At 42.5% G+C, this 251907-nt stretch overlaps 10 protein-coding genes, 3 long non-coding RNA genes and 8 other non-coding genes across 29 annotated transcripts; 4 read left to right on the top strand and 17 right to left on the bottom strand.

Annotated features, from left to right (window-relative positions):
• Window positions 1-4265: 4265 nt before the first annotated feature.
• LOC109199636 (uncharacterized) lies at window positions 4266-5088 on the bottom strand. The gene is made up of 2 exons (XR_003221788.1): window positions 4654-5088; window positions 4266-4518 (listed from the first exon to the last, which is right to left on the bottom strand). It is a non-coding gene; the product is annotated as an uncharacterized LOC109199636 (long non-coding RNA).
• A 1296-nt stretch (window positions 5089-6384) lies between these two features.
• LOC109194190 (uncharacterized) lies at window positions 6385-9315 on the top strand. Its single transcript, XR_001223544.3, has 5 exons — window positions 6385-6502; window positions 6917-7095; window positions 7707-7881; window positions 8369-8583; window positions 9027-9315. It is a non-coding gene; the product is annotated as an uncharacterized LOC109194190 (long non-coding RNA).
• A 1282-nt stretch (window positions 9316-10597) lies between these two features.
• On the bottom strand, window positions 10598-14626 carry LOC100701246 (uncharacterized). Of its 2 annotated transcripts, XM_019354971.2 has the most exons (4): window positions 14212-14253; window positions 13455-13565; window positions 11671-11941; window positions 10598-11560 (listed from the first exon to the last, which is right to left on the bottom strand). In XM_019354971.2, the coding sequence occupies exons 1-4, from the start codon at window positions 14244-14246 to the stop codon at window positions 11366-11368; spliced, it is 612 nt and encodes a 203-aa protein (XP_019210516.1). In that variant the 5' UTR covers window positions 14247-14253; the 3' UTR covers window positions 10598-11365. The 2 variants fall into 2 exon arrangements, 1 of the variants encoding a protein (XP_019210516.1); XR_002059959.2 differs by lacking the exons at window positions 10598-11560; window positions 11671-11941; window positions 13455-13565 and adding exons at window positions 13638-13703; window positions 14487-14626 and having other exon boundaries at window positions 14212-14359.
• Window positions 14627-30177: 15551 nt separating this feature from the next.
• LOC109199638 (uncharacterized) lies at window positions 30178-32289 on the bottom strand. The gene is made up of 2 exons (XR_002059957.2): window positions 32073-32289; window positions 30178-30728 (listed from the first exon to the last, which is right to left on the bottom strand). It is a non-coding gene; the product is annotated as an uncharacterized LOC109199638 (long non-coding RNA).
• Window positions 32290-40952: 8663 nt separating this feature from the next.
• ezh2 (enhancer of zeste 2 polycomb repressive complex 2 subunit) lies at window positions 40953-60955 on the top strand. 4 transcript variants are annotated; one of them, XM_019354972.2, is made up of 20 exons: window positions 40953-41371; window positions 45359-45506; window positions 45724-45847; window positions 46549-46677; window positions 46766-46885; window positions 47023-47143; window positions 48492-48671; window positions 48853-48982; window positions 51274-51437; window positions 52470-52567; window positions 52651-52894; window positions 54380-54546; window positions 54657-54792; window positions 55261-55386; window positions 55467-55645; window positions 55747-55842; window positions 56256-56337; window positions 56508-56588; window positions 56664-56748; window positions 57475-60955. In XM_019354972.2, the coding sequence occupies exons 3-20, from the start codon at window positions 45731-45733 to the stop codon at window positions 57533-57535; spliced, it is 2316 nt and encodes a 771-aa protein (XP_019210517.1). In that variant the 5' UTR covers window positions 40953-41371; window positions 45359-45506; window positions 45724-45730; the 3' UTR covers window positions 57536-60955. The 4 variants fall into 4 exon arrangements, with proteins under 4 accessions (XP_019210517.1, XP_005465098.1, XP_003459527.1 ...); XM_005465041.4 differs by lacking the exon at window positions 45359-45506 and having other exon boundaries at window positions 40954-41371; XM_003459479.5 differs by lacking the exon at window positions 45359-45506 and having other exon boundaries at window positions 40955-41371; window positions 48853-48958.
• A 5061-nt stretch (window positions 60956-66016) lies between these two features.
• LOC100699353 (cullin-1) lies at window positions 66017-89608 on the bottom strand. The gene is made up of 22 exons (XM_003459470.5): window positions 89422-89608; window positions 78363-78782; window positions 75960-76134; window positions 75699-75866; window positions 75392-75442; window positions 75210-75300; window positions 74306-74469; window positions 74012-74174; window positions 73558-73688; window positions 73096-73203; window positions 72883-72989; window positions 71263-71311; window positions 71042-71173; window positions 70821-70938; window positions 70572-70648; window positions 69618-69736; window positions 69014-69119; window positions 68878-68925; window positions 68676-68758; window positions 68470-68575; window positions 67570-67683; window positions 66017-67484 (listed from the first exon to the last, which is right to left on the bottom strand). Exons 2-22 carry the CDS (start codon window positions 78500-78502, stop codon window positions 67404-67406), a joined length of 2331 nt encoding a protein of 776 aa, XP_003459518.1. The 5' UTR covers window positions 78503-78782; window positions 89422-89608; the 3' UTR covers window positions 66017-67403.
• A 4131-nt stretch (window positions 89609-93739) lies between these two features.
• zgc:194621 (uncharacterized) lies at window positions 93740-100086 on the bottom strand. Its single transcript, XM_005465047.4, has 5 exons — window positions 99451-100086; window positions 95768-95826; window positions 95591-95674; window positions 95434-95510; window positions 93740-94396 (listed from the first exon to the last, which is right to left on the bottom strand). Exons 1-5 carry the CDS (start codon window positions 99819-99821, stop codon window positions 94352-94354), a joined length of 636 nt encoding a protein of 211 aa, XP_005465104.1. The 5' UTR covers window positions 99822-100086; the 3' UTR covers window positions 93740-94351.
• Window positions 100087-102291: 2205 nt separating this feature from the next.
• On the top strand, window positions 102292-135006 carry LOC100701790 (polyhomeotic homolog 3). 4 transcript variants are annotated; one of them, XM_025910179.1, is made up of 13 exons: window positions 102292-102478; window positions 102573-102662; window positions 115963-116587; window positions 119382-119534; window positions 122135-122236; window positions 123283-123538; window positions 125007-126104; window positions 126622-126956; window positions 127348-127513; window positions 130196-130307; window positions 130545-130665; window positions 132065-132368; window positions 134178-135006. In XM_025910179.1, exons 3-13 carry the CDS (start codon window positions 115982-115984, stop codon window positions 134330-134332), a joined length of 3408 nt encoding a protein of 1135 aa, XP_025765964.1. In that variant the 5' UTR covers window positions 102292-102478; window positions 102573-102662; window positions 115963-115981; the 3' UTR covers window positions 134333-135006. The 4 variants fall into 4 exon arrangements, with proteins under 4 accessions (XP_025765964.1, XP_005465101.1, XP_005465103.1 ...); XM_005465044.4 differs by lacking the exons at window positions 102292-102478; window positions 102573-102662 and adding an exon at window positions 105109-105656; XM_005465045.4 differs by lacking the exons at window positions 102292-102478; window positions 102573-102662 and adding an exon at window positions 105111-105656 and having other exon boundaries at window positions 123283-123490.
• A 4727-nt stretch (window positions 135007-139733) lies between these two features.
• cldn11b (claudin 11b) lies at window positions 139734-145545 on the top strand. Its single transcript, XM_003459471.5, has 3 exons — window positions 139734-140503; window positions 142534-142698; window positions 144022-145545. The coding sequence occupies exons 1-3, from the start codon at window positions 140278-140280 to the stop codon at window positions 144279-144281; spliced, it is 651 nt and encodes a 216-aa protein (XP_003459519.1). The 5' UTR covers window positions 139734-140277; the 3' UTR covers window positions 144282-145545.
• Window positions 145546-145665: 120 nt separating this feature from the next.
• slc7a14b (solute carrier family 7 member 14b) lies at window positions 145666-155744 on the bottom strand. Its single transcript, XM_025910458.1, has 9 exons — window positions 155611-155744; window positions 155294-155342; window positions 153695-154146; window positions 153364-153600; window positions 152958-153175; window positions 152159-152305; window positions 149306-149514; window positions 148465-149228; window positions 145666-147938 (listed from the first exon to the last, which is right to left on the bottom strand). Exons 3-9 carry the CDS (start codon window positions 153993-153995, stop codon window positions 147547-147549), a joined length of 2268 nt encoding a protein of 755 aa, XP_025766243.1. The 5' UTR covers window positions 153996-154146; window positions 155294-155342; window positions 155611-155744; the 3' UTR covers window positions 145666-147546.
• On the bottom strand, window positions 149952-150023 carry trnaa-ugc (transfer RNA alanine (anticodon UGC)). Its single transcript has one exon. It is a non-coding gene; the product is annotated as a tRNA-Ala (tRNA).
• trnaa-cgc (transfer RNA alanine (anticodon CGC)) lies at window positions 150653-150724 on the bottom strand. Its single transcript has one exon. It is a non-coding gene; the product is annotated as a tRNA-Ala (tRNA).
• Window positions 151624-151695, bottom strand: trnaa-ugc (transfer RNA alanine (anticodon UGC)). Its single transcript has one exon. It is a non-coding gene; the product is annotated as a tRNA-Ala (tRNA).
• trnaa-cgc (transfer RNA alanine (anticodon CGC)) lies at window positions 151894-151965 on the bottom strand. Its single transcript has one exon. It is a non-coding gene; the product is annotated as a tRNA-Ala (tRNA).
• A 536-nt stretch (window positions 155745-156280) lies between the features above and the next one.
• Window positions 156281-156352, bottom strand: trnat-ugu (transfer RNA threonine (anticodon UGU)). The gene has a single exon. It is a non-coding gene; the product is annotated as a tRNA-Thr (tRNA).
• Window positions 156353-157823: 1471 nt separating this feature from the next.
• On the bottom strand, window positions 157824-157895 carry trnaa-ugc (transfer RNA alanine (anticodon UGC)). The gene has a single exon. It is a non-coding gene; the product is annotated as a tRNA-Ala (tRNA).
• A 1875-nt stretch (window positions 157896-159770) lies between these two features.
• trnaa-cgc (transfer RNA alanine (anticodon CGC)) lies at window positions 159771-159842 on the bottom strand. Its single transcript has one exon. It is a non-coding gene; the product is annotated as a tRNA-Ala (tRNA).
• Window positions 159843-160261: 419 nt separating this feature from the next.
• On the bottom strand, window positions 160262-160333 carry trnaa-ugc (transfer RNA alanine (anticodon UGC)). The gene has a single exon. It is a non-coding gene; the product is annotated as a tRNA-Ala (tRNA).
• A 5666-nt stretch (window positions 160334-165999) lies between these two features.
• rpl22l1 (ribosomal protein L22-like 1) lies at window positions 166000-168079 on the bottom strand. Its single transcript, XM_003459472.4, has 4 exons — window positions 167980-168079; window positions 166605-166718; window positions 166280-166401; window positions 166000-166200 (listed from the first exon to the last, which is right to left on the bottom strand). The coding sequence occupies exons 1-4, from the start codon at window positions 167986-167988 to the stop codon at window positions 166056-166058; spliced, it is 390 nt and encodes a 129-aa protein (XP_003459520.1). The 5' UTR covers window positions 167989-168079; the 3' UTR covers window positions 166000-166055.
• A 5858-nt stretch (window positions 168080-173937) lies between these two features.
• On the bottom strand, window positions 173938-181667 carry eif5a (eukaryotic translation initiation factor 5A). Of its 2 annotated transcripts, none has more exons than XM_003459473.5 (5): window positions 181568-181667; window positions 179287-179474; window positions 177371-177475; window positions 175507-175638; window positions 173938-175140 (listed from the first exon to the last, which is right to left on the bottom strand). In XM_003459473.5, exons 2-5 carry the CDS (start codon window positions 179452-179454, stop codon window positions 175075-175077), a joined length of 471 nt encoding a protein of 156 aa, XP_003459521.1. In that variant the 5' UTR covers window positions 179455-179474; window positions 181568-181667; the 3' UTR covers window positions 173938-175074. The 2 variants fall into 2 exon arrangements, with proteins under 2 accessions (XP_003459521.1, XP_005465105.1); XM_005465048.4 differs by having other exon boundaries at window positions 174994-175140; window positions 181478-181575.
• Window positions 181668-186089: 4422 nt separating this feature from the next.
• Window positions 186090-245725, bottom strand: tnikb (TRAF2 and NCK interacting kinase b). The gene is given in 35 exon segments (XM_025910457.1): window positions 186090-189131; window positions 189216-189355; window positions 192480-192639; window positions 194185-194334; window positions 194520-194620; window positions 194784-194918; window positions 195070-195213; window positions 195308-195484; window positions 195997-196105; window positions 197816-197930; window positions 199083-199264; window positions 202518-202541; window positions 202740-202816; window positions 203894-204009; window positions 204104-204210; window positions 204899-204954; window positions 204957-205019; window positions 205022-205136; window positions 206983-207099; window positions 210522-210821; window positions 212164-212361; window positions 216533-216619; window positions 218579-218695; window positions 219006-219204; window positions 219935-220001; window positions 220113-220288; window positions 220453-220531; window positions 221027-221081; window positions 222807-222937; window positions 223101-223191; window positions 223632-223742; window positions 223930-224055; window positions 224158-224214; window positions 239969-240034; window positions 244409-245725. Coding segments are annotated over 35 exon segments (4140 nt in total). The 5' UTR covers window positions 244517-245725; the 3' UTR covers window positions 186090-189047.
• Window positions 245726-251907: the final 6182 nt, after the last annotated feature.

The raw sequence follows: 251907 nt of genomic DNA, 5'->3' as shown, positions 1-251907 counted from the left end.
TGTCAGAGGACATCCCGGGCCAATAGCAACGCTGCCTGACCAGTTCAGTGGTACGCTCAATACCTTGGTGCCCATGGTCCTGGTGCAGTTGCCTCAAGGTCTCAGGCTTCAGAGCCTCTGGAAGAACAAGTTGGAGGGCTTCCTCACCTCCACCCGGACGCAAAATACGGCGATAAAGGATGCCATCCTTCTCCACCAGACGATCCCACTGACACAGCAGAACCATGACTGGTTTGGGGAGCTGACTCCTTTCCTCCGAAGAGGGCGGGGACTGCCTCCTCCAGTATACCAAGAAATCCTTGAGGAGGGGATCAGCCTCCTGCAAAGCACGAATATCCCCTGGAGAATGAGACGGAAAGGCCCCAATCTCCGACTGAGTAACAGCGGGCAGCACTGCTGGACACGGAGCCTGCTGAAGCGAAGTGGGGATGGGAGTCCCAAGCAACACGCCCTCGGCCAGGCTGGAGCTCGTCTCATACTGTCGGGAGAGAGCATCAGCATTCCTATTACTGCGGCCTGAGCGATACTTAATCTCAAAGTCGAATGCCGCCAGCTGGGAGGCCCACCTCTGCTCGGTGGCACCCAGCTTAGCTGAAGAGAGGTAACTGAGTGGATTGTTATCAGTGTAAACCACGCACTTGTGCCCCAGCAAGTACTCCCGAAACTTCTCGGCCATGGCCCACTTGAGCGCAAGAAACTCCAGCTTCATAGAGCTGTAATTGTCCATATTGCGCTCATGGGGCCGGAGACCTCGACTGGCATAAGCCACTGGCCGAACAACACCCTCTACTTCTTGGGAGAGGACTGCACCCAAGCCACTGTGACTGGCGTCAATCTCCAATATGAATGGACGTGTGAAATCAGCATATGCCAGCACAGGGGCAGACACAAGTTTGGCTTTCAGGGCCTCAAAACTCTCCTCACACTGAGGTGTCCAGATAGCACTCAAACTCTGTCCCGAGCCCTTCTTTGTCTTGGTGCCAGCCAATTTAGCCACCACTTGATGCAGGGGAGCCGCCAATGTGGCAAACCCCTCCACAAAGCGCCGATAATAGCTGGCGAAACCCAAAAAGGATCGCAACTCTGACACGGAACAAGGACACTGCCACTTGGCTACTGCGTCAACCTTGGCTGGATCGGTGGAGACGCCCTCACACGAGATGACATGACCCAAGTAGTTGACCTTTGGCTGGAAAAAGGTACACTTTTCTAACTTAGCCTTAAGCCCCTCTTGCTGCAGCCTTTTCATCACCATCTCTAGCCGTTGCAGATGCTGAGAAACGGATGAGGAAAACACAATGATGTCGTCCAGGTACAGCAGTAGCGACTGACACTGCTGATCCCCGAACATCCGCTGCATTAGGCGCTGAAAAGTACCAGGAGCATTGCACAGCCCGAATGGCATTCGATTCCATTCGAACAGGCCAAACGGTGTGCAAAAAGCGGTCTTAGGCTTATCCTGCTCAGAGACTGGCACCTGGTGGTACCCGCTGGCCAGATCGATGGTAGAAAACCAGCGTGCGCCAGCAAGGGCATCCAGACTTTCCTCGATGCGAGGTAAAGGGAAGGCGTCCTTCCTCGTTTTGCTATTCAGCAAACGGTAGTCAACGCACAGACGGAGGCTTCCATCCTTCTTGCGGACCAACACGATGGGAGAAGCATAAGGACTGCTACTCTCCCGAATTACCTGGGCCTCCAATAGCTGATTGATATGGGCCCTGACGGCCTCATAATCAGAAGGAGGAATCCGCCTATACCTCTGCCGGACGGGTACGTCATCCAGCAGAGGTATGTCGTGTGAAATGAGGTTTGTGCAGCCCAAGTCTCCCTCATGAGTGGAGAAAACAGAGCGGTACTTCTGCAAAAGTAACCGTACCTCATGTTGCTCTGACTCAGTGAGAGCAGACAGGTCAATCGCATCCACCATGTCTTGAGCAGGGCTGCTGGTTGTATGGGAGGAAACTGTAATGGGAAAAGAGCGTTCCTCGCTAACACCAGCAGGGAGGCTAACAACAGTAGCTTGGCTTATCACTCCTAAATGGGTCCGTGGGTGGAGGACAGCTTCAGCTGTTCCCACATTAGTGACTGGAACATAGGCAACACCCTTATCCACCTGGACCAAACATGGAGAGGCCAGCAACCCAACTGGCAGCCCGGACTCAGGAGGCTCGAAAAGCACAGACTGGCCTGACAACTGCTGTGAACAAGTGGTGGCCACCAGCTGCATGACACCACCAGGTATCCGCACGGCCCGCGGGCCCTGTACCTTGACGGTACCAACACGGTCCTCTGGGCTTGGGCTGCAGACTGGTGACACTGATGTAAGGCCTCCAAAACTGGTCTCGGTGCCTGTGACACAGAAGGAGAATTAAACAAGGAGCCACCGAAAGCCCCAAACAGCTCTTGATAACAGCGACGGATGACATTCATTCCTAAAATACCAGGAACAGAGGGCGTGGCACCAGGAGGGTCCTTCACTATGAGGATCCCACAAGAGGGCATTTCCTTGCCACACAGGAGTACACTGAGCTTCAAATAGCCAATGTAAGGAATGGCCAACCCATTGGCAGCCCGAAGCTGTAACCAATGGCATGACTGAAGGCGTTCTTGTCCCCAAGGGGCAAAATGCATCAAAAAGAAGCTCTCTGTAATGGTGGAAACCATGGAACCAGTATCCACCAAACAAGGGACAGTCACCCCACTAATCAGCACATCCATCTTTGGACACGATGAAATTAACCTGCCAATCCTATCTTTCTGTGAGCCAGTGAACTCCCCACCTGAACTGTGGCTCTGCAGCTCAGAGGGTTTTAGTTTTCCGACTGGGTAGCGGAAAGGTGATTACCAACTGCCGTACGAGGAGGGCCTGAATCAGAACCTGCTCTGGTGCGGTGTGAAACCCGCTCCCCAGTGCACTCCCTAGCAAAGTGTCCTGGCTGCTGACACCGGCGACAAATCACCGAGCCAGCCCGTGGAGGCCGAACACCTCTTCGGGGGTTCTGTAAAGAAACCACTGTCTCAGTGAGCTGATTTAGCTGCTCTTGTTGGCGCTTTAGGAGTTCCTTTAACTCACGCCACTCGGACTCAGGCGTACCAACAGGAGTGAACCTAGGGCTAGTGTGCACCCCACACTGGAAACCGTACGCTGATGGATGAGAATAGTCACGATCGTGAACACCGCCTGAAAACCCTTCTCTTTCCCATCTAGTCGCTTCCCCGCGCACCTCTAACAAGGTGGCAGTAGGCACACGGCGAACATATTGTTTAAGCTCTCTGCGGAGAGCACTGTCAGCAACATGTTCTACGAACTGGTCTCGGAGCAACACCTCTGCATTACGCATACCATCAGGTGCACTTTGTTTCACTTGCTCCATCAGAGCCATTAGCGCTAAGGAAAACTCCTGCAAAGTCTCTCCCTCCCGCTGTCTCCTCGAAAAGAAAGCCTGCTGCAGAGTGACATAGGACTGCGCATTACCATACAGTTCCTTTAGAATGGTCAACACGCGAGCAGGATCTCCTCGCTCTGAATTAGGGCGAAATTTGATCTCCTCCCTTGCTTCTCCCTCTAAATGGTCAAAAATAAAGAATGCTTGATCAGCAACAGACAGGTGCCGGGCACGCATGCACGCTTGAACCTCTTCGACCCATTCAGATATATTGATGCCCGTTCTGCCATTAAACATGGGACATTTACGGTCCCTAGGCACCACCACCAAACGCTCTGTAACAGCGGCTTGGCTACCAACATTTGGTATGCAACCAGCTGGTGCGAAGGAGGCCGACGCGGCACCACCACCAGACTCCAGCACAGCGCCTCTATCCCGGCGCAATTGCTCATTATCTGCTTTTAACTGTGCTACCAAGTCTCTAAGTTGCTGCAATTCTTCCTCCATAATAAATTTTAGACCAAAACAGGGAAAATTAAATCAGCAAGGTGCTAAAATCCTATTACTCTTCCTCCTAAACCTGGATACTGCTGTCTTGTCTATAATCACACTTAAAAAAAATAGAGCCTTCAAACAGGTAAACTATGCTCTCTACAAAAATAAAACTATTTACAAAACCAAACATCTACCTCAAATGTGCATCCTGTCGACCAACGCCAAGTATGTGACCAAGTGGTCGGCGGGGTTATAAAAGAAATAATAAAATGACAACGCCACCTAGGGGAATTTCACCCCCAGGAAATATATTTAAGAAAAATAGATAAAAAAGAATAAAAGGAGGCCGCACAGATTCAAGGATGCACACTGAGGCAGGTTGGCTCCAATATTAAAACAGTTTTATTTATAGTAAAAATAAATAAAATATTTAGAAACCAAGATGTAGCGTCATTGTTGACAGTGTCCTAAAGTGAAAATAAAACAAACATGGAACTTGGACTTACCAGCAGCCGTGGACCCAAAAGAAAATCACACAAAACGAAAATCACTGCAGCCCACCCGGTGCTGTACAAAAGAAAGTGTGAAAACGACCCACCACCTAAGGTCCCAGGGCCACTGGTACGTCCTCCGTTCACTAAAAGAAAACACAGAAAAATATGTTAAAAGAATAAAAGGACACTGAGCGTCAGGCTCGCTACAGATGATACAAAGAACTAAAACACACTTTAATAGCTTTAATAAAAGAAACCACACACACACACACACACACACACAGGAAGGCTTGTGCCCCGCGGGTCCACTCGTACTGGTAGTAATGGTCCCAGCCTCAATCGCGAGCTGGTCTGGCTCCCCACAGGCTAAGACCAGCAACGGGGGCAATTTAAAATCCCCGGCACGACACTCAGGCAAAGAATGGCTTCAGCCCGATCACAGAAGCGTGGGCACACGCCACAGTTCAGAAATAAAATAAAATAAAACCAGGCGAACCAGGAAATGGTAGGCCTACTTAATAAAACAAGATAAGACACGATAAAACAATTCAAAACCAGACAAGACAAGACAAGACAAGACAAGACAAGACAAGACAAGACAAGACAAGACAAGACAAGACAGCAGGCTCCACTGAGGAGGAGCCCTCACAACAACGGCTAGGCAGGTGTCTTGATTCTTCACTTAAGGCTGTGTGAGTTGCCACGGAGGTGAAGGCAGCAATCACGCCCCCAGGACCGGAGGCGCTATACTCTCACTGGTGGAGGATCACACAAGCACCTCTCTCCGCAACGCCGGAACAAAACAACCTGCCGCGCTGTGGCAGGCCGCAAAAACTATTACAATACATTCCAATACTGAGAGGGAATCTGAGGTTAGCAAGAGCATACCTGTGGCTGTCATATGATCTACTCTTGCCGATCAGTCCGTCGCAGAGTGCCAGCATTTACTACTGCTTTGTGCTGAATGCATGGGAGGAATAGTTCAGAGAAGCACAGGCTTTGCTTTATACCTGATGCCAGCCTGCAATCAACATGCAGGTGGGTTCCCAATTGACCTAGTTTTGCAGTGAGAGCGAGCGCAGGAGAGAGCGAGAGCAGTAGAGCGGGCGAGCGAGAGAGAGAAAAGAAAGGCGAGTAGCCCATCCGGCTACATTAGCATAACATAAACAGTGAAGCTGGAGGACGAACGCTAACACTTTTCCACTTATAAAAGTTAACGTTAAGGTTCCTGATAGTTAGAGACAAATGCAATCGCATGGCAGGATGCTGTAAACGGACCAAACTTCAGTCAGGAGAACAACTGAGATAATCCATCCACAATATGAGGTTAGTCATTAATATACTGCAACAACATGGGAATAGAGCAGCTGTGATAGAATACAGCATTAATGAATCAATGGTACAGAAGTGGAGGAAGCAAGAAGAATGAGTTGAATAAAGTTTGATTTATCTGACTGCTTTGTTTCGCTTAATGTGCCTTATAATCCCGTGCACCTTATGGTCCGAAAAATATGTACTGCACACTACAGTTTAATGTTGCAAAGCACCTCTTTTTAACTTCAGTGGATATTATACATGGTTATGCTCAGGATATGTCAGCCCATTTCTACTGGAAATGCCTTTTGGTTAAACTTTCAGCAAAGAATTTGCATTTGCACTGTTAAATTTTTATATAGCTTTAATGCACATAAAAACCAGCTTCTTGTTTAAGTGCAAATAAATGGAAGGTTGTCTTTTTGCGCTAGTAATGTTGTGGAGTTGTATTTTGTCTCGCATCAATTATATCGTCAGTTATATCGTTATCGCAAATTTTCAAATATATATCGTGATATATATTTTTGGCCATATCGCCCTGCTCTACCCTGCAGGCCTTCAGACGTCGACGTTTCAATCCTGCAGCCAGATTGGATGTTGTTTTTGTGTTTACTTATACAAGTGTGCTGCCTTAGCAGCTTCATTATAGCCTATAACAACAAGAAGTGCTCCATTCTGAAAAAACATCTGAAGGTGCAGTACATGGTGGTGGTGCCACAAGAGAGTATGTGAGGTTGCTGATGAAGGCCATTCATCAGTCTAACATATTTGAAGGACCGGAGAAAGACAAGAGATTGACCCTCGACACTCATGGTACACCAATAAATTAATTTATTTATTTATTTTTGTAAATAACATTTTAATTTAACAATTAATTATTTATGCTTTGGTTATGTTTGATAGTGACACCTCACAGGAAAGCTAAAATGATCTTTGAAATTTATTTGATTTCAACTTTCTTTTCTATCTGTTATACATTTTGCTCTGTGTCACTTTGGGAATTGATGAGCAATTTTTATTTCTATGTTCACCTGTTTTCCTACGCATAAATTCAAACATATTTTGGGGGATAAACTGTCATCACCAGATTACAAAAAAAATCGACTTGCATCTCAATAGGGATAAATACTTGACATATCTGACCAGACAAGAGAAATAAGATTGAATTTTCTGTGTGTGATGTCACATTTAAAGTTTGATATTTTATCAATGTTATTCCTTTTACAGCCTTGGAGGGGAAACTGTATACACAGATCGCGCGAATGATATCTGTGTGTGTAATCCATGGAGCTGTGGCACCTAATTTCTTTTCAGACAGATTATTCAATCAAATGTGTGGGAAACCTAGCCTTCCTGCAACCTTGGAAGAAGTGGGTGATTTCACCTTTAAGGAAAAGCTTTTGGAGGTGAGTCCTAAATTATGTGTTCAGGAGTAGGGTTTGTAATTTAAAGTATAACTGCCTCTCTGAAACTTCTGAAATCTATAAAAAAAAATTATCATTTGCAACTAACAAAACATTCAAAGCATTTTCATAATCAGGGGTAGACACAAGTGGTCCGCAGGTGCGCATTCGCTGTCCAAATAAAAGACGAGCACCAGATAAGAAGTTGCAACACGCGTTTGCGTACATATAAAAGGCACTGTTTTTGTCCACTAGAGTTGGATTTTCGCGGCATATTCTGCACCACATCTCTGTGCGTTCGTGTTTTTTTTTTTTAAAGCCAGCTCACCTCCTGCAACCACTTTTTTGAGAATTTTTTTGCGTTTCGGACTCCTTCTGACATTTCTTTGGAGGTGGAGGAACACCAAAGTAATTGCTTAAAGGAGCTTCTTCGACATCTTTACAAGTTATAAACAACTGTCTGTCCTCCTCCCAAAAATATTATGTATGCAAATGCGGATTGCAACTTCTTATCTGGTGCGCATCTTTTATTTGGACAGCGAATGCGCACCTGCGGACCACTTATGTGCACCCCTTTTCATAATTACTAAGCATTTTTTTGATTACTGTTAAAGATTAAGAACGCAACAACTGTTGAAGATGCGAAAGCGGCCATAGAGAAGGCAGAGGACAGTCTTGCCATTGTTGGGGCCTGGAGAAACATCACAACACTGAGACAGAGAGGGATGCCCTGGTGCAGTCCGCTGTTGACTTCTTCGTTGAGGGCAGATTAAATGTGGCTTTGCAACAGTAAGTATTACGGTTTTTCTCAATCGCTTTGACATTGTTCCCCACAGCAGGAATGAAAATATATTATTTATACAATCTGTGCAGATAATTAAGAGGCCGATAGGCCAGTCACACTAAATACAATTTGGCACACTGTATTTGTTATTCCTGTTCAGAAGTTGAAAAGGTTGGTTGGAAAGTCTCTTACTTATTTGATAACTGCATTAAGTGTTTTGAAAATTGTATACGTTTTTGTTGTTCAAATTTAGATGATGAGGATGCAAACCTGAGGGGGTAGGGCTAAATAAGTATATACTTCTGCCTACTCTTTTCAAACAACTGCATGGAAAGATTTTATGAAATGTATATTTTTGAAATAAAAATGAACTGAACTGAAAATTCATGTTCTGATGTGGGAATTATGGCAAAGTGATCGAGAAAAACTAAAAATACATTTTTGGACAGATTGGACTGGTGTCATTTTCTCATGTAAAATTGATGTGTTCAGATTCACAGAGGGCTTCAACACCCTAGGCCTCCTCCAGGATATTAGGGCACACCCTGATTTATTCCGAAATCTGTTTGTGGAGGATGTGGAACCTTTGAAAGCTGCTGATCTCTCAGCAGTATTTCAAGTCAACTTTTCAACACCAGGAACACATAAAAGAGAGATCGAAAGCCAGACGATATGCTTCTGGAGAGACTGGCTCATTGATGTAGAAGGTACAATAAATTAGTATGATATGGTCTGTTCTGTAAGATACTGTGCATGACTTTGTGCACCCGCAATTTTAGGCCGCAAATTATCATGACTATGATGCTGTCATTGATAGTCAGTTTTAGGAATAGAAGAGAAAAGCCAATACATTATGTTTAGTTGTAGTCTGAAATTTTTTTTCAAATACCTAACTGTAACAGAACCATGGCAGACCCAACCATGTTTCCATGCTTTTCAGCATCTTTCTTTATTCACTCTTGGCTGCTAATCACTGCTGTCTCACACACACACACAGAGCTGCAGCTTTCCAGTTTGCAGCTGAACAATTCGCCAACAACAACAAACGAATGACAGGACCCAGAACACATTTTATTCTGGGAGGGGTGATTGTGGATGCCGCTCAGACCACGCACCGCCACACTAACACTCAACTGTTCATTTATTTTAGATGGAGAATGTCCTGGAATTTGTTTCTGGATCCTCTTCAGTACCCCCAAATGGCTTTCTTATGCAGCCCACAATCGAGATTCTTCCAGAGAATACATGTAACATTGTTTTGAAATTGCCAGTGCACAAAGATTATGAATCATTTAAAGCACAAATGTGCAATGCTATACTTTGGGCACCAACATTTGGCGTGGCATAGATGGACACCATTTACATTGTCCATTTTGAATACTTCACAGTGCAGATTTTGAGTTATTGCTTATAACTATTTTATGTTTCATATAGCACTATTATGAAAGCTATGACTGTAAGATTAAAAGTAATAGTTCAACACTGAAATTCAATACTTTTTTGTTGTTGAAGGTTTAAAGTTTTATAGACAGGTATCAACAGAAAGTAGAAGTAAAAAAATCAAGACCTACATAACCAGCCTTTTTTGTAGTCAGGAATAATGTGTTGTCAGGACAGTGGTTGTCCAGTTAGTATTGAAGTGACCTTTTCTGTTTTAGTTTATGAAAGTCAGAACATGGTGTATTTAAACTGTCATTGCATCCCATGCTGTTTGTGCTTGAATGCACCGTGTCTTTGTATGTTAGTTCTTTACCATGTAAAATATTTAACTCTTTCAAAATGTATTCTCAAAGCCAACAAGCTTTGTTGTTGTTAAAGGTGTATTCCTTCATTGGAAACATCCAATTGCTGTTCAAAAGTGCTAAATTCATCTGATGTAATGGAAACTACTTGAAAATTCCTGTTATGCATCTTGACATAATTCTCAAAAGGTTGTACACAGCATCACAGTGTTCTTTGACACATTTCAGTGTTGCTATTTGGATAGTTATTTATTGTTCAAACCTATTTTAAATCCATGGAAATAAAACATTTTTTGGGATAATTACAACTGTCTTGACTGTCTTTTTTCACTCCAATAAGTCATCAGGAGTCAGAGCAGAACTTCTATAGAAAATTGCATCATGAGGATGATGATGGTCAACAACTGAAGTTATCCAAGTATTACCATTAAAGCTTTTAAAAAAAATACATATGGATATCTGAAACAGTTGTCATTGTTTGTCATTCTTGAAATTTGCTGCTTATTTTGAGCCTTTGTTCAAATTAAATCAGGCTTCTATGAATTTTTAAGACAGTCATAAAATCTCAAAAAAGTTTAAAGACTGCTCAGACTAAAAGGAGTAGGTTACTCAGAAAAATGGAAATGGCATTTAAAGATGGCAAACTGACCTACAGAGGTGTGGTTCTTATAGATCAGGGGTCTCAAACTTAAATGACCCGTTGGCAACTGCTGGCACTGTCATTGCACTGTAGGGGCAACTTCAACTAATACAAAATATTAATTAATGTATAAGAATACAAAACTGCAAACATGAACGCAGATTATGTTTTGTCACTCTTAATTAAATGAAGCCTTTAATTGAACTACCAGATAAACAAATTGTTACTCTCTTTCTTGTAAGCCATGTGTGTGCACTTCTGCTATCATGTTGTTAGTATTTAACTAATAAAAATGCAGATATAAGTGTACACTTTAGTTTTTGACTCCTGGTTTAAATACTGTTTAATCTACAAAGAACCGTCTCACATAAGTAACATAGACAACCCCTAAACATGTTTGTACTCTCTGCTCATATTGTGAGCATATTCATATGAAATCATTACTTACTTTGGAACTAACTTATTTTAATATTGAATTATATTACTTCATGTAAATATACAGACTGCCAATAGGGTGACGTGGACTGCAAATGGCCCCTGGGCTGCAAGTTTGAAACACCTGTTATGAACCATTAGTGCCAAAATCATTTTATTTCACTGGCTACATACAAACTGATCATATGAGCCATATACCAGCAATAATACAACAATAGAAAGAAAGAAAGATATTAAACTACAAATTATTTAAGTTTAGGTTCTTGTGAAGGACAACAAGTAGATTTAGAAAGCATGTGAGTTTATGTGAAAATGTAATTCAGAATTTGTTTTAGAACACTTAGCAATAGAAGCTTGAAATAAAAAAAGTTAATGTCATTGTAAAAATAAAATATGTACAGCAATACGTCAAAGACATCTGGCAGAGAAAAATAGATTTTTCCTAAACGAGATGGGGTCTTGCACACAGACAGGAGAACTTCATTTTGATACATGAAATAGCAAATATTGAAAAGTTAGAGACTTTCATGGCTTTGCTGAAAAACAAAAATGCTGTGTGACTGAATTGTTAATATGACCCAACATTTTCAAACACTTATTAGTAAATTCATGATGTTTTCCATTTCTTTAATGCAGGAAAAACCTCCTTGCTTTGATGCACGTGCTGGTGAATCACCTGTCCATCATTTCTCTGAGAAGGGAAACAGTCTTAATGTAAACTTGCAATGTCTCTGTCAGTAGTACATTTGAATTCGGAAGTGTTGCCAGTTCTGCTGCCGACAGGGCACGGGGAAGCTCCAACTCTGGGACATAAACTTGATCTGACACAGGTGGCCCTCTCCAGTTGTTTACACAGTCTTGAGCTGCCTGTAAACCGGTATCATTTAATGTTAATTGTAAAATATATTTTATGGTACCGTCTTAAGGTTACACATTTAAAATAAATCACAGGCACTCTAGTCATTGAAAACCATTACCTGACACAAATGCGCTGTACTTCCATCTCTTTCTCTGCTCAGCCACAGCTGAACAGGAGATTGTTTCCACGCTGATCTCAGTGAGTGGTTGTTCCATGCTCTCAGAAACTGTTGCAGATGTGACTGGATGTGTGGCATGTAACACCTGTGCAATGCATATAGGTCTGTGTCCTTCTCTGGACTGAGCCATCCCTCAGCTTCAAGGCGAAGAAAAGTGGTGCTGAAGAGATCAAGGACGTTGTGAAATACATCTCTCCATAGTCGCTCAATTCTAAAACCATAAGAACAGTTAATTAAAAATCCCTGAAACTACTTATTTAATATAATAAAAGACTTTAAAACTGTGGCTTTACATATAAACTGTGGAGTATATATAATTGAGCTATAACTTCGACATTTCAAGATCCCTATCACGAAGTGGTCAACACAGCTATTCAAAGGCTGTTTTCTTGTATTTGTGTCAGTGTATCCGGTCGTTCAGTCTGACGTCACTAGCCGTGTCTGGGCCTAAACTCCGCTGCAGGTCCATATATCAAACGATCACTGTGGCATTACTGAGAGTTGAAAAACTGTCTAAAGTCTTTCATCTTTAATAAAATGATCAGCGTTCTTCTCTACCAGGTGTAACAATTGAGTTTAACATCCAGGCATCCATGAAAATGGAATTTATGACATTTAACGGCATTAGAAGTTAGCAGGAAGTTAGCTCGCTAGCTTCCATCTAAATACAATATAGCATGTCCTGACTGCGGGGTTTTGGAAAAAAATTCAAACGTACAGCTCTGCTATAACTTCCAACATAAATGAAGACAGAAAACTAAACAGCAGTGACGTTTGTAGGGTTACTGAAGTTTGGCTAGCTGGTATATAATGATGTGCTATGTGACCGCTAGCGACACAGCTATGTTAGCATAACATAAACAAGCTAACTTTTTTTCCACTCGATAAAAGTTAACGTGAGTGTTCTCGGTGGTCAGGAACAAATGTAATCGCATGGCAGGATGCTGTAAAAGGACCAAACTTCAGCCAGGAGAACAACTGAGATAATCCATCCACAATACGAGGTTAGTCATTCATATACTGCTGCATGGGCTGTGCTGTAGTTACATCGTAAGGTTTTAAAAACTGAGCTTAAATAAATGATTAGCAGTAATAAAAGCCGAGGGAGGTCAACAGTGATCACTGACTGTTTTAGGAGCTTTTTGAGATTAAATAGAAGAAAATACAAAACATTAAACATGTTAACAACACAAAAGCCATATTAAACGCAGACTACTTTAGGCCCGCAAGTAGGATTCGTCACGTCATCACTGAACAACCGGATACTTGTACATTAACCACTGCATTGGACACTAATGTGTCACTCCATATCCAATTCAAAAGTCAAAAGGTATGTTGTCAACATAAGTGGACATGTAAAACAGTCTATGAAAATTACATGTTTAAAGTCATGAAGTTGAATTTTTTTTCAATGCCTAAAGATGAATAAAAAGTACTTAAGGCAAAAAATACTGATTGACATTTTCATAATTCATGCATAAAAGGGTTAAGGTAAGGTAACATATACATGCATTTGAAAACAACACCCAAAAAAGGCACTACAATTCAAAGATTTTGTTAATCTTTGGATATATGAAGTTTCTGTGTTAATCTAAAACATGTTGTAATGTATGATTTTTTATAATGTGTCAAGATTAAAAATATATAATTAATCATTGCATAACATTTTTTTTCAGTGGCTTTATAATATATTACATCAAGTATTCTAACATATAGTCAATCACCTCTGATTGTGGACACTTCTTCCAGCAATGTGGGACCTCCTGTTGAGCCCACAGTGGGCCACCATAAAGCGTGCCACCAGAATGTTTTCCCCTCCTTTGTCTGAACGGACTCTAGAGGGGATACCATAATGCTGTACTGCAGTCATGAAACTCTCCAGGACAGTTTGGGCTCTGTTGTTGATTGTAGCAGTGAGGTAAACAATGAGTCTGGAAAATCCATCAATGCCACCATGCACAACAACTCTCCATCTGCAAAAATAAAAATACTGTAACTTGATCAGACCTTACAGAGAGAATGTAATTCTTGAAATGCAAAAAATAAACAGAAGTTGCTGAGAATGTCAGCTCTTATAAATTCCCTATACATCTTAAGGATTCAGAAAACCCTACATATCCAAAAAGGATTCTGAATGATTTAACCAACTGATTAAGTCAATGAAAGAAAAATGCTTAATTTTAAATGAATACACATATCATATCAGCTTGTTGATTATGGGGACCCATGTTTTGTAATAGCTATACCAGTGGCATTTGAACAACGTAGGTTTCACACAGGATAAGAAGTTTACAAACAAGCAGGAGTCCTTAATGGAAAAGCTTGCACTTCATTTTCTGCTTAATTTTTTTTTCAGTTCTTCAAAACAACTAATAACAGAGAAGAAAATCCACATTACATGAACTCCCACTTACTATATACACATAGATTTTAGGATTTCACTGCTTTTAACATTTTTTTTAAGTCTTTAAAATGTTCTACCTTATAAGCTTATGGTTGCCGTCAATATGCCACATGCTGTTTGGAGCAGGAACAAAGTAATGCTGTCGCCGTGTGGTTTGCAGTGAGAACCTGCACATCTGTATGCCCTGAGGATCCACACGTCTTAATGATGCCAACACTCTTCTCCCTATGAAGAGAGAGAAACAGTTATAATTCACTTTAAAAGTTAAACAATTAACATAATCGATTTGCATGCTAATATATAGAATGTTACTACTGTTGATGTTTGACAAAACTATACCAATTCATCATACTTGTAACAAAGATTTTTCTTGATCTTAAGTGACCCAGTATCATCTTATATCCAGTGTTGGGATGGTGGTGATGGATATCAGAGACAATAACATCCAAGTCTTCATCACTGATTCTGTTGTCCAAGTCCTTGCGTCTGAGTACACAGAAAATTACATGTTATCAGAACTGCAGCTTTAAATACGGAATAAAAAACAAAATAGATACTAAATAGACTGCACAGAGATTATTCTGACTATAGTTTCAGGGGACATAACTAAATATGACATAAGTATATAAAATACAAAGTCAGGCAAACCCCATCTTGTGTAAGGTGTGTATCACCTTACAGTGTAGCTCCTTAAGACCGTGGGACAAACATTTAGCTATAAACTGGTTAAACTGCACTTTGTTACACTTAATCAGCAACAGTAATATTGTTTACAAGTGAAACGTACCACATGGACCAAATCAACTACATACTAATGTATCCAAACCATTATGTGGTCCTCCATAAACCATCCCCTTCCCATCAGTAGAAAACGTAGTTTATAAATGCAAAATGTAGCTTTCAACATTATACTTCGTTATGCTGGGCTCACACTGTGCGATTTTTTCAGTCGCGCGATTCAGCTCCTGCTCAAACTGTACGATTGACTCGCAGGGGTTAGAAGTTCACAGGTCACGATGCAGGGTCTCACACTATACGTCCCGATGCTCTGATGCGACCTGAGTGCTCACACTGTGCGTCCATAAAAATTAAGGTTATAACAGAAATTCTGTCGCTCGCTCTCCCTCTCTGTCTCTCACTCACACAGACACGCACACCACCATCAACTTTGCTAAATTGCTAATGAAAAACATTGATCAGGCTGCTGTGATTGAGCAGCAATGTAGATCCAACTATTTTCACGGTTGTTGAGGTCGTGATAATTTTGTGAGGCCACATCGAAAAGGCTCAGGTGAGCTTGCCATAGTTCTTGTTACGGGTTCAAAATTGAGGACGAGAGTAAAACAATGATGGTCCAGAAGAGGTCAATCAAACAATTGATTTTAATGAATACACGCAGCGTGGGGAGACGTACACTGGAAACCATCAGTTGTAAATCCCCGACCAAAAATACACTTCAGATTGCTTTTATAACATCAGGGTATTATGACGCCCCTTCTTGCGTTTACAAGCACATAATTTGCATGTACAGAACATTCATGTATTTTAAGAATTAAATGCAAACACAGAGGTTCCTCGTTCTGGCATCCTCTTCCGAATATGGTGATGATCTCAGGCCTTTGAGGTCACCATGGACTGGACATCCTTCTGTCACCTGTAACTAGGCAAACTCAAATACCACAAGAAGCTGAATACATTCAGGCCTTTGCTCAGCTACTATTTTACTGTAACAATATACTCAGCATATGAGTTTTGATATATATGTATTTAACTCAATCATTTTAAAGTAGTTATAACTGCACCTGTAATAAACATGTTAATATTTGATTATGATAACCCCTATAATATAAATTATAGCATAATGCCAGCAGCTTCAATAAATGCTTTGATGAAATGATAATTAATGCAATGATAAGATGATGGTTATGTAAAATAATCCCTGTAATTCTACATTTCCCTCTCTTGACCTCTTGTCCACAAGAGGTCACTATACTGTGTCTTGTGTCACTGCTCGACCCACTCTGTCACCTCTAGATCCATTAATGGCACCATGGGCGCCGAAACCACCATTCCCACGTCCACTGTGTCGCTCTTACCCTCTCTAGCCGCCCCCTGACTCGGCAAATCAGACAATAACCTCCTGTCCTCTAGGTGGTCTAGTAATAAACACCAGCCCCCACTTGAAAACACTTCATGCTTAAGTGATCTCCGCTCCTCTTCTGGGTCCCTCTCTAGTGGAAACCTTCTCCTGTAAGGGATAGAAAACAAACAGCCTCTCTCTGCTACACCTTACTAACCTACTTTGTTCATCTAAGGTTCCTGTCATTATTCATAGTTGGTTCACAATATCATGTTCTGGGCTCTATCCATTATATTAACTTTATTTAATCTCAATACTCTCTATGTGTGTGAGCAACGCTTTCAGTTTTCTTAAACACACCCCGAGTAAAATATACACCATCCCCATGTCAGCCTAAATCTCCGCTAGAAAGCACACTTCAAAATTTTCTATCAGGATTTACGCCTCTTTTGGCTTCAAGCATATACATAACATGCAAACGTTACTGTTAATGGCAGTTAGACAAGTTTCTACAACATTTTGTTTCACCCGGCTCAGTAGTTGCTAAGCAGAAACAAAGCAACATGTGTCCCACCTTTACCCTGTAAAATAAATCTATATCATGTTTGTGTCTGTAAGCATATTTTGCATTCATTCATTACACTCCACGCCATCCCTGCAAGTTAGGAGCTGTAAAGTTAAAAGCTACATAAAGTCCAGGCCTTTGGCCTGGCCTATATTTAAATCATGTGTGTTTGTAAGCGTGCATGCAATTAACCTGCTATGTTCTCATCTTCCCTCAACATGTATCACCTGGACACTCTCACCAGTGAAGCTTAAAACCCTCTTGGATAGAACATCAACTCTAAACAAGCACAGATATGCATTGTGTATAAAATGAACTCAACCTGTAAATAGAGACGTCACTGTTATGACAAACATATTCAATACTATTAAAATAATACTGTACAACATGTTATTAATGCAATCATCATAAGGCAGATTATATGATAGCAATAAAAGAATCTCTAAATCCCAACAGGTCCTGCTTTTAAATCTTCCCTGACTTTCCCTTCAAGTTCTGCTTTCTTAGTACAATCATGAGGTTCTCCTGATCCCATTAAATCTGCCATATTGATTCCTTCATGTGTAAATGTCAGATTTGGAGCTTTTTTTTTTTATTTAATCATCTTCCGGGGGTGAGAGACCTCTGCACAGCTCAGACGCCAGTTGCAAGAGCTCTCTAACATTAGAATCATCAGCTGTGACTTATATGGTGTTATTTTGGTACTTTACACGTCACACAGTCTTGAACGTTGTTTATATGGGGAGTTCCTCTTTTTGTGTCTATATCTATTAATATGCCTTGTGCACTAAAGCTTCCTGTTTTTCAGTCTGGCTGAGCACTTGTTTTTCAGTAAAAACTGGCCTCTACAAGCCTTCATTATTAAAGTACATAAAACAAGATAATGAGCAGATACACATTAAAAATATTTCATATATACAGAGAAAAACCCAACAATCTTGTGACCCCCTACTGAGCAAGCACCTCGGCAACAGTGGGAAGAAAAAACTCCCTTTTAACAGGAATAAACCTCCGGCAGAACCATGCTCAGGTACGGGCAGCCATCTGCTGCGACCGCTTGGCGTCAGCTAACAGAGACTTCTTTCAACAGAGAGACCTAATATTTAATAATCCACATTTCACTATTTTGTTCTTCGGTTCAGATTTGGATTCTGTATTGTTCTTTATTTGTTATTATTTATATTTAGATTGTTTATTGCTAATCTTGGTTTGTTGTTGTCTGTTTGGGAGCTGACATAGTCTCTATGGATAAGCTTCTTTTGGTGGGGTAGCCTCAGGAGAGAAGCTCCAGAGAGGCATTTTCCATGTTAAACACTAAAATATAACAAAAGAGATCTCCTCAACGTGTTGCATATTTTCAATATTTCCTTATTATTTTGTCATAAAATAAATCAACCAAATAACTTAAGCTGTGTGACAGCACCTTGCGTTTACGCCGGGCTGTGAGCTGCCCTGAATCTACTTGCTACACCCCCCTTTCACCCAATTTAATTTCTCAATCTTAGTTTAAGCTATTCCTGACCTTCTCCTTCTCTCATCTGATCATCTCAAGTACGTCCTGTACCAAATTTGCTTCCTCTTTTCAAGTCCCACATTTAATTACAAGCTCTAACACATTTGCCCTATATGGCTGTCTCGACGTGTTTCCTGTCAACTTAACAGAGTTATTCTCAGAACTCAGAGCTGAGGTTCCCCTTTCCTAAGTCTGTATGTTCTACAAGAGAGCAAGTCGGTAAACAAGTTTATCATCACAAAGGTTGTTAGGTAAAGGTCACGTAGACATTTGCTTAGTAACCCTAAAACAGCACATTTCATGTAGCTAATCGCATATATATACAATTTTCCTTTGACATATCTGTATGTGCACGCCTAAATTATAACCTCTTATTCTAGAAATCAAAAATAACCCAAATGTCATCGAGTAATCCTAAAACCCCTTTCAAATTAAACCTTAAATCCTATAACTCCCCCCTTTTTGTGACACATCTCATGTGTTGCAAACTCAAAATCCTTCACTCAGGTTAGGGAATTAAAAGAAAAGGTTAGTCATATCATATTAGGTATACATGCTCCGGACCTTCAAACCTGTTTTTAAGGAATGAAATCAAATTAATCATCATGTCAAATCTTTTCTTGGCTCCATCCACAGCCTGCATCCTTGGAACATCCTAGAAACAAAAACCTGTGTGTTAACCAGAACTTCACATTTCATACTCAGTTTCCCCACTTATGATCCAACCTGTGTTATAAAAGAAAACGTAAAACAGAACAGTTATCAGTCATGTGTCCAACCTTAGTCCAGTCTTTATCTCAGTGTCCAGTCGGTCCAACCTATGGTCTGCCTGGTCCGTCCATTCACCTGTCCATTTCCACACATTCACTCACACGCATTAACATCAGGTATTGGTAGACTTCCACACAAATAATCAGATTTTCCACTTTCCGTAAACTCAGTTTATTTATATAATCATTTATTTTCTTTTTACTTGTTTCTAGGAAAATAATTCTTTGTACTTTTGGACTGGATTGGCTCGCTGCAATCCTTTTAGACAGGGACTCACAATCTGATCAGATCCCCACACGTGGCCTCTTTCCTTCGCCCATTGTAATCTGGAAAAGGTCACCTTATTTTTTGTTTTCCTGAGACTATTGTCGGCGCCGTTATTCATTGTTTTCTTTTGCAGGCCTGCTTAGAACAAAATGAGAAAAAAGAGAGAGCTGAGTATTAGCTCATCAAAGTACAAAACAAAATCACCTGACAGGTTTTTCTTTCTAAGTGCACTGTTACAAACCCCCCTTAAACATGTCCATGTTTATTAAAACTCCCTCTTTAAAAATAAAACAACAACCTCAAAAATCTTCAACAATCTGAAATTTCACCCATTCAACACACTGAAAACCTCGTAAAAAGCTTCACCGTTTTGTACACAATATCCCCTTTTAAGCACTTTACCAAACTCAGATTCAGCCTAACACCTTATAACAATGTGTCAACACTAATTTATAAACCTCTTAATCAAATTTCCACCTCTTAACAATCTACCCCTCCTTTAAGGCCTCAATCACACACACACAGCAAGGTCCTCTGTCCACATTCACACGAGCTCTCGAACTTTTTGCATACTCAGCCATATCTCAACAATTTAACTTGGCAAGAGAAATACTTTTTTAAACCCCATGCCATTATTCAATTATTTTCATTTTCCTTCTATACTAATCACTTGTTTTGATCACTCAGTGCAAAAGCACTGCTAAGTCACTCTTTTTAAACTACTTTAATCGCTTTTTCGTATAACTGATTTCCTTGTCATCTAACTTCTTTTGAGTTTTTCCTCAACGCTTCTTTATCCAAGTGTATTTTATTCAACATCCACACCATTTTAACACTCCTGAAATTAGCCACCTTATTTAATTACATATGTTTGTATTCGTAGCCAGGTTTTAATCGCATTAATCTTCATGAGCTTATCTTTATAAGGTTAGTGCATTTTCTGTTTGTATGTGTAATTTTATCAATGTTTCTTTGTGATCCCTGTGATCTTGTAAATGTTTCTTTTGCAGTGTTTCAGACTCCTCTTGACAGGGTGTGTTTTCTGTCTTTGGCTCATCACTGGTCATTGTTAACGACCTTTCCCCTATGCCTTTGCGCAGCGGCTTTACCTTTTAGTCCCATCTCCTCCAGTGACTCCAGGCTCACTTAGGGACTTAGCGAGCAATCGTGACTGTGCCTGCCTTAGGTTGTCCCAGGGTATCGAGGTGGGATCTTACCCGTCATGGGCTATCCAGCCTTCCATGCTCACCTGATACGGGGGCCAACTGGGCAAGGGTGTTATCAGGCCTAGGGGACACACTGGTTTTGTAAATTAAAGGAGTGTAAACTGCTTTCTTTATTTCATGTGTGTATTAACTTTCCAACAATAATGTCACATGTAACAGTTTGTGTACGTGCGTTTTCAATTCATTAATGTAATTATTAGTTCATGTATTTATTTTCCTCGGTATGTCCCTTTTCTAAAACCTGTAATTAATGTCATTTTATTACTTTTAGTTAAGCATGCATTCGCTTCATCTTCTCATAATTTAACTCGTCTGTCTATTTAGTTTTACTAAGTCTTGGTCTAAAAACAATACACCCTCTTCTCACACAGACTTTTAAGTATACTAATTTTGCATTTGTCAGTTTTTTTTTTGTTTTTTTTTGTTTTTTTACTTTTTTTACTTTTTTTTTTTTTTTTACTTCATTCACACAATCCTTTCATAATCGTCTCACACACACTGCTTGTTTACAATCAGGAAGGGGAAGTAGACAACCCTCAGTAACTGCGTCTGTCCTCTTAAAAGAGAAGAGAAATAAACACATATGGGACAATTCTCCCTATATTAGACAAAATGTGACCTTTACTGTCCGTTTCTAAGACATGTTCTTCTCTACACACGACTTTTGGCCTCCAGAGCATAAAACTTTGAACACAATCTTTTACTTTACCAGAACTAGTGCTTTACCAGAACCCTCATACATACAATAAGACAGCTATCTGTGCAATTCTTTCTTTGACAAAGTTGTAGTTTGTATTTTCTCACTGAGTTGTATATAGTTTTGGTATTCTTATTTTATTCTATTGTATACATCATTCTGTTCTATTTTATTTTATGGCATTCCAGTGTTTTCTGATTTCTACTGCATAACTTTGCGCTTTTGCTTTAACAAAAGAAATTTCCCACCTGTGGGGCTGACACAGGTCATCTTTATCTTTAACTAGCCCAAATGAAATTCTAGTCCAATGCACACATGTGTTGCGTTTAAAATTAAAAGAGGAAGTAACTCACCCCTAACAACTTTATGTGTGTGTCAATGTCTGTGTCACTTTAAATTAAAAAGGTGAACACATATGTGGTGAGTCCCCCTCAATTTACACAAAATATGACATTAAATATCTTTTCTAATTCCTGTTCTTCTTTAAACACCATGAATGACCTCCAGGTCATAACCTTTGGACTTATAACTCTAATATAGGTCCACACAGGGCACCAAGCACAGAGAAAATTCAACTTCAGTGCTTCAAAATTCTCCTCAAAATTCAGAAACTGTTTCTGTCCTTTATCCATATCAACATAATTGTGACTCCCCATTTACAACTTGTTCTTCACTTGTGTCACAACACCTCTAGTAATATCATCAGAATTACTTCAACATGGTAAACATTGATTTTTCTCTTACAATCAACTTACCATTAAAACTCAAGATCGCCGCTGACTCGATTCTCTGAAATCCTGAGTCAGTTAAACACCTTGCTCATCTCACGGTGTTTTTTTTCTCAGACTCCCTCGTCTGAGCTCACTATTTTTACCCTGGCATCTCCACCAAAATGTTATGATATCTTCATAGACCCAAAAGTAAGCATATTATTTCCCTAGTCAAAAGTCAAACCGTTCCTCACACAGTAATTTTTAATCTAACAGCCTTTGTGTTTTGAAACTAAAAAGAGGAAGGAACAGCGCCCAATTTAAACTGCGCATGTTGTCACTCAACAACACGCACACAGAAAATTTAACTGTATATATTATCTCAAACAGAAACAAAACCCATCTAAAAATCCTAAAACATCTTACTTCGACACCAAAAGAGACATCACTTACAGACATATGTATTAATGAAATTATTTCAAAGTCAATTTCATTTCTCAGAACCCAAATAACGGTCCTAAGTATCAACAGTTTATGTATCCTATCTCAAAACCCAGCAAAAAGTCATACAGTCATGGCAAGAAATAAAAACTTTACTTACAGTATTGTAATAAACAAAACCAGCATCTTAAATACAGGCATTCAGCAATGTGTAACACTCTCTATGAACTTCCTAAAACTCTAGGGACCTCGCAGCTGCCTCATTTGCATTTTCACACACACTCCGTCTAAAAATGGCCTCAGCACTTCAGCTCAGTGCTGGGTCAGACTCCTTTTGATACCAAACCTCTTACTTTATATTACACAGATACACAGACGTCTTATAATTACAATAACAACAATTATCAGGCCTGAAATTGCACAACCTACAGAATTTTGACAAATTTAAATTAACCCTCCAAGGGACAAACTCCAAGTTTTTTATTGTCAATTACCCAGTATCAGGTCCAACCTGTCTCTGGTCTAATCTCTAAAATCCCTAACTCAATTTAAAAGCGTCCAACGCCCAAGCTCCAAGCTTTACTACCCAAAAAAGTGCAAATACCGTTCCAAACGGTAAACTGATCCAATCAGTAGCTATTTTGGACCGTCCTCAGTTGTCCACGATTGCCAATCGGACTATCCCTTCCCAAGGAATTCACGACCGTCGCCAGTAAATTTAGAGCGTCACCTCCGAACAATGCACTTCTTAGCAGTCCAACTGCCGTTCTACAGAAATTTACCTTAATTTAAAACAACCATCATAACTTCACATTAAGTATATGACTGAAGCCGGTCCAACCGTCTCACCAATTAAAATGACCAATTACCTATTATTAAATTCACTCTGCAGTCCAACTGCTTTAAATACACTTATTCTCTTTACTCTTTACTTGTTTTCAACGTTTCATTATCATTACTTCAACTTCACTTCTCATGAGATTTTCACCAAAATCAAAACAGACCCTTACCAGTAATTTCAGTGAGTAGACTTTTAATTTCGTCATAACCAATCCGGCACTATTTGGAAATAATTCAACAGGTAGTGCCTTACCTTTGAATAAGCCGGCTTATGTCCACTCACTTCGACCACTGACTCGTGTCTGCTCGTTCGAGCGCCTCGGACCCTCTCGGTCTCAACCTCCAACTCTCTCTACTCAACCCTCGGCCAATGCACCAAATGTTACGGGTTCGAAATTGAGGACGAGAGTAAAACAATGATGGTCCAGAAGAGGTCAATCAAACAATTGATTTTAATGAATACACGCAGCGTGGGGAGACGTACACTGGAAACCATCAGTTGTAAATCCCCGACCAAAAATACACTTCAGATTGCTTTTATAACATCAGGGTATTATGACGCCCCTTCTTGCGTTTACAAGCACATAATTTGCATGTACAGAACATTCATGTATTTTAAGAATTAAATGCAAACACAGAGGTTCCTCGTTCTGGCATCCTCTTCCGAATATGGTGATGATCTCAGGCCTTTGAGGTCACCATGGACTGGACATCCTTCTGTCACCTGTAACTAGGCAAACTCAAATACCACAAGAAGCTGAATACATTCAGGCCTTTGCTCAGCTACTATTTTACTGTAACAATATACTCAGCATATGAGTTTTGATATATATATTTAACTCAATCATTTTAAAGTAGTTATAACTGCACCTGTAATAAACATGTTAATATTTGATTATGATAACCCCTATAATATAAATTATAGCATAATGCCAGCAGCTTCAATAAACGCTTTGATGAAATGATAATTAATGCAATGATAAGATGATGGTTATGTAAAATAATCCCTGTAATTCTACATTCTACAAGTTGTGCCTCCATCGTTTGTGTCCAGATCACACGCTGCACTGCCGTGCTGCGCCATCTTTTTCGCTGACATTTGTGTTTGCGCGTGCGCAGTGTGAGAAGCTGCGGTGACACCCTCACGACCAAGCGATTGATGATCGGGAGCTGGTCGTGAGGTGTTAATCGCTTCTCGTTACCCTACGTACACTACACGATGCACGACGCACGACGAAGGACAAAATTGGGCCGATCGACAAAACGGTCGCACGACTCAAAAATCGGCTCAAAATGGGCCAAAAATCGCACAGTGTGAGCCCGGCATTAGCTGGAGTAGTGTGGTCAAAGCATAGTTAAAATCAACAGAAACAGTGCCTTTTACATAGTCAGCTAATAAAATTAGAGCCTCTATTGTACTTCTCCATCGATCGTTTCTACAGGTTTCTTCCGTCATATCTGTTTACACACTAACTTCTTCTCCACTGTGGCGCCTAAAGTGTGCGCATAACAGTGAATAAAGCGGGCAGCTCACTGACCAATTAGAGAGCTCCTGACATCCCACAGTGTGGCTAATTTGAATAGCCTCGAGGAAGTTGTTAATCGAAGAGCTAATCCAGCAGCTAATCCAGAAACTAATCCCGGAGCGAACAGGAAAGGGAAATGGATTTTGAACTGCAGTTTATTAAATTGCATTTCAAAAATGTTTTTTGAAATGCAATTGGAAAAAGGATTTTGAAATGCAGTTTATTAAATTGGAATTCAAAAATCAATTTACAAATGCAGAATATTTTGTACAATTCATTATTTAAGCACAGAAATTTTTATTTCGATGCGCGTGGCTCTTGTGGTCCTCCATATCATTGAGTTCAGACTGTGCTGAAGAATAAAGTTGGTCATACCAAGTTTAGACTATCAAACTCATTTTAAAAAGTCTGTGTTCTTTTCATGTGTCCATGTTTGTCTCAGTATGTTTCAATAAAAAGTCACACATATTTCCCATTATCCCAGCAAAACATAAAGAAGTGCAGGGCAGCTTGAGACATTTGCACAGTAGTGTTGTTAAAGCTATTCCTGTTGCAGCACAAAAATGCAAAATTAATTTAAATATGTACATGTTAATATTTTATTTCATACCTTTTTCTTTTAAAAATAAATATACTCGTGGCTTTCTCTGCCACTGCCTTCTTTAACTCAGAGGCCTTTGAAGACATGAAAGCTCAGTTATGTGTCGTTGACTCTCTTGAAGTCTTTTTTACATTCGAGTCTGGAACCAAACACGTGTTGAGGCGCAGGATCAGCTGCACAGTCAGACACTGTAAACTGAATTTGTATCACCATCTGCTGGACATTTGATGTACCTGACTCCACAGGCAAATGAGTCTTTGTTGTAGCTGCATCTGTTTAATCTATTGCATTCTGTCATTAAAACTTTATTGATTTAAACAAAAAAAAAAAGTCCTAATCTGGAAAGAAAGAACTTAAATAAGCATAAAAAGGAAACATGTAAAATGAAGGGTTTGTCTCTTATGTTTGCTCTTATTCTTGTTATTATTTTCATTTTAATAAAATCTCCTTGCTAATCTTTTCTTATGGCTCTGTTTATGTGTATATTTTGCGTCCTTGTTTTAGTCAGTTCCGCTTTTGTTTTGAAACATCTTTAGTTGTTAATCAGACCAGGAGTGACATGTTTAGCCGCATGTTCTCCTTAAATTGCTGGCTGTCTGAGTGGTGTCCCAGAAACGATGTGGGCTTCATAGATAATTGGCAAACCTTCTGGAGGAAACCTGGTCTTGTTAGGAGAGACGGCATCCATCCCACTTTGGATGGAGCAGCTCTCATTTCTAGAAATATGGATGAATTTATTAAAGCCCCCAAAATATGACTATCCAGAGTTGGGACCAGGAAGCAGAGTTGCAGTCTTACACGCCTCTCCGCAGCTTCTCTCCTCCTGCTACCCCTCCAAAAACCCATCTCCATAGAGACTGTGTCAGCTCCCAAAATGACAAAAAACAAACCAAAAACCAGCAATAAACAACTTAAACATAAAAAATCAAAAATAAAGAACAATACAGTATCCACATCTGAACCAATGAGTAAAACAGTGAAATGTGGATTATTAAATATTAGGTCTCTCTCCTCCAAGTCTCTGTTAGTACATGACTTAATAATTGATCAACAAATCGATTTACTCTGCCTTACAGAAACCTGGTTGCAGCAGGATGAGTATGTTAGTTTAAATGAATCAACATCCCCGAGTCATTCTAACTACCAGAAACCTCGAAGCACAGGCCGAGGGGGCGGTGTGGCAGCAATTTTTCACACCAGCCTATTAATCAACCAAAGACCCAGACAGACTTTTAATTCATTTGAAAGCCTGATGCTTAGCCTCGTCCACCCCAGCTGTAAAACTCAGAAACCAGTCTTACTTGTTATCATCTATCGTCCACCTGGGCCTTACACAGAGTTTCTCTCTGATTTCTCAGACTTTTTATCTGATTTAGTGCTCAGCTCAGATAAAATAATTATTGTGGGTGATTTTAACATCCATGTAGATGCTAAAAATGACAGCCTCAACATGGCATGTAATCTGTTGATCTTTCTGAGTTAACTTCAATAATTACTTCCTCCAAACCATCAACGTGTCTTTTAGACCCCATTCCTAAAAACTCCTCAAAGAGGTCCTGCCATTAATTAATTCTTCAATCTTAAATATGACCAACCTATCTCTAATAATCGGCTATGTACCACAGGCCTTCAAGCTGGCTGTAGTTAAACCTTTACTCAAAAAGCCATCTCTAGACCCAGCTGTCTTAGCTAATTATAGGCCAATCTCCAACCTTCCTTTCATATCAAACATCCTTGAAAGAGTAGTTGTCAAACAGCTAACAGATCATCTGCAGAGGAATGGCTTATTTGAAGAGTTTCAGTCAGGTTTCAGAGCTCATCACAGCACAGAAACAGCTTTAGTGAAGGTTACAAATGATCTTCTTATGGCCTCTGACAGTGGACTCATCTCTGTGCTTGTCCTGCTAGACCTCAGTGCTGCGTTCGATACTGTTGACCATAATATCCTATTAGAGCGATTAGAACATGCTGTAGGTATTACAGGTACTGCACTGCAGTGGTTTAAATCATATCTATCTAATAGACTCCAGTTTGTACATGTAAATGGAGAGTCCTCTTCACACACTAAGGTCAGTTATGGTGTTCCACAGGGTTCAGTGCTAGGACCAATTCTATTTACATTATACATGCTTCCCTTAGGCAGCATCATTAGAAGACAGCATAAATTTTCACTGCTGTGCAGATGACACGCAGCTCTATCTATCCATGAAGCCAGGTAACACACACCAATTAGTTAAACTGCAGGAATGTCTTAAAGACATAAAGACCTGGATGGCCGCTAACTTTCTGCTTCTTAATTCAGATAAAACTGAGGTTATTGTACTTGGCCCTGAAAACCTTAGAAATATGGTATCTAAGCAGATTCTTACTCTGGATGGCATTACCTTGGCCTCCTGTAACACTGTGAGGAACCTTGGAGTCATTTTTGACCAGGACATGTCCTTCAACGCACATATTAAACAAATATGTAAGACTGCTTTCTTCCATTTGCGCAACATCTCTAAAATTAGAAATATCCTGTCTCAGAGTGACGCTGAAAAACTAGTTCATGCATTTATTACTTCCAGGCTGGACTACTGTAATTCTTTATTATCTGTGGAACCAGCTTCCAGTTTGGATTCGGGAGACAGACACTATCTCTACTTTCAAGATTAGGCTTCAAACTTTCCTTTTTGCTAAAGCATATAGTTAGGGCTGGACCAGGTGACCCTGAATCCTCCCTTAGTTATGCTGCAATAGGGCTTTGGAGCGTGATATCACGGGGGTGGGCATGGAAAGGATTTTGGCCCGATCCGCCATTTTGGGGGTCTAGCGCAAGTGAAAAGGGAGCAAAGGCACACACAACAGCCACGGTTCGTATTTGCTGTGTGGTCGGCTGCAATGTGTGATCGCACGACCGGCAAGAGAATAAGCTTGAAAAGGGTTTATCTTTTCATTCTTTCCCAACCTGGAAGCAACATGAGGCAGCTCGTGTATCGATGTTACCAAACGAAGGCGTCTAGCCTGGATAGCAGCTGTGAGACGAGCTGATATCCAGTTCTCTTCCATCTTCAAATATCTGTTGGTGCTCCAGACATTTTCATTCCGGTAAGTTCTAAATATGTTCGTATCACTCTTTATAGCCTATTAGTTTTATTTTCGATGCGCTCTGAGGTCATAGCAAATTAGAACAAACATCCTACTGAGTGATTTTGCAGAACTACCTTCTCTTTATAGAGTTTCTAATTATTTGGCATTATTGCAGCAAACTAGCCTATGAAATGGATGAAACACATCGTGACTGGGTTCCAGCGCTACACAAGGGACCTGCTTCAAACATACCACCATGCCAATCAGATTACTTCTTCCATGTGAGGGTGAAGAGGTGACCCTTCTGGATAAGATGGTGAAAGTTTGCTGCATTTGTTGAACAGTATTATAGTAAAACCAGGGAAAATGAAACTTGCTCCTGTTAAATATTCTTAAGTCTTTTGCTGTATAAATAGTGGTATTTACTTTTTTTTTCAAAAGATACAGTAAATAATGTTAGTAGTGGGTGATATCATGTAAACACTGTCATGATTTTATGTAAACATTTTGTCATTTGTAAACTATAAATGACGTGGATTCTACATTGTAACTGATGTGATGTTCTATAAAGTGGTTTTAATAATAAAAAAAGGCAAAAATTAGTTTGTTTCTTTATTCAACTTTTGAACAGTGGGACTCAGTCAGTACATATTCAGTAAATGCAAATTATTTACATGGCAGTGCACTACAGGCATAAATCTAGACCCCTAGATAAAACATTATGGCATTATAGCAGTGACAACTCCTCCACAGTAGCAGGTGGGATTTTTCTTTTTTGAGGACGGCTCCTTTTACCTTTCAATACGGATGGTCTGTTTATGTTTTGATCAAGAGCCTTTTTTTGGGCAGCTGAAGAGGAGAAGTCTATCTTATGGCCAACCACTGGCTGTATCTTGGTCACATAACCCAGCAAAACCCAGTATGGAGGTTCATCTGTAACAGGCCTTGTGCCACAGATCCGCACTGTTGCTCCTACATTAAACAGAAGAGCAGCAACATGGCTGCAGGTCTCCACGACTCCGGCCATACAGGTGCAGTGGGCGGCTTCAACCTTCCCTGTGATGCTCACAGTGACCCATGGCTGCAATGCTGGTTCATTCAGTCTTTGAGAGTGCAGCACCTGAAACACACACAGACAAAGTTAATTTAAAGACAAGAACTATGAGCCAAGGCCGACATAAATGTGTTTTATCTACTTTATCATAAATGTAACAGTGTTTAGAAAGTTAGCACATACATGTAATTTTTCATTTCTTTATGCATCCATCTATAGAATGCTGCATTTTATAGGGTAAATCTGCCTGTTCTCTGTCAGAAACCTGCCTGCAGAAAATGAACCTAAAGTATGTAATGCAAGGATGTCATCACTTTAGAGATGGAGAAAGCATAAAGTGACAATTATGAATCACTTAATATGATAAGGAGATTCTGCAGGTCATTAATCAATGTATAAAACTAAAATAAAATGTATTTTTAGTGACACAAGATATACATCTTGCTTCAATATTTGTAATTAGAATTATTTATAATAAATATGAATAAATTATTGCAATTTCTTTAACCATATGTGGTGTCGCGAAAATGAGATAACCGGGGACGGTTACTAAAGTAGTGACAACGCCACCTGGGGGAGGGCGCTACAACCCCAGGAAAGATTTCTCTAGCCAATGAGAAGATTGCACTGGCTACCAAAGCCCACAGACTCGTTATTTAAAGGCAGAGGTGAGACAAAGAAAGTTTATAATTCAAAAGTTTATTTAGAGGAACTACTAAAACATAACTAAAAGATTAAAAAGGCACCTAGGGTAGCAGGGGTAAGAGAGTAAAATAATTAAAACACTTTATTACCGAACAATGATTAAAACGACATACTCCCTACCACAATGCTACACTAAAACAAGCACAATATGTTAAAAGAGGCAACTAGACAAAATGGTGGAGACCGGCCACTTGAGGAGGCAACCTACAGGGAGGAGTGCCCAAGGGTGCCACCAATTACTCACCCGTGTGATTTCACAGCAAACCTCACTCACACTAAACTCTAAATGGTGCAATCTGCCTATGCCCGGTGTGTACACTCGCATGCATCGGGGAGGGGATTCCACCTCACGTGCCTAGCCTCTAAACAAGCGGCCGCACCTCCACTAAAGCAATAAAAGAAAAGATAAAACGTTAAACAATCAATAAAAGATCTACATAAAACCACATCCCAAATCACTATACGTTATAAAAGTAGTGCATAACAAACAAAACAGCATCTGGCAAGACAGCAGCAGTCTAATGCACACCTGCAACAAGAGAGGTAGTGATGGGTCCTGCAACACTGACGCACCGACGCTTGTATCAAGCTCACCTAGCGATGCCTGTATCGGTGAGTGCGTCGCTTTAAGAAAAAGTCACGTGATCGATACAGCAGCTGTATCGCTCATTGCTAACGCACCAAACTGTGTTTAAAAGGTACCGCATCCGCATCTGCCAACGGAATGAGTCGCCACCAAAAACCCCCCACAAAATTACTCTCGCAAAGATAAATAAATAAATACACATCTCTCTATAATAAAATGGAGCCTGAAAGAAAAAGAAATGTTTCTGCTGTGTGGGATCATTTTGATCTTTTAACTGCAAATAAGGTAATAGTTTGTCTGTCTTTGTTTCAGTGTAATCTATCAGAATAGGAAAAACAGCAATGTGACTTGAAGTGTAAATTTTTTATTTCATTTTATGCAGGTCAAATGTCGCATCTGTTCTGCTTTCTTACACAAACAAAAGCACCTCCTCCGTGTTTAGGCATTACAGAGCCAAACATGAAAATGAGGAGACAAACTCACCGAGAATGAACACTGGTAGGCCTATATAGACACTGAACAGCTTTATCATCATTTTTTTTTATTAATATGTATTTTATTATTTTCAAATCAAGCATCTAGGAAGACTGCTCTGGACCAGGCAGTCCTGAATTTTATTATAAAGGACTGCCAACCCCTTAGTATTGTGGAGAGTGTCGAAGAGAAACATTCCAAGATCAGAGGATCCTTTAACGTACTGGGGGAATAGGAAGACATCTTATCAGAACCTTTTCCACCTGGCTTTACAGCTTTTGTGTACCCCAGCTTCATCTGTCCCTGTGAGTTTTCCAAAGCTGGGGAAATGGTGTCAAAAAAAACCCCCCGCAATAGACTGAATGCAAAAACATTGGATAAACCTATTTTTCTGAATAGAAATTTATAATAAACTGAGTCAAATGGGTAATATTACATTCACAATACTTTCATTTTAATTTTCACTTAATGTCATTCACAATATATTTTAAAGATGTCTACAATATTTGCAATATAAAAGATATAAAATGATTCCATGGAAAGTACAATACCTTACAGTGTACAAGTACGACTAGGTCATTGAATCAGTGTCTGTTGTGAGTCTCAAGTAAGTTGCCTGCAATGATATTTAAGGTCCAGCAGGTGTCAGTATGGAGCAAAACAGCAAAACTGTGTCGACACAGTGTCGATACAGTTTGGGGAATGTGCTGAAACGCTTCACGAGGCCCCATCTACCCATCACTAAAGAGAGGGAAACAGTAGTCAGAGTCCACCCTACTATGCCACAGTATGATAAACAAAAGTCGCACTTACCACTCTCTAAGGGCAACTGAGTAGCTTTCCTTAAGAGATATGTGGAGCTCAACTGCCTAGTGCTGCAGCCACCTTAGATTGCCAAGACTGCCAAATGCCTTCTCTCAGTAGTGAAGCGCAGCTGTTTCTTATAGCCAGGTAATTGTCGGCTGAAAGGTGTGGATGTCAGTGGTGCGTTTAGGGACATCATGTAACATCCTAACCCAAAATCTACTTCACTACACATAGAGAATAACTAAATCCTTCAGGACAATGTCACATCAATGCACTGAACTCACTATGTTATCCCTCTAACAGCCTCCACATGTTCTCACTGTAATTTCACCCTCATGAATGAATTTATGCTGCACTAATCTGAATGTTTGCAGGGAAATCAAACGCATTTTACTCGCAGTACTCGAGCTGACTTACCTTTGTTTGAATGACGAGTTGTACGCGCTGACTCCACAGACAAGGTACGAAAATATGTCAGGCTACGTCAGTAGCGGTTGGTCTTCAGGGTTTCTACTCCACCGCTGTGTTTCATACGGGTCCACATTTCCAATGCACGCGATTTTCTGCAGGTACCGCCGCTTCGCCTCTGGACGCAATCGGTCTCTATACAGTCCATTCTCTTTTGAGCTGCTTTTAAGCATCTTGTCGTTTGTTTTGATTCGTAGACCCCGAAAATGGTGCCGCGCTCCCATAATGCATTGCGGCGTGACGTCAACTCCAAAGCCCTATAGACGTAGGCTGCCGGGGATTCCCATGATGCATTGAGTTTTTCCTTTCCAGTCACCTTTCTCACTCACTATGTGTTAATAGACCTCTCTGCATTGAATCATATCTGTTATTAACCTCTGTCTCTCTTCCACAGCATGTCTTTATCCTGTTTTCCTTCTTTCACCCCAACCAATCACAGCAGATGGCCCCGCCCCTCCCTGAGCCTGGTTGTGCCGGAGGTTTCTTCCTGTTAAAAGGGAGTTTTTCCTTCCCACTGTCGCCAAAGTGCTTGCTCATAGGGGGTCATATGATTGTTGGGTTTTTCTCTGTATTTATTATTGTGCTATCTACTGTACAATATAAGGCGCCTTGAGGCAACTTTTGTTGTGATTTGGCGCTATATAAATAAAATTGAATTGAATTGAATTGAATTGAATTTGTTTAGCTTCACACAGGGCTGGACTGGGACAAAAAATCGGCCCGGGCATTTTGACTGGAGACCGGCCCACCAGAGAGATTGAAAATGTGACGTCATTCAGGGGTAAAACTGCAAAGGATTCTGGGAACTTGAGGCAAGAGGCACGCAGGCTTTCAATTGAACTCAGTTACACAGCGATGTCAAAGGAGTTTGCAAAGAAAAGCGTCTGGACTTCTTTGAGTTGCTTGAAGACGTCTGACCTCAGGAATTCACATGACAAGGTGCGGCCAGGTTTCACAATGAGCTCACCCGAAACCCTGGCTGATTAGGTACCACACCCGCTTTCACACCTTGGCGCATGTGATTAGAGGATCACCAGGGGGTCCTTTGTCCCTCTTTGGGGGGATACTCCCACTAGGTTTAAATCTGGGACTCTCGGCCATTTGACCTTAGAACTGAAGAAGCTTCTCGGATGAGAGGTGAAACGTCTTCAAGCAACTCAAAGAAGTCCAGACGCTTTTCTTTGCAAACTCCTTTGACTACGATGACCTGGATGACTGAGAACCTTCACAGACACGTTACACAGCGATAAAAAGAAACACAAAAAATGGCAAGAAGCTGTTGTATTATTAACTGCAATAGCCGGTCGCATGACAGCCACGGGAAGCCGACGGGTAAAGAGATCGTTTTTTTATCGGCTGTCGTTGAAGAGAAATTTTTTAAGCCATGTTTCCAAAGTAAGAGCCTGGATATACCAAATATAACGTCTCAGAACACTCCAGCTCATGTTAGTCTGCTCCAAGCATTCCCACAAAGGTCAGTGTTTTGTAGTAGTCAAAGGAGTTTGCAAAGAAAGGCGTCTGGACTTCTTTAAGTTGCTTGAAGACGTTTCACCTCTCATCCGAGAAGCTTCTTCAGTTCTAAGGTCAAATGGCCGAGAGTCCCAGATTTAAACCCAGTGGGAGTATCCCCCCAAGGAGGGACAAAGGACCCCCTGGTGATCCTCTAATCACATGCGCCAAGGTGTGAAAGTGGGTGTGGGACCTAATCAGTCAGGGTTTCGGGTGAGCTCACTGTGAAACCTGGCCCCACCTTGTCATGTGAATTCCTGAGGTCAGATGGCCCAGGATGTGAGTGGGCATTAAGGCGTCTGGGGAGGGAACTCAAAACTGGATTATAGATGGCAGACAGTTGGTGTCGTAAACCACCGCCTCTGTTCAAAGATGGTCGCTCACAGTGGACATAGATGGCCTCTTTCACTCCTCTTTCAAACCATCTGTCCTCTCTGTCCAATATGTGAACATTGGCATCCTTGAAAGAGTGACCTTTATCCTTAAGATGCAGATGGACTGCTGAGTCTTGTCCTGTGGAGGTGGCTCTTCTATGTTGTGCCATACGCTTGTGAAGTGGCTGTTTGGTCTCTCCAATGTAGAGGTGATATTTGAGGCGGTCAATGATTTTGTCCTTTTCAAGGTCTTGAAGGCAAGCTATAACTTTCTTTTTGTAGCTGCTTGTGGGGTCTCGTTTTAAAGCTTCGTAGGTGTTGTTGTCACTGAGGAGAGTAGTGATCTTTGTGTGATAATCTGTTGTGTTCAGGACCACAGTGCACCTTCCCTTCAGGACTGTGGTCCTGAACACAACAGATCCTTTGAAAGAGCTCTTGGCTCTTTCAAAGGAGGAGCACCCAGCCACTGGTACAGATATGTAGATGACACCTGGGTCAAAATCAAAAGACAAGAAGTGGAATCCTTCACTGCGCACATTAACGCCGTGGATAAAAACATCAAGTTCACCAGGGAAGACACAAAGGATAACTGTTTGCCTTTCCTGGACTGCGCTGTGCACCTTGAAGAGAATGGCAACCTCAACATTGAAGTTTACCGGAAGCCCACACACACGGACCAGTACCTCCTCTTTGACTCCCATCACCCTCTGGAACACAAACTTGGAGTAATTAGGACCCTACACCACCGGGCAGAACATGTTCCCTCTAAGCCTGAAGGGAAGAAGAAGGAACACACACATGTAAAGGAAGCACTGAAAACATGCGGTTATCCTAACTGGGCGTTCATAAAGTCAGCAAAGATGCACAGAAAAGAAGATCAGACACCAGCGAGGGAGGATAAGAAAGACAGACGCAACAACATTGTCATCCCCTATGTAGCCGGTGTATCAGAGAAACTCAGGAGAGTTTTCTCCAAGCACGACATCCCAGTGTACTTCAGACCCAGCAACACACTCAGACAGAAACTGGTTCACCCGAAAGACAAAACTCCAAAACACAGACTGAACAACGTGGTGTATGCTGTACAGTGCAGCGAGGAATGCCCAGACCTCTACATTGGAGAGACCAAACAGCCACTTCACAAGCGTATGGCACAACATAGAAGAGCCACCTCCACAGGACAAGACTCAGCAGTTCATCTGCATCTTAAGGACAAAGGTCACTCTTTCGAGGATGCCAATGTTCACATTTTGGACAGAGAGGACCAGTGTTGGTCAAGTTACTTGAAAAAAGTAATCAGTTACTAATTACTGATTACTTCCCCCAAAAAGTAATCCCGTTTCTTTACTGATTACTTATTTTCAAAAGTAATCAATTACTTAGTTACTTAGTTACTTTTTAAAAACACGATTTACAACCTGAATAGGTGATAAAGCGATAGATCTTTCAGCCCAATTCTACTTTTTCTGCATAATTCATCATACAAAATGTAATCAAATGGAAAAGTCTCTTTTTAAAACTTGTTTTATTAGTTTTAATCTTTTAACTTTATGCATCAAGCAAAAATTAAATTATATGCAACATTCTCTGACTGGAAGAAATTTGTTTAACATTTAAACCTATTTTCTGCACATTCCAGCACATAAAATAAAATATTTTTTTATGTTTACACTCACTCTTTCAAATAGATGAAAGTAAAACACAGCAGAAAATAAATAAAATCAAAGACTAGCGGTCCTGTTGCTCTATTTTCACCTGTAAAGCAGGACTGGGGTAGGCGGAGGTTGTTTACCCTGGTGCAGGTGTGCCGCGGCGGTCAGTGGAAGAATCCGCGAGTTTCTCTGTGAATTTCACATTACGTCGTAGTACACTCGGTGCTTGCTTGGAAGTTTAGGGGTTTTTTCGCTGTAAAAAGAAGTTTTCTTCCCACGCACAACGGACACTAATGTTTTTGTCACTTTTTATGGAATCAAACTCAAAATAAGGTCAGTACTTCCACGCTTTAAACGCTGCATGCTACACTCTGTCCCGCACTCCATATATTATGATCTGCAGACAGCTGTTGTCACGAACGTCGCACTCGCTTACGTCACTGTCATGAGACGTTCTCGCAAAAAATCACGGTTTTAGTAACGCAGTAACGCAGCGTTCCTACGTGAAAGTAACGGTAATCTAATTACCGTTTTTGCAATAGTAATCCCTTACATTACTCGTTACTTGAAAAAAGTAATCAGATTACAGTAACGCGTTACAAGTAACGCGTTACTGCCCATCTCTGGAGAGGACAGATGGTTTGAAAGAGGAGTGAAAGAGGCCATCTATGTCCACTGTGAGCGACCATCTTTGAACAGAGGCGGTGGTTTACGACACCAACTGTCTGCCATCTATAATCCAGTTTTGAGTTCCCTCCCCAGACGCCTTAACGCCCACTCACATCCTGGGCCATCTGACCTCAGGAATTCACATGACAAGGTGGGGCCAGGTTTCACAATGAGCTCACCCGAAACCCTGGCTGATTAGGTCCCACACCCACTTTCACACCTTGGCGCATGTGATTAGAGGATCACCAGGGGGTCCTTTGTCCCTCCTTGGGGGGATACTCCCACTGGGTTTAAATCTGGGACTCTCGGCCATTTGACCTTAGAACTGAAGAAGCTTCTCGGATGAGAGGTGAAACGTCTTCAAGCAACTTAAAGAAGTCCAGACGCTTTTCTTTGCAAACTCCTTTGACTACGATGACCTGGATGACTGAGAACCTTCACAGACATGTTTTGTAGTAGTTAATATGTCATTTTTCTTAACATAATTGGTGATATAGGTTACAAGCAAGTCTGGCGCTGAACAGAAATTGTCGCGCTGCTCCTTTATTTATTGTGCATAAATAGTGAATTGTCCTGACAGAATATTGCGTTTCGCTTCTGTTATTACCACGGTATATTGACAAAAACATATACTTTTATTCACAGGATAAAACAGTTGTTTTGTATCACTAATTGTCCAGTGCGATTACAACATACAATATTATTGTCACTGCTACATTTCTGTAATGCGTACCAGAAATTATTTCCACTACTAATTAATTACCGTTGAGCTCAAAGGTTATATTAATAAACGGTTAACGAATGTGTATTTATGACGACGATTTGTGAGACTGGTAAACTTACCTTTGTTTTTACGATGGTCTTGTGTTCTACACAGTGCATTTCAAGGTCCTGTACCCATCCGTCGGTAAACTGTACCTGGGCTTGTTGCAGTGACCTGAAGTTACTAAAAACTTCATGAGTGTATGCACTCACTCCAAGAACCGTATAATTATAAATCTGAGCGTGGTGAAAGTTGGGCAGCACACTGACGTCTTTTGTCCACTCTGTGTGCTTGTAAGGGTCTGACCCTTTCACTCCTTTGATTTTTTCCTCGTATCTTTTCTTTGCCTTTTCATCGAGTCTGTCTTTGTACGGTCCGGCATTATTCTCCTTAGTTTTGTACATTCCTTTTGTGTGCGGCAAAGAAAAACCAAGAATGTATTGGAACCGGAGAATGAACGTTTTGCGGTGCTGCAAATGCTTGCATTTGATGCGGTACTTGGATCGTTTTGCCTCGAGTTCCCGGCATGCATTGCGCGAAAGTCACGTGATCTGTCAATCGCTATAGGAAAAACCTTAAATTAAGACCAAGAACCCTAGAGGTGAGACATGATCATTAATTAATATTAAAATTAATAAATGACAGATTTAGTGATATTTTCATAAACACCTCCTTTCCTTTTTTTGTTCTCCATTTTCTTTAGTTCGTCTATAAGATTGCTAAACAAGGGGGAGGGTGCATCCGGCCTCCTCGGCTGTAATTGGTCCAGCCCAGAGTCGATCATGACCAATTGGCCAATCCAACACCTTTCATTATATATACCCTTCCTAAAAAAAAAATTTAAAAAAAAAATCCATCGGCCCATAAAAACAAGAAATCGCCAGCGGCCCACCGGGCAAATGCCCGGTATGCCCGATGGCCAGTCCAGCTATGGCTTCATACCTTTATATGTAAATATGTTCTCACACAAATAAATAATATGTTATTATTAAATATGTTTAATAACATAAATATGTTCTCTGTATAAAGAGCTAACATCTCCAAAATGTCAGCAGTAGTTAGTCATTACAAGAAGTGTTTTTGAGCTAAAAATCAAGAATGTGGGATACTGTTTGTCGGTGATTTGGAGAGCCCAGCGCTGCTCTTGACGCAGGGGAAACTAATTCTGTCGAGGAGACCTTCCTTGGCATTTATGCAGGTGAAACCAGAGGGAAGACATGCTTCTTCATATTTTCTAGTCTTTGGCTTGCAAGGAAGTTTGTTTGGAAACATGTTTGGCGATGCTTCATCTCCTGCTTTGTGTTTGTGTGGAAGCCCCGTCAAAAAAAAACCTGACCATTATGCTAGTAGTGTCCAAGAGTTCTTTTTTCTTTTCATTTTTTTTTTATACCGCACTCCCCTGCAATGGCTCTGCGCCCCCCACTTTGGGAACCTCTGTGCTGACCAATAAATAAATATAATATCTTTTTATAGGATGTTTATACACTCAGATTCTTTCACTACCTGCTCACTAACAGTAACAACACTATCAGTAGCAGCATAATCGGTTTTCAGGAAAATCACAAAAGTCTTTCTCCACTGAAAACAAAACAAAAAAATATTTGGACCTTTGAGAATCTAGAGTCTTATTTTTATAGATAAGTTAACGGAATTTAAACAAAAGCCTGGCAGATGGAGCTGCACCACCGTGACCACCAGAGGGAGCTGTTGTGAGATCCCACACAGATGAACATTAGAACAAACTGTCCTGTCAGTAAAGAGAACACTGGAGCACCTTACCAGTTATAAAGCAGCATGCTCCATTTCCCACTTTTTAGGGATTTTCTTCCCAACTTTTTTTCAGAAACAGTGCAAAACAAATACAAATAGCTGATGCATTATTGTCCCTCTCATGGTCTTATTTCTAATCCTGTTCAGTCTAAATGAAATTAATAACATCTTCAGCTCGGCCTCCTTTCTTTTTGTCACTGCCATCATCCCCCACATCATCACAGGTCTCGCTGTCATCTTATAAACCTTCCCTTTCACTCTTGATGCTCTTCTTCTGTCACAAATCACCCCTGACATTCTTCTCCACCCACTCCACTCTGCCTGCATCTCTTCTTCACCTCTCTTGTGCATTGTCTGTTGCTTTGGATGGTTGACCCCAGGTATTTAAAGTTGCCCATGTCACTATAACACACAGATCACCATTGTTTTGTTGCCCTCATACATGTTCTGCACCACATTCATATACTTCTCTGCCACTCCTGACTTCAGCACGCACCATTACATTTCCTCTCTTCCTCCCTTCCTTCTCTATACTTCTCCATCACTCTCAAAGCAAACATCACATCTGTAGTGCTCTTTCTCAGCATGAAGTCATGCTGCTGCTCATTGATCACCACCTGTCTTCTTATTCTAGTATCATCAACGTTCCATTTCTTCATGGTATGGCTCAACAACATTATCCCTCTGTGGTTGCTACAGCTCTGCACATCAACCTTCTTCTTAAAAACAATACAAGTACATTTTTTCTCCATACCTCAGGTATCCTCTCATTCTCTCCAGGATTGTGTTAAACCATCTAGTTAAAAAAAAAGTCCACCACCCTCTCTCCTACACATTTCCATCAGGTATGTCATCTGGACGACCTTTGCACTCTTCATCCACTCTGTTTACCAGGTCACCTAACCTATTAGTATTCCAGTCTGCTTTCCTCATCTCCCTCCCTAGTATTATTAAAAGTAATGTATAACGTATTTAAAAATCAATGCATTAAAACATTCTTATAAATTTTATATACATTTTTTGTACTACTCTTAAAGATTTGGAATGATACATAATTGTTTTGTAATGATGCTTTTAATCTGTCTGCTGTGTTTTCTGTTTCCGCTGGCAGTGAATGCATCATGCGGACATTTTCGAAGCGTCATCCAATCGCTGCTTGGAGGGGCGTGGCTTAATAAACTTAGAGACCCTTGCCCTTGCTGGTTGTGGCACTGTAGTCTCTCATTCATTCAATAAACCCGTTCAGCCTTCATGTTTTCATGTTTCCTTGTTCTGGACACACTGAGACGCTCACACACCTGCTGAAGCCTGAGCTGTTCTGCACGAGACGACGCGCTGTCTGTCGCCTCTCCTCTGCCCTTAAATCCGTCGAAAACCTTTTTTATATAAGTGTTTTAGTTTAGCCCCACGGCTGTGACAGCTGTTATACGTCAGAGACACCGCTTTGATTTCAAATGTGATGCATAAATATTATTAACTTAACTGTCAAATTGTGTATTTGCATATTTTGGTTTTTATTCCGTTGACAGGAGAGAACAAAGAGAAGCTGTCCACATGTCCCCGCTACAGGGCCCCCAGCTCAGCTCCAAATTTCATTGGCTACACGTTTATATCATTCGACCTATCGCGTAGGACTCACTGAGGAAACACTAACATCGGGTTCTGTGATTGGCCTAGACGTTTGGCGCCTCTTGAATCCGCCGCAGCCGTAGTGGGCGGTGAGGCGGAGGAGCAGTTTGAACAGAGTCGCTGTTGCTTAGGCGGAAACATTAAAATCCAAATAACTTTTTACAAGCAGGCTGACACCAAACGGTGCGACTGTCCCTCATAGACGCACAGCTTCTGTGTCCTAACCAGCCTTGGAGCGAAGGAGCCGGTTTGAGTTATTTTATTTGCCGGCTCTGGGTGCGTGAAGCCGGGTGTCGCGCGAACTCGGTCGCTCCCTCCTCCTGAGTTAAACTGCTAGCTAGCCACCGAGCTAACGTTACAGCTAGCCGTAATACGGAGCGAGCTAATCTGCAGCACAAAGGACGACTTTGCCCGTGTTTGTCGCATCGATCCGGATCGCTCCGTTGGATGAGGCCAGAGGCTCGGGTGGAGGTGAGAGAAGCTGTCAGTGTCCGTGGCTGTGTTCACGGGGCTTTTGTTGTGGGCTGCTCTTTGTGCTCTTGGGCGCCTCAATCTTTGTTAACTCGCCAACTGTTAGCTAGCTCGCCGGGGTACCGTGCCAATTCTTGTATCCCCGTAAATATTGACTAGCTTATAAAGAAGCCGTCGTCTTTTTTTTTTTTTAAATCACTCGGAGGAGGGTAATGATTCCGATGGATCCACCGTCCACTCGTGTTTTGGGACCTTTGTGAGCCTGTTTCTGAGCTAAGGGGAAGCACATTTTGAGGGGAGCCAAACTTGGCACGACATCCGCAAGCTATCGTTAGCTCGAAGCTAGCTCACAGAAAAAGGCTGGTACAGTTTTTTGATGTATAATTTTTAGTACCTCTCATTTAATTTTCTTTCTTTTTTTGTTCAAGCTTTTGAGGGTTTTATTGTGAAACTGGGGCTGAAGGTGGTGTTAAAAGTGAGTGTCACCTTAAGTTAGGAGATTGTCACATTGATAAAAGTAAAAAAGCTTCCCTCTTGTTTGCCTAGAAGCCTTGCGGGGGCGATATTCAACCACTTCCCTCACTATAAAACTCATAACATCGCCTAGATCAGAAGAATAGAAGTTTGTGCTGCTGACACATGACAGGAAGCTCGAGTTTCACCTGTTAGTCAGAAGTCATCTTGAGAGTCATGTGGCAGGTTTTGGGTAGAGCCCGACCTGTGCTGCTGGGTTTGTGAGGGGAGACAAGCTTGTTAGCTTGGTAGGATGGTGGGGTTATTGTGCTGTTTATTTGTAGGTGACAGTGGCTGCTGTTCATCCACAGACTGTACATAAAAGAATGATATACAGTACTGTGATAAATTAACTCCCCCCTTCACAATTTCTTATTTTTTTCCATTTGTCATAGTTACTTATTTCAGATTGTCAATACATTTTTATTGTTAGACAAAAGATAACCTGAGTAAATAGAAAATGCATTTTGTAAATGAATAATAATAATGATAATGATTTAATTTATTAAGAGAAATAAATCTATACAAACCAAGCTGGTCCCTTGTGGAAAAAAAGTAATTGCCCACTAAACCTAAAAACTTGATCTGCAACTCTTGAAGGTCAAATGTTTGCAGTGATTTATTTAAGTCAGGACTTTGACTAGGCCTCTCCAAAACATGCATTTTGGGTTTTTTGAACCATTCATCATCATCATCGTTAATTTGTATAGCACTTTAAAAACACACCCGGTAGACCAAAGTGCTGAACAATACAACAATAAATAATAATAATATAGAAACTTGGCAAGACAATAAAATTAATAAAAATGTCAGTCACCCACAGAGTTAAAAGCCAGAGAATAAAAATAGGTCTTCAATCTGGACTTAAAAACCGGCACTGATGTAGCCTGTCTAATGTGAAGAGGAAGATTGCTCCAAAGCAATGGGCCACAGCAGAGAACGCCCAGAGGTGGACTTGCTGGTGTGTTGGATCATTGTTCTGCTGCATAAACTAAGTGCCCTTCTCCTCCAGGATTTTCTGATAGAGAGCAGAATTTATGATACCATTAATTATGGCAAGTTGTCCAGGTCCTAAAGCAGCCCCAGACCATCATTAATACTGCCACCTTGTTTGAATATTGATAAGATGTTCTTTTGATGATGTGCCGTTAGTTTGATGACAGATGTAACAGGAATCAAAGTTCTGCTTTTGTCTCATCGGTCCACAGAATATTTTCATGAATTCTGAGCTCACCAGAGACAAGTGAGGCCTGCAGTTCTTTAGATGATGTTCTGTTTTGTTTTTGTTTTTTTTCCTGTGACAACCTGGATGAGCTGCCAAGTAATTTGGAGTAATTGTGGTAGGCCATGCACTCCTGGGAAAGTTCACTGCTGTTCCAAGTTTTCTCCATTTGTGGATAATGGCTCTTACTGTTTTCGTGAGTCCCAAAGAATTAGAAATTTGTATTCCTTTCCAGACTGGTAGATGTCAGTGACTTTGTTTTGCAGCTGTGTCTCTAGACTGTAGCGTGATGTGTTGCTTTTGGAGATCTTTAGCCTACTTTACTTTGACAAACAGGTTCTGTTTAAGTGATTTCTTGACTCAACAGGTCTGGGAGTATTCAGGTTTGGGTGTGGCTAGTGAAAGTGATTGGGACTTTCCAAAAAATGTGATTATTCCCAGTTTGTTCATGACTTAAAAGTGGGGGCAGTTACTTTTTCTGTTCTGAGGTCAGGTAATATGAAATTTGAAATTATTTTTGTAAAACACAGAGTTCACATTCTCTGGAACAAAAAGGAGAGGAAGCATTCAGTTTGTCATCAGTTCAAAGTCTGCTTCCATGATGATGTGGGGGTCCACTCGTGCCTATGAAACTAGAAATATGAACGCTGAGCCCGGTGCTGAAGTGGCCTGCCTGCAGTCCAGACCTTTCTCACCATAATTCATGCTCAACATTTGGAGGATAATGAGCCAAACAACACAACCAAGACCATCCAGACCTGTTGAGCAGCTAGAATCCTTTGACAGGAATAGGAAAACATTCCTCTCCAGAAAGTCCAGCAGCTGCTCTCCTCAATTCTCAGATATTTGCTGGCTGATTAGAAAATAGTTTTATAGCATTGTTGGTGATTTTTTTTCTTCCCTCACATCTGTACAGGAAAACCAAGCACAGTTCACCAATCCCGGTATATCCGTACTAGGGTTGGGCGATATGTAAAAATTTTCCAATCGTCAGTCCAACAATCTCTGATGGGCGATATATTCGCGCATGCGTACACTTTTTGATGGGTGGGGCAATGTAATCATGCAGGAACTGATTTGTGCGTTTACAACACAGAATACAACGCGGCTTGAACGCGGTCATCACAATTACAATTTTTAACACTCTCAACCCATCTGGAGCGCAGAACGAACAAAATTGGGACAAACTGCCGAAATGTGTTGATGGGGACATTTCAGGGATTTTGACTCAGTCTGGGATCCAGATGGGTTAATTGTTAAGCGCGTTAGTCATGATGACAGCGTGTTAGCACTGACAGCGCAAAAAATATAAAGTCGCCATTTTGGGATTTCTTTGGCTTTAAACAGATGAAAGAGGTAAACCTAAGGATGTAACCAAAGCGGTGTGCTGCAGACGTATAGTGTGAGCAAAGTACTCAAGCACGACTAACTTGCATGAGCATGTACGTGTCCACCATCCGGCTGCGTATGCGGCTATCACCAGCTTCTGCAGCTCCATCAACAAGCATTTGGGCACACTCTGATTAGGGGGGGATTTGCTCGCAGATGAAAGAGGGTGCTGTTAAAACGGCGCTATTATTTATTTATTTATTTATTGTTTTCCTGTTGACTGCTTGTACTAGCTTCATCATTATTAGCAAACTTACTCATGGGCAAATAAATAAATAAATGGCCCTTGTAAAAACTTGGATCTGGTGCCCACTGAGGCTGAGCCTATCGTCAATAGTCGATATATTCGTCCAATCGTCCAACTCTAATCCGTACTGGATTAAATTGACTCAGTGACAGTCTTTCTCCATTTTGTGCACAAATCCAACCCTTAAATAAGGTTATAATTACCTGTTTTAGGGAGTCACTGGTTATATGCATTACTGAGACGGTGCCTAATAATCTGTCCACGTTTTAAATACTAATAGGACACAGCAGTGAGTTTACTGTATGAACATCCCAGCACATTTAACTTGTCCAAAAGGGCTTCAGTTTATCTCTGTTTTTATTTTCTGTGCTGTGAAGGCCGGTGAAATGTGCCAGGCCAGTTCAGTCATACACATCTCCATGACGGCCGTCTGCCACGTCTAATCTAAAGTGTGAGGTTTGAGTCAGAGACTCAGTTACTGACTGACTGCTGGGCAGCAGATGGATCGACAGACGACTGCTGTCATTCACACACAGTCATTAAAAGAAAGGATGAGAACGAGGACTTGGCAGAGGAGGTGCGAGGAAGTAATCCACCTGTGCTTGAATCTCTCCAGGGTTGAATGGTGACGTGAGATTGAACAGAAGGGATCTGAATGTTGGCAGAGAGGTTTCAGACGTTTGATTTGCAGCCTATCATTTTTACATCAGCTGTTGAAAGAAAGGAAAATCAGGCAGAGGTTGGCTCTGATCGTTGGACTTGAGGTGAAGTTTATTATCTTAACAAATGTATGATTGGTTTGCGTGTCTGGGGGCACCAGATCCAAGTTTGGGTTGTGCCAAGAGGAACATTTTATTCCTAAATTACTAAATTATATAGATAAAGTGTTTTGGCCCTACAGTCCAGTCAAGAAAAGTGTGAAAATGTGAAACATGAAGGTGTCGTGTTCAGGATCCCTAATATCTTCCTGTCTGGCTGCAGGTGAATCATGGTGCTGACTGGGAAGCGTTCGGAGAAAGGCCCCGCCTGCTGGAAGAGGAGGGTAAAGTCTGAGTACATGAGGCTTCGGCAGCTGAAACGCTTCAGACGGGCCGACGAGGTCAAGGTTTGTTTACGCACTCACACACAGACACACACGCACAGCAGCGTTCATGCTGCAGCTATTAAGAGAAGTTGGGTTAGGGTCTGTTTGACTATACTTTTTTTTTTTTTTTTTTTAAGAGCACTAGCTGAGGTTGTTTTGCCGTTTTGGGTTAAAGAACAGATTTATTTATATACCCAAAGTTTTTAATCATGAAAGTGGAAACAGGAAGTGTCCCACGGTGTTTGGGCCGGTGATTGCTTTGACTGATTAGACCAGCCGGGGCTGTAAACTTTGTGATTGGGTCTCTGAGAGTTGTCCTATAAATGCTGTTAAAATGGAGAAGAGATGGTTATCAGGAGTCTGATGGATGACGGTGCTTTTGTCTCACTACGTAATGTTTTCAGTACTTCAAGTTGTTTTCACAGCAGCAGTTTCTCACAGATTTAGGTCTCGTTAGTTGTGGGTTAGTGGGGTTATGGCAGCGCTCCTGCAACTTCTTTCTGTCAGAAATTAAAATTAAAGCTGATCCAAATGAAAGTTTACATAACTAAAGGTCCATATAAAGGCTTCAGCACATGCTGTTTATTTGCTAAAATGGTCACCTGGCTCACCTGCACAGGTACGATCTCTGCGTGTGGTAACACTGAGGGAGAGTGAAGCTGACAAATAAGACTCTGTGTTTTGTTCTGTGCATTGATATAAATTTCCTTTAACTCTCGCAGAGCATGTTCAACAGCAACCGTCAGAAAATCATGGAGCGAACTGACATTTTGAACCAGGAGTGGAAAACCCGGCGAATCCAGCCCGTTCACATCATGACGTCGGTCAGCTCCTTACGAGGGACTCGAGAGGTGAGCGGTTGATACTGATATCAAAAATAAAAATACTCTGAAGGCTCTGAGGGAGGTGTCCTGACTGTAACGCACGGTTCCTCTGCAGTGCACCGTGGAGAGCGGCTTCTCTGAGTTCCCTCGACAGGTCATCCCCCTGAAGACTCTGAACGCCGTGGCCTCGGTCCCGGTCATGTACTCCTGGTCGCCGCTACAGCAAAACTTCATGGTGCGTACAAAGCTTTAAAAGCTGCATTTTGTAAACAGCTGAGATTGGGTATCAGTACAGTATACTACAGTCACAGGTGATTGAGACAGTTTTAACTAAAGCTGTGTGTGACGTTTGTTCTGGGTTTCCTCCTGCAGGTGGAGGATGAGACGGTGCTCCATAACATTCCCTACATGGGAGACGAGATCCTCGACCAGGACGGGACTTTCATTGAAGAGCTCATCAAGAACTATGATGGCAAAGTCCATGGAGACAGAGGTGAGGGTCAGTGGGGATGGGAGCAAATGGTTTGAGAGCCAAAATAGTAATTAATGAAACTTCACCTTCAGTCTGAAGGCAGCAAAAACAGTTACTGAAATGTGACCAATAAGCTGATGGATCAAAGCGCTTTGTTTGTGGATCTTAATGTAAAGAGCAGAAAAATGGTTTAAAAATGACTGTTTTGTCAAACTTTTTGTGCAAACAAAGAACAAGACAATCATTTCAAGTCGTACATGAACACAGTAGCCTCTAACTATTTTTTATTTTGTGTTGTGATTGCATTTTTTGACTGCTCATTTGCAGGATCTAGACCTAGCATGGCAACAGGAAAAACAATTTGAAATGTAGGAGTGTCTCCTCTCTGTTAGCATATACGCTGCTTCCATAAACATATCGGTCATTTCGTTGAAGTATGCAAAGTGTCTGTCAGGATGGATGTTTGGCTTCTGGAGCCTTGTTAGCATTAGCCACCTTCTTCCTGAGAGCTCGACCTGCTGGAACCATACGATGGATTTTTCTGGCAATACTTTTCATTTCTTCAGGTAGTTGGTCATCTGTACCATGTGTTAGCTGTGGTTTGTTAAACTGCATACACAGACGATGGATTTTTTTTCCTTTCTTCCTTTTCGTAGCAACTCATTTCCCTATGGAAATGAGTTGCTACCAAGAATTGGTGCAGAAAATAACTATTTTATCCATAACATTTTGTGCCACTGCTCTGAGGAACAAAGTTTTTTTGCATGTTTTGGAATCAACATTTTAGTTTGGATTCAGACTCGAAACAAATGTGCTGCTCAGAGTTTTCTGTTAAGCAAAACTGAATTCAGGAAGTCTAGTTTGCGTAATTAACTTTTTCCACAATTACATACTGTAATCAGTTTTGGTTGTTTTCCATTATGATTGAGTATCACTTAATGTGACAGATCGTTATAGCAACGCAGCTGAAAGTCCTGTGCTGCTCGGTGCTTGCATGGCTTCTAGTCAAACTCAGGCTCCTGTGTGTGGGCGTGCTCTAAAGTTTCTGAAAGTGAGATTTCTGAGTATTTGGGATAAAAAAAACTAGCAGAGATTAAAAGTTTTATCAAAACTCTGCACAGCAGTTTGTAATGTGAGAGCTGATGCAGCACAGCTGTTTACTGTCCTCCCTCAACATCTGAGAAAAACTGTAAAACCAGGAATGTGAACATGCTCATGTGGTTGGTCAGTACGGTGTCTCATCAGGAAAACAGTGGGATGAATACTTGCGTTGTATGTTTGTTTGTTCTACAGTGTCGTCTCAGTAGAAAGAGAAACGGCTCCTCTGCTGCTCTGTAAAACTGTTTATCCTGTGTGTTGTGTTTTGCAGAGTGTGGCTTCATCAACGACGAGATCTTCGTGGAGTTGGTCAACGCTCTGGCACAGTACAGTGACAACGAGGATGATGACGAGGAGGAAGAGCAGGACTTTAAAGTGGACAAGATGGACATGTGTGATGGCAAAGAGCACCCAGAGGACCCCCGCAAGGACGGGCTTGTTAACAATGAGAGTAAGTCCTGAGATGTTGGAGATGTACTGCAGTTAGAAACGTGTAATAACCAATGAAGGTGAATGAAGACATGTTTGATCTGCAGTAAGGGGGTGGCATTCAGGGGGAAGCTACACTCTGGTCCAGCTCACACTGACAGTTTTGTGTCCTGATGGAAAGCGTGTGTGTGTGTTGTCTCCAGGCCGAACCAACAATGACACCAGCAAGAAGTTTCCCTCTGACAAGATTTTTGAGGCCATCTCCTCCATGTTCCCCGACAAGGGCTCCCCCGAGGAGCTCAAAGAAAAGTCAGTGGGTTTGTTTGTGTGCAAGTGAGTCAGTGCTGTGACGATAACAGAAGAACTCATTCTAATATGTGTAATGAAAGAAGGTCAAAGAATTTATCCATAAACATAAAAAGTACCTGATTTCAAGTTGGTCTCCTCTCGAGAGATTTCAGGAAGTCCTGTTTTGGCGCTTTGGTCAAATGGGACGAGGCGATGATCTTAAAGGAAGTATCACAGCAGGTGATCTCACTGGTGTTTGGAACTCAAAGTCCAGTTAGTTTGAGTGCTGCATGTTGTGTCACTGGAGAAGATGAATCCAGTCATTGCTCAGATGGACTCAGGCGTGATGTTGTCGTAGTGTGGTTGTTAATTTTGCCAGAACGTCAGATGTGTGCTTCCTACAGCCACGGCTGTCTCATGTGTGAGCTAAAGAGGACACACACACAGAGATGAGTGCTAATGTTGAGACAAACTGATGATGGCGTGCATCATTAAGGGCGACACAACATCAGGACAGGTCTGATTTTAGACTGTTTATGTCATGGAAGCCTTTCAGGACCACTTTGATTCATTCTGTAAATACACACACACAGACAATAATGATCTGCTTCGGTTTTTTTCTCAAGATTTTAAATCAGCAATACTGATGTTAATCAGGATGATCCAGTATTTAAAATAACTGTTTAGCTGATGGTCTGTTCCATATTTTCTGTTTGTTTACTTGATTGTTGTTTATTTACTGTTCATGCCTGAGCAAACAGACTTTTTAATTATAAAAAGATTAACCTGTTCTTAAGTGTTTAAAGTGTTGATTACAAAATATAAAATATATACAAAATATAAGAGCAGCTGTTAGTCTTATATGTACTTTAAAGTATTTGTACAATACTAAACTGCAGATTTGACTTAATTTCAATTTAATACTTCAAGACCTACCACAGAACCAAGTCCACCAGAGCTTATATTATATTTTTACATGCTGTAGTGTCATTTGTGGGAGTATTTCAACTTGCTATACCTCAGTACAACCATTATAATGAAATTTTAATAATATGGTTGCACTAAGTCCACAGCAACTACAAAAATAGCCAAAAAGTGCAATAAACTACAAAAAATTGAAAATCATTTTTACTTTTTTTTTTTTTTAACACATATTTCTTGTTAGAGAAAATGTTGCAATGCAAATGCAAAAAAGTTGTACAAAATAGTTTCCAACCACAGGAAATGTATTTTGAGTGTCTTCATAGTTTTATTTTTGAGATGCACCAATTTTTATATACTGCAGGAAAAGGGAAATTTAATGTAATAAGGCAAATTTGCAAAAAAAAAAAAAAAAACGCAGCATGTGCATCAAAATAAACTATTTCCAGAAATGTAATTTGCATTCTAAGCATCCCAGAAACTATACAGAAAATCACCAGTATAGGCCTGAAGGGGAAAAACTACGTTTCCCACAAAATATGATGTCACTTCCGGTTTTGGCAGGTTTATGACAGACATCAGATAGTTTGTGCTGATGTCTTTTCCAATGTGGGAAGTGCTGTTAACAGCTGATCAGATCAGCAAAGCGTGTTTCTGGAATATTATGTTTTTGTTGATGCAAATGCTTTTTACGCAATTTTTGCAAAGCTATATGTGGAAGGGAACTGTGACCTAGGACAAGCTGATGGCATAAGTTGTAAGTACAACTCCTCCGGTTTCATATGCAAAACCATTATTACGTTAATTTGGATCAGTTCATAAATATAAAATCATTTTTCAGACTTCATAAAGAGAAACACGTGAACCTCATGCATGTGTTAACTGTAACATTGGTGCACAGACTGGAGTCAGTTTCTGTTGTTTTGACCCACTTGGTACTAAACCAGAATATTTAGTGGATGCAGTTTGACTCACAGCTCCTCTGTTGTTGTGACAGCAAATCTCACAAAGTGTGTGTGTGTGTTGTACTGCATTCATCGGTGTCTCTGCAGAGCTGTGGAGTACTGTAATAAACTTAATATCAAGATCTGTTCATGTTAAATGTTATAGGAGGAGACTGGTGGACAGTTTAAATCTGCTGTTGTTTTTTTATGGATTTATATCTTTAACCTCACAGACTTTAGTTCTTGTGGGTGTGACTCTCTTAAATCCATTGTTACACAACACCAGGTGTTTCCTGTTTACGTTCAGGTCTCTGTTGTGAGACGGTGTTACAGCTCAGAGCAGCTTTACAGTAACAAACTGATGAGGATGTTTTAACCTGATAAATCAGTGACGCGTGCGTGTTTGTCTCACTGCGTTCATCTGACTTGAAATATATTTGATCTCCCTCGTGTACGTGTTTGTATTCTCAGGTACAAGGAGCTGACTGAGCAGCAGCTGCCCGGCGCTCTGCCGCCCGAATGCACGCCGAACATCGACGGTCCGAACGCTCGCTCCGTGCAGCGCGAGCAGAGCCTGCACTCCTTCCACACTCTGTTCTGCAGACGATGCTTCAAATACGACTGCTTCCTCCACCGTTAGTACACAATAAATACACTTCACAACAGTTCCTGGTTATACAAGCTGGACTGCTACCTCAGAGATCTGTTTAACTGTCACTGTGTGATGTACTCACTGAAGTGGTCACATCAGCCGGCAGAGTGACGTTAGGCGTTATTTATCACATCTGCAGGTCACCTTCCATCAGTACTCCTCAAACTTTCTCTGATATGTTCCCATCTGAAAACCAAGAAGTTCACTCTGTTCCCCAAAAGTTATCAAACATTATCTTTGGAGTTTTAATGAAATAAAAACTTTACATAACTCATAGTCCAGCCAGCCGACACGACGCCTCTAAACTGTGCAGTGAGGTCGACATTTCTTATTTTATTTATTTAAACTTGATTTTAGTCTGTGCTGTTTTCATAGTTTGAAGTGTTTACTTGTCACATATTTTTTGATGGTTTCAGTATCGGTTTTATTATTATCATTATTTTTATTAGGAGTAATAAAAATAATATGATGATGGATATTATTTGCTATCAAATTAATAGAAAAATTACCAAACCTATAGTAACTGCTCACAGACCAAATGTAAGAGGTTGAAAGTCTTTTTCCTTTAGTCATATAAAATATTCCTTTAGACATTTAGTTTTAAGTTTAGTCCTGTTTTAAGAATCTTGGGTATAAAAATGGCCCCGAGCTTCCCCGAAGCTTCACATTAAAAATCTGACAGTACTAAAATAACATGTGGTAATGATTCCTTTAGTTTGATCGTGTTAGTAAAGTAAATAATAAAACATCACATCCTAAAAAGCATCAGACTCTGCTCGACTCTGTGCTGATGTTATAAACACTGCTCGACACGTCATGTGATCGACGCTGAAACACAAGCAGCTTTTTTTGATATTGGCACAAACCTGAGTTTGTTTTTGTTGGCAGTGACAGGCATCATATAAAATCTTTAAAGGTCAGAGTCTTTGATTGTTTGAAAGATGAGGCTCCGGCACAGTTTTAAGAGGCTGTAAGCGGCTCCTAGAAGCACTCATCTGTCTCGTGTCTCTTTTAGCTTTCCATGCAACTCCGAACACGTACAAGCGGAAGAACTTGGAGAACCTGGTGGACAAAACCCCGTGTGGCGTTGACTGCTACATGGACCTGGTGCAGGCGAGTCACCGCTTTTCTTTTTAGCTGAAACAGAATCTACAAAGTTATAAAATATATTAACACTGTTCCTGTTGCTTCCTCAGGATGGCGTGATGAGGGAGTACGCCACAGGCGTGGGAACCGAGAGGGCAAAGACGCCCTCCAAGCGTAACGGGGGCCGGCGCCGCGGTCGGCTGCCCAACAGCAACAGTAACAGCCGGCCCAGCACCCCCACGGTGTCCTCTGAAACCAAAGACACGGACAGCGACCGCGAGGGCAGCAAAGAGGACGAGCGAGACAACGACAAAGACGACGAGGACAAGAAGGACGAGACCACCAGCAGCTCAGGTGCAGACCGGCGGTTATTACAGAGGGTAGAAGTTTTATGATAACAGGGTTACAGACGTCCGTCTGCAGAGTCTCTGTTTGTCCATCAAACCTAACAGGAACGTTTCTGCCTGGGTTCAGAGCAGCGATGACCTCAGAGATTAGAGTCAATGAATCTGCTGCATCAGCAGTTCTGTTTATTTTCATGAAGTTATTAATAACCTGACATCACATCTCCTCCCTCGCCGTCATAATTACAGCTCTGATGGGACATTTAGAGTTTCTGTTCATGTCCCTTATTGTCCTTATTTAGACCTTTGAAAGAATTGACAGCAGAATTCAACCTCTAACACTCAAGCACACAGAGACAGCAGACTCCATCCAGAGAACCTCAAACTTGATCTCTCAGGAATTCTTTTTCCTGGGAAGTTAAAGTTATTTCCTCTGAGGAGGCCGATTCCCAAACAGCAGGCACATTCATTTGATACTAATTTAGGACTTTGGATAAATAAAAACCACCAGCTGGAGTGATCTCTGTTTCTGAGCCCCTTTTAAACAAAGACTGTAACATTGCTTCTTCATCAAGACTTTAAAACTGTGATTAGACCAGACTGTAGAAGAGATCCTCGTGCTCCTGTGGAGCTCTTTGAGTCGAGCATCTCTTCATCCGTGCAGTAACCTGCACCGTGCCTGCGGTTCACTGATGAGAGGCTGAACGCTGGAGCGATGCTCTTGTTACCAGCTGGGTCTTCCCCTCTGCATGCAGCCCCCTTGTTGTGGGACGTTTGTTTGACAGCACAGATCACAGATGATTGTTTGCACTTCAAAGCTGCTGCAGATAAAGTCACAAACACTCGATGTGAACAGCAGATGTAACGACAATAACGGCCTGGAGTTTATACAACGTTATGAGACTCTCACTCTTTTCCTTCCTTCCTGTCGTCACTGCACAAACTAGTTTGCAAGCAAAGCAACAGGCAGCAGCAGTAAATCTTCATACAGTAAAGGCAGAATGGCACACGTGGTCATGTGACGCTTGTACTTCATTCATATTTGTGCACTGAGACATTTGAAGTTATTTAAATTTAGGCTGATTTGACCAGGAGTCACTGTGACATCATTGTTTGTAATAAGAAGCCTTGTTTTCATTTATGGTGTTATCTAAAGATTCCAGCTTATTTCTCTTGGCAGTCAAACTTCATCCTTTAGGTTGTTCAGAATTAGGTTGCACTCCTCGGCTGTTTATCTTAGATTCCTCGGAAATGTTTGTCCTTCTGAGGAAATTTAAGCGAGCTCAGTTTCAGCCATGAGACCATCACGCTCCTTGTTTTATGACACAAACCTTTACCACTGCTGTCTGTTAGACCCTTCCCTGAAAGTAGGACCCTCGTTTATGACTTACACCTGTCAAGATCCTCACTTTAGTCCTGGTTCCTTGAGGCAAAATGCAGGTTTATGTTCTGCTGCGTTGGAAACGTCCTCAGTGTTGATTTGATGTGTGTGCAGAGGGAAACTCGCGGTGTCAGACTCCAGTGAAGATGAAGCTGTCCAGTGAGGCTGAAGCGGTGGAGTGGAGCGGGGCTGAAGCGTCTCTCTTCAGGGTCCTCATCGGGACATACTACGACAACTACTGCGCCATCGCGCGGCTTATAGGCACCAAGACCTGCAGACAGGTGATCCGCCGGTTCATCACACTCACCGCCGTCTGTTTCAGTTCGTCTTAACTGACCCTGGCTTCACGATGACGCTCGGTCTAACACGCCATCTTTACCGGGTCCTGCAGGTTTACGAGTTCAGGGTCAAGGAGTCGGCCATCATTGCTCGCGCTCCCGCTGAAGACGAGGACACGCCACCGAGGAAGAAGAAGAGGAAGCACAGACTGTGGGCTACTCACTGCCGCAAGATCCAGCTGAAGAAAGGTCAGAGGTCACAGCAGCACAAAAGTTTACAAGCAGATATAAAGACACATTATATCTGCTGACACGTCTGTGCCCGAGTCCTGAGATCAAGTCAAACAGGAAGTACTTTAGTCCTGCATTCTTTATAATTGTCAGCAGGGGGCGCCATGTTACCTGTGCAGAAGCATAAACATTTTCCTAATCTCTACTTTTTGTCATGTTTGGTCCCTTTAAAAGGAGAAATTATTCATTAAATGATTATAAGAAATATTTGTTTTTGTTTTATGGTGTTCACAAATAAAGAGGTGGCACAAAGAAAATCAGACAGCTGGAGTTTGTTGGTGAAAGGTTGGACAGAAAAGGTTTAAACCAAAGGAAGATGGAAGGATTTTGCATCAACAGACTGGAAGCAAAGCTTGGGCATTGATGCTGTTCAGAAAAATCAAATAACTCGCTCTGTTCTTAAACGCCACATCTGACCTCTTACAGATGGCTCATCCAATCACGTGTATAACTACCAGCCATGTGACCACCCCCGGCAGCCCTGTGACTCCTCGTGTCCCTGCGTCACCGCTCAAAACTTCTGTGAGAAGTTCTGCCAGTGCAGCTCGGAGTGTAAGAACTTTTATTTTGAGAAACTAAGTAACCAATCTTCTTTGAATGTGTTTTCACTGGTTTGTTTTTCCTGATTACAGGTCAGAACCGCTTCCCGGGCTGCCGCTGCAAAGCTCAGTGTAACACCAAGCAGTGCCCCTGCTACCTGGCAGTGAGGGAGTGCGACCCCGACCTCTGCCTGACCTGTGGCGCCGCCGACCACTGGGACAGCAAGAACGTGTCCTGCAAGAACTGCTCCATCCAGAGAGGTGCCAAGAAGGTAACACATGCAGCTTTAAATCATTGTTCACCAAAAACAAAAAATTTTATTCTGAAATCTAACGCTCTAAAAGCGCCGTCTGGTCTGTTCCCGTCCCTCAGCACCTCCTGCTCGCTCCGTCAGACGTGGCCGGCTGGGGCATCTTCATCAAAGAGCCGGTGCAGAAGAACGAGTTCATTTCAGAGTACTGTGGAGAGGTACAGCTGATTGATGGTGGTCGTTTAACCTGCTTTTTTTTAGAACTGGTTAAAAGTTCTGAGGGTGAAGAATCTTTGATGTGATGCTGTGATTCTCAGTGCGGCCTCTGGTGGGCTGTGGCGGTACTGCAGGAGGGCTCCCAGAGGCCATTTACATCATTGCTTTATGATTTACCTGCATAAAGGAAAGTTTGGTGTCTCCAGAGGAAAACGGTGTCCTGTTTTGTCTTATTTATTTTTTAACGTTGTAATGTATTTTTGGGTGACTTCATTTACTAAAGCACAGTCGCGCTCACCGTTGTGTGGAGCCATCTCCCAAAGGACCGTGCACATGCTGGAGTCACAGCTGATTAAATGTCCTCACAGCTGCGCATGTTCAGTCCTGGTTAAATGTCCAACACTTTCTGTTGCAGATCATCTCTCAGGACGAAGCCGACCGCAGAGGGAAAGTCTACGACAAATACATGTGCAGCTTCCTGTTCAACCTGAACAACGGTAAAGCACAGCACGGATAAATATATCTGATGTTATACCTGAGGGTTTTTTTTCTTTATTTTACTACATTCAGCTCAAACACGCAGTAAACACGTCTGATCTGCTGAATAAATGAATTCTTAAACTTTTATTTTTGAAGATTAAAGTCAGAAATGCTCTCTTCCTTCCAGACTTTGTTGTTGATGCCACGAGGAAAGGCAACAAGATTCGCTTCGCCAACCACTCGGTGAACCCAAACTGCTATGCAAAAGGTACGAAGATCAGGTCGCGTGAGCTTCCTGCTGGTTTCTGCCTCTCTGTGGTAACTCTGCTCCTGCTCTCTGCAGTGATGATGGTGAACGGCGATCACAGGATCGGGATCTTTGCCAAGAGAGCCATCCAGACCGGAGAGGAGCTCTTCTTCGACTACAGGTCAGTGACGAACATGAAATGCAAGAAAAAGTCAAATCACTGACTGAGAAAGACTCCTGAGGTTTTATCTGAGTGACGGTGGAGACGAGGCTGTGATGATCATGTGATCATCGCTTTTTTAGAGAAACTCTGCATTAAAGTACAGTTTTACTGTGTTTGTGGTAAAACAGATCAGGGCCACATGGAGGTCCCAGCTGCAGAACAGCTCGGGTTAATGTTTCACAGTACTTTAAACACGCCTTCATTTACATACATCACCTACAGTCAGTGTCTCACACTCAGAGCTCGTGCTTCGTGTTGTACTTTAAATGTCTTTCAGACTTTTTCAGACTAAAGAAACTTTTTATTGGAGGATTTCTTTAGTTTGGATTCTCATACAGACGTAGCTTTTGGTCTGTGTGCAAAGAAGGTTCTCCGTCATCCAGGTCAGGCCAGTCTTAAACTCTTAAGTCAAAGTCATTAAGGGTCACGTGATGACTCTGGATCGCCTCCAAGAGGTCAGGATGTTGAATAACCACGAGTACCGTCAGCTTTTAGATGAGAAGTTTAGCTGCTTCAACTCGAGTCCTAAAACTTTTCTTGGCCTGGCTTTTTTTGAAAACGTGTGTGCATACTAAGATTATGAAAACCAGTCACACCAGTTAAAAAAAAAAACGTTTTTCTGCTTTTGTGCCTTGTAAGAACAAGGAAAACATTTTAAAGGTTTGTTTCTCGCCTGTTCCTCAGGTACAGCCAGGCCGACGCTCTGAAGTACGTCGGGATCGAGCGGGAGATGGAGATCGCCTGACCGGGACTTCCTGTGTTTTTCAGCGACACAAAGGCCTTACACACACAAACAAACAAACAAACAAAAAAACCACACCCTCACTTTCAGGAAACTCAGACGATTTGTCACAACGCCACAAAAGCTTCAGGAAAAACAACCCGGGGATATTTGAAGCTGATTTTTGTCGTTGTTGTTGTTTTTGCTTTTGAGAAACTTTTCATGTTTTCTATCTTATCCTTTGATTTATCGACAAATCTTCCTCTTTGGATTCATAAATCTTCCCTCTGCTGAAAGCGCACCGACAAAAAATATATAAATATCTCTTATCTGTCTTATCTTTGAGTAAAAATGTTCTGCAGCGAGAGGAGAAAAAAGCCCGACTGTGTTTTTAAAAGTTCTCAGTTCAAGCTTCAGGGACCAAAATCCTCCAACAGCCACTTTCACACCGCCGACCAGACTGTTTGTACTCCTCGTGTGTGTGCATGTGTGTGTGTGCTGAACCTGTCGCTCACTCCTCAGTGCCGCTTCACTGTCTGTCTGTAAATCTGGAGGTCGTTCATGAAGCAGCGTCACACTGAAACCAGCTCTGACTGTGAAAAACAAAGTCGATAAACAACAGGAATATTTTAAGAATAAAAGAAGCTGTACGTTAAAGATGGACATGGCTTTAGTCAAGCTGACTGCTGGGTCTGTTATCAGGCTGCAGGTGTACAGACAGATAACTGCTGGCTAACAGTTACTGCTAACAGCACAAACGGAGCTCAGAGGCTCAGATTAGCAATTAGCGTTTAACACAGGTGAGTGTGGAGTGGGGCATGTAACTCATTCTCACTGGTTTCACTGGTCTGATGTTGGGAAATGCTCAGATCAGACGTCACCCTCCAGGAGAGATGAGTCAGTCCTGCTGTGATCTCCACTCGAGGCTCCAAAAGTGAGTCGGTCCTTTTGTTTAACTCGCCTGTTTGGATTTTCTTTAGGGTTAAAATTTGGGGGTTTGGCTTATTTAGCAGGTGAGCGTGTATTTGAAGTTTCTCACCTGGACCTCTGGATCATGTTTGTGTGTTTTGGAGCTTTTCTAATGCAGTTAAAACATCTTTCTGTGGCTGAACTGAAGATATTGGTGCTCTTGGCATTAATTAGCAGGTATCTGTCTTAGGCGCAGGTTTGAGTCGGGGCTCAAAATACCTGCCACACTGCTGGACACACCCACTGCAGTATTCTCCTGAACAGCAGGTGTCGCTACTCTGACAAAACCTCACAGTCCCTCACAGTACTGATGTATTTTCAATATGATGATTAAAAACTGACAACTGTTCATTCGTGTCCTTAACCTGCTGCTGGTGTAGCGACACCTGTCGTCCAGGACAACACCTCGGCGACTTCCTGCACTGTAACGGCAAGCATAGATAGGTGTGGCTTTGTGGTGTTGCAGTGGCGTGCAAAGCGACCACTGTGGACGGTGTACTGACTGTGTCACAGCCGGGCTCTCCATCAGGGGTCGATCTGGTGCTAACACATTCATTTTGTCAAAGGGAACAAAACTAATGAGCCGAAACAAACACGGATCACCGGTGCGTCGCCACGCTGTAGACCGAGGGAATCGAACTCATTTAAAGTCCAGATTGTTCCACTTTGTTCAGATTCAGACGTTTATGTGCATGTTTACTAAACCAGTCGGTGATAAAAGTGATGGGACGCCTTTCTGTAAAGCTGACGTCTCCGTGTCTCCACATTAAAACGACCGGCTACGCGCTGCCTTCAGAAACGACTGTACAGAAAAACAAAAACGGGCAGTTCTGATATTTAATGTTTGATCTGTAGAGAAAAACAGGATTTCTTTGTAGTTCAGTGGTTTGTGTGTTAGTTACTTTAGTGTAAGTAATGAAAAGGCCGTGGGTGAGATCTTCATCAGGAGGCCGATGAACTGATGAAGATTCAGGTGAAACTGATAGTTTAGGCTCTCGTGATGTGATCCATCCCTACAGATGTCCTGCAGCGTGTCGTAGAGTCGCTCTTGTGGTTTTTCTTGTGCTGAATTTGCTCCAGACTAATCCCCGGCCTCGCTTTCTATCAAAGTCTCCGATTCCTCTGGCAGTGTGACTCCGACACATCGCGACGTGAAACACGCGGTTCGGCGTCGACCTCGAGCTGGACGTGACTCTGCTTTGTGACGCCGCCTCTGCTTCAGGTGCTAACGTGAAAACTAAGCCAGCACGCTTTCCTTCAGCCGGACACTCGACCGCAGCCGCCGGGCCAGCCTTTCAAATCTAGGCGGAGCCTCAGTTTAATGTCCGAGTGCTTTTTGACTCGACCAAACTGCTCACGTCTGTCCGCCTGGTCGGGTTTCCCAGCATCCTCAGCAGCGCGCTGAGATTCATCTAATCAGGAAACGGGTCTTTTTGTTTTTTCTATTTGACTTACGCACATTTAATCAAAGTTTTCCCAGCATCCTCTCTGCCTCCTTTGAAGCCTTTTACGTCAGTCAGAGACAGTTTTCTATCTTATGTATACCACCTTTAACTTAAAGATTTAATCACAGCGCTAACGAGCCGTCAGTGTTTTTGTTGTTTCGAGTTGAAGCTGAGTTCAGCCACAGTCTGAGATCTCTGGTTTAATTCATCTCGGTTTGATTCTGTCGGGCAGGTTTGTTGACCCGTAACAAAAGATCAAATTCATATTTACAGCTTATAAAAAAATGACTGAAAGCTGATGATTTCAGGATTTTTTTATATATATATATTTTTATTTTCTTGGGTCTAACTCTGGACTCAGGACTGTTTGAATTTGAAACAACCCGAACAGCTTAAAAAAAAAAAAAGAAATCAGATAATTCAGTGACTTGTTTTGAGTTTTACCTTGAAAAACTCTCCTTCCTCTGCACTCTCCCTGGTCATTCCTCCTCCTCTTCCTCCACAATGTGAATCTTCTCTTGTGGGAATTCTGGTGCTCGGAAAGACCCCAAAGTCTGACCAACTCGTAGCAATACCAGCCTCCCTCCTCCTCCACCTTCCTTTTCTGCACCTGTAATTTATTACAAACGTCACAGAGACCGAAGTGTCGTCTGTAGTCGTCGGGAGACTTCAGGGCCTCTGAAACCTGGTGCTTCACTCACAGGTTCCCACGTCGATCTGTGCAGGAACCTTTTGTGTTTTTTACTTTTACTGCTGATCCAGATGTTTGTAGCAGCTGCTTTCTAATCAATGAACAGATGTGTAAAGGCTGCTGTGACTGGAGGGCCGAGGAGCGTCTCTGAACACGGAGGAAATGGAGGAGCGGTGCTCCTCGGCTCTCCCCGAACTGAAAGCTGCAGGTGTATTTTCTTTTCTTCTTCCTGTCAGCAGGACCACGTCTCTCCTCTGATCACACAGGTGCTGATTTTTGTAATGTTTACAGGGATTTTTGTTGTTCAAAGTGTTGCAGATTAAAATATTATAAACTGTTCCTCATGTCGTTTTTGTTTGTTTTTTTTAAATTTAGGTTATGTGACGTTTCAGCATTCTATGATCATCCTCTTTAGTGTAAAGAAACATAGCTGTACATTAAACCTATAAAAGCACTGATGAACAGCCTGAGATAATAAACATGGCACGCGTTCATAGTTTATTTTGATATTATTGGAGTAAACCAGGCAGTGAAACACGGTAAAGTCCAAACATTTGTTCCCTCCATCTCTCTGTGGTGGGCCAGCTTTGACCCTTCACATGTTTAAAACCCAGTCAGACACAGGAAAACTTGTTTGTTTCTCCCTTTTATTGCTGTTGGAAATACTGAAATAATCCCAACAATAAAGGTACAAAAGCTCGTCATCTTTAAGTATCACTGTGATTGGTCGGATCCTGTTCATGTGAACATGTTGGCTGTCAGATGACTGAACCCGGGGTCAGCTTATGGGTCTGATAATGACCTTTAAATATTCTGTTCTGTGGCTCATGTTTGAGTGAAGACAGAAGGAAACAATGCTGGAGCTAACTTGTTGTTCCAGCCTCTGATTGGTCTGTTTCAGGGTTTTAAACATGTGACTTCCTGTTGAATTCATTCAGCACACACCTGCACTCACTCACGTAGCCGGGCTCTTAATGAGGTACATTATGACTCAAATCCACTCAGTGACATTTCACACCCCTAATGCAGGGGTGGGGGAACTCCAGGCCTCAAGGGCCGGTGTCCTGCAGGTTTTAGATGTGTCCTTGATCCAACACAGCTGATTTAAATGGCTAAATTACCTCCTCAACATGTCTTGAAGTTCTCCAGAAGCCTGGTAATGAACTAATCATTTGATTCAGGTGTGTTGACCCAGGGTGAGATCTGAAACCTGGAGGGCGTTGACCCTTGAGGCCTGGAGTTCCCCACCCATGTCTTAATAGGTAACGTGGTCTCCATTTGTTAAAATAATTTACAAACCGTATTATCTAGTGATGGGTCCAGCAACACTAACGCACCGACGCATGTATCAAGCTCACAGAGCGAAGCCTGTATCGGTGCGTGCGTCGCTTTAAGAAAAAGTCACGTGATCGATACAGCTGCTGTATCGCTCATTACCAACGCGCCAAACTGTGTTTAAAAAGTACCGCGTCCGCATCTGCCAACGGAATGAGTCGCCACCAAAAAAACACAAAAATACTCTCGCAAAGATTAAAAACAACAACATATCTCTCTACAACAAATAAAAATACACATCTCTCCATAAGAAAATGGAGCCCAAAAGAAAAACAAATGTTTCTGCTGTGTGGGATCATTTCGATCTTTTAACTGCAAATAAGGTCACTGTTTGTCTGTCTTTGTTTCAGTGTAATTTATCAGAATAGGAAAAACAGCAATGTGACTTGCAGTGTAAATTATTTCATTTAATGCAGGTTAAATGTCGCATCTGTTCTGCATTTCTTACACAAACAAAAGCACCTCCTCAGTGTTTAGGCATTACAGAGCCAAACATGAAAATGAGACGAACACACCGAGAATGAACACAGGTAGGCCTGTACTGACACTGAACAGCTTTATCATCATTTTTTTAAATTAATATGTGTTTTATTATTTTGAAATCAAGCATCTAGGAAGACTGTTCTGGACCAGGCAGTTCTGAATTTTATTATAAGGGACTGCCAACCCCTTAGTATTGTGGAGAGTGTCGGAGAGAAACATTCCAAGATCAGAGGATCCTTTAACGCAGGGGTGTCCAAACTTTTTTCACTGAGGGCCACATACATAAAAATATAGGAGGGGCTGGGCCACTTACTAGAAATTCGGTATATAACCTTAACTGTAGCGTATTAAAGTTAGAAAAATCATTTAAAAGTGGTCAAATGTGTTATATTGTTGAATATAATTAAAGACAAAACTGCCTTCATCACAGCTTTCCATAAATGGATCTTTATTGATTTATTCAGAAAAAGCTTTGGTAGCTCATTCTCAGAACAGCAGCAGATTTCTTCTTAGAGGGAATATTTACAGCACAGAGAAAAAACACTAAAGGGGAAAATGGGACGGTACATTTCAAGGTTGTTATTTAAGTTCTTAGGCTTAGCAACACACCTATTAATGTCTGTTTGAAACGATTATCAACATTAACAGACTGAACTGGACTTAATAACAGGAGTGCATATAATTTCAGTAAATTATTCTGGTGAGTATCAGCTGCGCTGGGTGTAAATCAGGCCATCCAGCCGCGGTGCTGATCGTACGTCACTCGTGCCAAAAATCCGGACAAATGTCACTTGATCAAGGAGCAGATCTGCATCAGATGAGATCAGCTGACTTTGCGTGTGCGTGCGCTGTGCACAGCGGTGTGTACTCTGTGTGTTAACAAGAAAAACGCATATAAGAAAGTGGTGCGCAAAAGCAGGGTAGTGACAGAATTGATGCGCATTATTGATATTTGAAGCATGTGTACCTGCACATTAACACACGGGTACTGTGGAATATATTTTTTACTCACCTAAAGTGCTCGTGCTCTCGTCCACTCCCCGCAAAAAAAATTAGCAGCTGTGCGGTGTCTGTGGCATCGGTGCTCGGATCGCATGCGATGGAGTAAAAATCAAAAGCACAGCTTTATCAGACAGTTGCAGTTTAATGTTGGCTGACAGTCTTCAGTGCGTGGCACAACTGGATTTCTGGACATGCTGACGTTGTTGAAGTCCTGCACTGTTTCCGGGCACATTATTTCGGTGACTTTAACGAGGCAGCGTTTTATGAGGTCTCCATCTGAAAAAGGCTTGCCATGTCTTGCGATGAGTTGGGCGACCTCATAGCTGCTATTGGAGCCTTTTCCTGGACAATTTTAACACGAAAAAAAATACTGTTGCTGACCCTGCAGGATAGCTACCCTTTGCTTTAATTTCTGCTCTCGCTCAGCACCAGTGTAGGATGCATAGGCCTGATGTTTGGTTTCATAATGACGTCGTACATTATACTCTTTCATAACTGCCACAGTTTCAGTGCAGATCAAACAGACACACTTCCCCTTGAGTTCTTTGAAGAAATATTCACTCTCCCACCATGTCTGAAATTTTCTGCACTCACTTTGCTTCTTTGGTTCTGCCATGTTTGGTAACTTGGGGGTAAATTTCTTCTGTGATTGTCCTTTTTGGTGGAGCAACTGCCTCGATCAACAGTAGCTCCCCCTGGTGTTAAAACTAAGAAGTGCAATACACTCAAGTAAAAGTTGAAGTGCGGGCCATACTCTATTCTATTTATAAAATTACTTGAGGGCCAATTAAAAATGGACCGCGGGCCGCATTTGGCCCGCGGGCCGGACTTTGGACACCCCTGCTTTAACGTACTGGGGGAATAGGAAGACATCTTATCTGAACCTTTTCCACCTGGCTTTACAGTTTTTGTGTACCCCAGCTTCATCTGTGCCTGTGAGTTTTCCAAAGGTGGGGAAATGGTGTCAAAAAAACGCAATAGACTGAATGCAAAAACATTGGATAAACTTATTTTTCTGAATAGAATTTTATAATAAACTCTGAGTCAAATGGGTAATATTACATTCACAATACTTTCATTTTAATTTTCACCTAATGTCATTCACAATGTATTTTAAAGATGTCTACAATATTTGAAACGTAAAAGATAAAATGATTTCATGGAAAGTACAATACCTTACAGTGTACAAGTATGACTAGGTCATTGAATCAGTGTCTGTTGTGAGTCTCAAGTAAGTTGCCTGCAATGATATTTAAGGTCCAGCAGGTGTCAGTATGGAGCAAAACAGCAACACTGTGTCGACACAGTATCGACACAGTTTGGGGAATGTGCTGAAACGCTTCACAAGGCCTCATCTACCCATCACTAGTATTATCTGTTGTCCCTGATAAACTGATTGTTAGCATTTAATAAATTCAAAGAGCTGCAGGAACTCTGTGTGTGGAATAAAGGTTGTCAGGTTCCTGAGATGAGATGTGGAAACTCCAGTGAGAACGTTTCAGTTTTACAGATAATCAGACTTGCCTCTTTTTGTAGTGAATCTCAGCTCTAATCTGCCTGAAGCAGGAACTTCCTCTGCTTCATGCGTTTCCTCCTCAGTCACCACCACCCAAAGTAAGTCTGCATCAGCTCTGAGGTCTCAGGTTTCTCCTCACATCGTGCAGGTTGCCCAGTGTTCGAGACATCAGCCTCATTTTTGATAAAAACACTTTGTGGTGCTCAAAGAAATCATGAACCTCTAATTCCATTAAAATATCCAAAAACACTTACGTGCTTTTTTTCATGCAGGGACTATTTTCTTTCTGTTGTCTACATCCGCTCAGCGCGAGTCCTTCATCACAGGTACAGTCCAGGTAAAACTTTCAGAGCTGCAGTTCCTCCGACGGCCACATGAGGCTCCATAAGCCTCCACAGAACATTTCCACCTTTATATGAACTTTCATTTAATAACTCACCTGTTTGAAGCTTCAAGTTTGGTGGGTGACTCCAGGAAGTGTGCTTCGACTTCAGTGACACGCAAATATTTTATTAACCTGTGTCTGTGTGTTGTGCTCAGCTTGTGGACGCTCCATTCATCAAGACTCCAACCTCTCCATCCAAATATGGTTATTTAATACCTTTACTCGTGTAATACCGCTTTGAACCACCGGGTGGAGCAGCGACTCAGTACTGAATCCAATCTATGGGGTTGGTAGTCACCTGTGCAAAATGCATATTAGTCATGCGACTTATTCCAGTGCAGACGGGTCATTTTTATGTGCGAGTGCATCATTTCTGTTTTAAATAGAAATCAACACTCCTAAGAAATCACACAGGAGTCCTTCCAGACGACTTCTGCCACCACTTTCAGGTCAAACAGGTTTTTAGTCAAACACCTGTTTGGCAGCACAGTGTTCAAACTGAAACCTGCAGCAGCCAACATGAGATGCACAACATGAGCGTCTGCAGACCCGTGTGTCACTCAGCCTGCAGATCCTCGGAGTGATGAAAAGTCCCAAAGTGTCACAATTAAAACCAGTTTTATCCAACAGCTTTAAAAATATTTATTTAAAGAATTTAAATAATTACATCATGCCAGAGTATTTTATTATGAATTTATTATTTAAAACAGACATTAAGGTTTTTAAATCAAAATATTAAATATATCTGACTGCACTGAAACTCAAACTGAACGATGAACAAACTGTTTGAAACAGAAATGATGCACTGAGATGAAACATGGACAGCTCAAAGCTCGATCAGACGACTCCAAACCCGAGTGGAGAATCGCTGCCTCCCTGTGGTCAAAGTGCTCGTTACATTTTTCAGTTGTTATAAAGCAGCAGTGAGTAAACTCAAACATTACTGAACCATGTCTCTCCAAGTAAAAATATATTCCAGCAGCTGGTGGGCTGCAGCTCCGACTTGCTTGAATGTGGCAGCAGCGGAGCTAAACATGTTAACCATAAAACAGCGAGACGCCCTCTGAGGTCAGCGAGCTTCTGCTCAAACATTGGGAGCTGAAGAGGACATCAGAGACATCGAACACACATTTAAATAAAATAAAACCAGGTGATCATCAGGTGACCCTCACCTGTCCGTCCACCATTAACCCGAGCCTATAGCTGTGCAGTGACTGAGGACCTGACCTCTGACCCACAGAGCAGAACCATTTGAGTGTGATTTCAGGGTGTACCGGCCCTTTAAACATGAGGCGGCAGCGTGAACAGAGTGTCGGGGGAGGCGGGCATTAGAGAAATCTTTCCTTGTTTTTATTCATCACACATTTAGAAAATGAACCACACTATACAAATGTCCACCGTTCGGTACAGAGACTCCTGCTCGAACCCACCGACCTCGCTCTGACGCGACCTCAGCGGCTCCTCCTCCTCCAATGCAGTGGCGGACTTTAAGTTACAGGACCGGCGTAGATTCGGTGGGCGTGCGGCGGCAGCGGCCCGGGCAACTCCGCTCTTTATGCTTACGTGAGAATCTTTTTCGTGGTCGCTGTGGCGCAGGTAGGCAGTAGCATGCAGAAACCTTTGGATGCGGCTCTCCTCTGATTGGCTGTAGGCTATTTCATCACGCTTATGTAAAGGGGATGGGGGTGGTGATTGGGGAGGCGGGACTTGTTTATTCCTCTCAGTCTGTGGTTGTTTTTTTACAGTATGACAACAAGGAAGTGAGCATTCGAGTCGCACGGATGAGGCGGGGACGGGCGAGCATGTAGAAGGGGTTTCCCGGTTTCGAGAGGAGGGGTGTTTTCGTTCCTTCATCTCTGAGGAAAGAGGAGCGAGATGCCCCTCCCCCTCCTCGGGTTTGGTGGCGGTCATCATCAGGGTGGTCACGCTCAGAGGGATCCACACTTTATTACTCAGACATAAAATTAAAAATAAAAAAACAAACAAAAAAAGATAACAAATTAAAATTAAACTAAGGAGAGCCGGCGGCGACAGGCGGGCAGGCAGGCGGGGAGGGCGGGTGGCGCTCAGGCCAGGTAGCTGTACGTGTCCTTCTCGCCGTCCACTCGCTCCAGGTACTCCTTCTCGATCAGGATGTCGATGCATTTCTGTCCACAGGGGGGAGACAAAATACACGTCACACTCGGAGCCACACACACACACACACACACACACACACACACACGTGTGTACCTTGATGACGGGGACTCGGGGTTTGAACCGGGATGACAGCTGGTTCAGGACTTCAGCCAGGAGCTGCTGGTGCTTCAGGACCTTCCTCATCTTCATGATCCTCACTATGGCAGCCTGAAGGGGACACAGGAGCACCGTGTAAGAGCAGGAAGGCAAATCTGACAGCTGGCTCCATCACACCACCACCCTTCAAGTGTGCATGGAGCCTCGGAGAGTCAAACTCTGATTCATGCCCAGTGACCGCGCCTTTACATATGTTTACAACATGTGAAATATTTTTAGGTTTTGGCAGCAGATCCCTAAAGACGCCCTTTAACCCATTTTTTTAATTTACAGAGTGACTACAGGAGGCAGAGAAGCGGTACACGCCTCCAGTTTTCCCGCCTTCACAGGGTCGACCGTCTTGTGGCGTTTTATGTGTTTGAATCTGATTTAGATCATAAAATATTTTAGCATTCACTGTTCTACAGTTTCAGATAAGCTCACTATTTAAAACATCAGCCACCATAGCTGGATTATACACACCGTTACTTTAATGCAGATAAGAATAAAAATCTTTAGCAAAATTATTTGTTTGGATTAGAGGCCGGGTTTGTTTATGTGCTTCTGTCACACATTCAAACAAACGTTTCCTGGTTTGCTCTTGTTGAACTCTGAGATTCTGGTTCGGTAGATTCTTGTTGTGTGTTTCTGTCTGTGTGTTCATGCTCGTATATTTCTGGTCTGACTTTTAGGGGAGCAGAAGCTGCATTGTACCACTTTATGTCCCTTCATACCCTCATATGGCTCCGCTGGAGACGGAGGAAAAGCTCAGTGTTTTTTTTTTTTTTGCTCTCTGGTCTTTTTAGCACGTTTTAAACGTGATGCCGAGGGTGGAGTGGAGTGGAGTGGGAGCTGCACCTGGATGAGGAGCTTTCGATCCTCCTCGATGTTCTTGTGAGTCGTCTCCTGCTCCTGTTTCTGCTCCGTCTTCATCGGCACGTTGATGTTCACCCTCAGCTTCTTACTGCGCAGCAAACAAGAGCAACAAGCTTCAGCATCCTCCTTAAACTCCTACATCACAGGTTTATTGATTTAAGGAGGATTTAAGGTGGACCGTGTCTCACTTCTTATATCCAAGGAAGAGTTTGATGACGGTGTCGGACTTGAACTCCACCTCGTCCACGTTGGCATTCTCGTCCTCCAAAACCTGACGGACACAAAGTTTGGATTCAGGATCAGGTCTACCATTACTAAAACGTTTCTATGGAAACTAAAGACCAGCCACACGTGAGGGTTTCACCTCCTCTGACAGAAAGTGTGACTCACCAGCAGCTTCGATTTTAACAGAATCTGAAGAACTTGAACCAAAATGTCCTGAAAACAGAGCAGAGAGCGGGTCAGAGACGCCTGCTCCTCGGTCGCAGAGCAGAGCGAATGAAGGCGCTGATGTTTGTGCGCTTACAGTTTTGATCTGTGTGCTGTCAGTGAGCTGCTGCACCGTGTAGCTGTCCTCTGTGTTGTACTGCAGCAGGATGGCCATCTGGAAGGTGGAGGCCTGCAGCGTGTACCTGTCAACAAGCACAGCAACAGTAAGAAGCGGCGTGGGCTCGGCTCCTCGCGGCCGCCACACATACCTCACGACGGTGCGCTCAGAGCTCTGCAGGTCTGCAACCAGCCTGAGAGTCACCACAAAACAAGACTTCAGCACCGACCTCAGATTCTGCTCCTCTGTCACAAATATCTTAAAACACCAAATACTCACTAGAGTCCCACGTGTGTATTAATCCGCCTCTGAAAATAGTCCCTAAAGTGGTGTTTCATTTACTCCGGCGTGAAATATAAACTTGGTAAGATAGAAAAATACATTTACTGCAAACAAAGTCACTGCGCAAGAATCTCAAATATATTTTTATGTAACTTTCATGGCTGATTTATGAAACTTCACAGTTTTGATTCAGATTTTATCCTCGGGGGAAATAAATAAGTTCACCTAATAACCAGAACTGGCTGGGAGGCTGTGGCGTCACAGCGCCCCCTTCCTGTGCGCCCACAGACTGCATGCGTACCTGTTCTTGAAGCAGTTTGTGACCAGCTCTCCTTTGGACAGGTGATACAGCCAGGTGAGCTTCCTGCCGCTGTGCCTGCTGGCGTAGAACGCCGTGAAGCGCTGATAGCTCCGCTCCAGCTGTGCAGGAGGAGAGGGAGAGGGTCAGAGCCACGGTACTCAAGCTGAGGTCTGTGGCCCTTTAAGGGATCTTGTTATTAACACCAATCGACACCGACACGCGCTCATAAATCAGGGCACAAAGCTGTGACCCACTTTGAAACTTGTTTTATTTATTTTTCCCAACTTTCTAACTTCTGCAGTCGTGTGTCTGCACATCTCTGCTGTAATCTCACCTCAGCATCGTCTTTGATGACTGATCACTCAAACATCCACACTGAGCTTTAAATGTTTAATGAGAACATCAAACTGTGTCCTTCTGTTTTTAGAGGAGAGATTTAGTTAAAGAAACACTAAACTAGAGCTTCAAAAATAAAAGTTTCAGATGCTGCCGGATCACAAAACCTACGACGTGTTAAAGTTACCAGACACCGAAACATTTATGAGGGGAAAACCTTTTTTCGCTTCACTTTTCAAGGTTTGGTTGGAAAAGACATTCATGTCTTTGAACTCCTGGGATCAATAACTCATAAGAAACATTATGAAAACACCTCCAACTTCTCCTTCATGTCACATCATTAAAGTAGTCAACACACTAGCAGCTCGTTTTCATTACCAGCAGCACTGCTTGATCATGTTTTTATGACTTATTGATCCTCTGAGATGAAATGTGGGAATCCTTTTCCAATCTTACCTTGAAAAGGTGGAAGCACACACGCCTGGAGGGAGGAGAGGTTTCTTTATAAAAATCACGACTTTGATCTTCACAAGTCAGAGTTTTATCTCTGAAATCAGCAAGAACCCGAGTGAAACGGAATGAAATTAGAAAAATGAATTTTAAAGCGAGCTGGATTACCTCTGAGGGCAGAGCGAAGGTGCAGGACTGCTGGAAAGGCCAAGAGCCGGAGCTCAGAACCTGGATGCTGAAGTCCACTGTGACACAAACACAATGACACTGCTGGAGACCAGAAACTACGTCCATCTTTATACACATGTGAGACTTTATTTTGAATTTCTATTTGATTTTAGACAGCTCTGTGTGTGTGTGTGTGTGTGTGTGTGTGTGTGTGTGTGTGTGTGTGTGTGTGTGTACGTGCGTGCTTACAGTCCAGCGGCTCAGAGTTGGTCAGGTGCTTCTTGAACTGCTCGTTCAGGTCCTTGCTGACTCCGATGTCCTGGAACATTCGCTGCAGTTTGGACGTGTACTCGAAGCCGCACGCTTGCTGCAAGAGGAGAAGAAGTCGTCAAAACAACCCAGCAGTCGACACACACGCACACGCACGCTGCCTGGAGTGTGTAACGAGTGCACACAGGTGTGATTCGGACCTTGAGTTTGGAGATCATGCTGGCCTCGGCGTCGTCGCTGGCACTGTTCTGGTGGACCAGACGTTTGGCCAGCATCTTGGCGTAAAACTTCTGGAAAACGTCTTTGTCCTCGATGTACTTGAACACAACCATCTAAGAGAGGAAACACCGTGGATTGTTTGGTTTCACTGCAAAACTAAGAGACGTAACCTTACAGAGAACTGCAGGTCAGAGCATCTCACCACTTGGTTCAGAGTGTCCTCCAGTTCAGCCTCCTCTGGGTTTTTGGAGCTGAAAAGGAAACAAAAATAAACAAAATGTTTTTTTGTTTTTTTAAATCTCATGTGGAGGTTAAATTACAGAAGAGCCAGGCAGATGCTATCATCTTGTTCAGCCTCTGAAGTAAAGCTAAATCATCCCTCTGTGTGGATGAAGGATGTAAACACTGTCTCTGCTCCATCACTCTCACACTCCAAGCATCTTTCTGCTGCTCTTAAGCAGCTTCGTCCACCTCACTCGCTTTGAAAAGTGTCTTTTTGTTTTTGTCCTGAGTTTAACCCTTTAAGACCTACCATAGAACCAAGTCCACCAGAGCTTATATTATATTTTTACATGCTGTAGTGCCAATTTTGGGAGCATTTCAAGTTGATATACATCAATACAACCATTATAGCCCACATTTTAATAATATGTATGCAGTAAGTGCATAGTAATTACATAAATTGCAAAAAAGTGCAATAAACTACAAAAAAATTGAAAATCGTTTTTGTTTTTTTAACATATATTTCTAGTTAGAGAAATTTAAGAGGCTTATCCCTCAAAACTGTAAATACAAAAAAGTTGCACAAACTAGTTTCCAACCACAGGAAATTTATTTTAAGTGTCTTCATAGTTTTATTTTTGAAATACACCAATTTTTATATACTGCAGGAAAAACAAAAATAAATATTATAATGCAAATTTGCAAAAAAACAGCATGTGCGTCAAAATAAACTATTTCCAGCAGTGCAATATGAGTCCTAAGCATCCCAGAAACGACACAGAAAGTCTTAAAGTCAAACATAACTTTTAAAAACACCAGTATAGGCTCATGAGGCCCTGATGGTAAAAAAAAAAACTACATTTCCGCAAAAATGATGTCACTTCCGGTTTCTGGCAGGTAATGGCGGACATGCGAAAGTTCGTGCTGACGTCTATTCCAGCGTAGGAAGTGTTATGAACAGCTGATCGGATCGGCAAAGCTTGTTTCTGAAATATTATGTTTTTGTTGCTGCAAGCACTTTTTATGCAGTTTTTGCAAAGCTATATGTGGAAGGAAACTGTGACCTAGGACAAGCTGATAGCATAAGATGTAAGTACAACAACTCTGGTTTCATATGCAAAAAAAATTATTGCTCTAGCTTACGTGGTTGCAGAGCTACTGGGGTTTAAAAATAGTTACGCAAAACAGAGCGTGCCCGCTCCGACCGGTTTTAAAGGGTTAACAGAGCAGTCAGGATCCAGACGCCACTCAGAGTTACTGAACCCACAGAGAGAGCGCAGTCCTGCCGGGGAGATTCCCACAGTGGAACAGCATCCACTGATCAGGAAACAACAGCTGCCCAAACAAACCCGTCATGGTGCACTTCTGTCTGTCACAGAGCTTTTCATCATTTGTTTGTCCATCGTTTTACTTCTAGGACTGAAAGTGTCGACTCAGTTAGAAACAAATCACAGATTCAGAGGAAGAAGAAAGTAAGAGCTGACGAGAGCACGCTTGGCTTTATTTAAAAGAACAGCAGAAGCCTCAGAAGGAGGAGTCCAGAGAAACGACAGCGACATGCTGAGCTGTGTGGCTCACATGTATCGTGCACATCACCCACCTCTTCTTCAGTAAAGAGTCGCAGTATCTGGCCAGCAGCTCAGGAGACTTGCTGGACGACTGAGCCATCCTGGTGACGGCGTTGTTGTTGATGAACCGACCGCACGCCTGCAAAAGACAAAACCACGAGTCGAAACTTTCACCTGCCTGTAGGAATCCAGTGGAGGATCATTATTACTATCATTATTATTATCATCATCTCATGGTTACTGACCTTGTCGAGTGCGGCCACGAAGCCGGCGTCGTTGTTGAAGGCAGACATGACCAAAGCGTTGTACTTCTTATGGACGTCCAGGGTGGTCTGCACGTACACCTTGGGGTCCTGGAAACACACACACACACACACACACACAGGTCAGAGCTCATTTATATTCACTCATTTGCTCCACTTTTCAGTCGTCTGAACCATTTTTAACAAAAACAATAACAGTGTGATTCTTCTGTTAGTACATCTGATATGGAGCTCAGTTATACGTGTCCACATTCTCTCCATCAATCTGTTTTAAAAACAAACTCATTTCGTCTCCGTGTCTGTTTGACTAACAGGCCACACGTTTATCATCTCACTGCTAACTGACAAACAAACGAAGCTTCAGAGCCTTCTCTCCTTCAGGCGACTCGTTAAATTAAACTAGTGAGAAACACTGAGGTGAAAAAAAGAAAAAGTCCTGCGTACGTTGAGCGCTGCCTCGCCGCACTTCTCGATGGCAGCCAGGCCCTGGTTGTGGATGTGGGTCTCTAGAAGTTTCTTCAGCTCACCCAGACCGTCTGTGATCCGCGACACCAGGTTGTACATCCTGCCCAGGTCTGAAACACAGAGAGGAAGAGCTGCATGTGTGAAACACCAGACCATCGTTACTGGAGATAAAAGCTTTGAGTTATCCAGGAGAGGTTGGATTGGTGGGAGTGTGTGGAATGCAGCGCGCACACACACACACACACACACACACACACACACACACACACACCAGAGTCCAAACTGTTAAAGTTCCTTTTAAGCGTGCATTGGGGTTCAGAGCTGTAAAAATATTTCACTGTCAGCGGACGTCACGGTGCCGCCTCTTCCATCCAGCAGGTAAACTGATGACCCCAAAAAGCCCAAACTACGTGGAAACAAACGACACGGCTACCTTCGTTCTTGTCAGCGTCCAGGAGGTTCTGAAACTCGGTGTGGAAGATCTCCAGATGCTTCTCGATGAGGACTTGCTCACACTTCCGGGCCAGTTCATCCTGGGTGGATTCATGGAGGTAAACCTGCACACGCCGCTGCTCCTCCAGGAGGCGGGCCTCCGCCTGAGGAAACGCACACGGAAAAGAGAAATCAGGAAAGCAGACAGACTCCGGTCACGGCTCAGCGTTAAAAGCTCCACATGTCTCTGCTCATTCACCCACAGCTGTTTGCAGCTGGACAGCACAGCGCCTACCTTCTTCATGTACTCTGTGACGGGGTTCTGCTGCAGGAACTCTGTGCTCTCACGCGTGTAGAAACGTTCTGTGTCAGTGAGGAACTGACACTCAAAGTATTCTTTGTACACGGACAGCGTGGGGCCTTTGGCGAAGGCGTCCTCCTCGTTCAGGCCCAGCTCGACTGCAGCAGGACAGAGGTGGGATTAATGAAAGCCGGTCAACATGAAAACATCCACATCCCTGTTAATACATCCAAAACAGAAGTGTCTACAAATGTAATTTAGTCTGAAACGATCCTTTCATTTAAAATAACAATCATTGAATATCTGCTCGCAGACAGCAGACAGATTCTGACTCAGGTCGGATCACGTGTCAGTCACAGTGAGCAACCAGCTTCATTCAATCCTGTGTTGCTGTGGTTAGCATCAGCTGTGAGGAGGCATCTTCACATTTCTTCATGTTAAATCTTAAACATAATGTATGTGTGACCTTTGCAGAATAGATGTTAGGTTACTCGGAAATCCTTCAAATCATTCAACAGCTGCACAAAAATCAGTCAGAAAAATCTCCAGCTGGGTTTAATTAGTCAGATTTTCAGCTCCTGTGAACACGTGTGCAGACTCCAGCACCTTCACAGGTGGTGCATGGGGAGTAGATTTCATTTATTTATATGGAAGTGAGACGGGTTAAAACACTGCAGACAGTCTGCTGCTCTGATCACCGACTGGTTTTCGCTGCCTCTCCTGTTAAACCCAACACATGACGTGAGTCTCACAGCCTCTGTTCAGAGTTCCCACCAAACAAAGTAGAATTTCACATTAGCCTGAAAATCATCCACAGCTCTCAGTCTGTTTCTGATCATTGCTGATACTCATAACCTGCTTGTGTCTGGTTACTCCTCTGTTGTACTCGAGGACCTACCATAAGACTGGACAACACCACTGATGAGCCGGGTGTTGATGGTCTCACCGTTCCTCTCTCTCTCTATCAGCTTCAGAACGGCGTTTGTTACCTGACAGGGAGAGAGGTTTGGTTCAGTAAACATGCAGAATTCAGCATTTTAATCACTGTGCTGTTTCTTTAAGAAGGAAAACTGTGCACACCTGTTTGTTGAGGGGTCGGAATAAACACTCCCTCCAGGTCACGAGTGCCAGCTGAGAGGAGGCAGAGTGAAAGAGAACCACAAGTTTAATAAAACAGTTTGTTTGCTATGAATCTGTTTGTACTGTGACCTGGTCAAGTAAAGCTTTTCTGTAACTGCTGTTTGGGGACAGGTGACATATTTAAATTGGCTTCTTAAGGCCTTCTTCCTGGACCTAAAGTACATGCTGGAACTACATTCAGCCCAAGTTTTTAACTCTGTGCATTCAAACAGAAAATCTGTGGACATTAAGGAACTGTCAGACTTACCGAGTATATCTCGTAGATGCCCTTGCGTCCCTCGTCACACTCTCGTCTGACCCAGTGACGGTTGAGGTAGGCGCAGATCCCGTTGAGGACCTTACTGGAGAAACGGTAGTCCTCCCACTGCTGGGTGTAAAACTTCAACACGCACTCGTCCATCAGATCCTCGCCATCCTGCGGACAATAACACGGAAAGCAAAGGGAGGAGGAGTTGAAAGGTGTCCGTGGTGCGCTAGGTGAGGCTGTGACTGGTATCCGTGGACTCACCTTGAGTAGGCTGGTCAGGTAGTTCTTCAGGAACTCCTTGAGCCGCTTGTAGAGCTCCAGGCCTACAAACTGAGCCCCGCCTGGAGTGGTGGACTTTTTGGAGGGCTTTGCTGGAGGCACGGAGCCCCGGCCCTGGCTGGACTGGTGGACGCTGGTACAATAGTTATATACATGTCTGATCGAAGGGTTAAGGCGCACACGTCACATCAGGGTAACCGCTGCATTCCTCACATCTGGCTGCTTGTAACATCATGAGCAAGTATGTGAGGAATGTCCTCCGCTGTCGTTCTCCCTTTTATGCATGAAATCACAGCACATTTCCACAGAGCCCAGTTTAAACCTGGGCCGTCTGCAGGGACATGACCGCAGCTTTGAGCTTTCACAGCCGAGTGGATTTTATTTCATACTTCAGGGAAATGTGCAACCTTTAGCAGGAAAGGTGCACGAGGGGATAATCAGCTCTTCAGACTTTATGCTCACATCACGTCCCCTGCAGATGCATTTTATGGAGTTAAATAGGTTAAAAAGACCTTTTCTTTTACATAGATAAACATTATAAAGCCGTTTGAAACCAATTTTTAAAATATACTCAAAGGTTAGAGAAAAGAATCTGTGGAGGTCAGATTACAGTGTGGACATTAAGCTCAGGGTCAGTCAGTAATCGAAACCCTGCAGCAGCATATTAAAGACTAACCTTGTGTTGTCAGTCTCAGATAATCTGTTCCCTGAAGGTCTGTTTGGCTCCGCCCACCAGGGACCCTTAACATGAACTTCTACTGAGAACAAAGTGAACTTCATCCTACATGTTCCCTGTGCTGATGTGTTTGTATGAGCTTCACCAAACCTCCAAACATGGCTGTCATAGGTTTCAGTCTGTCACTCAGAACGCGGCGCATCATAACGTACGCTAACATCAACATCTGATCATTGGGACTCTTAACTCTCAGTGTTTGTTTGCCTTTAGAAACCAAAACCTGTGTGAGAACGTCAGAAGAGCTAAAGCAGAGACAGTTAAAGCAGCGATGCCATGAGATTAACACTGAAGACGTTGATAGTTCAGCTATTTATGGCAGGAGATTAAGAAATCTCCATGTTCTTCCTTTTAGGCCAAGTGGCTCTGAAAATGAAATCGCTGCAGGCTTATGAATATACGCCACCTATCTCAGCTGTGGAGGCACTCGTACAGTGTCTGCCTTATTTATGGTTAGTTTCTTGGCTGCTATGACAGAAATTTTTAAACGTTTGGAAAAAATAAACGAAATCTTTATCTCATCTGGAGTTCAATCATCTTATTTTCTATTTAGTCTTACAGTTTGTTGTAAGTGTGGATAACTGAGCGTCTAATAAAGAGTTAATGGAGTCAAATGTCTTCATCAGAAAGTGAAATTCTTTCAAACACAATTTCTTCAACCACAAAAACACGTCTCTGAATCAAAGGTTTGCTTCCTGTTTGCTCCGTGTGTGAAACTCATTAATGGAACAAACGACTAGAAAAAAGGTTTGGGCTTCAGAGAAAAGGAAGTAACACGCTCGTGAGATTAACCATCTGAAACAAACACACACGGAAATATTTGCTGTTAGGTTGTTAACTTTTAGCACTAAAGGGATATTGCAGTTCTTTTTAAGGCAGCCACAGGGATTAATCATTAGAGGCAATAAAACAGAAGTTATGGCTGCTTGAATGTAGCAAAAATCCTAATCAGGATAACTTTGGTTAATAATGTAATTCAATTTTTCAACTGCATTTAGTTTTTATAGTGCCAAATCACAACAATAGCTGCCTCAAGGTGCTTTATAGTGTAAGGTAAAGATCCCACAATAATACAGTGGAGACAGAAACCTGATTATTTAACACAATTATTCTTAAACATCACAGTTACTGGACCTGTGGCTTTTTACAGGGGATTTCCTGTAAGTAAAACAAATAAATACGTATTTTAAAGACAGATGAGTGGATGGTGGGGATTGGAGGGGAGTCAGAGACAGACTAGGAAGCGTTTCTGACCAAAAACTGCTGTCGAGCCTCCACCGCAGGACGCCTGCAGCGAACACAGCCCAGCGCGGCAGCAAACGCAGCACTCGAGCGACTACAAGCTGACAGCCCACTGCCGTGTCCTGCCAAAAGAGGACCTAAGATCCTGAGCAAGCCAGAGCCAATCCGGAGCAGCTGAAGCCAACCATGAATAATCCTTCCACACCTATGGAAATCTCCAGAGCTTTACTGCCTCTAGATAGATCCCGTTACGCCAGTGTCAGACTGCTACTCCGATGCTTACTGATTGTGCCTGCTCCTAAATGCCCCTCCTGCCTTTTGCTCAGTAACACACTGGTTTATCACACTTAATAAAGCTGGTTTGTATGATCGCACACACACTCAGCAGCACTCGCAGTCACACAGGATACGTGTAGAGTTCCATGTAGCGTGACTTGGCCATACTTTGCCGCGTGTACACCTGCTGGATGCCAGCCCGCAGGTCGTCCCATATCTGGTCCAGGCCTATCTGTTTCAGTCCGTGTGGGTTCTGGGTCCTATTTGACGACATCGTGGTGGAGCCCAGCGTCCTCTCCGCTCCCTACCAATGCCCTCCCTTTCCTGCTCCAGTGAGCGTGTGCTCCTCCCCCTGCGCCTCCTCTCCTTCGCTTGATTTCGGTCCCGACTGCCTCACTCTGCTCTCAGAGTCTGAAGTCCATCTGGGGATGATGGCAGCGGCCTCAGGAAGCTGGTCGTCAGTTGTGTGAGACGGGAAGGGGTCCCACTCTGCACGCCTGGGTGGCGCTGTCTGCCACTCCTCCTAAAAACTTCGGCACTCTTCACCAGATGACCTGCAAAGAAAACAAACAGACACAAAAAGCCACCTGATTAACAATCTTTAAAAATAAAAGCTTCACCAAAACTTCTGTTTTTAAGGATTCACTTCAAACATACGGCACTGAAAAATCACTGCAGCAGGCCCTGCAGGTGATTAGCCAGGTAGGTTACCTGGATTTACCTTGTTGACACCTGGATGTGAGCCGGCAGACACAATGCTGACCGGACCCTGGCGTCAGTCAGCTAATGAGATTAGCCCACTTCAGCGCTTGCCTAGTTTCCCTTACCACAGCCTCACTGTACAAGAACTCCACCTCCAGTCAATAAGGGTTTTTTTTGGTTGCTAGGAGAAACGCACATAAACACAATAACCTGCATTTATAATCTGTGTTTACTTTGGAAGCATGGGAACGCATTCTTGGAGATCCAAAATTAATCAGAAAACACTGAATTGTTGTCTTGAAAGGCTAAAAACAATTAAACAGGTCTGTTTGGGAGTTTTCAAACTATTGGCGTACTACTGAATAACTCCTCAGGTTATATTTTGAAAGTTTGGGAAGCCAACAGGCAATTTATAATTGAGAAAAAGAAAAAAAGAAAAAAAAACACTGGCAAATACATCAGATAAAAATTCAGACTGGCACATTTATGAGGGGGAAAAAACCTTGTAAAGTCTTGTCTTTATTATACGAGTAGAAAAAAGGTGTTGTTGGGGTTTGATCATGCTTCGTGCGAGGTAGTGAATTTCTTTCCAGCTCAACTTTGGAACGTGAAGCCATGTGGTTCCTAGATTCAGGAAAGAGTTTAAAATCCCATCCTGTGGGAAAGACTGAGTCACGACTATCGCACCACGAGGAGGGTAAACATCGGCAGCACAGAGAGGCCGGATCATTAGGGACAACAGAGAGACCTCCAGCTGTAATTTCATCCCTGCTGACAGGACATGAGCAGGAGCAGCGTCAACATCTCTGAAGCCACAGAGACGCAGAGAGACCAAGACACTCGGGACAAAGCAGCCAGAGGTCTGAACTACAATCCGGTCACACACCACACCTTTGGCTGGTTTTAGCACAACAATTAAGCCTAAAAAAGTTTACACGATTTTTTTCACTCGACTTACTGGCTCTTTGTTTTGATTTACAATCACAACCTGAAGAATCTGTATGGTTAGGAAATATGCACAGGTAGCAGTATGTATGCTCAAAAAGCTTATTAGCTTATGTTCTGTGTTGGCTGCCATCGTCCTGTCAGGAAACAGAGTCTCTCACCAACTGCAGCCCTTGCAGCTAAGATTGAGTCATCACTTGTAAGGACGTGGTCTAACAGAGACGGTGTAGTGAGGACTGAAAACCGAACTTAACTTATAAAGAAGATATCTTGGGACAGAAGGCAGAGTAGATAAGGCTGTTCTTAGTTACAGGCCTTCAGCTGAGAGCACAAAGACTAAACCAGCACATTTCTCTCCAATGTTGAAGTCCCAATTTAAAGAATACAATCTGTCCTCAAACATCAAGTTCATGAACTTTGAAGTCACATGAGGCTAATAAACCTATTATTGGTATTATTTTATTATAAACAGCTCTATTAGTTGATATAATTACACCAACTAAAGTAAACAAACGTGTTTTATGAACATTAGCTGACCATCCAGGAATAAACGACAGATTGCTGTCCTTAAAATCACAAATAACCTCGATGGATTTTTGAAGCTCTGCAGGGAAACCACAAAAGTGAAATAAAGAAAAGCTGCTCGGCACGAACCTTGTGAGTTATTAACATTTAATGTTATGTTTAAAAGAGAATGGGTAATCATAAAAAGACACGGCTCACTGCTAGCCGTGTTCATAATTCTGACTATTTGAGAACAGACATGAAGGAGAAAACAGACTGAAGCTGCTGCTGTGTGACTGGAGGAGGAAGAGGAGGGTGGACGGGCACAAACTGCTGCTTCGTGTAGGCAAGCGCTGCTATATTTAGCAGGAGCAGGCATGACCACTCACGGCTATCAGGGCCTGATATTCAGGACGTGACACACGCAAAATCGTCTGTTTACTTCCTTCCAACGACCAGTCTGGGCGATTGCAGGTAGTTTCAACTACAGCTCTGCTTCTGAAGCCATAGAAAGTGAAACACTGGAAATGGGTCTTTAATTGATACCTTATGTGAGCGTCTAACAGGCAACTACTCAGGTATAATACGCAGTGTTCAGGAAGAAATAACCAACTCGTGTTGGCTTCTGTCTGACTAGAATCACAGTAAAACTCGCTTTCGTGCCACCTGGGCTACAGCACCTTCTTCACTGCTGCGGGCTTATCAAATCAATTCCAAAGCCCTACTTCGCCTCGTTCTCAAGTTATTGTATTCACAAGATTTTCAGAAAACTTGTCCTCAGACCTTTTGACCTTGAGGTCGCGTTCACTGAAATTCATGCTCCTAAATCACCTCGTTCACAAACCTGTCCTCGCCACCCGCCCATCCAGTGGAGAGACAACAGATTTCTGTAATTCTCACTTGAGACACTGCAGTGTGATGAAGACGAGCGCTGACGCCACTGAGGAAGATCCTAAACACAGCAATCAGCTCCAGCTCAGCTTGTTTCAGACAGGGGACATCCCCAAGGAGTTATTTTGATCTGTGAATCATAAAAAGCTGCTCTAGTATAAACACTAAAAATAGAAATGAGTGTGATGTCCACTTCACAGCAGCCTCGCGTGTTTGTTTTCCTCCCTGAACTTATTAACAGTTTCATACTGAGTCAAGCTTTGTAGCCTTTCTGCTCCTCTTCAGCAGATCCTCACTTAAACTCGCAAAAGGCAGCCCCTACCTGAGCTGTTGCCGTGGCAACTGGGGCAGACAATACCTGTGAATACTCATTGGACCAAAGCAGGTAAGAGTGTAGGAGCGCTCAGTCTCCGCCGCTTCCTGTTCTTGCAGCGGCGAGAAAGGTGCCCTTCACAGCAGCGCTGTGATCAGCTTTCAGATTCCCACAGCAGCAGGTATCCAGTGCCTGACCTATAATCAGCCCCACAGCCGTGTGATGGTGAGTAACAGGAAACGGAAGCTTGCAGAGAGCTTGTTGTGAAATGGGAATCCCAGCCCACGGTTATCAACAACGCCTCTGTGTGCAGCAGGAAGGCAGCGGAGCTCAGAGGTCGTGACTTAGGGCTGTTCGATATAACGATATATATCGGATGACGATATAAAAACGTCTATCGTTTCATTTTACGCTATCGTTTGTTTCGTGGTGTCGCAAAATAAACTGTTTACGGCAATATTTTTTCATCGTTCTGATGGTCACTGTAGTGGCTATATTAATTTCCTAAAGTTCTCTCTTTCTCTTATATTTAATATAACCACACTACAGACGAACAAGCGCCTGTTTTTATGCGTTGTCGTTAGCAACAACGATGGTAACAGCATCGCGTGTCCACTTGTTTATGTTCCACATAAACCTTTCACAATAAAGCTCAAGATCCTGTTGAGTTTTTTCAAAATAAACTGAATCACATCAAAGAGCAGATTATTTACGGTTGAGAAGTAAAAAAGAGCCGTCAGGTGTTAAAAAAAATAACCCTTAGACTAAAACGTTAGAACAGGCTTTTCCCCGCAGCACGCCACGTAATAAATACTCACAAAGAAAACGGCGGCCGTTACAACTTATGTCTAAAAATGTATAATTTCATGCATCGGTTAAAACACTCGACTCCAGCTACATGACGCGCAGCTGGAAACACTTCCCGCAAGACAGCTGCCCGAGATTCACAGATTTTACAGAAAATGTTACATTTTTGTGATTTATATCGTTATCGGACGATAGAATTCTTATATCGGGATATGAGATTTTGGTCATATCGCACAGCCCTATCGTGACTCGTGTCCGCGGACAGCTGACCCAAATAAGTCTGAACCACAGACATCAACAAGACCCGCAGGAGTCTTATTGATGTCAGTTTATGAAGAAGCTTCATCATGAGGAGCAACAAAACACCACTCTTCTTCTTTGGACTTTAAGATCTCAGTAAGTGCAGGAGAAAGCCAAAGCACCACCTGTGGCTTCCCAAGCGGTTTAAGTACACTGTGCTACTGGCCGCTAGGCGCGCTAACAAGCACACTGACAAAGGTGCTGTATTAACTACATTCTTCTCATTTCAGCGCTCTAATCATATGCTTTATGTACAATAAGAAGTTAATTATTGTACATAAATTAACTTTCTCCCTGAGAAGAAACACGCATCATTAGGAGACTGCAGCGAGCGCTCGCGCACCAGAATGGTCGTCAGATGGCATCATGACAACCATTACTAACACAAACTACGCATTTCTAAAATGGCCCTGCTGAACAGCATTCTGGGTAATGCCAACAGTGTGCTGGGGACTGGGCGGAGCTCATTCAGAAACAGTAAAGACAGAACGATGAAGAAAAGAGCAGAGACTTCAAAGAGAGCCATGTCTGCCACTTTTAAACAGTCAGACTTGTTTCACTTCATTTCTTCTTCTGTCCTGATTTTCATTGTGGGCGGGGCTTCAGCACCTCCAGGTAACCAGGTAAGTCAAGAACAACATGTCACTCAAAGTTTTAAACCAGGAGACAGAAAAATCTGTTCAACAAAGTTATTCATTCCAAAATGGAGCTTAATGAGCCAGATGTGCAGACGTGTGAAAACAGCTGTCTGGGTTACTTCCAGTTTGTTTTCATCTCCACTGTTTCTATAACTTACTTTTAGACTTTGACACTTTGGCTTTGAAATCCTATTTCAATCCTGTTCATTAAAACCAGCCTTTCCAAAATAAGTGTATTGTAGTGTAGGTCATTTTAACTCACACCCCCCCAAAAAGCTTCTCCCAAAGTCAAGATTACAGTTACTTCTTATCAGAGACAACTGCAAACGGTTAAATGCTTTAAATCAGCAGCACAATTAGAGCCAATGAATAAACCAAATACTAAAGCAGAAAGTCACTCGCTCCACAGCACTTATGGCTTCAGTTCTATTTACACGTCAGTGTGAACAGCGTCTCACAGACTTTGTACCGGAGAGTTGGCAGGTTTATGACACACCTCTGTCAGGTCAAGCCCAGAAAAATTTGCTGTATGTTCTTACCCTGCGGTCGGCTGCTGCAGAATAACTTCAAAGCCTCTGTGAGCTTTCATATCAACCTCTCTACCTGATAATTACCTGTAACCACAGTGTGGCCGACAGGTAAACCTACTCCCGAGGTTCACAGCTCACCTGCATTTTTCTGGTTTCTGAGCTCGAGTCGAGCGTGAGAGAGGTTTGCTGAACGGGAAGGAAGCAGGAAGAAAGAGAGCGAGGAACAAGCAGTGCTCAGTAAATCAGATTAGCCCAGTATCAGTGTGTCTGGGACAGACTCCACAACCTATTACCCTACATTTACCAGGAAACAAACCAACACCTGCCAGCAGTGCTCACATGTGAGCTTTACCAACAGAAGCAAACATTAAAAATCAGCCGAATCTGAACCACTGTGACATAAATCGGCTTCTGATGAGCACACAAACAAAACAACTTTACAATCAGCAGCGTCACATCCAAGGATCTCAAACATCAAGCAGACGAACCCTCAGAGTCCCAGATGATACAACAGGATCATCTTAACTCGTGTGACCAAGAGTACACATTACTATGTACAGCTGTACTTTTAATCATAACATGCTTCCTAAAATGAATTCATCACAGATGTTTACAGTAAATGATCCACTGCTGTGGTGAGAAGAAGAAAATTCAACTTTTTTTTTTATAATTACAGCAGATTTATTTGTGTCGATATATTTTTTTTTAAAGTGAGGACCACCCGAAGAAAATTCCTTGGTTTAATTTACATAAGCATGTAAGCATAAGCAAGTTTAATAAAGCGCTTGTTAAACGAGGTAAAACTTCAGCTCCCAGAGGCCACCTGGGTCAGAAAAACCCTGTACAGGTCTATATATAGTTTGGTGGCACTGACTGAACTGTGTCGCAGACCTGGACAGAAACCATCACTGATTCCTGTCAATGATGCAGTGTGAGGTTTATTATAGACAAAAAGAATTTCCATCTCTTCTGGTTATTATCATCATCAAGGACATTTTACAGACATTATGAATCAGACTAATTTAGGAAGTAATCAGCACATCAGCCAATAATGGAAACATTTGTTCCTTTGCGCTCTATGCACTGATGCACACCCTGGATCAGCTTCTACGCTGACACCAACCTAATCAGATTGATTATGGCCTTAATTAAATCTATGCTCAGTTCACTTATGTCAGCTCCTCTCAGTTTGAGCTCATGAAACTTTATATTAATATCCTTTGAAATGTTTGGAAAAACACTGATATCAGGCTGGTACACTCATATCTGTACGTATATTCAATTCAAGTAAAACTATATGGTGTAAATTTCTAACACTGATATTAATGTGAACATCACATACAGTATGTTCAGTAAATTTAACCAAGCAACAGAAATAAGTACACGTTTTCCCTTTCCCACCTTTAAATTTCTAAATCTCTTTATTAGCTGTTTCCAAGTATTCCTAATGACACCGTCCTGTTTACAAAGCGCGTCATGTCCCACAGAGATCACAAGTCATCTTTACACTGCTTTAACAGGCAGATTTCAGGCGTCCATGCTGAGCAGAGAAAGGATGAGACATCTGAACTCAGCATGAGGCAGCGAGCTGTTGTGAAAGAGCCCATCATGAGGAGCAGAGGGCAACCAGAAAAAAATAATAATAATAATAATAAAAAAAAAAAATAATCACTTTACATGCATATTTCCCATCACGTTACACACGGAAAAGCAACATAACTCTGCAAGCCTCAGAATGAGGGATATCTGAGTGCCACAAACAGCTCCACAACATCAATAAACGTGTCAGGAGGAGAGCGCGCAGGCTGTATTTTGGTGTTATTTCAAGCTATAAAGAGGCTGACCGAGCTCAAAATATGACCGAGCATTTTCTTTGTTGTGTTTTGCCCTGTGGCAAATCCACCAAATAACCACGTAAGTGAGGAAGGATGGGTCTGCAGTTATTTTATCGTGGTTACTACACAAACCCAAGACCTACAATAGACCTTCTATACTACCCCTCAGTTCTTCCTCTGTGTTCACTCTCAGCACAGCCTGTAACAGCAGGTCTGCAGGTCAAGGTCAGCATCAATATTCAGCATTTGTTAAGTTATTCATCAGTGTCCAGCATTACATTTTCCATATTTCCAGAACATGTTAAGAGTTTTACTGGACCATTTTTCCATTACTACATATACTCCTAGCTGGCTCCATCTACAAAACAACTTATTAGTAGATTTTTTTGACTAATATAAATAACAATAATAACTAATTAGTTACTAAAGCTTTTAAGATAAATGTAGTTTAGCACCTTGTGCACCTTTTACACTCGCCCTTGTATGCTGCTAGAAATAAAGAGGCGAGGCTTCACGTTGCTTAAAATAGAGCCCAGTTTATTATTTTTTAAGGAATCTGTGTCGAGCTCCACGGAGCTGATGAAAAGGACAGGAAGTCAGATGCAGAATCAGCAGAGAGAATGAGCTCAATTTTCAAAATAAAAGACCCCAAGCAGACCAAGTTCTTCTGAAACACTTGGAATATGATTACAAAGCTGGAACAAAACAGCATCAGTCATGGCACCAAAGACACACCTGGTGTGTTTTTGGGGTAAAACTCCAGCAAGGTTTACAAGAATCTGCCAAATTTACAGATGGAAGCCAAACAAGACGTCTGTCTGTTTACAGGCAGATTTCATTTCATCTTCCTTTCTAATCCCACAGCTTTGTCACTGTAAAACAAACAGCAGTGGATGGGAACAGCTGAGGAAGAAAAACACTTTTCTTCATGTTCATGCTTGCTGATCAGGTAACACCTGCTGTAAAGGTTTAGATTGTGATCAGTTTCAAGTCAAACCTTGTTCTTTAATGTACGTCTGCGTTAACTTAACCCTTCTGAAACCCCGGTTTACAGTTCATGCAGATCTACATTCAGTCACAAATGTGAAACAAACTCTTCGCCTTTTCGCTGTATTTTTCACGACTCTAATAAACGTTTCCTCATTTCAGTACCTCAAACACTTCATTTAATGGTAAAACCGGTTGATACCAGCATGAAAAGCAAATCAAGCAAAGGTTTGATTCACAGGTGAACTCAACTGCAAGGAGCCGGCCAATCAGTGTGCTCGACGTACTTTTTAAACTCAGGCCATCAAGTTCTGTTGAACCTGCACGTGCTGAACAAAAGTGTAGAAACAAGATGACGTGAACCATCAGACACGCATTTCAGCTTTCAGCTTTTACATTTGAGCAAAAGGGCCAGTAAAAACAGCAGGACAGTAACAGGTTCAACAAAGGTGTAAATATAACTGCTCTTTGGCATCTTTGTGTGTTTAGACTCTGAAGACGGTAAAACAGATGATGGTGAATACCTTTAATGTCTTTGGCCCACTATAATAAAAGCCTTTTGTCACCTGTTGGCCTTATAATCAGTTTTCTTTTTTAATAACAAATAGGTGACGCCTCACTTATGAGGACAAAAGTGTACATGAAAATCCAATAATTAACACTGTCCTTCAAAATAAAAGCCCTGATAAAGAAAACTAGCAGGCGTTAAACCCTGAGGAGAAACTTCTCTCTTTAAAACTCATCTGAACTGCAGCATTTTAAAACACTGTGGGAGAATCAGCTTTAAAATCAATATAAGGACAAACTCAAAGAAGGAGAAAGCACAGGTAATAAGGTGACTCTGATTACACAATTTTGAGCTGATTATTTCACAATTACATACTGCCGAAGATGCAGATTTATGCAACAAAGTTTAAAACTTGGACTTTACCATAATTTGAGTCTATTTCGACACCTAAAAACACATATTTAAACACTTCATGCCATTGTGGGGGGAAAAAAGTGCCCTACAGCGCTTCATTTAAACAGCAATGCCCTCACTTCTTTATGTTTTTCTCCCTGAGGAGCAAAACTTTCTGCTGGAATATTTCTCCAGCTTTCTGAAGGTCTGTCAAAGTTTTTCTTTGGACTTTAGCTGCTTTTTCACTCTGTTTCAGGCCAGTTTCAGAGGGAAAAAACTATCACTTTTTCTGATTTGTTTAGCTGAATATATTTAATAAAAATGCAGAAGACATTTCTTGCACTATTAGCCAAAGTCTTGGCATTTCTTGACATGTTGTACAGTGAGCCCTCAAAGAAAGAAAGAAAAATGTATCAATCCGAATTTAAAATTTCTGTTTGTCAATATGTACTGAGGTGAGGAGAGCAGCACACCAGTGAGTGTCTACAGCCACTGGGGGCCCTATCATGCTTCATCCAGTGGTGTATCAATGGTCAGAATTATAAACAGTGATGTTTAGATTATGAGTCACCATACAATACCATGGTTACTCATGAGAGCAATGAGCCCACACACACACTGTCCGTGTAGCAAAGACATATATGAATAGAAAACAGACAACTGACGACTGTCAGTTATGGATTCACCTCCACAGAGCCCCACAGCACTGAAGCACTGTGGGATCATGTTGACGGACCAGAACAAAAGACAAACATCCAAAGAAAAGCTTTGAATGTCTGAAGCCTGGAGGACTTTTTAAAGAGTGCTCAGATAACATGGCTCAAACTCCTTAGACTTGTAAAAACTCGGATTTTGCTTTATTTATATTTTAATTTTTTATAAATCGCTGCACATATTTCCCATTACTCCAGAAAAACACAAAGGAGTGAGGTGTAACTCAACTCAAGACTTTTGCTCTATATTGTCCTGTATACTGACAAATACTAGGACTCCATAAAAGGGAAGAAATAATAAGTGAACTAAAGTAAAGAGTTAGAATCCTGTGCAATAGTCATTGACTCTTAATATCTCGTTTTAACGATCAGGGTCTAAAATAAGTGCACTATTTAAATTAAGGAGAACTGTAAGGACGTATATCCAGGAATCTCGATTAGTATGAAAACAGACGTTTTCCAACAGCTGCTTCCCTCTGGCAGCTCAGTGTCAGCAGTACCTCTGACTTCGAGCTTCTCCTAATATCTTAGGAAATGAGCGACCGTATCGCTGCTCCGCTTCACCAGTTGTTCCAGGAGTGTGTCCTGTTCGAATGACCAGACCGCACCGCACCACACGGTTCACAGGGATGTGCTCGAAAAAAGCCTACCCCCGACGGATACTTGGACATATTTGGAATATAATGATCCCCAGTATCTGTTAATTTGGAAAATATTCACTGTGATTATTCCCCGGAATGGAGTCAGGCGCTGCTACGCAATACTGCTAGCTCCCATTAGCCTCTGAGGCTCGATTAGCCTGGTAGCTCCGTCTGCTGCCCGAACGCTGGATGGACCAGCTTCAAATCAAAGCACAGCCTCTATGTGACCCACATTTATCAATCGCTTACACACATGTGTGGTACTGGGACTGTATTCAACATAAAGGCTGTCTTCTTACAGTCAAAGGCAGAGGCCAGGACAGACTAACAGCCTGGTGTAAAATGGCAGCCTAGCTCCTCGAGCTTCTCAATAATGAGTCAGGAAAACAGTTCGCTAACCGCCTAGCATTAGCGTGCTGGCTCTCCGCTTAACAGGCTGAGAGAAAAAAAAATCTTCCCCGGCCCAGCTCTAAAATGTCACCTTACCATTTTAAAGCAGTCCCAGTCACTTTGTAATCGCCGGATGAGTTGTTTTCAGGCCAAAAATCGGTGTCCCGCTGCCGTCTCTGAGTGTGTTTGCTGTCGGTGGCTAACTACGACTGCTGCGCTGCTTCGTTCGCACAAAGATCAGCTCACAGCGCCGCGGCCACTGACTGCAGTTGCCTTCAGGCTCCCTCGGAAATACGCACAGCACCGCCGACACACGCATGCACTCTTTATTATTAAAGAATAGGAGGGCTACAAAATACGGACGTTTGTTTCTGCCACTGAAAAAAAAACATACCAGACAGAGGTGAGACAAAATTTAAACCAACTGCCTCAAAGTTGAACTTTTAAAATAATGACTTACATTTTTGACTTAACTCTGCCTGGCATTTTTTTCTGTAACTGAAAAAATACTTCATAAATAACATTGTGAAAATAATATTGGAAGTTTTTTCTTTCTTTCAAGTTTTCCATTCGGAGAAACAAGTCCAGAATATTCCAAAATGAAGTGAAAATACTATTCCAGATGAAATACTAATAATACAGTCTAAATAAAATCCAAATACTGACAGTAAAGTTGAAATGCTTATGATTTACCCCCTGATTATTTGGATAGATGTGTATCAGTGGTTTTGTATGCAATACTAGTTAAATTGTGAAATACTTCTCTGTATCTGCAGTTACAACATCTGGAGTTCCACAAGGATCTATGTTGGGGGACTGTTTTGTTGTTGTTGTTGTTGTTTTTGCTTTTAACATTCATCCTTCCTGTCAGTAAGCCTGGTGAACTCAGACCCAGGACCCTCTTGCTGCAAGGCAACGCTGCTAACTACTTTTAACCAATTTTAAATTTGACAAACAAATAGGTGCTGAGGTTGAGAACACTTTGTTCTAACGCTAACATTCCCCAAACATGTGGGGAAAACATGCCTGTTACAGGCTGAACACCTGTTTTGTCAAACATTTACCACCTGCTGATCTCTGAAACTGTCGCTCATGGACAGTTTGTTGTTGTGTGTTTTTTAATGCAAGTAGTGTGACTATGTGTTACAGGTGGGGGGATCGATCCAGATATTGATAGTATCAATACCATACTGGTACTGGTATTGGATCCATACTTTGTTTCTGTCCTGTAAGGTCAGCATGTAGCGCACTGAATTGTGTTCATTTGTGTTAAATAAATCAGTATTGGTATCAGCAATACTGGCCCTGTATTTATTTGGTATCATATCAATACCAAAATTTGCAGCATATCCCAGCACTACCATGTGTAGACAGAACCTGAGAAACATTCTGTTTTTCTCTCTCTAATATAAAGTGCATTAATTTAAATTTATTATGTAAATAATATTAACTTACTTACTAAGAATAAACTCAAGCTATAATTATGAGACTCAGATTTGCAAAAGAACAAACAAAGAATAAAACCTAAACTATTCACCAGGCCGGTGTATTTCAGGCGCTAATGGAGATATCTTTAGCTTACTTTGTAAAACCCATAACAATAAAAACACAGAACAGAGGTCAATCGCAGGTCAGGTCTTTTTCAACAATATCAGAGATTACAAATCGTTTATGAAAGACCCTTTGTTGATTTTATTTAATACTCTTGTTAATTTATTAATTTAATTCATTCATAAAGCTACACAAAAATTACACAAAATTACATAACTGAATATGCATTGTTTAAATTTAATGAAAAACCCAATTTCCATGTTTTGAGAACCAAAACTTGTGCTCAGACTTTGTGTTTACAGTCTATTAATGGTACTTATTGTAAATAACTGTGTTTAATGTAAAGAAACAACTGATTTTAGTTTGTGCTGAACTTCAGTAGAGCTAAGCCTGTAGTTATGATCATTAACAGTTAGAGCCCCTCCTCATCATTTTCTTCCTCTTCTTTGGTGCAACCCTATAAATACAGTGTACCCCTTTGGCCTCTCCCCTTTCCTACGATTCCCCTGTGGGAGAAGTTGGTGTCCTTTCTTTTCCAACACTGTACAACACACATATACAGTATATTTAGCCACCCTGATGTTTCTGATTATGTTTTTAGTTCAATTATTGTCATCACAGCTGTGGTGGGTTGAGCTAACCCTCTTCCCAGGAGCTGGAGCGGGCAAGTTAATGACTTTGAGGTCTTTGTTTCTTTTTACCTTTCATTGTCAGACACAACATAACATACCTTCACACCGTGTACATTGTAACATACCTGTAATAGATCCATATTTGGTAATATATCTATATTATTGCCAAAGCACTTTCTGGATGGATGCAAACTGCATTTCGTTGCCTGGTACTGGTAACATGTGCAATGACAATAAAGTTGAATTCTAATTCTAACAACGCAGGAACACACCGGTCACATATACATGTGATTTTACAGTATGTTTTGGGGTTTTTAAAACCTTTTTTGCATGCATGTTTGATTTATATTACTGTTCCCACAGCTTGGTTAAGCTTAACATTGAGTCTTTTTTCAAATTAAACATTAATCTGTGCTCTACAGCAGAAAACAGGGTAAAGACAGCAGAACTGCGAGTGCTACATGTACGATACTTTATTTGCAGTTTTTGGAAATGCGCTTGTTCAGCATGTGGCTCAAATATAACAAAGATCCAAACCCTAAATGACTTTAATTTAAATGATTTCAAACATGCATGTGTAGGCTTATCATTCAAATCTGATAAAAAACAGTTTGAAACACTGGTGTTTTTATCCAAAAATCAAATTTTCAAAGATTTTATTGATTTAAAGTTAATATTCTTTGTCTTGTCTTTATATAATAGTTTTTACTTTAATTACATTCCTTATATTTTGTCATTAAAATAACCAGAAATTAGAATTTTTTAATACTGGAAAAACAAACACAAAGAAACAAAAACATTCTAACACTGAAATGTCTGAGCTTCCCTGGATCCCCTGAATGCTACACCTGCTCCACAAAGTGGCCTCCCTATAAGGACTACAATCATGGCCTCACAGCTGCTTCCCTACAGCTGTCACGCATGCGCAAAGGTGGGTTTTAGTTGCCATATGACACATTTCAATTATGCATGCGTGATACAGAAGCACGATGCTGACATTTAGCTTCCTGGCCTTTAATGTGTGTATGTGAAGGTTATGCAAAGAATTCAAATGGCTCCTTTGACTTGCATTTGACTCATTCTAATGAAACATTACAAAAATAACCACAGTCCTCAGGTTCACTGTGTCTGTGCTTCTCACTGTGCTGTGATCGTTCTACATGAAGGTGTTTTGCTACAGGAATCTGAATGCTCTCCAGTCACCTTTCCTCTTTGTGCAGTGTGATGGTCAATCATCACCGTCTACCCACCCTGTGCACCGCCACAGCCTCTGAAACAGGCAGAACACGACCTCTGCTGGCATGGGAGGAAACACAAGCTTGGATTCTAGCAAGGAAGCATCCTCATCAAAGTCAAAGGGAAGGTGAATCCTCCCCGACGATCTCCGCTGCTGCTCCTGCTTCACTTTATCAGTAAATCCTGAGACCCAGGAGGTAAATTAAAGCTTCAGGTGTCACTGATTCTTTACATGTGTGCATAGATGTATAAAGTTTTACAAAATCTAAAGAAACAATCTCCCTCTCACCTCCAGGTGGTGTTGTGTGTGTCTTCTCCAAGCTTGTATCAACTACCACCTGACAATTTGAGCTTTTCATGTTTCCATAGCAGCCGGATGTTGGAGATTTCTAGTGCAGCTGGGCTGCAGGTAACTGTAACTGTTAGTTTATAAAAGATTTAAAATATTCTAAATAGAAATAATCACTGGCCAGATTCAGCAACCAGGGGCTCCAGCCCAGACCGCTGCCTGATCCACAAAGCACCAAACCCCTACGACCCCTCCTGTGGGTGGAAATCAGAAATCCGGACATGCCTCAAACACCTCGTAGGTGAGGCATTCCCGGTCTTACCTCTGAAACGTCATTGAAGGCAGTTTCAGAGTCGTGGAATAACACCGGAAAACTTTGCGATCTTCATCTTGAAGATGAGTTTTTCCAAATGTCAAAGAGCACGAGCGCTGCTTTCCACACTGAGCTGTGATGCCTCAGACAGAAACCAACTGCTTTAACATTTATTGTAAATATTAAGTGAACATTTTTATTGTTATTGCGTCACAACTTATGACTGACTCTCCTCTCTGCTGCGGGTGGCCACAGCCCGTTTATGTCAGTCCTGCTCTGCTGTCTTTGAATTATGTAAGAATGGAGAGTGGCGTGATGTGTTCACAGGCCACACCTCACAGTCGGTCAGAAGTGAAACGACTTTCATAATTAAGAAGTGTTACGTGAAGTCTGTTTGTTGCAGCAAACATTTTTATTTCCGGTGTTTGCAGCTTGAACACACGGACTCAGTCTGTTGGACACAGCTGCAGATTTAATGAAAACTACAAATAAAATAAAAACAAAGGTAAAGAAAATACAACAGAATCCTGCATAGAAAAGTGAATCTAACCAAACACATTCAACAGGTGAAAGACTGGAGTACCTGTGAGCAGTGAACCACCTGTGTTAGCACAAAACTGTTTATATTTATCACATTCAGGCCAGAGATGGCTGCATAGTTTGAGCTGCACATATAAGATTCCCTGAGCTCCATGTTACTGACGTGATGGCTGAAACCTCGGAGGAAGATGTTTGAGTCATCGACCTGTTAATAAAGTTATTTTCTATTTAAACTTGGATAAAAAGTAAGTTTTCATTCGACCACAAAGCTACTCACAGAACTTTGAAACGCCTAAACAACCATAATCAAACCACTATATGACAACAACGATGACATATGTGAGCTCTGATATTTGTTTTTTCATCTGTAAATATTTCACTAAAAATACTTATTCAAAGTTTGCTCCTTAAACATGTGATTTCTGTGTTTCAGCTGCAGCGAGGAGTCGAGGCGGGAGGAGACGCTCAGCTCGTCAGGACGGACGCTTCCTCCAACACCGGCTTCTTCATCTGAAACGACATCGAGGAAAAAGTAACAGAGAAAAGCATTTTCTCTCGGAAATCTTCAGTCCGCTGCTGTTTGCTGTGATTGTACTCAGAGAATCTCAGAGTTGAAATGAGCTCAGGCAGAGTTTTAACTTTCACTGGTGGAAGCAGCAAAGAGCTGCGTTCACTGACGACGGTTTTCAGAAGTGTTTTTTTCAGCGATCTCCACCACAGAATCAGCTGTTTTTAATGCAGTGATGGCTGAGAGCCCAGGCACAACAGAGAATCGTCAAAGTATTTAAATGATATTATGAACCGCAGATGATAATTAACTACACTCACTACTTCATTAGGTGGCAGCTCAGTGTTTATTTCTACTCAACTGCTTGTTGCCAATCACATGAGTGGATTTAAATTCAAACTGAGCATCAGAACGAGAAAGAAAGGTGATTTCAGTATTTCAGAAACTGCTCATCTGCCCATACAAGCATCTCTGAGGTTTACTGGGAATGATGGTCCAACAAAGAAAATATTCAACAAGCATCAGTTCTCTGGGTGAAAATGCCATGATAGTAACTCAGATAATCACTGGCTGCAGGTCTGCAGAGGAGCATATTTGAATGCTCAACATGTCGAACGTTGCAGCAGCTTACCAGATCATTGTTGCTAACCCTAAATTTAAAGATCTTTAAGGTCACATCTTACAGACGTCTCAGTGTCATGTTATCCCAGCACAGCAGTTCGCTCTCTGATCGCAGGCTTAGTCCCAGTTCTTGGTTTCTATAAGTAAACTGGGAAGCCGAGCCTTTCTGTGTTTAATGTGTTTTATTTCTATTGTTTCCAGTTAAACGTGAGCTTTGACTACTTTGCAAATCCACTTCAAAGCTTTTATAAGAATTGAAGCGGATCGCCAGGTAATTTAACGTGAAGGTTTTGGTTTGTTTTTCTTCTCTGCATTTCAGGAGGTTTCCTGTTTTGTGAGATGGCGGTGCCTTTGAATCCCACGTGGGATGGGCCAGGTGCTCAACACGACAAACAAATAAGAAAATCAGCCGTCAGACCGGTTTCTGCTTCTTCTTTGCCAGCATCATTTCCTGCTGCTGCTTCGAGCGTACTTCCTCCAGACTCATGCAGCCACCTGTTAGCGCACAAACAAACAGTCAGCGAAAAAAACAACTTTAAATATAACAATTAGATCCGCAGGTTCCGCCTCCTCACCGACACTGCTGGGGTTAATGGAAACGTACGCCATCGCTCGGCTCAGACGCAGCTCCTCTAAAGCGGCGAGCTCCGCCTCCGCCTCTGCTTAGCCAATCAGACGTCACAAAACAATTATCAACAGTGAAAACGATGATTTAAACAGCTTTGAGACAACGCTGATGAAATAAGACTCACTTTTCTGGATCTCTCTTCTCTTCTTGGGGTTCGGGGGGATGACGGTGAAAGCTTTGTTACTGAAACAGGAAACACAAACTGTGGTTTACGCTCTTTATTTCACTCTCCACAACCTTTTAAACACAAACACAGAATATGAGAAGAAAAAGTGGAAAGAAGAGAAAAACTGAATCTCAAATCTGCTGATCAAGTAATAACATTTTATAAACCACTGGCTACAGACACACTTATCAAACATAAACTCTGATAAAACTACAGAAACAAATCCTGCTTCTCTTCTGACAGATGGGAGGGTTCACGCCACAGTTCTGGCTGCGCTGGATTGTGGTCAGGTTGTTTATGTAGTTGCAGCCACAACCAGGCCGAGCATAAAGGCTCGAGTTCTCTCAGCCACCGAAACATTTCGACAGGATGCCACACCCGAGATTCAGATTTTTTTCATTTAAGCAGAAAAAAACTAAAGTGTGGAGGAGACTGAGCCAGCCGCGCAGACGCACCTGCTCAAGGTGGTAAAATGAGAGAACTAAACAAAGAAATGAAGCCCTGAAAACAAAACAAACCACCAGGACCTTCATCCTGAAAGGAAAGAAAAATAAAGTCCCACTGAGGGGGAGCAGGAATATGAAGATGCTACAGCCCAGCCTCCTTTAAGCAGGGGCAGGACCATCATCCGTTACTCCACCAGGTGCACCTGAGAGTGAGGGAGAAGAGGGTGGAGGGGAAAGGAAAACACACGTGAGGGTGTATAATGATCCGCTTCTTCATCCACCTACTAATCTTTCCTCCCTCCTCACTGAAGGAGGGAGAAAGCCGGATGGTCTTCGTTAGTGAACAGAAATAAGCAGCACAGCATGATTTTTATTTGTGAGTATTCTCTGATCTTTGATTACATTTAAACATTTAAAATTTTATCGTTTCATTGAAACATTTTAAGGTGTATTTATGTATTTGTGCACACATTTTTATCATGTGCCTGTGTATTTTATCCCCTTCTGCTCTTCAACTGTACGGCTGTGTTACAGGCAGGATATGGACCCAAATTCAGGACTCAGGAAAGCAGGAGTGAAGGTAAAACGTGCCTTTGATCTGACAGACTCTAGGACCTGAGGGCGAGGAAACACACAACCACAAGGGACGACTCAACAGAGGACAAGAGGACACTGAGACGGTTTCTACAAACACGGGATAATGAGGGGATGAGTAACAGGTGGAAACACACCCGGGAACGACTAACAGAACGACTGTGTGGGAAGTTAAACTAACCTGTAGAGGCAGAGGACATTACCCGCCAAATTAAAACAGGAAGAGCAACAACAACAGGAAAAAACATGAGTAATTCAACACAAAGAGACAAACAGACACGGAAACACAAGAGAGGCGGGAACAAAACACAAGCCAAAGTGAAACAAGAGCAGAACTAGAGCTGAAACTAAAACTAAACGAGGAAATACAAAACCCAAACACCGGACTGAAATGATCCCAATGAGAGAGCCTGTTTAAATAAAGGATTAAATAATAAAAATAATCCATAAAACATCAGCTGCAGCTCTAATCCGAGCCCCTTTGGAATGACTAAACTCCTCCAATTTCTCCAAGCATGACCTGAGGAAGCTAATTTCCTTCCTATCTGTGTCCTGCTCTCTCTGTACGCTGTCTTGATGGACTTTTTAATTCCTAAATTGCCTCTAAAGGAAAAAGAAACGAGGAGCAAGAGGAGGCTGCAGGAGGTGCTACAATCAAAGATGCACAGATGTGGTACGCAGCTGGAAAACAGTGGGAGGAAGACCGTATGAGGTGTTACCTTGAATTTAGAAGCTGTTATATTTAAGCTGATGGGAGAAAAAGACCAAAACAAATGTGTGAATTTTTTTAATCCAGAAAGAAAAGAAACGAACTCCTGTGGAGATGTTGGGAACGTTTCCTGGAGCCTGCCAGGTGTAAAAATAGCATATTTGAACAACTCGAGTCTTATTTGTGCTTCAAATCTAAACCCCAAATGTGACACCCGGCCACACTGTGTGCTGCTGCGACTCTGACATGCAGCAGTTCAGGGATTAACCTGCTGCACCAGATGGCTACGTGAAACTGGATACTGCAGGACTACATGTGAACGTCTTCCCCTCCAAACACTGACCTGCACGCAGCCTCGGAGAGAGAAATTCAGCGTATACAAGCAGCTGTTTTAAATCTGAGGGGAGATTAATTGTCCTGATTCAATAAATAAAAACTTCCAGATTCATACTAAATTATTTCTACTATCTCAGAATTTTAAAAAAAGAATGAAAGAAAAGAAAAAGTAGAACTGTAAAACAAAAGTTATGCAAACATCCAAATGTTTTTCCAAAGACAGCAGATATCTCTACAGGCTATAAGACAACATACTACAGAATCTAACATGCAACAGTCATAAAACAGAACAAATGGGCATTAAATACAAAACAATACACATGAATGCACTCATATGACATAATTCACAGTCCCACCTCCTCAAGTCTTAGTTTTTACCCCATCTTAGTCCCGCCCACCAAAGATGCAAGAGAAGTTGTCGAGGTAACAGAAAAAAATATACTTCCTGCCTTCAGAGTCTCAGTGTAAAGCAGTTAAATATAATACGTTTGGCACAGCTGCGCTACAGCCGGATTTTATGACCTCATATGGAGGATGGAGCGATCCTGACATATTTTTATTAAATTTACAACATCGCTCAGTGTGACAAGATAATCTCCACTGAAGGCTGGCTCTCACAGGCTGACTGCCACGTCCAGCGTTACAGCAGAAAGAAGTCTCGATGGATAATTTCCTTCTTCATTTAAACTGTGCAGGTGATTTTTGTCACTGATGCAATTCACTGAACTGGATCTGTGGACTGTGTTGGTGCTGCTGTTGTCTTTTAAAGCATAAATAAACACAATTATCTTACAAATAATCTGCTTTCGTGTTTGGTTCAGACCATCAGAGGAGTTTTAATGAATGATAAGTATTTTGCTTGGATATATTTGGCTGATATCAGTGTTTACGCATTTCTATTACAAATATGCTCGTTTCTCAAAAGCTCGGCAAAAGTCCAAGAGCTTCAAATATAAAAGAAAAAAAAACTCAGGCTTCCCAACTTCCTGTCCCTTCCTGCATGGTAAATAATTTTCTTAATGTTTTTAATAGGAGATGCTAAAATATCAAATACTATAGTTCCATTTTTTTATTTTTATAGTTTCTGATGCTGCTTTTCTGTGAGCATTAGTGATGTCACAGACTTCTGATAGCGTCACTTTCAACAGCACAAGCAGCTGCTTCTTATTTAGCCTTTAACTTCACTCCAAACATAATGGTTTGGAGATGGGTGGCTGCTTACATCTTTTCTATACAGTCTAGGTCTAAATCTGCAGCAGCCACTCTGTGGAGGGATTTAACATTATTTTGTGCATAAAAACATTTTTTTACTACAGTCAGTAGGATATTTTAAATTGTGTTTTATTTGTCTTCATTGTAGTCTATTTAATTTTATTGAGCTACTTCCATCTGTGTTTGTTGTGTTTAACTTAGATGCTGTGATGGGTATGACAGTAACAACAATAATAAAGGTGTTTCTCATATCCATTCTCCCTTCACTGCTGTTTGTGAGGTATGTTACAGCTGGATTCACGTGGTCCCCTGGGTGTCCACGAGGTCCCTCTGACGTATCTCACCTGTGGCTTGTTGTGTACTTGGCCTCAGCTCGGACTGCCCTCTGCTCTCTTTGATATTTGGGCTCCACGGCGGCATGATTGGCCCTCCTGCAGTCCCGGTTCGCTTTGGAGCAGTTCTGTGGAGGTTTGGGGGCAGTGGAGGTGGACCTGGTTCTCCTCTCGCTCCCTGGTTTGGAGGGTGACCCCTGCGCCCCGCCGGCCGGTCTCTGGCACCGCTCAGGCTGCGGGTTTCTCGGACAGCTAGAGGCTCGGCTTTTACGCACAGCGGGAACTCGGAGCCCACTCTGCGACTCTTTGGCTGCTTTGGGTCTCTCCTGGGTTTTCCTCGTTGTATCGACTGGTTTAGGCTTGATGACTTTAGTTCCTGGCATTTTTACCTCATTTGGATGTTTCTGTATCCGGTCTCGATGGTTGGAAGGGACCCTTCATCATCATCATTTTCTTCTTCCACGTGTGTTTAAACAACATGAACATTAAAATCTCCACGTTTCCTTCACTGTTGAGCCGGTTGCTATGGCGCTCATGCCTTAGCAACTCCTGAGTCAAGGCTGACAGACTGCAGGAAAATTTCTAGTTCATTATTTCAAAATAAAAGCGCCGCAAAAACGCTCCTTATGGGAAAAAATGTCTTGGAGAGAAAAGAAGTCTCAATAATAAAATCTCTTTTACATATACAATATATATTTTATTTATTTCATGGCATAAATAACAGAAAGTGACTGAAAATAAACTAGTAAAACTGAAGATAGCACAGGGCTGTTGTTAATTACAGAAGGTAAAATTTGGTGTTTTCAAATCAGACCATTATCTATTCAGGACTTTGAGCGGTTCTTGATCAGATTTATCAGATATATTCTACAAATCTGCTGCTCTAAAGAAAAAATAAAAGGCTCCATGTAGAAGACACCGAATAAGCAACCAATTCACATAAAATTAATAAACATACAGGGCAATTTACAAAGTTGAGCTTCTCAAATAAATGTCGAAAATGTATTTAAGAAAACATTCTTGATGTGCAGTTTAAAGAAACAGCTGTGTCTACATTTGTAACATGTCAGCGGGATACTGTTGTATTTTATTATAGGTTACTTAAACAGGGTTTTGCAAACTGCTGCATCTGTTTTATTTTTGCCTTTTTTTCTCCTCCAGCATAAAAAATGTCACCAAGAAACAAATGTCAAACATAAAGTTACAGTTTCTCATTTTATTTTGAAATCTGGATGGATTTCCGGTTTTACTCCCTTTCTGCTTCCACTCGACGCAGGTGCGGATTAAAGTCAGTGACGCAGCAGAGTATTTGCTGTCAGGTCAATCATCCGATTACTGACACGCGACGCTCACAGGTCACATGACCACACATACTGGGAGCTTACAGGACACGCAGTGTAACTGGGAAGTTTTTTCCCGGCTGAATAAATGCAGACGCCTAAATATTTGATCAGGATTACCGTGGATCCCTCCGTCCACACACTGATGCGTTACATGAAGAACGTGGTTTGTGTGTTGAATAAACAAAATGGTGTAAGACGTGTTTATAGGAAGTCATAATCCAACAAAAGTTTTCATAAAGTCGTCACGATGCAGACTCAGAAACATGATCATAATTATTTATGGTTAATCTGGGAACAGGTTAGAAAGAGAGTGAGAGCGATTTTTAGCATTGTGAACAGTTTTTGTCCTCCTGTGTGTTTTATGCAGAGTGTCTGTCAGTAACTCTCTAATGTCTGTGGCTAAAGAAGAGCATGTCGAGCCACTGAAACTCACTTTGGCCCCCTTAGCTGAGCGTCGTTTAAACCAAAGCCCACCTGAGTGTTGCTGCTGACTGTGTCCATCTGTTTATAACCACAGTGTACCATCTCCTCATGGAGATCATCTCCTCCTAATGAAAACAGTGTCCAACGCTGGTAGCAGAAAGGTGCACATAATGAGTGAGCATATATTAGCAGATAAGAAGCAACTAAAGCTTTAAAATAAATGGCATGAAGGAGAAAGTGCAATAGCTGTATCCACAGTGTAGCAGAGTACAAGGACTTTAAACTGTACTTCAGTAAATGTGCTGAGTTCATTTACGACTGGTCCAACTCACGATCTCATCCACCGGCCACTGCAGGGTCATCTATAGTGGTGTACGGTGGTGCGTGTGTGTGAATGGCGGGTGCAGTTATTCTTCAGCTGTGGAGCTGTTTGTTTTGCACTCTGCACAGATTCCAGCTGCTGTCATAAATCTTCTCCTCGGCCTGATGTGGGATGGATTCCTGCGTCATTAAAAGGTTGATTTGTTTGAATAAATGTGCAGAAAACACGGTAAACAGGAAAGCTTCGTCTTTTTCTGAGTGAATCACACAGTTCGTCATGTTTCACAGAGCTTCGTGCTAATTCTGAGGAAGTTGGAGTCCATGAACATGACTAATTTATTGTACAAGAAGAAGAAGTTAGCTGATGGTCAAATGGCTGAAAGGTATTTGGTTTAACTTGCAAACATATATTCAAATAAAGCCAAACTGAAGTTCTGAATCTGATGTTTGTGTGAACTTGACAAAAAGTCAAAGGTCAAAGGTGCATCCTGTGAACAGGAAGTCTTAATCTTGACTTTGAATTTGACACATTTAAAAAACATCAAGGGGGATGGCAGGCTGTGTAAATTATTACAGTTATACTTTCTCCTTCCTTGTTACAGCTAATTAAGAATATCATAGAATATCATCAGAACTTGTATTATGTATATTTTGATCATATCAAGGCCAAAGGTTTTTCAGTGTTTCAGACACAAAGCTCATATTCTTTAGTAAAGAACAGTTCACTTTGGCAAATGAACTCTGTGCAGAGAGTCAGTGTTTACAGTGTTCACACTTCTTCTTTGTAACTTCTGCCGTTCTCTATGACATGCAGGATATCAGCTTCTGGAAGTCCTAAATGCCATAATGACCAAATGAGTGCAGTGAAAGAAACTAACAACAGTTCTAAAAGGTTTATTTAACAAGTTTTTAGAAGTTACCGACACTGGAAACAGCAGCAGGAGATTGTGCAAGTAACTCTCTGATTACAGGAAGGTTTCAGCCAGAGGTGGTCCAGAATCAATCTTAGCTTCAAGAGGAAGCTGAGCTGGTATTATTTTCATCTAGAGGCTGTGGAGGATGTTCTGACTGGCCAGAGGAGTCCAGAGGAGACTGGGAGAAGGAGCTGTGGAGAGCGGGCAGGCAGGTACACTGCAGGTGAGAATTCCTTGGATAGCTGGTAGCTATTGTGATAACAATTTATGATAACAAATTGAAGTGACAGCAGGTTTGGACTGAGGAATGTCCACAACAGCAGAGGAACGTCATTAGAAAAATTACTGGAGGCAGATAAGAGCGAAAGGTTAAGCAGGGCATGACACAAAACTTGTTCTAAGCATGAGTGCGCCGATTAGCACTACTGTAGTGACAACAGTCTGACAGAGATTGAATGCCAAACACAATCTTTAAATAGTGCTCACTGGTGAGAAAATGAAAGGCATGTGTGATTAGCAAAGCCTGGGAAACAGAGACTCCTCCAGCTGGTGGCCCCAGCGAGGGCCGCCGGCACACAACTGCACCTGAGAGGAGAGAGAGAACGCAGAGAAGGAGAAAAACCTCCAAACAGCGATCAGTGCTCCAAGGTCTTCACTGTTTGTGGACTTCTTCTTGTCTACATGCCTTTAAGAACTGATCATTTACCACGATTAGGTTTTCTGACCATGGATCCAAAATGCTGATCTAATGATCTTTGAGCCACTTTTCACTTCTGCTCCATGTTTGAGGCAGGCTGGCTGAATCGTCTTTCTCCAGGTGGCTCTGTGCAGTGAGATTTTTGGCTCTGCCCTCGGAGGGGAAGCTGCTCGCCCCTTCACACCTGCAGGTTGTTTCCGGTTGAGTGGCTGCATGTTTCATGTTCAGGAACCAACCCTGGTGTTGTCTCTCCAGGTGATTACTTCCCGTCCCCTGTCATCGGTTTCCTCTGAGTGTTGCAAAGTAACTTTTGCTTCTTGTGTCCTCTGCTGAGCTTCGTACCCAGATAACTTGCCAGAAAAGCTTGCCTGTTTCACATCCATGATGTTCCAGTCACCAGAGTTTAGCCCTTATGCTTGCCCACTCCACTCTGCCGGGTCTCTTGCAGGTACCCCCATCATCGTCTGGACACCAATAATGGAAACAAACACAGATATCAAAGCAACCATTCTGTTTTCCCCACTTACCTGCAGTAGCTGCTTTTCTCCCATCTACAGACCTGTAAACATGCCTCACAAATCTTGGGATTTTCCACAGACAAATGATTTTTTCAGATTTCCCAAACAGTCAGAAGTTGGCTTCATCAGAGAAAACAACTGTGCACCAACCCTCTGCTGCCCCTTGAACTTCCTGCAGATTTCCGGTGTGTCCTTGAATGTTGAGGCTTCTCTGTTGTCCCTTGATGCCTCACTGTGGCTGCAGACGCACTCATGCCTGCTCACTTCTGGAACGATGACTCAACCTCACTCTGAAGGAGGCGGTGATCCTGGCGCTCCATTGTGCTGAAGCCTTAACAACAGCAGCTGAACGGCTCTCAGTGAAGCATTTGATGATTCAGTGAGATTCAGTTTCTCTCAAGAGGAAAATTCATAGAAGCAATTTAAAGAAATTGCTTCTATGAATTTTCCTGCATGTGAGGCCATTTTAGGGCTGTATGAGTTTCTTTTGAAGTAACATTGCTAAAACAGGAAGTTGTTGTGACATCAGCTAACTCGCACTCACTCATTTAATGTCAGGGCCAAAACTTTTTTGATAAAGTGAACTTTCATACTGACAAAGCTCCTGCTTGTGACACCCAGAGGACAGTAATATAAAGACACAACAACTGAGGCAACAAAGTTGGCAAAACACAATGTTGGCTTGACTGTAGTCACATTTTGTGAGTTAGCTTATGACTGTGAAACAGGCCTGTTCCTTATACGAGTTTTGGACATATCACATGGATCAAACAAGCTCAGGTTCTGAAATCCTTGAATGGTCACAGAGGGTCACAGGATCAGCTTTTACACTTTACACTAAACTTTAGACTGAAACATCCTGAACACCACAGTATGGATCTCCTGGCTGGGAAAAATAGTTCAAAATCGCCAAATTTCAGCCAAAATCTATGAACTCTGAAAATATCAATAATATGAAGTTAAAATATTACGACTGTACCTTCAGTATTTTGTATTGGCATGGCTTCATAAAAAATACTGAAGGCAACGTAAAGAGGAAAATATCAGCGGATCCTGAGGTGGTCAGATGAGAACCTTTTTCAAGTTTGGGTGATTTGATGTAGAAGGATCCAGTATTGACCCAGTTGCCAGCATTAACGGCGCTCTGGATTAAATCAGCAACAACGCTCAGACTGCGTGAGCATATGTAAGAGAGAGTTTATGCGTCTCTACCTGTTCTGCAGTTTTTCTAATGCGAAATGTTGAATTCACAGCATTTTCAGCACCTCGTGGCCCTCAATGACGGCTCTGATCGCGTCTTTGCTCCCAGTGTTGCTCTCACAGTAACACAGTGCTGTTGCACGGCTGTAAACGCAGTGTTACAGTGTGCATGCATGGCTGTATATCAGCGTCTTTGCGGTCCTCCTGAGCTCTGAGTGGTGCTGTCTCGCATCTGTCGCCCTGCAACGACTGAACTTCCATTGCATTTCTCCAGCAACGGACTAACCAGGCCCCTCGCAGCCGCTACACGGTGCCCCCGAGCCGGGCGGATTCCCACCGCAGACCCGGGAGGTGAGACGGTGGTGGCACAGCGGAGGACGACGGACTCCATAACCACTGCGAAGGCCGGATCTACGGCGGGGAAAAGCCCAGGATGTGATGAAATCCTAAACAAAGTGCGACACACACACAGACACACACAAGCCCCTGCACATCATAAACGGGCCCGTCTTGCACTGCAACTTTGCGTTTTTGGCTCTCGGTGGGCGCAGAAGGCGGATAATCATAGAGGTGAGGTCGGGGAAATTATTGTCTGGGGAAGGGTGACGCGCACTTCTCAGCAGCCCCTGCGCTGTCAGACGAGGAAGTGAAGCTTCACACACGCCCATTTGAGCCTGTCGACCCTGCTGAAAAAGCCCAGAGCCGCTCATCAGATAACACAGCAACGGACTTTCCAAACATGCGCCCACTTTCGGATGGACGGCAGCGGGAATAACCTGCAGGACGTCGAGCATTTCAGCAGGTAGGCGAGCGAAGCGCTTTACGCGCAACGTGGACATGACAATTCTCCAAAATGTTATTATCGTGAGATTTCTCCCCTGTGAAGGCCTGTCTCCATCTTTCTTTTTTCTTTTTTTATAGTCACATGTATGATCTCTGGCCTAACTGTCACTGTGCACTGTGACTCATTGCTATCACCACCATCGTCTGAGGCGGACTCGTTCAGTTAACAGGCTGCGGGCCAGATGTCAGCATCTGCCCGCTGTGCGTGGACGAGCACCTGCCTGCGTGGTGGTTTGCGTGAATTTAGCTTACTTCTGGCCGCACGCTCAGCTCCCATTTTAACCAGAAAACCTACTTCCCAGGAGATCTTGGCCCTTATTGCGCCCTGATCTCCACATGTGTGAACTTCAAACAATGAGGCAATCCCCGTGTAGCAGAGGCTCCTCATGTGTGTACTGTATACAGATAAAACCTATACGTGTTGATTCTAAATGGAGACTAATCGGTTTTCAGGGTAATATCAGAGTTATTCATGTCATTTTTAAGCAGAAATATGTTTGTTCGAGTTCATTAAAGAAGCTGCTTTTATGTTTTATTCAATCGTTCTGCTGCTAAACTGAGCTCTGGATGATTAATATAACAAAACATGGCGTTTAAAGACTTTAAACTAAGTTCTGAGAACTCTTGATGGATTTTTGAGGCTCTTTGTCATCATTTTTAGACTGAAGCAGACTGAAGCAGACCGCAACGATAGACAAAGTAATAAACTGAAGAAATGATCTACATATCTTACAGTATCTTTCCCTTTTCCAAATGATAGAGTGCACAAGAGTGCAGATTGTGATCTAAGAGGAAAGATATTTTGCAGGGAGACCTCCTGGACTTATCCTGGGGTTCCTGTGGTTCAGCAGGCCACGTTTTGGACAGCAAAGTACAATACAAAAGACAAGTGTTTTTAATCTTGTGTTTTTAATCTACATTGTGTTAATTAGAGAGCTGGACAAGTGGTCAGTTTAGCTTAGTCAAATCATTCATTTAAATCATTCTTTAAACACACGTGACTGAAATTTGTTGGTTTCAGCTGAAGATGATGGTTTAGTTGATTTTCTTGATATTAATCTGAGTCTTTGAGTTCTGTACTGTTGGTCAGACAACAAAAAATAGATTTTCAATTAAGATATTCAATTATTCCATAATAATATTGTGTTTATATTGAATACAGATGCTATTCTTCCATTACTAAAAGAATTATAGTGATCCTAGAAAATGAATATCTTACAGGGGAACCTCCTGGACCTGCACTGGGGCCCATGTGGTTCTTCATGCCACCTTTTTGGATAACAACTTAATAACATGGCAAACCATGTAAAGTGTCCATCATAACTCATTGATGAATCGATAAAATTAAAACCTCAACAGGAAATTATTTAGAAATCTGACAGAAACTCAGTAGTTTAGTAGAAGTGTTGTGGGATTACTACGCTGAATACAGAGAGTGATCATAGATGAAAAATGATTTGCAGGGTGACCTCCTGGAAAATACTGAGACCCCTGTAATTCCCCAGGCCACACTTTGAACAGCAAAACAAAATAAAAAAAAATAAAAACCATGTAGACAAACCTGTTAGTTATCGAGTTATGTAGATACTTTGCTCGTCATTTTTTAAGCAAAGGTGGCACAAAGTTGTTGGTAAAAGTGATGTTTTTATTCTCTGTTAGGTTGAGCTTGCTAGTTATACAAATCAGACTATAATTTATTATTTTTTTGTGAAAAGTGATGGTAAATAAATCAATAAAGGTTAGATTTTCATTAAGCATGATCAGTTTTCACATGATTTATTGCACTAGAAGGAAAAAGGGGACCTCATGGAACCACACTGGGGCCCCTGTGGTTGCCACATTTGGACAACAAAACGAAAGCACAAAGCCATGTGACACTTTTGCATTGTTATTGCCAGTAAATGTTATTGTTCCTGCATGTGTTGATTTATATCGTTCTTATAAGTTCATTTTATAACTGCTTCCAGTAGCTGACCTCATATTCCAGAGTCTTTGAATTGCTTTGAATTAGAGATGTTTCCATGTTCACTGGGAATCTTTTTAGTAAAAATTTGTGGGCGTCTTCACAACCATCAGTCAGTCAGGAAGTAGTAAGGGTGGAACTTGGCTTTTTTATAGCTAGCTGTGATCAATAGAAATACAATCGTGTGCAACTTTAAGTGAATAATAATATGAAAGTGAAGGGAGGATGCTTTTAAAATGACTGAATTTTAATCATCAGCTAAATGCAGGAAGAGAAAAAACTGCTGCTGGACTCTGTGTCTACCAGACTGTTTGAACTCATCTGCTGCTGCGGTTAAAGGAGTATTCAAATCCCTTATAGGGGACCTAATCTCCTCATTATTTCCTCTCACATGTCTACTGTTTCAGAGGTGGATGTGCAGATTGAATACGGCCAGGTCAATGTATGTTCAAGCATTCGCTGTGAGCCAAAGGCTCGGGCTTCAGGCTACTCTAAGCACTCTGTTTTTACCATTTTTTTCTACTCCTAGATATTTATGATGTAATAGAGACAGGATATTTCTAATATAGTCATCTCAGACAGAGCAGCCCCTCCTACCCTGTGCTGACAATGGACAGCCAATCAGAAGAAAGCCTTAACCCTTTAAGGAGGAGCTAAAATGTTTTGTTTTTTCTAAAATTACTTATTTCAGACAGGGGGTGACTGAGGGACTGCACCAAGGCCACAATGAGACAAAGAAGGATTATTCTGAAATTGAAATACACTCATTATGGACGTTAATGTCATGGTCATTTTGAGCAGCAGGAATTATGCCAGAAGCTTGCTGATGCTTACCAAAAGCACCTGGTTAAAGTAAAACTTGCTAATAGACATTTAATTATATATTTAAAACCTTGGATGAGAGAAAATCTAAAGTAAATTCAAACTTATGCACCCAATTCTTGTTTTTTTAAAGTCCTTAGAGATGTATGCTGTTCCACCAAACAGTTCAAAGAATCATCAAACACCTAAAAGGACCATGAAATTCATTACTGTAAACATCTGACCACAGCTGTGTGCTGCAGAGTCCAAGTATAAAAATAAAGAGTTGCAATCGTCACCTTTTAGTTGTGAAATTATTTATTTTCTAATTTTGTTTTTCTGGCAGAATCTTATCTTTATATTAATCAAGTTTCAGTTCTTGTCATCTAATGAGGTGTTTGCGTTCTGCTCAACTGCCAGCTCACAGTTTACTTCCATATTCACCCCTATGTCTTGTAGCCCTCTGTGTCTGTGGTTCTCTGGCTTACAGAGAAAAAACAGTTCAGTGTCACAAAATTCAAAACTGAACCCCCCCCCCCAAAAAAAACAAAAACAAAAACGTGGCTGCTGGAGACTGGGGAACAGTCTTTAATGTGTGAAATTATATAAAACAAGTAAAACTGGGTTAAAGCTGGGTTTAAGATTAAATTGTGCTCTATTAACAGTTATTGCGCTGAACATTAGAAATAACATCACGGGTACAATAAAGGCCCCCAGCCAGAGAGCTGGAAAATAGTACAAGAGGTCAAATTTAATAATCATTTTAATATGAATATAAAAAGTATAATTCTTGTTACACTAATAGAAAGCTATTTTTTGCTGGGGGACCTCCTGGAACCACACCGGGACCTCTGTGGTTTTTCAGGCCACACTTCGGACAGTAAAGGAAGTAAGAAAAACTTGCAGAGTGTTTGCACTCTTGTTGCATGAAAAGTTACCCACTAGAAACTAGGGCTGCTCAATTAATCGAATTTTAATCTCGATTACGATCTGGGCTTTCAACGATCATTAAGAATGACTGAGCCGATTATTAGCACCTCCCTCGTGCTTTACTCTCGCGCTGCTCCGTGTGGCAAATTGAGCGCACCTCTCTGCGTTTCGAACACGCATCACAACAATAAAGCTTCTAGCTTCTCGGAAAGCTAGAAGTTAGCTTTCCGAGCTAACTTCTACTTAGCTCGGAAAGCTAAGTAGAAGTTATTTAGAGAGGAGAGGATAATGGCTGCTGAAGAAAGAATGCCGTTGGTTGAAAAGAGAGATAAAACAACTTCAGTGGTGTGGAAACATTACGGGTTCACGCAGTCAGACGTGGATCAAGTAGACATGTGTAAACTTTGCTACGGTGTCGTAGCTGCACCACAGACCGACACTACAAATCGACATACCTCAGTGTCAGTTTGATGCAATTGTGCATTGTGTGGCTACACAGCTTGCCTTGAGGTTTGGTTATTTGTATGCATAAATATTATGCAGTATTGTGAAGTTCACTAAACATAGATGTTTACATTTTTCATTTATTTTGTATATTGCAAACATTTGCACTGTAATCAGTATTTGCAAACTATTTTATATTATTTTTTGACAATCTTTAAAGCCATTATTCAATATTGTTGAATAATTGTTATTGTTAAATAAATATCGTCAAATAATCGAGATCTCAATTACAGTGAAAATAATCGTGATTATCATTTTTGCCATAATCGAGTAGCCCTACTAGAAACCGAGGGGGCATTCAACAACAACACTCGAGTGTTTTGTTTAAGGAAAAAATTTCCCACCAGCAAACAAAAACAAAGACATGAAAAGACTAATTTAAAAAAAAGTTTTTTCTGCACATTTCAATTGAACTGAGTAAAAAAACTAACAAAGTCATAACTAAACTGTGATTATAACATCTGCTCTGCTCTTTAACATATATGTGGCCCACTTTATAGGACATTTATAGGAAATGTGAAAGATTGGCTTTAAAGGTCTGTGACAGACATCAAGGTTGGGAAACGTGGCTCTGGGATTTTGAAACGTGCTGTGGGTAAAAGTACATATTTAGGTAAGATATGACATGTGTGGCTTTCTTTAGCACTTATCTACTTTAACTGAGCACTCAAAACACCTTTGTTTTACTACAAATTACTGTCATGTGACTACAAATGAAGCCAGGTGGATCCTCCCTCAGGAACCTTTGAGTTTCAGTCATTTTCTGGGGAAGTTTACAGCAGAAACGTTTTTATGTAAAGCAACACTCAAAACTCCGGCACCAGCTAACAATGCAACATTCTGCTAAAAAATTAACTACTCCTCTCATTTAAAATAATCCCTGCTGAGTCAATGCTTTGGTTTTGTTTTAGTAAGTAACCTGTTTCACCACCTGGTGAGGTCATTTATGACCTTTTTCAAAGGCTCTTTGGGTGTTTATCAATTCTGTGCTGTCTCCTTTATCTGTGGCAGAGGTTCTGAAATCTTCTAATGTAAAACTGATTATGGCTAGGAATCATTTTTATACAAAAATGAGTCTATTTCATGACATTGTGGGCATAAAATGTCTGCCTCAATCTCTCAGCTGCACTAAATCTTTCTACAATAGCTCTGTTAGCCATGGCTCACTGCAAGACATCTTAGTGTGTAAAAGAGGAAAATTGCAAGAAGTCAAAGCTTATAATGTTCAAAAACTAAACTGCCAAATATATTTCCACTCTACTTCCCATTCTCCTTGCCACACCAACGTGCCAGTTCCTGTAAAAACTGTGAAAAGTTGCGGAAGTAGACAAATGACAAATTCATGATGGGAAACCCGTCTAAATATACAGCTGCTCCTCACTTGAAGCTGAAATGTGTCACGTATTCACATCGAATTCTTTTATTTTAATCTATATATATCCCTGGAGTGTAACAGCTCTCAGACATATATACACCTATAAGCCATTTCATTAGGTACACTTTGCTCAAACCATTTGAACTGACTCAGTTCTTTGTGACCCAGATTCAGCAAGTTGCTGGAAACACCCCTCAAAGATTTTGGTCCATATTTCTTCTTCTTGCCTGACAGGTGTGGTCTTCTGCTGCTGAAGGTTCAGCATGCTGTGCGTTCAAACGTGCTCTTCTGCATACCTTGGTTGTGATTTGAGTTACTGTTTTCATTCTCTTGACATAAACAAGCCATTTTCACCCAACAGATTTCTGTTCACATGATTTTTCTCTTTTCCTCTGTAAACCTTACAGATGGCTGTGCGGGTAAATCCCAGCAGATGAGCAGCTTCTGAAACACTCGGACCAAAGTCACTGAAATCACCAGAGTAAATGTTGTGATATCAGACGTCCTCCTCCTCCTCCTCCTCCTTTTCCCTCGCGGCTCCTTTGTGGTTATACACCTCCCTCTGCTTCTTTCATGTTGTCATTGGGAGGAGATAATTGTGCTCTAAATAACTCTGGAGGGGTTACGTGTCCCACCTATGCCCCGTAACTACTCCGTACAGGAGCATTTCAACCTTGGATGAGTGCCAGAAGCTTTAACCAAACTGGGCAAGGTCATCATCTAAAATTACATTTAAATCATTTCAATATATGCAAAATCCCGTTTTGTAACATTTGCATGCCTCTGAATAAATATAAAGTTTCGCTCACTGAGCTGACATGTGGAGGACTCAGGGCTCGGCTAGTGGGAGGACGTTTCTCTCTGCTATTTATTTATGATGGAAGGATAAGGCCGGATTTAAAGAAACAAACCGGGTCATTTTTGTCTGCTTATTCTGAAGACGTGTAGGGGCGTTTGAGCGTTGACAGGATAAACTGACTTTGTTTATCTTCTTGGTGAAAAGGTCGTTGTTTTTCTTGTTCCTGTTTTCTTTTTGGGTGTGAAAACTTCACGGATCCTGGGTCTGATGCATCAGTTGCAGATACATGAGCTGCATGGTTACCTTCATTGCTGATTAACATGCAGGCTGTTTGCTCAGGTCGTTTTTTTCTATGTAATGTCAGAAAAGTCAAAAATAAGAAAGAAAAGAAGAACACTTTCATACTTGAGTTGTTAGAGCCAGAGGATATTTGGAATTTTTGGCTTAAAAGTGACAGAAATGAATCAGTTAACGGTGTTTTAAGGACACTGATGCAGCCTGTGGTCAGATAATCCAATAATTACTCCTCCACAGATTGCGGTATGGAGATCAGGAGACACTTTTCTGTTTTCGTTTTGCAGCGGCGGTTCAGATTAACTGCTGCAGTGGCTCAAATCCAAAACACACGGATGAAGTTGACAGTAAGGGTGTCGTGTTTCACACAGCCCGAGTGTGCAGCTTTAAAGAGCGAGGCATGAGCAGGTCCTCAGGGGCGAACTTTAACTCCACGCAAAAAGGTTTAATCAAATTCGCCTTTACTTAAAAAAATGTGCAAACTGGCCTAAAAAAATGAGATAGTGTCAACATGAACAAAGTCACGTGAACGTAATATATCAAAGCAGAATAAAAGAGTTAATTGGACTTTATACAACCTTTGTTTAGCAAATTTTATATTATGTATACTCAGAAAATGTGCAGCCTAGATTTTCAAAGACAGTTTTGAGTGCTTGTGTATATTTAATGCTTTAACGTGGGCTTTATTTACTCAAAGTACTTTTTAAAGACTTATTTTAATAATTTTCTCAGTTCTGCAGTTGTTTTCTGTGTTTTTACTTCCCCAGTTTGTTTCAGTGTTACTTTCAAAGCTCAAAGTCTCTTAACTTTGTAACAAAGTAATGCATTACTTAGCACACAGAGATCAGGCATAACGTCCCAACATTGTGTTGGTCCCCCTTTTGCTGCCAAAACAAGCCTGACCCATAAAGGCATGGACTCCTCTAGACTTCTGAATGTGTGCTGCGGTATCTGCATCCTCTAAACCTTCTGAGGTGGGTCCTTAGAAACTCGCTGCTGTGCTCCTCACACCATCCCTGAACCATTTTTCTTTGTGGCCGGGGTCATTTTCCTGCTGAAAGAGGCCACAGCCATCAGGGAATGCCATTTCCATGAAAGGTTGTACATGTTCTGCATCAATGCTTTGGAGGATGGTACGTGTCAGTGTTTGGGCAGAACGTTGCCTAAAGCATTACACTGCCTCTGCTCGCTTGCCTCCTTCCCACAGTGCATCCTGGGGGCAGGTGTTCCCCAGATAAGCAACACACTCATCCGGTCATCTACGTGATGTAAAAGAAACACAGTTCATCAGATCAGAAAACCTCCTTCTTTTTCTTCGTGGTCCTGTCCTGATGCTCACGTGTCCATTTTTGGTGGCTTTGGTGGCGGACAGAGGTCAGCATGGGCGCCCTGACTGGTCTGCATCAACCCTGTGATGCTCTGTGATCCTGCATGAAACTCCCCTCGTGCATCAGTGAGCCTTGGCGCTCTTGACTCTGTCGCTGGTTCACTGCTGTTCCTTCCTTGGACCACTTTTTGACAGATACTGACCCTGCAGACCAGGAGCACACCACAGGACCTTCAGAGATGTCGGCGTCACAGTTTGGCCTTTTGTCAAATCTTCACACTTGTCCATTTTTCCTTCACACATCAACTTTGAGGACAAAATGCTCCCTGATGTATGATGATGAAGAGATAATCAGTGTTATTCACTTCACCTTGACATGCCTGATTGGTAAATTTATACTGCTTTAAAAGTAATTTATTACGCTACTAATTACAGCTTTATGCAGCAGCGTCACCGTTGTACCTGCTGCTTAACAAAATAACAGAACTAAATTGATGTGCTCACATATCTGTGTTAATCAGGAGGACACAAGGATGATCTTTCTTCAGTACCTGATCCCATCCCCAGTCCCCTCCTCTTCCTCTTTTTCTCCTGCCTGGCAGCTCCATCTTCAACCCTTTTGTTCAGCATGTCCAGTCTCGCTTCTCTGCACGCGTCCAAACCGTCTCAGCCTCTAACGTTGAGCTGTCCCTCTGATTTGTCCATCCTCAGCCTCCTGTCTCCAAACCACACATCACAGCAGGTCTCACTACCGTCTTGTAAACCTTCCTTTTCACTCTTGCTGCTTTCACAAATCACCCCTGACACTCGTCTCCACCCACTCCACCCTGGCTGCACTCTCTTCTTAACCTCTCTTCCTGCTTTGGATGGTTGACTTCAGGTATTTGAACTCATCTACCTTCACTACCTCATTTGTATTGATTTGCATTGACATATTCTGGTCTTAAAGGAGGAAAAACTGCATTTTGAGGGTGGAACGGTTGGTGGACTAAATCTGGACCTGACTAAAGTTCAAGTCCTACACGACTGTTTTGATGTTAAATGTTTGTTTTTGATTTAAAACACAGACATGTCTCTTGTTCCTGAGTAGGAAGTGTTCTTGTTCCTGATTCCTTTTGCCTGAGAGGCAGAAGGAAAGTCATTAATATCCATTTGCAAAAACTTTGCTTTTGTGACCTATAATTTAATTTGTAATTAAATTTACAAATGTCACTGTCAACGTAACAAAAACAGAGTTTGCTTCTGCCTGAGAGGCAGAGAAGCTCTTTAACCCAATGGTCCTTTCGATATCAGGATTTAAAAGTTGATGCAAAATCTTACAAAGTGTTATCATTAAAACCACCTGGTTAGGTTTAAGCAATAAAAACACTCAGAGTCAGACAAAGCTCACAGCTTGGGGTAAAATACACCCTGTGTTTCCAAAGATCTGCAAGCTACGTGCTGCAGATGCAAAACACATTAAAGGTTGTGCTCAAGGACACAAACAAATTTGACCTGTCCAAAAGTAGAGTCCTTGAGTCTATCAGCTTTATTCTTGTATTTAAACAGGTTACTGAAGAAAGATCGTCCTTGTGTCCTCCTGATTAACACAGATATGTGAGCACATCAATTTAGTTCTGTTATTTTGTTAAGCAGCAGGTACAACGGTGACGCTGCTGCATAAAGCTGTAATTAGTAGCGTAATAAATCCCAAAAAGTTGGGACTTTTTGGGATTCCTGCACAACATTAAAAAGCTTAATTCATGTTTCTGGATACAAGTTTTCATTTGCCTCATTTTTTCTCCTTCTTCTTCTTTCTTCTCTACCTGATCCCAAAAAGTCCCAACTTCTTGGGATTTCCTTACCTGGATGACTGAGTGTGCATTAAGACGTTGTGCTGGTACAAATGTGGGTAGAAATGCACAAGTCTGTTCATGTCTGCTTTTGTTACTTGAAAATCAAGATTTGACTCTGCTTTAGCATCACTCTGGGAGTGTCTCGCTGCTAGCTTTGTACAGAACACGAGGTTGTGTTTGTGCAGATTGTTGGTTTTGGGCTCAGTTTGTTCTTAACCGTTAGATTGGCCGCCCACCACCTCCAGCTCGTCTGTGGGGGCGCCGAGGCTTCCCCCGGTGATAATCAATCCTCATGATGAACGTTAGGACTCACTTCCATGTTTTGTGTTAATTCTGAGAAGAAATGTTCCAGTTAGTTTGTTTTCTCTGGAACTTGAAATGCAAAATATGCAAATTAACTCTGTCCCTCTGTCTGTGTGTCTGTCTGTGCGCCTCAGCGTGCTTCAGTGTTGAAGGATGGACAGGGAGCTGGTTCGGCAGAGCCAATCAGATCACGGCGAGGCCACCAATGGAGCGAGCCCTCCGACCGCCACCGAATCCTCCACCACCCCTACGACCCCCACCCCTCCTCGGCTCACCCCCAACCCCATGCTCCTGGACTCCCCCACACCCTCGCTGACACCCACCACCTCCTCCCCTCCCCCGCCTCTCACTCCCGCTCCCTCCATCACCACAAACCATGGACCAAAGGCGGCAGCAGCAACGGCCGGCGCTCCGTCTCCTCACGTCCTCGTCCCGACTCCCCCTAAACTTACCTCCACCCCTGCCCCCACCCTCCGCACGTACTCCCGCCACAACCATTCTTCCAAAATTTCTCCCTCCATGCAAACCTCCCCTTCCTCCTCCCTTCTTCCTCCCCCTTCGTCCTCCTCCTCTCCTGTTGTAGCGACTGCTCCTTCACCACTCCTCTCATCCTCTCCAACTTCTTCTGCAACGCACAACAGCACCACCATGTCTACCAAGATCTCCACCAGCCTGACCAACGGGAGCACTAGGGTCCTCTCCGCAACCTCAACGCCAATCACACCGTTTCACACACCAGCCAGTCCACCTGGCAGACAGGTAAAGGTCACACACTGACCTCCAGAAACACTTGGAGACACATTTGTGCCCTGGAGTTTGTCCAGTTTGTCTTATTGTAATTTTGCTCATTAAACCATATCTGTGTTCATACATTGCACCCATTCAGTATAAGGACGCAGGTCTCCACCCTCTCATGCACAAATGGCCACGTCCAAGAATCCCACCATGACAGTGGCTAGAACGTTAACTTTGAGGCTTCCAAAAGAAAACCTATGGATGCCATCTTTTATGCACAGTCTACGGGTTGCATAAGGAGGAGGCCACATACTGGCTGTATTCATGAGACTGACAGCAGTCATTCAACAGGCTGATAACATTAGGATCAAATGTTTTTTAGCTTGAACTTGAACTTATTTAAACGATCCCTTCTCTGTGCGGTAAATGAATTGTGAAATAAAAAATGTCATATAGGCTTTTACAAGTGCAAAAAAAGAGGACGGTTGGTCACCCTAATAAAACACCTTAAACTCATCCCTGCACTAATGATGTTTACTTATACCGCCATTTTTACAGAACGCACAGCGAAGATTAAAATCACAGTTTTTCCTCTGTGGATTTTGTGCACAGGTGCTTCTCTGAAGCAAATCAGCTGAGAAACTGAGCGGTTTTTGCTTTTCTTACTCCAACTGTGGCAGACTGGTGACAGTTATGCCTGATATGAAGCATCAGTCTGCACATTTTGAAGCAGCCACAGATTTTTTTAGGATCCAGAAGTGATGATTTTTGGATGTAAGGGTGGAGGGCTAAGTTGATAGCTAGTGCTAGTGCTAGCTTTGTTAGCAAGCTTCATCCATAAACTGTAGCAGGTGCAACTTCTGTACGACGCAGCAAGCTACAGTAAATAAAAATGCTTGTTTAGACTCAGCAGAGGTGATGTCACTCAAAGCAGCCCGCCTCACATGCAGCACATGACAGTCAGCCGGCTTAAATGACTGAATCTGTATTTTATTCATATTTCTGTAACACGAGGTGTGTGAGAATCTTTTAAGCTGAGTTTCATTAAACGGGAAATGTTGAAATAACTGTTGAAAGTGACAGCTGACCTTTCAGGACCTGAACAAACGGATCTGATTTAACAAGAAAGATGGAGTGTGAATAATCTAAATATAAGAATGACAGACAGCTCGTTAGATGAAGCCTCGGACCTTTCACCTGTCAGGCTCCATCTGGGTCAGTCTTTGACTGTTTGGGGTTACAGTTTCCTCTTTGTTTGCTTTCATCTGAGTGTGTTTCACATCCTTACACTCGGGTCTCACTCTCTGTTAATTCAGTGAGTAAACAGGCTGAACTGTGAGCGAGCCACAGAGACGCTTGCGTTCACACTCTGTACGCAGGCGTTGCTGCATTCGATACAAAAAGCTGCACAGTCTGCGGTTCCTCATGTTAGAGCTTTTAAAAACATGAGCTTGAGATGAGCACGAAATCATGAACTTCAAGCCCGGCTTCAATGAAGCTGTTCTCAGAACTTTTTATTAGCTGGATGTCAGCAACAGAAAAGGACAGTTACTGATACCTGATGGCCACCGCTGCAGATTTTAAATGAAACAATCGACTGATTGTGATTGAAGTTCAGACTTTCCGCTTTAATTCAAAGGGCTCAACAGAAGTAAGTTTGTGTCTTCCTTCCTTTAGTAACTGAAAAGCTGCTGTGCTGGGTTGAGATCAGGTGCCCGATGTGGCCATTGAAGAGTATCACGTTTCTCTGCACTGGGTCGCTTTTGTGTTTCGGCTCATTGTCCGTCTGCACTCTGATGCTCTGTCCGATCAGTCCTGCAGCGTTTGTCTGAATCGGAGCAGAGATTACAGCCCTGTACACTTCACGGCTCATCCCGCTGCTTCTATCAGCACTCGCATCATCAGTAAACACTCGTGACCTGCTTCCACTGCCAGCCGTGCGCTTTCTCTGGTAAAGTCTAATCTGGCTCCTGTTCTTGAGTGTAACCAGTGGTTTGCACCCTGTTGGTGTAAAACCTGTGACGATGATCCTCTCTCAGAGTAATCTGTGGTCTTTAAGGTCTTGTAGTGTTGCTGAGCTGGGCAATGCTTTCCTGCTTTTTAAGAATGCACCAGATTGTTGATTTTTTTGTTTCTGTCTGATGGGTTTATTTGGTTTATTTGGACTTCTCAGTCGAGTGATGGCCTGTTTGTCTTGCACTGACATTTATTTGGACCTCGTGTTGAGAAATCCTCTGAAAAAGCAAACAAATGCAAATTCAATACTTGCATTTGGTGGCCATGAAAACACATTAAACAGTTGTCTAATGAATTTTGAGCCTCTGAAAATGGGCGACTGTGTATTAAAATAGTTCCTAAACATTTGAGGGAATACTTTTATTAAACCCCTTTAATTAAAGCTGAAAGTCTGAAATTCTGATTTAAAATCCACTCCATCGCCCAAAAAAGTGCCAAACTGTTACTAACAACAAATTTTACAAACCAGTATTTCAAGTCTTTAAAATTAAACCTGAAGCTATGAGATTAAAAGAACTATAAACAGATGTGAGCTGACTGGTGGAGAGAGTTTGTTGTGCTAATGAAGATGTCGACCAAGAAAGTGAATAATCTGCTTGTGGATGAAGCCGTTCATTGTTAAAGTATGAATTTAGTGGGTTTTTGTTGAAAAGAAGCATTAAAAATTCAACATTTTCATTGTTTACTTTTTTGGTTTTCACCCTCTACACACACACGTGCACACACACACCCAAACACACACTCGTGACTGCTTTGCTATTCGAGGAAATATCACTGCCCTAATTGCTTCCCTTTGTTCCAGGTATCACAGACTCCTGTGGGCACACCTGGTCTTGTGCGAGCCAATCAGAACCCCTCCCCTGTCAGGCATCCCAAGGTATCCCAGCAGACATTGCTCCTTGGGAAAGGTCTCAAAGGGTCGGGCCAAGACCAAGTGTTGCTTAGAGCTCAGATGGTAAACGCACACGCGCAGACACACACACACACTTTCATATATTTCCACATGCATTCTGTTCGGCTGCTGACAGTGAACAGGACAGAGCGTGCAGCTGCAGAAAGGATGACGAGTATTAAAATGAGCCAGTTTGAGGGTTAGAGTGACTTTAATGCTACAAGCAAATCTGAAAACACACGTTTTTAGATGTGTTTCATTTAAAAGGTTTCAAAGCAGAAATTTCTCTGAATACTAAACAAACACAGACACAGTGTAAATGATATTAAATGCACTGTTCTGCACCAAAAACCTTGTGATTTGAAACTGTCTGAAAACACAGAGGGGTTGACTATGAAGCAACTTCAGCAGGTTAAGGTTGTGTTGAGCTTAAAGTCAGACTTTTAAGTGTTACAGAGGTGCTTTACCTGGCTCAATCACCATGGTAACTGATGATGAACATGTAACCTGTTTGAGATTATGTGTTCTTGTTAGTTAGCAGCACATTTTCCCCAAATCTTTGATTTACAGTAGGGAGTACACATTATACACTCAGAGGCCACTTCATTAGGTACACTTTGCTAGTACGATGTTGAACTCCATTATCCTGCTGAAAGTAACCTTTGGAAGATGGATACACTGTGGCAATAAGGGGATGGACACGTTCAGCAACAACAGATAGCATCATTTAAACACCACAGCCTAAGAGGCCCACCAGCAGTATGAACAGCTGATACGAAGCTTCATGTTGTTTAAGCCAAATTCTGACACTACAGTCTTAATGTTGCAGAAGTCGAGACTCATCAGACCAGGAAACATGTTTCCAGTCTTCTGTTGTCCAGTCTTGGTGAGCCTGTGTGAACTGTAGCCTCAGTTTTCTCTTCTTAGCTGACAGAAAGGACACTCGGTGCGGTCTTCTGCTGCAGCACCTTCATGCTTTGCAGCATACTTTATCCTTACAATAATCACAAAGTTGCTGTAACAGTACATTCAACAGCTGCAGCTCTCCCACTGCCAGCCGTACACATCACCACCAACAACCACTAATGACAACAGCACAGCCTTTTATACTGGTGTGATTGCAGATGTGGCGCAGGTGCGTCCATCTCACCTGCAGCAGCATCGCAGACCACACCTCCCCACACAGTGGTTATTTGAGTTACTGATCTCTTGAAGCCATTCTCCTCCGATGTCTGACATCAGCGAGGCACATTTCACCCAGAGGGCTGCTGCTCACTGGATTTTTTCTTTTTTGGTTATGTTGGAAAATCCCAGCAGATCCTGAAATATTCCGACCATCCCGTCCGGCACCAACAACCTCATCACATTCAGAGTCACTTAAATCACCTTTTTTTCCACAAGCTCAGCTTTAACTTCATCATGTCGTCTCGACCGTGTCTACATGCCGAAATGCGTCGAGTTGCTGCCCTGTGATTGGCTGACTGGATAGTTGCATGCATGTAGCTAGTACCTGACTCCTACCACTAAGTTAAGCAATACATATATTTGTGTTTCATTGTCACTGACATTTGCATGTCAGAAATACACAAATATATCTGTTTTCATCCTTGAGCCGAGCTCTAACTCTCACACAGCTGCAACTGCAGTTACTAAGAACAAGAGTGAAAACAGGGTCAAGGTTTCAGAGCTGTGCCGTGCAGCCGCCATGGTAGAAAGAAGCGAACAATAAGATAAAGACATGAACTCATGAATTCACAGCTTTAATGATTTTCTGTCTTATTTGCATCATCAGTGTTTCACATACTGAATCTTTGTAGACCTCTGTCACCTCCTCTGATCATGTCTCTGATGGCAGATGGTGGTGCTCAGCTAAAGAAGAGTCAAACTGAGCCTGACTTAACAGACAGTTGATGATCAACATCGAAATACCAGTTATCTCTGAGCAGGCGCTGTACAACAAAACGTCTGGCTATGTTGAAACCCTTCATACTATACCCCTCAGCTGCAGTTATGACAGAAACAAAGTAAACTCTGTTTCTCAGTAAAGAACGATCCCCAAATATTCCAAGTATTCAAGTATAGAAAGAGCAAAGCAGCTTGATTGTGATGTGATGAAGTGATGAGCTCAAAACTATAAATCTGTGAAAAAGATCAAATCGGCATTATTGACATCATGGCAGAAATGTTTCTATAGAGTCTGATTATTTGCACAGAAACCTGTTTGAGACTAAAGGTTATTTATCTGTTCATAAAAGTTCTTTTAACAGTGAAATATTAAACCATGGTTAATCTCACAAGTCATTTCCACCTCTCTATATCTGCCACTTCGATTTAAAAGACTATAATATGTTGTAAAAATGTCTAAATCTGTTTAACACTGAGAAACATTTAATCTGAAGGATATGTCTTGCGGTTGTATTAATCCACCGTAGAAAATAGTCCCCAGCAAATTCACAGTTTCCTCGTTTGAGGGTTAAAATCTGATGCTGATCCGTTTTAAAAAGTAACCATCCTTTATGTTTACAGGTGTTTTATTAGGTCATTAAAAGGAAGCAAAGGGCAAGAAGATGCTTCAGTTGTGTCGCACACAAACATCTGTGCTTGAGTCCTGCTCTCCTCTGTTCATCTCCTCCTTCACTTGTTTCCTCCTTTTTCTCCTGCAGCTGATTCTTACATCTGCTATGCGGCCGCCCCAGCCGTGCTCCTCCTCTTCCTCCTCCTCTTCTTCCACTTCTCCTCCTTCCTCTAACCCCGCCTCGGCTCAGGTGAGCAGCCGAGCAAATGTCTTCACATGCACGTGAATGCATCTTTTCGAACTGACCTTAGACGGTAAACGCAAAAAGCTGACTTCTTTACACAGTCGTCTGATACACACAAAGCACAGCACGCACAGCGAGCAAGCGCGAGGTGCTGCCCCTCCGTAATCCTCCAGAGGTTGGCCAATCACAAGAAAGCTCCCTTGTAGGAAGGAGGGGTCTTAAAGAGCCAGGAGGGTCACGCCATATAGAACCAAATTTGTGAAATCTTCCCAGCTGACCTCCTCAGAAAGAGCTGCTTTCTTTCAGTAACTCTCAGTCATTTAATGAAGCAGTGCAAAATTTTGCATTTTTAGCATGTTTGAGTCTCCATAACTACATAAGTACAGGAGACGCACACGTGAAAAACACATTCAAGCTGTGGTAAAAACTGCCTTCCAGTCCATTTTACACCCAGTCCCAGTGTCGCAATCTAAAAGCAGAGTCTGGTTTCTTTGAGCAGCTGTGAACATGCGTATCACGGCGCTCGTATCCTGGATGTTTGATCTGTTTTCTGATCATTCACTGCAGAAAACTACAAAATGCTTTATGGGAAAACTTTCAAGGGTTATGTCACCGTGTGATATACGTGCCAGCTCAACAAGTTCTAGTATATGAAAGATAACCAGGCTCAACTACTACCCATAATTCCTTGTGGGTGAAATACATTTCTTTCATACGTTGACTGTAACAGACGGCTGTGACATAGAAACCAAAAGTCTTTGAAGGACTGGGATCAGGATCAGTGGACGATCTCTCCACAGTTGGTCCTGAGACCCACATCCAGAGTTTAACAAGAGAAAATGTGTTTTTGTTGGTATTGTTATTGTATTTCTTATTTTTATCTTACAAACAATCAGAAAATGTCAGACGATTAAGACTAAATCTACTTTAGAGAGAGCTTTTTTTTCTGCTGCCTCTAACATACCCGCTCTCCCTGGTAACAGTTGCTAAGCTGTGATTGGCTAGCCAACACCTTCGTGGGATCTAACTGAACATCTTTGTGTCCCTTCCAGCTCCAGAGTCTCACCTTGAGGCCTCCTCCCCCCGGGACTCTCGCAATCCCTCCTTCCCTACGCCTCAAGCCCAGCGCCACGGCCCCGCCTCCCCTCACTCGACCTCAAGCCCCCCTCTTCCCAATTCTCAAGCCGCGACCTCAGTCCAGCACCACGGCAACGGAGTGCCCAACCACGCCCAGCCGCCACCTCGCCGTGCCTCCTCCAAGTAGGTCCCTGAAGGGTGTGATGAGGCTGGATGAGCATGCTCCTCCATGTGAGGGTCTTAAATCTAGTGATTAATAATTATCATTAAATGATTATAATTCTACACTTTCAGTCAGCTGATGCTGTGTTTGCAGCTTACCTGAATGGGGCTTGTTACCAGAGCTTTTATTTATATTTGATTCTGTCCTACTGTTTTTAAAAATAAAGTTTATTGGTAGGATCCAGCTCTCACCCTGACAGTGACTAACCAGGGGGACTGGAGGGAGGTGTGTGTCAGATTTTCAAAATAAAAGCCATCAGTTTCTAAGTGGAAGACCAGTATGCTTTAAAAATTACAACAGTTGCTGCAAGGCCCTTTATATTGTAAAGTAGAGACCCTACAATAATACAGAGAAGCCTGAGCAATGAGTCAAATCTCTGTGAGCAAGCACTTGGGGATAGTGGGAAGGAAAAACTCCCTTTTAACAGGAAAAAAACAGTCTCAGGAACGGGCAACCATCTGCTGCAACCGGTTCGAGGTGAAGAAAGGATAAAAACACAAAATAAAAGCCTCAAATTACATATTGGATGTTATCAACACGGTGAAACTTTCAAAATAAAAGCCTGCAGTTTAAAGCCTTCTGACAACTCTCTCCAGCTGTTTTGGCAGCAAGCCACAGTCTGGTGTTAGCAACAATCCCACTGACATTTAGTGAGAAATTGCGTCGTTTAATTTTTTTCTACAAGCAGCGAGTAAACCAAAAATATTTTTTTTGTATCAAAATTAGCCTTCTCTACTTTCAATCATTTTTTGCCTTCAGTTTTTAAAGAATTACATTTTTAAATAGATATTTTTCTTTATTTACTATTTAAATTTGGATTACTTTCTGCTTCCTGAATGATTTTACTTCTTTCAGGCTCGTAAAAAAAGGAAAGGACAAACTTATTGCATTTAGCTGTTCAGACCTTTCTTCAGCTGCACTGGTGTGGTCCTGTGTACAGTTTCATTTCAGTGACTTATGAACCAAATAATTCCGCTCTATTACCCGGAGACATCAGAGAGCTTCAGTTTACCCTCACAGAACACTGGAACAAGTCCATTTTCAGCATGTTTGCCGTCATTGTCTGCAACTGAACTCATAAATCAGTGGAAGAAAACTGCACTGTGCTGCAGAACAAAGTAAATTGAATCATGGGTCTTGATATATTTTCCAGCCTTGAGACATGAAAATTAGAAAACAAAAAACATAATAAAATTTGCCTTTGATAATCTAAATATTTGAGCGTTTGTGGAGCCACTGAAAGGAAATGTTTAAATCTTAGATGTGAGAAAGTCGAAGAGCTTTTCAGCCAACACCCTGAATCCTCTGAGCCTCCTGTGCATCAGCAGATTGCAGTGAAGCACATGAGAATTAAACAATCATAACATGCACGAATGGCCAGTGGAAGAATTGCAGTCTCTCATTTATCAGATGATTTATTAGTCATATCCATCCCTCATTGTTTAATGGTTTCCTCTTCATGCTCGTCTCCCACAGCTCTCTATTCTCCGGTTCGAGCCGTCCCTCTGAGACCCAGACTTCACTCTCCTAACGGTCACAGAGCGGTATCACCTCGACAGACCTCTGCCCTCCAACCAATCGCTGCTGCTCCCTCCAGCCAGGCGTCTCCCATCAGCAGGCCGCTGGCTGGACTGAAGAGCTGTCCGTTAAGTCACAGCCCGGTATCTGTCTCCAACGCTCTGTCAGCTGCGCCGCATTTTGAGCGCTCGTTGTCTGCAGCGAAGCAGCTTCAGATCATCGCCCTCTCTTCGGGTCGCCAGCCACAGCCGGGAACGTACACGCATGCTTCGGTGCAGCCGCCGTCTCCAGCTGCAGAGTCGCCTGAGGTTTCCGCCCAATCAAAGAGGACTTTGAGCACCGAAGACGTCCTTCCTCCTCCTTTAAACCCCTCGTTGCCAAAAACCACCTCTCCTCTGCCCTCACCTCCATCCCTTCTGAGTCCAGCCTCTCCGCAGAGTCAAGCTGAGCCCCAGCCGCAAAATCTGACCCAGAAGGTGGAGGTAAAGGAGGCTGAGGAGCAGAGAAAGAGAGCTACGGCTGTGAGACAGGAAGTCAAAGATGAGGAAAGCGTCGCTAAAGACCTGAGGGTGGAGAAAGATGACCAAAGAGAGAAAGTGAAGGAGGAGGAGCCCAGTGAGGAGCAAATCAGTCAGGAGGTGCAGGAAGTTAGCCCAGAGGAAGATCAAATGGAAGTGACAGAGGAAGGCCAAAGTGACAGAGAGAGGAGAGAGGAAGGCAAGGACAAGAAGATGGAGGAGGAAGAGGAAGGAGAGACTCCAATGGACCAGTCTGAGAACCAGACTGCACAGCTTCCCCATCAGTACCACAACACAGACCCTATCCCGACACCTGATTCTGTTAAAGACTCCACTGTGGACTTGAAACCCATCACGGGTCTCATTTCAAGTCCAGTTCCAGTCCAAACTCCAGCACCAGTCCCGGTACCAGAGCCGGCTCCAGTCCCTGAAGCCTCTGCCCAGAGTCAGAGACTGCCGGAGCCTCTGAAAGACCTTCAACCCGTTAGCCAGGAGGACTTCTGTGAGAACATGTCAACCCAGTCCGACAATCAGTCAGGTACCTTCAACAGCTCATACTCAGCAACACTTAATGCTTATATCTGTGTGTTTGCATGAGGCTTTACATTAAGGCTGTCAGGTTGAAGGAGCATTTAAAAGCTGATCAAATTTAATTTTCCACACCAACAACAACTTCATCTGTCCGAGCTTCTGCTCCCACACGAATGATTAGTTGTTATTACTCCACTTGTGTTGGAGAAGCCACACATGGTCGGAGCACAGTGTGCAGCACAGTCACAACACACTGGAAAGCAGCCAGCTACAGTTTCTGATGCTTCATGCCAAATACAAAGTAATTAAACTGTTGAGCAAACTGTCTTTACGGGACATCTGCCAGGAATAATTGATGCAGTAATAGTGGTGCAATAAGGACTCGCTGGTACCTGCTGCTCACTGCTGAACGTTAGTGTTCTGGTTTGTTTTCAACTGTAACTTAACAGAATGAATACTCCATTTTCAAAACATGTTCATTGCAATTTTCAATCAACCGTTTTTTCTTTCTCTGCTCCTCACAGCGTTGTCCAGCCTCTCCTCCCAGTCTCCCCCCTCCTCACCCATCATCACCCCTTCGGCAGAAAACCCTCCTCCTCTCCTCCCGGCACAGACCGCCCTCCCGACTGACCTCAGCCTATCACAGCATGAGCCAGTGAAGGTGGACAAAGCAGACGGTGAGCCGCAGCCCCCCACGGAAACTGAGGCAGAGCCTCTTGGCCAATTGGAGGACGAGTCAGAGAGCTTCAGCCAATCACTGAGCAGCCCCTGGGAGCCAAGGACGTGGCCTGAGGGACGGCAGGTTCTCACCCACCTGGTGGAGGGATTTGTCATCCAGGAGGGGCTCCAACCGTTTCCTGTAAGGAGACGTTTGTTTTACATCACAAAGGCAGAAAAAATGAGGCTACAGTTAGAATTTTAGTTATTGATGCTTTTAATCTGAAATAAGTGGCTGTTTAATCTCCTCAGGTTTATTTAAGCATTTCTGAAATAAGTTGTGGTTTAGCTGACAGTTTAATCTGTGTTTTACAGTAATTCACCTTTTCTTGGGTTTCCCTTTCTTTCAGATGTCAGAGGTCAAATATTACAATTTTGTTACTAAAGTGGGGAAAAAAAAACTGAACTTTTCTCATGTATAAAAGTAGAATAAATTATGGGTGGATGTAAATGGATTCCCTCCTCACTGCTATTACCTTTTCAGCCACAGGCTCTCGCAATGCATTTATACTCACCTTATTTCTGTCGTCCAGGTGAACCGCTCATCCCTGCTGGTTCCAGAGCAGGTGCCCAAACCGCAGGAAGTGAATGGGACCAATGGGAAAGCGGCGCTGCCTGTAACGGAAACGATCAAACAAACTGAACACTCCACAGATTCAGAAGAAGAGGAGGGAGGAGACACGGACGATACTGGGAGCAGTAAGAAGCAGTTTAACTTAAAACTTCTCAATGCATGAAATTCTTGTTGATAAGAGCTGCAGAATAGACCAGCGGCGCCCACATCATGCAGTACTGTCACCAAATCAGCAACAAAGATTCATCCAAGAAAGCTCAAATGTACAAAACAGAAGCAGGTGACAATTTCTCATTTATGGTGCATTCAAGGACTGTCTGAGATTCCAGTAGAAACACAAGGAGCCATTTGTAAGAGAATTATTTTGCCATTCAGCACAAACATTATTCATGGTTTGAGCTTTTCTCTCATTATTTAAAAAAACAATCTTAAATTTAAAATTTTTGCAAGAGTAGCTGCAAAGGCAGAGACCACCCTGACTTTATTCTGATGTAAAACCAGTTATTTTGTTCTGGGTTCCTGAAGTATGACAGAAACCACTCGGTTCAGAAAAGAGCGACAAGGTTTACTCCCAGGAGAGTTTCAGTGGGTTAAAAGTTAAAACAACCAAAACATGGGGAAGTTGCACACAAATCATCTCTAGGTTTAAAGGCATCAAACTTTTTTCCACATCTTTCAGACAGGTCTGCAGTGTGGTGTTAAGTTTTCTCACTCAAAAGAGCATCAGCAGGCCCGTGGTGATATCTACAGTCAGTGTCTGTATGATGCTCAGTGAGACAAGCTTAGGATCACCACTCTCACAGCAGCTATAACTGTGAAGTGAAATGACAACTGTACTTGATTAAAATCACACAAAACTCCCTCGGGTGGAATAGATGGAACAAAAACATGCAAATCAAACCGTTCGAAGTTCTAAGAAATAGGAATGTTTTGTCCAGCTGTGGCAGGAGAGGCTGCTTTGCATGATGTGTCCCTACAGCTGTTATCATGATGACACCGAGGGGGAACGCAGTATGGAAAACAATAGCAAAGGGACTGCGTAGTATCACTGATATCATCCTCACAGAGTCCACATGTAATGCTGGGCACTGTGGGCTGTCAGGAAACCAGCGAGCTGAAAAATAAACATTTAATATGATTTGTAATGATTCAGTGTGAACAGGGAACATATTTCGCTGACGATATCAAGCTGTATGCATAACCTGCAGAGATACCTGCTAATGAGGCCTAAGAGACTAAAGGTTGGACTAAATTTGCCCTCAGAGGAAATTATTCAGAGAACTAGAGTTACAGCCAGTGTTTTTGCAGAACCACTTTTAACAAATCATTTATATGCCCTTTGAGCTTAATTAACAATTAAAATACTAACTAAAGCAAACAGTTCAGATGTCTTTAATCAGCTAAGGGTCACATTAATAAAAGTTAATACATATATATGAGTCCTTGTTTCTACTTTCTACTTGGCGGTTATGCCTGGAGAAACAGTGAAACAACAGAGTGAGAACTTTTAGTTGTTGTTCTGAGAAGTTGTTCTTCATTTTGAGGGACATTTTTCATGTTTCTCTGCTAACAGTTACCATGTAAACCTTCTGCGTGTCAAACACTCACCTCAGAGGTTTGCAGTTTGTAACCCAGTTTGAATTAACTGCACTTGTTTCCAAAGAAGAGTGCACCGAGTATAAATCAATACAAAGGTGCTCATTTCATAAGCACAGTGACTTATGGGATGTGAAGTGCTGGAGCTTCACAGGTATGTTTGTTGTAGTTTCTAACATTTTCTAATACAGAGACGCCAGAAAAGGTTTATTTGCCATCTCAGCATAAATAACTTTGGTCTTAGTTTTGTTGAATCAAATTCAAAGTAACGTCCTCTAACATCAAAGATCTGACAAACGCTGCTTTACTTTAAATGAATTTGCTTCTTAATGAAAGTCCTCCTTTGGCATTACAAACCTTTCAGTCGTATTCTTTCACCTGCAGCTGTGAGACTTTAAATCATCTGAGAGCGGAACTTAAAACTGACTGAATAAAAACATAACTCAGAGCAGAGTTCTTGCAGTTTTTATATAAGATTAGTAAGTTTAATGTTAAATGAAAATAAATTAGGCTTAAAGAAAATATTTAAACAGGGTTTCTCATGGCTGCACACCAAACAAGGACAAAGTCTTTACATGTTCACTAAAAACGGTGAGAGATCTTCCATTTCTTGTCTTGAACGCAGCGATTGGTCCGCGGGGTCTAAGAAGTAAACCACTGTCAAAACATGGAGTTAAACCGGAGTTTCTGCATTGTGGCACAGCCTCTGCCCACCACTGTAAACCTGTCCCGTCATGTTCTGGACCTGCGGGTCTAAACTAGAAAGCAAGTTCAACACAGCGTATTTGGCTTCTGTTATCTTAAACATCAACAAGCAAGCTAAGCTGTCACATGAAAGTGGTTTTAACAGTCTTAACCATTCACCTGCAGCACAGGGGCTGATTTAACACATGAAGATGTGAAAGATAACAGGCGAAACACTAAATACAAGCTGAGAGCAGCCCTGGGACTGTGCAGTGAAAGTGTGTGTGAGAGGTCTACAGGGTCTAAGAAGTTAACCACTTTTAATACCCTGAAAACTCGGCGGTAAACCCGAAGTTTACCCCACACATCCCCAAATCCTGCTCTGCTCACGTCTGTCACTCTGCTGCTGATGTGGTAAATGTGGGAGCTGTTTATCTTCTAAACAAGCAGTGGAAACCGTCACTCTGTGACGACTCTTTCTCAGCTTCGCCTTCTCTCATTCGACTGTGTCTGTGTCACTCTCACAGGGTCGGGCCACAGAGACCGAACGGTGCTGCACTGCCAGTTCTGTGGGAAGAGGGGCCACGCACACAACTTCATGCGCTCCAAACGCTTCTGCTCCACTTCCTGTGCACGCGGGTAAGACCTCGCTTCATTGGCTTAAGCACTAAAGAGGGCAGCTGTGATGTCACGGGACCTTTAGACAGCGTAGGGGTGCTGCTGTCGCAGCAGCAGCGTGACAGGATGTGGTGTGTGTGGCCTGCGTGGAGGCGCGCAGGTGTCAGATGCAGATACGAGTGTGAATGAAAGCAGCAGAACGAGGAAACATCACCACCACGTGTCTCTGTGCTTCTCCCCTTCCTCCTCCCCCCTCAGGTTTAACGTTCGTCTGACGAAGCGTCTGCGGGCTCTCAGCGCAGGAAGCCGGTCGGAGAAGCCTCGTCCTGCCCTCAACCGGGCGGAGTCAGTCCCTGGGAAACCCCTCCTGCTGCGGCTGGTAGGGACGCTGAACTCATGAACAGCTTAAAAACAGCAAACAGAGAAGTGTTGAGATATTTTAAAGAGCCACACTCTGAAAATACTCCAACGCAAGTGAAGTTAGAGCTCCTGAAGTCCTGCACGAGCTGAATGTACTTTTGTGAATGTACACATACACAGGCTAGTATTACAGGAGGCTGATTTTCCAAATATTAAACACATTTTTGTGCTTTTATTGATCTTTGTGATGTTTATTTGATGGGTTAAGTTCCTACAAAAACACCACTCTGTGTTTGTAGTTTAATATCTTTTGTGAACTTCTTAAATTTTGTCCCTGACAAATGCTCTTAATCAGAAAAACTACAAAACACTGAAACTAAACTGAAACAAACAAACACATGAATTAAAAATACTTAGTAGTGTAAAACTACATTAGCTCAGTTAGTCATGTGCAGTGGATTTTAGATTTGGTCTTATGAAATGAGCCATTTGAAGCCATCTGTGGTTCATCTGTGGTTCAGTGACAGCCGATGGCCTTTAGAGGGCAGCAGAGGGCCAAGAGTCCAGTGAGACGAGTCAATACAGTTTAATTCAGCGGTCCCCAACCTTTTTTGCGCCACGGACCGGTTTATGCTGGACAATATTTTCACGGACCGGCCTTTAAGGTGTCGCGGATAAATACAACAAAATAAAACCAGTACCGGTACCGAAAAAAAGAAGATTTATTCATAACACACGTGAAAAGACCCAGGAAAACTGAGTTAACGATAAAAACGATAACAAAATAACGCTGAAAGCCGATAAAAACCCTGAAAACCATACATTTCACACCTGAGCCTCAACTCTCGTGGCCCGGTACCAAACGACTCACGGATCGGCACCGGGCCGAGGCCCGGGGGTTGGGGACCGCTGGTTTAATTGATTCCTCACAGTTTACCACTTCTGAAATCAGGAAACTCCACCAACAGACAGAAAACAAACACTTTTATCTTTTATGAATGGAGTCATTTTTAAGTTTTTCAGTTACACCTTCCTTGTACTGAGATGGAACTCCGTTTGAGTCGAGAACTTTCTTATAACTCCTCATCACAGATTCAACAAAGTCCTCTGAGTTGTTCGTCCATGTCAACATGATAGCATCACACAGTTTCTACATATTTATCATTCCACCACATCCCACAGGTTCTCTATTGGAGTGAGAGCTGGTGACTGTGGAGGCCATTTGAGTACAGGGAGTCATATACAAGTAACCAGTTTGAGATGATTAAGGTGGAGTATGGGGTTTAAATGATGCTGTGTTGGTGCTGCCCCACACTATCACCCCAGCAGCCTCCTGACCTGTTGATATTAGGCAGGACATTTCCTGACTTTTACATTTCTTACACAAGTTTTTGATGAGCTGGCTTGTTTCCTTTCAGCCTCGTGATCTGTGGAGCGCCGGTCAGCGTGAGAAAGATGGAAAAGAAAAAGCAGCGGCGGCAGAAGAAGACGAAGATGAAGACGATATGGTGGGAGGTGGAGGCAGGGAGGAGGAAGACGATGACGGAGGAGAGGAAGACCCCGCTGTCGCCATGACGGCTAGGATGGAGCGTCGGGCGGCACGGAGAGCGAGGAGGGCGTCGGCGCCGGCCGTGACCACTTCCACGCCTACCACCACGTTTAAGCCAGCCCCCTCGCAGTGGAGCGTGGAGGAAGTCACCGCCTTCATCCACACGCTGCCAGGTAAACATGAGCAGATGCCCCACACGTAGAGCTTCTCCCGGGACCTTTAACTCAAAACTGTGGGTTTGATTTACGCCACACTTGATGTCTTAATTGTCAGCAGGCGATGGAGGCGCGCTCACAGCTTCTTCGTTTCCCCCAAGTCCCATTAAAGGTTTCGCAAAATGCTGAAATTAACTGCTGAGTGAAGTAATGTGAAGCATACTTTCAACCACACACCGTCAGACTCAGCAGACTGCTGTGAAACATCTGGGAGAGAAACAAAACACTGAACCTCTGTTTCACAGCTAAACTGAGTATTTCACATGAGACACAGAAATGATTCTGGAGTAAACACTGTCAGGTTTTTAGGCCGTTACTAGTTTAATTGTTAGGTGGCTTTAATATTCATCACTGTCACTTTATTTCTAAGAGAAGATCAGATGTGGATCGTAGAGTTATGGAGATCTTTTCTGGTCTAAACATTTTCCAGATTAGTTTCTGTTAGAAATAAAGTGGATAAACTAATTGTTGGCCAATGATCCTGGATAAACAGTGTGAAACATGTTACTGTAACACACCAAATCTTTCTTTGTTGGGTTGTTTTTCCACAAACTCCTCCTACACGATCAGGATTTGAGGAACCAAACAGGGACTCAGGTAGAACTCAGGTAGGCTGCTGAAGGTTCTTATCAGAACCTGTATCACATATTATTTCATCATGTGGCCTAAAAACCACCTACCAGTCATTTAATTTTTGAGTTTATGAACCTTTAAAAGATTTGTTCACAGGAAAGCCACCAAAATCTAATTTGAAATGCTGTCTTTATGCGTTTTTTTATTAGCAGCCACAAAAAGTTGTAAAAACACATCATGTGTTCCCACTTCTTTAGCTAAATCTACAAAATAATCCCAAAGTTGACACGTTTGAATGCATAAAATAGCATTTTTGCACAAACAAAGTGATATTAGCCAAAATTAGGATATCTCAGCACAGTGTGCAGTGTGTCTTTAAAAAATTTGAGGATACTGGACAAGTGGAGGACAGAAGAAGAAGTGGCAGACCTAAAATACTATTGATAGAATTATGAACACAGTAAAATACCATCAGTAACATGTAATACCTAATCTTAGTCCTAGATGTCGTCGTTACAGCTATCCTCACGTATAGAAGTGAAGCATGGACAATAAACAAGGAAGCTGTAGACCACATCAGTGCAGCAGGGGTGTGGTTCATCAAGAGGATGATAAGAATATTGTACACCAAATTACTGATGAATGAAAACACCAAAAGATCTTAATATAAAAACAGCAGAGACACAAGCAAGATACTTTGGATACATTATGAGAAGAAGGGGATTGGAATGATGATGTTACACCTGGAAAATCAAAGGGACACGAATCAGAGGCAGAAGGAGAGAAACCACTGTGTGTGAGACAGAGGGTCTTGGACGACTGTGATCGCATGTAAGGAGCAGAACCATCTGAAAAGCATGACAATGATCAAAAGCACATCCAAAGCAATGGACGGAGCAGGGTGGAGTGGGTGGAGGTGAGTGTCAGGAGTGACTTGTGACAGAAGGATAGCAGCAACAGTGAAAGGGGAAAACTGCAGTTCCTCTAATGTCCACATGAGGCTCCAAAACAGAGTCAATCCCCACAGACTAAACTTTGCAGAAGTTTGGAGGTGTTTTTATTAAAATTCAAGAGTTTAGATTGTTATACATTACTAAAGTCAGGGCCATGACTACTTTCTGTGTGACTAAACAGAATCATTTGCTCAGTCTAGACACTCGGTCAGTGTTTTTAAACTCTCCGTTGCTGTTTCAGGCTGCAGTGACGTAGCGGAGGCTTTCCGGGTGCAGGAGATCGACGGCCAGGCTCTGCTGCTGCTCACCGAGGACCATCTGATGACCAGCATGAACATAAAACTGGGACCTGCTCTGAAGATCTGCGCTCACATCAATGCACTGAAAAACCAATGAGAGACAAAGACAAAGAGAAACAAATTGAGAAAAAGAGAAAGCGTGGGTTTAAAATGGAAGAGGGAAAAAAGGCAATAAAGACGCGAGGAAAAGAGAGAAATCGGCGGAAGTCAGAAGCTGACACCAAGGATGACAGAACAAAGTCACAAAAGGAGATTTGTGGGAATTTATAATTTATGAGATTATAAATCTAGGCGTGGCCTTAGCAGATGGGAACTGGATAGGAGTGCAGGAGCATGACGACACCAGAGTCCATGAGAAATTTCACCAGTTTTGGGCCCTCCGACTGTAGCAGGAGACCAGGGGGGGTTTTGTAACTTTGTGTATATTTTACATGCCGCTGGAGAGTGTACATTTGAAGCTATTTGATGAAGGATTTTGAACATTTAATATATAAAATTTGTCTATTTAGTTTTTTTAGAACGTGACGTCAACAACAAATCTATCCAGTAGCTAAACATAACCCGTGTGTGTAAAAGGAAAAAAAACAATAATGCGTAGACTTTGTAAGTGATTAATGAAAGTTTAATGTTTTATATCACTATATTCTGGACAAAGACATGTCTGTGTATTAAAAAAAGTCACTATCAGGGTAGAGGCTGGTGTCTTTAATCGTCACATTTTTATGGTATCCTGCTTGAAATTATTTAATAAATGAATAATTAATCATCAAACGATTTATTTATCTTGTTGTTTTAAATTAATTCCCAAGTAAAATACCTTTTACTAGTCCAGTGAAAGCGGTCTTTCTAACAAAAATACACATACATAAACACTCCAGAAAATCTTCGTGATCGCAGACACGTGGAGCAGATGTTCCACTGTGAGGAACAAACATTGGGCTGCCTCGTCGTGGTTTCATGGTTGAGTAAAAATGCTTTTCTACATCCATCCATTCATTCATTTCCGCCTGTCCTTTTCAGGGCGCTGGAGCCTATCCCAGCTGTCATATGGTCATTTCTTTGTTTAATAAACCTGATGAACCACTGACCTGAATCTTTCTAACAGAAAAAGCCTCCTATCACAGCGTGAACCTGTGTTGTTCCTGCACAGAAAAGGCGACTTGGCAAAGAACATTTGGTCACTAGTAAATCACAAGGTATAGAAACGGAGCTCTGAGAGATACTTTGTTACTAGCAGCCTGTCGTGAAGGCAAAATGTTTCAATTTTTTTTTTGTTGAATCTACAAAAAATGCTAAAGTTAAAGTTGGCACAGTTTCACAGTGTAGTGGTTATCAGACCCACTTTGTCGGGGTGTGGAAAGGAACAAGTTGCCCTGAACGACTGAGAGGTTATGGGATCTAAATCCATGTCCCCCGTAGTGCAGTTTACCCCGGTACCTACAAACTGGCTGCTGCAGGTATAGAAACGGGGCTCTGGGGTTAACGTGAGAGATACTCAGCTTGGTGTGCAGTGTGTCCTTAAAATGTGAAGAAACGTGGCAGTCCTGAAAACTATCCTCAGCAGATGAACAATATCTGAAAGCCTGAGAGACGAGACAACTGTCAGGAAGCATTTTTAGTGCTTCATGCTCTGGGGGGCGGGGCTATGGCTTCCCACACCCTCTAGCAGATCGTTACATGGAGAAACCTTTCGAACTCAAGCGTGTTCACGCACACAGGTGTGCACACGGGTGCTCACAGACACAAACTCTATCTTCCTTGGCTGCTACCTTAAAGCATATCGTGCGCTGTCAGTCTTGTGTGCTGCTCAATAACATTCAGTATTTAGTAGTTACTGTTACTTACACGTATCTAGGTTGTTGCTTTGATCTCTGTAATGTGTTGTTCTCTTGTTGTTTGTTTTCTTTTTTCTTCTTTTAACAGGTGTCATGATCAGAGGCAATAAGACGCAGGGTTCTCAAGCACGAACCGCTTTTATTGAATTGTAGCAGCAGTGTACGTGGCTACATCAATTTTTGAAAACATATACACATAGACAGTATTCTAGCGACCTCTAGTGGCTGCCCCCATGGTAGCCTTACTAGGACAACATAAACAGATTTCACAACATCTCCCCCTTTAACAAAAGTACTGTGGCGAGCTCAGTCACGGAGGAGACAAAGGTTTCTTTGGGAGCACCCGTTTATTTTATAACCGGCCCCGAACACTGCCGCTACCTCCCTCCTCAGCGCGGCAACCACATAAACAACAACACAAAATGGCGCTCTCTCACCCGGAAACACACAGTTGCAGAGAGAGCGTCACCCGTAACCATGGCAACAGAACATAAATGCCAATAACAAAACCCCGAACAGCCCTGGCCCGCTACAGTACTTTAAACATAAAACAGTGTTGACAGAACACAGGACATCACAGGGGTAGACTACCCTCAGTCCTGATAAGGGATTATTCTGCCCTTAGAACATAGAAAGGAGATAGTCCTCAGTCTCTGAATCTGAGAGGTACTTTGATCTCCCGCCCCCTGGAAGTCACTCTCACAGGTGTGTTAGGGTGGAGAGGAGACCCCGGGACAGGGACTGGCAATGCCTGCCTTACTGGTGGTTCTTGGGAAGCAGCCGCACCTTTAGTTGGAGTAGTCGGTGTAGCTGGAACAGTGCTCTGGTGCAGGATCAGCGGTGCCTGGGACAGGCTGAAGGTGTCGTCTGTTGCGGCAAGTCACATTCCCATTCGCCATCTCCACCAAGTAGGATCTCGGCTCCTTAGACTTACTGATGACCTTGGCTGGAGTCGTCCACCCCTTTTCCCCGTCAAGCTTCACTACAACATCCTGGCCTGGGAGAAACTCAGGAAGTGGACGAGCTGAATGTCTGCGGTTGAAGAAGAATCTGTAAGAGTCCTTAGCTGCAGCATCCTTTTGGCACACCGTGTCCCTATTGACTGGACTGGGCAGCAATGTCTTTTCGAGTACTGGGACGGTGGTGTGGATTTGACGTCCTGTCATAAGTTGAGCTGGGCTTGCACTGGTTGCTGCAATTGGTGTAGAGCGGTAACTCATTAAGGCTAAGCAGGGGTCATGCTCCTCTTTGTTAGCCCCAAAAACCAATATGTCATCCATCACGACGACAGTCCCATCTAGGCCTTTGAGCAAGGTGCTCATGAGCCGCTGGAAGATCTTGGGTGCTGAAGTTATGCCAAATGGCAGGCGTCTGAAGCAAAACCTGCCCATAGGAGTTATGAACGTGGTTAGTTTGTGGCAGCTGGGATCCAGTGGTATTTGCCAGAACCCACTGGAGGCATCCAAAGTGGAGAAAACTTTAGCCCCTGCTAACTTGGGAGTTATGTCATCCAATGTGGGCAAGATGTACCGTTGGCATTTTACTCCCTTATTCAGACGTTATAAGTCCACACACACTCTGGGCTTACACTGGATAAGTTTGGTCTCTGCTGTAGCTTATTAAAGGTCGTTTCTGTCATAACAGTGGTGTCTGTGCCTGTATCAATTTTGAAATCAACTGGACTGCCATTTACAAGTAGCTCAATGTCCCAGGCGGCATCTGAGCCTGACTCCTCAATGACTGTTGTTTTTGAGCATGCACTTTATTTCCTTTTCCACTTTGGGGAGGAGAGGAAAAGGCACCCGGCATGGGGTGGTTACACTGTACTGCACTGCATCTTCGGTCAGCTCGATTTTTACAGGTTCACAGTTCAGCAGGTCAATTTCTCCGAACACATCCTCTGTTAAGTCACTACTGATTTTGTTAACTCTAGCTACTAGTCCCATGCGCTTCGCCACTGTCTTCCCCAGTAGGTTACTTGCGTATTGCCCTTTTATAACTGTAATCCAGTACTGGTACTTTTGGCCTTTGTACACTGTAGTAGCAAGGAATTTACCCATGCACTTGACTTTTTCACCAGGGCTGTACACAGCTGGCTCTATCTATCTAGCTGGCTGTCCGCCTCGAGCTGGAGTTTTTGTGAAACATCTTTGTCAATTAATCCAATGACGATACGGTCCCGGATCTGCTCGTCTTTACTGCCGCCGAACTCGCAGTGCTGCTCGTACAGGCTCCGCAAGAAAGCCTCGGCCCTCTGGCTCCGTTTGTGAAAACAGGCGCGGTCGTGGATAACGTTTCTCCTTGGGACAAAGTGCTCATCGAACTTTTGTATAACCAGATCATACTCAAACTGCGGACTTGGCCTGGCCTCCGTAGCAGCAGGAAACACAAATGAGCCATATATCGGTTGAGCATCTCTCACGATGGAGTAAAGAAGCGATTTCACCTGCACTTCGCCGCTCTCCATCCCTAGCTTGGACGCCACTCGAAAACGGGAGAATCTCTGCCGCCATATCGGCCACTCTGCCGGCTGTGTAAAGTCGGACTGCTCCGGAGGTCCAAATTTAGCCATTTCTTCGTGTAACTCGGCGTGAAGTCCTCAATTCTGACACCATGTCATAATCGGAGGCTATAAGACGCAGGGTTCTCAAGCACGAACCGCTTTTATTGAATTGTAGCAGCAGTGTACGTGGCTACATCAATTTTTGAAAACATATACACACACACAGTATTCTAGCGACCTCTAGTGGCTGCCCCCATGGTAGCCTTACTAGGACAACATAAACAGATTTCACAACAACAGGTGATCCAAAAGATTTTGTCCTCCCTTCCCCTTTCTTTCTTTCTTTCTTTCTTTCTTTCTTTCTTTCTTTCTTTCTTTCTTTCTTTCTTTCTAATTGTCTGTCCAATTTGTAATAATTTAAAATAATATACAATCAATAAATAACCAATGCTAATATAGATCAATCAAGTGGCATATTATATTGGTCCACTTGAAAAATAAAAGTATACATGGACAGAAAAACACACAGTGGAACACCATCAGTCATGGATTGGCCTCCCCAGAGTCCAGACCTCAGCATTACTGAGGGAGCGTAGCATCGTGTTGGCTGAGAACAGAACAAAAGGCAGAAACACAGAAATCGTTTTAAATCAAATGTTTAGGGTTTTAAACTTCGGTATGACGGGACCTGAAGATCCTGTCATACAGGAAATGCAAAACCAGGCTAAAAAACACCTTCATCAAATCTTGGTTTAAAATAATAATAAAATAAGTTTTTTTCTAATATTTAGTTGTGAATTCTTATTTCTAATCAACTGGTGGGAATAATGACAACTTTTTTATTTAGTTTTAATTGTATTTTTAAATATTAATATTAATATATTAATATTTTTATTTTTTTAATAAAGCACCCGAGAATTTCCATATACTTTAAGGCAGTCTTATTCACTGAACATTTCTGGTAGGATGTCCCAAACTAATTGGACCTGAGCAGATTTTGGCAGAAGTGCTGCTGATGGGATGGCGGGACCACCAGCAGAGGGCAACAGAGGTGCAGGTGAGTGACACATGACGAGAAATCTGGACTTTATGAGCTAAACTGATTTGATTTCAGGTCTCAGAGCTCATCAGGAAGGCTTTAGGTGATGCTTGTTTTTCTGTCTGAGCCTGCCTTTCTCCTCATATCTGGTTTAGGTTTAGGTTAGGATCTCACATTTGCTCCCATTGGCTTTGGAGAGGGGAACCATTTTCACCACACCCTGTGATAAATCTTATTCTGGGCATTCTTCTCGTGGATCAGCTTCAGGCGCACTGACGGAACAGGACTGCTTTTATATTTAGACTTTTAAGGTTTTTAAACGTTGTTCAAAGCTCCAAATCAGAGAAAAATTATCTGCAGTTATTTCTGAATATATATCAGTTTTTGCTTTATTCCAGTTTTTTTTGTTTTCCGGTGTTTTGTTTTTTTTTTTGCTTATTAGAGAATAACACAGCATTTATCTGCTTTTAAATTCTTTTTGAGTCTTTGGCCTATAACATTTTTAATTTTTAAACTCTCGCTAAAACCAAGTCTGGCTTTTTAAACTCCTGCAGACGTTAGGAAAAGAGGAAAGCTCTCAAGAAGCTGAAGTTAAAAACAGGGTGAATTCCTTTATTTTTATCTTTATTTTTGGGGGGGGGCGTAAAAACGCACGGAGGCTCACCATGTCACAGATGCGCAGGCAACTCCTTGGCACCGCGGCCAGCGGAGTGGGCTGGGTGGGGGTGATCGTGGCCACGGCCACCAACGACTGGGTCCGGACCTGCGACTACACCAAGACCACCTGCGTCCGCATGGACGAGCTGAGCTCCCGGGGCCTGTGGGCAGAGTGCGTCATCTCCCCGTCCCTTTACCACTGCGTGGGCCTCACCCAGATCCTCACACTGCCCGGTGAGATGCGCCAATAAATGCTCTAATACATGATATAATGTGCGTGACGAGATCTTTCAAGTGTGTTTAGCTCACGTTTGCTACGTGGGTCTGCGGGAGGGACAGCGATAAGAGAGAGTGAGCAGAGTAAATAAAGTTCTGTTAGTGATGGCTGCATGTCAGCAAAACAATTTTAGTTCAAGACTCTCTGTACGCTTTATATTTATTTATATTTATTTAATATTAGTGGAACAGTTATTTGGCGTTATTAACATATCGACATATGTATTTAAACCGGAATTGTTGTTTACCAATTATTTACAAAATATATTGGTAACTAAGGCTTTTTTTTCTTTTTAAAGTTTATTCAATAAGTTTATCTAACAGTCTATTTCATCAGAATACAAATAAAGAATACAGAATAAAATAATTTAACAAATATAGTTTTTCACAGCGTTTGTGAAAAACTATATTGTTTTTGTTTGTGCATCAGAAAATTTAGGTACATACTTACTTTATTTTACTACAGCAGAGTTTATTTAATGAGGAAAGACAGAATTTCCTTTTAAATTGTGAAGATGTTTTAAAGCAAAACACGATTTTTTGGACTAGAGAAAAAGAAGTCTAATCTAGTCAAATATCATTTTAATATGAATTTAATTTTATATATATATATTTATTTTGAAGCTATAATCGATCATAAACTGCTTTGACACACCTCTATAGACCACTTTAATATGCAGCAATCACACAATTTATGCTCGTACTCAATAACTTTTATTGTGAAAGGAAGGATGGGAAGAAGGTGTAGAACAAACACTTTGTGGAAACTATGGTAACTTATAAGCTTTATTTAAAGAAACAAATATAACTGGTTATTTAAACTCTTTAAATTAAACAGCTTTATGGTATATAACATTTTTCATCATATTTCAATAATGTTTTCTCAGTCCTCTGTTTATAGTAGTATAGTTCTATTCTCGTACTCAGTATTATAAATACTGACTATCAATTTCACACGTGTTTTATATCAAACTATAAACAACAATGTAAAAGCCTACTTTTCCACTTTTTGAGCTTTTAATTTGTTTACTACCAAACAAACCTGTGCTGATTAAAAAAACAACTGGAGTGCTTCTGCACGTTTACCAAACAGTTCATAACATAATTAAAGGAATTTATCAGCCTTTTATTCACTACTCAAAAACATAGGACGGCACTCGACCGTCAGAATATAACACGAAGTCAGTTAAACTTCGGGGATTTTAATCTATGTTGTTAGGAGGCATAAAGCACTGGGAATCCATTTCACCTGCTTAGTGCTAAAGTAAAGTGGCAGCAGGTGCGCTGGAGAGACAACAAACCCAGACAGGGAATGGTTTAGCAGGTGGTGGCCACACACCATTTCTCCTCCTTGTCCCTGCTGACTGATTTTTATCCAGATGTGCACTTTGGGCGAGTCATCATTTAGCCTGAATTAACAAAGAAAGTTGATACCAGTCATCTCTGACAGGTGGTTCCAGTTTTTAACAGGCCCAGCTAACACAGACAAGCCTTCCAAAGGTTGAGCTTCCCTCTGGTGGTCTTTTGCACAGTTGTTGAGATTTCTGTGTAGATCTTAACAGCTTGAAAGAAAAATGACTGGGCTTCTTTAAGTGTCGCCTCTCATGCAAGTAGCCTCTTCAGTTCTAAACCAGAAGCCTGAGAGTCCCAGGTATTTAAAACCTAGTGGGGTTTGTCTCTCATGAGCTTTTGGAGAAGTCATTAACACCAGTGTTTTATTACTTTGGATTTATTCTCTGTGTGTTCAGTGAAGACATGAAGAGTGAAGTCAGACTGTGTTTGACTGTAACTCAGAGCAAGATTAGACATTACTTACTGAATAAAGTAATCTTGCTAAAGAGGCTTTTTCTTGCATCTTTTTCTTGTCTTCAGTGCATGCAACACGTGTGCACATTCCTAACTGTGAGCAGCGCCTTGTTGAGTGCCAGAGGTGAGCTGTGCTGACAACTTTAAACCAAACAGATGCTCTCTCTCTCCCTCCCTCTCAGCCTATGTCCAGACAGCTCGTGCTCTGATGATCTGCGCGTGTTTGCTGGGTCTCCCCGCCATGCTCCTGATCCTCATGTCCATGGCCTGTGTGCGGCTGCAGAACGACACCTCAGCTGTCAAGAAGCGCCGCGCCCGAGTGGGAGGCGTCCTCTTCATCTTCATGGGTGAGGAGGCCGCACACACACGCACGCACGCACACACACACACACACACACACACACAGTTGTGTTTATATCACTTTGATTTTAACCACTACTTTACTAATACTTACCAAAAGCCCTAGTTGAGTTTAATGTTTTAGCTATTGTCAGTGAAATAAAGAGAAATTTCACTTACACTGACTTTCAGTGTTTGCAGTTTAGTAGTCTAAAACATCTTTTCCTCGTCACTTTTCCTTGACATCATGAAGGAACATGTGGAGGAGATTCAGGGAAAAGACTGTCAGAGAATCTGATTGCACTGAGGTTACTTAAAGGAGTGGCTGATGACTGAAAAATGCAAATCTTAGACACTTTGTTTCATGTGTTATGACCATTTCGTTTTATAAAAGCTGGATATATGAGAACCAAAATCTAGTATAAGGAGGTAGTAAAGGACCCAATGAAGGTGCTTTCTTTGGTATTCAAAGAATTCAACCAGCTCTTATTAATGAAATGTTGCCTTAATAGCAGTGCCATTGATCAATCTTAATGAGTGAGTGAGTTTGATTTGACAGACTGCAGATTTGATTTATGTTTTTGATTTTGGATAAGAGGTCATGTAGAGGTCAGGACACTGTGAGTACACAGTACTGAGTGTGCAGTTTGTTGAGGACATGTGTTACATATTTTTTAGTTTTAGTTTTAATTTTAGAGGGATGTATTTGTGTGTTCAGATAACTTTTTTGGGACAGTTTCAGTGGACAGATTTGATTTCTGAGGACAGTTTCTGGTTTTAAGAGACTTTCTCTTACTTTATTAGACTTGGTGTGGCTGTAGCTCAGGAGGTAGAGCTGGTCACATACTGATCAGAAGGTTGGAGCTTCAATCCCAGGCTCCTCCAGTCTGCATGGCAAGTATCCTTGGGCAAGACACTAACCCCAAGTTGCTGTCCGATGCATCTGTCGGAGTATGAATTTGGTTGGACAGCACTCAGTTTAGAGTCAGTGCTTGTGTGACTGGGTGAATGTGGCATGTTGTATAGCGCGCTTTGAGTACTCCGGGAGAGTAGAAAAGCGCTATATAAGAATCAGTCCATTTACCATTTCAGAGAACCGTTGTTGGATGTAATGTACTCTGGTCTTTCCCGAGTCTTTCCCAGCTGTTGCAGGAAGGAGGAGGATGGGTCAGGATCTGTCAGGCTGTTTTGCTTCCTGTGAGATAAGACAGGTAGTTCCTGTCCACAAACTCAGGGATGACAGCCAGCAGATGGAGGCACCAAGCACAAAAATGTAACCTCTTCTTTTCCCTGTTTTTCACCTTTTGTGTTTAAAAATGTCTGAAACCCAGCTGTGTGCAGCATCATATCTACCGTCTGGTTCCCCATCGGCGCTAATAAAGAGGAAGATCTGATGTCATTCGGCTTCTCTCTGTACTCCGGCTGGGTCGGCTCCGCCCTCTGCCTCGTAGGTGGCATCATCATCTTGTGCTGCCAGGGCATCGACCCCGGGACCCCGAGTAGGGACAACAGCTTCTACTACTCTGGGAACAGGGGGACGGCCACGCTCCTGGACCCCCCCGCCAACCACGCCAAGAGCGCCCGGGTGTAAAGGAACCAGGCGCTCTGTCTTTAACCAAGTTTCTCTTTGAGTTTAAAGCCATATTTGCCATCAATGAGACATTACAGCATCTGTTCACTGTTTCAAGACTAAAACCCACAATGAAAATGAATGTTGGCAGGAAATGGAGGGATTAATAATAAGCTTACATTCAGGAGATCTTTTGGCCTCAAACTAGGGAAGTCTGGAGAATCTGTGTATGTTCCAAACAATATCCGTTTCAAAATCAGTAATTGCATCAAACTTACTCCAGTCCTCCACCGTCCTGGACTCCACGTATTGAAGCCTCAAATTTAGCATTTTGTTATTCTTTTAGAGATAAAAGTCTTAGTGATGTCTAAGAAGTCTTTAGAGAGACTAAAGGATCAAAACTCAGAATAGCAACAAATAAAAGACAAAGTTTTATTGTACTGAATGAAAAAACAAGAACGGGATAGAAAGCCAGGAAGACGAGCAAAACAAGTAGCATGCAAGCATCAAAACACAACAATATAAGACAAAGACTCAGGGGAAGGGCAGACCCACACTGCGCTGGAGACTGAGAAAAGCTGGTAAACAAGACAAAGGTTAAAGCAATCAAGACATATTCAAAAGGTGGGAAAGTAAAACTCAAACCAAGGCACAAAGTAAAAAAGGAAATAAAAAAACAGAGACAAGAAACCTCACACTGAATGATACAAAGTAACATAATGAAGGAAAGAACAATCACGAAGTCAAAACAGGAAAACAGAAATCCAATTTACACAAAACAATCTCAACTTCAAACTCTGGCATTACAGGAAAAAACTCAAATATACTGTGTTCCTAAACCAATCACATGACCAGTCCCCGAGGTCATGACTGTGATTGGTCTGTTAGTAGAATCAAACACACGAACATGGTTCGGACGTGCAGTTCAGGGACTCCCATGAGCCGAGGTGAAGCCTAGCAGAAAGCTTGCAGCTGTTTGTAATTTCATTTCCTGTATATATATAAATACATATTTCACATCTTCAGCTACCCAGTCAGGAAGGAAAGGACCCCTGTTTGACCGGCTGTGACCACCTGTGTGCACGACAAGTTAATCATTTTCAGCAGCTCTTTGTTTTCACATTATAAACATCAAACTGTTGTTTTTCATGGTCGCTTTAATGTTTATGACACTTTTAAATTGCAGCTCATATTTAATCCCCCACAGTCGGCTGTCACTTTTTTTTTATCATTTCGTTTTACGTTATGTTAACAGCATAATCAAAATAAATCGTCTGCATACCAACATTGTTAAATTCTTGTCTGTGTTTAGAAAAAAGGCTTTAAAATCAGTCTTATGTTCGCTGAAAACACCATAAACATTTAAATTAAGATTCATGCTTTCTAAAATTCATCTTTTACTGAATATTATTTCTGTATGTTTTCCATTTGATATGAATCCATTTCATGTACGATTTTTCATTTGTCTTCTTCTACAGTAGGTATCAGATCATTAGATTTTAGCCTCTTCTGGCTAAAATGAGGCAAAGCTAGCACTGATTAATCGCAAACTACACTTGGCTCTCTTGGCTGTCTTGTAAGATACAGTACGTACATCAGAGCACGACAGGCATTGTCTCATTAGTAGTGCTGTGTGATACTGTAAGGTTTGGTATTGATCCAATTCCAAGTAAATAAAGATCCTGTACTGCTGAAAACAATACCAATACTGGTACTTTTAACCTATAAAGGCAGCTTATGTGGGGCAGAGAGGTTTGTATGACTCACTGTTAATTTGCAAATTCTGAACACATTTCAATGATCACTTAACACTATTGATATTTGGATTGATCCACTCACCTCTATTTATCCTAGCCTTTGGCTGATGCTAGGAACACAATAATTACCGCAGTTCCCACTGACAGCTGACATGGCTCCTTTAGATTTGGAATGATAACATTTCAGTGTCTTCTATCTGTGAGAGAAGCCGCAATAAAACCCCGATTAGACAAACTGCTGCTTTAAATTCACTTTATTTCTGCACTTTCCACAACAGACACTGAATAACACCATTAACCCAAAACAATTAAAGAGCATGAACAAAGAACTCAAACAAAACCAGAGGAAAAGCTAAACCAGTGTGTGCTGTTCACTGTCTCTGAACAGCGTGTAGATATGAGACTTATGTGAACGGCTATGGGAAGCAGAAAAGAAGACCTGAATGTGCAAAAGGAAAGCAAGCAGTGATGCTGAGTCTGCAAAGAACCACGTGCAAGTGGCCCGAGTGACCTTTAGGCACAAAAAGTATAAACATTTATTGTGAGCATTGTTCAAAGCAAATGCTGTATGGTAATTAGTCCAAATTCTTTTGGACTAATTGAGATATGATGATGTACTACCTGGTGGCTATCTACAAAGCTATGGTTAGGTTAATATAAACAAATCAGCACTGGGAAGATGGACAATAATGGTTAAACTGTTCTCAGTAAAAGTTTGTGTTGGCCTGACTGGCAGAGAAAATGCCTTCATACAGCTCGAAGAAGATGCTAAAAAAGGACCAAACTTCAGTTAAGAGAACATCTAAGATGATCCATCCATCACACGAGGTTAGTCATTAACATGTTTGTGTATGGTTGGGATATGGTGTCTAAAAAGTTAGCCTGAAGACATGCAGCACATGAATAGTGCTAATAAAAATCCAAAAAATGCTTAATGCTAAATAGTATTGGTGCTTGTGCCTGTTCAAAATAACAGGAAATCAACTTTTAAAAGATAAGCATCTCCCTCAAGCATGCTCAGTTTGTCTTGATTTAAACAACAGATACGCTTCTACGCAGTCTGGATTCTTTTGAACCTCTGCTGAGCACTAAAGAATAGAAAAAGAATAAAGTCAGATTAAGGCATGTTTGTTTTGTAACAACACTTCTTCTCACACACTTCTAATCCACACAAATCCAACTTGTGTGGATTTTCATTAACGGTTACTGTCACTGTCAGGTTGTCAGAGGCAGGTGGGTGTTTGTGTACATTCGTGCTCATACAGGTAGATCTTCAAAGGCAGCTGGACTTCTTTTAAGTTCTCAAACACATTTCACTTCTCGTCCAAAAGGTTGCAGAAGCTGAAGTAAAGAAGTCCAGTTGCTTTCGACCCAAACAGGTTAGACTGTTTTGAAACGTCTGCATCTGCTGTTGGCTTCTCTCAGGGCCCTCCTTCCTCTGCTGATATCTGATCCCAGTTTTCACAAAAGCTTCCACAAATATTAAAATATTGCCTCATACGTAAGTTTTATTCACTCTTTCATATTACTCAGTTCTCCTCTTCATCATTAAACCCATAATTGGTCCTTCCCTTGGACCTACTGCCTGTCTCCATACACTGGCCTCTTGCTCCAGACTGGTATCCATACTGGTCCCCATGATCTTCATACTGGCTCTGCTCCTGCTCTCCGCTCTCTTGGTCCCCGTATTGGATCTCGTGTTGATTTCCCTGCTGGTAGTGGTATCCTCTCTCCTCGGGTGCAGACCACCCCTGATACGGTCTCTCGTCCTGCTCCTGAGGGTAAAGGTCGTCACCGGGGGAGAAGGTGTCATCCAAGTGGTCGTCATAGCGCTGGTAGGAGCTGGCATGTGCCTGCTGCTCCCGAGCATTCAGCTCCAGCGTGCTGTGCCACACTCCATAACAAATGTAGATCAACAGACCTGAGGATGGATATGCAGTAGAGGGTGGGTCAGTAGGTACAGAGATGAGTTTGTGTAGGACTGTCAACCTTTATGAATTCCATGTGAAGCAAATATTTGTCGCAAAAATGGAGCTCTTACAAAATCCTGGATACACACCTCATATGTAAAGTATTTTCTCTCTTCTTTGTTGGGCTTATTGCATCTTAAAAAAGTTTGTACCAAGCATCAGAGCAACCAAAATACCCAACCAGCAAATCAAAAAGCTGGCCAACCAAGCAACTAATAAACCAAGCAAGTAGTCAAGCAGCCAACCAAACAACTTACCTATCAGTCAACAGGTCATGCAACTAACCAGCCAACCAAACAACCAGATAACAAAATGACTGCTTTATCAACTATCTGACCAAGCAGCCAGTTGCAGAACTGGTGTTTTCTCCTTTTAATATATAACTCGATATTTAAATAAACTAATTGTCATTGAATTACTGATTAATGCTCCATTTCAAATCTGCAATACTCCATTATCAAGATTGTTTCAGCTCACCTATGAGGCACCAGATGGTGAACCTTGCCCAGGTGAGTGGAGACAGTTTAAGCATGAGGTAACTGTTAACCAATATGGCTGCTGCAGGGACAAAGGGAACACATGGTGCCATGTAGGGCAGGCTCCTGGTGCTCTCTGGTTGCTGTATGATCATAATCAAAAGCTTCCCTAATGACCCTGCCATCATTGTTGCCATCAGTCCAGAAATCACTGCCCCAGCACCTGTGCCCTGCTCAACCCCAAATATTATGGTAGACCAGAGGAGGAAGGACATGAAGAAGAGGGAGAGAGTGCATCGGGTCACTATGCGGCCTGTGGCTGGGGTTGGTCGAACTGACACATCGGGCATTCCCAAACGCAGCCGCAGGGTGTAGTAATGACCTCCAAGAAGCCTTTTCAGCAGTGAGGCGTGACCTGTATGAAAATCAGAGTCATCTCCCTCCCCCTCCGTCCTGCCGGTGTGGTAAGAAGATGACCCGTCATTCTCGGTCAAGATCTGATCGTCTTTGGCATCTTCGTGCTTCAGGCTGTCCATGTCCTGAACTTCAGAGTCAAACTGATGTGTGTCGGTCTGTTCGTCAGGCTGATAGCGCAGTAGCAGCACGCACACGCTGACCAGAGTGTAAGCCAGCAGGGTGCCAATGGACATCATCTCAATCAGATCCCTGAGGCTCACCAGCAGAGCGAGGACGGCTGCCAGGCTTCCCGACACCACACATGCCACCGTGGGAGTGTGTGTGAGTGCAGTCACATGAGACAGAAACCTTAAAACACAGACACAAAAAAATTTATTATTAAAACTCCTTGAGCTGACTTTGTGAGTTTTCATGTACCTCCTCACCTGAACAGCAGTCCGTCCCGTGCCATTGCATAGATGACCCTGGGCATTGGGAACAGGGAGCCCAGCAGAGAGACAGTGAGTCCAGCTATAGAGCCCACAGCCACAGTGTACTTCCCCCACATGAAGCCGTGCACAGCAAACATCTCCATGAGAGGAGCCGAGCCATCAATAAGGTTATAGGGAACCATGAGAGTCAGGATCACACTCACCTGTAAAATAGAAAATAAATACAGAGCTCACATGTAATGCAGATATTCTTACAGTATGTCTTCCAACTGGTTGATACTGTTAAGTGTTAAATCAGGAGATGTGGCTGTTACCATGAAGCATGGTTTAACCGACTGCGTTAAACCATGCTTCATACAAAGTGAAACCCAAAACCATACAGTGCATGTGTAAAGAGTTTTTGAGTTCCTAACCACTACACATTTAGAACTTTATAAAACCTGGAGGTGTTGGGGATTGACCCCAGGACCTCATCAGGACTTGTTTTCTAGCACCATACTACTTGTTCAGTAGTATGGTGCTTTAAAACCTGGTTATATGTCTCCTGTTGTTATTTTATGTGAGTGACATTTTAAACTCAGGATTATTTCTTTAGTATGAATATCTTTGATCAAGTCCAGAACCTTGATGGTATAAAAACTGGAGATGCTGGGGATTGAACCCAGGACCTCATACATGCAAAGCATGCGCTCTACCACTGAGCTACATCCCCTTCTATGCATGCATCCTAACTTTTGCTAGATGATGCTATCAGTGCAGGGTTATAGGTCAGTCATCCAGATCATGGTACTCTAAGGAGCTTGGGGGAAAACAAAGCCACTGGACTTCATGAAGTTTTGTAAAGATGTTTCACTTTTTAAGAGGCTTTTTCAGTTCTAAAACAAAATGGTGAAGAGTCCTGGGTATTTAAACCTTAGTGAGGGTTGTCCCTTAAGGAGGTCGTTGACCCACTATTAATCATGTGCCTTATCACATGAGCCAAGGTGTGAAAAAGGTGGGGGTCATCATCAGAGGTTTTGGGTGAAACCACTCTTTTCAAGGACTTAATCAGGTTCTCCATTGAACTTTTCACTAAGAACAACCTCACCTCTGAAAAATTGCCTCAACATATCATGTCACCAACCGAGGCCACCAAAGACATAATTTCTACATTTACAGGACAGAGGTCACTCTTTTGAGGATGTCAGTGGTTATTTTGAAGCTTTTGTGGTGATTTGGAATCTTTAAGTGGTCGTCTTGATGCATGCTCAACCATCCAGGTAGGTAAATCCCAAAAGGCTGATTCTGTTCATCCTGCAGTTAAGTCCAGAAGTTTGATGGCCTCGAAATAGAGATAAAACCTGGAGATGCTGGGGATTGAACCCAGGACCTCATACATGCGAAGCATGCGCTCTACCACTGAGCTATATCCCCCTGTGGAGCTGTGTCAGACATTTTTATGGCCCATCAGAAGGGGTGGTCTGGTAGGTTTTTGTGGTAATTTAATGCATATCTGATGTTTGAGTTTCTTTGTGAACACTTGTGTCTCTGCGTTTTATTTTGTTTTTCGAGTCTCTTTGTTGTCTAAGTCTCTTGCAGTTCTATTAAGTGTATTTTTGATCATTTTATCTCATGGACATTTTAATCGTCTGAATCAAGGAGGGGTTCTTGGGACACTTTTTTCGCCATCTTCAATGCTGTGATTGAGCCATTCCCCAGCTCTTTCTAAATGGTACTCATGGCCATTCATCAATGGTCATGATAATTTGCATTTTAATGTTAATGAAACTGACCTCACGCCCCATTGTTAGTCAGTGGTGCTGTTTTGGTCATTATGTTTATAAGGTTGGGGAAACCTGCAGTCAGCTGAGACTGAAGAAGTCACTTGGATGAAATGTTTCTCCAACTCAAAACTCTATGTCCAGATGAACAGAATCATTTTCTGGATTTCCTTACCTGGATGATTGCGCATGCATCAAGATCATTTTCTAAGTATATTGTATTTATTTTCTTTTAGTTACCTTATATTTCCTAACCACCCAAACATTTAGGTCTTCATGAATCTATTTACTGATGTTTGACTATACTATAGACTTATAGTACTCTTATAGTTCTGATATGCAGCTTGTAGTCATTTTGAGTCTCTTTGTGGCCACTTATGTCTCTGTGTTTTGAGTCTTATTTTGTTGTCCTAAGTCTCATCTACCTATAGTAAGTGTATTTATGATCATTAGAGCTCACCTCACAAAAGCAAAGTATAGACTGACTTTAAGGAAATGAAAAACGTCCCTATGCATGTGCAAGAGAGCTCAAAAGCTTGATGGCATAATGCCTGGAGATGCTGGGGATTGAACCCAGGACCTCATACATGCAAAGCATACACTCTACCACTGAGCTACATGCCCTTGTTGGTAAGGGGCCGCTGTGGTCATTTTTAGCCTCAGTATTTGGTATTTATTTGTATCTTAGGTAGCCTAACAGTTTCTTGATGATGAAGCACCAAAGATTCAGGACTTCTCGCACCTTTGGTGCCATAAAACTTTGACACATGTCTCCTGTAGTCAAGTCCAGAAGTTTGATGGCCTGGAGATAGAGATAAAACCTGGAGATGCTGGGGATTGAACCCAGGACCTCATACATGCGAAGCACATGCTCTACCACTGAGCTACATCCCCCCACATGAACATCATCATCAGGACCCATCAGAAGCTGAGCACATATGTGCTGTATTACACTGTACAGTTTTATCACAACTGACATCAGGCTTAAACATATCAGGACTAAAAAGGCAGAAGAAATAATCTGATGAGGAAATTAATTTGGCTGAGTTAAAAAAAAACAAAAAAACATGCTCAACTCTGTACAGACCGACACATAGGCAGTGAGGCAGGTGACCAGCGAGACAGTGATGGCGTAAGGGATGGAGGTGTTGGGGTTTTTGGCCTCCTCTCCTGTCGTTGCAATGATGTCGAAGCCAATGAAGGCATAAAAACAGGTTGCTGCACCTTGCATCACCTGAACAGAAAAAAACGTGTTACTAAAAGATCTCACAGTTTACATCTTAAAAAAAGTGAACCTATTCTGCTTTTCTTTGTTCTCTGTAACATAAAAAGTATGCTGTTCTAATGCTAGATTCTCATATTAAACATGAATATTTTTTTTAAATAATGAAGTCAGTGCATTCAAAAAACATTCCAATCAGTAAAAAGTTCAGGCTTCTGACTGTTAGTGTGATAGTGTCTGTGGGTTTGGGGGATCAAAAATCAACCTCAGTGCAGAAAATCCCCAGTGCACGTCTCCTTTACAACTGATCAAAATGTAGAAGTCTCAAACTCCTCGTTTGTTTGTTTTGATATTTGATGTTTTGTCAGTTGTTAGCTATATGTGCTAATAGTTACAGCTTTGGTAATTGGTGGGTGTCATCTTACTTCATGGATAGAAAAAGCTGATTGTCATCTGCATAGCAATAAAAGGGAATGCCATGCCTTCTAATAATACTGCCTAAGAGAAGCATATATAATGTAAATAGAACTGGTCCCTACTGTGATCCTCCCAGGACAGCTGGAGGAAGTGACAGCTTTTTAAGTAGTGGTTTAAAATTTTTTAACCTTGTGATTGGAAGCTGGAAATTAGTTGATAGATCCCCTTTAGCAAAACATTTTCTCACCCCCGACCAGCCATATGGCAGGAACTTGCCACCCTCCCAGTTGCTGCTAGAGATAAAGAAGAGTCCGGCGATAATCATGAAGACCCAGACCACCAGGTTGACCACATTCAGGACGTTGTTGAAGCCCACAGTGTTACGCACTCCAAGAGCGATCACAGCAGTGACCACCAGGGCAATGACCAAGGCCAGAACATCAAGATACGTGTCCTCGCCTTTACCTGAGACAGAAAGACAAAGAGTTTAAGCATCAGGTATTAACTATTATTTTTATTATTCATCATAACATAAATGAGCTTAGAGCTAAATCTGGTTATATCTCTGACATTAGTGTTTATCCTCTCTAACAGATAAGTAAATAAACTGCTAATGGTAAACAAATCACAAAAGTAGTTTTGGAGGCACTGACCAAGGCCTCTGACTGTGCCCAGGTGTGTTATCATGAAGTCACTGATGCTGTGATTGGCCAGTGAGTCGAACATATTGCTGAGAGCTGAAGCCCCTGCCGCTGTGCCGATCAGGTACTCCAGGATCAGGTTCCAGCCAATGAAGAATGCCACGAATTCTCCAACAGTCACATAGCTGTAGGTGTACGCCGATCCGGTCGTTTTGGGGACCCGCACACCAAACTCTGCGTAGCACACACCTTCAAGAAAAAGACACACATATAGAAAATGTGGCCAGATTGTTCTAAATCTTTTTGGGGGGGTTGGTTCGAATTCTTAAAAACTTCTGCTTACCTGACAGTATGGACGCCACCGCTGCAATTATGAAGGACAGAATGACCCCAGGCCCAGCCATTGCTTTAGCAACCAGCCCCGCAACGACATACATCCCTGTGCCGACACAGCTTCCCACACCGAGGGAGACCAGGTCAACAGTAGTGAGGACTTTGGCCAGCCCAACCGCCGAGCCCTCTGCAAGCTCGGTGAGGTCATCTGAGCTGTGGGCCATGGAGCCCACAGGTTTGGTCCTCAGCAAGCGAGAGTACATGTTGTACCAGGCATCACCCAATGACACCCGACCCAGCCACGCCGCCATCACTAACCCTGGTTATTATCTGTTAATATCGGTGAGTTGTGCACTCCTTCCACCTTCCTGCTGTCACTGTCTCATACTTTCACATCACCATGAGCCTCCTCCTAAACAGGTTTGTCCCATGAAACAGAAGTCTAAAGAGGGCGCAGAAACTCTGTGAAAAGAAGAGGAACAGACTGCAGCAGTTCATGAATTACAGTGAAGGGTTTGATATATATAACATGATTTGGTCTCTTAATTGTGTTTATTTCAGTTTTCTTTGAGTCTCTTTACGATCACTTAAATCTGTTGACAGCAGTTTCAATCTTTCTTGGTTCTTTGAGTCTTTGCAGTCATTTCTTATGTTTTTTTGTGGTCATTTGAGGAAGCGAAAGAGTGCTTGTTTGATTCTACCCCCTGTAGGGTTACATCAGGAAGGGTATCTGCTCATAAACTCTGCCAAAAAAAGATGCAGAGCTAACTGCTACGGTGACCTGTTAGGACAAGGGAGTAGATGAAAGTAGTTCAGACAACAGAGTTGTTTGAATGTCGTTGTGGTTCTTTAAGTCTCTGTGCAGTGATTCTGAGTGCATTTCTGGTTATTTGTTTCTTTTTGTGGTCACTTGAGTCTCTTTGTTGGCCTTTGGGTCTCTTTATAGCGATTTGAGTTTCTTTGTGGCCATTTTGAGTCTGTATGTTTCTATTTCACATCTGTATGTGTTAATCCAAAAGACTATTTGTTTTCATTTTCAGTCTCTTTATGGTTAGGAAGTTCCTCACGTGGTATTTGATGTTGTTTTGTATCTCTTAGCAGTTATTTTAAATCGCTTATTCTAAGTATCATAGTAGTCACTTTGTGTCTAATCATTTCTGTATTCAAGCTTTCCAAAAGAAATGTTCACAGCCATTTCAAACTTTGAAGCCTCTGGTCCTGCTGGTCTGTTTGATAATCCTTTCATGCTAATGAAGCTGGGACACCATCAGCAGTTCTCCTAACTCACTAGAGCGAGACTCCCTCTCTGAAACTTTAATGATGTCCAAGGAGGATCCTCTTTCATGATGGAAAGGCTTGACTATGGAGTCTAAAACGTAATCATCCACAGACGAACTTCTACATGTATGCGTTGAAAGCTCTCATCTGTTTTAGAGCTTCATACTCAAACATGCAAGTTCAGTCAACACCTTATCTAAAATCAACCCCACAAAGTCAGACTAGGTTTAAAAGAGCAAAGAGAGCAGACAGTCTGAGGCTTGCAAGCTGATAAAAACACAAATCATGCAGTCTGAGCATGCACACTAGAGCACACAGGTAACACACTCACTTGCTGTTCAGTTTCCCTCCTGAGGCAGATTCCCCCATCCAATGCAGAGCTGGTGGATATGTGACGAGAGGAGATAGCCTCGTTTAATCATTTAGAGCAGAAACCATGTGACCACTTTGATAAAATATTCAACATCTGAGGCTGAGCATGGGCGTGTGCATGGAGCTGCCATCGGTCATTTAAAGAAGGGATGACAGAGCTGCTGTGAGAGTGTGTTTGAGCTGAGCTGATGTTTGTTTCTGTTAGTGTGCAGGGCTGGGAACTCAACAGGTGTATGTGTGTGTGTGTGTGTGCAGAAAAGCATCTGTTTTCAAAACCTGCAGGAGCAAACTGATCGCCGCTTTACAAATGTTCTATATATTCGAAGTTGACTCTCAGCACATGACCACAATTGGCTAACAGTGACCACATTTCAAGAAACACCTCATGAGAGCACAGTGTAGACCCAGGGGTAGGGAACGTTAGTCCACAAGGGCCGGTGTCCTGCAGGTTTTAGATCTCACCCTGGGTCACCACACCTGAATCAAATGATTAGTTCATTACCAGGCCTCTGGAGAACTTCAAGACATGTTGAGCAGCTAATTTAGTCATTTAAATCAGCTGTGTTGGATCAAGGACACATCTAAAACCTTCAGGACACTGGCTCTCGAGGCCTGGAGTTCCCTACCTCTGGTGTAGACTGATCTTAAGGCAGGGGTCCCCAATCCTAGTCCACGAGGGCCGGTGTCCTTGCAGGTTTTAGATCTCACCCTGCGTCAACACACCTGAATCACATGATTAGTTCATTACCAGGCCTCTGGAGAACTTTAAGACATGTTGAGAAGGTCATTTATCCATTTAAATCAGCTGTGATGTATCAAGTGCACATCTAAAACCTGCAGGGACACCGGCCTTCGTGGACTGGGATTGGGGACCCCTGCCTTAAGGATATGAAACTCTCCACTATCGGCCTGAAGATTTGAGCTCTAGCTCGATGGTATAAAAATCTGGAGATACTGGGGATTGAACCGAGGACCTCATACATACAAAGCATGCACTCTACCATTGAGCTACATCCCCTGATAAATCTTTCCTAACTCATGACTTTAGTTCTCATTTGCAACCAGAGGCTGTTTATTCATAAACTATTACTTCACAAATTACCCAGTCTAAAGAGGAAGGGTTCATGAGCCCATATCTCCCCATTTTCTGTCCCCACCTCACACAGTACGAAATCACAATGCCACACTGTGCTGATAGTGGACCCACAGGAAAGTGGAACCATGTTTTCCCACTGGGTCATGCCTCACTGGGTCTTTAAGCTCAAGGCCCAGCCACCACATGCCTCACCAGCGAGCTCCCCTCCCTGATGTAGCTCTATGCAGAGCTTAGAAATTGAGAGGGACTTTGAGTAGAGCTGACACTCCCACATCAGAAGGAGCCAGCTGGGGTAGATACAGAACTCACTGGAGGAGTGACATCAGCCAGAGGTGCCAGAGGCTGAAGGTGTAGAAGTCGCTCTTTCAAGGATCCTCTTGCAGTTAGTAGATGTTTGTTTTTGACATGTTGAGTCACTTTTTAGTTTGTGACCCTAAAGTGTCTTTAGTCATTACCTGCTTGATGCCACGACAACTGGAGACACTGAGGATTGAACCAAGGACATCAAACTCTACCACTGAGCTACATGAAATTATGACCTTGTTATGACCCATCAGAATTTTTCAGTCTGGTAGGTTGTTGTGGTAATTTAAGGTGCTACTGTAATCCTTGAGTCTTCTGTGACCATTTAAGTTTCTGTGTTTTGCTTTTGTAAGTTTTTGACCTCATGATTATTTGTTTAGTATGGATATTTCTGAACTTTGATTAAGAAGATACAAAAGCTAGATGGTATAAAACCTGGAGATGCTGGGGAATGGTCTGCTGGGTATACATGTTGATGTAGTTTATAGGTCAGTCATCCAGGTCATTGTACTCTAAGGAGTTAGGGAGAAAAAAAGCAACTTCATGAAGTCTAAGGAGCTTAGAAAGAAAAAGCGTCTGCTTTCCAACGGAGCGAGATGGCTGACTAAGGCTACGTCCACGCTAGCCCAGATAGATTTGAAAACGCGTCCACACTAGCGTTTTCAGTCATTTTCACAGAGTTGTGCATCCACATTGAAACGTCCGAAAACGCTTACGGAACTTCAGGCCTCGAGAGCCGGTGTCCTTGCAGGTTTTAGATCTCACCCTGGGTCAACACACCTGAATCAAATGATTAGTTGATTACCAGGCCTGGGAGAACTTCATGACATGTTGAGGAGGTCATTTAACCATTTAAATCAGCTGTGTTGGATCAAGGTGTCTGGTACTCGAGGGCCTGGAGTTTGACACCTGTGGTGTAGACTGACCTTAATATATTATATCCAGATAAACAGAATCAACTTTTGGAGGTCTCCTGTGGTTATTTCATTATTTGTCATTATTTGTTTAGTATAATGAAATAACTAAAAAAATAGCGAGTCCAGAACCTGACATGCAGCAATAAGTCCAGAAGCTTAATAGCCTGAAAACCTGGAGATGCTGGGGATTGAACCCAGGACCTCATACATGCAAAGCATGCGCTCTACCACTGAGCTACATCCCCTTGCTGCTGCTAGATAAATTCATCTGTTTCTGACATTTCTATGGCCCATCAGACGCTCTGGTCTGGTAGGCTTTTGTGGTAATTTAATGCGCATCTGATGTTTGGGTCTCTTTTTATTGAACACTTATGTCTCTGTGTTTTGTTTTGTTTTTGAGTGTCTTTGTTGTCAAAAGTGTCTTGTAGTTATATTAAGTGTGTGACCACATCCACATCATGCTGTGTTGATGATCCTTGAGTCTTGTGGAGATTTTTTTCTTACTTATCCTAATAGTTTCCTGAAAGCCTCCTTCAGGAGTTGCTACAGCAGGTGATGTGCCTCCTTCTCACGGTCCATCTTTCCTAGCATCTTTAACAAACATAATTATCTTTCTGAGTTTTGGTGTTCTTTCTACCATTCGTGTCATGATGTTCTTATTGTGACAGGGCTTACAGTTTTGACACAAGTGGTTTCAGAACTACTCTGCATTGACCAGAATTCCCACAGCATCTTTAGAAAACTGCTTTCAAATGTCTGCTGAAAAATCAAAAGATCAGGGTGAATCCTGCAAACAGTTCTGGTAGGTGGTTGCAGTGATTGGAATACAGGGGGGTCATCAATAACTTTGTCAGCTGGTGTGAACAGAAACATCTTCGCATCAATGCCAGCAAAACGAAGGAGCTGGTGATTGACTTCAGCAAGAAGCCACCCCCTATTACACCAGTGAACATCCAGGGTTTGGACATTGAAACGGTGGAGGAGTACAACTACCTGTGTGTTCACCTCAATAACAAACTGCACTGGTCCACAACACAAATGCACTCTTCAAAAAGGGTATAAGTTGTCTTCACCTGCTACGGCGGCTGAGATCCTTTGGGGTGAACAGGACACTCCTAAAGACCTTCTACCACACTGTGATGGCGTCTGCTATCTTTTATGCTGTGCTCTGCTGGAGTGGTGGAATGGCAGAGAGGGACAGGGGGGAACTCAACAAACTGGTCACCAGGCCAGCTCTGTCCATCGAGCAGGTGTGGGAGGAAAGGATGTTATCTTAGCTAACATCCATCATGGACAACACCTCCCACCCCCTGTATGAGACTGTACGAGCACTGAGCAGTTCGTTCAGCAGTGGACTTCTACACCCACAGTGTAGGAAGGAGCGCTACCGCAGGTCATTCTTATCAGCAGTTGTATTGTGTGTATTTTGGTCATTTTAAGACTTCTTTACCAGGACCTCTAGTAGCTTGGTGTAATAGAACTTGGAGAAGCTTTGCACTGAACGCAGCACCTCATACATGCAAAGCCTGTGCTCTGCTGGTGAGCTACATCCCCCTGTGTGTATGCAAGCCTTTTAGGTCTCTTTCGCATTATGTTGACATTGATGTCTTTGTTTTAATTGCCGTAATAATTCAGTGTCTTGTAGTTAGTTTCCTAACCACCAACCATCCAAAGATCTCTGGGACTTTTCTATCATGTTTAGTGGCTGGATGCTATATAATCTGGAGATGCTCCTGCACTCTACCATTGAGCTACTTACCACTAATGTGTTATCCTAGTAGTTTCATAATCAAAAACCACCCCATGTATTTGCACACAACCATAATTTTTTCACAGTGGCCACATTTCACTGAAGATTCCTCAAAATCCCAAAGACTTATGACTCATTGAGTAGGAAGGTACAACTACATAGCTCACAAGCTGAATGCCCTAACAACCAGAGATGCTGGAGATTGAATCAAGGACATCATACTGTACCACTGAGTTACTTCATCTTTTTTCTACATTTTTATAGACCATCAGAAGTTTTTGGTCTAGTAGGTTTTTGACCTCAGGGTTATTTGTTTAGTATGATCATCTCTGAACTTTGATCAAGTCTAGAAGCTTGATGGTGTAAAACTTGGAGATGCTGGGGATTGAACCCAGGACCTCATACATGCGAAGCATGCGCTCTACCACTGAGCTACATCCCCTTGTTGGGTGCTGTCCAGTAGGCTTTTCAGAATCAGAATACTTTGTTAATCAGTAAGGAAATGATGTAAGAATTTAGTGGTTTCAATAACATGTTCCTCTGAACATTTACTTGGACAAAACATACTGTCAGAAGTGGGATTTGAACCCACGCCTCCGGAAGAGACGGCAGCCTAAACGCAACACCTTAGTCATATCAGTACTACGTTTAAACTATAGTTTATCTATGATAACATGCATCCTAAATGATAAAATCAGGACTTGTTTTAAAGCACCATACTACTTGTTCAGTAGTATGGTGCTTTAAAACCTGGTTATATGTCTCCTGTTGTTATTTTATGTGAGTGACATTTTAAACTCAGGATTATTTCTTTAGTATGAATATCTTTGATCAAGTCCAGAACCTTGATGGTATAAAAACTGGAGATGCTGGGGATTGAACCCAGGACCTCATACATGCAAAGCATGCGCTCTACCACTGAGCTACATCCCCTTCTATGCATGCATCCTAACTGTTGCTAGATGATGGTATCAGTGCAGGGTTATAGGTCAGTCATCCAGATCATGGTTCTCTAAGGAGCTTGGGGGAAAACAAAGCCACTGGACTTCATGAAGTTTTGTAAAGATGTTTCACTTTTTAAGAGGCTTTTTCAGTTCTAAAACAAAATGGTGAAGAGTCCTGGGTATTTAAATCTTAGTGAGGGTTGTCCCTTAAGGAGGTCGTTGACCCACTATTAATCATGTGCCTTATCACATGAGCCAAGGTGTGAAAAAGGTGGGGGTCATCATCAGAGGTTTTGGGTGAAACCACTCTTTTCAAGGACTTAATCAGGTTCTCCATTGAACTTTTCACTAAGAACAACCTCACCTCTGAAAAATTGCCTCAACATATCATGTCACCAACCGAGGCCACCAAAGACATAATTTCTACATCTACAGGATAGAGGTCACTCTTTTGAGGATGTCAGTGGTTATTTTGAAGCTTTTGTGGTGATTTGGAATCTTTAAGTGGTCGTCTTGATGCATGCTCAACCATCCAGGTAGGTAAATCCCAAAAGGGACATTTGGTGGTTTTTTGTTTTTGTCTTTCTGACATCTTGAGTCTCTTTGTAATTGTCATATGCATGTTGTTGGTATTTATGTGATGGACATTTTGACTGTGTGGTTATTTGTATAGTCTGGATATCTTTGAAAGTGTCTGTCAGCACTCAACCACAATTTGCTAACACTCACAACATTTCATAACACATCACAAAAGCACAGTGTAGACAGACCTTTAGGATATGAAACACTCCACTATCCATCCAAAGATCTGAGCTCTAGCTCAGAATCTTGTTTGCATAAAACCTGGAAATTGAACCCAGGACCTCATACATGCAAAGAATGCGCTCTACCACGGAGCTACATCCCCACACTGCATCACCAAGGCCCATCAGAAGTCTCTGCTCTGATAAGTGCTGCAGTACACTAACACCAGGCTTAAACATACCAGGACTCCTTAAACTAAAATTTCACTTTGAGAACATGGCACTGAGGGAAGGACCCCCCCAATCAGGAGCAGCACCCAGCTGGCCCTCTGAAATAAAACCATTAGGCTACACTCTGTGTAGCGGTGTATATGTGCTGTTGTTCATCATTTGATCTGCAGAGTCAGATTACAGCGTTACCTGCATACACAGTTGCATGATGGTATAAAGCAGCCGAAAGAGGACACTCCACCACTGTCTGCACAGGACAGTCTGTGGGAAACACGCCTGAGCTCAGAGATGTTCACACCTTCTCAATTTCAGGATTTCCTGACGATCTGCCAACCGGTGAACCAACATTTTTCAGCGTTTTCATTTTTCTGCTGCTCGCCGTACTATTTTGAGGCAAATATTTGAGTTATCTGCCAGTGTCAATTACTAGTTTCTATGAGGATTCAAGTTTACTGTAAACTGTTTTTCCAGAGAACTGTTTCTGTAATAAACACACATCATATAAAGATGCGAGATGACACCAGCCGCTGACTGCAGAGCAGATGAGGTGGATTCCTGAGGGTGCACGCTTTATATGCAACAGATGAGCAGATGGGAGTGAATCCAGACACACTGCCAGAGAAAGCAGGAGCAAAATAAAACATCCTTTTCTGTTTACGGGAACAAAGCAGTTATCCACAGCACAGAGCTGACCCGAGGGGATGGACTCTCTTAGCATGTCACCCTGAAGCTAGAGTGCAAATTTATTCACTGCTGCTCAAGGTGAAAGAAAACAAAAGTGCCTGATTAGGACAACTACAGCTCCCATGAGGCCTTGTTTCAGTGTAATTGGTGTTTTTGCCCTTGTTGCACTGAGACAAGGAGTCTTTATGAGAAGATATCCGTATTGAAAAAGACTCTAAACATCTTTCTATTGTAATTTTTTCATCATCCTGGAGCCATTTTTGAGTCATTTTTACTGATCTTTGTTGCTCCTTTCTGCTTCTGCTGTTGTTTTGCTTCCATTTGTTCTAAAACTGCAGTTCCTCTAGAACAGGGGTCTGCAACCTTTAACACCCAAAGAGCCACTTGGACCCGGTTTCCACACAAAAGAAAACACTGGGAGCCGCAAATACTTTTTGACATCTAAAATGAAGATAACACTGTATATATTGTGTTTTTACCTTTGTGCTTTGTGTGAACAACTAAAGTAAGTAAGTAAAGTTTATTTATTAAGTGCTTTTCACAAACAGGCAGTCACAAAGCGCTGTACACAAATATTCAAATAAACAATACAATCAATAGACATTATACACAATGTAAAAGATCAAATGTAAATAATGTAAAGAATATAAAATACGTAGATCAACAAAAGGCTTGTTTGAACAGAAAGGTTTTTAACTGCTTTTTAAAAGAATCCACAGAGCAACTAAGGTGTGCTGCTTATGAAATCCATGAAGTGCTACAGAGAAAATGACATTTTATTTATGCAATTAACGCATTTTGAACTCTTAAAGAAATATAACAAAAGGAAAGACACCCAGCTGAACTAAAATGATCCATGTAGCAAACAAAAACCATTGTGAGCCGCCACCCTCACAACAGTTTTTTTTCCAATTAAAAAGTAATTGAAAAAAAAAGCGCTATGCCGCTAAAAAAATAGATATTTGCAAAATTCTGCCTAAATATGTATTTTACCTGGTTAATGTGTGTGGGGGGGCGTGGTCTGCAGTGCTGCTGCATGGGAATCGGACGCACCTGAGCGGCACCCGCAATCACGCCTCGCCGCCTTAAAGTCTGTGCTCTCTCTGCTGTTGTTGGTGTGTGTCGGGCTGTGAGCTGAAAAGCTACAGCCGGTGTTCTGAGAAACCATCCTACTCCGACAAAACGTCCTACCCGTATTATAATTTGACGGTGACTTGCGACGCGACTAAACCTAACCCAACCCATAACCTTAAGAAGTATTCCGGATGGGTGAGAGAAAAAGAAGTTAATTCGGCGTTGTTTTGTGCGCATGCGCAGAAACATTGGGTAGGATGTTTTGTCGGGTAGGATGGATTCCCAGAACACCGGCTGTATGCATACAGCAACCGTGTGTGAAAAGTGTTCAATAAAGAGATGCTGAAAAGCGCGTTCATGCAAACATCGTCGGGTCTGCCGTGATGTGTTTATAATGAGACTTCTGGTCCCAAACCTCTGCTCCCAGCGTCTGCAAATCGGGGCTTTCATCTTTACGCAGGACTGTAAGCTGTCATCTGTGAGGCGTGAGCGGTGTTTGTTTTTAACATAGTTCACGGTGGAGAACAGCTGCTGACATAATGTGGATCCGAAGATCCATAATTGGCCTACCTGGGGTTGAAAGTCTCGATAAATGCACGGCGTTTCAGCGGGTACACCGGCTTCCGCGAGTGTGACGCTTATTGTGAGCGATGAAATAATAAAATATAATTGTATTTTTATATTTCAAAATCACAATAATCTTCCAATTTAGAACTACAAGTTAAAAAAAGCACTAACATAAATAAAATACACTTCAGCTAAATACTTCTAATTTATTTTCCCAAACCACCCGGAGCCGCAGTATAAGGACAAAACAGCCGCATGCGGCTCCGGAGCCGCGGGTTGCCGACCCCTGTTCTAATTCATCCCAAAGGTGTTCTGTCAGGAAGGTCAGGAGTCTGTGCAGGCCAGTCAAGTTCTTCCACACTAAAGTCGCTCATCTTTGTCTTTGTAGACCTTTCTTTGTTCACTGATGAACATTCATGTGTGAATAGTGAAGGGGCATCCCCAGAGCTGGCAGCATGAAATTGTCTAAAATGTCTTGGGAACCATTTTGGGCAAGAGTTCCTTTCACTGGAACTAAGGAGTTGAGCCCATCTCATGAATATAACCTCACTCTAAATATCCCCTGCACCAAACTTTACACTTAGCACAGTGAAGTCAGACAAGTACCATATTCTCCTGACACCCACCAAACCCAGACTCACCCATCAGATTGCCAGAAAGAGCAGTGTGATCCATCATCTACGAGAACACGTTTCCACTGCAGAAAGTTAGTGACCTCTGTTTACCATGTGCCTCGGCATCCACCGAACCCGCTCTGTGATTTTTACATGGCCCACTGGTTCATGGCTGAGTTGCTGTCATTTCCAATCATTTCCACTTTACTATAATACCACTAACAGTTGACTGTGGGATAACTAGTAGTGAGGAATCTTTAAGACTTGGACTTGTTGCATAGGTGGCATCCCATCATGGTACCGCGCTCCTGAGAGCGACCCACAAATGTTTGTGGAAACAATCTGCATGCCTGATGCTTGATTTTTCACACCTGATTTCAGCAACTGAATTTCAGCTGAGTGAATACTTTGGGTAATATAGGGCATCATTTTTTAAAGCAGTTTTACATCTTTTGGTGCAACTTCAGTTCTTTTTGTGTCACGTTTTACATCTCATTTTGCAGGCGTTTGTGTCTCTGTGGTAACTCTGGGCCTGAAGTCATTTTGAGAATTTGTGCGACACTTTTTTTGTAGTCAAGTAATATCATTAAGCTAAGAAGCTGGGAAAGACAAGTGAGTCTATAAGTTGTTGTTTTCCCCCCCAGCTGGTTAGACTACCATGACCTGGATCACTAAGAACCTACACAGACACAATATCATTAAGCTGTATCCCTTTATATCACACTGATGCTGCTCATAAACTAAACATGCCAGTGCACCACCTGGTGGTTGCTTGGCCAACTCCTATAGAACAATCTTGTTTTTCCAGCTGCTCCCTTTAGGGGTGCAGAGTGGATCATCTGCCCCGATCTTTACCTATTGCTGGCATCCTCACAACACACCAACACTCTCGACTGCATCTATGAGCCTCCTCTGTGGTTTTCATCTTTTCCTCCTGCATTGCAGCTCCATCCTCAGCATCCTTTGTCCAACATTTTCATGATCCCTCCTCTACACGTCCAAACCAGCTGAGCCTCGCCTTTCTAACTTTCTCTGTAATACAGCTTTCCAAATTTTGACAATTTTAGGATTTATATATTCATTCACAGGATGATAGTTTAAAATCCTTGCAGAAGTGCCTGCTACATCTGACGTCACCTGTATTTATCATTGTTAGGGAAGCCAAGTCTGCTACGGTGGTGAGAACAGCACCTCTGGGTGAAACAAACACAGTAGTGCATCATTTCCTGTACCTACATGCAGGCTGCGCTTTCAGAACCCTGAAACTATGAGAACATGAACAGTACAGCACTGCCGTGTGTATGTCTACTCTGCTGATGCATAAGGTACAAGTAGCTACACCTGACAGATTACAGATAACTACTGTTAAAGTGACAAACTAGTTAACTAAAATAAGACTAAACTGGTTCTGTTCACTTAGTAAATACTGGAAATGTCTTTGGCTTCTGATAATTTTATTCTCTTGTTTCTGTACTCTGATATCCTTTGAATATTATTTTATTCATATTTTTACATCTTTACTCCTCCTTTGACAGCTGTAAATAGAGGTCACATTACATAATGTATAGTGACATGTTTTCTGTTTCTTCCTCAACAATTTCAAAATTTCTCAAACATTTTTGTGAATGTTTCATAAAATCTACTCACTCCATAAAACTGATAAACATGAATTCATACACAGGCATTAAGCAGGACGCCCTGCAGGATTTACTTTGTCAGACAAAAACACAACACAGACGAGATTTCTTTTCCACATTTATTCTCCCACTGACACACACACAGATGTGGCTGCAGCTGTTTACTCGTCTGCCTCAGACTCCTCGTCATCCTGGCTGATCTGGAAGTATCGCAGCTCGTACGTCTCCTTGTCAGAGGCCACCACCCTCAGCCAGTCGCGGAGGTTGTTCTTCTTCAGGTACTTCTTTGTCAGGTACTTCAGATACCTGCAGAACATTGACAATCAGAACAATTTTCAGGGAGATTCTCCGGTTTTTCTGCTTCTTGTGACACTTCTCGTTTTACCTTTTGGAGAGCTGCTTCTCAGACGTCACGTTGATCTTGTTCTTCATGCGGCCGACCTGGACGATGTCACCCAGATTCCCTGTCTTCCCGTTCACCTTGATCTTCTCTTTGAGGAAGGTCTCCTATTGGACAGAGCATAGTAATGCACTAGGGAAGAGAACCCTAGTAAATCTGGAGCTAGGGAAGGGCGCCCTAGTCCACAGATCGGATCAGCTGCTTGCAAAAACCACCAAATTAACCCTTTAATAAATTGATTTGTCGTTTTTGGGGGACACGATTTGAACTGGATTTCTGCTAAAGTAGCAAAGACTGCAGGAAGACTTACAAAGTTTGCAGAGTCCAGGATCCCATCCTCCACAGGGTGGGTCAGGTCCAGGGTGAACTTCCACGCAGCCCCCTTCTTGGACTTCTTACCTCCAGCTGGCCTCTTCATTTTGATCTGTGAGAGAAGTTAGAGACCTGAGTGCAATATTTTACATGTTAACTTTACTAGCACACGCGTAACCTAACATAGCAAGGTTTATTGCTATAGCTGGTTTCTAAGGTAACAGAGCGGTGAAGTGATGTCGGGTCTTGAGAGTTATGCAAAGTCTGTTTCTTTAAATGACATTAGATAAATCTCTGGGTACCGGATGGTTAAAGGAAAAATCTGTGAATAAAAGTAGACGAGGAGACCTAAAGCTAAATGCTGAAAATAAGCCAGAGTCAGAGAGCAGCTCGGTCAAACATAAACGCTAAAGTGTTAATGTTTAGTTTCAGTGTCTGAGAAGTTTTCTGATACGTTTGGTTGATGTTTGAATACAGAGTGATTAAAAAGTTTGAGTTCACTCATTTTAAAAGACACGTAAGTCTCAGGCTCTGTTTGCGTGTAGTCTGACATGTCTTCAAGTCCCCAGTGTCATTCATTTTCTCAAAACAAACATCTTGCTTTAAATATCTGGTATTACAGCTCTATGATATGGACTCAAGTCCTGAAAAAAAAACTTGGACATTTGATCTCTGCCAAGATTCAGTCTTGTGGTGCTGTAGAAACGAGCTTTGCAGGTATGAGACTGACATTTACCACTTCTCGTGTACAATGGCTGTAATATATTCTTAATAGTACATACTTCAAATTAAAACAAGTATTTTTCCTTTGGATGTTTGCAGCCAAATCTCTTGAAGGTCAGGTTTATTATTATTTTATTGTTTCATTATTATGTTGTAATTCATGAGATTTCGCTTCTTTTATAGTTCCATGATTAGTGGTCCCAAACAAAAGTAATAACACCAAAGCTCAAGAAAAACTAGCTAATATGGTATACAATGTTTCTTATTTTGTGACAACAGACCAGGGAACATGATTTTAAGTTATGCCGAATTCACCAGTGGATCCGAAAATACTCAGACACTTGCCACAAAACCAAACCTGGTACACTTCCAAGTATTAAAACTGTTAAAAAGGCAAATACACGTTTTCCCCTGCGAAGTCTGGTCTGCAATCAGATTAATGAATGAGACACGTGTAACCGGGTGCTACGAGCTAATGCTAACACGGCTAATTTGTTAGTTTTCTAGATGTAAATAAAGGTTTCTAGTTAGAGCTACACGTCATGAACGATGAACGCTTTTATAGGAAGTGACCCGAGTACCAGAGAAACAAAAAGGCGAAGACATTCAGATCAAATTAAGCAAAAACCGGAGGAACTGCCAGGACTTACCGGCGCCATGTTGAGAGCTCGGACGAGAAAGGGCGCAGCGGAGGTTACGCAGCTGTGACGTCACGCGTGGCGCTCGGAACGCCCTATTAAACATGGTGAATGAGCTGTAAAGCACATGCATCAGGAAAACGGGTCGATTTAACGACCCGTGTGCCTGACTGTTGACACAGCAGAGCTCCAGCTGGAGTGGAAACCCTTTAAACTGCGTTTGGTTTACGTTTGTAAGCTGAAACAGCAACAGTTACATTCAAGTCTCACCCGAGTTTACCCTGAAAACAAACAGTTTCACACTTTCTGACAGCTGTTGTTGCTGCAGAGCATCTGTGAGGGAGGATGCAAGTCCAAAGGTCAACCGCAGCCCAAACACACCCTGATAATAAACCTGCTGAGTCCGGTCAATCATTCACTGCCTCTTCACACACTCGGCCCTCTTCATTGAGCCACATTTCCACCACACACACACACACACACACACAGGGAAAAACTCCCTCCTGATGAGTCAGAGAAACCATAACTGGTTCGATGGGTCCCATTTTTTCAGCCTTTGTGGTTTGAAGTCTGGCTCACTGTGCAGATGTAGGCAAGTGAGTGATTCATCTTCACATGAGGCGCTGAGGCAGGGCGTGCCCGCTGCTGCCACTTCAACACAACAAAAGATGCTCAGCACTAAAGTAGAAGCTGCAGCGTTTCAGAGGACGGGGCGCAATCAGGTGTTTTGATACATTATAAAGTATTTAAAATTCCCCCACAGTGCAGCTATCAGTCATGTGTGCTTTTTTAACCCTCATGCCACCAATTAAAATGTTCTGATGTAAAATCATTTGTGATTTATAATCATTTACATGCACACTGTGGGTGTGCAGTCCACGGTCTGAGGATCCAGGTGTGTTATAGAGGAGCTTCAAGATGTCTGCAGGAAATCTCACAGTTCATGATGTGCTGGTTAGAAATGTGACATTACAATCAAACTGAAGCCTATCCCTCCACACATTTACTCAAAATCAAAACTATAACATTAAAAAGATAGAAATTTCCCATTACTTTCTATTATCTTTGTTCTACCAATCAAACAATTTCTGGAAAAAAACTGAACACTTTCCAGGGAATCAGAGTTTCATCCGTAAAGTTTGATAGTGGCACACAGAAATACACAGCACTCTGTCATTTAAAGGTTAATCAGGATCTCCACTTGTTGTCTTAATATGCTCCAAATGAAAAGCACGCTGTTACAAATACTCTGATTCATTTAAAAATCCCAAACACTTGGTCCACATTACTCTGTGTGTGAAATGCATTCTGGGTCGATGATGTAAACCGGTTGCACCCCAGAGATATTTTTAGCAGTTCTAGTGGTCAAAAAGTGTGTGTGTGTGTGTGTGTGTGTGTCGGGGGGTGGTCTCACATGCACACACACACACACACACACACACACACACACACAAACCGAGCCTCTTTTTGGTTGTAATTTCCAGTCAAAGGAAACCAGCGAAGGGACATTGGTCCTCACTGCTCTCCTGTCCTGATGAAGAGGACACATGAGGGGGGCAGCTGTGCTCCTGCTCATCTCTCCTGATGCAGTTTAGTCACATTCTAGCATAAGAGACTTTCAGACGCTCTCTTATTTATGACGGGCCACCACAGCAGGTAGCTCCGCACGTTTGTTTTGTCAGGTTTTCATGTCGGATGCCCTTCACGACACAACCCCACAGGGGATCTGTGTCTCCTCCTGGAAGTGAGGAAGGAATATGTAAATATGTAAGCCACAACACCGTCTGATAGTGAGTAAAAATGTCTTTAGGAAATGTGAAAGAACCAGAAATATTAGATCCTCTCCTGCTGGGAAGTAAACCCCACATGGAGGAAGCATCATGTGGTGACCAGGAGAACTGTGTTTAGCTGTGTGAGCGTGAAACAGACGCAGATTTGAAAAAGAAAGGTGGTGTACATGATGGTGGCCCTCAGCATTACTCATAAACTGATCATTTGATTCATACGCTGACCTCGGAGCTCTTCACAGCGAACAAACTGCCTCTTTGCTTATGTGATCATCTTTGATGAACATTTTCTCCTCAGTAAACATTGAACTAAAGCTTCAGCTCCACAGATTGGGACGTGGCCAGCGGTGGCCTACAAATGAAAGGATCTGCAGTGATTTTAATATCAAATTTAAATTTCTCTTTTTAAATGTTAGCATTATAACCTGTGCATGTCTGCAAAGTCAGGCTTCCTGCCTATATTTTTGGCTCCTCCCACTTCGTGTCTGCAGGTCTTCTTACATCTGAGTCGTCTTTTTGCCACAGCTGACCTATAAAGCTGTTTTATAAATAAACTTTACCTACTTACAGCTGATGGGCTCGTCCCCCTCTGACTGCTGCTTGTGCAGTGCAGTGTTTGCACTGTGCAGGTTTGTGTGTTTGCAGGCAGAAGCTGCAGACATTCGTCCGTCTCTTTCAGCTTTCTCTGTTCAGACCCGCTCTCAGCCGTTCATGCAGGTTATTATCTGCTTAAACAATGTGCTGCAGGCTGCTTACATTATAGTAACATCACCCAACACGAGTATTCAGCATCAGTCAAATACAAAATCCTAATATTCCTCCTAAACCGAACCATAAAAACTACTTTCCTTTTTCTTTTTGGTGCCTTCTGAGCATTATCCATGTCGCTGCACCTGTTTTACCAGAGCACACCTCACTGGATGACCTCAGGTGTGAGCCATGAGATCATGAACCGCCCATCCAGGGTCGGTTAGGACTACAGGAGTTGATCTTAACTCAAAGGGAAAATCTTCCACGTGAAAGGCAATGTTTTCTAGTTTATGAAACCTGCTCATTTAACATGTGCCTAGCACCAAACCCAACCCTAAAACCCTAAAACCAAGAATTAGGAGGTTAACACGCTCCTGTAGTTTAGTTAACTGCAAATGTGCAACATTTTAATCAATCTATATTCCAGTTTCCTTATTATTTCACTGGACTGTATTTCCTGGGTGGGTTTTGAATAAACAGCCTGTTACAAACACTGTTTTGGTCTGCGTGGGTACATTCATTAAAACAATACAGGTGTTGATTTTCTTTTAATAACTCATCCATCTGGATGCTGTAAAGACTTGATGGCAGGGGGCGTGACAGCTGAAGCAGGCCACAGCTGTCTGCTAGGCCTTACCTCAGCTAATCATAACTAAAATTCTCAACTGTTTTTTCACCATTTTAGAGCATTTTTAATGCTGATATCTAACAAGTAATATGCTGTGGGGTTAGCAGGTACTGGAAAATATATTTTCTTAAAAATAGTAATTACACTGTTGAAATAATGGATCCTGAAACCAGAAAACCTGTGCTCAGAGACACACTGGTGTCTCAGCTGGCTCGGGAACACCTCAGTGACCCACTAGAAGAGCAGGAGGAGGTGGAAAGGAACCCAGAGCCAGACGGGGTCAGAAAATGGATGACTCGGTTGTCTAAGCAGTTACTTTGATCTGAGGAGTTTATTCATGGACTGCAGCAAGTAAAAACCAAGGACACACATTCCAACTCTTACATGTGAACACTTTCAGAACAGATCGTCTTTATACTAAAAGGAAAAAAAGATTCATATTTTTAATTGGTCACAGGAGGTCAGTGTGCAGCTTATGATCTAAGATAAGATAAGATACCCTGCTCTAGGTGATGACTCACCATTATTTCACACTTGTGTGTTTCTTGTGCCCACGGTGATCGTCCAGGACTTCATCTTTTAAAGCATGTGTGGATATGATCTAATAACTTCTAATGGTTTCGATTGTTGATGTGGATTTCTAGCTGCTTTCCCCTCATCAGTAATAAATGTTTGTTCTTCAGCCGTAAGAAAATGAAACCACCTGGAGTTTTCTGTTAAACTCAGTAAGAGTTGTGACTTCATGCATTAGTAAACAGCAGTTACACATCCTTCCACCCAAAAGCAGCATCACTAAAGAACACCAGGATCAGAATTACTTAAAGGTAATGGTGTGGTTTCTGCTGCTGTTCTACCTGTTGGGCGTGGCAGCCAATCAGAAGAAAGCTGTGCTTAGACCTGACATTAAGGGAAGTTTGCAATTTGAGGTCAGTGACATAAGTACAGCTGAGTCTCTGCACAAGAGACAGATTTCAGTTTACAGCTGGCGTCAGAAACAAAAAAGTGAAACTTCCTTTTAAAGGTGCAACAAATTTAAACCGCTGTAACACTGCTCACTCGCATGCCTGATTAAAATCCAGCCAGAAGGGAAGATAAAATGAAGAAGTTCGTATTTTGTGTCTGAATTCTTCACACTGTTCAACATGTTTGAGTTTGTATCAACCGCAGCTTTAAAAACGTGTTTCCATCCCGTCAGGCGGGAGTTTTAACATTCATTCAGCTCGTCATAGACGCCACTGCTAGGAAGCAGGATTTGGGCTCATCGAGGTAAACTAACGGTTAACCTCGGCTGCTCACTTTGTACCAGGATGCATCACTATGGTAACTAATGCTGCAGACCTAACCTGGTCTGGAACAGGTTATGCACCACAATAGAGATTGACCAGTATGACACCATCACCTACAACCAGTCGTTAGTCTTACTAACCAAAACTCTTAACACACACAGAGTTTTATCTGCAGCAGCTGTGACTAAACTTCATCTTCAGTCAGCACTGATCAGATGCTGCAAAGTCTCTTTCATGTTGATGTGCTCATCGGACTGATTAACTCTGGGGTAGCTTATTGATGAGTTTGGGGTAAGAAAAGCCAGACAACAAAAGATAACTCAGGCATTTCAAACTACTGTTCTTTCCGATCACTCCTCAGGTCTATAACAGGAGCAGTGAAGCAGAACATCAAGGATGTTTGAAAACGACCATTTTGTGGTCCTTTGCTGCTCCCTGATACAGCGCAGCGGTACACTACACCCTGCAGGAAAATATCTTCCTCCAACTTCATTAGGGTCATGGGATTTACTGCTGAGGATCTGCAGGCTTCCATAAACATTCCTGCTACTGTTTTCACTTCAAATCTTTCCCAAACATCTCTACAGGGAGACAGCTGTGATGTTTCAGACTGAATGAATCAGCTGATGGAGAGCGAGAAAGGATTCTTCTAATGCAACACTTGTCCGGAGTTCAAAAAGAACAGAAGTGATCTATTGTAAATATGATCAATTTATTAAATCTTACAGATGAGCCTTAAAAAGAAGCCCCACCCACCTCCTGCTCAATCAGGAATCAATTTTCATATTTTATTACTTCCAGAGGCCTTCATGCCCCCCCCCGAATACCATATACAGAAGTGCGTACCCAAGAGCCTCAGGAAGTCGTCTTTAGTTGGACCTCGAGGGTCTGGAACAGTCTGCTGGATGAAATCAGGCCAGTGGAGGCGCTGCTTTCCTTCAAGTCGCAGCTTAAAAATTAATATGAGACTTTTCAGATTTTGTCTGCAACATTTCTCACTATAGTTTTATTCTGCTGCTGTTGTGAAGCAATTTGTAAGGTGGATTTTGTGGAGTGCTATATAAAAAGTATTACTGGGATTATCATAGAATAAAGGTGCCTCAATGAGGCCAAGTTAAAGAGCTGCATCAGGGAAAAAGTTCCCAAAGCATTTCTGAACAGCTGAACTAATTTTAACTACTTTGATTAAATCAAACTGAGCTTCATCTTAGCTCAACATTAACTAAACCCATCAGGGAGAGTTTGTAGTTTTAGAGAACAGTAAAGGACTGAGTCACTGAGAGCACCAATCTTATTTTCAAATCTGTTGGAAGTGATCATTTAGATTGACAGCAGTGATGAAATGCGACTCTAGCAGGGTCCAGAAATAAAAACAAGGAGCTGGAAATGAGCCGTGAGCAGTGTTTAGTATTTTTAAGCATATAAATGACAAAATAAGGACTTTGAAATACATGAAAAAGCAGCCCGCTCATCCACCTTTGAGACCATAAAATACTTGAGACAGAAAACCAGACATCGGTTGCAGTTTTTCTCCATTTGTTTCATCGTTTTTATTTTGCCATCTCCAGTCAGGTGACAAAGGCCTCGAGTGAACAAAAAAAGTTTGCAACTCTACCACCCTCCCCAACCCGATCGAGTCCCTCAAAAAAAGAAACACACACCTCACTGCAAACCGCCTCCCACATTTCGGAGGCCCACACCGCCACACACTCACGCCCTCTTAAAAACGAAACACAACACTCCTCTTTTTTGTATTTGGGGGACGGCCCCGATGGACGAGAGGTGTGAGTGCACGGGACCCTCACGCCCCCTCAAACTTCTACACAGACAAGAGACTGGCATCACGAGGGTTAATCACTGAAGTTTCTGTTCTTTTTCTTTTTCTCTTTAAGGGAGAGGGGAAAGGGAGAAAAGAAATCTTGGTTTTAGAGCTTTGACATGCTGGGGTGGACCTCGAGTGCTCTTTACGTGCCGGCCACCACCGATCCCCCGATCAGGAGAGGGGAAATAAAAATAAAAAGGGACCTAGTCGCACTCAAAGGCCATGCTGGAAAGCGGTATGGCTGCTAGAGGGGCGACCTAAACCAGAATTCAGTATCTACAGGGGCAACCCTCCCTCCCTCCCACGGCTTTAACAACTCAAAACCAGCCCCTCCCCGACCCCCTGATCCCCTTCCCTCTAAAACGCTTTAAACCTGCTATATTCAATCTAAAGAATATAAAAAAATAATCATACAAAAGCTGAATCCCGCTGTTATTTCAACATTCAGGAATGTGAGTGGCAAAACCAACACGTCTGAAGGCAAACAGAATAAGCAGGAATTGAGCGACTGATCATGGTTGTTTTTGTTTTGAAGTTGTTTTATATAAAGTTGCCAAACAAAACCTTAGTGATCAGGCAGAGGACCACACAGCGAGCTGCGGTGGAACAATCCCAACAGCAAATGGAAAGGAGAAACCAAAAGGAGGAGGAGGAGGAGGAGGAGCAGGGGGGAAGAGAGAAAAATAAAAGATCAATGATGAGAGAGAGAGAGATCACAACAGAATGATTGAGGTTGTCTGTGAAGGCCGACGCTTTGGTGACAGAACCAATGAGAATGCAAGAGACTGGTTGTGGGTGGTGCTTGTTGTCCGGGCAGCAAAGTCTATCAACTCCTTATTTGCTGGCCAAGACCTTGGTAGCGACAGCACATTCCTCCCCCATGGCAGCAATCACGGTGACCTGCGGAGAGCGCACAGACACACAAACAACGTGTTCAAGTCAATCATCTGAAACGTTACACGTGCAGCTCTCGCCCTCCTCGCCATCTCCACCCTCTGCTCCCGGGTCAGGACTCCCAGCCCCGCCTGCCTCCAGCTACATGGAAGCTTAACCTCCCGTTTAATCAATTTATGACCCAAAAATAAGTTTGTTTTTTTAATACTGATGACAAACTGTTTCACAGCCCAGGAATTAGCCAACACCATTGTGCTTTAGACAGATTCAGTACCAAGTCACTCTAACAGCTCAAATGAGGCTTCAGGTCGGGGCTGACAAATACAAAATATATGAAAATTCATTTAAGTAACTGCCCGAGACCAAACTCACCATGAATTCTTCACCCGCCTCGAACTTTGACTCAATTTCCTTGCCGACTTCATTGTCGGGGACGCGCAGGTCCTCTCTGATGTCGCCGTTGTCGCTCATCAGGGACATATAGTTCTCATTGATGTTAACCAACTGTGGAAAAACAAAAAGACATCAGCAATCTGCACAGACCTCAAGCTGGTCAGAATAAAAACATGTGATCCACGTTCTCCAGCCTGTCCACAGTTTAAAGTTTCTGACTCCCAAATGATGTTTAGATTCATGTTCCTGAAGCTATTCCAGCTGTATAGCACCAGAGTCATTCCTACACATGTATCACAAAGGAAAACTATCCAGAGTGTAATAAACATTTTAATGCAATGACTTTCAGCACAAGTTTAATGTTATTTACTTTGTTTGTTTTTTTTCAGCCAGAAAATGATGTGAAGTGCATTTATAGCCACGTCTGAATCTCAGGCCACAGATGAAGGAAGGTGAAACTAGAGATTTCTTTTAATTATGCAAGTGTTATTAATGTCAAGTGTACAGGAGAGAGAACCTTTATTTTTTTATTTAGGTTATCCAGCTAACCAGGCTGTGCTCAGTTTGGTTTTGGTGTCATATGCAAAAGTATTACAGCTAACCAAGATGACACCAGAAAGTAAAGCCAGGCACTTCACACACTAACAGAAAACTAAAGTGAAAATAAAACTAAAAGTAACTGAGCGCTGCTTTCACTTCCATCCTTCCATCCTGATACAAAGAACTTTAGAATGAAGCCGATGAACACTTTAACCCAAACATTCATAGGTTTGTTTCTGACACAAACAACTTTACTTGAACAGACTGCAGCTACGTTCCAATACAGCCTGGAATAAAACCTCCACCTGAGGCTCAGCACTTCTCAGACTTTAAGGCCAAGCCACACCAAAGTGAAAACACACCTGTACACATATCTGCAGTCAGTCACCTGGAACATAAATGCTAATTCTACACTATCAGATTAAAGCAGCTGTGGTAGCACATCTGTAACACACAGATTTAACATGACAGTTTAGCCATTTGCTCTGCATGAGAAATGTATCCATGCAAAGTGTACTAATGTACATTAAATATTATTCGTACTCTTTGTGCCGTTTCCACAGAAATTTCTTCATTTGGAAACTCAGCATGTTTAGGCATTGGACTGCTGACTATCCCAGAACTTTACAAAAATTTAAAGGTAGTGAGCAAAGAAAGGACAGTGTAGAAACTTTTACTGGCTCAGAAACACACAAGACCATAACCAATTACACTTTATCTCATATTCAATCTGCACTATGATAAAGACCTGGAAACAGAGGTGTAACTAGCTGTGTACAGCAAGCCAGAGGTTACTCAGGGTTCATCTCAGCTGGACCGCTTCACAGATGAACCCGACCTTTGAAACCCAAGTGGTCACAGCTTTATTTTAGCAGATATCTAAGCTGTTCATGTAAATATGCCCATTTCTTAAAGCTAATGTCTCATTTCCTCCAACATGAATGTTAGTAATTGGATTATTTGCAGGCTTATTCGGGCAGCTGTGTAGCATGAGTGGGATGAATGAGTGGAAATGTTTCCTTCCATTCTAACATTAAAACATCTACAGGGACGATGAGGTTAAGCAGCACATGATCTGCTGTTATCCCAAACATTTCTCCGACTATAACACAAACTTCACGTCAGGTTTCTGGAGTGACTGATTCACACAACAAAACAGACGCCCTGTGAATATTTCCACCTGCTGACTCACTGTTGGGAGGCAACGACTGGGAACCCAAACACACCAGATGACGTATCCTCTCGTCACCACGAGCTCAACCCCCATGTAGCCTTTCTCACAGAGTCAGCTGACAGGAAGTACCTGATAGTCTATCCTCTTGATGGAGGGAACATCCATGTTGTGGGTGGAGGGGCACATATCTTCATACTTCTTGTTGGTGAAGATGTCGATGCCAACCAGGTTAACCTGAAGGGAAGATGAGGAATTCACAAGTGTTTAAACAAAGAAAACAGGAGCCACTGAAAGCAGCACAACAGTAACTGATCAACCTGCCATCGTCATGCATCACACCAGCCCGGGGACTCAAAACTTCAATAAATGCCTAAAACACAGAAACCTTAGCCTGCTGTCCGATGGTCTGCATTGTGATTTCAGCTCAACCGGATATTCTTTTTTATGAGGGGCTATTTTGGTTTACTCAAATCTCAATTCTCAAGTTAAACCAATTCAAAATCTGCATGACAAGTCATGTTTGGTCCCAAGGCGTTCTTCCTTCCATCAGTCCTGAAAGTTTGCACTTAACGAAAAAATGCGATTAAATCTGCTGCTCCTACAATCAGCTGCAAAATTCAACTTTTTTTTTTTTTTAACCCAAATTGAATGAACAGAAATTTTCCTGATTTTTTGCCCTCATTGAATTGATTCCAAGTGACATGAAATAAGGTGCAGGCTACAAGTACCCAGCTTGATCACTACCAGCCTTTATTTGGCTCAATGAGAGCTTCTGTTTCAGGTCTGCTTAGTTTTAAAGTGCATTTCATGCAGAGTGATGCTTATTGTGCATTTTCACTGTGTCACTGCTCTATGCAACAATCGACTGTGTTGCCATCTGTCTTTAGATTTTTAGAGTCACATCATCATGATGGAAGTAAACGTTTAATTAGATTTAAAATCTCTGAATCTTTACAAGCTGAAATGGAACATTCAACAAAACGTGACAAAAAGGTCGTTCAAATTCGTCAACTCTGGATTTTTCCTGCAAACACTTTGGCACAAAAACAGATTTTAGGTCATTGTCTGAAAGGGAGAGTCAGAGACTGATTTAAAAACAGAACTTTTAAAAGTGAGGTTTAGTTTAATCTAGCATACAATTCATTTGTTTCATTCATCTAAGACACAAGTGATGAAAAATAAAAATTTCACACATTAAAATATCCGAGCTTGGTAAACCACAAAATCTTGGGAAATTCAGACAAATATCCACTGTAGCTTTATAGATAACGTCTATTCATTTTCAATTACTTAACACTTGTTTGAAATTTGGGATTTCTCCCTAAAGCTTCTGACAGGCAGATTTAAGTATTTAACCAGTTTTACAAAGTTGGGTTTTAGTTACTCAAACTTAAATGGTCAGAAATCAGAAAAACCCACCAATGCCTGAAGTCTTTGCTATAACCGAAACCTGGCTGCACAGAAGGCCGCTTCAGTCAGAAAAACCCCAGATAATTATTGGATTTAATTTTGTTAGTACCAAGATAGAGATTACCATCAAGTTAATATAAATTAACCAATAAAAAGGTCAGAAGGCATCTTCAATGGGACTCAAATATAGGGATTACATTTGTCGCATTTTGTGGTCGTGGAACACTAAATTGAAAAACTTCATTTTCCCTCATTTTTATCATGACTGAGTCCCATGTGAGGGCAAAGTACACACAGGAACACTCTGTGGGTAAAGATAAGAAGGCTGTGTAAGGCTGTGTGTTGCTTTAGTAAAGCAACACCTCATGCAGTTTGGATCAGACAGGTTTGAAACCAGAGAGCCTCAAAATCCGGGCCGAGCCTCAGGTCTCTGGCCTGTTCCAAAACTTTATTTTAAACCTTCCAGCTTACAGCACTCCTCAGCCTGAAAGCTCTCAGCCTCTGTCTGGTCTTTACTCTGCTTTGTCCTGTTTCTTGTTCACGGTCCCCCTTTTCTGTCCTGACCAATGCTCTTTACCTTGTAGTATAAAATGATCTGAAATAAAAGGGGAGGACTAAACAGCTTCTGAGTTTACCTTAGCATGTCCGTGCTTGCCGGTCTTGGAGGTGGACATCTCCACAATTTTGCAGGGACGACCCTTCAGCACCACGTAGCCGTTCTTACGCAGAGCAGAGCACTGCATGGGGTAGGTGGCGGAGGCGCCAGACTCGCCAGTCTGGAAATCGAGATCGGGATCTGCCATGGTGCGATGGGTCTGGGGCGCTGGTGGAGACAGTTACACATCACTTACCCCGAAATCAAGCACAGAAATTTACATTTACAGACTTCCACACCAAGCAGTCACAGGGTTAGGTTCTCGTGGAGAAAGGCGTGGCATTAACATGACAGCTAGCAAAAATCAGAGGGTAACCTGACCTAGTCAAGTGTAAACTTGAAACAGATGACCATGTTCAATACACCTCTAACATCTATCCAAAAGCATCCTGATTTCAAAGCTTTTGATGTAAAGTGTTATAGGGAAAAGAAAACCTGTAAAATGACCCAGTAACTATTCCACTTTTAAACATTTGCCAAATTTTTGTTAAAGTACAACAGTTTTGGCATCCCCGACCCTGGTCAAATATAATATAGTTGTTCTGTACATAACAGAGGATTTAAAGCGTCAGCATTTTCACAGTAGTTAATGAGGGAAAACATGAATCTCATGACAGTTGTGAACAGCAGCCTGATGTAGATAGAGTCCTGTGAATGAAATGTTTGCAAAGCACTAAACTAACTCACCTTGACACAGATTACACTACCTTACTACTGACTGGTGTCATGTGGCACTATATAAATAAAATTGCAATGAAATATTTCTGAAAAAAGATCTTTGCAAATTTCTGGGATTGTCAAAATTTGTAAGCGCTTAATGCTTGCTGGAAAAACATTGATTTTACTTTAACTCAGCTAAAGTTTAAGGAGTTTCATGATATTTCAACATGCCTGATTGTGGCTTTGATTTTGACCCAATGTAAACCACAGCCCCTGAGTGCTTCCCCATTTTTAAAGAGTTGAAACACTACCTTGGGCATACACTGATTCAATATAGCCTTTTTTAATATATTAACATTAACACTAAAGAAAAAGCAAATTAGGAGATTTTGCTGTAAACAATTTTTTCAAATTATGTAAAAAAAAAAAAAAAGGTGTTTCTACTTTAATAAATCTGCTATGCTCTGCTGAGTTTTGAGCCACTTTAACAGTTTTCTTTCCTGCTTTGATTTAGACTACCGCAGCCTTTTCCTGGGCCCCACAGAGCTCTCTGCTACTTTTACGTAGATATCGCGAGATTTCTATTATAAAAAATAAATAAATAAATGAATAAAGGTGCAGTCCTCTTGATCTGGTGGGAAATTAATTTGAGTGTGATCCGAATTATACATTTTAAAAATCCAATTTGAACAAAGAAAAAAAAAAAAAACCCTAAGCTACGCCGAAACGTGGACGTCGCCACCCCGGCTCGACACGAGGCTGGACGGCTGCGCCACTTCTCAATCTGCCGCAGTAGTTTTATCGCAAATGTTAGCAAGCCCAGTGGCCACATGAAGTTCAAAGTCAAAATTCACTCGCAGCCACCTCTTCGCCACATCGGTGCCAGATAAATAAATGAAAGGTTAATCTTTTAATGATCAGAAGTTAAGCTGGCTCAGAGTTTACAAATGTATTATAGCGCTGTAAAGACAGCAGAGAATAGTGCCTCAAACGCTAAAATTAGCACGTATTATTCTGGATGTTTTGGTTTATAACTATTTATTGTAACGCTATCGGGACAGGAATTCGATGCCGCGAGATTTACGGTTGGCCAACGTGCGCTGCTGTTTCACAAACACCAAGTCCCGTTATCCGAGCTAAAGCGCTGCTAGCGGCGGCTAACCGAGCTAGCAGTCCATTCAGCTCGGTCCAAATAAAGGCGCGGATTAATCTCGGATCGACAGCGGACCGGGTACAAACCATCAGTCTGTTTTTTTCCTGATCGGCCCGCCGGGTCGTCGGTTAACAGTGCAGATTTTGACCGCGAACCGAGGACACGAGCGTTAGCGCGGAGAATGACAAGCAGCTTCCACGGAGCGCGCCGCCGAAGGCCGCATGTCCCTTTGATTCAGCATGCTAGCGCTAGTCGGAACATGGACACCCACACCCTACCCTGCCACCGACTACATCCACCGGGAAACCGACTAACTACTCCCTCGGCATCTCAAACCAGTACATGACTACTTTAATACCTCTGAAATCGTTAATGGGTCACCTAAAAACCGCTTAAGTCCACCGTTTATCCCCCCCCAAGGCAGCAACACGCGCCATGCCACACTTACCTTCCAAGAAAAAGAGGACCTAAAGTGCGCATGCGCGGCCAACTTGACTGCAGCATCCGTAGAGGAAGAAGGGAGGGGAGGGGCGTTTATGTGTTCCGGTAGCAGCCTGGCAGAAAGGGATGCCAAGTCTGAGGCATACATGGCAACCCGGGGGGATTACCACGGCCAAGAGAATACAAAAATACTACTTTTTAAAAAAAATCCTGGTAATGTACTTACACAATGGTAGTGATGGGTAGATGAGGCCTTGTGAAGCGTTTCAGCACATTCCCCAAACTGTATCGATACTGTGTCGACACAGTGTTGCTGTTTTGCTCTGTACTGACACCTGCTGGACCTTGAATATCATTGCAGGCAACTTACTTGAGACTCACAACAGACACTGATTCAATGACCTAGTCATACTTGTACACTGTAAGGTATTGTACTTTCCATGGAATCATTTTATATCTTTTACATTGCAAATATTGTAGAAATCTTTAAAATACATTGTGAATGACATTAAGTGAAAATTAAAATGAAAGTATTGTGAATGTATTATTACCCATTTAAATGTAATTGACTCAGAGTTTATTATAAATTTCTATTCAGAAAAATAAGTTTATCCAATGTTTTTGCATTCAGTCTGTTGCGTTTTTTTGACACCGTTTCCCCAGCTTTGGAAAACACATGCTCACAGGGCACAGATGAAGCTGGGGTACACAAACTGTAAAGCCAGGTGGAAAAGGTTCAGATAAGATGTCTTCCTATTCCCCCAGTACGTTAAAGGATCCTCTGATCTTGGAATGTTTCTCTCCGACACTCTCCACAATACTAAGGGGTTGGCAGTCCTTTATAATAAAATTCAGGACTGCCTGGTCCAGAACAGTCTTCCTAGATGCTTGATTTCAAAATAATAAAACACAAATTAATTAAAAAAAAAAAAAAGATGATAAAGCTGTTCAGTGTCAATATAGGCCGACCTGTGTTCATTCTCAATGTGTCTCCTCATTTTCATGTTTGGGTAATGCCTAAACATTGAGGAGGTGCTTTTGTTTGTGTAAGAAATGCAGAACAGATGCGACATTTAACCTGCATAAAATGAAATAAATAATTTACACTGCAGGTCACATTGCTGTTTTTCCTATTCTGATAAATTACACTGAAACAAAGACAGACAAGTGACCTTATTTGCAGTTAAAAGATCAAAATGATCCCACACAGCAGAAACATTTCTTTTTCTTTCTGGCTCCATTTTGTTATGGAGAGATGTGTATTTTTTTTTTTTGTCTTTGCGAGAGTAATTTTGTGGGGTTTTTTCGTGGCGACTCATTCCGTTGGCAGATGCGGACGCGGTACCTTTTAAAGACAGTGTGGCGCGTTGGCAATGACCGATACAGCAGCTGTATCGATCACGTGACTTTTTCTTAAAGCGACGCACGCACCGATACAGGCTTCGCTCTGTGAGCTTGATACATGCGCCGGTGCGTCAGTGTTGCTGGACCCATCACTACAGAATGGTATGGGTTAGATTTATGTTGGCTAATATTTTGTTAAACATGAGGTATTTATTTCTAATACTTAATATTATTGGGCATGAGGTCTTTTTATTACAACAAATGTGATGTACTACAGAGCTTTAGTAGCTACAGAGGGATAAAGACGATGAGTCATACCATGACGATATGGGAGAGTTACTGAAGATAGGTTAAGAAAAAAGGTAACGATCAGATCAGCAGAATAGCTTCATGCATGTCTGAGGGTGGTGCAGGGCACTGAGACAGTGGGGAGGTGTGCTGTAGAAGTGACAGGCCTGGTTTGAGTCTCTACGTGTTTGCAGTGATGGTGGACAGACTGACAGATAAGGTCTGTCAGGAGGCTCTGTGGACTATGGTGTTTGCAGATGACATTGTGAGCTGTGGTGACAGCAGGGAGCACGAGGCAGAGGTATGCACCGGTGAGAAAAGGGATGAAAATCAGAAGAAAAAAGGCATTTACGAATGACAGGGAGATCGGTGTAGCAGTGAGGCTGCGAGGAGCAGAGGTAGTGAAGATAGATGAGTTTAAATACCTGAGGTCAACCAGCCAAAGCAATGGACAGTGAATAAGAGAGTGCAGGCAGAGTCGAATGGGTGCAGATGTTTATTTGTGACAGAAGGATAGCAGCAAGACTGAAAGGGAAGGTTTTCAAGATGGTAGTGATGCCTACTGTGATGTATGAATTGGATACGGTGGTACTGACAACAAAAACAGGAGGAAGAGCTGAAGATGTTAATTAAAAACATCAGAGGAACAGCTCAAATTGAGAAGCAAGGCTGTGATGGTTTGGACATGTGTAGAGGAAGGACTGGGGTTATAATGGACAAAGGATGATGAAGATGGAACTAGCAGGCAGGAGGAGGAAAGGAGGAAGACCTCACCTCAGAGGAGGTTCATGGATGTAGTGGAGGAAGACATGCAGAACGTTGGTGAGGTGTTTTGTTAACCCTTAATAAACTGCTACTAGATATTATTCAGATGGAAATGAACATGTTAAAACTATGGAGATGCTAAATTGCAAACCTTGCAAAATTTTCGCTGAGGGGCGTGTCCATGGCAGCGTCAAATGTACATAAATGTCAAGCTGCTCCAGTCTTCACACACTTGAGCCAAATCCACAACCCTGAGCAATCTACAAGCCAATATTAAGTGACGGTCATAGCACCACCTACTGCCAATAACAGATCGCCATTAGGTGATCATATACATGACATTCGTATTCATGTATAACATAGAATCAGTGGATTTTCTTTAACGCCTCCTAGTGGCAAAACTCCTTCCATCTTCTCAGGACACTCCTTACTCCTTAGTACATTTAATAATAATTTAAAGTACTGATATTATGTAAAGATTCTTTTACTCTGTAGATGCTATGAAGTTTAAGGTCTCCATCCATTAGTTTGGCTTTAACCATATGTTGCTCCAATATAACACATTCGGCATTAATATTGCCCTCACAGTTAGCCGAGAAATGTGTACTAATGCCCCTGATCCCATCAGGGGTACTGGCTGTGTGTGATGATGTCCTCTTTAGTTCTTTGTCTGCGGTATGTTTATAACTCCGTTATTTTTGTTTTTTCGTAGTCACTTGGATGAGTGGCAGAACGTTTCTCCCGCTGAAAATGTTACGTCCAGATCAACAGAATCAACGTTTTGGGATTTCCTTACCTGGATGATTGAGCATGCATTAAGACGTTACATGGTAAATGGCCTGTATTTCTTTAGCGCTTTACTTAGTCCCTATGAACCCCAAAGCGCTTTACACTACCGTGGCTCAGGGGGTTGGGAAGGGCACCTGTAACCGGAAGGTCGCCGGTTCGATCCCCGGCCTCTCTGTCCTGGTCGTTGTGTCCTTGGGCAAGACACTTTACCCTACCGCCTACTGGTGATGGCCAGAGGGCCGATGGCGCGTTATGGCAGCTTCGCCTCTGTCAGTCTGCCCCAGGGCAGCTGTGGCTACAACTGTAGCTGCCTCCACCAGTGTATGAATGTGAGAGTGAATGAATAATGGCATTGTAAAGCGCTTTGGGTGCCTTGAAAAGCGCTATATAAATCCAATCCATTAGTATTATTATTATTATTCAGTCATCCACCCATTCACACGCAGGTGATGGCAAGCTACATTGTAGCCACAGCTTCTTCAGGAATGTTGACTCAGAATCTCACCACAAGGGGGCAGCTTTTTTCCCAATTAGGTGTTGCGATGCTTTCAGATGACATGGCGTTGTTCTTTAAACGTTCCTTTTAGCTCTACTTCCATTTCTTCAAGATGCTTTACTTTTTTGTCAGTGTGGAAATAAAAATGTGTTCTTTATAACTTGCCTTGTTAAATAAAGGTTACACTGAATAACAACACCATCTTGTGGTACAAATTGGTATTACCCTAAAGTACAGCCTTGCCACATTCAGTTATCTCTGTAACAACATATATGGATGTTTCGTACATAAAGTCAATTTTTCCAGACTGCTTTGAATTTAGAGGAAGGCAACAATAACTTAATTAACGAGTTGTTACAACCAGGGTCTGTAACATTCAGACGGGTGGAAGAAAGGCAATTTAAGTGACTTTGAATGTGGCATGGTTGTTGGGGTCAGAGCTTGGCTTAAACAACATGAAATAATAGCTCCATCCTGCCTTGTATCAGCGGATTCAGGCTGCTGGTGGTGTGAGGGTTCATTTGTTGGCACACTTTGGACTGCATGAATTTCCATCATGGATGTGGAGCCAACAAATCTGCAGCAACTCTGTGATGCTTTCATGTCAATATGGACATGAAATTGAATTTGTGCTGCAGCCTGTAGAAACACTGGGACTAAAACAAATGAGTGTTTTTCTTATTAGTTCTTGTACTGGCTGCTCTAACGTCCAGTCTTTACCTCACTCAAACATAGCAGGCTAGATTCATTAGAACACCTAATATGGCCACAAATATTTGAGCAGTTTCTATTGGCCAGAAGCTGCCGTGTGACTCAGGTATGAATAAAGAGAGCGGGTCAGGTGTGGTTGCTGTACAAGGAGAGGACATTTATTGTAGAATTCCCAACACCACAGATGCGTGTTACCAGGTCGAGGTTGTCTTTTGATTGAGTCCAGTGATTCAGACGGGGTGAAAACTCACATGCATGTCACACACCTGTGCACACACCTGCTCACCTCCATGCACGCGCACACACGCACTCACGCACACTCAGAGGCTAACAATCGTACATATGTTCACAGTCTTGATACGTACAAAAATTGAAATACAAATACAAATAATACCACAATAAAAACATCGTACTGTTTGATTTTTTTTTAGAAATTCTTATAGCTATGTTCTCTATTCTGTAGAAAGACAACTATGCTTTAATAAGTGAACATTATTTTTTTGTCTTTCTCTAAAATGATCAGTAGGATATCATCATCATAACGAAAATTCTTACAGTATATATCTCTTTTTTTAATCTATGGTTTCTCAAGCTGACCCTGCCTCCTGACCTTTATTCACAGGGTGCTGCTAACATCCTGCACATGTAAAAGGCTTCAGCTGGCCTTAACGCGCCGTTGTTCGCCCCCTTCGCCATCTCTTTTAAAAACAGCAAAAGAAGATCAAGTAAAGGATGGAGCAGCTTCCTTCTACAAACACAAGCGCGTACAGTCAGCAAAGGCTCAACTCCCGCCTTAAAAAAGACGCTCCTGCTCGCTCTTTACCAGCTGCACTGTGGAAATGATCGTGAACATAAAAACTTTCATGGTAAACGTGTGATCTTCCAGTGTGCAGTTCAGTAGATAAAAGCCCGGCTGTTGTTTCCAGCTCAGAGATTTAGGGTACACAGTCAGACGTCCCCCGCCCCACCGCGTATTGCCTCAAATTTACAACTCATAACAAGTAACGACGGGTAAAAAACATGAATGCCATCATGCAAAAACTAAATAAAGGCAGATGAACTATGGAGAGAAAAATCCAAACTAAACTTTTGAGTAGAGTCCCCCTAAAGCGTAGACAGATTTACAAAGGGATGAGCCAAAAAAGGAAAAGAAAGGATAAAAAGCTAGACTGTCATCATTTTCTTTGTCTGTCCTTAACATCAAAGTGAGTATTTACACAAGTGCACACAGAGCAGCGTGGGCAGACAAGAGTAAAAACTTCCAGAAGGTGGCGCCTACTCTACAGCTGAGTTTTTCCTGTGACAAAATGACGGGAATATTTTTGTTATTGTGTTGCTGTTGCAGCAATGGTACAATATCTACAACCTCCCTCCCCCTGCCGGGAACAAACCGGGACAAAGCAGCTGGCTGTGCAGCAGCTCCGAAACACTCGCTGCTCGTCTGAACTATTTTAGCCTCCAACGGGGAAGAACAGCAGCAGCACCAGTGTTCACACTGCGAGAAACGCCGTCTGCACGGCCTCGTGGTTTCCTGCTGGAACAAGGAGCTACATCGGTCTGAGACAAAACATCTAACTGCCATCAAACTGCCATCGTTATCGCCGCGACAACAAGCAGCTTATCCACACTAAGCCTGGGTGTTTTAAAATTTCAACACACACATTTGTTGGTTTTTGGAAGCACCGATTCAGCTTCTTCCAGTTCCCATATAATACATAGCGTTGGCTTTGCAGCTTTGGATATCTCAGACAGTGATAGATTCCAGTGTTCAATTCATAACATCTATTGGCCACTGTGAGGAGAGCCTTCATGTTTGAGTCTTTCCTCCATAAAGATGACATCTGACGTCCTCCCCTGTATCCTTAACGACGAGTTCTGACACCTCAATAATATCAATAAACATGTGGTTTGATCACCATTGAAAAGGTTCTGGGTTTTTCCAAGGGTAGCTCTAGTAAGCTGCATAGGCAGAGGCCACAGTGATGCACACCCAGGGGTTTTGTTCTCGAATCAGGCCTGAAATATGACAGAAGCTGCTCAGATAACAGAAATAACATGCATCCAAGGGGGACAGCGTTAGGGCAACCTCAGGCTCGACTCAGACTTTGCTCTCCTCGGTTCATAGAACGTGTACTGAATGGGTATGGATTAGTAAAAAAATAAAAATTATTACTAAAAAGCTCAGTGTGAGCGTCTATTTGATCTATGAGGATTTTATCTCTGAGGATTTTTTAAGTTCTTCTAAAGCCTGAAACTTTTTATTTGAAAAATTCTGCAAAAATGTTCAATGATTTGCTTTTGGCTATAAATATGTCCTTCTCATAATCTCTATTCTTTTAACACTACCTTAAATAAATGCCATCTGTGCACAAACCCTCCCACTTCTTACTGCGTCAAATGTGCATCGAGTCAAAGGAAGTTGAGTATTTTCGAGGGACTAGTTTGTCTCGGCAGAAGCTTAAAGGCAGGCGGAAACCACGTCACGTGCAGGTGACAAAAAATTCTCACGATTGTCAACGATTATTTGGTGGCGCTCAAATCCACAAAACTCTCAGATTCAGCAGGCTTAGTGTGGACATTCACGCTTCTAACCTAATTTAATCACAGTATAAGAAGCAGTACCAGCTTTCACTGTAGCACGCCAAACCACCTGCCGCTGCGCTCGCAGTGTGAACACCGCTGTAATGTAAAGTCACTGATGTGCTACACTTGGAACCTCTGTGCAGCTCCCCACTCAATCGAACGGGGAGGTCGAAGGCTACTCGGCAAGTCCACATCAGCCGTCGGCCTGCAGGGGAGGAGGAGGCGTTGTCCGCCGACAGCACGAGGAGTCACCTTTGCTCAGCAGGCAGTGACACCATCCGCGGGGGCCCTGTAGTGCCCCCTGCAGCTGGAGGGGTGTGTGTGGGGTGGGCACACTCCTGCAGTTTTCTCCTGATGCTCAATTGTCCGTTCAGCAGCAGATTATCCACTAACACACGCACGCACACACATTTACACACACATACGCCGTCCTCCTGTCATCCCTCCATCCCTCAGCGGCCAATGTTCAGGGTGAAGAAGACGAGGGTTGCGGGTCCAAGAGGTGGAAGGGTTACCAGTTCATCATGGAGCTTCTGTTGAGGGTCATGAAGAAGACTTGACTGCTGCCTCCAGAACGCACCGAGGCGAAGAAGACCTGCAGGGAGAGGGCAGCACGTCATACAGGTGTGTTTTAGGTGTGGTGCCTTCGCTCGTGTGCACTATGTGTGCACAGACTCACTTTGTCGTTCCTCTCCGTCAGGAACTTCAGTCGCTGAGCTCGCTTGTGCATGAAAACTCCGTCGAGGTGTCCCGTCTCCACGGACCGGATCTCAATGGCCTTCTCTCCCCAGCCCATGATCTGGTTGGAGTGGATGTAGGCTGCAGGGGGAGGAAAGGGTGCACACACACACACACGCACACACACACACACACACACACACACACACACAGAAGGGGATTGGACAGGAGAAGACTCAGCACCAGTCTCACACCCAGGCCAGTCACACCTCGAGGCCTCCTCCGCCTCACTTCCGGGAGATTATTGCAGCAGTTTCTGACGGATGTGAACGATCAGCGTTCGGAGAGGCGCATCACAGGCCTGCTGGCTGTCTCGCAAACCTTGTCGCTTTGATTTAAAGCAGTTATCTGAGCTGCCACATTGCACCTGGCTGTCCGGCAGCAGTATCATTACAGCTTTTAAGGGCAAAGTCAGCCAATCAGAAAACTGTAAGAGCAGAACCCAGTTTAACCTAGTTGCAGGATTAGGGAACACTGTGAAACGTGAGTCTGCAGGGTGGAGGCCAGTAAATGATGACAGCTCGCCCAGCTGCCAATCTGTGCACAGCCGTGGCCTTTTAAAATGAACATTCCCCAAAAATGATGGTGAAGTCTCAAGAAGGTTTAGTGGGAAATGTTTGTTTGTGATGTGCACTACAGCGGCAAAGTTCAGGATCACTTAGAAATCTCCTTATTTCTGCTGTGTGAGTGAGTTTTCTCTGCTTTATTCTGTTAATGCTGCCTCTCTCAGACTAGGGCGCTCTCAGAGAAAATGAACCTTAATCTGAAGAGTTTCACTTGCTGGTTGAATAAGGGTTAAAAAAGATAAAGAGATAAATATTTAAGCCTCAGATGTTTCAGCTTCTTTTCTAAATCATAAGAAGAAGTTTGATTTTATAGATTTTATTGTGTTACTTAATTTCTGATAAAAGTGAGAAATTGTAGAAGATCATAATTATAAACCTATATATACTTTTTAACCAGTTTATTTTTATTTTTACATTTATTTGTTCACTTATTTTGTTATTTTCCCCTCATAGTCGATGTGTGTAACACTGTATGAGGAAAAACTTAAATTATCACTCAAATGTATCCTCTTCCTGTTCACGCCCCAAATGGCCTTAAATCACATGACCACATGCCCAGCCCATCCTCACTGCTGCTCCACTGGTGTATAAATATACAGGATGGAGCTGATTAGGTATACATTTTTTCTCTCTACTCTATTACATATGTTACTTGCATGCTGTGTGCAGTATAGCTCTTGATCAGGCTGATGAAGGTTATTTAAAAAATGTTGCTGGAGCTTTGACCTCTTTAGACCTTTTCATGCACTTTGCTAGTGCAGGGAATTATGCCACAAGTTTCCATTCCATTTATATTAATGCATCACCAGAATACTGGAGGGAAAGTCCCTAAACTACAAGCTCAGGAAAAGTGGCACTAACAGATTTTTTGATATCTTTTCTTTTATTAGAAGTTATTAAAACACGCCTTCATGCCGTGTTCAGGCCCGGTCCACCTGGTCACCCAGGGTCAGTGCAGCTTTGGTTTCTTGGTGCTTCTTTTTATTCTCATGTGGGAGAAAAGAAAAAAAGGGTCCCATATACGGAGGATCAGGATCGATTGGGTGCTCATAAATAAGTCAGGTGTTCAAGTTTTTATGGGGTGGGGGAGGGGTCGAAGCCGGGCTTGGCTGTGAGAAAATCTGGTCTGACAGTTAAATACACAAAAACATGTTAACAGGAGACGATGTCCACACAGAAAATGTGACACGTAAGCAACAGTGCTCCAGGACAGAGACACAGTCACACACGTGTTTTTGTCATTCAGGGTTAAGCACAGAGAAATCTGTAAGAGTGAGGATGAGCGGAGACACACACCAGCTTTGACTGACTTGGATCGTAAGATTCAAGATCCACCCCTCATGCTCGGCTGCGCTCTGTTGGACTCACGGTACTTCTAAATAATAGATGAATTTAGATGTGCTGCCCTTGCATTGATCTCATGCAGAGCTTTCATCTCGTTGCTTTGCTGCTGGATCTCACAAACGTTTTGTCTGGACCGGGTTACTGCAGAGCTCGAGCAATCAAGGATGAAAGGAAGAGCGGATGAGAAAGTGCCTTTTGAAATGTTTCACGGTCAACAATGAGACACAACGAGAGGACACAAGTTAACATAGCAGACACACGACACAAACTAAATTCACAAAGAAGAACGAGCAGAAAGTAAAAGACTTGTGTGAGCTGGGAGTGAGGAAGGCAAAGATCTGCCGTTATCAGCTCATGCAGCCGCTGGATGTTCAACACTTAACGTTAAAGGGATACATCGAGGTTTTGGGATGTCATACATTTGGTCAACTTACCCCTCGTGTGATGAGAACACTGACACTAAACTCTCCATGATACTGACGTGTGTGTGTTGCTAAAACTTGCCTGTTTTTAAAGATTTGCAGACACGTCAAGTTTGTTGGAATTCCCCAAGGTCAATGCTGGACGTGTGAGAATGTGACCACTGAATCATTTTGTCTACATTTAACTAAATATTTTACTTTTAGTCCTGATCAGTTGCTCGGGTGGCAAAGAGAAGTCAAAATGCAATGAAGTCTCTGAGAAAATGGCCCTCACTCTCCCCTAATCCAAATCTCTATCCTAGTTTCATGTCTTGCTGAATTAAACCTGGTGTTCATTTAGTGAATTTTGGACCTTATATAACTAGATAAACCAGGCATGCTTCAGGGTGGGCACACTATCTGTTAACTAAAGCGTATGCAGAGTATATTTGTAATACAAAGAGTTTAATTATGATTATTTCTTGTAAAAGTTCAAATCAATGAAGTCACTCTGTGCCAGCACGGTTACTTTTTCTAAATCTTGTGCTGATTTTAAAATAAACTGACTTAAATTTTCTCAAATGGTAAAGACATAGAAAGAGGTAACGGAGGTGATGGCGAGAGTTTTGTTCTCATCAGCTTACTGCTTTAAGTTGACCAACTGCCCAAAACCTGCTGTATCCCTTTAAGCAGGTAATGAAACAGGTGAGTGAGACGACAGTCTGGGCTTCTTGTTTAAAGGTGAAAGCAAAAGGCAAGAAAAGGCAGGCGTGTTGCTTTGAGCGGAGAAGGGGTGTGGTAGATAGTGAGGGTGAAAGATGATCTGCTGAGACCGCTTATAAGAGGTCAGAGGTCAGTGGGGTCAGGGAAAAGCGAGCTGATTGGTTGACGTACCGACGGAGGTGGGCATCTCGCCCCACTGCAGCACCACATCTTTGGTGATGCGTCCGTAGGTGTTGACGTAGACGCCCTCGTCCTCGTAGCACAGCAGCATCTCCATGCCGTCCGTCTTGGGCAGAACCACGATGGCGTGCGGGGTCACCTGACCCTGAATCTGCCGGGACGACAGACGGGAGGGGGGTGTTGAATGGGGTGGGGGCAGGGGTGTTAGGAGCTGGACCCCTCTAACATCCCCCCTTCCCCACCCTGAGAGAGAAGAAACTGCTGCAACAATAAAGCCTCCCGCTCCTCAGCCACGCAATTGCCATGGAAACAGACACGAGCACAGCGTGATTCATGACTGCCAAAAGCAATGAGAGGCGGTTGCTGTGGTTACCGTCTCCTTCGCCCGTCCATCTCTGACTGTAACCAAACCGGGGTTAAAGGAGGACACCGATTCACCCTCTGCCTCGCTTTCATTCATCCTCTGGATTCAAACACCAGTTCATTCATTAATAAACTCGCTCATTCGCTCATTCATCTGCTAATTCACTCACTCGCTGCAACATTTCCCTTCTCATCTGTGACTTACAGCCTCTCCTCTTCATACATTCCTTTGTTCTCTTCATTAATTCTGTTCTGGGACTGTCACACATTCACCATTTCATTTGTTCTGCTATTAGCTCATTGATCCTCTCACATTTCCTCACACGTTCACTCCTTAAATCACAGTCTGGCTCATTTTAAACATGCAGTCAAACACAGTTACATTTAAATTACACATATGCAGTCATTTTTACAGCACATTCATTCATTCATTTTGATTTACTGTAACCATAGCTGCTACTTGTCTAACCTTGGCCTAACTGGAACATTTGAATGAATTATGAGGACGTGTCCCCACAGTGCCACGCACCAGCTTCAACAAAAACAAAAGCCAAACTTAACCTTAATGTAACCTAAAATAAACTTTTAATACTTTTTGGGGTAAAGTCAGAAAACTTTTATAACATTTTGTATGGAATTACCAATTTAATTCCCTGTAACTTCTGAAATTGAAGTTCTCTCCTAATTCTTTTACATTGGGCTTTATTTTATTATGGGGACATGTTCCCCGAAGGAAGGCAGGTCCCTGTACGTGCACAGTAGAGGCTCACAGCTGTTTTCAGAGGGCGTACTGTTGTGAAACCGTGTACATCCATAGTAGGAGTATTGCTTTTGTGGTGGGAAAGCTTTACACCAGGGGTGGGCAACTCCAGGGCCTGCAGGTTTTACATGTGTCCTTGATCCAACACAGCTGATTTAAATGGCTGAGTTACCTCCTCAGCATGTCTTGAAGTTCTCCAGAGGCCTGGTAATGAACTAATCATTTGATTCAGGTTTGTTGACCCAGGGTGAGATCTAAAACCTGCAGGGACACCGGCCCTCGAGGCCTGGAGTTGGACACCCCTGCCTTACAAAGTGATTTACATTGTGAAAAATTGTCCCTGAAGACAAGCAGCACCCTCTGTGTATTAATACCAGCACACGCACATATACTGCCTCAGCCTAAACCTAACCCAAGCCTAACTTTACCCTGCGCTAAAACCAAGTCTTTACTTTAGAAATTACTGATTTACTTTGTGGAGACCTGTCCTAGTAAGCAAGGCGGGTCCCCACACTTTATTAATACAAGCACACACACACACACACACACACACACACACACACACACACTTACATGTGAGGGGATGTAGATGTCGTAGGGATTTCCAGAATCCACATCAATTACATGGAAGCCAACACTAGAGCCATAGATGACCTTTAACCTCTGCCCTTCCTCTACAGTCAAGTCCACCAGCTGGGGGCGATGCTGCAGGTCAGTGAAAGACTGGCAGACAGAGAAAAAAAGAAGATTGACTGAGGTTCAGTCATGCATTAAAACAGCTGGATATAACTTTGTGAATCAGGCGTGTGCTATTTCCTCCCTAGCTGCAGAGGACAAACAAAATAAAGAAATATAACGAAATCAGTATCATGCACTTTTCGAAATATCACAAGTCTTAGCTTGATTACCTTGAAAGCCATAAACTTGTGGTAAGGTTTAGGTGCCCAGGCATAGATCTCGACTGAGTTCTTTAGAGCAATCACCAAGAATTTAATCCTCTCGTACTTCACTGCAGAAATAAAGACACATTTTAATGTTAATTTAAAAAGAAATCTCAGGACTTTCGGCTAAAAAGGATTTTAATTCAACATAAGACATAATAGATATTAATTTCTAGTTTGTTAGTGAACAGGTTCATGTCCTCACGTCTCCCATAAATGATCTGAACGTACCGACTTTGTAATGCACGCAGCCCTCCAGGTCCCCGACTGTAATCCAACCCTGTTTCTTCTCCACTTCAGGGTCATTGTGTAATATCCTGTTCCTCAGCCAGGACAGGTAGTAAACCCGCAGCTTGTTCTTCTTCCCTAGTTTGAGAGGAAAATTCAGAATTCAAATGAAATTATAATTCATTTCCCATATGGAACAATCATAAATTAAATGGTGTCTGCGTCTTTGTGAGTTTAACCCATCAACTGTGGATCTGTGATGCGGCATTTGGTGAAATCAGCTGCCAACCTGAGATGGTGACCAGGACGTTGAGTCCCTCCAGGACGTCCATCTGTTGGAAGCGCCTTCGATTGATCAGGTTGTAAACTTTGCCTTGACCACTTCGATCCAGCAGCATCAGGCCGTTCTCCGTCCCCACCAGCAGGTTCACTCCTGCCCGAAACACACACACGCTTCGTTTTTAGCGCCTCTGTATCTGCACGGGATTCAAATTATCACGAGGCTGTTGCTGACATGACAGTTTTACCCCAGAGAGCCGCACAGAGGATCTCAGAGTTGAAGCGTTTCTTGTATTTACGGATCTCGGGCGTGTCGCTGTGTGGCCTGATGTTAGTGGGGTTGACGTTGACCACGGAGATCTTGCGGGCCTCGTTGAGCCTCGCCTGCTCTTGCTCCTGCTTCAGCAACTCATCAGCAAACAGCGCTGCAGCACAAAGTACAACAAAACACATCATCATCTTATCTGGAGCTGCCCCCATCACTGACACATAAATACAATATTTTACATTACTTTTTCATTTTACACTACTAATAAATTGGATTCTATTATTTTAATAATTATAAGTTAGACTACATATATATATGTGTGTATATATCCATGCAGGTGTGTATATATCTGTGGTGGTGTGGCTCTGGAACCATCCCCAGAGAGCAGCAAGACCCCGCCAGAATGGAAATACTGGCAATCAATAACAACAGATGCAAACATGATTAAGTCAAGCTGTCGGGATGTGGGTTGCAAAGCATCTTGCAGATGCATAGCTACTAAAGGGGGGGCTAAAGAAACTTTAACCTGAGATTTTCGGGTTAGAAGCATCAGCAGCACTAACACTATATTTGACTTTTCAGAGGGTAAAAACAGTTTGCTGCGAGGCTGCATTTACTGTAAGCCACCTGCTCATGTGACTGATGCTTTATATTAGAACAGAAACCTACCTGAGGCTGAGGTTTTATCATCTTCATCGGTCGGGGAGGTCCCGTACACCCTCGGATCAACAAATGGCGTGAAGGAGGCCTTGGAGCCTCCGCTGCCTCCCATGCCAAACTGCAAGCCACAGAAACACAGACTTTACAACCCAACACGTGTTGGAACATTTACCATGTACAGCTAAAAATCGATATAAAAAAACTGGGATCAAAATATAGGAAACACAAAGATTTTTCTATGAAGTGTCACAAAATATAAATCGGTCCTCATCAGTGTTTCCTTTATTTTGTCAGAGACCTGTATCAGGTGTTCAGAAAAAGGAAAGGGGTTACTTCCTGGATCAGAGGCTGGAAAACTGAGCGAGGGAGGAACAAACAAGGAAGGATCAAACGAGTAGAGCAAGGTAGGTTGAATCAAACGGGACAGGGCAGGAAATTAAAGGTGCCACTTGTATCTGTTCACATATAAAACTTTTTGGGGGCATCTCACCGTGTTAGATTTGACATTGAGTTCTCTCTTCTTTGAAATCAATTCAGTTTCATTCCTATAGCTCCAATTCACAACAACAGTCACCTTAAGGCAAAGACCCTTTAGTACAGCGTCACTGACGAAGGATCGAAGCGAAGGATCACTGAGATCCGACGCTCATCGGAAGTACAAGGAGACAAAACTGAGTGGCCTGAATATATGAGCAGTGTTGAAATCGTTCCAGATGTGCACAAGAAGATGATCTTGTACAAGCGCTCGGTTTTGTGGCCAATCCTGTGAAACTACATACGGCACCTTTTATTAATTTAGTCCATAAGCTTCAATAATTTCAGCCTTAAATGTGGCTGCTGGTAATTTCCCACCCTGATGAAGCAGCAGATAGCTGGTTGGTGATGAGGAGTGGGCAGGTGTCGGGGCGAGCAGGGTTGAGGTTTGTCAGGATATGGGGAGGTTTAGGGTGGAGTGGATTTCAAGGCCGATATCTGGGTGCTGCTCCACCTACTTGGACCCCAGAGGCATCCCCTGGGGAGACCAGGGGGGAGGTGCTTTGCTGCACCAAATCGGGGAGATTGGCGCTGCCAGAGAACAGTTTGCCGGGGAAACCGTTGCTGGCGGTTGAGCTCCGCCTCCGTTCCCTGTGTTTCTGGAAAAAGAGAGAGAGGGGCGGACTACTGTGCAGCGAGGCTGTTTGACAGGTCAGGTGATGGGGGGAGGCTGGACCCATGCAGGTGTGTTTGTTTCAGTGTTATTTTTAAACTGGGGAGGGTGGGCACAGAGAAAATACCCTCCTCACAGGCGTTATCAGGTCTGTGTTTCTACCACGCTCAACATTTAACACACACATACACTGTGATGAGTCTCTTAGATTGTTTTCTCCAAAACCTTCAGCAGAGTTCAAAGATTATTTGAATAATAAACAGAAATGGATATGCAATAGATCTGTTAATCAGTCAGTTATTTACCTGTAAATTATGCTTTCTGATGCTAATCCAGCTCACTGGGCCTAGTGCAGAGGCACAGGTTCAGCTTCGCTTCGGGCCATTTGCTGTACATCTTCCCCTTAGACTCTCCTACCTTTCCTGTCTACACTCAAACTGTCCTTTCACAATAAAAGCCCCAAAGCATATTCTAAACAAACTGTTTAAATCAGTTTGTTTTGTAAAGCTGATTTTGTATCAAACCTGAGATTTGAGGGCAAACTGTGTAAACAGACCATGATCACTGGCCTCTACTCACTCAGTAAAAAAGCAACAAAACAGGTGCAGAGATGATGAGTGTCGGTTTCTGTGCAGTCAGTGCAGCTTCAGTCAAAGGTCAAAGGTTAACACGGAGACTCACCTCACGCATCACCAGGGTGCTGTCCTGGGAGCTGTTTGCATACGTGTCCTCGTTGGTGTCGTTGTGCTCTCCCGTCGCGCTGAAGGACTCGTTGGTGCTCTGACTCGCAGCGGGCCTGAAAATCAGATTTTTATCATCTTTTAACAACTTTTTTAAAATGTTTTTTTTAAAACAGATGCATCTGACTTTAAAATAAGAGCTTAACAATTTGAACAGATCCTTCTCCTGGGTTTTATATGTGATAACGACGTGTAGAGAAACAAGTAAGAAATACAAAAAACCCACTCAATACTGGATAAATACTGTATATATCATCTTGTGCAAGAGGGGTTTGAAGCCTCTTCTAAACACCCTTAGCTGTTGTTTCACAGTGAAACATAGAAAAGGAAGGTTTGCCAGATGAATGATGAGTGTAGCACAGAGCTGCAGACTTTGACAATGCTGAGCTTAGGAAACAATGGAAAAACACAAAAGTCGTCTCTTAACTGCAAAACAAGTATCGGCCAAATGTTTGTGTAAGCAAACCGTCCTCCGAGCTGCACTAATAGCGCTGTGCATCATTAGCCCATGTGCATCCTCCTGTGTAACCCTCATAATGATCAAAATTTACAAAATGGACTTAATGGTTTGTTCAATATGACCTGAAATGGGTGACTGAGCCCATAAACACACCTGGAAAATGTTGTTTTTCTTTTTTTGCAATCAGGAGAGTCGCCCCCTGGTGGCCATTATTAGAAAGAATAAGAAGGCACTTCCTGTTGGGTTTCTGTCATTTCCTGTTTTATTTTGTAAATTCTTAGTCTGCTCACACTGCTGTTAGTGCTCCCTCCTTTGTAATTAAATGCCTCGCCCTAATTGGCATCATCTTTGTTGTGTTTCACACCTGCTTCCTATTAGCCAATCACAACCTGCCTCTAACCATTTGTTCCATTGTTGTCCTTTTTAAGCGTGCCATTTTTTTGCTGCGTGTTTGAATTCCTTATGGACTTCTCCTTTTGTCTGTGCCTTATTTTATGGCACACACTGATTCCCTTTGACCTCACCCAAAGATTAAACCTTTGTGTTTCCTGCAGTTGGATCTTCAGTGCCTCGAGCTACATCGATCCTTTTTAAAATCCATTTTATTAAAAAATGATTAAGAAACATTTCTTAAGGGTGTTTTTTTCAGTCTCCATGCTCAGACCTAAAGGTTAACTGGTATGGTCTATGGTCGTGCTCTTCGTTGGTTTGGATGCAAAGCTATTCCTGAATTATCACCATCACTCACATGATGCGTGGAATATCACTGACAGCCACGGATCCATCGTTAGCCCCGCCCTCTCCCTCTTCATCCTCGCTGCTGTGGGACTCCTCACTGGACGACGAGTAGTCAGTCACTTTGACCGGCGGGCGGCTGGTTTCCTCGCCCTGCCGCAGCTCTCTCAGCTCTTTGGCCAGAGCCGTCAGATCCTGCAGGAAGACAAATTCAAAAGTGACTCAACGCTTATTTATTTTCTTCATCTCTGTAAGTCATTAGTGTGCAGGCCCAAAATGCTCATGCAATAACTACAGGTCTGGCTGCTCTGGTGACCCTTGTGAATAAGAGAGGAGCCAAAAGTATCTTCAACACAAGTGTGACCATTTTATAACGCGCCTATTTTTGTCTTTAATATGCAGAGTTTATCTTCTTATATATCCGGCGTGTGGCTTCTTGGATAGTTTAAATATCATCATAAATGAAAGAAATTCGGTCCATCTATGAAAGTCTTTTGTAGCTTAAATATCACATCTAAAAAGCTCTGCTAAGATGTTCCAACACCACAAAGCACAACTCTCAGGTGTGAAGACAGATTTGCATTTCATTAAATTTTAGATTAATATCACACTGAAAATAAAGTGTTTAATTAGCCGAGTAAGAGCGTTGATGACGGAAAAGTAATTTGGCAGCAAAAGCAATATTAATTTTAAACGATATTTCAGAATTCACTCGCTCGACACCAGAGACCAGACCAACTATAAAAGTTGTCTGAGAGAAAGATTCACAACAAATTCAAGGCAGGAAACATTTTTACAGTTAAAAAAAAAATCACAGTAATATAAATATACAACGATCAAATAAACGATGAAACAAAGCTGAAATATTTCTGACCTGAGGCGACGTTTCCTTAAATCAATCATTTAAGGAAAATTCATTTTTACACAAAAGTCTGACAGTCTGTGCTGCAAAGTTTGATGTGGAACAAAGTGAAACATGCTAACACAAACATCTCCCATCATCCTGGATTATCTCCCCCCCCCCATTACAAAGACATTTGGTAACATAAAAGTTTGCATTAGACACAATAAAAAAAATGCATGTCTGATATTCCTTATTTTTGGCAATCCTGGAATGCTTCAGTGTCTCTCGCAGCTCCCCTGCCTCTTTGCGGCGCTGCAGCGGCTCAGAAGCAAAGAGCAGGAAGCAAATGTGTTTTTGTGCCACCATGCAAGCCGTTAGCAAGTCCGTCGAGAGGAGGGCAGCGAGCAGGAGGACGGTGAAGTGAGAAAAGGAGGATGCACCATGCCTCAAAGTGGGAGGTCAAAGTTCAGCAGACTTGAGCCTCTGTGATATTTTACAGTGAACAGCCAGGTACATGCACCCTGACGCCTCATCCAGCTTCTGTGCACTGCCTCTGCTGCAAACACGTCACAGCAGCACCAATTTAAACAAATTAGAAATGTTTGGTGATGGTTTGAAAAGCAGCGGATATCCTGTCTTTACAGCTGAGATGCTCTTTGCATCATTTTCCTGTTGTGAAGTTTAATACGACAGTAAATGTTTCTCTCTGGATCACATGAATAACCAAAAGCAACAAATCAGCTGAAGCTTCTACTGTAAGACTGCTTCACACGAGAACTCTGTGCAGCACTGTAGTTTCACTGTGAGCCTCACAAACCATGTACGGAGTGTAAAGCAGGAGAATGTATTACTGGAAATTTAAAATACCCCATAAAATACCAAAAAATTATACACTCATAAATACACAGATAATATATTTATTATCTGTATATTAAATATATATTAAATATGAATAATTTTATAAATTAGGATGATTATAAAATACACAATATTTTACTGCAAAATAATAAAATTGCTAAAAAAAAGAAGTAATAAAGTAATCATATAAATACAGAAAAAAATACAGTTAATCTAAAAATCTAAAGTAATTTTACACATAAAAATAAGGACTATAAAATATAAATAGCATTATAAAAAATACTATAAATCTAAAATATTAATATAAATAAATATTAAAATGAAGAAAATGTAAAAACAGACAACACAAACTAAAATATCAGACATTATCAATATAAATATAATAAATATAAGATGTCTTTGAATATTATTAGAAATGTAATAAGGTAAATATAAACATTTAATTTAAATTACTAGGAACTAAATTCAAATGATTAAAAGACCAAAAGTATTTTACTCTGCACTCTGTCGGCAAGAATCATTTGAGTGTTGTTGTGATTATTTGAACTGTGAATCAATCAGGAGCCAGAGATTCAGCAAAACAACTACATGTAAATATCTTCAATTCACAGCAGGAAAACGTGCACGTGAGCAGTTGGCAGGAAGTGGACCGAGTGAGGGGCGGCTTTGGTGGGGCATGGGGGGCGGGGGTCTTACCGACTCCTCCTGAAGACAAATGATAAAAAGGAAGAAGGGGGGGGGGTGGTGGTGGTGGCTGTGGAAATGACACATGAGGGCTGAGATGATAACAGGAAGCATGTTCTTCATAAAACAGTGAGACGAGTGGAAGACGAGAGTCCTACAGCAACTGATCACCCATCGAATTCTACTTCCTGTGTGACACGAAAGGAAAACACGAGAAAAGACGACGCAAAATATAAAATATTTGGATTTTCCTCCAAATATTATTCTTAATAATAAGTTATTAAATCCAGACCGAGTCTCTTTGCTAGGAAACAGAAGGGAATGTTTTCAGACACATTTTCCAAAAGTAAGAACATTTTTATTGGAAAACAGTAATTTTTTAAGACCTTATATTTGGAAACTGATTGAGAATGATTTCAGAAAGAGAAGTTTAGAAATATGTGAAAAATTTGGATGATTTTGATAAAGCTTTAAATCTCTTTTGAAAGAGGAGGGACGTTTTCTTCTTTTAAAGTTTCAGGAAGTGAACAAATTTTGGGAAATAAGATATTTCTTGAGAACTTTCTTTGAAAACAAAGACCTTAAATACAAATATAAGTTATTTGGTATGAAAACCTGATAATGAATTTAAAAAAGCAGCGTGAATCGATGATACATACATGAGAACAAGGGGAAAGTTGGTGAAAATTAAAGTTTATTCTAAGAAACTTCAAAGTGTTTGGAGACAGATTTTCAAACTGTGTTTTTTATTCATTCAAAAGTGAAAAAAATTCACAGCAAGAAACTAAAAATCAAAGACTTTGCTGGAGGGCTTCTCAGCGAGGAGCATTTACGGCTTTTCAACTTTTCCAGCTCTCATTATTATCATTATAAAGCCTGTGTTAACGTGAGTGAAAAAAACACATCACAAGCCGAGCATGATTTTATTCTGAAAGAATCGCACATACAGGCTAACATCGGGAGTTTAATTCAGAACGTATGTGAGGATGGCTGTGCGGTGAGGTGATGAGAGAGAGGGTGACGTGTGAGAAACAGCGATGAAGGAGGAGAAACGTCACTAACCTCGTCTACAGCTTTCTTATAGCTCTGACAGACGATGGAGGAGGGATGGAGGACAGGAAGAGGTTAGTTCAGAGAGAAGAGTCAGTCAGGCTTTCACCGCATGTTTATTTAATCAGTATTCTTAATCTTACGGGGGTTTGTGGCACTGACACACACAAACGGAGAGCTGCAGGAGTGTGTGTGTTTGTGTGGGTGTGTGTGTTATACACAGTGTGTACTCACTGCAGGCCTGCTGGGTCGGGTTATCTCTCTGCTGTCGTCTTTGGCGTCGTGGCCTTCAGTCTTAGAGGCTGAATTACCTAAAACCCAAACACAGGAGGATGTTTTTCATAAAACAGCAGAGCTTGCAAAACTTAGGGAAGACAGAACACTAAGAAAGAATTCTAAGAAGCAATTTAAAGGCACTTTTTGTAATTACCCTTTACAAGTATCTCCACTAGGGGGCAGCATTTCACCAGTGGGTTCGGTGAGCCTTCCAAAATCTAAAATTATCAACTGAGTGTAAAAAAAATCAACTGCGATGACTTTGCGTCCAAAATGTCTGTGCATAGGGAAACGCCAGGTGAGGTTAGACTGTCACGCAATACCAATTTGTACAACAAGGTGGTGCAGCGAGTCAGTGTGACCTTTATTTAATCAGGTTGGTCACTACAAACATATTTTTATTCCCTTTTAGTACCTAAACTATCAGTTACCAGGTACTTTTTAGTACCTACTCTGCCGGGGTTCCAAGTGATCCAAGGCAAAAATGTGACGTCAACAGACTGCAAGTCACCGATTGGCTGGTCAGTGGCCAATCTCTGCTCGCTCACGAAATCAAAACGGCCATTTCTGAAACCTGGCAATGACTGAAAAGGCCACAAAAATCAATGCCGTAATCCTTGAGTGTGACGAAAAGCCTCAGGTATATATATAGCAGGTACATTGTCTCGACGTCCATCTTTGTTGTAGCGTTCATGTCACATAATTATGTGACAGGACGCTTGGACACGTTACTATAGCCAGGACCACGCACACTGGGTGATACTCCACTGTAGTGGAAAACGAGGCGAGGCAAGTTGTACCACCTTGAGTCGCGTTGAGCGATGTCGAGTACTAATGGAAAAAATTAAAACTTGTTAAGGAAACAAGTTCAATAAGCATGAAATATAAACAAAAATGAGACATCAAAATATCTAAAAACATCTCAACACCTGGTAAAACGCTGCCCCCTGGTGGTGAGAGTTTAAGTAAAACGTTGCAGAGGGTAATTACAAAAAGTACCTTTACTCTGAGAGAGACCTTCAACGGCCTGCCTGAGGGCCCAGACTGGGTTTCGTGGGTTCAGGTCAGGTTTTTGTGAGGTCAGAGACAAACAGGTGACTGCGTTGGCTCACCTCGCTCATTGGAGCCTCCCTGGGAGCTGGGGGTGCTGGAGCTGGAGGAGCTGCCGCTGCTCGTTCTCTTCAGGGGAGTGTCCAAGTACATGTCAGGCCTCCGCAGGTCAGGGTTGCTACAGTAACACAATCACAACGCTGCCTCAGTGATGACTGTGAACAAATACCCACACTCACATTTCCACAGGTTGACATCGGAGCTGCGCGTACCTGGCCCGTATGAGGTGAGCGCCGGGCCGCGGGCCGAGGCCTGGCCCGTTTCCAGGAGAGTTCTTCCTGACCAAAGCCGGAGAGATGGAGGTCGTCCTCTGAGGAACCTGGAAACACAAAACAGCAGCAGGTTTTAACATCTGTCCAGAAGCAACAGGTTAAAAGCTGATGTTTTAAAACATCAGAGAGTTTAAGTACAAAACTGAGCGCTGCAAAGGTGTTCTTTAATTCACAAAATTAACTCAAAAAGGATGCAAAAATGAGCAGAGTTTTAGTCTGTAAATTACATTTTTGATCAGGGTGATGGGGACAGACTGTTTGTCTTAGTCTTTAAGTTTTAGAGCAGTTACTGACATAATTTGGGTGTTTATATAAGAAAAACATTTGAAAGAATTATGCCTCGTTGAGCAGCTTTAACTAATGCTCATTTCACTGGGATGAAGGGTATTTGCAGCAAATAAAACAAGACTAAAGAGCAGTGCTCTGAAACCTAGCTTTGCATTTAATCTGAACACAATTAATGTGAAGCTGAATACACAACACAATCATTTTAAACACCCTGAGGGCAACAAATCACAAATTTCTGGGAGAAATTTGTGATTTCTTCCAGAGTAAGTTCTTTTTTTTAAATAGATCACGTTTAACTAATAATAAATAGTATCAGAAAACACTCAAAAAATAAAAAAAATAAAGAGAAACTCAGAAAAAGAGAGAGAAAAAGGTAAAATCAGACTTTAAAGAAAAGCAAACTCAGCACACATGGATAAAAACACACTGGCGGTGGCATGCAGAGACCTTAGGGGGCATGTCGTCGTCCTGCCGCAGCCAGGAGCTGCGGTCCAGCTTGTCGAGGGGGGCGCCAGGCGGGACAGGGGCGGGGGAGGAGGGGTGTCAGAGGTGGGGTCAGAGTTCTGCCGGGCATGGGAGGCCGGGAGGGGGAGGGCAACGCCGAGGAGGAGGACACGCCGTGGGGGTCGTACAGGGACTGGGAGCCTGACAAGCCATGACTCTTCACCTGCACCAGGTGGGCCATCTGAACACACACACACACACACACACACACACGCAGGCAGGAAACAGGCAAAGTGGAGGGGAGAGAGCAGGATCAGGACAGAGTGATCAGGAGGCAAGTCAGGAGGAAACAATGCAGGAGGAGTGATGCAGAGGAAGAAATGATGAGGTCACGGAGGAGGGGAAACACTCCTCGCGGTGCACTGAGTGTGTGTGTGAGTGTGTGTGTTTGGTTCTTCAGTTCAGTGACTCTGACAAGAAGATATTTTCTCTAACAACCCAGCAAACAAACAGCGCCTCCTGCTGGTGAAGCGCAGCAGAGTTACGCCCAAACCCAGGACTACAAACAGGTGCATCAAACCTACAGACACAGCTCCTATCAGAGTTTTACTAAACTACTCCCCACAGACCGGCTTTACTTGAGCACTCGGGCAAAGACTGAAGAATGCCAAGGAAAAGTCTGGCATGTTTACATCTTAGTAGCATAGTTAGCACAGTTCTAATACCATCCACTGTCCCCCATAACATAAACAGACTCCACCCGGTTTGAGGGGGGTGACATCTATAAACTGCTGAAAACTCCTCAGACAACCCGAGACCCAGAACCAAACTTACTGTTATTGATAAGTAACCCTGCCATGAGACTAACACAGTGACTGGATTTCTGTCATTTTGCATCTGTACTCCATCACAGAAGATTTGAAATCAAACAGTGATTTCACGGTGCTTTTATTATTACAACATTTCATGCACCAGTTTTTTCTTCACTGTATTTATTTCTGATCAAACACTCTCATTCCTCCGGGCCCCTTATTTTGCTCTTGATACCTTCTGCCAGCTGGAGGGTCACTCCAACCAGAACCCCAGAGGGTGGAGAGCCACTACGCCAAGCTCACTCGTGCTGCAGATCAGAAAAAGCTACTGACGGTGCAGCTGGACCTCCACCACAGGATGAGAGACTCGCTGTAGGGATGACTGGTGATATTGCAAAGATACATAACTTTCAACTCAAATACTCACAAAGGAGAAACTCGCAATAATTGCTCATTATGATCCTCCTCCTGTCCTTCATCTATAAAATGACAGCACAATGCTGCGTCACCGCCTGCCGACACCGCTCCATCACACCCGACAATCTCCTTATTAATCTTTCTCTCACTCTAGCTCCTCTCAGACACTTAATCCCATTCACATAAGCCCCTCCTGCACTAATGAGGCCACTCTGCTGATGTTCAAAAGAGCTCAGAGTTTCATTTCAGCTGCTTCACCTGTGATGAAACCAAAAACCACGTCTGTCTGTGATGATCAGACGCATCGACGACACGGAACGACCTCGCTGGCTCCAACACACGCCGATCTTTGAATTCATCACATTAAAATGCACTCATGGACACCTGTGACGGTTCCACAGAAGTGTGTTGGGTTTGTATCTGCGTGTGCGTGCGTGTCCAGGAGGCGCACAGGCTTCACTCTCTGCAAATATTTTATTTACAAATTTCTTTGTGACAAATAACTGAGAGATATTTTTGGGTGAGGGAAGCAGCAAGGTTTCAAAAATAAGAGCGCAGGGCCTGAACACTCATAAGCTGATCACGGCAAGAGCTCTTCTCACTGGTTGATTCAAAAAGAAAAAAGAAAACACTAAAATGAGTTAAACTAAACTAAACTGACATCGTGTGGACACGATACTGAAGCTACCAGGTCATAACCTCATAACCACAACATCCACAGTCCTGAATGTAATTCTCTCTTCCTGTTTCAGAGACGGGCCAGTTGGTGAGTCACAGAGAACCAGTGAAATCCACTACTCTGCACCGTACCAACGTACATATCACAGTCAGACAAACACACAAACACAGATCACACACCTGTGGCTCCATGGAGCGGTGCATGGGCGGAGTCCGGGCCTGCTGGATGCCCCCGCTGCTGAAGGACTCGGAGCGTGGTGGCAGGGTTGGGTCTGAGATCCGGTTGGAGACTTTATGCTGCAATGCAGGAGAAGACGTTCAGCTTCTAATGTTCCCACACACACACACACACACACACACACACACACACACACACACACACACACACACACACACGTGTGTCCACCTGGCAGTGCAGCCGTGATGAAAGTGTCCTCTAAGCTGTGTGTGTCTGTTCACATGTTTTGGTTTTAAAGCTGATTTGACTGATTTCTTCTTCTAGGAGTTTACAGAAGTTTTCCTGTAGCTTGTTTCCAAGTCTGAGACATTTTGTTCCAGTTTTGTTCCTCAGGTAGAAACGAATAATTGTTTTGGGAGGTTAAACTGTGATTCTGCTGAAATCAGAGGAAACAGCTCATTCTGTGCAGAACTAAATGGATTAGTTTAAACATGACATCTATTCACTGCATGCTGCTTTTAATGCTCGAAAGATGCAGAAAATGAAGCTGGCTTCACCACAACATTTTAAAATTATAACACAATCTCTTTGTAGGAGCTCTATAGATAAAGCAACAGCAGAACCAGCCATGCACATTAGACACATGATAGTGAAATAAATCTCTTTGGTGTTATTAACCTGCTAAAGAAGCAGATTTATTGTTTACAGCTGAATATTGTTTATTGTTTGCGTGCATTTCTGCTACATGAGTGTCACTAGCAGCAGATACAGTGTGCTGCAGAATAACGGAAATAATTCACTTCTTAAAAGCAACGTTTAGATGGACTTTGGTGAAGACTATTTCTAAAGTAAGTGACACACTCTTATTCATATTTACATAGATATTACATTGTTCTGCTCCCAACAGGAAGATGTTTTAGTTCATGTCAAACTGTAAATGAAAACTGGAAGTATCGGAATTAATGAAGCGTTTGATATCATTAAAAGATAACGGCTGTTCTTGTATTTCACATGTGGCTAAACCAACATCTCCCTCCTTTAATTCTGGAGGTCTGATCTCCAACCAGCGGTGGTGTCGTTAATTCTCCCATTGACTTGATTTATTTGAGCTTCTGGGGAAAAATACCTGTTGAAACGTTTGTGTAAATGTTTTAAAAATATAATTATTACTTGGAGCTGAAGTGTGTAGACGGAAAATTGACTCTTTGTATTTGGATCTTACTGTATTTGGATTTTTTAAACAAACAAATTGATTCATCTAGAAAATCCGTATGTTGGCCTTTACTGTACTTATTACATTTATTATATACTTAACTATTAACTAAGTATGTTTACTTTAAATTTCTTTGCTATATTTAGATAATTAGATACAAATCCTGTATGAATTTTACCTGAAATGTGGTATTTTTACAGTGCAGTAAAGTGAAGTCTGTCTGAGGGCCTTTCTCCCTCATTAGGTAAATAAAGAGCGAGCTCACATCTGATATCTTTCCCTGAGTTTTATATTCAGCTGCTGGTTATTGTGGCTGATGATTTCAGCTTGTTATTCTACAGAAGAAGAAGTTATTTGTCTTCAGGTCAGATAAAAGTGACTCTTTAAAGAAGTTGTTTTCTGTGTAAATTTAACTGCTTCACATTAAATTCTAAAACCAGTTCAATTCTGTGTAAAACACTGCGTTCACTGTAAGTCTGCTCCTTGTTCCAGGCTCTCCTCTACTGTCAGCTTAACAAACTATCACGTCTGATGGTTTTGAGCTGGCTGTACACGTCACCTGCGGCCCCTGATGAGGTGTACCTCGACAGGGTTGGTTCTCTCTAAACGGTGGTCATCTGTTTTTAAAGTGGAACATTGTGATGGAAACATTTGCTCTTCTGAAGCTCGAAGGGAAATCCTGGGAGGCCGAGATGAGGGTAGACCTATCTGCACACAGTGTGCTTTCCATGTTCAGCGTCCGCAGGGAGAAACACTGATATAGCTGCAGCTGTCCTACATCTGTCCACCAGCGGCCACCAGGGGGCAGGCCTGGAGCTCTGCCCTAAATGTGTGTCTGTCATGTGCTTTAAAGTGGCCCTAGTTTATGGTTTGGACAAAAGCAGCAGAGTTCACACATGAAACACTGACTTTATGAGCTCATACCTTCTGTGTAAGAGTGTAAAAGGCAAATAAAACCAACGTTACAGAACAAATAACGACTTCAACAACCTGGAATTTAACATGAAGTTAATATGAAGCCTAGAAGAGGAAATCTGATTAAGTTAGTACATGTTAGAGATAAAATCACACCACAGCATGCAATAAAAGAGCAGCTCTCAGTCCCGGTGGCTTTAAACTCTTACCCGCTTTTATCCTCTTTATTGCTCTAAATCATCAGATAAACTCACATGACCTGTAAATATTATATAACAGCATGCACAGCATAGGTTTGAGAAGCACCAGAGTGAGAGCTGCTCTGGTTAGAGATCACCCTGCAGCACCAGCACAGCCAGTAGCCTGTAAAATGGAAACCGATGGTTAAAGTTAAGAGTGAGAAAGAACAGTAAGAAGGCAGGTGTGACAGTGACCAAGTGTTTTTACAATTTAAATCCAAAAACAACAAAATATGTCATGTCAGCGATGCTGTTTGTGGAATCCAAATTTTAGCTTGTATGAAAAACATTTAAAGTGTCTCTTCTGGAGTCACAGACCACCATGTAGTAGGAGCGCTGGAGCAGCTCTCTAATGGAAAATATGGGTTTTACTTGTGTTTCAGTGACATACATGTCTTCAGTATTCCAGATAGATTTGCAGGTTCAAATTTTAGGATAAAGACGCTTTTTTTAAAAGAAATATACACTAGTAAAACTCTAGGCTCATCTGATATCAACTAATCTCCTTGTTTTGCAGCAGAACTGCTGCAGTTATATCGTCTTCTTTATATTTCTTTGTTAGAGAGCGATTTAATACTTATCTCTGCACAAAAAGTTGGAGATAATCCCAGTTTGTGCTGAATGTCAGAATGTTACAGTGTAGTGAAGGCCATCATTGGGCAGCTCCGAGGTACATCATAGATATGCAGGTACACAGGTAAGCTGCAGGTATGCTACAACATAGATGTATAGAAGCTACTCTGTGGGTTTGCTGTATGCGTGCCATACATTTTGGCTAGGTTACCTAGGTCATTCCTTCGTCTACACCTACATATGCTGTAGATATGCCATAGGAATACATCAGTAATCTACATGTAACATCACTGCATGCCCTGTAAATGAGTGTGACTGCAAACAGCATGGTCTCTGTGGAAACGCAACATTTTGAGCTAAAGTGGTTGAAAGTGCAGAGGAAGCCAATCAAAGAGGAGTTTAACCAACAGATCCAAGTGGTGAGAGGAGGTGTGAAATTAACAAGGGAGGAGTCCACATCATCCCAGAGTTACAGTTAGACAGTTCACCTGGTTAGAGGAGCTCTTATTAGAGATTAAAGGGAAATCATCCCAGCAGGAGGTTAATTATGAAGCTGGACGGACGGCAAGATGAGGAAGCATCTGTTCCTCCTCCAACTAACCAAGCGGCTGGGGCTGCGGCCCCGGGAGTCAGCGTTCCTGTCGGGACTCCTGTCGAGGCTCCTCCGGGACGCCGCAGGCTCAGAGTAGGCGGGCTCAGGGACGCAGGTGATGCGGATTCGAGGTGTGTGAATGTGATGTCTGGTGGGGCTGACGTGGACAGGGTAGGAGGGGGGGCGGGACCGAGGTTTGTACCCAGGGAGCTTGAGGAGCTCTTCAAAGTTGATGTCTTGCTTTTCCTTGAAGGAGTGATAGTTCTTTGGGGCAATGCGAGGGGAGTTGCTCTGAGCTCGACGCATCACCTGGAAGGCAAGGTGGGTGTTTAACGAGGAGAAGACACACATGAGGACAGCAGGAGGACAGTCGCTGGTTTTGGTGTCCACAGAGAGAATTTAAAAAAGTGAGATCTGTGACATCTGTCATCATTGATGGGAGGAATGTAAGCCATCTTTACAGAAACACTCCAAAAGAAAGAGTTTCACTCCAAAAGGCAGAAAAAAAATCTCACTCACAGTTTGACCTTTAACACGCTGAGCTCATCACTCTGTTAGTGACGAACACAGATGACTCAAATCAATTTGGCTGCACGTCACTACACATCAAGCCTTTTTAAAATGAAACTCTTATTTTGGTACTTTCTCCGCCTGTTTGTTGTCGCTCTGCTGTTTCACCTGGAAAATGAAGAAAAAAATCAGAAAGTTGTCATTTTGAGGTTTATCGCAGACTCTTCTGCAGATCAGCTCCGATGATACCTGCAGGGTGGAAAACTTGAAGCGCGTCCTGAACAAACGCTCTGAGAGCGCGCTGGCCTTTGATTCACACGACTCCAGCTCAGTTAGTGCTCCTATAAATGGAAACATCTGTTTGTGTGAGTCTGAGTGGAATCACAAGCTGCTCAGTGGGTAGAGTCTTGTTCCTGCTCCCACATACAAACCAGCCTTTTGTCTTTGCTGCAAACCTTCACCTGAGTGTATGTGTGCACATTTGGATGCTAGCAGCGCCGCCTTTGAACCTGCGGCTGTTTCCACAGCAGCGTCACATCCTCAGAGTGGTAAAAGCTCTTTTCTTGAAACATGTTGGAAGGTGTTGGTGCTTAACCACTTTTCCAATAGTCACATAGGACAAACAAACAATAGTCTAACTTTTAGTGCGATCGAATGTTTCTAATAAAATGTGGCTAAAAGATTGTTTAAATGTAGCTGTATTCTTAATTTTTTGTCTTTATACAAAAATTTGTTTGTATTGATCAATCAAAAGCATTAAAACAACAAAAATCAGTTTCAGGAATTTTTTTTCTACTTTTGGCTCTGTGTGATGTCAGCAGGGGACGAGGTATCACTAATATGGCCGCCTCTGTTTGCGAGGGGCAGCCAATCAGAGCAAAGCCACCTTGAAACAGCTTCTTTCAGAGAGAGGATGAGCTGCAGGGCTTATTTTGAACTGTGACTAATGCAAAGCTGCTCAAGTGCAGAGCATGAATAAAAATAAGGAGCAGAATGGGTCCACACTCATCAACATAAATGATCTTGCTGGTTAAATGTTCTGGGTGTACTTAAATGATTTTTGGACCCCCCCCCCCCTAAAATGAAAGAAATGAAAATAAGGCTTGTAGTGTGAAACTGCATCTCCGGCCCTGCAGGCTACCTCTTTGGCCCAGGTGGGCTTGTCGTTGCTGCTGGGCGCCTGATCCTTGTAGTGGTACAGCTGCTTCTTGTCCTGCGGCGGTCGCGGCGGCTCCTGCTGCTGCTGCTGCAGCGACACCAGGTACGCCCGCTCCTGCTGCAGCTGCCTCTGCAGCCGCTCGGCCTGCCGCTGCTCCTCGATCTGCTTCCTCTTGTACTCCTGCACAGAGAACAGAGAGACGTCAGGTGAGCACAGGTTGAACTGCAGAGATAAAAACAACAAGGATCACAAAGTCCTCAAACAAACAGGCTCGTGTTTTTTTGTCAGCGAGCCCTGGAGCAAAACTGCTGGATGCTTTTTTTCAGACCTCAGCTCAACATGGCCTGTGTGCACATCAGCTGGAGTGCAAAGAGAAACCTTTATATTACTTAAATTATCCTGCACGTCTTGAGACCGGTGCCCCTGCTTGCATTTGATCTGCATGTAGACACCAGAGCACTGATCCTGTGGTGTGTTTAGACCAAATGCAAAACCCACCCACAGACTGCGAAGCCCGCTGACACTGCTGACTATCAGGATGGGGGAGAGCTGAAAAAGTGGAGCTCTTTGATTTAACTTTTAGATACATGCAGAAAGAATCACACGACTTCCTCAGAAGCTCTTGTTAATTCCAGCTATCAGCTTTAGTTTGGAAGGAAGTAGCTCTCCCACTGGCCATTAGGGGTAGACATTTGTGGGTGGAGAAATGATCCAAAAGCACTCCAGTGACTGCAACACAATTACAAAACATTTGATGGTTCAAAAATCTAATTGCCATCCTGGCCAACTCTGCTGCTGCCTCACTCTGAGTAGAATAAACGTGCGAGGTCCGTCTCTGCTGCTTCCATCCTGCACGTTAGGCCTGACCTGTTAGACGCTGTCGAACCTTTGAGTTGCTTTTTGGATATTTTAATGAACAACACACCAAAACTAAGCAGCATGGAGTGACACTGCACTGGGGAGGAGTTGTTTCATGATATTACAAACACGTTTAATTTCATGTATCATGATAATGACTTCCCAGCCACCTGAGCTCTGGGTGTCTCTGTTTTACTTTGCTTGTGCGGTGCTTTCCCCTGCAGGTGCTAATTAGTTGTATGAGCTCCACCTTTTTCTTACCCCCAACCCCCAAGTTCTTCTCACAGTCTTTGAGCTGGGCTGTGACATGAAATGAAAGTAATGGCTACTGAAGGTAAAGATGCTGGAAATGACAGAGGTCATTGCATTGGCTCTGCATAAAGGAACGTCAGTGTGTAGCTGAGCTGCAGCCACAGGAACATGCAGAGCTGCACGCCGTCTGCAGCTCTCGGTTCAAGGCAGACTTTGATGGGACAGTAAATCGATTTCAGTGATGGAAACTTGTCCGTTTTTACATTTTTACATTCAACTTTCATCACAAGAAAGGTGCTGCACAATTTTAATATTCATTTAAAGCATCACAATATTGAACTATTACAATCACTATCAATGTAAAACAAGCTTTTTGAAACGAATCCAGCACTTTATACTTCACTCCTTTTTTCCCCATTTTTTTCTCTATTGACTGACTTAAAGGACAAAAATTCTTAAATATAAAAAAAACCCAAATCTTAGAGAAGCGTGTGTTCTTACGTCGAGGGTTATAAGTGATGTGCTGAATGCCATCGGCTGACATTTCTCCTCACACTGTATCGTCACTTTAGAGGTCTGGCATTTATCTGAGCCATGTGTGAAAGACTGCAGCAGACCTTTTAGGCGTGTGTGTGTGTGACCGTGTCTACATATCTTTGTGGGGACCAAAACTTGAAAGTTTACTATGCTTGTGGGGACCAACAGCCCTTCTGGGGACAAAATCCCGGTCCCCACGAGTGTGAAGACATGTTTCAGACTCAAAATGTGGTTTTAGCGTCAGGGTTGGGATTAAGCATTCATTTTTAGGGAAAGCATTATGTCAATTAAATGTCCCCACAAACATATGAAAACATAGTGTTTGTGTGTGCGAGTGTGTGTGTGTGTGTGCATACTGATCAGTTTGGGGCCCCTGACTGTTCTGATGTCACTGACTTAGGAAGACGGCATCATAACAAACAGTGAAGCTGAATAAAGTCTTCCCAGCGCCGGCGGCCATCGACTGACACGCCCACTGCTGTGTGTGCTGATTGATTTGATGTTTGTTAACTTTTTCTATGAAAAAAAGAAAAACCCGACGCGTGAGTCATCTCGGCTTGGTTGGTATTGATCGATTATTGACTGGCCTCACCTTTACGTCACACTTTATTTATTTGAGTAAACAATAAACAGGCAGACTTCCTGGAAACCATGCTGCTTTGATTTTTAGGAACCAATGAGAGCCGATTCTGGAAGTGACTTCCTGCAGACCTGGACCTCGCTCTTTGCACCTGAACATCCCATCGCTCAGACAATAATCTTAGTGATTTGGTCTCGATTGGGACCTTTTAAAACTGACTTCTAACAACAGAGTGTGGACATAGAGTCATGAGCTGTTATTGTAATTATAATCATTTAAAAGTTTAAAGGGACATAAAATATTCAGAGTGTTATTTCAGCTGCTTTCTGAGAGATGAGAATAAAGCTGGGGTCTCATAGCCTCGAACGATTATCATCTACAGTCTCTCGTGTACCTGGGGAAACCTGACCAATCGTGCCCTGACATCTTACGTTTTGGGGCCAGTGGTGACTTTTACTGAACAAATTTCATCAGGTGGAAATTTTAGGAACGCAGCCCACTCCTTTATGGGTGAATGCTCCCTGCTCAGTACGAGGTGTCACTTTACTTTGGGTTTTAGTAGCTGCTTCTTAGGTTGAAAGGTAATCAGTCCATCTGTTTCTCCCTTGATTCAGAGCTACTATAAGTCAACGAATTTGTCAGTGTGTGAAACAGAAACGTGCTGTTTGAACTCCGGACAAATTCAGGAGATTTTTTTTTCTGTAGTTGTTCTTCTGACTCAAAGCGCTCAGCAGGAAATAGTTGCTTCAGGAATTTTCTAAGTGCTGCAAACACACTTTGTGGTTTAGTTGAGGAAGTTGCTTGGATAGAGGATACAAAGATGGCAACCATGATGCCCACTCAGCAAGAGAAAAAGCCCCACACTGTTAACTGTTAATGCACATCAAACTGACTTTAGATTAGGAGGCTGCAAAGCATTGGGTGAGTGGTAGTGGAAGCAAACTTGGAGCTAGAAGCATTCTTCACCAGGTGTATAATGTAGCATCCTTGGTGCTTATCAGACAAACGAGGCATTTCCAGGTGCTTCTGAGTGGGAAAACCTCATAAAACTTATTGCAGAACATAATGAAGCTTAGAAATCAAGCAAACCCAAAGCTGCTCCCAAGGCTCCTGCACATCAGCCTGCACACTGAATTCACCCGGGAGCATCAATCCCAGGCCTGGAGACCTGAAGCCCTTCCTATGTGAATGAATCATGTAGCATTTTAACAATTAACACAAACAAATTCAAATGATCACAACTGTGGTGAAAACACACAGTGAAGCTTTCCCCGGGTTCCAGGTTAGCTCACCGGTGACCACGACAAGGCCAAAAAAATGCAGCAGCCCAGGTTCGAGTGTGACCGCTGTGCTTTCCCCTGCTCTCTCTTTCCTGTTTAGTCTTCATGGCTGCTGCAGTAAAAAATGCCCAAATAATAAATATTGTTTTTTTAAACAAACATAACCTCTGGGTCTAAGCCAACATGCAACTGCCTGAAATCTGATTTCTTTTTCTACCTGCCAGCAGGGGGCGACTGCTCTGGCTGGAAACAAAAAAGACTTGTGGTAAATGTCCATGAAAAAAAAACCACACCCAGATTTTGGCTCTTTAGTTCTAATTGTGACTCACAAAGATGAATGACCCAGGATGTGCTTGTTGGCTTTGACTTGCTTCAGGGTCAGATGTGACGCTCGCAGCCTGTCACATCAGGTCTCTGAACACCAACATGGCAAAAATGCTGAGCTCAAGATTTCAAACCGGACTTCAATAACAAACGAGTTATCGTGGTAGCTACATCCATCTATGGTTTGAATGACCAAGCTTGCTACATTTGTAGAATCCAGGGTTGGAATAGGATTAACAAATCTGCTTTTAGTTCATGCTTCTGTTCTTTCACTTCTCTTTCTCCTCTTTCCCCAACCGATCACAGCAGATGCCAAACTCTCTCTGAGTTCTTCCTCCCCGCTGTCACCAAAAAACAGTCATCTGATTGTTGAAGCTTTCACTGTAATATTTCAGATTATGTATCTTAGAGTTTAAGGCAATTTGAGTTTTATGTGGATAAAAAAATCAAAGCAGGTACTTTGAGCCCGACGTTAGGCTCTGCCCTTCATCAGTCTGTGTGTGTTTGTGTGTTGTGTTACCAGCAGTAGGGCCTGCTCCTGCAGGAGCTGCTGCTGCAGGATCTCCAGCTGCCTCTGCTCCTCCTCCAGCTGTCTACGGATATACTCCTAACCAATCAGCAGACCCAGCCAGCACCACAGGCAGCCAATCAGAGAGCAACCAGGAGAAATGGGAGCGAATCGGAGCCCAGGCAACCAGTGACATCAGCGGAGGAGGAAATAGAAGAAAAGGAAAAAGGAAAGAGGAGGAGGACAGCCAAAAGTAGGAGATTTGTTGAAGAGGTGTGAAAGTAGGGATTTAGTCAGGAACAGGCGAGGAGAGAAAAAGGAGAGGAACAGCAGGAGGCCGTAATTAGTAGAACAGAAAGACAACATGCTTATTATTAAGCATTGTTAAAGATCAGTGTGAAATCAGCTGTGCAAGAGGAAGAAATCTCTGTCTGAGAGAGCGTTAAGGAAGCGCTGCTGAGAAGTTAACTACGAGTCATTTATAAGTCTCCTGTGTTACAGTATCAGGCTGGACGTGTGGCGACACTACAGCTGAAAATCAGCAACTTTATTAAAAAATAACACGAACCACAACAAGCATATATCCCACACACTCATCCGTCTGTAAAACCTTCACGTAGCGCAGGTTTAAAAGTTCAAATGAGAGTTTACTCTGTCTGTCAGATATGCTCCTCATCATCCAGTGAAACCTTAAAGGCTCGTCGTTTAGCATTTTTCCCTCAGTGAAATCACAGATTGTTTTGGACTAGAAAATGTTCTGTTGTCACATTTCACGAGTGACCGGCTCCGTAAAACCCTGACGATCGATACCACTCTAAAGGCTGCAGAGGGATTATATCTGCAAGTGGCTGCTTTCTGTTGCTTTTTGAGACAAAATTTGTAAAGAATAATCTATAATCGCAGAATTGTTTGACATTAATTATAAACCTCCGAAATTAGAGGTTTGACTAAATGTATTTTTAGGCTGAAGCGAAATGACTGAATTTACATTTTGGGTCGAGCTCCAAAAACACAAAACGAATTACAACCTTCTTTGATTAAATCCAATTTTAATGCCAAATTTAAAATGCATTGAAGCCACAAACTTGAAAAAAGTACGATGTTTGTCGTCATGAGCTGTAGTCACACAGTTAGAACAGAAGCTCCGTGTAGACCACGACTCTTTTAAATGATTTACCATTTTTACATCAAAGGTTGTAGACGGATTAAAGCAGGATTATTTGGTGTAAAGTTGGTGTTTAAAGTATTGGCACAACCTTTTTTTGCACAATAAAATATTTTTGCATAAATGTTTGAGATAAAATGAAGTCTTACAGTCATGTAGTTTTAAGCTGAGTCATGCTGACTTTTAATCCCCATTGTAGGAAAAACTCTAGAGACATTAAAAACCGTCATTTCCCATAATGCAACTTGGAAATTTCTTTAATTCAGCTTTCATTTAAACCCTTCAAATGAATAATGCAGGAGTAATGCAGCACGAGAGGCTGTGAAGCAGAAGTAAAATGAGGAAAAATGCTCCTTTAACTTCCAGCTGAGTGTGTAAAGCAATAAAACACAGAGCTGAGCTCAAAGTGAGAGACGGAGCACACAGTCATCAATGATTTGGTCGGAAAACAGCAAATTTTCAGGGAAACACCATCTGGTTTATTATGAATGTGTTGCTACAACAGTAGAGGTAATTAATTTGTGTTTATTTTTCAAGACATTAATAATGATTTTTCTAAGATTAGTGAGAGCTCATTTAAGTCTCTTATTCTTTGTAAGAAGTTTATGTTCCTTTTCCCTGTTCTAGATGTCGTAAAGCTCATTTATTTATGATTAAGTTACAAATTAAGTACCATAGTCTCTCTACAGCGCCCCCTGGTGTCTGGAGGCCAGCATCATGTGAAATTCTCATTTTACACGTGCTGCAGAACATCATCTCTGTAGCGTCTTCTCAGATTTGAGCCGTCAGATGTGCGTTTCCATGTTTCAATCGCTCATCAGAGTAACTGTCAGGACATGTGCTGAGAAGCCACACCCCCTCGTATGACACCTGTCAGTCAGGTGTTTCCGTACCTGCTCTCTCTCTGCGTGCCTCCTCTCCTCCTCGCGGCGGAGCTGCTCCATCTCTTCATACCTCCTCCTCTGCTCTCGCTCCTGCTGCTTCCTCAGTTCTCGCTCGCGACGCTGTTGCTGTAGGTGGAAACAGTTTTACACAACAACACCTCAGCTGTGTGTATGTCCATGAGTGTGTGTATGTCCGTGTGTGTGTGTACGTCAGGCATGTTTTCCTGGCATTTGGATGAGCTGAGGTGCTAACAAACAGGTGTGATGTGTTTCACATGCAGGAAAAGTGATTTTATGATCATTTCTCACAGATTCAAACAGCTGAAGGACAAATCTCTCTTGTGTCTTTGTGCTGTCACATCTGTATCGACTTCCTGTGTGTAAAGTGACAATCTATCGTTGTCATTATTATTATTATCTGAGGTCTTAAATCTACCTCCTCTAGCCGTCGCCGCTGCTCTTTCTGCTCTTCTATACGTTTTTGTCTCTCGGCCAGTAGCTGGCGCTTGTGCTCCTCGTTCTGCTGCTGCTCCAGCTGCTGACGCCGGATCAGCTCCGACCGCTCCTTATTGGCCAGCTGCAGACGCAGGAAGTCTCGCCTCAGCGTGGACTCACCGGGAATATTGATGATGGAGCTGGAACAGGATTAAGACTTGTTTGAGTTTTAGTGAATCTGCTGTTTTTATAGGTTGGCAGTTTATAAATGAGGTTTGGCTCTTTATTCTCTGCTGCACCGCTAAAAACACACAAAACTTCAAACCTATAGATGAGCAGCAGTAATAATGGGAGTATACAGCAGTTCTTTGCTAAATAAAATAAAAGCTTAGCCACTGTAATGTTAATGTTTGTTTGTGAACTCTCTTTCTGAAGACCCATTGTGTTTTTGGGGGATAAAAATGAGCAAAGTTGGATGAGAGGGTGAAGAAAGTGAGCTGTAAAGGTGTAATATCTGTAAGTTAGTCCATGGTTGTTATATAAAGCGGTAAATTCTGAGACTCCCAAGAAGCTGCAGTTCCTGTAATGGCCACTTGAGGCTGGTGTCAGTGTTGAGTCACTCGGTTTAGCCAAAGGGATGTTTAATAGACAGCCAGACCTCTTACTTTAAGCCATAATTAAATCTAAACATGTGAGTTATTTTTTTAAAAAGCTGTTGTGAAGGTGGACGGTATCTACAAAGACAGGCCACCGTTCATTTCTGTGGGAGTCTATGAGGAGCGCCTCACTGTCAGCGCCAGACTCCAGTGGCCACCAGAGGAACTGGATTTTGGTGCTTCAGTTTTGGATTCTTTACTTCTGAATGGTATTAGCCCGTTAACATCAGCGGGTAAAGCAGAGGCTATGGTATGAGTTGTCTAGTAAACATACCTGGGCTCTCCTATGTCCCTCTCTTCATCCTCTTCCTCACTCCCACTGTACTCGTACTCCGTCTCATCTGAGGGGAAAACAAACACAGATTTCAGGTCAGTGTTTACATCTGTTGACAGCTGAGGCTTCAGGCAGCTGTGAGCTGAGGTGAGTCAGTGGGGGTGGGGTGCCTGCTCACCTCGCTCGCCCCTCCTCTTCTTGGTGCGGTCGATGTGGTCCTTCAGCTGGATGCGGACCTGCCGCTCGTTGGGGAGGTCTCTGATGAAGGGGTGCTTGAGAAGCTGCTCGGTGCTCGGCCTCTGGCTGTGACTCTTCACCAGGCAGCTCTCTATGAACGACTGGAACTTCTTCGACCTGACCGCGAGCACACACACACGAGTTAATCGCTGATAACTCTCTTCCTTAAAACAGCAGCTTCATTACAGGCAGAGCTGCAGCTTTACCCTCTTACAGGCCACCGTCACATCATGTTTCTCTGTAGACCTCTGACAGCATGTGTGTGCATTTAAGTGACTCACCACTTCTTTGATTTGAGTCTCGGGGCAGGATTTCTGGGGATGAGGAAGAGCGCCCTCATTGGATGCATGTCACACAGAGCTGAGGAGGCAAAAGGAAGGAAAGGAGAGCAGAGGCAGAGGAAAGGAAAGAAAGCAAGAAAGCAGATAGGAGATAGGAATTAAAAAAATATATGAGGAGAAGAAATAAAAGGGAAGGAAATTCAAAAATGGGAGAGAGGAGATGAGATTAGGAAAGGTGCCAAAATGTGGATAAAGGAAAGGAGAGGCGATGAAGGAAAGGAAATGATGCAAAGGTGGAGCAAGAACAGGAAATAAGACAAAAGGAAAGGACAAGGGACAAGAAATTATGAGACATGAAATGGGAGAAGAAGACAGGAGATGAATGGCAGGACGGAAAAGAGACAAGACAAGAGAATAGGAAAGGAAAGGAAAGAGGGGGAGGGGAAGGAGACAGGAAGAAGAAGAAGAGGTGCAAAGCAGAAAGAGAAAAAAGAAAAAGACATCGATTTAGTCGTTTAGCTCACAGACAAACTGTGCTGTGAGTGTCAGCTGATAACGGTGTAATCACACTTACGTGGCGCTCCCTCTGCCATCTCTATGGCTGTGATACCGAGCGACCACAGATCACTCTGCAGAGAGAGAAACACGAAACATTCACATCCTCCCAACGTGTTACCGACTCAACACTTTCAGGAGATCGGCGAGCCGATTGGTGTACTTGTTAAGCGATAAAAATACAGTCAGAAAAGCTCCCCATCTGCGCCTGCTGCTGGAGATGCCTGTCTTTAACATTTCAACCATATTATTATTATTATGTTTCTGTTTTTAGGTGCAGATCTGCGCTGCCGTGTTCGTGTTGTAAGACAGACTCAGGCTTTCTCGTCACGTAAAGCCCCAGAGGGTTGGAGTTAATGGTGTACGCGCACATCCTCCACCAGCTCGCCACAGGGGTTGGTCCTGTCCACATTACAGCGCGCTCCTCTTACAGTAACCGCTGCAGACCCACTGATTTCAGCTCTCTGAAGGAACGATACTCGTTTCTGTTGGTGCGCTCGGGTAGCAATAATCAGAGATTACACAACCTCAAAAAACAACAGATATAATGTGAGAGGGATTGTTTTTAAAGGTCAGTGCGCGCCGTTTGTTCACAGCTACAAGCAGTTTGACTCGGACGAGAAATTGAACTATAGGATCTCCGTGAGGGCAATTTAATAAAAAAGAAAAGCAGGAAAAACTTTAACTTTTCCTTTGTTTTAAAGTGTACTTATTTAGGTTTGTTTGCCTAGTGTGGAAAATCACGCGTGCACTGTTAAACCGGATCTGTACTCGTGAGATCGCAACAACATCCTGTCCCAGCTTATTAAGCGCAAATTTAAATGCTCCTTCAGTTCAAATCAAACAAACACTGAGGCACCGCTGAGCTCCAACAGCGTGATCAGATCAGCTGTTACGCTAATGTTTAGCATCCAGGCAAAAACAGGATTTATGAAGCGTAGCTGAGCTGGTAATCAGCAGACCCATAAACTGTACAGCACTGCTGTAACTTTGTAATTAAATCAAGACGCAAAACTAAATATGAGCAATTTGAAGGGATACATATAGACTCATAAGAGAAGATGGAGGAAGAGAGCTGTTATAGGAAAACAAATGCTGTCCTATGGCAGGATGAAGACTGCGAAAAAGGACCAAACATGAGCCAAGAGAGCGTCTCAGGTCATCCCATACAAAAAAAGTTGGACTGAATGACTCGCTGTGAAGAAAACTCCTGCTCAAGCTTAAAGCCAGTGCTAATATAAAGCTGGGGAGGCTGAGAATGACTGGTTCATATTGTTTGCTCGGGGCCCGTGTCCAACAGAGGAGACACTTTTAGCAGGAAAAACAAGCTCTATAAATCATCACTTATCTTATATGATCCTGTCCTAATGACTTCACCCGAGTCTCCTTTCGTTTATCAGGTAAATTGGCGTCTTTGCAACACCAGCTGTGCTGTTTAACCTCAGAGAATCGATATGAACTAAAACCTAATCCATTACTAAAAATAGGATCAATACAAAACCAGTATGAGTGTGTGAAATGGCTTCACACGTCACTAATATAAGCGCCCATGGACGATGTTCTCAGGTTGTCATTATTATGCACAGTGTGGTAAAACGGGCTTGAACATTTTTAGTCTGTATCCACAAACCGAGGGCTGAACGATCTTCTGTTTTCAGGAAAATCAGTGGTGGTTTAGTGCAGCATAGGTTACCATGACGATGTATCCTAGTACAAAGTTAAGCCTAAAGTTAGCTCACCGCGTCCTTCGTCCTCCTCACAGCACAGTCCTGAGACGACTGTTAGTTTGAATAAATTACCTTGAAGTCATACGTGGCATCAGGATTCTCATCACAGGCGATGACCTCCGGGGCCATCCAGTACGGGGTCCCAATAAACGTGTTCCTCCGTCCCACTGTACGGTCCAGCTGAGCACTCACACCAAAATCCACTACACACAAAACACTGTTTATAGCGCTGCGGTGCAGTGGTGAGCTGTACATTTTATGTTTTTGACAGCACGCATCCATAGCAGCTCCTCAGGAGCCTTTTAACTATAACACAAGTCACCATAATTAGGATGAAACTTAGAATAAATGTTGCTGCTTCCTCACCGAGTTTGACCTCCGCGTTCTCCGTCAGCAGCACGTTCTGGCCTTTGATATCTCTGTGGATGACCTTGTGCTGGTGGAGGTGGGTCAGACCCTGGAGACAAGGGAAAACAAGTGGCAAAGGTCGTGTTACGATCCAAAAGACGGCGAGTTTTCTTTAGCAGAACAGCAGGAGGCAGAGGAGAGGCTCACTAATCTGTGAGCTTCATCGCTTTATTATTTCAGTTCTGCTCTTTGAGGCCAAAATATGCAGATACACAAAATCAGATGTACATATAATTAATTAATCTGCATTTTTCCTTACAAATCTGCAATTTATTTATTCATATAAATGTTATAAGTTTGATTTAATTTATTTTAGATAAGTTTACAAATTTCCTTTCTTGTCAGTTTTGTCTGTTTGTTTCTTTTTTGCAAAAACTCTGACGGTGTTCTTCTGGGAAACTACTGGGTGTTTCTTCGGTTCACACTAGCGCGGTTTCTCCTCTTTGTGGGAAAACATGTAAACATAAGAGACAGCGTTATGGTTCTCACCCTGAGGATCTCTCTGCAGATGTAGGCAATCCACTCCTCCTTGAGGGAGTTCCCTTTGGTGTTTTTGATCAGATCCGTCACCGAGCCGGCCCCGCAGAACTCCATCACCAACTGCACAAACACATGTGCAGTTTTAGGGTTTATTATCAACTGTTTACTTCTGCTTTTCACTGCAAACCTCTATCAGTCATCTCATCCTTTGATCTCTATATACAGGACGTATTGTTGTTGTGGGTCAGTGGAGCTTTCAGTTAGACTGATTTAAGTTCAGCTAACAAAACCTGTTTGTGTGACTAACCCAGAGCTGGTCGTCCACTCCTGGAGGGTTTTTCTTGATGAAGGCTCCATAATAGGTTGCTATGTTCCTGTGGTGGCTGTACTTCTTCAGCATGTTGATCTCGGCTTTAATCTCCTCCTCCTCATCCTAAAGCACACAAACACAGAGACAGACGCAGCACAATGCCAATAACACACATGGTACCAGTATAACAGAAAGGCCGGATTAAAGACAGTGTGTGTCACTCACGCCTGTGACATCCATGACCTTGATGGCAGCGAGCTGGCCAGTTTTGACATGGCGACCCTGAAGAACAGAGATGAAGAGGAGATCAAAGACATGAGTCACAGATTTGGATCTTGGACACATTTACTCAACATTCCCGTCCATTAATCTCTTTAGAACAGAGAAAACCCAGTTTACTTCCTCTAATTCCTTGTTTTGGAGCGATTTCTGATGGGAATCCAGATGAGCAGGTCTTAGCCCTCTGCATAGCTGGTTTCTGGGGACCTATTTATGTTTTTGTACTGTCCATCTGTCCAGAATTTGTGGACAAACAAAAGTGTACAATATACAATCAGAGATTCTTTTGCAAATATGGTCTCAGTAAAGGTTGACGTATTCTCAGAAGATTTTTATGGATCCAAGTTCCAAATACTGTTCGAAAAAACAGCAACAGCCCTTAGGCTCAGTATATTCAGTTGGAAAAAAATACCTTTACCATAAAACTTCAAAGAAGAATGATGATAAAGTGCAGCTTTAGATTGTAACCCAATGTGAACTTCTTCAGCATCAATTTTTAACATGCAGGGCAGTCGAATAGAGTTTAACAGGCTTCCTCAATGACTAAAATAGAAGCCGGTAGATGTAGATGGAGGACGTTTGATTTTTAACATGTCTTTAATGTAAAAAAGTGTGCATTTAAACCCAAACTGTGATCCCGTATGCATGCTAACTGGACTGTAAGGAGCCCCACTGAGATTGGAGAGGAAAATATACAGCCGACAGAGAATCAGCGTTCGATTTCTGACAAGCTGTGTTTGTGGCTGCTTGAGACTTGGGGATGTTGATGTCTCATTCCCATATGAAGCATCATATTATGCCTCATTATTATGGGGTGGCTGGGACTCCTACTAACCCGCTACGCCAATCGGCATGTCGAAGTGTCCTCAGGTAAGATACTGAACCCTGAGCTGCTCCCAGTGCATTCACTGTTATGTGGATGTGTGTGTAAATGTTGGGTACGGAAAAAAATGAATGCATGCATGTGATTGGCTGAATGAAGCTTCTAGTAAAAATGTATTCATTAGAGTAGAAAAGCACCGGAAGTGCCGCACACCTGTATTTCTTCTAATGGCCAGCAGAGGGCAAAACAAAAGTCTGACTGTAGAGAACTCCACGCTCTTAGTAAACACTTTCCTGATCTATTCACAGTCCCAGTTGCTAGTTTCAAGTTTTTTTTTAAATACAATATGTTATTTATTTAGTAAATATTCACACTCAGAGTCTAAAAGAATAACGCTGCTGCCACATGAGTGTACAGCATCCCTCTTTTGTTTGTCAAGCCGATGACTTCACACTAACTATGATGGTTGGAGTGGATTGCATTTTTTCCTTTCACACACTTTTTGCCACATGTGCTACTACGTGATCCTGTCTGACAGCACACTGTTCTGATCACAAGAGATAATGTGCCCACGAGAGATGTGGCTGTCTGCAGCTTCCTCCAGCGATAAAAGCACCGCTTGCTTGTTTATTGTCACTGTTACACTTCACAGACGTGTGCAACCATTTAATTGTCACAGAAGTGAAAGATGAATCACCAGAAAGTACACTTCACATGTCGCAGGAAACTGTGCTTTGCAAACACCTGAGAGCTCCTCTGCTTTTGAATTCAAGTGGGATGCTTTTACATATTCATGCTGTACTATTTATTCATTTTATGCTCATTAATTCACCTTTAAGTTTGGACTGGTCTAGAGTTCAGCCATGTGTAGCTTGTCAGGCAGGTGAAAACTACAAAGAGCCAATCAGAAGTAAGAATCGATACTTTACGTTACACTGAGCATCGAGCAGCAGCTCTCTGGGAACAAACTTCCTTATTGATGTTATAGATTAGATGAGAATAGCTGATAGACTGCTGGAACGATAACAGTACCTCAAATAGCTCCTTGTAACAAACAAGGTATGCAGAAGTGCACAACACAACATGTTGAACCTTGAAACTGATGTTCCACAGCAGCAGACCACAACAAGTGTCCTTCCTGTTAGCTAAGAAGAGGAAACTGAGGCTACAATTCACAGGTTCACCAAAACTGGACAGCAGAAGATTGTAAAACGTTGTCTGGTCTGATGAGTGTTGACTTCTCCTGCAACATTCCGATGGTAGGGTCAGAATTTGGGAAAAACAACACAGAGCATGGATCCATGGATCAACAGTTCAGGCTGCGGGTGGTGTAATGGTGTAGTAACAGCTGAGCGTCATTTAAACACCAACCTATCTGAGTATTGCTGCTGACCATGTCCATCTCTTCAAAACCAGTGTCCCCAACTTCATGTTGTGCAACATAACACAACATGTCACACAGTTTAAATCACCTCAGTGAGTTCACTGTACTCACATGACCTCCACAGTCACCAGATCTTAATCCAGCAGAGCACCTTCAGAACGACAGATTTACATTATGGATGCTATCATGTCAAGTCTAGCTGTACCTAATAAGTGCAAACAACTGTCCCATTAATAAAATAATTCATTCATGGTCAGCGCCCCGTGCCGAGGACTCACTGATACTTTATACTCCCAGATGCTGCAGATATGATGTCTGTGAGCATCATTGATAACCATGGGTTTAACTCTGCATTTAAAATATAAAGCTGTGCAAAGTCTTCAGAAAACTGTTCAACTTAGGGCTTCAATCTCTGGTTTGTCTTTCCAAAGGCAAAGGCCTGGCGCTCACTGCGGGGCACATCGCCGCAGCCTGTTAGCTCCCATTTTTTCAGCACTGTGACGACTTAGAGTTTAAATAATTTACAGTGAAGCTGAACTAAAATCCAACACTGAGTCTAACGTCTCCTCCTCCTCCTTCAAAGCGAAGCCGGTATCACAGCAGCTGTTAAAGCGAGAAAGTGGAAATTCATCCACCTCACCACACACACACACACACACACACACACACACACACACACACACACCATTTCCTAACGGTAACCTAGCAACAGGCCTGGCAGTGAGGGCAATGAATGAATGTGGGGTTGGAGGAGGCAAAGCGATGGCAGTTTGTGTGTGTGTGTGTGTGTGTGTACATGTGTGTGTGTTAGGAGGCCATGATATTTCACACACTGGGTCACTTGCACATGTGAGTCCCTCAGATTCAGACACACACGCTGAAACAGACAAGCTCACACACACACACTCACGCAGACGGCGTCTCGGTTACTCAGCGTTGCATCAGACACTGAATATATCTGACAGGCTGAAATCACCTCGGAGTACGGAAAGTCTCTTGTTCTCTCTCCGTCTCTCTTGTGCGTCTCACATCTTTTGTTTCCTGTTTCATCGCGCCGACTCCCTCGCTTTCTTTCACCTGTGCCAAGTGTTCGATAATTCAGCCTTTTGAATCATCAATAATTTTAGGAAAATGTCACAGTTTTTGCTATAAACTGATCTAAAAACCAGCCTGATGGTTCACAGCGTGCTAACAATGCCAGTCACATTTTACCGAAAGCTGACCTTGGATCTGTCGTTGACGATCCAATCGAAACCTTTGTAGTCAGATGCCATTTTAGTAGATGTGCTGTGAACCGACTCCAACCTTCACCCACCGGCTGCCATTAAAAGCTCAAGTGTACACCAGCCTCCCTTTAAAATATGATAACTGGTTTAGTCTCCACTGTCTCCCAGTCAGTTGTATGACAGACAGGTAGAAGTGGAACCCACAAAGCAAACCTGTCCATTAATGTCGTTGTAAAGCTTGATTCATGCTCACTCTGATGGGTCTCAATAACAAACAACGTGTCGTGTTCTCGTACCTCTGCATGAGAAAATGTGCACAGCTCTAAACTCTGAGCTGGCCTAACAGTCAGGAAAAACCTGACGAATAAACACAAATCACACGCACTTTTCCTGCTGTCTGTTTATTTACATGGCGAGAATAAAACTGATTAATTACACCGAAACATCTTTTACAGCAGGGGTGTCAAAGTCATTTTAGCTCAGGGGCCGCAAACAAATAATTTGATCGCAAGTGGGCTAGACCACCAAAACTGCTGCATAATAACATAGAGTACTGTGCAAAAGTCTTGAGCCACCACTCATTCCTTTATATTCTGCAGGAGAATGGGAAAAAGATGCAGTAATGCATGGAAACATGGAAAGTCATTTGGTATGACCGCCTTCACCCTTCGACAGAGGCTTTTTGTCATTTCTTTAAGTTGTCATCAGGATTAATTCTCAGACACTAAAGTTCTTCTCTGGATGTTTGTCTTTTGTTCTGTTCTCTGTCAACATCACTGCTTCAGGAATGTTGAGGATGGGCTCTGTGGAGACTGATAGTGTGCTTTTCTAGTCATGTATGTTTTTAGTGCATTGTCTCTTTGGGGTCATTGTTTCCAGATGGTATTGTATCTAATCGCACTTTTTTTGGAGAAGATCTCCAACACCATTGAGTGAAATCCAGCCTGAGACCATGACAGACCCCCACTGTGGTTTACAGATGGCTGTGGCTGTTGGACCTCTCTCCTGATGAGGCCTCAGTGAACAGTAGATGCATACACTGAATGTCCAGATGCATCTCTCAGGTTCTGTGTCAGATCTTTGCTAGATTTTTTTTTTTTTTTTACTATTTCTTAATAACTTCCAGCGACTGTTTATTCACTGTAGATCATTTTCAGGCCTTCTACTTCATCCTCTGTTCTCCACTTGTCCAGTTTTCTCACATTTTTAAGGACACACTGTACATCATGCTTAGATGTGGTATGTTTTTAACTAATAGCTCTTTGGGAATCACCTTGATGGTGCAAAAATACTATTATATGTCTGTCATTTATCTTTGGCATTTTTCATAGTTTCAGCTAAGAAATGTGAACAATCAATGTGATACAAGGTTCTTTACTAAGCTGTGTAGACACAACACTGATTTATTGCTTCAGTTAGTTCCTGTTTTATGCTTTAATGAGGTCACACTCATAGGTCAGTGTAAAGTGGACTGAAAAACCGCCAATGCTCAAAGAAAAGTTTTGAAAATGCTTTAGAAACCTGGAGAACTGCTGCAATAATGATCAGCAAGCAACAAACATCCAAGGGCAAAAAAAGAAATGAATAAATAAAGAGGGAAAGGCCAAGCACGAGAAAATGATCAAAATATGAGGAATGTTGGAAAGCTCGAGTGTAAGTGAGGCAGGAGGTACATGATACACTGAGGCAGGCGATTAACTGACAGCTGTGGCACAAAGAAGGCAGGAAGTATAAAACAATATGCACTAATATAATAAAATAAAACACGAAGTGCCTAATGATGGTGATCAGAGCTATTTCATGATTTTAATCATCTTTCTTTCTGTATATAAGCTTTGTTCATTGAAGCCTGAACTGTCCAGCCCTGTGATTTAAATACTGCACATGGAAACGCTCCACACCAGCCATGAATTTATGATATTTTCTTAGGAGAATCCATCCAATCTCGTCCACTAATCTAACACAGGTTCACGGGGGGCTGGAGCCTCTCCCAGCTACCTCGATAACTGCATGTCTGTAGAGCGTGGGAGGCAGAACATGCAGACCCCACACAGAAAGATGGTGGATTTGATCACAGGATCTTCTTGCTGTGATGTAGCAGTGCTAACCGCTGCACCACAGCGTTGCTCCTTCATGCGAACATTAAGATCAAGATAAAGCTGAAACGTATGACTTGGCCTGTTTCACAATGGAAAAGAATCTTTTCAAAAATTCCTGGATCCAGATCCAGATCTCCAGAAGTTACTCATTCCCAGGCTGAACCAAGCCCCACCTTGGATCAAGTTCTCATACAAATCAATCAATAACTTTCTGACTAATTATTCTAAACATAACAGCACCTTTACAGTCTGACAAAGTAGCAGCCTGTCTCACTCTTTTTCTTAAAGGTCTTCTTGGGTACAGGGCGAAGTCACTAATAGGCAGCAGCTTTGTGCAGGTGAAGCTAAGTTATAATTCAAAAAGTCAGTAAACCTGCTGCCTGGACCTCGGGTTAAGTGTGTGAAGTGCTGCTGTGACTGCAGGACAAATGGCAGCGATCCAGCACGATGGGGCAATAAAAGGCGAGGCAGATAACGGCGGGGAGATGAGAGGAAGAGATAGCATCTCAGAGAGCCTCTTTGTTTTGCTATCTCTCTTCCTCCGACGCTGACGGCCGGCCAGCCAAATCTCCCAAAGGTGACACAGAGCTCCCAGCGTGTGTTCGTGTGTGTGTGCGCGCGAGCGGGATTATGGCAGAGGCCGGGCGGCATGAGGAAGCTGCATTCAAACAGCACCTGAATCCACACATATACAGGGGGAGAGAGAGAGAGAGATAAAGATAGCAGCAGAGGGAGAACAGAGGGAGGTGGCGGGTGAGGAGGAGGCAGAGGAGGAGGATGACTGGAGGTAGAAAAGGGCAGAATATCCTTTTGAGGCTGCCTCAGGCGTAAAAACACACCTCGGGTCCCGCGTTCAGACAAGCCTCGCATTCCTAACCTGAACACAAGCCCCGACACATTACGACAGAAACAGACTGACAGACACAAATAAGCGTTTCTCTCTCTGCTCTCTAATGTAACAACACGTCCTCTGGAAACGGCACGCTTGTGCAACCAGCGTGGGCTTTTGTCTGCGTCCTACTGTCGCAGAAATACACAAATTCACCACGTTTGGCATTTTAGGAGTGACTGCGAAAGGACAACCGAAAATATGAAAACCACAGTTTCAAAGAAACATTATTCTCTGTTTTAAAGGAGCTTAAAAGCAAACACTGGAGGCCAAAATACACCAAACATCAGGCTGTTATTTTGTTTTCAAACTCCATACTGGCAGCAGCTAGACTAGCTTATCGTCATTCCCAAGGCATGAAATACTGCCATGCTGTCAGAGACTATTCAGTTTCAGAGAAACTCAGATCTGCTGTTGTGTCGGTGCCACGGCGCGTCAGTGGCAACGAAAGTGAAAATGATGTCATTCCTAACTCGACAGGTATGGATGTCAGCACTTCTTGGTGTCACACTTTAAAGCAATAGTGACTCTTGATTGCCATTTTTTTAATGTCAAAGAGTCTGTAGAGCTCTAAGGCCTAAACTTAAATCTGACACCCAAATGAATGTTTGGCCCACACCTGGGCCACATCTGGCCCTGACTGAGGCTGAGTCTGGTTGTCACAACTGAGCCGCTGCTGCACCTTAAATTTGCCAGGTGTGCTGTGACACCTGGAGCAAAGCTGTCCCATACAACCCTTCAGAGCCACATCCTGCATAAGTGGCAAAATAAGCCAGTGTTAGCCCATAGCTGACTACAAACATGGCTGAAATATGAATACTTCATTTAAATGAGTATTTTTGCTAACGAAGGCAGCAACGTTCAAACGTCTGGTCGACTAGCCGTGCTCATTCCTACCCAAAGAGGATGTCAAGTGCAGACTCGGGTTGACATTCATCACACAAACTGCACTGCTGTCATTACCGTCCTATTTCCAGCCCTGAAACACTACATTAATTTTCCACGGGCTCCCTGCTTGCACATCTCAGCTCCGGTTTCTTCTCTGTGCCAGTGGGAGCTCCCCCTCCTCACCTTAGGCACTTATAGTCTCTTGTGTGTTAAAAATAAAGAATGAGAGGTTAGTACAGAAACATATCTGAGCTTTGCTATCAGACTATATAAAAAAATAATTGCAGACCCCAAAACTTAAGTGAGGGTAATGCCTACATTCTCTCTAACAGATGCCCGGGTGGATCAGTTGATATTTTACCTTGTTGCCTTTCAAATTAGCAGGATGTACGCTACGGATCAGATCAGTCAACCAGGAGGAAGCAAAACAATCTGTGGGAGAAAGGTTTAACCTAACAGATCAGTTCACCATATATTGTTGACAGCTGTGCCAGCGTTACAGCTCTGGATGCTAATGCTACTAGCTTGGGTTCTCAGGACGACTGTGGCTATAAGACGAGTGATAGCGGTAGACCTGAAGAGCTAGCACCCCACAATAAGATCTCCTGTGGAGGAGAAAAGTGTCAGAGTCGTGATTTTAGTCAACATTTTTGCAACACGTGCAGTTTAGGCTATTTCTTCTTGTTGGCTCCTAACAAAAGTGCCACATGCACGCCGAAGCCACCACACTGCCTCTGCCGTGTTTTACAGCTGATGTGTATGCTATGGATCATGAGCTGTTCCACGCCTTCTCCATACCTTTTTCTTCATTCTGGTAGAGGTTGATCCTTCATCTGTCCAAAGAATGTTTTTTCCATTTTGTGCTGGATTTTTGGATGTTTTAGTCCAATCTAGCCTTTCTATTGTTGAGGCTTACGAGTGGCTTGAACCTTGTCATGTGGCACATGTTAAGGGGCTGAAACTCCTAAACTCCTCATCCAGTGTGGATGTGGATACCCTCAAATGAAACCTGAGAGTCTACAGATTACATCCATGTCCATTATATTACTAGAATTGGAATATCTTTCTGTATGGACGTCTATAAGAAAGTGACCTGACTTCTCACTTTACGACGTCAACAAAAACTGACCTAAAAACTTTATGGGCTTAATCACCAAAAAAGTTTTATTTAACACAACACAACAATCTTTATTTTGTAAATTACGGCTCCATTTAGGGCAAAATAGATGATAAACAGGGCATGATTGAGGCTACCCTGGGATTTAATTTATCCTTTGGAAAGTTGATTTTTGCTTCCACTTTTCCAGATGAACTATCCCAGAAATTCAAACATATGTGTGCTTGTAAACCTGGAGACACGGCTGAAACTAAGATTGTCCGTTTATGATTCTTTTCTTGTAGGTCTGCTTTCAAATCCAAGCCAATTATTTATGGCAACACATATCAGCTTTTCTGTCATGACTCACCTTCTGGTTTCCTACAGAAATGACTTATCTACCATAACAAAGGTCATTTTCTGATTAATCTCTGCTGATCATTTCTAAAAAAGGAACGATTAGTAACACTTACACGTACAATGCAGCCTGTGATGTACTGCACACTGTTATTTCACTGCATGAATCATGTACCAGTGTCTGCACTAATCTCTGGGGTTTGATGCCAGGAAGTGAGATGCCAGTATTCCCAGGAACTGTCTTCAAAGAACGAGCTCTGGACCTGGAACTCTGTTGCAAACTGAAGACTGCTGAAACACACATGCAGCAGTTTTCATGCTAAAATGCCGCTTTGCAGCTTAGACAGTTAACGTCTGGATAAGCTCGAAATAAACCGCTGTGTAAAAGGTGTCTGAAGGCCAAAGTGTGTCCAGCTGCAGAGAGCGGCCAGACTCAAGGTCGGGCTGATAATCCTGCTGTCACACAGAGATGTGACTCACCAGAGCACATTTTTAGACAGAGACTCCTGGAAGACACTGACAGTGTTGCATTTGTTCAGAGTGGCTACTTTCTCAGCTCCACATGAGGCCAACTGCTGTGCGAAGTGGGCACAAGAGTTTCCGAATCCGTTTCAGGAAGTTACAAAGAAGTGTCAGATGCAGAAACTCCAATTTACTCAACGAGCATGCAGGCACTCATCAGCAAACCAGAGCAACATTGAACAAGTTTTGCTTTGCAGAAAGAGAAGAAACAACAAAAGAGGAAGGTAACCACGCAGGCTGGTATGTTTCCCCAGGCCATCACATGAACTGACTAATGTGATGTCATAGTTTTGCAACACGTCGAAAAACAACACACACAGAAAAAGTTTGCCTTCGAGGCTTTCTGCCAGCAGTTTATGCTAGCAGAAACATGAACAAATAAATCATATTTTTGTACCTAATCATTTAATCCTATTGTTTTTACTGCAAACTTACATGTACATGGAACATGAACAAATAACTTCATATATAACATAAACTACCGTCTCTCGAGTGAAAATCTCGTGTTTGATCCTTTTTAAGGCAACATAATCTAACCTTTAGGTGGACTTTAATCCTCTACACTACAGAAGGGATTACAGACATATATAAAATATATAGAGTCACCGTTATTTTAACAAGTGCTTTGTGTGCTCCACATTTTGAAGACGGTTACACCTTAAAGAAAACTGAAACTTACAAAATTGAATGTAAATAAATACCAGAATAGAAAAAATAAATATATGATATTTGAATTAGAAGCTAACCTCAAGCAACATTTAACCTTATTTCCCCCATTTACTGTTATTCTCATTCAATGTATAAATTAACAGTTAAGTAAAGTTGTATCCTGTTTTTGTCCAGTAAAACTCGCCACCTCTAGGGGGAGCAGTTCTGTTGCCAATCAGGCTAGTCAAGGGTCTCACCTGCGACAGAGGCAGTTTTTGAGCACGAATGTGTGTCTGTAGAGATCTAGGTTTGCATTTGGTTTGCACGCATCTAAACAGCATCTGCAGAAACTCTACGATGTTTGGCCAATATTTTATTTTATTTATTGCTGCGACTTGTCAAAAAAAGTTGAACTGATAGTCCTAGAGCAACATTAATATGACACTGTAGCAATAACACCCACAGGAAGCCACGCCGTAGGCTAACCTGTTACAATTATTCTTGTATGCATATGCTTTCATTTATCTTCTATTTCCTCCAAAATGCCCATTTGTTCCCTACAGTCTTGTTTTCTTCTGCTGTGCCTTCATTTAAGTCACAGCAGGAGCCAGCCAGTGTTTTTATTGGTTCTTTCCTCATACAATGAAATCTCCTGTAAATTGCAGACTGCAGTATAAAGTGTTTCTGAATGCTGCATTCAGAGGAAGAAACCAAAATACATGGCAAACAAAAGCCGGTGACATCAGCACCTCCGACAGGCAGCTCCTGTCTTCAGACCTCCTTTTATAGAACAGCGACTTCACTTTCTGAGCTAAAATCAAACACTTCCATTTATGCCGCGTCTCTGCAGCTGATTCCGAATAAAGCTTTCCAGCTGTCAGGAATCTAATGGAGATGAGAACAGAGATGAATGAGTGTGAAGGCTTTGCTGGAGATATTATAAACCGGATCCAGCACCAGAGCCAGTCTTTTACTTTTGCACCTCTGTAGACACGTGTGTCATTGTTGCATATCTGTGCATGAAAAGCATGCAAGTTTCCTGCATCTTAGCTATGTGGCTGCGTGAGATTCCTTATTTAACCTGCTGAGTGAATAAAGACTCTATTATCAATGAGGCCTGCACAGTGAGACAAAATGAGAGGGAGATATTCTGAGAGAGCGAAAGCTTGAAGGCTGGAGGAGCCTCTCTGTGCTTTAATCGATACAACAGATTGAATAAACTCCACTCTGTGAGAGCTCATTCACTGATTAATCAAATCCAGTAAAAACCAAAGCGGCCTCCTCAGTGGTCAAACCCTCCAGTGTGAGCTTTGAAAACTCCAAACAAGCGCGATCAAAAGGTCAAAAACGCACCAAATCTGCTGAACAGTCTCGGCGGTGTCAGCGAAACGTCCGTAGTGAAATGTAAACTTAAAGTGTATCTTTCATGCTTCAACGCCCTCCACGAGCAGCCTTTCAGCATCATTCAGATATTTCTCCTTCATTGCTCGCTCACGGCCTGTAACTGTGAAAGATTGCTAAAAACCGGGAGCCGGGAGGGGAGGCGTCAGCAGCCCCGAGGGTGGAAAAAAGATTTGAAAGCTGCTTGAAAATGTTGGCAGGGAGGATGAATGAAAAAAAGGATTCTGCTTTAGTTCAATAAATGTCACAAAACTGGACAGAAACTAAGTGTTTTCATTACAGCGCTCGACTTCCCCTTTCAAATGTTTTCACTCATATCTAACATTTGATGCCTCACTGTAATCTCCTTCAAAGCATCAGTCACATAATTGCAATTTCTTATGAAGTTTAGAGAATAATTTAGTGCTAATTATAGTGGAAATGGAGACGCGTCACATTAATTAATCTGAATTAATTTCTAGCATAGCCCAGAGAGTCTACTGAGCAATTTGCTTCCGGTATAAAAATAAAATCTTACTTTGCAAAGTGACAAAGTGACACGTCAGGACTGCAGTCGTTTAGCAACAGTCATGTGAAAAAGAAAGTGCACTACCATGCAATACTATCATATAAGTAAGTAAGTAAGTAAGTAAGTACACCGTCACTACTTCAATAGAAAGAAGCAGTCCGGTATAGCTGATCAAACGCATCTTATTAACCGATCATCAGCATGTGTGAGTGTAAGGCTGTGCGATATGACCAAAATCTCATATGAGACATTTATCGTCCCGACAATTATTACACAACGTGCTGCTGGGAAAAGCTTGTTCTAACATTTGAGTCTAAGGTTTATTTTGAGCACCTGACGGCTCTTTTTTGCTTCTCACCCTCCACTCTCTCCATACTGTTTCATGTGACTCTTGCATAGGTGGTAAAAGAGGTTCGCCGTGTTTGAGTCTGAGGTGGGGACCGGTTTCCTGTATAATTTGCATAGTACAGTTTTCTGGTCCGTGTCAGACTTTTTCATAACCAAACCATGTCCATGCTACAGAGGGAGCCCCTCGTTTAGGAATAAGGTCCTCGATTTGTTTGGACTGGTCCCCTGTTTGTCATCATTTCCGTTTATTTTGAAAAATCTCAACAGGATCTTCGGCTTTATTGTGAAAGGTTTATGTGGAAAATAAAGAAGCGAACAGCGGGGCCACATGCTGGGATTACTGTCGTTGTTGCTAACGACAACGTGTAAAAACAGTTGCTTGTCCGTTCGTAGTGTTGATATTTTAAATATAAGAGAAAGAGAGAACTTTAAGAAATTAATATAGCCACTACAGTGACCGTCAAAATGACGAAAAAATATTGTTGCAAACAGTTTATTTTGCGACACCACAAAACAAACGATAGCATGATAGGAAACGATAGACGTTTTCATATCGTCATCCGATATATATCGTTATAGCGAACAGCCCTATGTGAGCACCTCTATAAAAGCAAACGTTCTGACAGTTTGCTGCTGTGAAGAATTCAGGTGTGTGTTGAAGACATCAGCAATGATCTTAGAGAAGCAAAGCCTCCCAAAAATTTGAAGTCCATCATTCTGCAGAGAGAAAGATAATTCCCAAGTGGAAAACATTCATGACAGCTGCCAGTCCTTCCAGGAAATTCACCCAAAGGTCAGACTGTGCAATGCTCAGAGGAACTGCAAAAAACCCAGGAGCTTCATCTCAATGTTAAATGTTAAATGTTGACGTTCATAACATCACAAACACCTCATCCCATCTGTCAATCCTATTACTTTTTTCGAGTAACGAGTAATGTAAGGCAGTGGTCCCCAACCCCCAGAGTCGTTTGGTACCGGGCCGCGAAAATTGAGGCTCGGGTGTGAAATTAATGGTTTTCAGGGTTTTTATCATTATTTTTTTATCGTTTTTATCATTAACTTGGTTTCCCTGGGCCGGTCCGTGAAAACATTGTTAGACATAAACAGGTCCGTGGCACAAAAAAGGTTGGGGACCATTGATGTAAGGGATTACTGTTGCAAAAAAGTAATTAGATTACTGCTACTTTCCTGTAAGCACGCTGCGTTATTGCGTTACTAAACCGTCGTGAGTTTGTTTGTGAGAGTGTCTCATGACAATGACGTAAGTAGGTGCAACGTTCGTGGTAACAGACGTGTGCAGATGACAATGGTACGACCGTTGCAGCGTACTGCCCTTACTTTGAGTTTGACTCTGTAAAAAGTGACAAAAACATTAGCATCCGCTGTACACTCTGCGTGGGAACTTCCTTCTACAGTGAAAAATTAAACTTCATATCTGAGCACGCCACCACGGTAATGTGACATTCACAAAGAAACCCCCGGATCCCCCCAACTGACGGCTGTGGCACCGGGCAAACCTCCACCCGCCCCACTCGTGCTAAACAGGTGAAAACAGATTTCAGAGTGACAGGACTCAGTGCCGTTAAATCTTTGATTTTATTTATTTTTTGCTGTGTTTTACTTGCATCTATTGCAAAGAGTGAGTGTAAACACAAAACATTAATTTTATATGCTGGAATATGCAGAAAATAGGTTTAAATGTTAAACAATTTCTTCAAGTGAAAGACTGTTGCATATAATTAATTTTTGCTTAATGCAATGGGCATAAAATTAAAAGATTAAAACTAATAAAACCATTTTTAGAAAGAGGCTTTCCATTTGATTCAGTTTTATATGATGGATTATGCAGGAAAAATAGAATTGGGCTGAAAGGTCTACTGCTTTATTATGTATTCATGTTGTTTTTGTAACTAAGTACTAATTACTTTTGAAAATAAGTACTCAGTAAAGGAACAGGATTACTTTTTTGGAGAAGTAATCAGTAAGCAGTAACTAATTACTTTTTAAAACTTGACCAACACTGCTCCCAACCACGGCCTGTGACGTTTTAAAAGACCTCACCCATCCCCACTGTGGACCGGTCTGCCTGCATACATTTGGACTGATCTTCATTACCTTTTATAAGTGCAATATAGTTTTCAAATAGGAATGCTATAGCTGTGCAACATGTGCAATAGACGCTGTTATAACAGTAGGATGGCATGCATCGCACTCCTCGCTGCTATTGGTGTTCAAGTTGTGTGGTTTCTCCAGAGTGTTACTGCAACAACAGTTAAAATATATGAAGGGTAATAAGAACATAAAACTTCATCTTTGAACCATTATTAAAGTTTGCTCGGATTTTTTTTTTAGTGTAACCTCTGTTCTTTCCCACTGCTGAAACAAGCAGGGTGTCTCCTGCTTTACACAAGGTCTTAATTTACCCAGGATGCCTTGAGAACGAGCACAGGTTAATTTCGTTCTATCAATCATTTCCACACAGGAGGCGTCACCTCGTTGAAACGATCAATACAGAACATCCAGCAGACGGAACGAGTTTGTTGGAGCTCTGTGTGCATCAGCAGACATGTCTGAGTGTGTTAATTGCTTTCAAAGTGAGACAACACACACATATAAACACGCACACACACACACAGCCTCTCTGCTTTTACAGCCAGCGTGGGCGTCTTAAGAGAAAGTCAGTAGTAACTTCAGTTTTAGTCAAAAATGAGATGGGATGACATTTGTGAGAGCTTGTTTCAGAGACAACGGAGGAGTCTCTCAAAGCTCACATCACAATAAAAAAGACAACATTTACAAACAAGTCGAGCAACAATAACGGTAAAAAAGTAGGGCAGCTTTTTGCCTTCAGTGGTTCTCAGAGTTACGTGACACAATGTAATTAATCTAACACCACGTTCAGCAGAACAAATCACTGACAAATGAAAACATTTTATTATATTCTGTGAAACACTCTGAGGTTTGTGGTTGACCATTACGAGGAAACAAACTGGTAGGAAACACCAGCTTCCTGCTTTTAAAGTCAAATTTTTACTGACCCCTCCTTCCGCCCTTGTCAACTTGTGAATACAAAACAGCCACAGAATCGTTAATATCAGGAAAATGATTCTTGCTATTGGTATTTACATTAAAAGCGAACAATTATCTGTTTCCTTATTGCATACATGATGATTTAATTTCAGATTTAAGGGTAAACAAATCTAAACCTTCAAGATTTAAGTTCCTTTTTAAGAGTAATCAACATGAGCAGGGTAGCAGATCGGAAATCACTGGGTGCTGCCCCTCTGGAGGTTTCCAGAAGCTGGCCAATCAGAAGAAAACCTGCTTTTACCCCGGGGGTTGCTTAAAAAGAAAGGAGCTAAAAAGTCTTTTCAGTTTTAGAGATGACTTGAGGGGCAACACAAAGGGCCCATACAAGGTGAGACTAAGGGTTTTTTTAGAGCTGTGACTGATGAAGAATAAAAATGGCTCTGCCATTGCCACTGCCTCTTGTCATGGATTTAATTCCACACAATACAGGGGACTTCACATCAAGGAAAAGATAGCCTGTTTTTGCACACTGCCTTACCTTGTAGACCTGCCCATAGGTGCCATTCCCAACCAGTTCGACCAGCTCAAAGATACCGGCTGGGTCCTGGGTGTGAAAGAGAGACAGGAGAGTGGGAGGTAGAGGTTAAAGAGGGAAGAGAAGGAACAAAAACACAACGTTATTCAGGAGAACTTAACTGTGATTCACAGCTGAACAGGACAGAAGAAGGATGAAGCAATCCAAAGTGGAATTTGACCTTCATGCATGCACTCATTAAAAGGTTGACTGAACAACGCATACCTGTGGTATTACCCTATAAAAAGCCTCCCACTGTCACCACACTGTTATTAGTCCTTCAGTGGATAACCTCTGCATTACTCTTACAGACTCGATTCAGTCGGCAGAGCCAGATATGCCTCTTATTCACCAGAATCTGACTTTGTGATCTCTCATCTTGCCATGGAAAAGTTAGATTATAGTTTCGGTGGACCGTGTGGAAAAAACACCCATTATTCAGATCTATTCCTGTTAATGTCAGTTAACTTAGTCACTTTTTACTGCTTCCTGAATACTGGAAACCTAACATTGCCACTGAACACCTTAATCAATTCATTCGGTACACCACACTGATGGTTAAATTTAACATTAATGGGAAACGTACGTTGATAAAGAACTTCAAAATACCTGACCAAGATGGCAGCCAAGTGGAAGGACTTGCTACTAGAAGTTTAATAGTTTGAAAGAGCATCGTGACGGGATGGAAACATTAAGGGGAGCACCCCCAGCTGAGCTGTTCACTCAAAAATATTTCCTTTCTATTGAACTGCAGTATAAAGAAGCACACAGCTAACTAACACTACAGTTCAGCCAATGGCAAGACAAACCTCTCACCACTTCCTTCTGCACAGTGATCCGACTGTCAGGTGGAGTTCTGAAAAAAAAATAGTTCCTGCGGACATTTTGAAAAAAGACATTCTTTGGGTGCCACAGGGTGCCGTTTCCACTGCAGTCAGGAGAAAGTGAGCGTCTCCAAAACTGGCACCTCACACCAAATCAGTGCAGACGGGTCAAATCAGCCCAGGCCAGAGAAAAACGTATATTTGGTTTTAAATCTTCCCTTGAAATGTAAAAAAATTTGTTTATTTCTTATTATAATGCAATGTTATGTACAATTACTAACACATGGTACACACACAGGTACAACCAACACAGGTAAAATCCCACCCACATATAAACACACACACACACACACACACACACACACACACGAGATAATCTTATCTTCAGGTTTATTAAAATTCAGCAAACCTCCCAAAACACACATGTGGATCTTTAAGCATACCTGAGTGGTGTGTGTTTGGTATTAGCACACCTGCGTGTGCGTGCATGTGTGTCTGTGTGTGTTGGTGTACAGTAGGCCACAGGAGAGCGTTGGGACTGTTACAGCAGAGCCTCCTGAAGGGGATTAGCTTAAAAAGCAGTGTTCCTTTTCAGTCAAGGTCAAACAGAAGTACATCTAATCCTGGAGGAACGAGCCTAGCGTGCATCCACACACACACACCTGTGCACGGCTTTTACCAACCGTGAGACCACACATGTATGAGAAACACCTGACGTGAAGAAGAAATTTGGATGGCAAATGAAGGGAAAAGCTACAGAAACAAAGGTCTGCATTTAACCTGAGGGGCGGCTAATGAGATTCCACACTGACATGTAAAACACAAGTTTGCATCCAAAAGCAGCCTGCAGCTGGGGACCAGCATTTTCCACAACAGAGTCATCGCTACACCTCCTGCACATATTTGAGGAAACTCACGAGCTGTGCATCAGAAATATTCCTTTTACCTCTAATTAATCCTCTCAGGATTCGAGGTTTTCCTTCGCTAACCCCTTCTTTAAACTGTAGCCTGTTATACTGGAGTACTGCATACACGAGCTGAGTGCCGGTGCAGCTCTGTGAACGCAAAACGATGCAGCAGGGCCGAGACCATTGTCTGCCACAGGTATCATCTCCACTTCTGCAAATTCAACAGTGCAGCAAAACCACAGTCGAAACCCAAAAGAACAACGTGAATAACGCTGTCATTGTTCTCATTCCTTTGTAAGACATCATCACTCTGCTCAGTCACTGGCTGAGAAAAACATCTTTGGAACATATAGACGCTCACGCTGGGCTGTAAACAAACCTCTAACAAAGACAAACCGGTTCAGCCTCAAGCTACAGGCTTTTCTGCATAAATCGAGTCATTTTGACGATCATTTCTAGGGATCTCAGGTTATTTCCAAACTACTGGATTAAACAGCGTCAATGTTCCACGTCTACTTTTGGGCCTAACCACTGAACTTTGGGACTTCTCAACAGCTGAGCGGCTAAGCGGATACTGCTGAGACACCAGATGAGATGGCATTGACTGTCTTATAAAGAATGAGTGGATTACTAAATGAGTCAACTGGGCTCAAGACTCAAGGGGTCAGGAAGCCTGTGGGCTTCAGCTGCAAAATGTCAAACACACTCAGTACAACAAAGAAACACAAAACAAGCAGGAAGAGACTCAAAAGGACCATAAACAGACAAAAACAAGCAAAAAGAGACACAAAACAACCACAAAGCTTCTCAAGAATACCAAAAAGAATAAAAAGAACCACCAAGAAATTTAAAATAACCATGAGGAGACTCAAAATGATCACAACGAAACACAAAACAACCACAGAGACCCACAGAGATGATGAAGATAAAAAGCAGCGCTGTGTGTTTTGTGTCTCCTTCCATCTGCAGGATGATTTTTGGGACCTTTGCTGCCTGATCTCAGGGGCTGTGGTCTCTGAAACATCCACGACTGCACTGTTTTATGAACACCACGATGCTGCCTGGAGCCGATGCACAGCTGTGATTTTGACCGGTCTCCTTTCGGTTGACACGACGATCCCCTTTCATTCAAATGTCCCGACCGTCTCACCTGTCCTGTTTCTGCCAGCCGACAAATCTACAAAGCCACCCTCCACCTCACCCTCCTGACTCAGCCCCATTTCAGGCAGGCAACTGTAAAATGATGGAATGTGACAGACGCCAAGGTCATGTCCCCATGTGAGCCTCAAACAGCTATTAATACAACATCTGACCGGAGCTATCAGAGGAGCTTAACCCCAGCCTGAGCATCCAGGAGGAGGAGGAGGAGGAGGAGGAGGAGGAAGCAGGTTTGACTATACGAGGAGGGGATCACACGAGATCATTTGGGACTCTGCAGAAACAGGAAGTGTGCTAGTGTGAGTGTGCTTGCGACAGGCTTTGCGTCACGCAAACGTCCCCCCCCCCACAGCTCTATCTGCTGCATCCTGGGTGACCTAATTTCAGCTACTCATGGAGGCTGCAAAGGATTTTTACAAGAAAACACACACCGACTCCTGCCTTTATTTATCCCAGCGATGTGTGTGTCTGTGTGTGTCTGTGTGTGTCTGTGTGTGTGCCTTTTAGAGATACAAAGACACACACAGGCTTGCAGTCCCACCCGGTCGATCATGTCCAGACTTGATCGTTACTCTGCAGGTACATCTGTGTTGCATAAGCGGCAAAGAAAGAAAGGGGAGCTGTGCCTCACACACACACACACACACACACACACACACACACACACAGACACACACTGAATTAAAAAATAAGAAAGTTTATACAAATGTGATTCTATCATTAGTTTTCCTCTCTCACAGACACACACTCTCACATTCCTGCACTGTCTCCTTCTGCACATCTCACATCCTGGCGGGGGCGCGCGCACGTGCACGGACATAACCCCTTGCACACAGTCAGTGCACGCTGCTGCTGCTGCTGCTGTCGCCACAACATCACGAAATGGCGGAACTCGCTCCTGTTGCGGTTATCGTCGCTATTATTCACGGTGTGTGTGAGTGTGTGTGTGTGAGTTTGTGTGTTAGTGTGAGAGAGCTAGAGCAGAACGCGCGTGCACGAGTGAGGAAAGTGAGCGCGTGCACCACAAGCCTCTGTATCTGTGTGTGCTGTGAAAGTGTCAATGAGCAGGCAGCTTAACATCTGCCCCACATACCACAGACACAGCAGCCTCTACTTGCTGCCTGGCGCACGCGCACGTGTGTGTGCGTACGGGGTTGGTGCACGCGCACAGCTCGGAGCATCGTTACATCGCGTCCCAATTGTTTAGAATAAATGAAAAAGGAACAAACAACAACAAGAGGCTGACTGAGCCCACACTCTGATATCCGACGTGATTTCCTCAATCACGAGCATCACAGCCCCCCCACGCATACAGCACAGTGTAACTCATGTGCACGCGCAGGCACGGCAGAAGCAAGAAAGGAGAGGAAGGCGCAGGGAGACGCATCCATCACCGGAGAGGATGGAGAGGAGAAGAAGGAGAAAAGGGGGGGGACAGGTGTTCGGCAAACTCACACGCACGCGCACAGGCAGAGATCGCTCATACACGCACACACACGCAGGGACAAATTTACCCGTAGTGCAGACAGGTCTATCTCGTCCAGACTCCGTGCCGGGGAGTCGCTCGCCATGGTTCTCTCGGTAGACACGGGACTCAAGATGGAAGCTTCCCCAACGACCATCGACCGAGAGGTGCAGAGCGGCGGGGAGGAACACGCTCACACTCCCGTGCAGTAAACAAACCCCCCACCCACCCCTACAGAAAACAAAAATCCTCGGAAAGATCCCGGTGCAGGCGATGCTTCAGCCCGAGAGGAGCAACGAGCGCTCCGGCAGGGCAGAGGAGCCGGAGGAGGAGGGAGGCGGGCGATGATCGCGGAGCTCCAGGTGCTGCTACATGCTGCTCGCTCTGCGCCGTGAATCCTCTGCTACATGCATCCACCTCGACACCCCCGCCCCCCTAGATCCGGACAGTAGAAAGAGGAGAAGACGCGCGCGGACAGAGGAGAGCGCACAGCAGCCGAGGCGCGCGAGGACAGCGTCCGTGCGTCCGTGTGCGAGGCGGAGCAGCAGTGCGCTTCCCGGGAGTGGCCTGACGAGAGAAGGCTGCGCTACTCACAGAGACGCCCACAATGACACACACACACACACACACACACGTCGGATATTCATTTGTTGTGGGGACATCTAATTGACTCTAAACCTACTGTAACCATAACCCAATTGTAACTCTATCACTAAAACCACATTTTGAGTCTCAAAAATGTCTTCAAATTTGTGGGGATCCGGGGATCAGTGCGAAGGTGAAAAAACGACACATTGACACAGCTGTATTATTATCCTGTATTATTTTAGCACTAATCAGCTCAGACACAAGAAAAACCCTCAAGCGTTAAATGTCAGCACACACAGGAGGGGCCCTGCCCTTTTGTGTGTCCGCTGCCAGAGCGGCTTTCATAGAGCCCACTGAAGAAGCTTCTCGGATGAGAGGTGAAACGTCTTCAAGCAACTCAAAGAAGTCCAGACGCTTTTCTTTCCAAGCTCCTTAGACTACGATGACCTGGATGACTGAGAACCTTCACAGACATACTGCCCACATGGGACTTTTCCAAGACCCATTTCTGCCCTAATGTCACATCAAAAGGACACTTAAGTGGGGACATTAGCGGCCTCTCTGCTTAGGCTGGTCCCAGTTTGTGCCTCCCGACCAGCAGCAGAGAAAAGCCTCAGATTGTTCAGAAGATGTCAAACAGAAGCTTCTCAAGGTATTTCCTGGATGCCTGAAGACTCTCTAACCATCTGGGTGAAAAGTATTCCATCTGAAAAGTATTTGTTTTTTGAATAAAAAATTTTGTAGAAAAATGCACAACACGCGCAACAAACTCCATAAATCACGCTTTGTGTTGTGTTGCTTGATCTGTATTTTTAAAAACATTTTTAAAAACTTTTATTAAAAATTGTTAAAACTTCAAAACTTTTTATTTATTTTTCAGCATAAAAACAAAGACTGAAGGAATGAATAAAGAAAGAAATAGTAAGGAACAGTTCTGGGTGTATTTATCAAAAACAGTAGAAGAAACAAAGGGAAATGCTTCATGTTTGTGTGGTAACTGTCTGCCTTCTTTTTACTTTTTGCTACCTCAAGTGGCAGAATTGTCTGCCTCGTCTATAACTCCCACAGACTGTATATAAAAGATGCATATGGAGCCACCCTGGTGCTCATAATCAACCATTTTGAAGCCTCCATTCCCGTTTTGTGGCTGCCCCCATCACCCGGGGCTACAAAAAGAGCAGAGTAAACTTTACTGGCCCCGGTGGAACAATTTACTTCACAGAGAGTCTCATTCAGTACACACCACACACAAAACACACAATCTATAACATTATATGATTACTGTGCATCTGGAACTGAATATGTGGATGCTAAGGGTCCTGAATCTTAGTCTGTGCCTGTGTTCCCACACAGATCCTGAATAGTGTTAGTGATGACACCAGAAATCTCCACACCAGAGACTGGAGTGCTAAAATCAGCTGCTAAGCTAGCTGGTCATTGCACAGACACCTCGCTGCAGAGTTTCCTCCCTATAATTTGGCTTTGGCCCGATGCTCAGTTGGATTTAAGATTTTAGAATTTATGAATTTTTATTGCTTCATTTTGGAGAGAATCATCCGTCACTGACTGTCTCCTCACTCAGTGCTGGCTAACCCCAGCTCTTGTCTCTCATGTTTCCTCACAGCTGACTCTCTAACCGTGTCCTCGGTATCATTCAGCGTCTGAATCATTCACCCAAAGGTCTGAACCGACTCCACCAGCACCATCTTGGCTGCTGGTGGTACCTCGTTCAGCCGCCAGCTGAAGGTCACTTTAAAGGAGATTTTTGTAACTACTTTCCTCAGAATTTAGTGACAGTGTTTTACCCCCAGGTGTGTTATGATGTTTCTGTTTACCCCGACTTCCTTCAGAGGTGTCACCTTTGCCACAGTTGCAAATAAAAACATTTGTTTAATGACTTAACTGATTAAATAAAGATTCCACTGCTCCATCTTTTGGTACATATTGGTATTATACCAGCCCCGCCCTGGTTTACTCCACTTTAACACCAACGCTGCTTCTTCACATTCTGTTGATAGTTTTAGTTCATTTTGGAAGATTTTACACTATTTTAAAACCCACAATTTTACAGTAATTACTTTTTGAGGATGTTGTTGTATTTACTTTGCCGGATATTGAAGCCTGGCTCGGAGACTTTTCCCAACAGCCACACAAATCTTCTCCTTGCGTTTTCACTCCTGGTGTTCTCTGACCTGTCGGGTTCCAGGGAATCTTTCATGTTTCAGCCTGTGTAGCTCCACCCACTCGAACCCCAGGCTGCAGTGACCCCCCACCCCCGAACCTGTCTCCAGGTCAAATGCTTAAACGCATGCCTGAAAAGCTCAGCCGTGATTTCACATGCCCTGCCGTCACTACGCTCTGCAGCCGCTGACAGATTGTCAGGTAGAGAGTTGTGCAGGACACGCCCTCCGAACGATGAGTGAGCTGTTGTTCCAGCTAACCAGCTGCTGTGCAAGCAGTGAAACACTCTACTGCAAGGTTTTCTGATTGTTCGTGCTGTGTCCTTTAATGGTTTGCACCAAATTTATGTTCCTATGCATGATAAAAATCTTCATCATGTGCAAGTTTATTGCTCAAACATTTTCTGTTAGTGTAACTTCTCTTTTGTCTTCTTGTTGCATTTCCTCCCTTTTTCCTGTCTGTAGTCTAAAGCACTGATTCTGTTACCCACAGATAAATATTCTGGACTAAGCACATTTTAAACTGTCCATGAGAGCAGTGCTTGAGTTTTGGATTGGTAGCAAAAAGGGGGGATGTGTAAAGGGCCACTTTCCCCTCCTGTAAAGAAGAGTCTCTTTGTGTTGTTTGACATCACTCTGGAGTCATTTTGGTTCTCTTCATGTTTTCTTCCTTTAATTTTATGCGTTTTTGTGTCTCTTTGTTGCAGTTTTGTTCTGCACAGCACCTTCAACTTTGTGTTTAGGGTTTTTTATTCCCAGTTTTAGTTATTTATTGGACATTTTGAGTATCTTTTCTTTACCATTTTCCACTTTTTTGCTGTGGCTTTGTCATCTGCTTGTTGTCCTTGGATTGGTGGACTTCGTTGTCCTTTAACATTTCTTTTTGATTGTGTTCAATTTGAATCTTTTTGTTGGACTTTTGGCAATTGGCTGTTGGAATTTCTTTGTTGTCTCTGCTTCTGTGTGTTTTTGCAGTTGTGTCTTTCAAGTCATTTTCCTTTTTGAAGCTCGTTGCCATTGTGAGCCACCTTTAGTCACCCACATAACTGTTTGTTAGTGTCCTTTCAGTTTCTTCATGGTTGACTTTTTAGAGCTTTTTGTGATTGTGATCTTTTTTCTCTTTGCGGTTGCTTTGTGTTTCATTTTCAGTTTTTCAGGGGTTTTTTTGTCTCATGATCTTTCCACATTTCTTTTTGGTCTTGTTGTATGTTTATTGCCTCTCGTTTGGCATCTTCTTGCAACTGTTCTCTGCAGTCAGTTTGTGTCTTCGTGGACGTTATTACTTTATGTTTAGTTTGTGGCAGTCTTGCTATCGTCATGTTGCCTTTTCGCCTTGCTTTGTGTTTGTGTTGCAGTATTTCTGTTGTTGTTTTGTGTCTGGCATCTTTGCTCATATTTAGCAAACCATATTTTTGTGTTTAGTTTGTCTTTTGTGTATTTTTAGAGCAGTCATTTCTTCTTTGCCACCTGTTCAGATTTCTTCAGTATTGGAACTTGTGACTGATCTTTCTGTGGTTGTTCTTTGCAGACAGTTTGTGTCTCGTTGTGGCTGCTTTGTCTGAGTCATCGTGGCACTTCTTTTTGCACAGTTTTTTTTTCTTTTTGGTGTCTCATCTGATATTTTGCACCTTTTATAATTGTTTTCTGTCTCTTTTTGGTTGCTTCCCATACTGCTCTTCATTTTGTCTGTAGTCATTTTTCGTCTTTCTTTTACGATGTCTGTGTCTCGTTGTGGTTGGTTTGCGTCTCATTTTTCTGATACGTGTGATTTTTCAACAGTAAATGTTAATTTCCCTCCCAAACCCTGCAATAGGTCTCTTCTAAAAATCGTAAGACGACTGTTTGAACCCAGTTTTTCCTCATTTCCACCACTGCATCTGTGACAATGTGACAATTTTGAGAACCAAAGTTTACAGAAGCTGGAGTTTTTTACTAGGCAGGTTTTGTATTAGTGAGTTTTTTGCATTCCCCCCTCATATAGCCACTGAGAGTTGTGATTCAAACTTTGGGAATAGCAAGTTTTATGGTGCTATGCCAGCGGTTTTTGTGGGAAAATGTGTGGAACCGGTTCTAGATTCAGTACCTGAACTACGCTGGTGAGACAAGTTGGGGCAGGATCATCCTGGCAGTCCAGTTAAATGGAAAACAGAGAAGAGCATAATATTAAGAAAGGTCAACTGAAAAAACAACAACCAGTTTTAAAGCTTTTATTTTGAAAATGGTAGCTTTTACACATTGTGATGTTTGTTTCTCAGAGACAGCTGCTGATTTGTGAGATACTTTTCAAAAGATACAATATGTTTGTAACTTTGCAAGAAAGCATTTTCTTTATTGAAGAATATTTAAATATTAAACTCGTTATGTTGGACTTAATGGGACTAAGCTTTCCTCTTACACTTACAGATCTGCCCCAGCTTGCTCTCAGACTCAGGAACACTGCAGCGTGCCTGCTTATGGTCACAAATCAACAACCGATTATTGAGAACAAAATAAAAACAATAACTATAGTAATAATAGTAATTATTAGTAATTAAGTAAGTGGGCTGATGTTCCCAGGACACGCCTCAGTCAGTGATGTCAATCAAGGCAGGTATTTCCTGCACACTCCCATACATACAAAACTGCGTTGTCTGGCAACGCTCTGAAGTTTCATGGTGGTCGTGTTTATTTTTCATGGACTGGATTTGGCTTTACTGAGGTTCACATGGGTGGCAGGTTTCAGTGGTTACCATGGTCACCTATCAGCCAAAAGGTTCCTGGTATGAGCCCTGCCCTCAAAGGGCTGGGTCTGTAGTGTGTGCGTTCCCTCTGGGTATTCCCACAGAACAGGAAAAACATGCATGCTGATCACAGGTGAGAGGCAGATAACATGCTCCACATGTTTAAAAAAAAACAAGTGCTGTATGAAAACATGATTTGGAGTCGAGGTGCTTTCAGTAAAACTAGAAAAAGTCTAGATAAGTACCATTACACACATTAGAGCCATACTGATACACCCAGCCTTCCCTGAGAGTGTAAATATGCTTGAATGAACCAAATCAAAAACTGAGATCAGGCAACAAAACCAGAGTTGAACCTGCTACAGGTTTTTACTCCAGAGTTAAAGTCAGGATTCAAATCCTGATTTTTCTCATAAACTTGGACAAACATTTGTTTGTTGAGCTGAAACATGAAAAGGGTCAAACACAGCATGCCTTTGGCATAACCGCATGTAAAGCATGGGTGTGTGGCGCCATCAAGAGGAAGAAGTGAGACCTACAAGCAGAGAGATCTGGGTACAGTGGAAGGTTTTCTGAGGTAACATTAATAAATAGCCCTGGTAAACAACGAGCGCTCACGTGTGATGAAGGCACACAGTGAAACTGTTCACTGCTTCATTACTCGGCCACATCTGGCAGATGTTATGAGATGTGGTGGCATTTACCCTATTCTGGATCCGAAGCCTTTGTAAAACACGGAAATGCAGTTTGGTTTAATTTCTGTCTTCTCTAATGGCTGCAGAGCTCCAATTACATTACATTAGTGTGGCCCGTGAAGATCTTTTGTCTCTGTGCGCTCTCTTTATCACATTCATGTGCAGCTGAGTTGCTTCTTTAGAGGAAACTACCTGCAAGGCTAAAGTGAGGTAAAATGGTTCCCATATAAAGCTTGTTCAGTTTATTTGGACTTCAAGTTCAAAACGAGCCCAGAAATTCATTTTTAAAGGATGTGAATGCTTTTTTAATTAAAGTAAAACCTCTTTATCCATGAATAAAATTAATAACATTATTATTAATAATAAATGTATTTATATAGTACAGCTTCACAGGTTGAATCAAAGCTACACATTAAGGTTATGTATACATGTTTGAGCAACCATGTGGTCAGACATTCATTCCAACATGCACACTTCCATGGTCCAAAATAAAAGGGGAAAAGTCAGGGGAAAGCTAACCTGCAAAACCGAGTTTTCAGTTGTCACTTAAAACAGTCAGCTGACCTGAGGACTTCAAAAACATGATCGCCTCTGGTTTTAAAACCAGAGTGAGGGTCAGAGGAGACCCTGGTTTGTGGATAAGAGAGCAGTGATAAGGTCTCAGAAGCTCCGCTATAGAAACACAGGCCTGTGCGTTTTTATTTCTCAGTAACATCTTTATTACTATTAGTGCTGCAGCTTAACTGAAGTTTGTTGAATTATTGTTCATTTACCTTCAGCTGCATCTTTTAGCTGTTCTCCCATCAGCAGCAGCTGAAAGCTGAAAGAGAAAACTGATATAGTGATCTTGAATAAACAGCTGAAGCTCAGCTTTAATCCTCACTGAGCATTTTCTCTATATTCTGGCATCTTTCTGCTTCCTCCTCTGGTTTCCTTCTCAGCTCTCGTAAACTACAGATAACTACCACCAGCTGACGAGAACATCAAGGCATTTAGTCACAATGTTCTAATTATATATTGCAACCTAATATACACTCACTGGTCATTTCATTAGGTACACCTGTTCAGTTGCTCAAGAACACAAATAGCTTTTCACATAATCACATGACAGCAGCTCATTGTAGTTTTGCATTCCCAGGTCTCGTCTAGTTTCCAAAGTGTCTTCACTCAGTCCTATCGAGCCATCTGTGCAGTCTCCCTTTGTCACATGGTCTGTTTACTTTACACTTGTGGTCTCAGGTGGTAGAGTGCGTTGTTTAAAAATTGGAAGGTCGGTGGATTGATCCCAGACTCCTCCTGTCTTCGTGCTGAAGGATCCTTTGGCAAGACACTGAACCCAGAGTTGCCCCTGATAGATCCATCCGT

Source organism: Oreochromis niloticus, linkage group LG9 (genome assembly GCF_001858045.2).
Source record: "Oreochromis niloticus isolate F11D_XX linkage group LG9, O_niloticus_UMD_NMBU, whole genome shotgun sequence".
NCBI lineage: Eukaryota > Metazoa > Chordata > Actinopteri > Cichliformes > Cichlidae > Oreochromis > Oreochromis niloticus.
The sequence above is the reverse complement of the archived record's forward strand: the minus strand, read 5'-3'. Positions and strand labels throughout refer to the sequence as shown.

Coding starts and splice junctions, on each gene's coding strand:
- slc7a14b (XM_025910458.1), bottom strand. CDS start 153,995: ATGGCGGCGTGGCTGGGTCGGGTGTCATTGGGTGATGCCTGGTACAAC. Junction 152,306..152,957: donor TGCCATATGGCTGGTCGGGG/GTGAGAAAATGT, acceptor TTTTCTGTTCAG/GTGATGCAAGGTGCAGCAAC. Junction 149,515..152,158: donor GCCTCACTGCCTATGTGTCG/GTCTGTACAGAG, acceptor TCTATTTTACAG/GTGAGTGTGATCCTGACTCT.
- rpl22l1 (XM_003459472.4), bottom strand. Junction 166,402..166,604: donor TCCTGGACTCTGCAAACTTT/GTAAGTCTTCCT, acceptor TCTGTCCAATAG/GAGACCTTCCTCAAAGAGAA. Junction 166,201..166,279: donor GAGAAGCAGCTCTCCAAAAG/GTAAAACGAGAA, acceptor AATGTTCTGCAG/GTATCTGAAGTACCTGACAA.
- eif5a (XM_003459473.5), bottom strand. CDS start 179,454: ATGGCAGATCCCGATCTCGATTTCCAGACTGGCGAGTCTGGCGCCTCC. Junction 175,639..177,370: donor TCAAGAGGATAGACTATCAG/GTACTTCCTGTC, acceptor GTTTTTCCACAG/TTGGTTAACATCAATGAGAA. Junction 175,141..175,506: donor AGGCGGGTGAAGAATTCATG/GTGAGTTTGGTC, acceptor CGCTCTCCGCAG/GTCACCGTGATTGCTGCCAT.
- LOC100699353 (XM_003459470.5), bottom strand. CDS start 78,502: ATGTCGTCAAATAGGACCCAGAACCCACACGGACTGAAACAGATAGGC. Junction 76,135..78,362: donor CGCTACATGGAACTCTACAC/GTATCCTGTGTG, acceptor CCCTTCGATCAG/ACATGTATATAACTATTGTA. Junction 67,684..68,469: donor ATCGAAAGCTCCTCATCCAG/GTGCAGCTCCCA, acceptor TGTCCCCTTCAG/GCTGCCATAGTGAGGATCAT.
- LOC100701790 (XM_025910179.1), top strand. CDS start 115,982: ATGGACAGGGAGCTGGTTCGGCAGAGCCAATCAGATCACGGCGAGGCC. Junction 119,535..122,134: donor TGTTGCTTAGAGCTCAGATG/GTAAACGCACAC, acceptor TTTCTCCTGCAG/CTGATTCTTACATCTGCTAT. Junction 132,369..134,177: donor CTTCATCCACACGCTGCCAG/GTAAACATGAGC, acceptor TTGCTGTTTCAG/GCTGCAGTGACGTAGCGGAG.
- zgc:194621 (XM_005465047.4), bottom strand. CDS start 99,821: ATGCCAGGAACTAAAGTCATCAAGCCTAAACCAGTCGATACAACGAGG. Junction 95,827..99,450: donor AAGTACACAACAAGCCACAG/GTGAGATACGTC, acceptor TTCCTGTTTCAG/TAACAAAGCTTTCACCGTCA. Junction 95,675..95,767: donor GAGAAGAGAGATCCAGAAAA/GTGAGTCTTATT, acceptor TTGGCTAAGCAG/AGGCGGAGGCGGAGCTCGCC.
- LOC100701246 (XM_019354971.2), bottom strand. CDS start 14,246: ATGTGGCATATTGACGGCAACCATAAGCTTATAAG. Junction 11,942..13,454: donor AGAAGTGTCCACAATCAGAG/GTGATTGACTAT, acceptor TTATGGTTTTAG/AATTGAGCGACTATGGAGAG. Junction 11,561..11,670: donor GTACAGCGCATTTGTGTCAG/GTAATGGTTTTC, acceptor ACCGGTTTACAG/GCAGCTCAAGACTGTGTAAA.
- ezh2 (XM_019354972.2), top strand. CDS start 45,731: ATGGTGCTGACTGGGAAGCGTTCGGAGAAAGGCCCCGCCTGCTGGAAG. Junction 45,848..46,548: donor GACGGGCCGACGAGGTCAAG/GTTTGTTTACGC, acceptor TAACTCTCGCAG/AGCATGTTCAACAGCAACCG. Junction 56,338..56,507: donor CCTGTTCAACCTGAACAACG/GTAAAGCACAGC, acceptor TCTTCCTTCCAG/ACTTTGTTGTTGATGCCACG.
- cldn11b (XM_003459471.5), top strand. CDS start 140,278: ATGTCACAGATGCGCAGGCAACTCCTTGGCACCGCGGCCAGCGGAGTG. Junction 140,504..142,533: donor CCAGATCCTCACACTGCCCG/GTGAGATGCGCC, acceptor CCTCCCTCTCAG/CCTATGTCCAGACAGCTCGT. Junction 142,699..144,021: donor CGTCCTCTTCATCTTCATGG/GTGAGGAGGCCG, acceptor TCTGAAACCCAG/CTGTGTGCAGCATCATATCT.